We start from the raw sequence: 288,358 nt of genomic DNA on the forward strand, positions 1-288,358 counted from the left end.
AGGGCGGAAATGAGGTTTATGTTGATTTCTATTCCAATTTTCTGCTCAGGTTCCGGAACTCTCGGCACCGAGGTGATGCAAAACTTTTTTTTATGTGTGTATTAGTTCCACTTTCTATATGTGGTCTAAATTTCTACCGACATGTTCTTTAATCATAGTACGTACTACGTTGGCAGTTTCGATTCAACATTAATTTGGATCTGCAATGGTAATCACACCTATTTTGTTCTTGCGTCTGCTAGTTGCAGCCATCTGGTTTTAATGTAATCTTTGTGTGCTCTTAATAAGAGATGAGATTTATTTGCGTTTAGTTTGGATCCTGAACATCAACTTGGCTCTTTGTAAGTGTTGATTGTTGTTTCCTTTTATACTGATGTCATTTGTAAATGTGGAACAGACACTTCTGCTGTCAAAAATGTGTAAACCGTGCAATTCTAGACAGAACTTTTCTAAAAGTGGCTCCACGGAGACTGTGTATAGGGTGATTTTGTATGAATGGGCCTCGTTAATTGGCCATTAATTTTGCATTTAGAATATGTACCACACAATCAATTTTTATGTTTGCAGAACATTATCATTAACTCTCATATGTTTTATGAACCTGAGTAAGGACTCGTGGTTTACCGTACCTAAAACTTTACCGAAATCAAATGCCTGTAATGTTTAGGCGTTGCAGATCTGTGCGCTGCTAGAGCACACCACTGAGCTTCCGATAGCACTGACTGTTGTTCATTATAAATGTGAATAATTTGAAACCTGAATTCAATATCGTTATTGGTCGATACTTTAACAAGTTGGTTGATGAGAAGTTTCTTGGTATTAGAACTACTAAACATTCTGTGAACAAGGTAGCAAAAATTTGGTTGGAAAGTAATTCGTTGAATATCCTTGTAAATTCTGCACTAATTATGTGTCGGTAATGAGCATAAAATTCAGTTGAAAGCCGTTCTAAGCCAGCCACCTTTTGGGGCCCTCGCCTATTATTGTTTCTATTTCCGTGAGCCTTGCACTTTCTAATAATTTTCATTTTTCAAAAGGGAGAACGGTTTACTCTGTGTATTTAACATGCTACGTTGTACTATGTCACTGGTTATGGATTCTTTGGAAAACTCAGTAAAAAAGTTAATTATACAGTTCTCGACAGCGGCTTGGATGTTGTATGTCATATTCTATGGGACCACGAGTTTAGTAATTACTTCTGCTTAGATTCTTTGGTTTCACGAAAGATTCGTTGGGTGTACCATTTGGATTACGTGCTCAATAACTTCGACGCCTTTCAGCTATGGCTAGCGCAATTTACTCGCCATTAGTACGCTTATCATTTGTGTACACGGTGTTGGAAAAACTGTCCAATACTTCAGGGGATGATAGTATGCGTCAAAACAAGACGAAAATGTCTCATGACCATGGGTCCCACAAGCATACGTTCTGACAAACGACATTTGAACACGTGTTCATAGGAGGAGGTCTTGTGATGTCACCCACGGCAATGCATTTCTTGTCCTACTACAGACGACTACCCGATAATTAACATCAATTATAACCCATAGCATGAAATAGTGCGTCGTAAGAAGGCATCACGAACATACTGTTGCGGATATGAGCACCGATGTTGCAATGGCGCTCCGCGTCATACTAGGGTCAATAGCCTCCCGGTATACTGCCGTGCAGTATCGATGTAAACATTAGTTGGCTCAGTGGTCTGCAGTGAGTTGTTCTGTTTACGTAGTAGTTTTGTTACATCTGTTTACGTTCGCTTGCATTTCTCCTAGCTCCGGGTGCGTACCGTGATGTTTGGCCTACTTACACGTCACGTGTAAAGTACGTAGTATTGTGATGTTTGTGGGACGGTACAACATGTTTTCTCTCTTTCAGGTACATTGACACAGCCTAGCAACGAAGGTCTTTTACTCCACAAGGGAAATGGCAGGCTTGATTTACTGCTATGATTTAGCAGACTGAGTTAATCTGAGAGTCCATAACGTGCAGACTGAACGATTTCCATTACGCAAGGTACCATCTGTTCAGCTGTTCAGCCGAATGTTCCAGGGTCTTGGGGAAACAGGTTCCGTAGCACCAAACAATGTAGAGAATGGAAGGCCTCGTTGAGCTCGCATTTCCAAAAGAACAGACACTACGCATTAATATAACGGATTCACCTACATGGGCACTAGATACCCCGTCTTCAGTGCAGATGCGCAAGTACTTCCGACCTCCAGCGAGTATCTCAGAGTAGCGAGTATGAAGAAAATGTACAGGAACTGCGAACAGGTGGCGCTTACTTGGAGTATGGGTCGGCCGTGAGGCGTACCGAGATAGTCCGCGGAATTGCAGTAAACACTGTGTTCCGGGTGGCGCTGTGGTTAACGCAGCTGTCTAGTAATCGCCGGCACGGTAGGTCTGCGTGTTCCGTCAGTATCTGGACACCCCCAAAAACATACGTTTTTCATTTTACGTGCACTGTGCTGCCGCGGATTTCAGTGTTTGCGCCATCAACAAGTGCTGCCAGGTATTCCATATCATCGAACTCAGAAGTCATTAAGCATCGTGAGTGAACAGGATGTCGCGCTCCGCGGAACTCATGGACTACGGACGTGGTCAGGTAATTGGGTATCACTTGTGCCATACGTCTGTACGCGAGATTTCCACACTTCTAATCATTCCTAGATCCACTGTTTCCGATGTGACAGTAAATTGGAAACGTGAAGGGACACTTACAGCACAAAAGCGTAGTCTGTTGACTGATGAGACCGCAGACAGTTGAAGAGGGTCGTAATATGTAATAGACAGACATCTGTCCAAACCATCACACAGGAATTTCACACTGCATCAGGAACAATTCAAGCACTATCACAGTTTGGCGGCAGGTGAGAATACTTGGATTTCATGGTCGAGCCGCTTCTCATAAGCCACACATCACGCCGGTAAATGCCAAACGACGCCTTAATTGGTGTAAGGAGCGTAAACATTGGACGACTGAACAGTGGAAAAACGTTGTGTGGAGTGACGAATAACGGTACACAAAGTGGCGATCCGATGGCGTGGTTGTGGGTATGGCGAATGCCCGGTAAACGTCATCTGCCAGTATGTTAGTGTCAACAGTAAAATTCGGAGATGGTGGAGTTACGATGTGGCCGTGTTTTTCATATATGGGGCTTGCACCCCTTGTTATTTTACGTGGCACTATCACAGCACTGGCCTAGATTGATGTTTAAGCATCTTCTTGCTTCCCACTGTTGAAGAGTAATTCGGGGATGGTGATTCCATCTTTCGACACGATCGGGCACATGTCATAATTCACGGCCTGTGGCGGAGTGGTTCAAAAATGGTTCAAATGGCTCTGAGCACTATGGGACTCAACTGCTGAGGTCATTAGTCCCCTAGAACTTAGAACTAGTTAAACCTAACTAACCTAAGGACATCACAAACATCCATGCCCGAGGCAGGATTCGAACCTGCGACCGTAGCGGTCTTGCGGTTCCAGACTGCAGCGCCCTTAACCGCACGGCCACTTCGGCCGGCGTGGCGGAGTGGTTACACGGCAATAACATCCCAGTAATGGACTGTCCTGCACAGAGTCCTGACCTGAATCCTACAGATCACCTTTGGGACGTTTCATAACGCCGACTTCGTGCCAGGCCTCACCGACCGACATCGATACGTCTCCTCAGTGCAGCACTCCGTGAAGAATGGGCTGCCATTCCCCAAGAAACCTTACAGCACATGATTTAGCGTATCCCGGCGAGATTGGAAGCTGTCATCAAGGCTAAGGGTGGGCCAACACCATATTGAATTCCAGCATTACCGACGGTGGGCGCCACGTACTTGTAAGTCATCTTGAGCTGGGTGTCCGGATACTTTTGATCACATAGTGTAAGTAATGAGCAGGCGTCTGCTCATATACAGACGAAAAGGGTCCGTTCAGAATTGCGAGCAGCCGTAATATAAAATCACATGAAATCAACGGAAGGAGTCACCCGTGAATTCCGAAGTGCTACCAGCAGTCCATCTTGCACAATTATTGTACGTAGGGAGGTAAAACTATCATGATGCAACGGCTGAACAGCACCTAAAACATGACGTGTTTCTGTAGACAAAGCTGAGGGACGCTACAGGTGGTGTAAAGAAAGACGTCACTGGACAGTGGATGACTGGAAAAAAGTAGTGCAGAATGACGAATCCCACGGCAATTCAATGGGAGGGTTTGAGTTTGACATATTCCTGGAGAACGTTACCAGGTATCATGTGTAGTGCCAACAGAAAACTACGGAGGAGGTGGTGTACAAGTAGCGAAGTGTTTTTTGTGATTAAGCTGTAATTCAGGTCTTAAGATAACGTTAATTGCGGAAGGAAATGAATACATTTCACAGTGTTGTGTGATGTGTACAGTAAAGGAACATCTCGGGGATGATAACTGTACCACTGTTACAATCCATCCTCTCATAAAATACGATATGTGAGGAAGTGGTTTGTGAAGAAAAAAATTCCGGAAATGGACTGCCCTGCCCAGAGTCCCGACCTGAATGCAACTGAACACCTTATGGATGAGTCAGAACGTCGACTTTGCTCCAGACCCCAACCTCCAATACAACTACATGCTGTGCTTTCTGCTCTTTAGGAAGAATGGGCAAATATTCGTCCTCAGACAATCAGACACGTAACTGAAAGGTTCGCAGCATAGTTCAAACCGTCACAACAAAGGCGAAGGGTGGGCATACCCCACATTAATGACCAGTAATACACTGAGGCGCCAAAGAAACTGGTATAGGCATGCGTATTCAAATACAGAGATATATATACGGGTAGAAATATGGAGCCGAGGTCGGAAACGCCTGTATATGACAACAAGTGTCTGGCGCAGTTGTTAGATCGATTACAGCAGCTACAATGGCAGGTTATCAAGATTTAAACGAGTTCGAACGTGGTGTTATTGTCGGTGCACGAGCGATGGGACACAATATCTGCGAGGTAGGGATGAAGTGGGGACTTTCCCGTATGACCGTTCAAATGGTTCAAATGGCTCTAAGCACTATGGCACTTAACACCTGAGGTCATTAGTCTCCTAGACTTTGAACTACTTAAACCTAACTACCTTAAGGACATCACACACATCCATGCCCGAGGCAGGATTCGAACTGGCGACCGTAGCAGCAGCGCGGTTAGGGACTCAAACCCCTAGGACCACTTGGCCACAGCGGCCGGCCATATGACCGTTTCACGAGTGTACCGTGAATATCAGGAAGCCGGTAAAACATTAAATCTCCGACATCGCTGCGGCTGGAGAAAGATTCTGCAAGAACGGGATCAACGACGGCCGAAGAGAATCGTTCAACGTGACGGAAGTGGAACCTTCCCGCAAATCGCTGCGGATTTCAGTGCTGCGCCATCAACAAGTGTCAGAGTGCGAATAATTCAACGAAACATCATCGATATGTTCTCTCAGAGCCGAAGAACCACTCGTGTACCCTTGATGACTGCACGCCACAAAGCTTTACGCCTCGCCTAGGTCCATCAACGCCGACATTGGACTGTTGATTACTGAAAACATGTTGCCTCCTCGGACGAGTCTCGTTTCAAGTTGTGTCGAGCGGATGGACGTGTACGGATATGGAAACAAACTCATGAATCCATGGACCCTGCATGTCAACAGAGAACTGTTCAAGCTGGTGGAGGCTCTGTAATGGTGTGGGGCGTATGTGGTCGATGTGATATGGGACCTCGAAAACGTCTAGATACGACTCTGACAGGTGACATGTACGTAAGCATCCTGTCCGATCACCTGCATGCATTCATGTCCATTGTGCATCCCGACAGACTTGGGCAATTCCAGCAGGACAGTGCCACATTCCACACGTCCAGAATTGCTACAGAGGGCCACTAGACTCCCCAGCCAATGAACATTATTCAGCATATCTCGCATGCCTTGCATCGTGTTATTCAGAAGAGATCTCCACCAACTTTAACTCTTACGGATTTATGGACAGCCCTCCAGGATTCACGGTGTTAGCTCCCTCCAGCACTACTTTAGACATTGGTCGAGTCCACGCCACGTCGTGTTGATTCACTTCTACGTGCTCCCAGTGGCACTACACTATATTAGACAGGTGTACCAGTTTCTTTCGCTCTTCAGCGTATGCGTCCGGATATTTTTGATGAGGTGGTACAGAATGACGAACAGCCGAATTGCACATCTCGTGTATTCGGTGAAAAATCTTGACACTCAGTTTTTGACGGCTGGTCGTGGCGCCACGTCGCTTTTAACGCCCTCACACGTACAGCATGGGCGCGGCCCCCGAATGCGAGGAACGAAGCGCGGCGCGGTGCGGGCGTCGGAGCGGCGGCGTGAAGCCGCGTGCTGGCCGTAACTCAGCCACTCGTATCTTATCCGCCGCATCTGGCGCCGGCCGGCTCCTCTCAAAGGAGCCCGCCCGCACGCACGGCCGGCACGCACCTCTCACACACGCGCGCGCCCTCTCTCACACTCACACTCACACACACACACACACACACACACACACACACCACACACACAAGCGAGCACTCGGTCAGAGGTCCGCCACTTCCCGGAGCTGCTACTCGCGAAAAATCTCCTACCGGCGCCGCAATTACGATGCGGGAGCGCGATAGTTTCGGCGGCGCAGACAGCAGCGCGGCGGCGGCGGCGGCGGCGGCGAACACTGAGCCTATTGGTATTGGCCGCACCAGGGGAAAACCTCGTTAATGGAGCGCATTAAGCTCGCTTTGTAATTACGGGAGGCGCGGGCCGGCCATTAAGTTTAATTGGGTCCGCTACGCGGCAGTCTCCGGTCTGGTTCAAAAGCAGGCTGCCCTTTCCTTTTCAGCCACCGCGCAGTCCGGACCGAGGCGCGTGGGACACACTGCTTTCCTTTCAGCCGGAATGATACGCTTTTGGGAGACTGGTTGCCGCTGCTTTGTACACTTCAGCTCGTTTGCCGTTAACGCTATTGCCAGAGACTGACACGGGTGTAAGGCAGAGTTCTCACTCATAACCTTCGTTGTTCGACGTCAACTTCCCAGAACAGAAAGGAAGAGGTTTTCGGAAGAGGAGGTAAAGTACAAGTGGAACTGTAACGGGATTTTCCTGCGCTATTTATTTTTCTCTAATTTTCTTTATTTTCCTGTTACCAGATACACAGTGTGTTCGGAAATACCGGTTACAAATTTCTACGACTCGAAGAAAGAGAGAGTATATAATATTTTTAATAGGAACCCATGTCCGGAAACATACCGTTTCCGCTCTACGACGGTTTCAGTTCATATGTTAATTTGCCCACTTATTATTGAGCAACTGAATTAGGCTTGACGCAGTACAATTATTAGGTATCAATTCGAAAGGAAATATAGCGAAATATCTATTTATCGCTTAAGCACTCTTATTTGTATTAACACTTGAACAGCACGTTCTGTATGTAGCATATTCTGGGCCCTTTTTTGTTTTAGTATAATGTTAAAACGTAGTGTTTAAGTGTTCATGGTCAGTGCCGGCCGGGGTGGCCGAGCGGTTCTAGGGGCTACAGTCTGGAACCGCGCGACCGCTACGGTCGCAGGTTCGAATCCTGCCTCGGGCTTGGATGTGTGTGATGTCCTTAGGTTAGTTAGGTTTAAGTAGTTCTAAGTTCTAGGGGACTGATGACCTCGGAAGTTACGTCCCATAGTGCTCAGAGCCATTTGAACCTTTTTTTTCTTTTTTTTTGATAATTAGATGTTTCGTTATGTTTCCTTTCGGATTGTTACCTAGGAATTGTACTACTCGAAGTATTATGTTCCCACACCCATCTACAAGTTCAAGAAGTTTTTAACGGGAATTTCCGAACACTATGGATGTAAATTTGCACACATATAACTATTGCATGTACACTGCCAGGTAAATAATGTGAAGCACCCAGGAGATTTGGTAAAGGACGTAATGTAACTTGGTGCACGTACATACCATCGGCCGATATGTAAATGATTATGGTAGCAACTCTATGTAGCGGGTAGCAAGGACGCCAGAACGCATTAGAGTTGTTTGTTTTTAGTGATGTTACCAGACCCGGTCGTATATGTTAGCCGACTATACAGCGCCAGATGTTGAGTGATAACTGTGAAGAACACGAAGATAAGGTGTATTCATGCGAACAGCATTACCAGCATCTGACATTATTTGCTGGTCGTGGTGGCCGAGTGGTTCTAGGTGCTTCAGTTCGGAACCGCGCCACTGCTACGGTCACAGGTTCGAATCCTGCCTTGGGCATGGATGTGTGTGATGTCCTTAGGTTCGTTATGCTTAAGTAGTTCTAAGATGTAGGGCACTGATGACCTCAGATGTTAAGTCCCATAGTGTTCAGAGCTATTTGAACCATTTTGACACTATTTGAATCGGTCATCATCGCGGACCTACATTTGGCTGGCTGTTCGATTCGTGCAATATCCAGATTTTTGGGGCTATCTGATGTGACAGTGGCCCATTGTAGAACTGCACTGAAACATGAGAGCAGGCATACTCGTCTCCAAATTCCGGTCGATCACATATGACCACCACAAGAAAGGATCGCTGTATTGTGCACCAAGCATGTTATAACCCCTTCACTTCTGAGCCTGCCATCATGTAACATGTGTCGTACGTCCGACCTTTGTATCTGTCAGTGAGTGTACTAATGTGTGCAAACTTAGCTTACCACTTAGCGCGCAAATGGACAAGACATCTGAACTGTCTTCTCAAGCTCAGGGTGTCAAACAGACATTCTAAATAAATATGGCTCTGGCCCTCGACTCAGCATTTAGAAATGCTGCTGTCACGTACATAGAACGCATGAATTAATAAAATTGAAAGTTTAGGGTCTATTCTAGAAAGATAAAACAGCTATTCCCTTTTTTTTATTCTACATATATTTTATCAACTGTTGCTTTCAGGGGTCCAGCGATAAACAACAATCATCTTCAATTGCTTTTGACACTCAATAACAAAATATCTACTATGCTATACAGTTGAGGTGATAACAATACAGCTCAGATGCTTTTCATTAATCATTAATGTTAGTGTCCGCTATGGTGCTTAATATGATCAAGAATATTGCACTTTTAGGTGGCATAAGCTATTAAATTCTTTTATAATTTTACAGGTGTGAGTGCTGAGTATTTGAAAGTTTATATCTGCGTTGTGAAAACACTTGTGTCACAAAAATAGAGATAAGTATCTGGAGAACGTTGTAAGGAAGCAAAATAAATCAGTAAACTAAAGAGAATAACGATACAATTATAAAACATATGTAAACTCTTATGTTCGCAGACGATGTAGCCTGGTGAAAGGCAGCCTTAGGAAACTTGGTGAAAGAAATGGACGGCATATGTAGCATAGGGATAAGCAAAACTAAGATGTTGAAGAGTAGCAGAATGAAGAAAGCCACCTGCATGAAATCAGAATTCCCGTATGTTAGCAGTAAGATTTCACAGGATTGCCAAAACAAGGAAGTTATCAGAAGTAGATCCTTACAGTCAATTAGCACTTTCCTTCAACTATGGAGCTCTACTGGTATTAGATACTAATGTGGAAATACGGAAAAAGTTTCGTGGAGTGGAAGTGAAAGGTTGACTATTGGAAATACGAACAAGAATAAACTGCAAGCAAGTCATACATGTTGCTAATATAGAAAGTTAAAAATTAGTTTGTCAGAGGAAGTATATCTCAATAATAGTAAAAATGATCATGGACGACAAAAGCTTTGAGCTACTTCCTTAGTCACTCATATAACAGTCCTACCACGTGAGCGCAGACTATACTGCCACCACCGTAGAGTTACTTTGGTGGATACGTATCGCACAGCAAGCTGCTGCTCCGTAACAGAACTTACGTGTACTCAACCCTAAGCTGATGTCGGTGTGGTCTCGGTGACACTATGCGCCACTTCGTTTTTAATTTCTTTTCCTTAGCAGATTTAGCGCTTGTTGCCGGAAAACAACGACGGGCTAGCAGACTGTGATGCAGTTCAATTGATTGTCAAAAGGAATACTATTAATTTTAGCGCTAAGAACCGGAGGGGCATAAACAACACTGCCATCAGTTTAAGATTTTAGCATGTATAGATGGTCCTGACATCTGTTGATCTTATGGTGAACCAGCTTTACCTATATGTGTAGCCCCACACTGCACATCCGATTTCTCGGATATTCAGTTTCGTAAGGGCCCAAACACGCACAATAATTTTTTTCTCCGCACTGCTCAATTGTTATCTAGGATACACAACATAATTTAGTTCTACATAATGTACACAGTAGTAATACTTCATAGTTGGAGGCGTACCGGCAGTTTTATCTGAATCGCAAGCCACAGGAAATGCTTAATGAAAATGACGATAGCTAGGACAATGAAGTGCTGGATTACGTCATAACTGTGTGTGTGTGTGTGTGTGTGTGTGTGTGTGTGTATTTGGTATCTGTTCTTTATGTTCTGAATTAGTTTCACATTAATTACAAACTTCACAAGTGTAAAGTGACACTATCGTGACTAGCCTGTACAAGGAAATTTGGGAATTAGCGTTAATAATAAATATAATCTTAAAAATTCATTAATATGTTGTAAGATAATGTGGGTACATTATTTTTTCATAGGAAGTACAAAATGAGACTTGGTTAAAAAACAGTTCAGACCTATGAGACTGGTAGTTTGTCTGGAAATTTGATTTTCGTAATATCTATTTTTCTCAAAATTTTGTTTCTGTGCTGTGGATCCTTATGGTTCTCAGTGTCTCAGTTGATGTTTACTCGATACAGCCAAATGTACTGTCCTGTTACAATGAACAAATGGAAAAATACTCATAACTTCGGCTACTGTCACTTCTACATATACCACGTAAAAATCATTTGTAATTTGGCATAATTTCAAAGCCCCTTACACTCTCTCTCAGGTACCTATTTGTTTAACGGCACATAAAATGAAAGTGCGATATTAATAACTTCATCACAACTGACACTTAAGGTGTCCCAGGCAAAACTCGAGCCAAGTCTGAATTGCTAATGCGTCAAGTCAGCATCAGAATTTCAACAACATCCGGGTATTTTTGGCTCTATATCATGTCGACAGTTATTTTAGAAAACTCTTATTTTTCAGTTAGTTAAAAACTGGATTCACTACAGGAAATTTATTAAAAGACTTAATCTTTGGATCAAGTCTGTGGTTGTACCCTTTTTTTTAGCAGTAATTATTAAAGTATTCTGTCCCTGGGCTCAAACTGCCAGTGTTTTTCGTCGTCTCATTACTAGCCCACCCGAGCCTCTCACGCGGACCACTTTCCAATTGCACTGTACTCTGCTACAGCAACATCTATTACAATAGATCACATCTTCATCAACATTTAACTTAGTTTATAATAAATGTATTGAAATGTATAGAATTTCTCATATTTCTTTTTGAAACAGATCATTTTCAGAAATATCGATAAAGCTATGATCGCTTGATTCGGAATGAAGCCTAATGGCGTTTTGATATTAACTGATGAAAAAAGAGAGCATTATTACGATACATTCATTTCATCGTTTCATTTACCTACTAACAGAATATTCTAAACTATTATTACTTCCATTTCGTATGTTTCAGTTGAGTGTAGATTACTCCTGTAGGATTCGATATTGAAAGCTGCTGGAATCGCAGTGAGGGCTACTAAAGAGGATACCAGGGGCAGCACAGTACTCCATCAAAGTACTCCTCATCCAGAGCTGTTTCCTGATAAGCCCTATATATGAAATCATTCTTTCTCTCTGTAGAGGTAAGTTGCAAGAAGTCGGAAGAAATATTTTTTACAATAGATGTTACCCACTTTCTGCACGTAGATGTAGTTGTGTATATCTGACATTTTTTAAATGTTGCCACTCGTACTTCTGCCACTGTAAGTCAGTTGCATTACCGGAATAGAAGTACCTTTTCTTTTTTATGTCATCTTCATAAACTTCTGTTTTAACGTTGAAGCATAAAACGCAACTTTTTGCTGATACGCGATACTCTCTTGTAAATTCTACGCCTAAAATGCGCTCATTTATTTTACATTGAGAAGAAATAAACTGAGCATTCTGAAAAAGCAGTATAGCACCGCTGACGGAGAGGTCTCGAAGAATAAGTCTAGAGGTATGCTGCATTAGAATCATTCGTTCGTGGAATGTGATCTTTTTTAATAGAGGACGTACCGTTTGAATGTTACTGACGAGAGAAGAAGGTAAAATCCAATGCAGTTCCAGCGAGGCCATCAGAAACATATTAATGACTATGACTATTATATCAGGTGAGCTTTATTGGAAACAAAATGCGTGCAATAATATTTCTCATTTAATTAAATATTTGTGAAAAACAAGTTTCCTAGAAATAGACCGTTATAGAAATATATATTTTCACGATATCCCTGTAGGCCTACCACATTTGGTTTAACCCATCTTATACCTACAGCCGGCCGCCGTGGTCTCGCGGTTCTAGGCCCTCAGTCCGGAACCACGCGACTGCTACGGTCGCAGGTTCGAATCCTGCCTCGGGCATGGGTGTGTGTGATATCCTTAGGTTAGTTAGGTTTAAGTAGTTCTAAGTTCTAGGGGACTGATGACCACAGATGTTAAGTCCCATAGCGTTCAGAGTCATTTGAACCAATCTTATACCTACAGAAAGAATAAGAGATATGTAGAAAAGGAAAACAGGTACTACCTACTCCCAACTCTAACTTGTTGATCTTCCGCTTTATGGCCCTCGCGACAAGTAAAACCAAAACCAAACGAGGTATAAAGGAGCATCACTTAATCATTTCTCCTAACGGGACTGCTGCCATATGAAAGTCAATTGTGGAAAATGTGATCGCCGCAACGTCTGTTACCAGTCCTTATTGGACACTGTTTGGCATGTATGCACGCTTGCTCTAACAGTATGCAATCAAACGATATCTGAAGTTTTAGTATGAAATGTATAACTTGCATCTGATTACAGAGTGTAATACTACAGAGTTTTTAGGATTAACAAATTGTTCCTAAGTACCTAGTAGGTGACTAGACATTTCAGAAAATGTATCCACGCTGTTGCAATAAACAAGTAAATATCAGTCTCTTTTATTTCTGAAGAAAAGAATTCTATACATGTGTAATGTCACTTTCCAGTTCACAAAATGGAGGTACATTTTTGCTATGGGTTTTACAGCTGCTGCATCGTCGTAAGTCTACTATCGTCAAAATATCGTGATAACTGACAAGAAAGGTCAAAATGTTGTGATAACTGACAAGAAAGGTAAGAGTAAATGTAATAATGAAGTTAGGTATAAAGTATGAACGCAAGAGTCCCGGTTTTTTATCTTGGAAATCTTATCAGCCTAACTTTGCAAGCACATATCCGTGTAGAAACCCTGCTCCATTATTCGGCAGCCCAGTACAGATGTTACGGAGATGACTTCAAACCTTCCCTATTGTGACAGACAGCGAGCGGTGCAAACAATACTTGCCCTGAAGTATGGATCCCAGATTCATGGACTCCATTGTCTTTTGTAATCGATGACACCATCTTTTATATGGATTTAGACCATAGTTAAAATATGGCTGACGTCCTTTACCACTGGCTGCAAACACAAAATATTGCTAACTGACGACAGTCGTAATGTTTGATTTTCGTTGACTGCTGTATTTTTCAGACAATTTTAATACAGTCCAAGAACAAAGGACAGCAAAAATTTGGCATCACGCTTAGTCCTATCTTAGTCTCACATGGCCCCAAAAATCCGCCTGGTCACCACCACATTAAGTCCACTAATCAAATTCCCAAATTCCCCATGCTCTTTGCTCAACTTGGAAATCCTAGGTGGCTTGTCTCACTGTCACACCACACCCACTGCCATCATAGTTTCGATCGCCAGACGTGTTTTGCGTACATATGAGCCAAGTGAATAGCAATATCTTTACTTCAAATGAACAGTATTATGCCAGAGTGACTTGGTTGAGCGGGTAAAGGTCGCTCTATTCAGAAAAATTGTGTTGCAACCGCCACTGGCTAAGACTTTTTTGTGGCTCGCAGTTTTTTGTTCCCAATGAAAATACTTTCCGTGTGCGCAAAGTGCGAAGTAGCACTGTAGTTTAGATTCCAGGTTCAATAAGTTCAATTACCGTATTTGGAAAACTAAGTGACAAGTCTCTTAATAGGCAGGATAAAAACAAATGCATACCATGTCCATGCCTACTAAAGCACTGTGATCTGATAATCGGCTTCAGGATTGAGACGGCTTTTACCCTTGTTCCGTGGCAAACAAATACCCAATGTTCGTGTCGATAGCTTAGTGGCTTACCGCGTAACTGTTGTTATCGTGTAAGTATGGAAACCAACGTAGAAAGGTTACACAGACTTTTGTTCTCTCATTTATAGTCCTAAAAATAAAAATGAAAGGGTTGAGTAAGATGAAACATCCCTTTCAAGATATTCCCCCAACATTGTTAATTAGGAGCAGACACTTCGGCCATGAGCAGTTGGTTCTTACATCGCGCGCCTTACTCCTACATCGGGCAAAATACTGTCACTCAGGGAGGCTAGGTGAGGTTAGTCCGCCCTGTACAGATGTACATGTGTAACCTCTTGAGTAAGCATCTAGACATTCTCCTACCTGCTCCGTTTGCAGTTCTTCTGATAATGTTCCTCGGAGTCGGTGGTGCAGTTGTGCTGTAAACTGGTGACGTGTAGCTTCTCATAGGAACGAAGGTAGCTACCCTTAACAAATGGAAAAACAGTAATGCCATCACGGTGAATTTGCTGACAATAACCACCATGCACGTTACAAAGATACAGTTCTAATAATAAATTAAACAATTAAATAGAAAATGGAAAATATTAAGATTGTTGTCTACAAGGCGATCTCAGTTGAATTGTATCCAAGCGTCGACTGACTGACTCGATGCATTGAAAAATCTGCTGTTCAACATCGCACTGTTTCGCACTGCTTCGTATACTCTCGGGCGACTTAGTCCCACTCATTCATATAGGAAGATTCCAAGTTCACTATATAGGAATAACGCCACAGTTACTGCCCATGACTGATAGACTCCCACTGACATTTCCCATACGAAAAGTGATTTATTGTTATTAATATTTCTATTTAAATTTACTGTTGTTTGGCGCCCTTCATCTACGTCATCCACGATTTGTATGTCAGCCTGTAAGACGTCTTCTCACACGATGAGCCGCTCTTTGCACTAACGATCTGCTATACGCACCAGATGTGACTTAAGAGCTGCTCTAGCTACAGTAGCCTATAGTCGGCGAGAGACGATACCTGGCAGTTGCCAGAGTTGTTTCCAGCTTTCATCTGCGAAGCACAAACGCTGCAGGCGAGAACAATAGTCCCCTAAACACTGACACCAAGTTCGTGGGATAGCGATATGCACATGTACAGATGGCGGTAGTATCGCCTACACAAAGTATAAGAGGTAGTGCACTGGCGTAGCTGTCATTTTTAAAGATTAAAAACAGTCTTGATCGCAACTTTTTTATTTTTATTGGAGTGACCGGTTTCGATTCTATTTAAGAACCATCTTCAGACTCCAGAACGGTGGGTGGACTCCGTGGAGCAAGTTGTGCCGACCCTCGACGCTGGAATAACTGCTGAATGCGACCAAGACTGTTTTTAATCTTTAAATTTAAATTTTAAAGATCGCTGATAATGTTTTCAAAAATTTTATGTAGCTGTCATTGGTACACAGGTGACAAGGCTTCCGACGTGATTTTGGCCACACGACGGGAATTAACGGACACTAAAAAAGAAAAGGTAGTTGGAGCTAGACGTATGGGTCATTCTATTTCGGAAATCGTTAGGGAAGTCAATATTCAGAGAGCCACAGCGTCAAGTGTGTGCCGAGAATACCACATTTCAGGCATTACCTCTCACCACTGACAATGCAGTAGCTGACGATCTTCACTTGACGACTGAGAGCGGCGGTGCTTGGGTGGATTTGTCAGTGCTAACAGACATGCAAGACTGCGTTAAATATCCGCAGATATCAATGTGGGACGTACGACGAACGTATCTGTTAGGGCAGTGTGGCGAAATTTGGTGTTAATGGGCTGTGGCAGCAGACGAGCGACACGAGTGCCTTTGCATAGCAGGTCACCTGTCACGCAACTTCCAGGCTCGTGACCATATCTGTTGGACCTGAGACGACTGTAAAACCGGAGCTCGGTTAGATGAGTCCCGATTTCGGTTGATAAGAGCTGATGGTAGCTTTCGAATGTGGCGCAGAGGCCATGAAGCCATGGATCCAAGTTCTCAACAAGGCACTGTGCAAGCTGCTGCTGGCTGCATAATGATGTGGGCTGTGTTTACGTTGACTATATTGGGTACTCTGGTCAAACTGAACTGATTTTGTTTGGAAATGGTTATGTTAGGCAATTTGGAGATCACCTGCAGCCATCCAGGGACTTCATGTTCCGAAACAACGATGTAATTTTTTTGGATGACAATGCGCCATGTCACTGGTCCACAACTGTTCGCGACTTTTTTAAAGAACATTCTGGAAGGGTTTGGTTACCCAGATCGCCATGAGTCCCGTCGAACATTTCTGGCACATGAACGAATGGCCGTTCGTGCACAGAATCCTGCACCGGCAACACTTTCACAATTATGGACGGCTATAGAGGCAGTACGGCTCAATATAGGTGCAGGGGCTTCCAGCGACTTATCAGTCCAAGTCACGTCGAGTTTCTGCACTGCGCCGGGCAAAAAGAGGTCCAACACCATATTAGAACGTATGTTACGACTTTGCTCATCTCAGTGTAGAGCAACGACAACACTGAAACGATGCCATAGAGACGTGACTGATTCAGGCGGACGCAAGTAGCAGCCGCGTCTAGATCATTCAGTCAGGGATCTCTTCTCCGATACGCTAGTATACCTTACTTAGTCCATATTAACAGCATCCCGCTACGATCCTGTAGCTCTATGAGCTACTGTTACAGACAATACCGCAATGTCAGAGTCTTGGAAACAAAAAATAAATAAAAGGGCCTGATTATAACAAGGAACATCACAAACACCTGAATCCATATATTGTAACAAAATCCGGCGGGGTTGGCCGAGCGGTTCTAGGCGCTACAGTCTGGAACCGGGCGACCGATACGGTCGCAGGCTCGAATACTGCCTCGGGCATGAATGTATGTGATGTCCTTAGGTTAGTTAGGCTTAAGTAGTTCTACGTTCCAGGGGACTGATGACCTCAGAAGTTAATTCCCAAAGTGCTCAGAGCCATTTGAACCATTGTACCAAAAGCACTGCAGGCAGCTGGTGTATTTAAAAACTGTGCCGAATAATATAATCCTCATTTGCGAACTTGACAACACACAGGCCAACATCGTCATCATCACCTGCTGCACTGAAATCAGTAGCTGCCAGCCAGAAATGGTAAAATGCAGGAGGAATTGTCAGAAGGAACAGGTCATTCTTTCCTGACAATAGAAAAATGTACGATGGGTATGATTTATGAGCAGCTTCCGGCTGCAGGTGATGACGAAATTAAAACCGCACAAACGAGCAGCCAAGTTTTCATTGCTTTATCACCCAACACAGTCAAACCCTAGAGGAAGCAATGTTGTAGGTGCCGTAATAATACTATGAATAAACTGTTTTATCTGTGCTACGAGAAAACGAAGGATTTATAGCTGGAAATTGAAACTGTTAAATGAAAATGATATTGTAGATTTATAAATTAGTCATTTCTTCCTTTCCATCTTTTCTAATTTACAAATCAGCGCTATGAGATTTGTAACTTAATGGACCCGAGGCAGCCACAAGCTGCTTTCTTTTTTGTAGCGTAATATACACGATAGTATTTCCAACACAGTGTTTAAGCAGATAGTCTGAACATCAATAACAAGTTCCCTGTAAATTAAAACGTCTTAACAGCAGATTTTTTAACTCGATGTAAATTTTACGCTCTTGCTGCTCTGATATAACTTTCGATAAACTTCATTATGATCTGTTCTATGATTAATTGTAAAACAAATTATTACCTGTCGCACAGATCTATTAAACGCGATCTCAAGACCTCTTAAAATCTCTGCTTCCGCAGTGACATTTTAATTTACTATTCAGGTCGGACACACAATTGCATTTTAGTAGCTAGACTGTGAGCGTTCAGCACTTCATCCTCTGCTCTCAAAAACGTAATAAAATATATGGTGTCTGATGTAAAAATTATCCTTAATAGCATTCTTCCACGTTTTTCATAACTGATGGGGGAGAAGTGTTCAGGTGCTACTAGGAAAAATAAACACATGTCAAATATTTTCCGGCAGAGTTACAAATAATCGTAATCATTATCTTTATTTCTCTCGAATATCTCATAAATAATTGTACATTGACATTTGTTTGAATATGTACAGCGATTCCCAGCACATCAAGCTTCTGTGGTGGAGACTGATTGTGATGCACTCACAGGAACACCACAACGTAGTTATCATTCCGGCGCTACACTTCCACAGCTCAGGTATAACTGGACACAGAAAACACTGATACAAGTCTGTAACTCACCCTCAGATACCAATGTTCCTCTCAGCCGAGCTCCTCTACGGTCCTGAAACAAATAAAATATAATGATATTTTAGAGATCCAGTTTTTTAAACTAGTCTAAGGAACACTACCATATATTACATTTCTCTCAAATATTCTAACATCAACATTTTATAATGAGTCATGTCTTACGTTGAGTCATTGTCTTATCTGTATTCATCAAGTGCGTTCACTAAACGAAAATTCAAATTGTGTCAGAATCCTACCTACCTGGATTTATTGCATGAAATGCGCTAACGAGAACACAAAAGACAAGAATACAAAATAGAAAGAATATGTAAGTGTTTGAAATAATCACTGAATATTAAATGAGCAAATCGCTTAAATGTGTGGGCTGAATTTCTTTGGCCAAACGTTAATCGCTGTCCTCAGCCATTTTATCTTATTTGTATAATAAGTACAGTTTTCTTTCTGGCAGTTACCAGCACAGCGCCTGCTTCGCTACTGTAGAGCACAAAAGTTATCACTCTTTAAGCGCTTTGTAAGATCTAGTAAAACGTTAACATAGCAACAATACAGCATCCGTCTGATATTACCCGCAGTCACGTCAACACACTAGTACACACCCGTCATCAGATAGCGTAGTGTAGATGGTTTGATTCGTTCTCATCGGCACGGGAAACTTTTAGTGTTTCGTTCGTCTTTAAACAAAAAATAGTTTTGAATTAATATTACTGTCATTTGTCGTGTACGTGTAGCCTCAGTTTATTAATTATTAATCTATAAAACGGGCGATTTTGGAGCTAATAGCAACAGTGTTTTACCATAACTAACGAACAAGTCCAAAAGATACTAGAGACGTTCGAACGAAAGAAGATGACACAAACCGACTATCTCGTCACACTACTTTGATTTAAAAATGCTCTAATGAGCATCACATTCTACAGACGCAGCTTAAATAAAGTGAAAATTCATGATCTCTTAATTATCTCGTATATCATCCACAATGAAAAAGTGGTAATAGGAAATGCCTCATTAGGTTGTGGAGAGAAGCAGAATTATTAAACGCAGTTTCCCGGGGTGAAATATTATTCGTTTCTCTGCAATGGCTCTTTCAGTATTTATGAAGCTAAATGGTACTTTTTGCTAGTACTAAGAACCCATCGACAGAGCAATCATTGCCGACGGAGCTACATTTTAGTACCAACGATATGGTAAAGGGATTGCATTTAATTTTTATACATCGGAATTGCGCCTTCCGTCAAGACCGAAGCCTATTCTTCCCCTCGTCATAAAGTCAAACACAATTACTACAACAGCAATTGGATTCTTCTTACCGTAGATGTCTATAACGAAACAGCCGGCCACTTTAATCGCTGCCGACTCAATGATTTGCTGTCTATTGATAGCAGGGGGCACCATTAAGGACCATTCCCTTGAAGGCCTGTAAATTTAAGTTTCTTTTGTTCAAGTACATTCTGGTATATGTTTGTGTCTACAGTAGCTATTTATTCATTTTTGCCTGATGGCTACCTGTTTCGGTACACGGGGCCTTCCTGGAACCATCTGGTGATCGACAAATTTAATTATGTACTCAGAACAGTAGTCCAAGAGCAATTCACAGGAATACCGTCCCTGATGACAGCAAACGCCTGGTGTACAGTGAACCTTAAAATATAAGGCTGCGTCATATCCCTTGCCCGCAATCTTCACGCTGGCTTCCCCAGCAGGTGTGTGTCAAGTACTAAAAGGAATGGTCAGTGTTGAGCTTTAAATAGATATAAATTGTGGCCAATGGTGATAAGAGTGCACTCTTTGTAGAGTTTATTTTATTTATTAATTATTAATTGTTATTATTAATATTATTATTATTATTATTATTATTATTATTATTATTATACTTCTTAAAAAAAGTCACACTATAAAAATATCTAAAGTAGCATAGCATTTGAAATTAAGAAATTACATAAAAAATATTCCCAACTGTAATAAAAAATTGAAAGCAAAATCGCAAATGTGTTTAGCCAAGTTCACATTTTACGTTATATACAGTTTATACCGGTATAAAACATCGATCTGACCATGCAGTTAAGCAAGTGGTCTTACAATAATAGCGTTAAATAATAGAAACGTAAAAGCATATTTCTATTGAAAAGAAATTCCGCGACCAGAGGCACTAGCGACGTACTCTAGTTATACAGGGTGATTCAAAAAGAATACCACAACTTTAAAAATGTGTATTTAATGAAAGAAACATAATATAACCTTCTGTTATAGATCATTACAAAGAGTATTTAAAAAGGTTTTTTTTCGCTCAAAAACAAGTTCAGAGATGTTCAATATGGCCCCCTCCAGACACTCGAGCAATATCAACCCGATACTCCAACTCGTTCCACACTCTCTGTAGCATATCAGGCGTAACAGTTTGGATAGCTGCTGTTATTTCTCGTTTCAAATCATCAATGGTGGCTGGGAGAGGTGGCCGAAACACCATATCCTTAACATACCGCCATAAGAAAAAATCGCAGGGGGTAAGATCAGGGCTTCTTGGAGGCCAGTGATGAAGTGCTCTGTCACGGGCTGCCTGGCGGCCGATCCATCGCCTCGGGTAGTTGACGTTCAGGTAGTTACGGACAGATACGTGCCAATGTGGTGGCGCTCCATCCTGCTGAAATATGAATTGTTGTGCTTCTTGTTCGAGCTGAGGGAACAGCCAATTCTCTAACATCTCCAGAGAGTGTGGAACGAGTTGGAGTATCGGGTTGTCTGGAGGGGGCCATATTGAACATCTCTGAACTTGTTTTTGAGTGAAAAAAAAAACTTTTTAAATACTCTTTGTAATGATGTATAACAGAAGGTTATATTATGTTTCTTTCATTAAATACACATTTTTAAAGTTGTGGTATTCTTTTTGAATCACCCTGTATATTACTTTGCAGCTATCAATTGACGACTGTTGGCCGCATATCCGGTTTCCAGTTTATCCAAGCAGTGTCAATGTGTACGCTGGGGCTCTCGACGCCGTGTCACAGCTCATCGGCAGTCCACGGCGCCGGTAACCTCCCCACCTAGGTTGGTTGGTTGGTTGGTTTGGGGAAGGAGACCAGACAGCGTGGTCATCGGTCTCATCGGATTAGGGAAGGATGGGGAAGGAAGTCAGCCGTGCCCTTTCAGAGGAACCATCCCGGCATTTGCCTGGAGTGATTTAGGGAAATCACGGAAAACCTAAATCAGGATGGCCGGACGTGGGATTCAACCGTCGTCGTCCCGAATGCGAGTCCAGTGTCTAACCACTGCGCCACCTCGCTCGGTCCCCACCTAGGTAACATGCAGTTATGAAAGGTTGCATCGATGAGCTTTGATATTAGGCGACCACAAAGAATCACAAACAAACGTGCTGTACTGGAAACATAATCCTATTGTGGCACTGTAATCCAATTATCATGTTCTGAACCTGGTTGTGCTGTATGTCTATAATTGATGAGCCGATTTTAAGTCCATACATTTGTGATTTTGCTTTTAATTTTTTATTACAGCAGGGACTATTTCGTTAGTAATTTTTTTAATTTCAAATACTATGCTATTTTCAGATCCTTTTACATTGTGACTTTTTTAAGAGGTAATAATAATAACAATAATAAATAAAATAAACTCTGCACATAGGAGGCACTATTAACACCACTGGCCGCAACTTACGTCTATTTCATGTTCTACATTGACATTTTCTTTTAGTGTTTAAAATACCTACTTTGGAAGCAAGGGTGACAACTGCGCGCCAGGGCAAAAAGGTTCAATGTGTTTGAAGCGATTGATGTCATAAAGGATAATATTTTTGTATATTGCTCTTGCAGTACTGTTCTAAGCATTCACTTGGATTTTTTGATCACAGAATGGCCTGAGGATGGTACTGTATACCGAAACCGGCAGCCAGTATGCAAAATAAATAAACTGCGACTGTAGACACAAACCTATACTTCTTCAGCGCTGTACTGGTCTCTGTTCCAACGACAATACGTCAGGAATATGTATTAAGTTTCTTGAGTTACGAGAAGCTGTTGACACAGTTTCACAAAGCAAATGCTTCTGGAAAATAGGCGGTGTTATGCGGCTCGACCGAAGACTTGCAGACGACTACAAAGTCTTTGATAATAAGATGACATTGTCTGAAGGTATATTTGGGGTATAATTGTCGGATTTTATCTTAACTCCTTTTTTTCAATCCTTAAATTTTGTTTCAGTATTGTACGAAGCCAAAAATATCATACATATCGAAACTTTATACCATACATACTTAAATTATACCACTACAACATGTGTTTATAAGACCTGTTGCAGGCAACCGTGGAACAGGTCATATAAACTGATAGCCTCAGCAGATAAAATGAATGGATACAGGAGCAGAAAGAACTTGAGTCCACTGGCCCAGTCGGGCACGGCGCAGAGCTACGTTAAGCCGAAATCAGCGAGGGGTTATGCTAAGGATGGTGGAAGCCTTCAGTACTACATCAGCAAAGGGTCTTCTCGTTATTATGGGAATATTCCAACTTGACATTACAGTCAGATGTCTTGTCGCAAAATATTTGTTACCGGTTGAAAGGTAAAGTACATGAATTTCGGGTTAGAACGTAAATAATAAGTTAGACCTTCGAAAGCGATCACATGATGATCGCAGCGGGACTGGGGCAGTGGAACTACAGGGCTCTGACTATAGAGTCTAGTTACTACAACTGGATCACATCCTTATCAGTATAGGTATGGATTATTTTATGACAGGACACTGCCTGTACCCCAAAACCTTACCTTCACAGAACAAGAAAGAGATCATGAGCACTGTGTGACTGTGCTGGTTTAGCATCTACTGAGCATGTCAGAGAGAAACGCAGTAGTTAATCGGGAATACGAATACACTCATGGTTCTCAGTGTTGTAAAAGATCAATACGTCTAGGAATGAACTTATGAAGTTCGGAGGAAATATTGAAGACCTAAACAGAGATCTGAGAGGTGTTTACAACGGAGAGACGGTATGTGTGAGGAAAGATACCAGTGACGGAGAGGTGTGAATAACCTTCAGCAGTAAGAGAAGTTGTTGAGAGAACGAATACAGTGATGCGATACACAATATTTACAGAGACGAGGACAGATAAATGAATGAATATAAGCATTCAAGTAGTGATGAAGTATTTGGTGTACAGAAGCACATGAAATTGTAATTTAGTTGAATATAAACGGATTGGCAACTAGTAACAGGGTATTATGTTCATCTGCTAAGGCTTGTGATGACATTTCGCAGAGTCAGTTAGTTACAGGATGGTTACTTATAGATACAATATTTAGTGTCTACTCTTACATATGTAGAATCAAATAAATTGGGAATATGGATACATTTTGGATACTCTACGCTGTAAAAAGCAACACACCTTCTTATCGGACGGCTAGTACGGAATACAAATAGTCTCTATAGGGATAATATTTGCAAGACATGCACTGCTGGTTGTAAATGTGGTTTACTTTTCCCCTCGGTGCAAACTAAACTCGAAGCCACACCGATGTGGCTGAAAACTAAAGGGCAACAAAACAAAACACATTAGAACAACTTCTGGAGTGGCGTGTAGTACGGTCTGATTAAGACACAAAGGAGAGCAGGTTTTCAGAACCCAATATCTAAATGTGTATATGAAGGCTACGCATTTGAAGATTGTTGTTAGCACCAGGAAGATGGAAGCGCTTCGCACCAAGACTGCATGTTGATCCTCAACGCAGATCAATGTAATTCGGTTAAACAGACGAAAAACACCACGCCGTTTGACCACAGGATCAGATAACAGTCGCTCGAGTTAAGACACGCTTCAAGTAGGAAAGAGCATCACTACAGAGCAATTTAATCTGGTATGCTCACATTAGCATTAGTGAAAGATCGATTCGCGGTCACAAAATTAGAAGAATTTTGTCGAACATTATTTACCATTCTGCAAATCAAATATCGAAAACGCGAGACCCTTGTTTACTAGTGGAACTGCTTCTGGAAGAGTTCAGACATCTTCAAGTATCAGTAACATACAATAACTAAGTTAACAACACAACCGATATTACTATAAATTTGTAATTATTCATTCTGTTTCATATTTGAGCGTTTCAGCATCTGTATTATGATTTTTTATTGTTTGATTTCGTTTATAATTTACGCACGCATTTTTACTGACTGAAGTCATCACAGTTTGCCAGCAACCTTCCAGTTTTCTAGCTAGAACACTGACGATGTAGGCACATTTTTTTTTTTTAAGTTGGATGTAAGGAATACTATTTTAAGTATTGTCCAGACAAGCATTTATAGCTGCGGTATATAACTGAAATTATTTTCATTATGAAAGACCTGACAAGGTTGTCAGGCTCAATCCTGTAAATGAAGTATTCAGTTGAAAGTCAGTAATAAATGTGTACCAAGTGATTGATAATGCGTTCGAACCCTGAGAAACAAGATAATTATAGAATTGCGAGTTTATTGAGCCTGAGATGTACTCGAAACAAAATATATGTAAAACACAGTATAATTACCGACTGTCGGAGCCGGCACAGTTACCCAGTGCTCATGATCTCTTTCTTGTTCTGTGAAGGTAAGGTTTTGGGGTACAGGCAGTGTCCTGTCATAAAATAATCCATACCTATACTGATAAGGATGTGATCCAGTTGTAGTAACTAGACTCTATAGTCAGAGCCCTGTAGTTCCACTGCCCCAGTCCCGCTGCGATCATCATGTGATCGCTTTCGAAGGTCTAACTTATTATTTACGTTCTAGGCGCTTCAGTCTGGAACCGCGCGACCGCTACGGTCGCAGGTTCGAATCCTACCTCCTGCATGGATGTGTGTGAGGTCCTTAGGTTAGTTAGGTTTAAGTAGTTCTAAGTTCTAGGGGACTGATGACCTCAGATGTTAAGTCCCATAGTGCTCAGAGCCATTTGAACCATTTTGAACCGACTGTCGGATTGTTCAGTTTTATTTAAAACTAAAAACACGTTTTGAACGCGAGAAATGACATTTAATACTGTACATGATTTATATGTTCACGAATCTGTAATTACCGTTAAAATGTAAATGACATACGGTTCGCTGAGGCATTCCAAGGGGTGCTGGGCTGAGCGGCATAAACATCCTAGCTGAAATGGCGTTCTTACTCCGAGAAACATTGGTCCGTTTCGTTGCGGATGTGTGAGAGTTGACGCAAATGTGTACTTGTGGAATGTAGGTGAGTGTAATGGTTGAATCTATAATTTAGCGTTTGTTTAGGATGATGATGATCATCATGAGAGAAGGGAGAAGGTGCCGGCACTTAGCTCACGCCTCTCAAATAGCACCAAGGGGGCGGCCGAACATAACGTCGCCGTTTGACGGAGGGACCACCATCAAACCTGTCACATGCCCTCAGTACATGAAATAATGTTCACAGATTTGGAATGTGGTCCAGGGCATTGGCACAAAGACTGGTGCTCAGGAAATTTACGCAGCTATATCTTTCCCCTCTTGCAGACCAAATACTAACAGTGAAAATTTGATCCAGCACAAGGATTCTAACCGGCTTACCTCTGAATTAAGTGCCACCGCGCAGCCGTCCCTTGAAGGAATCTAACCCACAACCTTTGGACTTGTTTTTCCGTCCCCTGTCTTATGAAACCATGGGCCTAGGAATATTTTTTTTAATGGGGTCGTGGACCTGTCTCCTTATCTAACTAAGTTTAATCTCCAAAAATAAAAGAAAATCAAATCCACCCCTACTTAGCACCGCCACTTTAACCCTACCAAAAAACCAAAGGATCTATCCCTCTTGAGTCATTGCCTCTAGCTATTTCCAAACATTCTCCCAAGGCGGTAGGCTCCACGGGTCTGTAGTTTGTTTTCTATTTATTCATTTATTTTTATTTACGTGATTATACTCAGAAAATGCCTACAAATGAAAATGCTGTAAAACAGAATGTTACAATAAAAATATGATTCTCAGCATAAACTAAAATAACTCTGTATGTTGCTTGCACTACTTCAGCTAAAACAAACTTGTCCACTGTCAATCGCGTTTTCTGTTTTCAATAATGGCGTCGAAAATACCCAGAACAGACTCACGCTGCATTGCCAATCCCTCAATGAATGCAGCGTTCCTTCAGTCAGCGAATCGCATTCCTTTCGCACTGCTTGCAATTCACGTCATTCTGTTTTCGATGTGAGTCTGCGCTGTACGTTACACTGAGCCTGACAGTCTCCAACTACTGGAGGGGGAGAGGGGGGGATTGCATAAACACTGCGTGAATAATTTGCAAAGAGCGTACGGTACCTCGGTGTGCGTTCAAGATGCGTTAGCAGCCTCGGCTGTGATTACTATTGACATTCCTTAGGTGCAACTTTTTTACCACAGAGATTTTTTGAGCTGCTTCAGTTACTGTTGTTAGACAACCACCATTCCAATCGAAGTTATTGGTGTGCTGGACCGGGGCTATAATCTAGTTTAGATTTCGTTAGCAATGCTCTTACCGTGTGAGCTATCCAGGCACTTCACAGCTTTAATTTTTCCAGCGCCCCTGTCCAACACTTACATTTCATAGAAGTTGCCCTACATAAGTGTCTGTCCTAGTACTTCTGGAAGAATGGACATCGCAGATAAATAGCTTAGGCATAGTCTACGAGTTCTCTTCAGGACGAATCTTTCACTTTCGAAGGCTCTGTATTCCTAGCAGATTGAAACTGTTTGCTGGAATGAGACCTGGAACGCTGACTTCAATGGGAAATGGTTTTACCCCAGCGTGGATCAAGATGTTTTAACCGCAAAATGACTGCTCTACACGGCAGTGGAGTGTGCGCTGAACTGAAACTTCCCGATATTTTAAACTGTGTGTCAACTGAGTCTCGCCGGCCGATGTGGCCGAGCGGTTGTAGGCGCTTCAGTCTGGAACCACGTGACCGGTACGGTCGCAGGTTCGAATTCTGCCTCGGACATGGATGTGTGTGACGTCCTTAGGTTAGTTAGGCTTCAGTAGTTCTAAGTTCTAGGGTACTGATGACCTCACATATTACTTCCCATAGTGCTCAGAGCCATTTGAACTATTTTTGAATTGAGACTCGCACTTACAAACGCCACCTTACGCAGGCAAATGCTCTGTCTACCGAACTATCCGGGCAAAGTATTCTTCTGTGAAGTCTGGAAGGCATGAGAGACGTAGTGGCGTCCTGCCCGGATACCTCGGTCGGAAGACCATTTTGCCAAGACAGGTGAATGTTCGAAGTGCGCTTCTCGATCCAGCGCACAATTTTAATATGCCATGAAGTTACAACTTTCAGCTACAGGTACTCATGAGCCCTAACCTTCCAGACGTACACTGCTCCCATTTAATTATTTCTCATTATTTTAAAAAGTGCATGACGCAGAGCTGGACTGATATTTTATCATTATTACTACAGCTTTCGGTAATATACCACCTTCTCACCATGAAAAAAATTAATATTACTCACGTGTAACATTAATCTTCTACATACCGAGAAGATTGTATGTTACACAGACCGGAAGCAACAATGAAAAAGATTAGTACAGTTCTGTGCCACAAGCTCAAGCCAAAGGAAAAGAAGTAATAACAAATCAACAATAAAACAGATAATTTATAAAATCAACTATATTAAAACTAAAAATTAAAACAATTAAAGACCATAAAATCAATGTTAATGTAACTTCGTATGAAATAGGCTGAGCGATAGAACGTAAGGAACCTAATAAAGAATAATTTGAATTTGGCATGCATCTTTAAAAAATACCAAAACGCTATTCGAATTCGGCTGATAAATTTCCCGTCAGATGAGATCTCTGACATGAGCAAATGAAATAAATTTTTCTAGAAAGTTACCTTTGTTGTAGAAAAATTTGTTATGCTTCACAATGAGACAATATATACATAAGCCTATATCTGTTCTAGAAAGGTGACCGATAAGATCATCTTAACTCAGTATAAAAGTTGTACGGAGGAATAAGGAGTAACAAACTTGAAACAATTTCGAAAACATTCATTGTGAGGAACAGGCTGTATTTAAAAAAGGAAGATCAACCACAGACAATATGTGTAGTCTGCAACAAGCAATAGAAAAAAGACGAAAATATAACCTACAGACGATAGCATTTATAGATTTTGTTAAACCATTTGACACTGTGAACAGGAACAAAATTTGAACCATAATGGAAAGCAATTGATAAGAGGCCTATACAAAGATTCTAATATGATAATAAATACAGATGAAAGAATAATAGGAAAAAATTTAATGTGCAAAGGATCAATATACACATTAACGAAATTATCCTGAATTCAAGGCAACACACACAAAAATCCATTAAAATATAAAAAGACACCATTATTGACTATAAGGTCGGCCTGTTATGTAAAACACCTTTTTTCCATATAGACTCAAACATGTTTCAGCACCTTAGTGCTATCTTCAGTGCGTTTTCTTCTACTCAGTCTTTTTTTTTTTTTTTTTTTTTACATTACAAGTTTATTCAGGACCCTCTCTACATTACTGTGAACTTTTAACTTATCATCTGCAAATTTAGCCCTTTTTCATTTGCATTCTCAAGATCTGTTTGAAGCGCATGGAAACAATGGGTCTGGACACACAACAACAACAGTTACGCTGATCGATATTATTTACAAATGAAGTTCTGCAAAATATGTTTAAGCTCTTAAATCAGTTACATAACATATGAGAATCTTAAATCTTATGACGACCACTTTTCAAGTGGTATATTATCTGAATTTCAATTTTTCCGATGTTATGCAATAATCATGTCCCAATCATTGACGAAAATAAATTATTATAGCGATACATTTAATTTATTTCATTGTTATTGTTGTTATAATTAAAAACCTAGGCATCTGTCGCATGTTACAACTTGGAGTAATAGCAAGTTATATTTGCAGGGAAAGGTGGGGGAGGAGTGCATATACTAACTATGAACATTGATAATCTGCAGTGAAAGTAGCCTCCATACCAAACTTAGTAAACGTACTGTGGAGAGAGTTTATATGAGAATAATTCAGCCCCCAATCCCATACATTGTCGTCAAAGATGAAATATATTTTGAAATTCACCATCAAACAGTGACCGCTGCAAGAACCTAAGGCTGTATCCACGCCTGATGATAGGACATGTGTTAAGTTTTCAGAGAATCACTTCCATGGCACTACAGGGAGCCGTAGAGGGCCAAAATTGTAGGGGAAGACAGATACTAGAACATTTAACTGAAAATGTAAGTCGCACTCTGAGACGGGGAAATTGTTACAGCGGAGCAAATAGTAGCAGGCCGCATTTGGCCAGCAAGAGGAGTGATGATAACAAAGAACATCATCTGGAGACAATGAAAAAGGGAAATATTTCTAGAATGAATAACATATCGCGTTGTTTTAGATCCTTTGTTGTTAAAAAGAACGATGCATAGTTTCTTCAAATAGAAGCATGTCCCAAGGAATAGGCGCTACGGTGACTACAACCTTTATGAAATACATAAAATTTATTTGCAGTCGCGAATACGAACAACGATCAGCTGTATAAGGGTATGACAACAATGAAAATTTTTGCCAGACTGGGAGTCGAGCCAGGATTGCCCGTTTGCTATCGCTGCACGATTTACGACTAGACCCGTATTAAAATGTCCTCCCCCGTACGGGAATTGTACAATGTGTGAACGAGTGCAGGTTGCGGAGCATGAACGACGAAATATGGAAGTTTGTGTACGACCGTGAGTCGTGCACGGATAGCCAAAGCGACTACTGCGACCGCCCGCGTGAAGTGGGAAACCGGGATTCGAGTCCCATCCGGCACGAATTTTCATCGTCGTCATTCCCTTATACACCCGATGCTCGTTCGTATTCGTAACTGCGAATACATTTCATTAACAAAATGTGGAACGACCTGTCAGAGGAACACAGAACTGGTAAGGAAGCAGGAAACCACTACCTGACCACGGCAGCACGCGCGGAAAGAGGCCTTAATCCATTATCCCGCTTGCTACGCTGTTCAGCTGGCCCGGCCTCAATTAGTGATGATAATTAGACCGAGAAAGTAGCCGCCGGACAGTCACGCGCCCTGCGTTAGCCGCCCAACATCTGGCATCTGCGGTTCCTGATGATGCGCGTGTCCACTCGACGTGCCGCAGTCACGGTCACCATTAACACCGGAGTCCGTGTCTTTCTCTCTTTTTCATCCGCTCCCTCTCCTATCTCTTCTTCCGCCTTTTCTTTTACGTTCCGGACGATAGTGAGGCGGATATCACACACTGAGATCTGGCCTGCGAGTTTGAGATAAGACTCTCTCCTGATGTCCGTGCATAATCTTCGTTTCCGGAGATAAAATCGACGGATCTCTCTCTCTCTCCCCCTCTTTAGCTGTAATGGATATTGCGGAGTTCCGCGTGGTCAGGAACTACGCTCTTCCTCGGTCATTGACTCAAATGATGTACAAGTCGGGCCGAAAAGCGGCGTCTCATTTCCATCGTCTCGGTTTCGTCTTCTTCCATAGGTCAAGATTTAATGTGGCCACACGTACATCTACACCTATTCTCTGCAAACTACTGTGAAGTGTACGGCAGAAGGTACATCCCATTGCACCATCTTCCAGTTCCACTCCTGTATGGAGTGTGGAAAGAATAATAGCTTGACGCCTCTGCTGGCCGTGATTACTTTAATCTTCTCTTCGTGATCGTCATGTGAGCGATAAATAGAGAGTTTTAATATTATCCTCGAATCATCACTTAACGGTAGTTCTGGAAAATTTCTAAGAAAGCTATCCTGGGACAGCTTGCAACCCTCTTCAGCCTTCTGCCAGTTTAGTTCTTTCAGAATCTTCATGATACTATGCCATGGCTTAAAAAAGAAAGTAGTAACCTGTGACCATTCGTGCTGCCCTTCTTTGTATCCGTTCAATGCCTCTAATCCCATTTCGTATGGGTCCCACATATGTGAATGACATTCTAAGAGTGGCCGCACGAGTATTTTGCGTGCGATCTCCATAGCAGACAGACTTGTATTTCCATAATATTCTACCAATGAAACGCAATCTACCACATGTTTACCGACGACAGAGATTGTATGATCGTTCCATTTGATATTTGTACAGAGCGAGTTGCCCATCTGTGAGCCATTTTGAAATGCTATCGAGATCTGACTGAATATATGTACAACTTTTTTCCAACAGTACTTGACTACAGGCTACTACACAATCTGCGAAAACTCCGAGATTACTATTAATATTGTCTGCAAGGTCATTAATGTATAACATGGTTGCAAGGGAGCGAACACACTACCCCAGGTCACAGGAAATCCGATCAAAGATCTCTCTTGATATCCCATATCATCGTACTTTTGATAATTAGAGTACGTGTGGTACTGAATTACATCCCTTTGGGGATTCAAAAGGTACTGTATGTATCCGTCTGCCTTGACCCACGGCTTTTAGAATTTCACGTAAGAAAAATGCTGCTTTATGAATTTGCGGGCGAAGTTACGTCTGTTAACTGATTTTTGTTGAAGTCGTCGATCTATCGACTGTTTTGATGATATCCTCCACCCACATCTTCCCTCTTTTCCATTTGTTTTGGGTCATCAGTCTTCTGAATGGTTTGGTGATGCCTGCCACGACTTGGTTTCCAATGCCAACCTCTTCATCTGAGAGTGATCGAGTACCCAGAGTCATTATTTATTTGTTGGATGTATTTTAATCTCTCTCTTCTCCTACAGTTTCTATCTGCCGCAGCGCCCCATAGTACCGTGGAATACCACGGAAGCTATTCCACGATGTCTTAACACGTGTCCTACCATTCTCTCTCTTGTTCTAACCATTCCTCATCAGTACACCTAATTTTCAACATCCATTTGTGGCACCACATCTCAAACGAATAGATTCTCTTCATTTTCGGTTTTCCAGCAATCTATGATTTACTTCCATATGCTGCCATCCTCTAGAGTCTAGACGTACATTCTCAGAAATTTTTTCCTCAAATTAAGGCGTATGTGTGACAGTAGTAGAATAATTTTGGTTTACTATTCCCATTTCACCTAAGTCATTGTCCTTCCCATGTCCTTCTGATTTCAGCCGTCATATATTATTTCGCTTCCAAGGCAGCAGTTTTCCTTCACTTAGTCTACTTAGTAGTCATCAATTATGATGTTAAATTTATATCTAATTTCATTTCTACTACTCCGGATGGCCTTCGTCTTTCTTCGGATTACTCTCATTCCAGTTCTGCACTCATCAGACTGTTCATTCAGTTCAACAGATACTACTGTTCTTCTTCATTTCACTAAGGATAGCAATGTCACTGGTAAATCTTACCAACGATATCAACTCACCTTGAATTTTAGTTGCACTACTGAAACTTCCTTTTATTTCCGTCAATGGTTCTTCGGTGTATAGACTGAAAAGCAATGGCGAAAGACAGCATCGCTATCTTACACACTTTTTAATACCAGCACTTGGTTCTTGCGTTCCTTTCTTGTTGTTCCCGCTTAGTTCTCGTACATATTTTACCTTAGGCGTCTTTCTCTACAGCTTACACATTTATCCCTGAGAATTTCAAACGTTCTGCGCCATTTTACATTGTCGAATCCTTTTCATAGACTGACAGCACCCATGAACGTGTTTTGATTTATTTTAGGTCTTGCTTTAATTTTCAAGTGCAACGTCAGAACTGCCTCTCTGGTCTCTTTACCTTTCCTAAGGCCAAACCGATCGTCATCCACCAGCCCCTCAGTTTTCTTCTCCATTCTTCTCTATATTATTCTTATCTTTCCCTATCTGACCTAAGCTTCTCATCTCTACATGATTACTATATTCTTCATATTCTGTCATCTGTTTGGCGTATTGTAGTCTTTGCCTTTCTCTACTGTTTTTTCCATCTACTGCTCCTACAGCGCAGAGTTAATTATTTCTGGACGCTGTACCATATGACTCACTAACGTATTCCTCAGTTTGTTAACTGGTTTTCCACAGACTTCTTTGCTAGCCTAATCTTTTGAATACTTTATTTAGTGCGTTGTGTATTCACTTCTGTTTTAACGTTTTTCAGTAGCACGACTTTCAAAACGCTTTTAATTACTTCTTCCACGAAAGTTGAAATATTCAGAATTCCAATTTCTGACGTAAAGGTAGCTACTGTTATGCATCTACATTTCCACGCGTGCATGAGCATGACTATCAGTGGTACTCGGTACATAGCTGCTCACCACTATCAGCTCTCGCGGCCTACCGACCTCGTCCGTGCAGTGGGGCCTGCTGTCTCTCTTCAACTAAATAATGTAGATTTATGACTGGGTGCTACGGTGCTATAGTTTTATACTTCACATGGCCTAACTCTGGCATGCAATAGTCTAGTGTTAATAGCTTCTGAAGAAGGCCAAATTATTTTGGCTGAAACTGAGGTAAAGATTGGTTTGCAACTGAGGCTGACGTGTTATATGTTTAATTATCACAGTTGCTGACTGGGCTTCACGATATTAAAAATTTTCTACATTAATCCTTCTGGGCCTACCACCTTCCAGAAGGAGCAAATGAGTGGATTACAGGCAACGCACAATGCACATACGCCCCAGAGAGACTACCGCCTGCCGCCTCTCAGAGCCACAACAAATACATAGCGTCATCTAGCTTCCCTGGGAAGAGTCAGCGAACAGTTTGTTGTTCCAGAAAAAGAAGTAAAAGGACAGCTGCAAAACAACTACTCTAAGACAGCATCCTGCGCTGAAAATATCGTCATGAAAAAACATTATCTCTCGCGAAACTAAACAGAAAGACAGGGGTCGCTGACTGAGAAAGTCTATACATCGCATATCACTTCCATAATGTGCTTTGGTGCAGGCATCTTCCATCCTTCAGCCATCCTGTGTAATCTTGATTCCTAGGGAAGAGCATTTTTTAAGCTTTTCCTACTGTTTCCTACTGCTGTCGTTTTCAGTTTTGACTTTAATCAGATCGCCATTCTCTTTTCTATTACTCTTTCACACTTCCCTCTTTTTTCGCTTATCCTGTTCGTGTCGTCAACTAGTCTCCATACTACTCCTTAATTTTTCCAAAATAACTATGTCATCAGTGAACTTAAACAATGATATCTGGTTTCCTTGCAACTTTATTGCACTTTCTTCCTGGGTTGCCGTACCCGTATTATGGAGTTACCTCTTGGCAGATACAACCATAGTCACTTCAGTTATTTGCTTACTTATCAGAATCTGCTGCTGCACATTGCCTCGCTGCGTTTTTAGCTTTCATTCAGATTCGTCAGTATGCAGCCTATTATTACCAATCAACGGTTTTTATTGCCTTCATTAGTATTATAGAGAATGGAAAAGGTGACCGAAACCTTCAACAAATCCATCTTATAGCCATCAGATTCACTGTAACTCAAAGCCTTCCTTTCTATTTTTTTAGTTTCTCTTCAACCAAGTCAATAGTAGGGTTAATGCATTAACCTATCATTTGTGACATACACCTTTTAACAGAGATTTCCTTTCATTTGATCTTTTTTTTGTATTAAACGAATTTTATTTTTCTAGAGATAATAATGATTCCAACTTTTCCAATGTATGTTAAGGTACTCACATGTTAAGGTGAGTGAACTGTTGGACCAGAGGCAAAAAATACAACGCGATGAGATAAAGTTAAGTAATATGTTCTCAACGCATTTACATTCGTTAGTGCAACTATTGTTTCCGTGGGCGAGAAGAACAATCCCTTACGCCTGCACCCGTCGCCAGAGACAGTAGCTCAGAAGCCGAAAAACTTTTTATCAATAACATAAGAGTATCATACTGTAAAGACAACAAGATCCACACCGAGACAACGAAAACTGTTAGTGTGGCGTTGAACATCGTTCACATTACGCCAAACACTCTATAGATAGTGTGTTGCATTATTAAAAAGCTTGACACTGATAGTATGTTTTAATAGTCACTTTCTTAGTAACAAACTATACAACTGACATTATCTGAATATTTGCACATTATTATACGGAACTATTAAACTGAAAATATGTTAAGCGTTCTTACCCAAAACTCGCAAGAAAAAACATCAACAAGATGTCGATTATCTCAATTTCTTTCGCTGTAAGAATGAAAAGGGATGAAAACTGTGGTAATATGGTCTTCAGTATATTAACTAACTCATATCTCCGACGGCTAGTTTCATACAGGAGTTCTAGACGTTGCCCCATCGGTGATGTATGATTTCTTTCCTTCGGTCTATGACTCATCCTACATAACTACGTTTAGGGAAACATATAGTTCAAAGTCAAATTCGAACCACATTGCGGTTTGGCATTTTTCACAAACACGAATGAATGTAGGCTACCGGTGAAAGCTATTTTACTGCCAGTAAAAAAACTAAGAAACCCAAGTGATGTTCTGGTTTTTGAGGTCTGATCTGGTTTCATTGAGACAGCAAGCCATCAAATCCAATGAAGCCATGGTTGTCATGTTACTTTGTATCGGAATAATGTACTCTCACTAGATAACATATTATGAAACAAAATAAATCCATGTTAACCTACTGTGTAAGTAGGACAAGTGTATATTCAGAATAACAGTTGTTCACTTTGCAAATGCTGGCGGTAATGAACAGATTTTTTTCATATCACTTGATAATTAATCAAAACCGTAGTTTTCCTGTTCCACGTTTTTGTGACGCTAGTGGCTGCTGATAGCCTTTCTGATGTGTAGTTTCGTATGTGTACCTGTAGCTAGTTTAGTAATTACATTTCAGTGTGGCAAATGAACTCAGCGAAGATCCATAAACGTTTCTAACATCAACGAGAGTTTCGCGGAATATTTTATTTCTGTCCACACTTTTAAACTCTTTTATTGAGCTACACGTGTTATACAAATAGTCATATAATCATTTAATTGCCATATTTACTTGCAGTTCACTCTTGTCTTACATCCAAGAATATCACTTTACATGCAGTATCCTACATCTACGCAAATTTGTATTTGTATGGTTATATCTGGCTTTATCAGAGTGATTGAAACTTATTACAATTACATATTAATAAATAAGGGACTTATAATAAGAGGGATGAACAAACCAAATAATTCGGAGACTGGTGAAAGAAAGAGAGGAGTCATGTTTACAAATAATATCTACATAATTGCCTTAGATGTTGTTTGTTTTTCATATAAGTAGTACTTACTGAACATTGTAACGACAACAAGTCGCTTAATTTCTTATTTCATTTCGATTCGAACAGACAGTTTCCGTTATAAGGACTACATATAGGCTGTTAGCTGTTTATAATGGAGATTTTAGCCTGGATGCTTGGAAGCTGTCTGCGACTGCGGTGCTTCTTCCAGACAGTTATTACGCAATACCAGTTACATGTAGGATAGATTTATATACTGAGCTTACTTCGAATTACATCAAAGCTCTCAATCACAGATTAATAATCATACGACTAGTTAGTGTCTTCTGGAGGGTGATTTGAATTTAAAACACTGAGCTAAAGTGGTGGCTAGGCGCATATGTATTTTTCTCAGTTTCTGAGAATCATTTCAGTTAAATTATCTATTTTGTTCTTGATATAATGACAGGAAGAATATAAAACAGAATTATGCGAATTGCTACAAATCTGCTAGAAATCGGTTAGCTCTGCTGTTAGAATGGTGATGAGCGGTCGAAGCATAAACATTCTGATATCCACAATTCCATCAAAAAACTTACTTTTCTTGAAATAAATGAAATTCAGACGTCTTTCAGTGAGACATAAGCAATTAATCTGGATATAAACATTGTTCCCGTCCAGACACAACGAAATCTTGTTGTTCAATATTATGCCTGAATTAAGGTGGACTAAATGGAAACCTGGAACAATACAAAATAATAAGATAAATATGACCCTCTGCCAGAATCAATAATGTAGTAATTACATTAACCTGAACGATGAATATGGTATTCAATTGCTATTAACCTTGTGGACCCAAGTACGACTCAAATGTATTGTTTTACACGAGTAATATATACTGGTCCTTGCTACCAGATGACACTGAAAATCCATCATGAAAGGCGAAGCCTAAAGACTTGAGGTAATCTCTCATGTGACCAGAAGATAGGAGAATTTAGTTATTCCAAGAGGCTCTGAAACATTCCTTCCGCTCAATGTCGCGAACAAAATGGCTGTAGAAGAATGATAATCGCAAATGCATTTTGTCTGTGAGAACAGATATTGGAAAATGGAGTCCGATGTAAAAGGTACCTCTCACTTTCCTGTTTGCAGCTTACACTTCGGTAGTCGGAATACCAGTCAGGTAATCAGCTCACGTAGTCTAATAGTAGGTCACCAGTGGCACAACAATTCGACAGACAGCTGTCTCATATGATAAACATAGTTCAACCAAAGACAAACAACGGAAACGGTACACTGCTCCTGGCTAGAGTAAGCCGTACACTTACAATCTCCACCAGACTATCTCGATATAGTCCCTCGCTTTCACTAGATTCCTTCATGCAAATGTCATGATCTTTCTTCAAATAAATAGGATCGATTTATGAGCCATTCAAGTTTTTCTTTAAATTAGCTTGCGTATCAGTTCTGTTGACTTAAACGACAACTGCAAATAAACCCATCATCGTCTTCCACTTCCTCTCTCTTATGCAGAATACAAATTTTATGTTTTTTGTCAATAGTAAATTCAGATTACTAATTACGACTATGAATTCTTCCTGCTGAGAACTCTTAATTCATCGATTACTCTGCCCTGTTCGCAGAATGAGGAAGTTAACGTTCATATTTCGCCAACAATATTTTTTGTCTAATTTTATTCACAGAATTCCAAATAGAAAAATTTACTAATTTTTAAGCACAGCAGCATGCAGAGGTTCACTGTAGATACGAATTCCTATCATCATCGCAGAGTACTGAATCATCCGAAACTAACGGCTCTTCACTTGTTGTTTACTGAATGGAAATGAAGAAAGATGATGATGGATGTTTGAGTTTAAAATTCTCCAAATCGTTGATATAATTTCGCAACTTCATGACGTGTCTGATGATGCAGTGAACACGAGACGTAAAGATGTCTTAACTCTGATATATTACCCAATTTCAGTCTCACTGTTAAGATAAACTGCAACTGTTTTCAAACAGTGCGCAGTTTTTTATTTACTGGAGTAGAAGTCATTCTTATCTCTTCCATGAGATAAGAAGCTCGGTAGGTCTAGTTAAATTTTCGGCATTAGATTTTGAAACCAACGCTTTTTTTTCCTGTCATGTCACCCAGGCAAGAATTTCCTACATGATGAATAGCTGTGCATATAAATTGTTACTGTATTTACATAGTTTCAAAGTCTGGAGTAGCTCGGAACTTAATCCGAGATTTCTACGCAAACATAAGTCAGCATATACACTGATCAGCCAAAACATTATGCCCACCTGCTTAGTAGATTGTTTGACCGTCTTTGTAACGAAATTCATCACTTATTCCGCGTTTCACGGATACGATAGTATTTTGGTAGGTTTGTGGAGCTACATGGCTGTAGATGTCAATGCACAGGTCATGTGATTCAAGCAGATAACGGGAAGCTGATTTGCGTACGCAGTGATGGCCCCTGATAGCGACCGAGATGGGTTCCATCGGATTAACATCAGGTGAATTTAGTCGTCGCGACACCAACGTGAGTTTACTACAATGCTTCTCAAACCACTGTGCCACGGTTCTGGATCCGAGACACTGACAATTATACTGCTGAAAGATGGCATCACCGTCGGGGAAGACATCAAGCATGAACGGATGCAGGTGGTTCGCAGCTGTCAGTGTGTCTTCGATTACCACCACAGGTCGCACCCAAGAGCAGGAGAATTTCGCCCGTAGTATAGTACTGCTTTCACCAGCCTGTGTACGCGAGCCGCCGTTTACCTCGATAAAGCATTTCAATTCACCCGAAGAGCCGACACGTGTCCATTGGTCGACCATCGAATCCCGATGGTCTGATGCAAAATTGCGGAGCTCCACGTTAAGCAATGTACAGTGAACAGTGTGCTCCGAAACACTTGTGCGTGCACCCGCATTGTGCTCTTTCGGCAGAGACGCAACAGATCACCATCTATTCTACTCTACAAAGCAAACAAGCCTCCGAAATCGACGTTCTATGAAGAGCAGTGAACGTCAGGTCATTTAGCGTATAGTAGTAGTTTCACGGTCCTTTTATCTCTTTCCGTAGATGCTCACGACAGTAGCACGTGAACAATCGACCAGCTTCGACGTTTTCGAGATACTCGTTCACAGACTCTGCATAATTATAATTCGACCTTAGTCAAAGTCTCATATGTCAGTGGATTTACCCATTCGCAGCCAGTATCTTTGCTTGGGTGTTCTGCCATCCGTCTCCTCTGCACTTCATAGCTCGTCACGTGTCCGTAACGTCACCAGGCGGCAGCCAACGTCGCGGTGGACAGTGGTCAAAATGTTTTGGCTTAGCAGTGTAGAAGTAGAATCAGCTATTTGGGTAAAGAAGTGTAATAACTCAAAAACGGTTTACTTGATATTACGTAACCAATTATGTATATAAGTATCAGAATAATGTATTAATAGTATAGCGTGCCTTTGGTAGCCTATTAGTGCTTAACGCTACGATAATTAAACTATTAAGGTGATTCAAAAAGAAATGTGCTAGAGGCTGTAAACTGAAAACCTCTGAATGGATCCTAATATTGTCTACGAAAGAAGGTGTGGTCCCTATAAGAGCGCTGAGGACCGTAACTCATCCCTATAGGGACATAGACGCACACCCACGTAACGACTGAGTGAATATGTGTATGTGCACTTAGTCGTGCTGAAAACAAAGAAATGAAGGCTTCAGAGGAGGAGCAAAGGCTTGTAGCGCTTTGCTAATAGAGTAATGAGTTCACGGAAAGGAAATTAATGAAAGAATGGCGCAACTATACGATGAGCGCTGCACGTTCGTTGCTAGGCACAAGGCGTGCCACAAGCTATTCAAGGAAGGACGGATGTCGTTAGCCAAAGGTCTGGAACGCCACAACGTGTTACCAATAGCATTTTCCAGTAAGTGGATGCCCTCGTTACTGAAGACAGACGAGTTAGGGTGGCAGCCATTGCCTTAGCGGTCGGATCGAATGTTGGAAATGCAACGGAAATACGGTACTCTCTGTACACTTGTGCTGTTCTTCGATTAATTTCCGTCTTCGCACTCCTTCCGGTGTGCGAAGACGCGGTACATCCCTTTGCTCTTGTTCTGAACTCCCCATTTCCCTGCTATCAGCGCTACTGAGGACAATGAATGGTGGACGCGAGCACGTGCTCGCTCTGTCGTCACGTGTGTGTGCGCACATATTCTCTAGCGGTGAGTTTGGAGCCTCAGTGCTCTTAAAGGAACCACGACTTCTTTCGTAGGCAACTTCATAACGATCCCTTCAGTCAGTTTTCATTTTACTGCCTCGTACTCGTTTCTTTCTGAATGACCGCAATACTATTCTTTGCGGTGTGAGGTCTACGTATTTATGCAACATAAAGAAAATGTGAAAAGTGGCTGAAGACATAAACTTGAACATGTGTTGTGGTTATAGTCCATTAAAAGAAATGCTACGTCACAATACCTTAGACCTTCATATTATGAGCCACATGAAGTTGTGTTAAACGTTCAATGAGGAAATAACTGAAAATGTGGTAGCTACTACTCTCTAAGCAAACAACTTGATGGCACAGGTTAGTTTCAAAGTTAAAACTAAAATTCATTCGTAGCTGGTGTAAGTTATAATAATTTTCATTTCTATTAAAATAATTACTACCAGATTATTAACATAAATTACAGGAAAGTTTCAAAAGAATGATGAACAACTGCATGAGAGCCTTCACAAGAAAAGATAAAGACAGCGCTGATTGATGGGCTCAAGAGATACTGCCAGGACATCAGATACAGCCGATGAACAAGATCTAGACATTGCAAATGAGCGTGATGGTTAACATGAAGTCCTTAGATATCTAATTTCGAATAAAAAAAATCATAATCCCTTTCTCATAAAAGGAAGTTTTAGTACCTTACAGGAGTGAAGCCCTACATTAAAATACGAACTGGAGGGCAAGTTATTGCATATCTTACTGGTAAAGTGTTTGTGGTGTAGCGTATATACCATACGAGTTACAGAAGTATCAAATTGCTAACTTACGTAAAAATTTGCATATACCATCTTCACGACCACCACCGTCATAATCTTTATCTCTACTTTTTATATTCATTGTTAGGCAAAGGTTTCTTGTAGACATTTCTGTGTGTTACAGTCTTCAGTTGCACGTGGCTACGATAATCCCACAGATTTTCTAATCTCCTTTCCTTCCATAACTGTCAGTTTTTGTACAGTTGTCGTATTAGGAGATGTCTTATTAACACATATCAAGTGTCGTAATACTCCCTGCTTACAGAATTTTTACCTCACTCTTATTGGAATCCTCATTTTGAAAACTCTTTCTTGTGTACCAATAGCAACGTAGATCGCATTTACTCGTCCTCTTCACCTACCCCAACAACAAAGATTCCTTGAGCGGTTCAATGATTTTATTGTTAGTATGTAGCATTTATTTTTTATATTTTAGTTACACATTATTTTAGTTCATCATAACTGTCTTTATACCACACTTTGAAACTTGCTGCATTCTGTCCTCAGTTCGTTGTTGACGTTTATCTACACCGGTGACGAACTGTCAGATTTAATCAGGTAAACGAAGATGGTTCAGACATGCCACATTTACACGGAGTCTTACTTGTTCTTTCCAGTGAAGGAATCTTCCTTTAGGGTTACTGAAAATAGTTTTCATGTGACGAATTCTACTAGTCCGATACTTCTCTCAATTCTGTCTCACTATCATGGTGGAAGCTATATCATTTGTGGATATTTTTATCAGTATACTAAAACAAATTGAACTGCTGTATCGTTTGTCACAGGTTTTCGGTACAGATTCTTTTGAACCTGAGTCAGAGGATATGAATCCCAGACCAAATGGTAATTCACATTCCTTGCCTCATCCTACAATTTCACTCTCAAACTGCAAGTGGTCAACTGTTGTATACCCACTTCCTAAGCCAATTCGTTCCTGTGACACATTGATCCCGTGTTTTCTTCTACATGTCTGACGCTAATGTTACTTAATACTGTAGGCATCAACGAAACAGAGTGATTAGTTTATAATTTTTTTTTAAACTCGTAAGTGGTCTAGTGCTTGTGAAGTAAACGACTGCAGAATTCTTCCAGATTTGGGGAATATCTTCCTCCACAGTGACTCTGTCATTAATTTTGTGAGTTATTTTCATATTTGTTCCTGTCATCTAGTGAACAACACCATCTTGAGAGGAGCAAGGTAGATTAGTGTTTAATGTCTCGTCGACAACGAACTGTTTTGAGACGGAGCGCAAGTGCGGATTAGGAGTGGGTGTGGGTGGAAATTGGCCGTGGTCTTGTCAAAAGAACCATCCCGGCATTTGGCTCAAGCGATTTAGGGAAATCACGGAACCTGAATCTGGATGGTCATCGTCTAGAGGAATCTCTCCGACCTCCATCAATTCCCACCTTGCCTAGCATTACACGTTACCGTCATATATTAACTGTTTCTCTGATTCATCTTCTGGAATATCAAACCTTTTAAATAAACCCTCGGATGATCGTACAGTTTTCTCTCTGTTGACAGTTACTGTGTAGTCTGACAAAGTTACGGATGAAACGTACTGTCTACCCAAAACATGTTCCTGCTTACTTTTATTCTCATTTCATTATTTACAGTTGTTTTACTTATACAGTTCTCCCTGGCTCGTGTCACATTCCATCGACACGTTTCACGATGTGTTTGTTTTCGTTCATTTCATTTAGTCATGTTCCTAATATCGTCTACGTGACATTTATCTTCTTTCTAACAGTTGTAGTTGTTCAATTGTCTTTTCATTTTCATTCCGTTTTCATGTAATTTTCTTCTATCGTTTGTCTAACAAGGGAAATTCCCCATCGAACCCCCCTGAGATTTAGTGGCCCAATGGACAGCCCGTCAAAAACTGAACACAGATCAAACATGAAAACTGAAAGATGGTGAACTAGACTGTGGTAAAAAAAATCAGAATAGAAACAGTGAACAGCCCAAGAACAAGAAATTTAATATACAGCAACTGAGATGACAAATGACACGGTGGTTAAGTGGTTACGTTCTTGGCTTGCAGGCGGGCGAGTCGTGTTTATATCTCCCTCGCGACAATTTTTTTTTTAATTCGCTGTTTGCTTTATTCAAATTTATGTCTGTGTCGAGGTGTAATGACAGCTTGCAAAAGAGAGGAGTAAGGTAGGTACCTATAATGACAGTTTATTCAGCACAACTACTCTGTTAGCAGCCGAAAGGAAGTGGCTTTCGAATGGAAACTGCAAACGTCTCATTACAAGTCAACAAGTTGGCCTAATACTCCATCGGAAAATACGTCTGGTGTGTCATAGACACTTGTGTCATATGACAGGAATCTCTTATCGACGCACATAATTTGTACGACTGGTGAGTGAGTGAAATATGCCTCCTTGTCCGATATAGGTATTCGTATGAACGTGAATGTGTCACTCCCAAGGAAAGAATGAAAATGTAATAGTTTGTCATATAAGCTGCAACAAATGAACGCAACAGTATCACAATCACACAATTTCTCTGTGTTGTGTCAAAACATATGTTTTTAGAGGTTTTGAAATTGAGTTCCGCTTTTTGAAGTCTTTACGCTTGAAATCATTTGTTGTTACATAGTTCACACCCGTTTATTTGTTGTTTTCATTTCTGTGAGACGTCTATGCGGTATCTTGCCTGCTCTCGCTATTCATGACATTTACTTGCGACGGTAATGTATTGTTAGCACATGACTTATTTTCTGCAACCAATATAATAGTATGACAAATGCCAAGACTACAGAAGGAGAACAAGCATTTCGGTGACCGGATGGATAGTTCATAATGTTGTAAAAAAAGATATAAATAAATGGTAAGGGGGAGTTTTTAACACGACTCTCCCGCTACGCAGCCCAACACCACGACCGCTTACCCACGACCCCATTGCGATCTGAGACTGCTCTTTATTGCACTTCTTATTCTGGGAGCGTTCATTGCCTCTATTTTGTTTTCTTTTTCACAGTTCCGCACACCTTCTTCCTGTTTTCTTGCTTGATCTGTGTTCAGTTTATGACGGGCTATCTACTGGGACATCTTAAGACTAAATCTCATGGGGATGTGATGGGGAGTTTCCCTTGTAAGTAATCTTGTTCAGTCTGTTTTTCAATGATGAATTACATAAATGTTAATAAAAAACATCATAGCTACATCTCAGGACCGTTTGATAGGCCACAACCGCCTTCGTTATAAAGGTACATCTTCAGTTTTATCCATCTTAGCTATACAACAGTTCCTTTCTTTTTTGGCGGCATCATATTCTATAATGTTGAACTTGTTACTGAGGTGAACTCTAATTACATTAATTCTAGATAACTTGCGCTATTTTAAACATCAAAAAGGTAGCATATGTAAAGAAGCAAAATTTCTGGTGGGCAGTATTTCAACAGTTTGGGTCTTTGTGTAGCGTTTGCGTATGTTTTCTATGTACAGTTAATTACACGACAGGTCACTGAGCCGGCCGCGGTGGTCTAGCGGTTCTAGGCGCTCAGTCCGGAGCCGCGCGACTGCTGCGGTCGCAGGTTCGAATCCTGCCTCGGGCATGGATGTGTGTGATGTCCTTAGGTTAGTTAGGTTTAAGTAGTTCTAAGTTCTAGGGGACTGATGACCATAGATGTTAAGTCCCATAGTGCTCAGAGCCATTTGAACCATTTTCAACAGGTCACTGAAAGAGCAACAGCACAGCGTCCAGCTGAGATCCCCTAAAATCTCCAGTGTTTTTCCGTGTACAGGGGAAATATAAACTGCAGATTGAAACCGAAGTCCGAAACCATCATCCACAAAAGCAACGGGGCATCGCGTTAATGGGAGACAATGCCTGTCTACGCAGCGCCTAACTCCACTTTCTCTACTAGCGATCGTGGCAATCAGTCGTTATCACTGAATAACAAGCGACATTGCGATACGTTTCGCCTATGGTCCGTCAGCATAGAGAGTCATTTTTGCTGCCGAAGGAGTTGCCTGGTGGCAGGCGTCGGTGCCTATATCGTTTATGCTTTATAGCGTCGTTGGATGACGTTTACAGATACAGATTCCTATACTCGATTTGCTCCTTAAAACGCTCTCTGCGACCAGTCGAAGTTTATTGCAACATTTATGGGACGCTCTGTTTTTTACATACAAATATTAAGATGGGACATATTATTACATAATCCACTGAATAATCATTCTTAATAAATTTGTGTCAATCACAGCAACTTGCTTCTAAGTATAGAAACTTTCATGTGCAAGAGCGCTATATACTCTCCAGAGAACACGCCATCTGTGCAGTGTTAAGACCATAGAGGTACAGCAAGTCGAATTGTCATGACGTCAAAAACATAAAGTTGACATCAGCCTTATCAGTTGCCCTAGTATTGCGTTCATCTGACAGGAGTTAAGAACAAGAAACAATCGTAAACAGTAGTCTGCTAATTTTTTGGGGTATCCAGTATGGTGGCGACGTAAGTCAAAGCAAAGTACGGCGTAAATCCGTGGCGCCATCTCCACTTATAATACCTCCACGGCAGAGACAGCTGGTATAATGGGACCCCAACAGTGCAGAAAGCCTGTTGTTCTCGGGACAATACCCCTTACAGCGTGCTAAGAACGATGACAGTGTTCGCTCGTCGTCACGTTTTCTCTGCTGCAGTGAGAAGGCTGGTGTTAGGTGGCTCCGGCGCCTAGCGTGTATACACTCCCGCGACACGCCTGCCGAACTGGACACCTATTACAAACAAACAACAGTATAGTGGAACCTCGTTTATTTGTGCTTCATTAATCCAAGTCTCTCGCTCATCTGGATTATTATTTCTTTAGTACAGTAACTGTACAGTATTTGACACTAGGCAAATAATAGCGACAACAGTCGAAGATGACAAACATTAAATTTAAATTTAGCGAAACGTCATGCACGGAACGGCACAGAGTCAGTAGAGAAGTTATTATTGAATTGCTGTATAGTTGCGAGTGTAAAAAGACATCAAGTGGTGATAATGTCGCCATCGATGTTTGTTGAAGCATTTGCAAATATTCCATGATGATCAGTCGTAGATATTAACGACATAGCAAGCCAGTGTGGCTCAGCTTCAGTCTGGAACCGAGCGACCGCTGGGGTCGCAGGTTCGAATCCTGCTTCGGGCATGGATGTGTGTGATGTCCTTAGGTTAGTTAGGTTTAAGTAGTTCTAAGTTCTAGAGGACTGATGACCTCAGATGTTAAGTCCCATAGTGCTCAGAGCCATTTGAACCATTATTAACGACATATATCACGATATGATTTCTGATGACACAATTATCGTCGTTTGTTCGTATGCAGAGAATGATGATGTCGTGATGGGCTTGTTAACGAAGTTGGCAATCAGTCTGAAGATATTAGGACACATAAAATAATCGTATATTTGGGATGCCCTGTAGAAATTACCTCGGCCGAAACAATACCGGTGGAATGCCTGCATGACTTACGACTCAGGCTGAAAATAAACTCTCAGATTTTTTTCCGTGTACAACACTCAAAGTGTCTCTTTTTAACATCTATTCACAATATGTGAAAATAATTTGCAATTTATGTGTATATGTGAAAATAAATATAAAGTGTGTGTTTATGACCTTTAATGAATGCCAGTGTAACTTGTTCTGAATTTCAGTTTTATCCAGGTTTTCGATGATCAACATGAATTATGATAGCACTTAGTCCACATAAATAAGGTTCCACTGTAGTTGTAGCTCACGCATCCAGAAGTTAATGGGGGAGGATAGAAAGACGGATTGGTTGCTTTCTAGGAATAAGTAACCTTGACTTGAAATTCGAATGATAATATTAGGCGTAGCACGTGAAGAGCAGTTTATACACGTCATATTTAGACGGATATAGCAATCCAACACTTACAACATTTATAGATTTAGAGAAAAATGTTTTACAACTTCGATTGACATACTTTCTTAGAAATGAAACAAGTAATAAGAATTAAATATAGGGAGCGAAAGAATACTTACAACATAAACGGAAAGCAGGCTGTAGTCAGAATTGTCGAAATACACTGAAAAGGATCAGTACTAGAGGAGGAAGCGAGAAGACGGTGTAGTCTATCCCTGATGATCTTTAACTTGTACTTTGGTCAAGCTGTGAAGGAAACTAAGGATAAATGGGGAAAGAGAATCAAATTTTAGGGAGAAGAAATAAAAATTTTGAGATCATCAAGATATTACAATTCTGCCAATGACGGAAATGACATGGAAGGTCAGTTGAACGGAACGGATAGTGTCTTGAAAAGAGGCTAAAAGATGAAGATCAACAAAAGTAAAATTTGATAAGAGATGTAGTCGAATTAAATCAGACGATTCTTGGGGAATTAGATTAAGAAATGAGACACTAAGAGTAGTAGACGAGTCTTCCAATTTGAGCAGCATAATAACTATCGAAAGTGAAGAAGATAGCAGTAAATGAATTTTGGTATTTGAGCAGAGAAATAATTGACGATGACCAAAGAGAATGTACAACGTAGACTGGCAGCAGCAAGAAGCGTTTCTAAAAAAAAATGGGTACTCTTCTGACGGTATCAGCTTACGGTATAGCTTTGCACGGAAGTGAAATGTTGAAAATAATCACTTCCAACAAGAATGGAGCGGAAGCTTTTGAAACGTGGAGTTATGCTGAGTGCTGAAGATTAAATGAATAGATCGAATAACTACTGAGGATATACAGGATCGAACCGGGGAGAAAAGAAATTAATGTCACAATTTGACTAATAAGAGAAATCGGTTGGTAGGACACGCACTAAAGTATCCATAAATAGTCTCGCAAATTAAAAATTATGGAGGAAAAGCAACGCTTGATGACAAAAAGCGGGTTGAAATGGATGTAGGTTGCAGTATTTATGCACATTGAAGAGGTTTGTACAAGAAGACTAGTGTGGAAACCTGTATCAAACCAGTATCCGGTTTGAAGATCACATCATCAGTATAGCAAAAAGACGATATCATAAGCGTGAGTGGAACGAAAAGATGTAGTAAAACAGACGTCTTACGAAGGTCTAAACGCGGCAACACGAATTACATACATATTTAGGAACTCATTAATTTTCTCTATTACAAGGAAATCATAAACGGTAATAATATTACTTTTATTTCTTTATCAATTTTAAAATACTACATAGATCATCATACAAGGACCAAGAATTATTACTTCAATCAAGTTTATAATTGATATATAATAACAGTATCTCATCGAAACTGATACACAATTCCCTCACATCATACAGTCAGTCATTGTGAGGTTAATCGTACGAAATCGGAAAATTTGTATTTATTCACAAAATATGCGATCAACCAGAGTCTCAGAACGTTCAGTTACATGTAATAGATATAACTGGAACAGCAACTTGTGCTTCTACAGGTATTCAGGAGTCATTTCCGAGATTTTCAGTCCTCGAGAGAATCGAAATTATGTTTAACACATTTCCAAAAGCCTCCGATGTATAGCTGTTTGTATTTTTCAGTTTATAGTTTCAGCTGTTTTTTTTGAGTGGTTAGCAAAACAAATGATTTCAAATTTGCAATGGCAGATCATTGATATTGCAGTGGCAAGGAATTTAGTTTGGTTCTCAGCCACAGAGGCATTCAACGGCATGACGGATCACGTGGTACATGCATAGACTTCTCTGAACACGCTACCACCATCCGTCTAAGAACAACTCAACTGTGCATGAGCGACTTTCATACGAAGACTCTACGTGCTCTCACTGTAGTCACTATGTAGACACCCTAACAAACAGCCACCACTAGACGATGTCAAGCAGTCGTTTCGATTAACTACATGATTATGGACATGCACCTCTGAGATTTAGGAAGATGATTATGTGAAAACTACAATAAAAGAAACACATGGCAGTAGAAAGAGCATCTCTTTAATTTCTTAACTCACGTTGCAAGTTCTCAATGTGAGTACCGTTTTGTAACGTGGCAAACGTCAATAAATACCTGCAATTCATTGAAATCACTGACACGAATTGTACGGTATAGCACATCAACGCATTTTGGGAATCGGTTCATTCGGTTCCGTAGCTGCAGATCTGAACTAATTCTGAGCGACAATTCGGAACGGATGCTGTGACATGCCTGACCCTTAGTGCAACTGCGCCTCGGCTCATATTACGAACTGCAACTTGGAAAGATGTTCCATCCACTGCAATGGGTCATTTGTCTGTGTCTTTTAGTCTTCTGAGACCCTGGAGATACTTATGAATCGCACATCATGCGATTCTCAAAACGTAATGCGCGAGAGTCTTATACTTAATGTATCCGCCGGGAAAGCATGAAGAGTCATATGAAAGATATTATTCTTGTAACATAACGGTAACAGAAAAACACATAAAATAATATATTACCAAATGTGATAAGTGACCGTGTCGTTTCCCATCATATACAGAAAGCATCTAGACTGGTGAAGTACAGAAAATAATTTTGCAAACATTGACACGTCTGACATTTCTTTGCACAACGCACCAGTGAGTAAGGAGTATTATGTGAAACAGGCGGCCATACTTTTAATATCACGTCAGTTCAGTATGGCACTTGATTCTTCCATTTTATTCCAGCTCGATACAATTTACGAAAACAGGTTACATTAGTTGCACAGACATAATTACATTTTCCCATTCGCCTTTTCTTTAAGAATGTCTCTTTTTTCCATGCACACTAAAGCATGTACGTCTCATGCGTAGCATCAAGCCGTCGAATGCAGATGAGCTGGAACACTGACCAAACCTTCCTTCTTCTTTCGTCGGTTACACTACATGACACTGGAATCCCGAAATGGCTTCCATTGACAACGGATCAGATTTTTCTCCCTATTATTCCGTCTTGTATTTGACCTTCTATTATTAGAAACGTTAAAAATGCTAAGTCTGTGAACAACTTTTTGTGTCTTGTGAACTACACTTTATTAGCACTGATCTATTACTTGTGGTTATAAGAAATTTTAGCTCTGCTTTTCATGGATATAGTTTTCCTCTCTTTCCAATTCCAGAAGCGTAGAAAATCGTTTATAACATCAAAGCTGAGTAGGAGATATGATGGAAAAGTTTACAAAACACAATTACACTGCAAATGTGGCTTTAGTAAGGTCGTTGTCGAAGAAAGAGATGACTTTATAACAATATATCTAATATTGCACTGCGTAGAAATAGTTTCCGTAACATACACAAAATCCAAAGAAGAAAAAATTCAGCAATCAGTTACGATTCAATCTGGACTTCACTGCAGATCTAGATTTCAGCTACAGTGTAGCTACCATCTGGTAGCTCTGGAACAGGGGCACCGGTGCAGTTATACGGTAATACGACCTGGTAGACTACTTTGTTTATGGCATTTTTCTTTCCATGAAAGATAAGTGTCACAAAAATTATATTCCTTACATTTCATCCAAGGAAACTATGCATCGCCTGTGTGTAGTAAAATATCTCACATGCAGAAGTTCATTCAAAATACGGATTTAATGAGACTAACCTGAGATCGATTGCAAATTGAATATTCAGGGAACATTCAAATAAATCTGTTATAGATTTATTCGGTATTTGCAAAGGCCACTCAGTTTTATCAAGGTCATTTCTTCATTAATAGATCTTAATTTGCAGCAGACAGAATAAGATAGGGTTTTTATTTATGTTAGTAAATGTACTTTTCTTGCTCTCCACTAAACGTTCAGTACGTCCAACTTTATTTGTTTTAAAGGTTTTCTGTCGCTATGACCAACTTTAGAGCCGAACCGACGGCTTTCTAAAATACGTTTCCTTACACTTTTGCTCGTGGTTCAGAGTAGGAAATTTTCAATGTCAAGGTCCATGCAATGGAATTCAAAACCTAACCAGCATGAGCGACAGAATATTCCAAGTGTCGACATCGTTCCCTCAGTGAAAGTTGTCTGTACTCTAAGAGAGATTTCAAATCGTAACGTGATTATAGCAAATCAGTGTACTTACAGTGAACTGGAAATGTACTGAACCGTGAACCTTTTCTGATGACATCCTCTTCATTCTATTTCCATTAACCTCTGAGCTACGTATTCGAACTGTCACAGTAGGAAGAGCATATACCCTCTCGTGATCCTGTCATCTAGTGAACAACACTATCTTGAGAGGAGAAAGGAAGATTAGTGTTTAATGTCTCGTCGACAACGAACTGTTTTGAGATTTATGAAACTGTACCCCTTCGTTGCTGCACCCTCTTATTCCACGTGCTAAATCCTCCCATCATTTTTATTATTTCATTTAGTCAAAGGCCCCAGTCGAATTAGAGTTTTGTAGCGTCAGCTTTTGGTATTCTGAGAGTCATCTTATTCACCATCACTGTGATGATGGGTTTACTTAGCGAGGTGCTGCAAGTAGCGGACATAAAATCGCCTTCTTCCAATCTCGATTTAGGATTTCAGTGGTTCTTTATTCTATCTTACTTTCTATAGGTCCACAAGTCCCAGGAAGATACCGGAATTTTTCTTCACTTTCCCTTCAATTACTAAGCGCAATGTGAAACATGTGAAGACGTAGCAGTCACTCTTTATGGGGATCTCAGTGCTGCGCACTGATGTAAAAGTCATGGAGTACCTCTTAATATCGTGTCTGACCTCCTTTCGCCCGACCTACTGCAGCAACTCGACGTGGTATGGGCTCAACAAGTCGTTGTAAGTCCCGTGCAGAGGTACTGAGCGGTGCTGCCTCCACAGCCAGCCATAATTGCGAAAGTGTTGCCTGTGCAGGACTTTGTGCACAACCTGACCCCTCGACTATGTCCCAGAAATGTTCGGTGGCGTTCATGTCGAGCAGTCTAGGTGGACAAATAATTCGCTCGAAAAGTCCAGAATGTTCTTCAAAGCAGCTATGGTCCTATGACATGGCGCACTGTCATCACTACAAAATTCCATCGTTGTGTGGGAACATGAAGTCTATGAATGGCTGCAGGTGATCTCCAAGTGGCGGGCATAACCATTTCCACTCACTGATCAGATCACTTGGGCCAGAGGACCCAGTCCTTATAAATATAGCCCATACCGTTATGTGGCCTCCACCAACTTGCACGGTGCCTTGTTGACAACTTGGGTCCGTAGTTTTGCGGAGTCTGCTCTTCACTCGAAACTTACCATCAGCTCTTAGGAACTGAGATTGGGATTCATCTGGCCGGGTCATGGTTTTCCAGTCGTCTAGGGTCCAGCCGATATGGTCACGAGCCCAAGAGAGGCACTGAAGACAATGTGATGCTGTTAGCGAGGGCATTCGCGTTGGTCGTCTGCTGCCATAGACCGTCAACGCTAAATTTCGCTGCACTGTCCTGTCGGATACGTTCGTCACACGTTCGATATTGATTTCTGCTGTTATTTCACGCAGTCCTGCTTGTCTGTTAGCACTGACGCTCTACACAAAAGCCTCCGCACCGCTGTCGTTGTAAGTGAGAGGCACTGCGTTGCCTGAAATTTGGTATAATCGGCGCTGTGGATCTCGGAATATTGAATTCCCTAACAATATCCGAAATGGAAAGTCCTTTGCGTCTTGCTGCAGCTATCATTCTGCGTTCAAAGTCTGCTAATTACCGTTACGAGGCTATCATCACGTCGGAAACCTTTTCACATGAAACACCTGAGTACAAATGACAGATCAACCTGTGTACTGCCCATTTGTTGATATCGCTGTCCTATGACTTTGTCATCTCAGTGTACTATAAGGTAACCACCTACGGCACAATCCTTCAAAAACTCTACTCTGCACTCTGCAACACAGGACTATAAAGACCTCAACAAAACTCACTCTGCCTTAGAATGGCATCCTCTTAGAGCACTGTTTCATTCCAGAGTGACTATAAGTAACACTGGATCCCTGCCTCACCTTCAGACAACACTCCTACAATGTCAGACAGAAAACCAGCGCTCGAAATAACACCTTCAGGAATTTAAGCGGCTGTGGCTTTTTGCTATTTTGAAGGAGAGTTTGGTGTAAATCATCTCATATCCACACAGAGGACCCTGTTCCAAACGAATCTTGCACGCTGATACACCTACTCATTTTGAGAAGATATACTGTCTTGGGCCCATATCGCAATTCAAAATATACGTCGAGAAGTTGTCACCGATCATGAACAGTTGAAGGCTGTAAACAATGACGTCCATTCAGCGTTTGCTCATGAACTACCGCGGCCTAAGCTAAACTCAGGAAACAATTACTCGAACAGAAATACCTTTAAACACCCTGCAGACAAGACTTTTTGGATGGAAATCGGTACTGTATGGCTGAATGCAACCGCGAGAAGTTCTTCCGGTCCGCTGCAACGAGGAGTGGCTTGTTAGGAGGTTATTTAAGAACTGGTGCCGGTAGAGCGAAGTCCTCCCTCAGACTATTGAGTTTCACGGTGGATGATAGGAAGTGAGAGCGTGGAGAAGAACAAACTGTGGAACACCTGTTCCAGTGCCCTCTTTCTCCATTTACCTGTTCAGTACATCACCTTACGCTTGCCAAAGATAATGTCCTCGGTCTGGTTCAAGTCTGAATGAATGTCACCTGGTACTCAAATTTGACTAATGATAATTCTGAATTTTCTTTTTGGTAAATATGTGTGCACTGTGTATAACTGTGTATATTGTAAAGATAAGCTTCTGATACGGGTAAATACATAAAAATAACTGATTCCATGGTCCCCGTTCCTGTTTCGAAATTAATGTGTCCAGTAATTTCTCAGCTTTCTGAAAGAGAATTCCACTTTCTACCTCGGCTGTATTAGGATCACACTCATTTATCTAACATGATCCGCTAATTTAGACGATGTGAAATTTTCAAGTTATTACGCATAATACGTACATTTGTACACAGGCAAAACCTACACGTTATAAGTAATCACTTGAAAATGGCAAATCGCCGACGTCAGCGTATCGTCTAAAATAAATGAGAGCGATCAGAATGCAGACAAAGCGAAAAAAGCAATTGTCTCTTAATAATTGGTTGTTCATGTTATTAAAGTTTTCTGGAAGAAAAGATGGAATACCGGACGGTAGGAAACAAGTCATATTCTGTTCAGTACGTAAGAAGGGAGACGGAACGTACAACAGTTACCGAGGCATATACTTCTAGTCGCCTACGAAATTACGTCCAGAACACTATTGACGAGATATAAGATGAAGCAGAACAGACAACTGGAGAGTACGGAGCGGGGTTCAGAAAATAGTAGATCGTGACCACATCAGATTTTTAACTTGCAATCAATCCTCAGGATCAGAACAATACCGAACCTTCACACACTTGTTACCTTCATCGACTTATAAAAAGCCTACGATGCCTTAGACATACAGATAATACAACTTAAACTAAAAGAAACAGGCATCGAAAAACCACCAATCAGTCGAACACACTCGCAGACGCGACTTCAAAAGTTAAGTTCCTAGGAGAAGTTTCTAAACCCTTCAGAATTAACATAGGCGTTCGGCAGGGCGACGGCCTCTCACCTATTCTACTCAGTTTGGTGTAAGATAAGATCATGAGAAAGTGGCATAATACAAGTCAACATTGAAAGTACACATCTGCGATAAGGAACAGACAGATTCGGGGTGAAATGTCTCCCTTTTGCTGGCGATATTGCAATACTTTGCCGGCCGGAGTGGCCGAACGGTTCTAGGCGCTACAGTCTGGAACCGCGTGTCCGCTACGGTCGCAGGTTCGAATCCTGTCTCGGGCATGGATGTGCATGATGTCCTTAGGTTAGTTAGGTTTAAGTAGTTCTAAATTCTAGGGGACTTATGACCTCAGCAGTTGAGTCCCATAGTGCTCAGAGCCATTTGAACCATTTTTTTGCAATACTTTCTGAGGAAAAAACAGATGAAAAGTTAATGACAGAAACACTCCAGAGAATTCCAACTAAAACCGGATTAGGCATAGATTGAACAGTAGCATATCAGTGAAAGTGAAGAAGAATTACATGTTTTGGTGAATGGAATGAACAGTCTAATAAGTACAGAATATGGATTGAGAGTAAATCAAAGAAAGACGAATGTAATGAGAAGTAGCAGAAATGAGAACAGCGAGAAACTTAACATCAGGATTGATGGTCACGAAGTAGATGAAGTTAAGGAATTCTACTACCGAGACATCAAAATAATCCATGACGGACGGAGCAAGGAGGACATCAAAAGCAGACTACCACAGGCAAAAAAGGCATTCCTGCCCAAGAGAAGTCTACTAATATCGAATATATTCCTTAATTTGGGGAAGAAATTTCTGTGAATGTACGTTTGAAGCACAGAGAACAGCACTGTATTGTAGTGAAACGTGGACTGTGGGAATACCGAGACAAAAGAGAATCGGAGCATGTGAGATGTGGTGCTGCAGACGATTGTTGAAAACTAGGATGACTGCGCAGAATCAGAGAGGAAAGGAACAGGTGGTAAACACTGACAAGCAGAAGGGACAGGATGATAGGACTTCTGTTAAGATGACAGGGAATGACTTCCATGGTACTAGAGGGAGCCGTAGAGGGCATAAACTGTAGAAGAAGACAGAGACTGGAATACATCCAGCAAATAATTGAGAACCCAAGTTGCATGTATATCTCTGAGATGAAGAAGTTAGCACAGGAGAGGAATTCGTGGCGGGCCGCATCAAATCAGTCAGAAGACTGCTGACTCGAAGCAAACAGCATAGCAGATGAAAGTACATACGAACAAATCATGGAAAACTCAAAATAATTGGTAAGTTCAATTATTTTGGAGAATGGATACAATCAAACAGATTAGATAACAACACAAGTAAAGAAAAATTGAGGAAAACGGAATGGACATACAAACCCACCTAAAGCCGATGTAAGAAATGTTCAAATATTAGTGAAATCTTATGGGACTGAACTGCTAAGGCCTTAAGTCCCTAAGCTTACACACTACTTAACCTAAATTATCCTATGGACAAACACACACACCCATGCCCGAGGGAGGACTCGAACCTCCGCCGGGACCAGCCGCACAGCCCATGACTGCAACGCCTTAGACCGCTCGGCCGATATAAGAAAAGAAAATTAGAACTACGCATAACTAACTAAACCGGAAGCACTGCACTGATCTGAATGCCCTATGGTCAATAAAGCACGTGAACAATAAGAACTGGAAAAGGAAGAAAGGGAAATATTCAGAAAATCCTTAGGATCGCAAATGGACAAAGATAACAACTGAATGACGAGGAGAAATTCCGATTTACATAGAAATATGGAAAGGAAGAAAGGGAAATATTCAGAAAATCCTTAGGATCGCAAATGGACAAAGATAACAACTGAATGACGAGGAGAAATACCGATTTACATAGAAATATGGAAACAATCACACACGCCATAAGGACGAGGTTGTTGAAGATTTATAGAAATTTCCACAGAATGAAAGCTGGCCGGTGCGGCCGAGCGGTTCGAGGAGCTACGCTCTGGAACCGCGCGACCGCTATGGTCGCAGGTTCGAATCCTGCCTCGGGCATGGATGTGTGTGATGCCCTTAGGTTAGTTAGGTTTAAGTAGTTCTAAGTTCTAGGGGACTGATGACCTCGGAAGTTAAGTCCCATAGTGCCCAGAGCCATTTTGAACCACAGAATGAAAGACACTAGGCGAACCAAGAAAACGTTCACTTTTGTTTCCCAATTAAAAAACTCACATTATGGGTGGACGAGACAGAAAAGGAAGACTTAACAGCACAAAAGATCGCACTGGGCCTGAGCTTCCAGCTGGTGCACATCGACAGCGCAGAAAGATACGTATATACCTTCTTTTCTGTGTTTACTTAGTAGATTCTTACTTAAATTGCGAGTGAGTTTCGTATAGGAGGTGTAATTTAGAGTTTTAGTTACTGTAATCGTAAATTCAGGCAGATTGAAGCGCAGTGGTTAGGCATTTGTACAGGTTAGTTCATACATTCTTTGCGTGTTTCTGTTGCGTTATCTAGGCACGGACTCGTTTTTCAGTAACTGTTGTTCAACATCGATTAGAATGGACAGGGACTGTGATTGCTGTGATCGGATGAGGGCTGAGTTGGCATCCCTTCGCTTACAGCTGCAGGCGGCGCTGACTTCGGTCGCGCGGCTTGAGGTTGTTGCCAATGGGCACCACTGTGGGGAGCCAGACTTGGGTATCACGGGGATGTCAACCTCGTCCCCAGATCAGTCTGCCGCTGTGGTTGCCCTGGTTGCTGCACGCAGTGGGGCTGAGCCCTCGCCTGTCGTTGATTGGGAGGTCGTTCCAAGGCGTGGCAGGCAGTGAAAGACGTCCCCAGAGGCTGATCAGAAAGCCTCCCCGGTGCGTCTGACAAACAGGTTTCAGGTACTGTCTCTGGCTGATCCAGATGCAGCTGCCTGCCCTGTTTCAGAGGACGATTCTCAGCCTTCAAGGTCTGGGCAATCGCAGAGGGTGGGCTTATTGGTAGTTGGGAGCTCCAATGTTAGGCCCGTAATGGGGCCCCTTAGGGATATGGCGGCTAAGTAGGGGAAGAAATCCAGTGTGCACTCCGTGTGCATTCCGGGTGGAGTCATTCCTGATGTGGAAAGGGGCCTTCCGGATGCCATGAAGAGTACAGGTTGCAGCCAGCGGCAGGTGGTGGCACATGTCGGCACTAATGACATGTGTCGCTTTGGATCTGAGGAAATTCTCTCTGGATTTGGTGAAGGCTGCCGGTCTTGCTTACGAGATGAAGGCAGAGCTCACCATCTGCAGCATCGTTGACAGAACCGACTGCGGACCTTTGGTGCAGAGCCGGGTGGAGGGTCTGTATCAGAGGTTCAGACGGTTTTGCGACCGTGTTGGCTGCAGATTCCTTGACTTGCGGCATAGGGTGGTGGGGTTTCGGGTTCCGCTGAATAGATCAGGAGTTCACTACACTCAGCTGGTAGCTACACGGGTAGCGGAAGCTGTGTGGTGTGGACTGGGCGGTTTTTTAGGTTAGAAGGCCTCGGGAAAGTATGGGGTGGGCTGCAATCTCAAAGGGTGCATGGCAAATACAGGACGTGCTTGGATCAAGGAACAGTCGGAATTGTAGTTGTAAATTGTTGTAGTTGTGCTGGGAAAGTCCCTGAGCTTCAAACACTAATAGAAAGCACAGAAGCTGAAATAGTTATAGGTACTGAAAGCTGGCTAAAGCCTGAAATAAGTTCTGCAGAAATTTTTCCGAAGTCTCAGACGGTGTTCAGGAAAGATAGATTAGCCAGAATTGGTGGTGGAGTGTTTGTGTCTGTCAGTAGTGGTTTATCTTGTGGTGAAGTCGAAGTAGATACTCCGTGAGAATTGGTATGGGTGGAGGTTATACAGCCGAACTAAGTTAATAACTGGCTCCTTCTACCGACCCCCAGACTCCGATGATATAGTTGCTGAACAGTTCAGAGAAAATTTGAGTCTCGTAATAAATAAATACCCCACTCATACGGTTATAGTTGGTGGGGACTTCAACCTTCCCTCGATATGTTGACAAAAATACTTGTTCAAAACCGGTGGTAGGCAGAAAACATCTTCCGAGATTGTCCTAAATGCCTTCTCCAAAAATTATTTCGAGCAGTTAGTCCACGAACCCACGCGAATTGTAAATGGTTGCGAAAACACACTTGACCTCTTAGCCACAAACTATCCAGAGCTAATAGAGAGCATCATGACTGATTCAGGGATTAGTGATCACAAGGTCGTTGTAGCTAGGCTCAATACCGTTTCTTCCAAATCCACCAGAAACAAACGCAAAATAATTTTATTTAAAAAAGCAGATAAAGTGTCACTAGAAGCCTTCCTAAGAGACAATCTCTATTCCTTCCGAGCTGACTATGCAAATGTAGACGAGATGTGGCTCCAATTCAAAGATATAGTAGCAACAGCAATTGAGAGACTCATACTTCATAAATTGGTAAGAGATGGAACTGATCCCCCATGGTACACAAAACAGGTCCGAACGCTGTTGTAGAGGCAACGGAGAAAGCATGCGAAGTTCAGAAGAACGCGAAATCCCGAAGATTGGCTAAAATTTACAGACGCGCGAAATTTGGCACGGACTTCAATGCGAGATGCCTGTAATAGGTTCCACAACGAAACATTGTCTCGAAATTTGGTAGAAAATCCGAAGAAATTCTGGTCGTATGTAAAGTACACAAGCGGCAAGACGCTGTCAATACCTTCGCTGCGCAGTGCCGATGGTACTGTTACCGACGACTTTGCCGCTAAAGCAGAGTTACTGAACGCGGTTTTCCGAAATTCCTTCACCAGGGAAGACGAATGGAATATTCCAGAATTTGAAACACGAACAGCTGCTTACATTAGTTTCTTAGAAGTAGATACCTTAGGGGTTGCGAAGCAACTCAAATCGCTTGATACGGGCAAGTCTTCAGGTCCAGATTGTATACCAATTAGGTTCCTTTCAGATTACGCTGATACAAGAGCTCCCTACTTAGCAATCATATACAACCGCTCGCTCACCGATATATCTGTACCTACAGATTGGAAAATTGCGCAGGTCGCAGCAGTGTTTAAGAAGGGTAGTAGGAGCAATCCATCGAACTACAGACCTATTCATTGACGTCGGTTTACAGTAGGGTTTTGGAGCATATACTGTATTCAAACATTATGAATCACCTCGAAGGGAACGATCTATTGATACGTAATCAGCCATGGTTTCAGAAAACATCGTTCTTGTGCAACGCAGCTAGCTCTTTATTCGCACGAAGTAATGGCCGCTATCGACAGGGGATCTCAAGTTGATTCCGTATTTCTAGATTTCCGGAAAGCTTTTGACACCGTTCCTCAGAAGCGACTTCTAATCAAGCTGCGGGCCTATGGGATATCGTCTCAGTTGTGCGACTGGATTCGTGATTTCCTGTCAGGAAGGTCGCAGTTCGTAGTAATAGACGGCAAATCATCGAGTAAAAGTGAAGTGATATCAGGTGTTCCCCAGGGAAGCGTCCTGGGACCTCTGCTGTTCCTGATCTATATAAATGACCTGGGTGACAATCTGAGTAGTTCTCTTAGGTTGTTCGCAGATTATGCTGTAATTTACCGTCTAGTAAGGTCATCCGAAGACCAGTATCAGTTGCAAAGCGATTTAGAAAGATTGCTGTATGGTGTGGCAGGTGGCAGTTGACGCTAAATAACGAAAAGTGTGAGGTGATCCACATGAGTTCCAAAATGAATCCGTTGGAATTCGATTACTCGATAAATAGTACAATTCTCAAGGCTGTCAAATCATTTAAGTACCTGGGTGTTAAAATTACGAACAACTTCAGTTGGAAAGACCACATAGATAATATTGTGGGGACGCGAGCCAAAGGTTGCGTTTCATTGGCAGGACACTTAGAAGACGCAACAAGTCCACTAGAGAGACAGCTTACACTACACTCGTTCGTCCTCTGTTAGAATATTGCTGCGCGGTGTGGGATCCTTACCAGGTGGGATTGACGGAGAACATCGAAAGGGTGCAAAAAAGGGCAGCTCGTTTTGTATTATCACGTAATAGGGGAGAGAGTGTTGCAGATATGATACGCGAGTTGGGATAGAAGTCATTAAAGCAAAGACGTTTTTCGTCGCGGCGAAATCTATTTACGAAATTTCAGTCACCAACTTTCTCTTCCCAATGAGAAAATATTTTGTTGAGGCCAACCTACATAGGTAGGAATGATCATCAAAATAAAATAAGAGAAATCAGAGCTCGAACAGAAAGGTTTAGGTGTTCGTTTTCCCGCATGGTGTTCGGGAGTGGAATGGTAGCGAGGTAGTATGATTGTGGTTTGATGAACCCCCTGCCAAGCATTTAAATGTGAATTGCAGATTAATCATGTAGATATAGATGCAGGGTAGCGCAGCTTTTAGACAACTAAACAATATTGCAAAATTTCCTATCCAACAAGAGAAACCGCAATCGAAGAGGGTGATGTCAAATGAACAAAGGCAGGCGATCAACCAAAGCAAAAGACGTTTTGCGATGATAAGAAGAAAAATTGTACCACAGTATTAGATTGTAAGCAGTCTAGGATTGGCCAAATTCTGTAATAGAAAGCTGATGCCTTCGATACGAAAATACTTCTGAACTTCTCACTTTTACAAGCGTGGTATGCCAGATGGGCAGTAGGACGAAATAGCTGTATTTTAAGAGCGGTGACGGGTTCAGCGACCTCCGTTGTGTATACTAAGGAACAGAGGGAGCTGTGTAGGCGGATGAGCGGGCGGAATGCATACATCAAAGCAAAAGAAACAGCTGCGGTTGACGAAAACGTATGAAATTCGCGGAGAATGAGATATCATATGGAAAACTGTACTCGTTGCACGAGAGAGCTAAACGAAGGAGGATTATAATTTAGGAACAGTTACACTGTAATATCTCACTAATTGTCGGGCCTGGAAGACCGTGGACAGTCCCACAAAAAGGACGCACCGGGGCCGCAGAGAACGTATAACGGCGATGGTCGCCGGTAGGGGCGCTGTCGGAGGCCGCCTCCCATTCTGCTGCGAGGGGCGGGCCAGCTGCCGAGGCTGTGTGGCCGCGGTGCCACAGTGCGGCATACAGACGTCATGTGCTCGCAGCGGCAGCAGAAAACAGTCGGCGTAACGGCGGAGCGTGTGCACACAGAGTGCTACGGCCCTATTGTGCGCGGCGCGGCTATTGTGGCGGAGCCACAATGCGGCGAGAAAGCGCCGGCGGCCATTGTGGGGCCCGGAGCGCAGCTGGGCTGGGAAGGCGACAGGTGCACAGCGCCGCTGTCGCCAGCTAATTACCGCGCCCGCCCACGCCCGCGCGGGATCAACAGGTTCTCACTCGCCGGCTGCCGTCCGGCAGCACGGAAACAGCCTGCAAGTTTCCGGGAGCGCGCCCACACTCGGCCCTTCCAGTCCTCTTGCCATTCTCGGACGAGCTGGCCAGATGTGGCAGAAACGGTGGTCTCACGTGTCTGCAAGGGCCTTTCCAGTTCTAACTGTTCTCTCAACCGCAGACGAGCGTACTAGACCAGGTGACGTCTTGCTGTGGCAGCTATACTTACTTTATCCGTGTCCGAGCTAGTTGTCACATTTTTTAATTTACTTTTTGTTCATAGCTGTTTCAAATTCCGCTCGAAGGAGCGGGCTCACAGCGGACAAAACCGCTCATCCGTCAAATGTTACATACCTTTCAAGGATGTTTACAAATACATAAAAACAAGTGTCAATAAATGACGAATTTCTAAAATACTCTTTAGTGGAAAATACGGATGTATTTTTTGAAACCTTATAGGGGAAACTACGCCCGTAATTTTTCCCAAGGGCATGCAGATTTACTACAAGGTTAAATGATGACAGCGTCTTCTTTGGTAAAGTATTCCGGGATAAAATAGCCCCCATTCGCTCTCCTGGCGGGGAATGCCCGAGAGGACGTCAATATCAGGAGAAACGAAACTGGCGTTCTATGGATCGGAGAGTGGAATGTCATGTCTCTTAATCGGGCAGGTAGGTTAGAAAATTTAAATTGGAAACGATCAGGTTAAAGTTAGATATAGTGGGAATTAGCGAAGTTCGGTAGCAGGAGGAACAGGTCTTCTGGTTAGGTGAATACAAGGTTGTAAATACAAAATCAAATAGGGGTAATTCAGGAGAAGGTTTAATAATGAATAAAAAGATAGGATCGCGGGTAAGTTACAACGAACAGCATACTGAACGCATTATTTTAGCCAAGATAGACACGAAGCACACGCCTACACGCTAGTACAAATTTATACGCCAACTAGCTCCGCAGACAAGGAAGAGAACGAAGAAATGTAAGATGAGATAAAACAAATTCTTCAGATAGTGATGGGAGACGAGAATTTAATAGTCATTGGGGACTGGAACTCGGTAGTAGGAAAAGGAAGAGAAGGAAACGTAGTAGGTGAATATGGAATGGGGATAAGGAACGAAAGAGGAAGCCGCCTGGCAGAATTCTGCACAGAGCGTAACTTAATCATAGCTAACATTTGGTTTGGGAATTATGAAAGAAGGTTGTATACGTGGTAGAGGCCTGGAGACACTGAAAGATTTCAGATAGCTTATATAATGGTAAGACAGAGGTTTAGGAACTAGGTTTTAAATTGTAAGACATTTCCAGGGCAGATGTGGATTCTGACGAAAATCTTTTGGTTCTGAACTGTAGATTAAAACTGAAGAAACTGCAAAAAGGTCGAAATTTAAGGAGATGGGACCTAGATAAGCTGAAATGGTTCAAATGGCTCTTAGCACTATGGGACTTAACTACTGTGGTCATCAGTCCCCTAGAACTTAGAACTACTTAAACCTAACTAACCTAAGGACATTACACACATCCATGCCCGAGGCAGGATTCGAACCTGCGACCGTAGCAGTCGCGCGGTTCCGGACTGCGCGCCTAGAACCGCTAGACCACCGCGGCCGGCGATAAGCTGAAAGAATCAGAGGTTGTAGAGAGTTTCAGAGAGAGCGTTAGGGTACGATTGGCAAGAATGGGGGAAAGAAATACAGTAGAAGAAGCATGGTTAGCTTTCAGAGATGAAATAGTGTAGGCAGCAGAGGATCAAGTAGGTAAAAATACGAGGGCTAGTAGATACCTTTGGGTAACAGAAGAAATATTGAATTTAATTGATGAAAGGAGAAAATATAAAAATGCATTAAATGAAGCAGGCAGAAAGGAATACAAGCGTCTCAGAACTGAGATCGACAGGAAGTGCAAAATCACTAACCAGTGATGGCTAGAGGACAAATGTAAGGACGTAGAGGCATATGTCACTAGGGTTGAGATAGGCATTGCCTACAGAAAAATTAAAGAGACCTTTGGAGAAAAGAGAACCACTTTTATGAATATCAAGAGCTCAGATGGAAACCCAGTTTTAAGCAAAGTAGGGAAAGAAGAAATTTGAAAGGAGCATATAGAGGTTCTGTACAACGGCTATGTAATTGAGGTCTATATTATGGAAATGGAAGAGGACGTAGGTGAAGATGAAATGTGAGATATTATGCTGCGTGAAGTATTTGACAGAGCACTGGAAGACCTAAGTCGAAACAGGGCCCAAGGTGCAGACAACATTCCATTACAATTTGGGAGAGCCAGCCCTGGCAATACTCTACCATCTGGCGAGCAAGATATATGAGACAGGCGAAATACCCTCACACTTCAAGGAGAATATAATAATTCCAATCCCAAAGAAAGCAGGTGTTTACAGGTGTGAAAATTACCGAACTATCTGGCTAATAAGTCACAGCTGCAATATACTGACACGAATTCTGTACAGACGAATGGAAAAACTGCTAGAAGCCGACCTCTGGGAAGATCAGTTTGGATTCCGTAGAAATGTCGGAACACGTGAGACAGTACTGACCCTACGGCTAATCTCAGAAGATAGATTAAGGAAAGGCAAACCTATGTTTCTAGCATTTGTAGACTTAGAGAAAACTTTTGACAATGTTGACTGGAATACTCTCTTTGAAATTCTGAAGGTGGAAGGGGTAAAATATAGGGAGAAGGCTATTTGCAATTTCTTCAGAAACCAGATGGCAGATATAAGAGTCGAGGGGCATGAAAGGGAAGTGAGACAGAGTTGAAGCCTGTCCCCAATGTTATTCGATCTATACATTGACCAACCAGGAAAGGAAACAAAAGAAAAATTTGGAGTAGGAATTAAAATCCATGGAGAAGAAACAAAAACTTTGAGGTTTTTCGATGACATTGCAATTCTGTCAGAGAGAGCAAGGGACCTGGAAGAGCAGTTGAATGGAATGGACAGTGTCTTGAAAGGAAGCTATAAAATGAACATCAGCAAACGCAAAACGAGGATAATGGAATGTAGTCTAATTAAATCAGGTGATTCTGATGGAATTACATTAGGAAATTAGACACTTAAAGTAGTAGATAAGTTATGTTAATTGGGGAATCTCCAAGTAGGGAGGATATAAAATGTAGACTGGCGACGGCAAGAAAAGCGTTTCTGAAGAAGAGAAATTTGTTGACATCGATTATAGATTTAAGTGTTAGGAAGTCTTTTCTGAAAGTATTTGTATGGAGTGTAGCCATGTAGGAAGTGAAACATGGGCGATAAATAGTTTAGACAAGAAGAGATTAGAAGCTTTCGAAATGCTGAAGATTAGATGGGTAGATCACAGAGCTAATAGGGCGGTACTGAATAGAATTGGGGAGAAGAGGAATTTGTGGCAGAACGTCTCTAGAAGAGGGGATCGGTTGGTAGGACATGTTCTGAGGCACCGAAGGACCACCAACTTAGAATTTAGTCTTGGAGGGCAGCGTGGAGGGTAAAACTGTGGAAGGAGCCCTAGGGATGAATACACTAAGCAGAATCAGAGGAATGTTAGGTGCAGTGGTGCAGTAGGTACTGGGAGATGAAGAAGCTTGCACAGGAGAGAGTAGCATGGAGAGCCGCATCAAACCCCTCTCTGGACTGAAGATCACAACAACAACAACAACAACAACATAGATGATTTTATTATTACAGCTTAACTATAATTACTTATGATAATGTGAAGGATGCTAAGGCGCATTGGTGATGCTGGCGAAGCATGAAAATGGCTGCGTTCATCGCAGAGGTGGAATGATGAGCATAACCATGGGATCCCGTGGAACAGCAACGACTAAATGTCAGCAAGGTGGAGAAAATGAGAGGGAAAAAGATGGATGGGTGGTATGCAGCGTTTGAGCTGGTGTTGGAAAGAGGGGTATATCTTGGAACTCTGATCCACGTCATCTATGCAACTATGCTGGTTGTCTCAAACCTTTTGGTCAAACTGAAGTAGGTGATAGTGGGTCTACTACCGATTATATTGAGGTAGGGAACCAATGGTCAGAAATTTATATTTACTGTGTTATGGACATACACAGGATACACTGCATAACCACAACGTAGCTCATAGTAATTGTTCATAGCGATGACCACGAGCCACAGTGCATGTATTGCAACGGCGTATGCAGTTCTGTTGAACTCTCGCAAAGATCCGTGGTGTCTGTTGTACACTGGAACAGGCAGCAAGTGATAAACAGCCTGCACGGCTGACCACGAAACAGACATACTGTCTGCAACTTAGCTCATAGCACGTGTGTTATGCGACGACTGCATGCATCACACCGGCGCATTACCCTATGCTGCACGTACATCACTATACCTGATGTTATTTATCCAGTGCAGTATACAACTTGTGATGTGTGCATGGTGGCGTATGTTATTGTGTACAGTGCATCTGAACAACACGTAGCCTTATCATTGTGATTGGAAGGGGAGGTTCTGTCCCATGGCCAGATGGCCAGCGTGATTACCGGATCTCACTCTTCTGGATTTTATCCTCTGAGCTTACGTTAAGACGTTTATGTGTGAGACTCTGCAGAAATGGATTAAGACTTGCTTGTGATGAGAGATGTGACATGTTGCAGCGAATTTGACAGAACACTGGAAGTCGTAAGTCGAACCAACGGACCTGTAGTAAATGATACTTCCTCAGAGTAATTAAGATCCTGGAGAGAACATACAGCGACCAAATTATTCTATGAAATATGCGAGACATGTGAGGGAAGCGAAATACTCTCGGATTTCAAGAAACTCTATCTCTCTCTGGCTCCATCCGAATAGGCCTTGAAGGCTCAGCGGTACCGACATACGGCCGTGTCATCCCCAACCGACATGCGTCATTGGATGCGAATACAGAGGTCCATGCGGTCAGCGGAGACGCAACTTGGCAGTCAAGCAGCTCGTCACTGTGCCTCTCAAAGGCTGAATGCACGCCGCTTGCCAACGGCGCCCAGCAGACCGCACGGCCACCCATCCTAGTGCTTGGTAAGCCCGTTAGCGCTTAACTTTGGTGATGTGACGGCAACCGGCATTACCACAGCAGGAAAGCCGTTGGCTCATATTTTAAAAAGAATGTAATGATCCCAAGTGAAAATCGCATAGGTGTTTACAGATGCGAATATTATAGAAGTAGTTGAATAAGGAGTAAAAGGATTTTAGGATGCATACTACGGTCAGAAAATGGAGAAGAAGTTTCTGAAAATACATACAAAAAGGTGCGAGAAAGGTGATGATGAAATTACTTTATTTTGGTTCAAACCACCTATATTAACTTTCTTTGTTTCATTTACAGGGTTCTGGTATGTTGGATTATGCACACCATTTCAATGTTTTCGACACTAAGCCGCTGGCGCTTTGAGCTCCTTACTGAGGAACCCCGCTTGACATCTAGAGAAACTAATGGAGCGTATCTTGTCAGCAACCGTAAAGGAAGTGCAGCAAAACTTGCAAATGTTTCAGCTTCTAGATTCTTCTTCAAATTTAATTCGAAATTGTATTTAGCATATCCATCAAAGAAGTTCTTCCAATGTTCCTCATTCTCCACAGCTTTTCCTTCCAAATACTGAAGCACATCTGGCAAAAACTTGTAGCCATACACTGAGAAAAGTTGCAACTCTAGATCTTTGCTGTTGACTAATTTTTGGGCCTGTTTGATTGGTGCTGCGTCCATCGAGTCTACTGGACATATAAAGTGTTTGATTTTGTCAAAGTTTTCGCCCAGGAAAACTGCGCATTTTATCCAAGTACCCCACGTTGTGATGACAGGAAATTATGTAAGGTGAAATGCTGTCATGTCTTGCTACAAAACTTGACAACTAGTAGCCTTTAAGATTTTATCAGAATCTTCCTCGGTGCAGCAATGAAGTCATTTACCCTGCAGTAATTTTCCCTGATACTTCTGCAAACACGCTGTAGACCATGTGCCATACATATCACATGGTTAAGATTAGGGTGCATGCCCTTTAACTGTTGGAAAGCCGAAAGCATACAACTTGATTCATCAGTCACCACAAGTTTGACTTCTTCATAAGGTATCTATCCTGGCCACAGGTTTGTACATGACCCATTGAATGATTGCATTATCATGCAGGCATTTGTCTTCTCGAGCTGGTATATTTTAAAAAGCGTAGGTTTTATCCATTCACCAGATCATGGAAAAACCAAGTCATCCAAAATATATATTTGCAGCTCTTCAGTAGTTTCATCTAAAACGAATCCCGCTTCACGTTTGTCTATCGCCTGCTTTATTTTCTCTAAAACGTTCTCATTAATTGGCTGAATGTAACATTTTCTCAGAGCGCTCTCAACCGGTATTGACCTTTGAGTGTACTTCTTGGGAAATGATTTGAATGTAGTATGGTTTACCTTCTGGACGGGAATTCCTGACTGGATTAGTTTCATGGCAAGCTCCGCTCTAACCTCGTTCAATGACCTCTGCTTTTCAGGTCCTAAAGCGAAGATGAGTCTCAGAGTAGTTTTCTTATGTTTGTTCAGTCTTCTTTAACTGTTTTTTTTTCTGGATGTGCTGCTTTATTCTGTTTCTGTGATGCCTGTGATCGATTGCAGTAATTACTTCGCAGAGGGCATAGTAGAATCATGCCATCAGTTTCGATAAACTGTGTTTTGAATTCTTCCGAAAGACAGCACAACTTCTTCACCTACAGCATGATTATGTTGTGAAAAATCCGTTCCGGTAAAAAAAAAAAAAAAACCACGGCCAGGAAGATAGTACACAGTCGATGAACAGAAACAGTTAAATTTATGTTAGCAGTAACTGTATTTATGTTTCAACTGTTGTAGCATGATTCTTTAAATTTTTGTTTGATTTCACAGCTGCAGGTTGACCATTGTTACTGAGGCTAACTATTGTTACTGTGGTTGGCCATTGTTGCTGCTAGTGTGAATAATTATTATTGCTTCTCAAGAATTATTTTTTAATACTTATTTATGAATGTTGACTTCTGATTAACAAAATCTTAAACTCTTCTAAAGAAGAGAAATAATTCTTTCTCTGTATTAAAAACACAGGTGATATGGGGGAGTGGGGGAGGGGAACCCGCGTAACCATGGAAGAGAAGGTAAAAATATGCAAAATGTAATAATCTCACAAAAAGATGCAACAAACTGTGATTATTTTGCTTCATTTCATGTCCCCAAATACATATATTGACCTCTATGGGTGAAAATTACAATATTTTTGTAATTATGCTACGCCGTAAATCATTTCTTTATTAATACGATTATATTGACGGAAAAAAACGTGGCATCACGAAGAAGGAGTTGTGCAATACAAACGAAAGTTGGTAGGTGTGCTTCTACATCTGAAAAAAAAAATGGTTCAAATGGCTCTGAGCACTATGGGACTTAACATCTGTGGTCATCAGTCCCCTAGAACTTAGAACTACTTAAACCTAACTAACCTAAGGACATCACACACATCCATGCCGGAGGCAGGATTCGAACCTGCGACCGTAGCAGTCGCGCGGTACCGGACTGAGCGCCTTAACCGCGAGACCACCGCGGCCGGCCCTCTACATCTGAAAGATGATGTCTGTTCAGATTTCGTAGCAGTCGCATTAGAGTGGGGCTAGGAGCGCCACTACGAGGATGTAAATCAGGTATTTTTTTAAATACGCGCTGAACGGTCTTGAGCGTTAGTTACCTTTGAGATTGGAGGTGTGAACTGATGTTAGTCAAGAATGCCTTTAAGTTGACAAAGAGACCTTTATCAACACCTCACTGAGTTTGAACGAGGACTTATTATTGGGTTACGAAAGACTAGATGATCCTTCTACGATGTTACAGAAAGACTTGGCAGGAATGTAGCCACTGTACATGACTGCTGGCAGCGGCAGTCACGAGAATGTACGGCCACAAGAACACTGGGCTCGGGACGGTCGCGTGGCGTTACCGAAACACCATTGTGTTCGGCTTACGGCTCTGGCGCATCGTACTGCATCTGCAGCAGCAATCTCAGCATCAGATGGCACCACAGTGACACAACGAACTGTTACAAATCGGTTGCTTCAAGGACAGCTTCGAGCCAGACACCCATTTACGACTTCAGTGGTGTCAAGAGAGAGTTCATTGGAGGGCAGGTTGGTGGTCTGATGAATTTTCTGATAAAGATTGGTTCTACCTCGGTGCCAGTGATGGCTGTGTGTTGGTTAGAAAGAGGCCAGTTGAGGACCTGCAACGAACCTGTCTGCGCGCTAGACACACTGGACCTACATCTGGAAATATGGTCTAGGGTGCGATTTTGTATGACACCAAGAGCACTCTCATGATTATCCCACGCACCCTGTCTGCAAATTTGAACGCCAGTCAGGTGATTCAACATATGTGTTCCAGGGGGGTGTTTTCCAACATGATAACGATCGCTCGCATACCGCTGTTGTAACCCAATATGCTCTACAGAATGTTGACACGTTGCCTTGCCCTACTCGAACACTAGATCTGAACACATATGAGACATCATCGGACGACGACTCCAGCGTCATCCTTAAACAGCATTAATCACTCCTGTATTTTCCGAGCAAATGCAACACGCATGGAATTCCACGCGAACGATGTCTTTCGCGAAGGCACTATTGTGTAAAACATCCCACAAATTGACGCCATGCATCTGCACGTTTTCATGCTTACATTCAATAGTCTCGCGGTTGCAGCGGCTATTTATGCACCAGTATTTCGAATTTCCAGTGGTGTATTTCGGGCTTACATTAACCTGTGATCTTGCAATGTTAATTACTTAAATATGTTACCTATGCACATATATTCCCGAAATTTCATTACTCTACAGAATTATACACTCCTGGAAATGGAAAAAAGAACACATTGACACCGGTGTGTCAGACCCACCATACTTGCTCCGGACACTGCGAGAGGGCTGTACAAGCAATGATCACACGCACGGCACAGCGGACACACCAGGAACCGCGGTGTTGGCCGTCGAATGGCGCTAGCTGCGCAGCATTTGTGCACCGCCGTCGTCAGTGTCAGCCAGTTTGCCGTGGCATACGGAGCTCCATCGCAGTCTTTAACACTGGTAGCATGCCGCGACAGCGTGGACGTGAACCGTATGTGCAGTTGACGGACTTTGAGCGAGGGCGTATAGTGGGCATGCGGGAGGCCGGGTGGACGTACCGCCGAATTGCTCAACACGTGGGGCGTGAGGTCTCCACAGTACATCGATGTTGTCGCCAGTGGTCGGCGGAAGGTGCACGTGCCCGTCGACCTGGGACCGGTTCGCAGCGACGCACGGATGCACGCCAAGACCGTAGGATCCTACGCAGTGCCGTAGGGGACCGCACCGCCACTTCCCAGCAAATTAGGGACACTGTTGCTCCTGGGGTATCGGCGAGGACCATTCGCAACCGTCTCCATGAAGCTGGGCTACGGTCCCGCACACCGTTAGGCCGTCTTCCGCTCACGCCCCAACATCGTGCAGCCCGCCTCCAGTGGTGTCGCGACAGGCGTGAATGGAGGGACGAATGGAGACGTGTCGTCTTCAGCAATGAGAGTCGCTTCTGCCTTGGTGCCAATGATGGTCGTATGCGTGTTTGGCGCCGTGCAGGTGAGCGCCACAATCAGGACTGCATACGACCGAGGCACACAGGGCCAACACCCGGCATCATGGTGTGGGGAGCGATCTCCTACACTGGCCGTACACCACTGGTGATCGTCGAGGGGTCACTGAATAGTGCACGGTACATCCAAACCGTCATCGAACCCATCGTTCTACCATTCCTAGACCGGCAAGGGAACTTGCTGTTCCAACAGGACAATGCACGTCCGCATGTATCCCGTGCCACCCAACGTGCTCTAGAATGTGTAAGTCAACTACCCTGGCCAGCAAGATCTCCGGATCTGTCCCCCATTGAGCATGTTTGGGACTGGATGAAGCGTCGTCTCACGCGGTCTGCACGTCCAGCACGAACGCTGGTCCATCTGAGGCGCCAGGTGGAAATGGCATGGCAAGCCGTTCCACAGGACTACATCCAGCATCTCTACGATCGTCTCCATGGGAGAATAGCAGCCTGCATTGCTGCGAAAGGTGGATAAACACTGTACTAGTGCCACATTGTGCATGCTCTGTTGCCTGTGTCTATGTGCCTGTGGTTCTGTCAGTGTGATCATGTGATGTATCTGACCCCAGGAATGTGTCAATAAAGTTTCCCCTTCCTGGGACAATGAATTCACGGTGTTCTTATTTCAATTTCCAGGAGTGTATTTTGGTATTGCGATTCTTTCCTTCAGTGTAAGTCATGGCTGGGAAGTATTGAAACTGACTATTTACTGAAGGATTGAAACATTCGTTGAAGTTAGCCTCGGGGATTATCAGAGAACTGTAGCAACAGGCGGATCAATACTATCCCAAGAGTGACCTTGATAGCGTGAAGAAAGGCAAACTTATGTTTCTAAATTTGGAGTTAGTAGGGGATAAAATACAGGGAGTGAGAGAACAGTTACCTAGAACTCGTACAGAAAAGAAATTGCAGTTGTAGGAGTCGAGGGATATGAGCGGAAAGCAGTATTGTGAAGAGAGTGGGTTAATTTCGTAACTTATTCCCAACCAAGTAACTCCATCTTTATATTTAGTAAGGAGTACAGGAAATCACGGAAAAATCCGGAAAATGAATTAGAGGTCAGGGACATGATAGGAAAACTTTGACATTTGCGGACGGTTTTATAATTCCGTCAGATATGACAAAGTAGTTAGGATAGTTGAACAGAATAGATAGTATCTTGAATAGAGGTTAGAAGATCAACAAGAGTAAAAAATGGTAACTGTATGAAGGCGAAATAAATCAAGTGATGCTGACATAATTAAATTAAGTAATGAGATACTAAAATTGGTGGTTGCCAAATAGCGACGATGGAGTAAGTACAGAAGATCAAAATTCCAGACTGCCAGTAGCAAGATAATGTCATTGTCTTCATGTACAGTGGCACAGACGTAAAATTGTTAAACGACAGCGTCATCGTTACCCCTCTGTTGTTGCTTGATTAACTATTATGTATTTTACCAAGTTTCGCACGATTGGGTAGCTTCAGCCTTACAGGTCATTATCATGTGCTACAGGTGACAACTTGTTAAGCTAGGAACAGCAGAGGTGGAACCATGCAACTGGAGCTTACGGGCGCTCAGTGTAGAGGTTAACAGCGTCCATGCAACTGTCACTTTGCAAGAAGAGTGTTTTTGAAAAAGAGAAATTAGTAGCATAGAAAGTAAATTTAAATCATTTCTGAAGCTGTTTGCTAGAGCATAGCCTTGGATGAAAGTGAAACGTAGATTATAAACAGTTCAGACAAGGAAAGCATAGAAGCTTTTAAAATATGGTACTACAGAAGGATGTTGTAGTGTAGATGGGTAAATCGTACAACTAATAAAAAGGCACTAAATCAGACAGAAAAAAAACTAAATTTGTGAAGCAATTTGAGTGAAAGAAGGGATCGCTTGATACAACATAGTTTGAGGTCAGTTTGGTAATGCTTCGAAGTGTGGGATGCAAAAATTGTGAGGGAAGCCTAATGTTTGACCACAGCTAACCGGTTCGGATGAATGTAGGCCGGAGTAGCTACGCAGAGAGGAACAGGTTCAAAAAATGGTTCAAATGGCTCTGAGGACTATGCACTTGACTTCTGAGGCCATCGGTCGCCTAGAACTTACAAGGGAACCTCCTCATCGCTCCCCACTCAGATTTAATTATAAGTTGGCACAGTGGATAGGCCTTGAAAAACTGAACACGGATCAATCGAGAAAACAGAAGAAGTTGTGTGGAACTATGAAAAAAATTAGCAAAATATACAAACTGAGTAGTCCACGCGCAAGATAGGCAACATCTAGGAGAACGCGAGCTCAGGAGCGCCGTGGTCCCGTGGTTAGCGTGAGTAACTGCGGAACGAGAGGTTCTGGGTTCAAGTCTCCCCTCGAGTGAAAAGTTTACCTTGTTTATTTTTGCAAAGTTATGATCTGTCCGTTCGCTCATTGACGTCTCTGTTCACTGTAATAAGTTTAGTGTCTGTGTTTTGAGACCGCACCGCAAAACCGTGCGATTAGTAAAGGACGTGCCTCTCCAATGGGAACCGAAAACATTTGATCGCAAGGTCATAGGTCAACCGATTCCTCCACAGAAAAACACGTCCGATATATTCTATACGACACTGGTGACGGCATGTGCGTCACATGACAGGAATATGTTGTCGACCCACCTAACTTGTACACTTGGTGAATGGGTCAAAAGATTCTTCTACCTTGCACGATTTAGGTTTTCTTGTGGATGTGATAATCACTCCAAGAAAAGTGACGAAAACATAAGAGTTTGTCAGATAAACTGCAACAAATGAATGCAACAGTTTCACGGTCGCACAGTTTTCCCTGTGCTCTGTCAAAACATATGTTTTGAACCAAGGACCTGTCGTTCCGCAGCTGCACACGCTAACCACGGGACCACAGCGCTGTTGGGTGCACACTCACCTTGATGTTGCCTATCTTGCACATGGACTACTCAGTTTATATATTTTGCTTATTTTTTCATAGTTCCACACAACTTCTTCCTGTTTTCTCGATTGATCTGTGTTCAGTTTTTCAAGGCCTATCCACCGTACCAACTTATAACTAAATCTGAGGGGTGTGCGATGGGGAGGTTCCCTTGTTAGAACTAATTAAACCTAACTAGCCTAAGGACACCACACACATCCATGCCCGAGGCAGGATTCGAACCTGCGACCGTAGCGGTCGCTCGGTTCCACACTGTAGCGCCTAGAACCGCACGTCCACTCCGGCCGGCAGAGGAACAGGTTTGCAGTGATATACTAGGGTGGAGAACTGCATAGAGCCAACCATAACAATAACTGAAACTGAATTATCCTGTGTCTTACAATAGACAAGTCAATTTCATAAAAATTCTTTGGAAGACGCGCGTCAAAGGCCGTTGTCTCCGTTTACAGATGGTGATGAAATATTCTGTTGTGTCTGCTACAATGCGGTGTGTCTGTCTGCGAGCATCTGTGTCAAGAAGCTTCCACTTATTTTGGATATGCTTACGTCTTATTTTCTTAATAAGAAACATGCATGATGTATAAATGTATTCTCGAGTTTAGTGTAGAATTACTTGGTATCGCACACACAAAACTCCATGTTTGTTCCAGAACTCTTGCAACTTTCGTCATATTAAAACACTTACCTGTCTCTTATACTAAGACTTCCTTGTACTTACGAATAGAACTCTGGTGTGCGCTACTTTTTTCAGACTGTAATGTATGACATGGTAAGTTATCTACCGAGGATCTACTAGATGACATTATCCATTTCTACTGGGTTGCGCTGTTTCGGACAAGACAGATGGTGGCTACATTTTTCACAATGTGAATCCGTATTTCATTACGACACATCTGTGTTCGTGAAGAAATGATCGTTTGTTTTCATTTACTTTCTAAATATTTATAAAAACTTATTTTTACAGGACCTAGAATAAATGGCCGAAATGTCCTTCCACATCGATACCTTTATTGATTCCTTTTGTAAAATATTAACAAGAACGAAATTCTCCTCAGTGTCTCTATATGCGTTTGCAATGTATTGTTAGCATTTATTGTACCATCTTCTCATTTAACAAACATCGGACAAAAAAAGTGCTGAGGATTAAGATTTTAGATGTAACATACCAATTTCTAATACTACTTTTCCGGTTGTCTGATACTCCCCTTGCTTCTCGAGAGGAATGTGTAGGGCAACCATTATTTTCGAACGAAATAATTCGACATTCAAGAAAGGCCATGTTTTCAAGTAAATGTAGTAATTCATCCTGCAAAAAGTGTGTATCTTTCGTTTGTCCAAAGCAACTGTAAATGAAATAGGTCAACAAGTTTGTCAGCAATTCCTTTCACAACAGCTGTTAATTGATTAAGCACACTGATGTTCGGTTTCCCACAAAATGTGACTTTATCAGAATCCTTGATTAACGAAGACTGAATCCTCAAAGAGCAATACGGGTCTAAACAATCTTGATTTATTTCTGTTTCGTCATATGCCCATTGACGGAGTATGAGGCGGTTATGAAACTAGTCCTGGTTGAGTTTCTGAGGCATCGAAAATACGAAATGCCTGAAATACGCAAGATGGCAGTAACCTGAGAAGTCTTTCCGAAAGATTCCCAAATCACAAGCGAGAATGAAGTTGTACATCAACAACAGCTAACAGTGCGATTTCATTCTTTTCTCCGGTTCTAGGCTTCCACTATTGATAAATTCTTCCATGTTCTGGCAAATCAAAGCACGAGAGGAGGAAACGCAAAGTAGAAAGCATGGTAGTATGGCCATAGTTTTAAACATAGTTCGAAACAGGATGGAGAGAGTGGAAATGCTCTGATACGCCTCCTGTACTACCTAATGCTGCTAAAGTATACGAGATTTAAGGTGTATGCATATGTGTCACATATCCCCCTTTTAGAGTGGCCAGCAGGAACTCGGCTTGCACAATGAACAATAACTTGTCTCCATCGATGCAATATTTTACAGCCATAACGTGGCCTGTTAGGTTCATTCTTTTTAATTTCCCGTGACACTATATATCACTGTACTCACTGGTGATATTCAGCAGCGCAAGCACAGCATAATTACCAACAAAATAATGCCTCCAAGTTTAGCTTACGCACGCATCCATGCACACACGCACGCACAGACTCACATACACACACATACACAAACACACACACACACACACACACGTGGCCCCGGCAGTGGGGTCGAGAAGCCAGTTATTAATAGCTGCGCTAGCACGTTATTGTTTATATAATTAACGCCAGGCTCTCCATACTTAGGCCATTAGGAACACGCGAGCGCGACAGCAAGCCGATGAAATATGACGTCACGGCGCGGATGCACACGGCGTGCAGCGCGTCGAATCGAGCGGTGCGATAAACACTGTGCTTGTGGCGTTCATCAGAGCCGATTCCCCGGACTCGTCTTCATCGCCTGCCGGAACTAACAAGTAAGTGGCCCTCTTCGCGCAGGCCGGCCGAATGGCCCTGCTTCTGGAGATTTACGGCACGCGGACGTGGAGATCATCGACTACGACGCGCTTACAGCAGCATTAGCGGCAACTCACGAGGTGCCGTCCGCATGTGTTCATCACGCCGGAGAAGCATCTCCCACAAATAGCGCGGCATAATTTAGCAACTGAGATGAATTGCCCGTAACAGGTACGTTAAATCCTACTATCCCCATACGACCAAGACGTGGTGTGTGTTAAAGTCTCACACATCATCACAGAGACTCTTACAGCGTGGTTTGTTGTCAAGGTCGTTCTTATGAAACATAATAACAGTTATAAGCACATCAAACAAAACATCAATCATCCCCAGGAGACTTCGCACTAATACCATATAACACCAACTGTGGCCTTGATAACAGACTCAGTTCGGCGAAGAAGAGCTTAAAAAAGTTTCTTCGGGTATGCCATATCCAGGAAAGCCAGTATTGACGATTAGATCCCGTAGAACAGTGGTTCTCAACCTCTCTGAGACCATTACCCCTGCGTATAATCAAATGCTGTTTAGTGTTGCCGCCTCCCTTGCCATCACCAACATTAGCGCCTAACCAAAGACTAAAAGGCAAATAAATTTCTTCGTAACTTTATATTTTAAAATAACCATAGATAAATGGTATTTATTTTTTGTAAATGTGTTAATAAACCAAAGACTAATGTACCGTAAAAATAACACGCCAGCAGCCGTTATTTTTATAGCTTCTATTTAGGTTACCAGTTTGGACCCCTCGATAGAGTCATATTCAGGTCCTGTAGCATGAACGACAAAAAAGCAGCCACTCGTACATGTGTAAAGAGCACACATTCCTCGTGAAGTCTTCTACGGGAACCAGACGCAAATATAGACTCCCTACTGAAAGTCTCTTCGGATTTGCTGACGGCTACTAAAATCAACTCGATTAAATATTTCGGCGATCCAACTGTTCGCCATCTTCAGGAGAACGCTTCTTCTGCTGCTCAACCACGCTGAGAACTGATGTCTTGGGACTAAGTAGCAGAAATAGCGTTCTCCTGAAGATGGCGAACATTTGGACTGCCGAAATACTGAATCAATTTTTTTTAGTATCCGGCAGCAAACCCGAAGAGACTTTCTAGACTTATTACGCCGCGAAAGCCTAGGGAATCATAGGTTCCCTGTTATATACATGTACGACCGGATGCTCTTTGTCATTCATGCTCAGGGCCTAAAGATGACTATTTAGGCGTCGAAACTGGTAACCTAGGAAAAAAAATATAAAAGTAACGGCTGCTGGAATATTATTTTCTCAATTCATCGACCAGCTGCAGTCCCACACCCCATAACTGAACGATGGAGTTACGTTTACTTCACAAACTAATGAATCAATGAGAAATTAGTGTTGCGCATTTCTAAGGACGGTTTTTTATAGAATGATGAAGCAATTGTCACTGCATTAGGAATGCTACGTAGAACTTCTCAGAAAATAAAGCCAACTATCAGCAATGAGAGTAGCCACTTGACACAAAATACACTTCCTCTGTCCCTCCCCTCCCTAGCGAAATTTCCTTCGACCACACACTGCACCCCCATTTAAAATCAACCAAATTAAAATGTCTGCACTATACTTTGGCCTACTGTTTGTAAATCTGTTGGTTGCTGGACTCCTTACATCTGACCCGGCAGTAAGTGAAGTGTTTTACGTCTACAATATAATAGCAATACAGTGTAGACGGCACAGCACTGCACCAGCCATTACATAGTTGTGTCTTGCGGTCAGTTAGTTCACTTATTGTTGTGAAGTGAATAATAAAGCAATATCCGGTTTATCGTGGTAACAACGTATAACTTGCAGCAGGCATTTTCATGAGATATTCAAGCATCTGGGCTGTAATAAGTCTCAATTTTAATGTCATAGATGCATGGCAGAAACTATTGTATAAAGTATGTGTGTAAGGGTGGACTATGTCAGGAAGGAGTTGTTCATGTATTCGATTCACGAGCTGTAGCCTCCCCCACATGCTAGTATTTGAAAAAAAAAATATTATTGGTAACTTTTGTACTCAATGTTACAGTCTTACAAAATATTGACAAGAATAATTTTTAAAACTAATTTAGTTTCATGGCTGAACTACAACTGAACCCTTTTCTTTTTACCCCTCACAAAATTACGTTTTACTACTCAGGGGATAATTACCCCCAGGTTGGGGACCACTGTCACAGATCTGCCTAAGTGCGAGGATGTTGACTGCTACGTTTTACCCGCTGTTGCAAATTGACGCAGACATTTTCTACAGTATTAAGATCGGGACGGGATCAGAGAGGACATGTGTAAGATGGGGCGAGCTGAAGAAGACTACACGGACCGAGGGAGATGGAGGAGGCTGATTTGCGACGCCAGAAACCTATTGCGGTTTGTGTGGACAACGTAGTAAGTAAGTATAAAGATCGAGTGATTGGCGGTCCATCGAGGTGCAACAGTTTGCGTGAGACGTCATGAAACGCGGAAAGTACGTGCGAAGCCCTGTGAATATGGCTAATGTTATCGTGGAGATGGGAGTGCACAGAAGATACTCATCATGAAGCGTAGAAGAATGGCCAACACGAGGTCAGGGAGAATGTTGTAATAAACTTCTTGGTTCATGCTGTTAGTTGAATGAGTGGGCCCAAGTCATTATAAGCTAAACACTTTCAAACAATCACGGAATCACTTACGGCCGTAACACCACCTTCCATATAACCTAAATGGGGCTAAACTAACCATTGGGCCATTGATGCACTCTATACCTTTCATCAATTGTAAAGAGAGAAAATCTTGACTTGTCTGACAACGCAACAGGGGTGTCCGTCCTGTGTTGTTTGATCCATCGAAGACGTGCAGAATTACGTTTGCGAGTAACGGTCTTCTTCGATGAACCCGACTCGAGCCCTCCACTGCGTGCAGATTCCTTCGCAGGGATCGCTCGGAAACCGGTTGCAAAGGACCTGCAGCACGGACAGCAGTTGATCTCGTTCGTCGACTAACAAATCAGGCAAATACGATGTGGTCACGGACAGTTACAAACACGATGTCGTCGACAACCTGTCACATCTCCTCGCTGACCCATCTTAGCGCTGAAGGCATACAGCAGACCATCACGTACTCACCTCATCACTGCCATGACACATCAATAGTGGAGGGTCATATGACCATCTGGTACCAGCGGTACATCGTCTACAGCCCTTCAAAGCCATCAGTGTGATCTTTTAATGGGGTCACTATTATTACTTTTATTATTAATAATATAATTCGACTCATCCTCAATCCCACCAATCCGAAAATTTTATGAGTCGTAGGACACCAGGTAGTGTGCGTTGCCTTCCTTATCCATCTTCCTTCGCCTACACACATCCTGTAACAATTGATTAAATTCTCAATTCGTCACACATCTTCACAAAGCCTACACATCCCGTAAATTTGGGGACAAAGTACCAATTGTCTTCCTTATCCTCATCAATTCGGAACTGCTGCTGCACCCATATGTCCCCTCCCTCCACCACTACACCATGTCCCAAGGCAACGTCAATAGGCTCACACTTCCTACTCCAGAACACTGTGCTGGGAACCACCCATCTGACCACCTATAGCTCTAGCACCCTTAGTATTAAGCCTGACTACCACAACTTCACTGCATGGTAAGGGTAACACAGAGAAAAATCTCAGTAGAAAATATAAGGTAGTTTTGAATGCACTACGATTAAATAACCTAAGCACGTCAACCCTTGTTTGCCATTTACCTGAGAGCGGAAGAAATCACTGATTTTGGAAACGTTATGGAAGTGCTACAAATTGCCAACAAAGACAATAAGAAAAGTAGGACCTCCTTAAATCAGAAGAAACCAGACATCCAGTAATTGTTTTGTGAATAAAATAAATAAAATAAAAATAATAAAACAAGGAAAACGAGATAGCAAATGAAGTCTTTCTCCAGAACTACCCAATGCTTTGCTTTGGAGGAAAAATTAGCACATTTCACAGTTAACGTTTTCTTAAATTAGATTGCACACAAAAAGTAATACAGACCAAATGAACACATTCTAAATATACAACCCTACAAACGTTAAAGTCAGCATTTTTCAGTCGACTACTTAAATTCTTAAATCTTACTTGGAATAGCTAAGAACCAGCAAGATATTCGTCAAGAAGTGTTGTCTCATCATCCTACAAAAAAGGGGTACAGAAAATAACTACAGAGGAACAACTCTATTAAATACATGTAACAAATGATTTACTATTATTATCAAAGCTGCGCTACACCACTACTAGGAAAAAACATTTGGAGAACAACTGAATGTTTTCAGTGAGGAGAAGTTATGCTTCGCGGTTGCTTTACAACGAAACTCTTGACAAAGACAAGGAGAGAATTTAATACTGGCGCACGTATTTCTTTGGTGGACTATAAAACGCTTGTGACATGGTAAAAGATACCAAGCTGCTGACAATGCAAAAGCACATTCCAAATAAGTTATAATGCATTCTTACGACATATAAGAGAAAATCTTGTTTGCATTTAGAAGCAAAGACAAATTATCAAGCTGGAAACTGCTCTCTACAGGAGTCAGAAAGTATACGCACAGTCTTCCCTCCTATTCAAAATTTGTATAAATGCTTTAATAAGACATGTTAGGTCAACTAAATACAGCTCATCCGTATCAAAACATGTACCTAGACGAATTGATTACATCAGGCGATTTAGAAGTCGATAGATTGGGCTGTTTTTTGCTAATATTATCGACAACATTGTTGACTTTGCTAGCAACTGTAACAGACGCTCTTCAAAGACCCATCTAAAACCTTAAAAATATTTCAGATAAATACTATACGAAAATATAGACTTCAGAACTGAAAGAATGGTCTTCTCTCACAAAGATGCCATACCGAGCAATATAGGTATAATAAATAAAATCTCAGGAAGAATTATAGAACGTAAATCAGTTGGTTTTAAATTTATATACGAGAATCTCAGAATTAGTTTATTGCAGAACTAAAGAGAAGAGCTATTGTACGTCCAGTGAAAAATGGGTAAGAAACTTTAATTGTAGACCGCAATATTTCGCCTTTGAACAAGATGCGTCAGGGTGGTGATGATTACGATGATAATGATAATAGTCAACTAACTTTGGGAAGATGTCACACCATTTTTTTAAGATAAAAGACTTCAGCTGTAGCGAAAATACTCTCAGAAAAATTGTTTGGTCTATACCGTTTCAAAAGATGCCAGAGATAACGAGTGAGCTTGTACGACCGACATGACGTAATATCGAAATGCTATGCATACACAAACGCCTGAGGCAAAACATTAGGGTCACTTGCATAAGGAGAGCCAAACCGCCCTAAATGACAAAATGTGACATTTCCACTTACATGCAGTTTATGAAAACGTGGATATTCACACTTAATTTTTGTGTTAATGAAATATTAGAATATTTACTATTTTAAACAAACAGTTGAAAATATTCATGCGCTGACATCTCTGAGAATTTTTATTTGCGTCATTGGTGGACAGTAAACCCTATGGTGACTTCTCAGTTACAAAACTAGAGCACATTAACCATTTAATCATGCGCAAAAGAGGCTGGACACGAGGCTGCGTAGACCGAAACAGCAGTCGGGACGTTCTAAGTTATCACGGGGTCTAAGTACAAGGCATCGACTGACTGATAAACAAACTGGTCAGATTATAGAATGTTATGGTATGGCTATTAGAAGTAACAGGTATAATTTTGATGGTGTAAAAAGAGCTGTTTGCGCAATTTATTTCTACAAGCTGTCTACAGATGTTGAACCAATCCACAACCTGTCTTCCATTGATCGGAGTAAATACCTGAAGCCGAAAGAGGATGATAAACACTTTCTCCTCAACAAAATTACTAAACAAAATGCTGCTGTGCTTACCATGACTCTTAAGTTTCAGGATCTTGCCCATCCCGAGGTGCTGAAGAACAGTCTCAAAGGAAAAACACAAAATGTCAACGAATCTTTAAGTTCCGTTGTATGGTCAAGGACATCAGAAAATGTTTCTGTTGTAAGATCAGTCTTCGAACTTGGTATTTCTGACTTTTAATGGTACCTATTCCGGGAGACTACAGGTTTAAGAACATCTTGGAATTCATAAAGGTTAAAACATCACTAAAAGTGTAATGCACAAGTACCAACTGCGAATCATGAAGGCAGGGATTGCAGCAAACAAAATTTCAAAAGAGGCCACATTCAAAGAAAGAAGGTAGGTGAAGAAGGAAATGGCGACTACCAGCCGGGAGAATTCTAACACATTTTGTATGTATCAGTTGGCTGTATATTACATTTTTTTTCTATAAAACTCAGTTATCCTAACATGACATTCTTCAGGGTAATGTCCCTTTTTCTCAGACACTTCTAAATCTGCAACTATGACTTATTTAGCACGTAACATTGATAGTACCATGACAAGCCTACTTTAGTAGCATTTACTCTAATAGTTGAAGTTTAAGGAATGAAAAATGTGAAAATTTACATTAAAAATTTATCGACTAGTGGTAGTTTCACTGTGCTATCTCTTTCCATATATGTTCACGAGTAGCATGTGAACATTCGACCAGCTTCACTGTTTTCGAGATACCCCTTCACGGGCTCTGCGCAATAACAATCTGCCCTTTATCAGAGTCGCTTATCTCAACTGACTTCCCCATATGCAACCTGTATCTTGGCTAGGGTGATCACCCTTCCGTGTCTGCTCCGCTTGCATACTTTTGTTACCGCGTCACGTGGCCGTAATGAAACCAGGCGGCATCCAACCTCAGGGTGGGCATTGTTAATAGTGTTTTGCCTGTTCAATGTATGCCTTTATGCTCTTACAAAGAGAGATGAGGCGTCAGAATTCAAACAGCCAACATTTTTTTGAAACGAGACTTTGACTTGGATTCACGCATATTACTAAGCGTTGAGAAATCGAAAATGATCTAACAGTGTCGTCAAACAAAAAGGCATTTCATACTTTTAACGATGCTAGATATAATGTGTGTGTCACTGTTCTCCACCGATTACAGTATTGCAGTGTCCACTATTTCCATCAAGTCTCCTCGTGTTTTTGGGTGTAAACATGATGTTTATGTAATTCTTGCCAGGCCCTCAGTTTTCTTTGTCTGCCAGTAAAATCAAAATGACACCATTTTCTTTGTGACTGAGGATTCACCTGCAGATCAGTTTCAATTTTTCAGTTCTGTAGAATGTGTCACAGATTCCAGACCGCACATCCAAACCGTGACCCCCAGATAAAATCCCTACAAAGATTTCAAACGTTAATCACATTACACTAGCTTACATTAACCCTATTACACGTATCCTGCGAAGAGGGCTGTAAATGTACATTTAAGTACTTAATGTTATAAAATTTTGTATTACAATGCTAATATCATTTATAAAATAACCTAAAACGGTAATGCGAGGAGTGTTGGTAATGCTACTCATCAACGAAATTGGTCCTGTATGGAGTTTCCAAATAAACTTCTTCAATTAAGACTCCACCACACGACCCATAAGACATTTAAATGGTTGGTTGGTTTGTAGGGAATGAAGGGACCAGATTGCTAGGCCATCGGTCCCCACATTTAAATGCTCTGACAGATTGTCCCTATGAATTTTACTCCTTTCTGTACTGATGTTAAGGCCATGTAGGGGTTGTTTTTGATTCTGATCATTGTGAAGAAGTTTGAAGCTCCACATTTTTAAGATATCTTTGTAGTAGGAGTTGGACGGACTTCAGACATAGTTTTGATATCATGCTCCTGTATTCTGAAAATTTTGTCCCAGCCAGTAAGTTCTGTTATCCCCGCCTCTCCCCCCCCCCCCCCCCCCCCCCAAGAAAAAGGTTCCTTGGTTCCTTAAGTCATTCGTGAATCCAACTCTGCATAATGCACTAGTTTCCTCATTTTTAGCCGCGCGGGGTAGCCGTGCTGTCTAGCGCTACTTGTCACGGTTCGCGCGGCTCCCTCCATCGAAGGTTCGAGTCCTCTTTCCGGCATGGGTGTGTGTGTTGTCCTTATCGTAAGTCAGTATAAGTTAGATTAAATAGTGTGTGGCCGGCCGAAGTGGCCGTGCGGTTAAAGTCGCTGCAGTCTGGAACCGCAAGACCGCTACGGTCGCAGGTTCGAATCCTGCCTCGGGCATGGATGTTTGTGATGTCCTTAGGTTAGTTAGGTTTAACTAGTTCTAAGTTCTAGGGGACTAATGACCTCAGCAGTTGAGTCCCATAGTGCTCAGAGCCATTTGAACCATTTGAAATAGTGTGTAAGCTCAGGGAGCGATAACCTCAGCAGTTTGGTCCCTTCGAACTTAACACAAATTTCCAAATTTTCATGATTTTCAAATCACGTATAATGGTAATCATGGGTATTGTAAATATATCTGAACTCAGGGGCTTCATTAATTCTCGTTTGTTGGTTTTCCATGTTCTGTCTGCAGCCCTAAATCCTAACGATGTCTATACCTCATATTCAGTAGTTAAAATAAACTATTTTCGTAGCTTGTGCAATTCTTTGAGAAGTAATGAATTTTATATTTTGAGTGCTGTTGTAACACCATCTCTTAGTATAAGTGGATGATCATGTATGTGTATTAGAAACAACAGAGGACCCAAAATAAAACTGTGTGGTACATCAAGTCTGATTGCATCGAACTGGATAGAAGAGAAAGATCGGGTTTAACGTCTCGTCGAAATCAAGGTAATTAGAGACGGAGCAAAGGCTCGGATTGTGTCAAGAATGGGGAACGAAATCGGCTGCGACCTTGCAAAGGAATCATCCCGAACATCAAAGTTTAAACGCCTGTTGCTGACAGGAAACCGATACATGACATTTTCTGTCTTGCAGAAATGATAAAAGCTGTGTCAACTGTAACTTCTGCAGACAGGCAATTTCGCTTCATCGGAAACTGTCTCCGTAACTCACGGTTCCTGTGTTAGCACATGGCCAGTGGCTCGGTTCTAAATGCAGTTCGCGCCTCCCTGATGAGCGCCTAATAAGCATTAATGTACTGGTGTAAAGACCAGCAGTAATTACCAGATGCAAATAGGAAGCCGACGAACACGGCCCCGGCGTAACAGCGCGGCGTTATCCGCAGGAAGCTCGTGTAGCTGGCCGGCTGCCCGCAGTGCGCGTTAAATTCGTGCCGGCGGGACGCCCCCGTAACACAGGTGCGGGCCAGCCAGGCGTCACAGCCGCCGCAAACAGCCGCGCCGCGCCGCCATGGCCGCGCTGCCCTATTTGCAGATTCGTATCGCGCTGATTTAACGCTCTCCTACAATGTTGCCTTACGCACAAGTGCCAGAGCGAAACGAAATGCAAAAAGCCTTCATTGAGTATGCAGCACGCTGTATTCTTTCGGTAGCCGCAGCCGCACATTACGGCGTGACCCGTCCGTGTGCGTGTTAAATCTCACGTTACCTCGACGTTTCATGGTGGATTGTCACAGGCATAGACGCTTCTGTGAGGAGTGGACATTCGTACAGAACGGTGCGAACTGTTGAGCAATAAACATCTGTCGTTATAAGCGTGAACGTTAAGACAGACTGACTGTAAAATTCTATAAATACAACACGGGTCTCGCGCACTGAGAATGTTGGAAAACCAACTGTCGCAAATGACAATTGCGAATGATACTACTTCTTGTGTGAGCAGTACGTAGGTGACACATGTTCGTAAACTGGATTTTTTTCCAGAAAAATAACTATCCTCCATACAGACATTCCTGTTCACAAATACAGGGTGTTACATAAAGGTACGGCCAAAGTTTCAGTAAACACTCCTCGCACCCAAATAAAGAAAAGGTGTTATGTGGACATGTGTCCGGAAACGCTTAATTTCCATGTTAGAGCTCATTTTAGTTTCGTCAGTGTGTACTGTACTTTCTCGATTCACCGCCAGTTGGCCCAATTGAAGGAAGGTAACGTTGACTTCGGTGCTTGTGTTGACATGTGACTCATTGCTCTACAGTACTAGCATCAAGCACATCAGTACGTAGCATCAACAGGTTAGTGTTCATCACGAACGTGGTTTTGCAGTCAGTGCAATGTTTACAAATGCGGAATTGGCAGATGCCCATTTGATGTATGGATTAGCAGGGGGCAATAGTCGTGGCGCGGTACGTTTGTATCGAAACAGATTTCCAGAACGAAGGTGTCCCGACAGGAAGACGTTCGAAGCAATTGATCGGCGTCTTAGGGAGCACGGAACATTCCAGCCTATGACTCGCGACTGGGGAAGACCTAGGATGACGAGGACACCTGCAATGGACGAGGCAATTCTTCGTGCAGTTGACATTAACCCTAATGTCAGCGTCAGAGAAGTTGCTGCTGTACAAGGTAACGTTGACCACGTCACTGTATGGAGAGTGCTACGGGAGAACCAGTTGTTTCTGTACCATGTACAGCGTGTGCAGGCACCATCAGCAGCTGATTGGCCTCCACGGGTACACTTCTGCGAATGGTTCATCCAACAATGTGTCAATCCTCATTTCAGTGCAAATGTTCTCTTTACGGATGAGGCTTCATTCCAACGTAATCAAATTGTAAATTTTCACGATCAACATGTGTGGGCTGACGAGAATCCGCATGCAATTGTGCAATCACGTCATCAACACAGATTTTCTGTGAACGTTTGGGCAGGCATTGTTGGTGATGTCTTGATTGGGCTCCATGTTCTTACACCTACGCTCAATGGAGCACGTTATCATGATTTCATACGGGATACTCTACCTGTGCTGCTAGAACATGTGCCTTTACAAGTACAACATGTGGTTCATGCACGATGGAGCTCCTGCACATTTCAGTCGAAGTGTTCGTACGCTTCTCAACAACAGATTCGGTGACCGATGGATTGGTAGAGGCGGACGAATTCTATGGCCTCCACGCTCTCCTCTCCTCAACCCTCTTGACTTTCATTTATGGGGGCATTTGAAAGCTCTTGTCTACGCAACCCCGGTACCAAATGTAGAGACTCTTCGTGCTCGTATTATGGACGGCTGTGATACAATACGCCATTCTCCAGGGCTGCATCAGCGCATCAGGGTTTCCATGCGACGGAGGGCGGATGCATGTATCCTCGCTAACGGAGGACATTTGGAACATTTCCTGTAACAAAGTGTTTGAATTCACGCTGGTACGTTCTGTTGCTGTGTGTTTCCATTCCATGATTAATGTGATTTGAAGAGAAGTAATAAAATGAGCTCTAACATGGAAAGTAAGCGTTTCCGGACACATGTCCACATAACATATTTTCTTTATTTGTGTGTGAGGAATGTTTCCTGAAAGTTTGGCCGTACCTTTTTGTAACACCCTGTATATTGGAGAAATTTGGTGGATTTACGATAGTTGGGTTTCGACTCCAATGAGTCGCCAACAGAACCAGTACCTCGTTAGCGGCGTAACTTTAAGACCTGGATCTGCTGTCAGCTACAGCCGTTGTATAAATTCATTAAATCTAAACATTGCTTCCAGCTTTTCATTGTTGAAGTATGCGGTTTAAAATTTCAAACATAATATCTGCTTCCATTGCTGAAGCATGACAATAATTTTACTGCATCGAAATGTATACTTTTTATAATTATGTCACGCCCTTCTTCATCCGATGTTACTCGACACATTACTTTTAAATCCATCCGACTTTTACTTCCGTGATCATTTGACTTTGGTTCGCAGCAGAACAATGTAAGCTATATTTTTCATTCCTCCTCTGCTTCTCCTCCTCCCTCAAGCATTAAACCAGTTGGAGTGTTGTGACTTCTTGATCCATCCATCGTCTCTTGGATTTACCAACGTTTCTTCTCCCTTTAGGGATATACTACAGCAGTTTCTTCCGAATACATCCATCGGCCTTTCTTTTTATATTAATGTTCCTTCCATTGTTTTCTATATTCCTTTCTCTCGGATTTTCTCAGTAAATTGACGAACAGCATTACGAAGAGGTACAGTTTGTAATGTCTCTTGCAGCGGTCTCTCCGCGATATTTTCAGAAGTTTTTATAAATTATGTAACTAAGTACATATCTCGAAATATCTCTTCGTATCTTACCGATTCCTAAAGTTTAATATACGATGATTATCAATGCAAAGTTGGTTCAAGTCCTATTATCCCTTGGAGCGTGCATTTACTCCATGGAATAGCTTCTCTGCTATCTATGTTTTCTCTTATGAAAAGAGGGTTTCAGATCTTGCCGATTAGCCGTGAAAGATCGAAGATGTATATGTATGTATTGTTGAGCTAGTCGCCATCTTGATACGATTCTGTATGCGAAGGAATTTAATACATGCACTAAACTAAAGTAAGTGTGTTCGCGTATTATTTAACTGATTATTATTGACAGTGTCTGCTTACTACGCTGTGTTGCACGGGAACAGTGGGGAACGTCTGACTTACACTGGACGAACCTGCCGTTTTGTACGCTCAAGACATCCAGTTCATTACCTTCAATAAACGGGATAACACAGCCTTACCAGCAAATCTCCGGTCTTCCCCATGTGATCACCGAAAGTTAATAATTATTACAAATGTTTTAAGGAGATCGACTGACAATTTTCGTCGCACCGAGACTTAGAAATTGCTTCACTGCCTTATGGAATTTAAGTTAACCTCAATTTAATCAGGATAGAATAGTATTGAACTGTGTGAATGTGGTAAGCCTGGTTTGTGAATGAAAATTTCCTTAATATACGCATGTTTTTTACTATCCTGAACAGTGAAGCTAAATCTGGCCGGTGTGAGAGAGGTTTTTGAAATTTCAGATCCCACAAAAAATATTAAATTTGGCGACTGTGACAGGAGTTTTTCGGCAGCTGTCACATGTTCTAAATCTATTTATTTATTGTCTTCTCGGAACATACGTTCTTCGTCTCTATTTTCGAGTGTTACATTTTTTGCTACGAACTAAATATTTCTCTCGTGCACCAAATAACATCTCCATTATTGTGTCCTAAACGGTTCTCTCGTCCAGACGAGTGGAACTCGATGTGAACCATCATTAGATGTTATTAATAATCGCCAGAAGATGCACGTTTCACAGAGAGAGACTGCCACGAAGAACCTACAAAATGATAGTTTGGGAACATAGTAAAAACTTTTTGGTTTTCTGTCAGCAGATTCCTGATTTACCGGTTTATTCTTAAAATCCATTTCAAAATAAACCTGTGAAGAGATACCAACATTGCAAACATTCTAAAACTATTGAGAAATGAGGAACGACAAAAAAGCACGTGTCACAACTAAAATAATTGTATGATTCGTTTTTTTAATGCACGTTAGTAAATGGAAATGCCGGAGTGGCTAGGGCCTCCCGACGGGTAGACCGTTCACCTGCTGCAAGGCTTTCGAGTTGATGCCACTTCGGCGACTTGCAAGTCGATGGGGATGAAATGATGTTGATGATAAGGACAACACGACACCCAGTCCCTGAGCGAAGAGAATCTCCGACCCAGCAGGGAATCGAACACGGGTCGTTAGGTATGACATGCCGTCGCGCTGACCACTCATCTACCAGGGGCGGACATGCATGTTAGTGAGACTAATAAAGTCAGCTAACAGCGCAGTAATAATAATGACATACTTATAAAATATGTATTTTAACAGCCTCGCCAATTTTTTTTAACAAATAGCATACAGTTACGGCATTTCTCATGATAGTATGAAATCTGTTATCAGTTAATAAAGTTAATTATTTCTGTTAGAGTACACGTCAGTAAACACTAGCATTTGTCTATTCAAAAAACAAAAAGAAGGTAAGAACCGATGTTCAGTCGATGTGAAGGTCATTAAAATCGGAATCCACGTTCCGATTCTACAACAACAGCGAAGTGAATCGGTCAGCTCTCCTTTAAGGAACTATCGCGACATATAGGGTAACTATGGGAGGCCCACAGCAGGATGGCTGGGCAGAAATTTGTACTTTCGCCATTGCGAATACAGGTCCATTGTCTTAATCACTGCTCCATCTCGTCAGGTATGTGCGTTTGAACATTCTGCACTCATTAATTGCGATTAACATCCTTAAGATGTTAGTCTGGATAACAAAATTAAGAAACTGCCATGTTACACGTATGAAGCCTCGTTATAAAGCCTACGATGCGACTCTATGTTTAGCACTCCAGCAACATATCAAAATTATTTGCGTGTTAGAAAATGTACATGAAATTACATGTAAAACATCTTGACGTGAATTAGTGCTCTCTTATTTTCTTTGAAATAATGTAAACAAATATTGTAAGCCTTTTTCCGTTTAAATGCGCCGAGTTTAACAGAAGATATCTTATACAAATTTTGTCACTTTCTGAATATCAGCGGGCTGTACCTGAAAAATATGGTACAAAATAAATACTGAGAAAATTGATACAGTTTCAGTTCGTATTGTGGGCTCGTTCCCTCTAGGGATCATTGACAATAGTTTTCTTTCCCCAAATACCCACTCGAGAATCACTTTCTTCCAGAGAAATTTCTGTAGCAATGGTCTGCTTATCCACAGACATGTCACGAGGCACTCACTGTATGCAGCAATGGAAAGGCGTTGTTTTTTCATATCGAATAGGCTTCAGAATTTTTCTTGCCTCTAACGTGGCTTCTACATCTTGCAATACCTTGGTTACGACAATTATTTTCGTGTATCGGGTTTCCGTGAAATTTTAGGTCTGTCGAATTTTAAACAGCTTTCTGAGTGGTAACTGAAACGGTATACTATTTAGCCCAACCTTCATTATTTATCACATCATTAAATGTTGCTCTCCGGTCTGTATAGTGAAGGATAATGCTTTGTACAGCGTATGAACGAAAATTCGACCTTGTTTCACAAGGAATTCGTAGTTTAAATTCCCTTTCCTTCAGAAGTTCATTTCTTTTACTGGAACGGCTAAAAATGATTGAAATCCTAATAGATTTGCCACAAAAAATTTTACATGCGTAATTTTTTTTACATCCAAAGAGGAGGACCACGTTCAACAGAAATGCGTAGCAGTGGATAAAGAGAGCACGAGGATGTGCTTGTTTCACAATAGAATGGCCGCCATAATTTTTCCCTACCATTGCACTGCAGCCGTCGTATGCTTGCGATACTAATTTGTTTTTATCAATATTCCAATTTTATCAATATAGCAACTGCAACAAAATAGTTGCTATGCCTTGTGCACTCCGGTCTTCGGATACGTCATAAAACCCTACGAGTCTCCCGTGTATTTCTCCTGATTCGTTATTTGCGAAACGAAAAATTACATTCATTTGACTTCTAATGGAGCCAGCCGTTGTCTCCTCGGCTTATAGTGATACAAAAGGACGATTTTTAATTTCACTTGAAATTTGTTCTTTGATAACATCCGTAATACAAGCTATTAACTCATTCTGCGTGTCAGAAGTAGTGCCTTTAAATATTCCATCGGATACTAAATGATCTTTCATGTATGGTTCGTCTTCTGGTACGAAATCTAGAAGTTCTAAATAATTTCCTTTATTTACTCACACCTCAGATTTGGCACGACCTCGAAGAGCTAACTCTTGCCGTGCTAAAACGAATATAGTGTAAATAAGTGTCTTCATAATACTTCTGTTACGATCAGTCCTCTCATAATGTTTCAAAACTTTCAGGCCTGTTGCTTCTGAAAGAACACGGCCAGTTCTTACTGTACCTAGCTGGTTATATCTAACGGCTGCTGTGATATGTGAAATGGAAAATTCATGCTTTTTAGCTTTCGAAAGGAAATTTTAAATATTACTTTTGCCTACTCTTCCCCTACGCCATTCAAAACCGTCATTGCCCATTCCAAATAGCACACAGTACTAACAAAAGAGTTTGTTCCTTACAACGTTGCCAGTTAACAACGGTTTTGAATTGTATTATTGTGTTTGGAAATGCCTTACAAATTTTCGATAAGATTTTTTCGTAGACACGCTTGGCGTCAGCCTTCGTTCTTTCACCAGGAGTTTATCTTCTAAAGAAAGGCAAGAGAAGGATTCAGGATTTTCTATTAAAAAATTCAGTGGATCTTGTGATGAAATAAACGTGTCCATGGCAGTTTGAAGTAGTCAGCAATACTATACATTAAAAGATAACGATTTTAATATTAGACAACTTAAAGTTTTCCTCTCGACAACACAATGATAAGACAAATTGACGATGAATCCTCACATGTGAGCGGGCACACCAAAATATACTTTACTAATCAGTTAATCACTGACACTGCTTCCTACATTTTAACTACAGAATTCATGTTCCGGATTTCACCATAAGGACGTCTAGTATTGTTGATATGGAAACCTATAAATTTTAGTCTAAAGAACAATGAAAATGTATAGGCTATTTCCTATCATCTTGTAACAACATCCAGTGATTCATTCACAGTTATTTTCTGTGAATTATGAATTCCTTCTTGTTCTTTGTGTTTTAAATAAACATTTAAATTATGAGTTATTGGATTCTCATTCTGCTCGCCTAGCTGCTAGCGTGCTAGACGACGCGAAGTAGCGTTATCTGTTAGGGAACTGCTGAATTACTTGTCATTCCAAGGCGTGTATCCGCCTGCTGGTGAGAAGTAGAAACAAATCAACGCCAGATTTTAAAAACCATATTCATTCTGTAGTAACCCCAGCCCGCCACGTGAAAGAAACGGGCTTACTGCGCATGCTCGTAAGAAGCACGGAGTTCCGCGCAGCTATTGGTTGCAAAGCTAGAGGAGTGATGCATTATAATATTCGCATGTGCATGTAAGAATTTCAGACGCAACGTAATTGAAAACATTTACGAGGATACGTGATAAGATCCGATTAAATTCAGTTTGGACGAATTATTTTGGCATTTTTTTGGGCTCAGGCTTAGAGCCTTAACGGACGCATTGCCACTTCTGATTTACTTCGGATGCATAAAACAGGAAAAAAACGGAACTTCCATGTCATTAGCGATGAAGCTGTGACAGTTATACAGGTTCTAATGGGTAAGTGCAGATATATTCATATGTTGTTGCTTAATATGTACTTACATCAGTGTGCTGGTTCTTTTTCCTGTGCGTCGAACAGTCTTCACACAAACATGTCACAAACTATACTAACTGATGTTTTCTGCACGATAGCACTACACCACTAAGTGGATTACGCCTGTCAGTACAGACTAACCGTTTTGCGTCCACCCATCAACATGTCAACACCTGTCCTGCTGTCCAGGGGAAAATAACCATTAATAGCCTGGTCTTGCCTCATGTTCTTGGAGGCACCAACGAACCTAAAATCATAAAGGGCTATAATTATTAGTCTGTAAATGACATAAATACTGATGTAATGTTGCTCAATACACAGTCATCAGTCACCAATTGAAATACCTGCACTTGTATCTGGTAAATCCAATATATAAATATTAGGCAAAGAAGTTGCTTGTTAAGCGACCGTCTGGCATGTATCATCTCTTATTGGCCTTTATCTTTCTTGGGATTTTAAAATTTAAGCTAGGAATTAAATTTAATATAAAGATAATAATGCTGTTTAGACTACGAGTGGCAACGAATTTAAAGTAACTTGTGTTATGTTGTTCGGTTTCCTGGCAAAAAAAGAGGAGGAAAATAATTAATCCATTATTAATACTGGACTTGACGACATTTTCATAATTTTTTGACGATAGATTACAACACATGTGATCTGATTACAGAATTTAATTTAGTTTACGAGTTATACAACCTTTCAGAAACACATAAATGGTGGATATCTTCATGAAGTACACGTAGCAACCGATTCCGTTAAATATTGAGTGAATAAACCGTTGTATATGATTGCAATTTTAACCACAGGTATCAGTAAGCAGAGTTCTCATTTGCGCTTGAGACGACTACGGTTGCTTGCGAAACTGTACTATACTCTCCATGCAAAAAGAAAGTCAGTTGTTCTAAACAGAGCAACAGTATAATTTCTTACACTATTTCTAATAGAAATTAATAATGACATACTTTTCTAGCCTTTCATTTAACCTGAAATTGATAATAAACATAAGTTACTTGTATTTGATTGTTAAGCTTCAGTTTGTGTGTGCCATGAAATAATATTCTAACATAGTTTAAAATCTTAAAATCAAAATTTATTTACATGGCTGTGGTGTTCTCTAGAGCAGTGTTCTGCTGCGTCGTTACGAGCTGCTGAAAGTTACATACAGTTTCTCAATTTTTTTGTACGTCAGGTTCCACCGGAAACTGTTCACAATTTACATGTTACAGTATAGTATGCCTGCCTACGTCTATACATATATCAAACCATTCTGAGCCACATTATTCTGTATTTCGAACAGTTTCGAACCCAGTATCACACCGTCCACGGCTGTTGTTCATTTCTGCGTAGCTTCTAGTCGTCCTGATGTTATCATTGTGGGCCTTCTCTAATATTTATACTGAATCAAGTGACGTGTTTCTTTGAACCGGAAGACAACACTGACACTCCAATTTTTTTAAAGCTGTCCATCTTATGCATGGCGCCTCTCCGAGGTTTTCTTTAGGCTATGTATTTTTCGGGCTGAGTATAGAGGCCTACCACAGATTGAGCAGCACTGATACTATTTTCTTTAACATCTACGCTACACTTGTTAACGATCCCATATAGAACACAACCTTTCAGAATATGGGATATGCGAGTGATTTGCAAGACATTTTCTGCATAAAATATCTAAGCCTACGGCTCCCAGGAAATTTCCAACTAACTCGGACTGTTTACATCTTGTATCATTTGAACTATCACCGCTTGGCGTTTTTACATTGTCACTTTAAATTGTCACTCACTTTTTATAACATCATAATCACAACATCACAATTTCAAATCAAAGTTCTGAATTTTTCTGAGTACCAAACTCAGCTCTTTTTTTCTACTTTCTACATCAATTTTATCAGCTTTCTCTGCTTTAAGTAGTGACTCTTTCTACGGCCGAATAGTGAAAATGGTTCCAAGGAAATGGAGAAGCAAACAGAGATTGAATTGTAAGTATCAAAAGAGTCGTTTATTGTCATATGTGAGTTCGTATTTATTAGGCATTAAGTAAATAAGTTCAGTTCGCTTGGATATGTAGCCAATTATAATCACCTAGCGCTACTTTTTCGTTACACCGTAGTTTCCGTGTGATTCAAGTGATTCAAGTGGCGATATTCAGAAAGGTTACACAGTATTCTAACATCTTCTTAACCTTAAGGTGTCATCACAAGATACGCTTTTGTCATAATAAGAAATGGAGCCTTGTTGTAACGCTCTCTCTGACAACACGAACTACTCATGCGTACTTTTGGACCTCAAACGCGATAGTGCTTCGAAAATACAGAACGTCAAGATAAAAAGTGTTGTGTATCAGACGTACATTCTCCCTCTAGCGACAAGTGAAGACTAGCCCGGTGAAGTTCTTACTATGGACATGCCGACGTAGTGAGAGTAGCAAGCTCTAACAGCTGCCGTCTACGTGATTCGGTTTTTGCACGCGGGAATTGTTATACGCTCTGGAATTCTTTATAGATATTTTCCCCTGATGAAGAAATTGTGGCTTCTACCAGAGCCTATAAACAGTGCTTAATGTTTAAAAATGGTGGGTCGGGTGTTCACCTGAGGCTGAGATACCGGGGACATATCCATCGCCCTACGCACAAACCGCGCGGTAACAAATTTCGTATGTCCTTATTCCTTTAAGACCGCCCACATTTTCGCTCCCTTTGCCAAACACACCGCCTTGCCTACCTATCCACTGCCAAACCTGTCCGTGAGTTTTGTTAAGCAATCATTACAAAGGTAAGTTTCCGCTGATACGTGGTGATTGTTGCGTTTAAGACAAAAGGAATACATCTATTATAGAAAGAAGCATTACATACATTCAGCTAACAGTGTAAAGCTTTGTTGGAAATAGATTTTCCACAACAAATGTTTATACTGGCCAATTCACACATAAACTTAAGGACTGTACATATCTAATACATTAGCTCCCTGTAGAGCCAGCGGTATTTAATTCGTATAGGTAGGTTTCCATTACCTAATGCTTAAGTCTTCTGAACTGCGTTCAGTATGAAATACTGTAACTCTAAGACATCTAAGTTTTTTCTGTGTCGTTTTATCACAGTAAATTTGTAATTGTGTTTCCTGAAAACTAATAATTTCCCGATCAAAATCCAGACTGGAGTTACAGAGATTTTTTCCTGTATGTTTTCAATTTATTTATTTATTTTTTATTTCTTCTTTTAGATCCATTCCCTCTACTTATGTAATGGGACGGGTTTTTGACATTTTTCGAAGTTGTTGCATGTTGTGATTGACGACAATGCTGTGGGTCAACATAGTAACGCTAATAATACTACTACCATTAATAATAGTAATAATGGCTAGGTAATGGCACAGTATATATATATATATATATATATATATATATATATATATATATATATATATATATATATATATATCGCAAATACATTATGCAAGTGTAACAGTATTAATTGACCTACACTATGCATGTGTACGGAATAAATGTAGAGGAAATGAGTGTTCAGACATGTGACGTCGAGACCCAAAAATAATTTTACACAAGGGCTAGTTTCCGAAATAAGTGGCATAACGTTAAGCAACGTGGAAATCTCCTGGTTCAGATTCTGATGCTTTATTTTTCACTCACTTCGCAGTTTTGCATGCTTGAACCACAAAACACTTTGAAGTTCTTCTGAATCTGCTGTTAACTGAAGGATCTTGATGCTCCAGTACATTTTCTATTTTCAGCCGAGTATATTTTTATTTTCGGACAATGTTCTCAGGTGAAACAGTTTCACAAATCTTACTTCAGAAGTATTAATCTGTAAAAATATGCCACTCCGGGTCGCTTCACATTTCATTCGTTCCATTCCATGCCTGCTTCTAAATTATTGCCTTTTTTTTCTTTGCTCATTAACAGAGCTCCGGTTTCTCCAATTATTTTTCAACGCAGTCTCGCAGTAAATGAACAGTTTGTAATGAACAATTTGCGCACGTCTAATAAGGCTGTAGCATCCTGTTAAGTGAACATTACTTCGCATAGAGACGTAATCAAGATGAGGATGAAGGCACTCGGTTCCTGGGTGAAACATACTGCAATAGACCTAGCTGTATTTCCGAATCGCGTACACAACGAGGCCGATGATTTACGCGTGCTACGTGACGCCAATTGCGATCTCGTAGTGACACACCGGAAGATCCGCTGCAACATGGTTGTGGGAATTCTACACGTATGTGCCAATATCGTAGTGATCTGTCATGTATCAGAGTTCTACGTCCTCTAAGCCATATCATTAGGAAAGTTGCTCCGCAGGATGCCCTATTCGTTTCATAGTCTCTCTTACTAGTACTACGTCTGATGGTTTGCCTGATGCGATGTTTTGTACGAATTAACTTGAACATTGTGACCGCCTGCTTAATGTTGTGTTTCTCCATCTTTAGGGCACTATACTAAAGTTCTTTGTGACATGCATTCGACAAGTCTTTAGTAGGTTTCCGGAGGTACCTGACGCCAGATGCTTACGCACAGGTCATGCAATTAACTTAAGTTACGAGTCGGTGGTTTGTGGACACAGAGCTGGCACCCGTTAGCATCCCAGATGAGTGCCATTGGATTAAGATTCGTCAGGACATTCACGTCAGTTCACTATCACGCCCCTCAAACCATTGCAGCACGTTTGTGGCCCTGCAACATGGACAGTTATCCTGCAGGAAATACTATCGCCGTCGGGGAACACATAAAGCGCGAAGGGATGCAGGTGGTCCACAATAACGTTCAAATAGCCCACAGCTGTGATGTTGTATTCGATTACAACCACGGTTCAAGTTGAAGCGAATGTCCCTCATAGCATACAGCAGTCCCCATCGGCCTATAGCATGGCGCAGTCCATGTTCCTAGGAGACGTTTGCCTGGATGAAGCCGTATCTGGACATTACCATCAACATGGTGCCACAAAAAGCGTGATTCATCCCACCAGGCGACCATTTACAATCATCCACGGTCCAGTATCGATGATCCAGTGCCCACTGCACCGCAATCTTAGATGACGATGTCGTTGGAGCAGCATGGGAACACGTATTTACCGCCTGTTGCGATAACCCATGTTCAGCGGTGTTCCCTCAACGGATGTGCCCCGCTACACAAGTGTCTACACCAGAACTGTATTCTGTCAGTGGATCTGCTTCAGATCGCCGCCTATGTTGCATTACAGGGAAGGCAAACCTCCGATCTCCACGTTCTGTGATGAGGCTTGGAAACGGCTTGTTGCATTCTCGTGGCTTCACCATTCTTCAGCCACTTTCCACAGACAGCGGCACGCGAATAGCCGAGCAGCTCTGCTGTTTTCGAGATGCTCATTCACAGGTACCGGGCCATAGCAATGTATCCCCATAGTCGTCTATATGAGGGCATTTTTCCGTCTGCGGCCTCTATCGTCGCCAGAATAATTCCCCATTCACTTCTGCTGCGCCTACATACTTTTCTTCTAGCATGACCTACCCGCGACATTACTAGTTCGTATCCCATCTCGTGTTGGGCAGTGGTCATAATGTTGTAGCCCATCACTATATTTATTTGCAATTATAAGCCTGTGGATATTTATTAAGAGCTGAGGCTAAACAGAATCGTGGAGATGGAAGGATAAGTCAGTAATTCATATCTGTCACACAACAACAATTGTATTTTGTAACAGCCGTGTTGGCTGTTGCTGAGTATAACAGAGCTGGCTGACCGCTATTTCCGCTAGTCTGTATATGTTCGATCGTCATCAATTTAATGCTGGCCAGAGCAAGTCTTACATATTATGCAAAACATGTATTTCGTTATGGCGCATAGGTATTATGGCTTCTCAGTTTTTATAAACCTTGGTACAGAAAGTGTGGAGCACTGCAAAGGCCTATCCCCACTGTAAATTTTTGCCTGCACTAATTTTTTAAGATATGCAAAGCGTCATTGAAATCTATATGTTTGGATAATGCTTTTTATACGCTCTCAGTGCGGAAATAGTGTTGAGAGAAGAATGGAGTGGTGTAGAAAGAGAGAGATACGGTAATATAAAGTGTATGAAAAAGGTTTGTGATGTGAGGAAGTTCTGTATTGAGAATACCTGTTAACGTAGTTCAAACTGCGAGAAGTATGTGAATTTATACCCCGATAAATTAATACCTTTCTAGATTTCAGATAAAATATGTATAACATGAATAGATATTTTGTCTTCATTATCCTTTCATATGCATTATGACTGCCATACAAATGGCAGAATCAAAACAGTACGAAAATTTCGTTAAAATGTTTGTCTGCACACTATCTAAAAAGCAACTGAACTATTACCACTTATCACCAAAGGAATGAGTAGGCAGGCGAGCATTCTGCTGTCGAATAATAATATCGGTGAATGGAGAAAACTTAAAATGTAAGTAAAACAGCTGGTAGTATCAACTGGCTAGTTTTCAAGTGGTATTGAACAAATTTGCAGTTATTACCTTGAATCAGTGGTAGCCAAATGCCGGCCGATGTGGCCGAGCGGTTCTAGGCGCTTCAATCCGGAACCACGCGACTGCTACGGTCGCAGGTTCGAATCCTGCCTCGGGCATGGATGTGTGTGATGTCCTTAGGTTAGTTAGGTTTAAGTAGTTCTAAGCTCTAGGGGACTGATGACCTCAGATGTTAAGTCCCATAGTGCTCAGAGCCATTTGAACCATTTGTAGCCAAATGAACAAACCTGCGCTGTTCCAAAACCGTATCATCTTCATAAAGCAACTGCAAAAATTGAATGCATTATCGTAAAACTGTGGAACGTGGCGGGAGCCTCACAAAAAAAAAGGAAGATTTGCGTTGTACGTTCCGTCGATACGAAAATCATTGGAGATGGAGCACAAGCTCTGAATGTTTCTAGGGTGGGGAAGGAAATCGGCTATGCCCTTTGAAACGAACCATCCCAACATTTACGAGTAGCGATTGAGGGGAATCTGGATGCCCAGACTCGGGTCTGAATCGCCATCCTCCGGAATGCGAGTGGAGTCTGCTAACCTTTGCGCCATCTCTCTCAGTGGGACTCTTGCATCATCCCCAACAGCACACCAATAACGGGAAACGTGTGGATGATAGGATTTCGCAGTACGAATCCTGCAGGAACCCTCAAGCTTGTCAATAATATTTACTTGCACGTCTGGATGAACAGACATATGTCACCAATTGGTAGTACTGTACATCTACACCTAATACAGCTGAAGCCAAGTTATCTGCATTCAGTGAATATATTTCGAACTAGTCATTAATTCCCAATGGGATTTGTTTTCTTCGTCACAAGAAACCTGGCTATTGTCTGTTGCTACCGTAGCCTTTGCTGAGACTTCTATGAATTAAGCATGTGGAGTGTACATGGTAACTAGCACCAAACTACAGATGTCTACCCACTAAGCTTCACGCAACGACGCGGAGCTTACTGGATCATGTGGGAAGTTGTAATTAAATTCTCACACTCTGGAATGAACAATTTGATTGAGGACCGATGTTACTAACACCACCGTTCTTGGCCTCTGGAAGCGAGATTTTGAAAATATGGGGGACGATATGGTAATCAGGTGGTTTTATGCCTTAATGGAGCTTATTCACGTTTTCCACGTTGGAGAGAGCAGCAGCAAGAACACCTTACAGCAATAAAACTTATTACAATTAAGTCTCACACAAATAATTCAGCAGCGGTACCGGCTACATTGGATAATCATTTCCAGTAGTCCATGGAAAGAGTCTTCACCTAAGGCTGTATGTGGAGCGCCAGCACAGATCCGAGTTTCCTACCAACAGACTTTAGGGTTTAACGTGCCGATTAGTTTGCCGTCAGGGTAATCACTGTTTCACAGTGTGTAGCTCTGTTTATCGTATCGTGTAGCTTCTATATGTTTTGGAAAATGAGGCTCCTGGGACCTGATATCAGATTGGTTTGGTTCTGTCGTATACTGCTTTTCTTACAGTTTTTCTTTATTTTCTATACAACAACTCACAAAAAACACTGCAATGTTAGGTAATGGAGTTGTTTACAAATTATTAGTAGATTATCTCAAACGTTGTTTGAAGCGTTTACAGTATTTAAAGAGCAATTCGCTAGCCATTCGGTTTGATATATGTACATCTACTTTGTTACATTCTCGTAACTTTCTTTCTGACAGATTGTTTTCGTCGTATGATTGTACCAGAGGTAATTGATAAAGCAGTCAACGATATGAAGCTACCACCTGCCTGTTGTATCAGAAGCTGTAAGCTTTTAATGAAAGGTTCCTAAATCACTTTGCAATTCGTATTTTATTGTCACACTTGTGTCTTAATAATCAAACAATTTTAATCCAAATATTCCACAGGTATTGAGTGGTATTGTGGGAACTGAAGTATTTTCTCTAACACAAGTTTAATGGAGTGAATATTTTTCGCAGCAGCTGTAAAAGCATTTGTGTATAAGTAACAGCGTTTTACGTGCAATGTGTATATATATATTACGGCAAAAGCCTTTTGCCTTTTACATGAAAGGTAAAATCAATTACTGTCCTTAAATATTATACTGTTTTGCTTTCACTCCTAATAATTACTGTTTAATTTTTATATAAAATAAAATAGCACTAAAATTTTATGTGTCCTTACGATTTGTTTGATTCCTCTTTACGTAATCACAGGTCTAAAGTCGCACTGCACTTCACTAACGGACATTTTCACACCGAAACTGATCTCGATTTTCCACAAATGTTGTGTGCACTGTGTGACTTAAGCACTTCACTAATGACCTGGTTACAGATTGATAGATTATTGTACTTAATACAAGAACAAGTATAATTTATAATTCAGTATTGCTTAATTTTTTACTTAATTTTCTTTTTATGTAAAAATTAGGACATGAGCTACACCTTAATATGCGTAAAATCAGATATGAACAATATTTCAGAATGCAAATTTTAGGCATAATGCTAAAGGCGTTCGTTCACAAACGAATATTTTGTTTTAGTTATTATTAAGTATATCATGTAAGTTTCACAGTATCTTTACCGGCTTTCTTGATTTTCGCACCATTCACAAATATTAGTACCTCCTACACTGTTATCCACAACACCGTTAAGAAATGGTGTATTCAAATTGGAACAATATATTACACTACGTAACACAATCCTTAAAGAGGGACGGAAACACACACATTCTCATCAAAAAATGTGGAAATCGTGTATGTACTCGTAGTAAACATGCTCCCACTAATCGCATTACTTATTTGTCAACGGGGTCGATTTTTCACATAACGTAGAGCTATTGCTAAGTGACAATGGATGTTTTCAAAAAACTCTCATTGAAACATGTGTGTATCTTAGTCTTTCTCAGTTAATTCTTAGTTCCGTTTTGTAACTACAGAGCCACTGAGTACTTCATTTATGCTGTAGAATGAAATACCTTATAGCTCTAAACTCCTGTGTATCATTGTGGCCATCGTAGTCTGCATGACGTTTATTTGGTTTAGTTACAATTTGAAACACCCTCGAATTAACTGAAGGTATATTTCTTTTATGTCTTGATAACGGACAGGTATCGAAATGACGCGCCTTAGCTGAGAGAGTAAGTAATGCCACAAATAAAAACGGAGAATGGAATAGTTAGGACAGTTATTCTGAGTTTCTTAAGAATTAATTATTATTTGTTTGATTATTCATGTGAATTTCAAGCGAACGTTTCGTAATGCCTCACACTGTCTGAACACGTTAAATTTACATAAGTAATTTTACAGCTTAAGGAATATTCACTAGCGAAAACAACCACCCCGTGCAACGATTACCACTGAAGCGTAACTTGGAACATTTATCACGTAATCTGGACAGTAATAACGATAATCACTAAATAACTACGATAATCGCTAACGATGTCAAGTCCACTGGCTTGCCTGACCATATTGCATCTTACGACTTAAACCATATGGTATACATGAAGGTAGAATAGCCAGATACAAGATTCTGGATTATAATGGTAAAGACGCAAGCTTACATTCCCCGAAAACCTGGCACTGACTAGATAGAACAAAATATATAAAATAACAATAGTTTACTTAGAGAATTATTGAACCAACACAAATCAGGCAACATGTTACTCGCACAACCTATCATTGAGCTGTGCTCCACGCAAGTTGTCATTGGCGGTAGACAGCTTGTCAATTTTAAAACTACGTAGTGATGTTGCCATGGTACAGCTATTTCCATTCTATAATGTCTATTATATATAGTACACGCTATACAAAAAAACGAGTTCTTTGTAACATGGATGTATACGAGACGACAGCAAACACCTTTGCTCTGTATGGAAATGTGGTATTGCCTAATGATCGCTGTGCCAAACCGAAGTTGACAGCTCGCATCGATATCACAGAAAATAGTGATGTCTTACAGCCACTCCCTCGCTCCCGTTAGAACACATGTGACTCTTGTCTTGGAATGTACTACGTTTCAGAACTTTGTGATCTTTATACTTCCTGAGCGGAGTTAGAAAAGCTTACATCAAGTGATGATTTAATATTCAAAGACATCTGTAAATATTTGGCATATTCCTGTGGCCATGGATTGTATACGGTTATGTAAAACTTCTTGTCATTCTTATAATAAAGTGAGCTAATATTTCATATGTCGTAGTTCCAATCAATCAGCGCCAAGAGCAATCAAAGGACCAACAGTTATGATTGTACTTTCGTCATGTCATAACTGTAAACACCACTAAATATTTGCAGTATCGTGATAACGTGTCACAGATAAAGCAACGTTTAGTATCTGAAAACATAGTCGGTTGTGTATAAACTGATCTTTCTCGACTCATGTCACTCTGCAGCTGAAATGCTGATTCTAGTCGGTAGACCTGTATGCAATGTGTAGATAGTATTTTACAATCAGGTACAGGCAAACATGTCTTTTACATATACCCTACATTTCTGTTTAGGTAATGTATTTCAGCCACAGGTAGTATAAGATGCTTTTTACTGTCATAGCATTTACAATTTCAATCTAAGTGTAATCTACTTGATATTGTTTGTAATATTAGGGGCAGTAACAGACGGTATAAAAATATAAATACTAAAAGGTTGTTTTGTGCCGTTTACAGCCAACTCTCTTTGATACATTAGACCAACTAAATGCTGATCTATTTGAGAGAGAGGTATTCTGATACTGTTTTTGAGATAGTAATTGCTCTGTCTCTAAACAAACTCTGCCATTCGTTCGTAAGACACACAACAAACCAATTGTTTCAAGCTTTCAGCGATCTCGTCCAGTAAGTGGAATTTGCTACCTGGAAAATGAAAATTTCGATGCAAAATTTGAATGCACTCATTTTTTTGTTGCGCGTTTGTTGCCAAACTGATAACTAACTTGGGTCACACATGTATTACATATATGTTGCTGGCAGTAATTACGATGTATACACATTGCTAGAATGTATGCATAATTTACTACTCTTCTGGTATTTTAAGAATATTCTTTAGTTTTGCTCCGTACTGAATATTGACAGTCATGCAGCGACAGCTAGTTAAGCTGTGAGCAACAATAAAAATAATCTTTGCCTGCTGACAGTGTTTTCTTTCTTCTTCTTCTTTCTTCATTTGCGTCGTCTGAGGACCACGCACCAATATCAATGCTTCCTTCTTTGTTGTTCTTTCTTTTTCCTCCAGTATTCTTTCATCTTCTCATTAAGTATCCTTTTTCTCTCCTCGTACCATTTTAATCCTGTCTTCTTCTCCCTCCCGCCTTAAATCCTTCCATTTTTAACACTTTCCTCTTGAAAATCTCTTTTCTGTTGCATCTTTTTCATTTTTGTTGTTTCTTTCCCAATTTTTCCTAACTTCTTGAATCCAGGCTGTTATTGGCTTCTTTTCCCAAAGATATTTAAAAATCTGTTTGCTTAACCTGTTGTTGTTCATTCTGTATAAGTGTCCAAAAAATAGCAGTCGCCTTTTTCGTAGTATTTCATTTATGTTTTCTATGTTGCGATAAACTTCTTCAGTGCTTCTTAACTTCCATACCTCTGTATTTTCTGGTGGCCCAAGTATTTTTGGCATGAATTTTCTTTCTAGGATTTCAAGTTTGTGTAATTTGTAGTTCAGTACTAAACATTCACTTTCATAAAGACATTCTGGTTTTATTACAGAGTTGTCGTGCTGTATATTCAAATTTTTAGACAGACACATTCTGTTGTAGACATTCCTAGTTATTCCATGAGATCTCTCCATTTTATGTACTCCTTTTTCTACAGCGAATTTTTCTAAGTCATTTAATTGGATAATTTCTCCAAAATATTTAAATTTATTTACCCTATTTATCAATATCTGTTGCTAGGGATTCTGGAGCATTTATTATATTTGTCATAAACTTTGTTTTTTCTACTGATATTCTTAAACCTGCTTTGTTGGCTATTTCTTCTAAGATATTGATTTGTATTCCAGCACTTATTAGGGTTTTAGAAAGAATGGCAAAATCAACCGCAAACGCTAATCAGTGAATTTCAATATAACTTTGTTTTAGTTCCAAGTCTGATTGGTGATAGCTTCTGTTCTTTTAGTTTTTGTTTCCATTCTCCTACCATTTTACCTAGTACGCAGTTAAAGAAGAGTGGAGACAGGCCGCCACCTTTCCTTATAGCTGTTTTTATGTTGAATGCCTTCGATATTTCACCCCGAAACTTTACTTTTAATTTGATGTCTGCGAGCGTTTCATGAATTAGATTTGCTAACTTAGATTTGGTACCAAATGCTCTGATCACTTTATCTAGTGTTCCCCTATCAACCGAGTCAAATTCCTTTTTAAAATCTATAAATGTTACAACTGTGTCTTTGGAGTTTACAAGTCTTTGACGAATTATCAACTTTAGGTTGAAAATCTGTTCTGAGCAAGGTCGCCCTTTCTAAATATACACTGATATTCGCCCAAATGGCTTTCAAGTGTTGCCTCCACCATGTTTAGTAGTATTGTTGCAAATATTTTAAAACTCACTGGCAACAAAGATATACCCCTGTAGTTATTTACATTTTGCTTATCTTCTAGTATCTTTTTAGTTCACCACATTTCTTCAAACATGAGCTGAAGGTTAGTTACAATTTTTGGTTTAGACCATTTAATAAGTTCAGATGTAATAGAGTCTTCTCCAGTGGCTTTGTTGTTTTTCAGGGTAATTATTGCTTTTTTTAATTTCTTAAGCTGTAGGAGGTGGATCTGCTTCCGTATTTTTACGGAGATCTGGAAATTCTAGCTTACAGTTTGGTTTTCACACTTCAATAATTTTTCCAAGTACTTTCTTAGTATTTCACAATTTTGGCTGTTGCTTAGGCCTACTTTACAATACTTGCAGCTTGGTAGCCCTTTAGGCGACTTTTAAACATCTGATAAAAATTCCCAGAATTATTTTTTACAAAGTTGTTTTGTATGTCAAGAAGTTGTGATTTCTCAAAAGATCTTTTAGCAGTCTTGCTGTTACTTTCCCTTCCACTCTAAATTCATCAAGGTGTTCAGACTTCCCAAAACATTTCCATGTCTTCCACTGTTTTGTTCTTTCTGAAACTGCTTCTTCACAGATTTCATTTCGCCAGACCCTCTTCTTAATTTTAGTTGCTCCAAATACATTTTTCGCTGCCTTGTTGATTCCTTTCGATATTTTTCCCATTTCCCTGATTTTGTTACCTTAATTTCTTCCTGAAAATTTTTTATTAACTCTTTGGTGATGTTGCGCCTGCCTGTGTTATATTTAATCAATTTTTGCTGTCTCTTTTGGTTTTTATTGGGGAGAAGTTTCAGCTTAATTTTAGTCAGGTAATGACCAGAATCAAATTCCCTTTTCTTGCTACTTTTACATTCATGATTTCTTTAAAATTGGATTTTGAAATAGCCACGTGATGAAACGGGAACTCCCGTAGCATTGGATTCGGAGAGATCCATATTTTTGCCTTTCTTGGTAATTTTTTGAAGAAAGTTGATATTATCTTCAACTGAGAGTGTTTTATAAATTATTGTTGTTTTTTGTGATGGTCGCGCGCTGGGAGTAATATTTGAGTTAACGCTCGTTGATCAGTGGTACTCTAGAGCTGCAGACGCACTGAAGGGTGTTTCCTCATAATATGGTTGAAACTGCACCCATCTCGAGTTTATGTACAGCTTAATCATTCCTGCTGCGTTTGCAGTATACCGGAGGTTTTGAATAAATTCCTTATGTGTTGTGGCATAAAAAAAGTTTTTCCTGGAGCAAAGTGTAACTTGAATTAATTTTTGGATAAGGATCAACTCTAACAATAAACAGTATATTCCGTAATTCATTGTTAACTGCTATCGGTTAACTCTTTCATTGCCCGTACTGTAAGCTGCTACCGAAGAAACATGTAAATCATTATTTGATTAAATGGATCAGTCGTTCTGATTAGCCGATTGAAGAAACGGAGTTGAAGAGGAGGAATAACGTAGCGTTGTCACTAATATTGCAATGGGAGTGTTACATCATCTTTACACCTATAAATTCAAATATCAGCTGGCGAAGAGGACCGATGTGGGTCAACGTTTCATTCAATGAATATTTTGACTTATCTGATACTTACTTCCGCCTCACAATTCATGTACTTGATATTCTGCTTGCAATATATATTACAATCTTGTTGTTTGTGATGACTGTGGAATGTATTTTTGATGGTTTCTGTTCCCTCCTTCACAAGCTTAAACTGTTAATTTTACCTTCCATGACGTGGCGTCATTCGAGCCTCTTTCTGTTCACAATTCCCCACAAATCACAGGTGTGACCTAATGACCCTCATGAGGAATTGTTTCTTGAAACTAAAACTATACTTGAGTTCTGTTAATCAAAAATATCCTGATTTGCACAACTGACCGTCTATAACGCCGCCAACCATTTGCAGACAATTTTCAGTTCGTGAACGATGATGCATTACTTTTCTAAGTTCTGCAAATAGCGTACTTGCCTGACACAAGAGCAACTTTTAACACTATGCCTGTTTTCCTATCAAATTAGTCTCCTGCTATTATTTGCATTGCCCGTTAATTTAATGTGAATTGATGACAGTAATGCTGCCCGGACCACGAAAGGCTTAGTTCTGTTGTGAATTCGTAACTGTTCTGGTGGAGAGCGCCTCAGAAACGCATTTTCTGATAGCTATTTTTCGCAAGAGTGTTCTCGAATTAGGTCATTTAAACCGCTTAAGTACATTTCATCTAACATCCACAGATGTGATGACCATTTTCATAGTTAATTCCCTTATAATTTATTTCCAAAATGCAATATATGAAACCGAACGCGATATGAGAAAACATAATGTATAGCTTCCATGTCATTCTATTCAGATCTGTAGATGTGAGTTCGTCCGCTCTTGTCTACAGTTGTTCGACTGTTGCAAATTTGCATAACTTTTTATAGCTAAATGGACTGACACAACAGAGAAAACGTCTTTTGTACTATATGCGGAATTTATGGAATGCGAAAGGTTGTACTCGTGAGGAAGAAAACGAAAACAACGAGGGCTTAGAAATGCGTTTTAGCTTTCGTGAATCTACCTAATTTAACTTATCCTAGATGATAAATCTAATTTCAGTAAGCGTTCGAATATCACTGCTAAAAGACAGCCTAATCTTGTTGTCAAGCAATGAGTTATTCACCTTGACCTCGTTTGTGTTGTCACAAAAGACGGACCCCCGACCCACATCTGTTTTGTACGAGAAATGTTACACAGCGAGAAACAATTGTGGGACCACCAAGTTGTAGGCATAAACTATTAGAAAATTGTGGATTCTGATTTTTAACTGTTTCTGTGCAGTTGATATAACAAATGGCATATGTCAATTAACTGAACCTCCTATAAGATTAGCTTATTTACAACAAAGATCTTTGTTTATCGCAGACTGAGGATAAATGTGAGGCACTTGTGTTTGGAAGAAACTTCGGTTTGTTCAATGAGATTTCGGAATTCCACCTGGACATTCAGCACATTCCTCCTTGTACACCTGGAAAACGAAAAACTGAAACTCTAGGTTGTATCAATGCACTCTTCTGCCATGTTTCAGGGCAGATTCTATAGACATTCACAAAAGAGCCTGTGCGGGGTGTGAATTACCGGGACATAACGTGGAGCACTGCATCGTGAACTGAGGTTTACCTGCACAGCTAAGACACGAAGGTTTGACCACTAGCGACTCAGCTCGACCTATAGTTTCAATGAGGCAGGTAGATAATTTCTGCTCTGAAAACGATAGGATGAATAATACAAACGAATATTCCTTGCATGCTACCTTTTGTTTGTTCTAGACACAAATGCAGAACACCGTTTTATTGTTATCGGTCTGAGCCATACACTATCTAACTACAGAATTCTACGTATTAGATGGCACATGACGAACAAAGCAACCATGACGGCCATTTCATTGACCAACTACGACTTATGAATTCTTTAGGTAGGTAATATATGATAGATACTGTTATTCATTATAAACGTATTATGTGAATGCATCGAGGCCAAATAAAAATAAGCATCTCCTACAGGATAAACCCGAAACCCACCAATAAAATTTCTGATGCTGTTTAGAGGTATTTCCTGCGTGTTTTGGTTCAAGGGGACATGCTGTCTCCTTCCACTAACTACAGAGTAATTACATTTCGTTTTACTTCTTACCCATTTACCTTTGTATCTACTATGCACTGAAAATATGTCATGGTAGTCCAAATGCCGACGGCATATGCAGTTTGTCTTGTGGTTTAGTTGGACACAAACTTCTTCCTTTTGCGGCACTTTTGGTTGACAACAATAATACACAACTTACTCTTCACCCATAAGCTTGCATTCATATCCTTCTGTTGTGTTTCGGTGTTTTTTTCTTCGCCACTGTCAGTTAAACATTAACAACGATATACGATAGTATCGAAAAGTTGACAGGTGAGCAGTTGAAAGAACAGCCGGATGACGTATACCACGGCGGTTGTCGAAGACGTCACCCGGCTGCATTCCGGTATGTTGTTTGAACGTCTTAATACGTCGGAAGAAATTAAAGTGTGAGATGAGTAGACGGTCGATGTGCACCTCGTGCATGAGATCACAGAATACGGTGGATGAGCGCCACTACAATACTTTGCTGAGCTGTTTGCTACCATATCTTTCCCATCGCTGGACGTAGATCTATCGAGGGCAGAGACAATGAAGATCATAGGTTTGGCAGGTCTGAGGATTTACAAAAGGTGATACAACCGGCCACAGAGCAGGCGAAAATGTGTTCTATTCAGGCAGCCACCTGAAGCACATCATCGCCAGCTGCGATAATCCGCCGTCACCTCACCGCCACGCTGGACTCTTTCAGCACGACTTCGATCGTCTCTGCCGGACTGTGCCGAACTTCGTCGTCTATCGCTGCCATGAGAATTAGCCAGTAGTGATCGGCTGCAGGTGCCAGAGTCGGAAATATTTATTCTTGATTCCTCGACTGTCGTCCGGAAAACTTTGAATACGTTCAGGTTTTCATCAAATATCACTGACTACATCCTACGACTGACGCTGAACTTTTGGAACTTTAGGTATCCGATCCTCCTTCTTCGTTCATTTTCTTGTGTGCTTTAATTTGCTACGGATAAAGGCATCTGGGGAGATAACTTGTATTATTTGATGTGCAAGAAACACTCTAAATATAACTAACCACGAAAGAGCTCGAAGACCCAACAGACCGACCGACCGCCATGGCATCCTCTGCCCACAGGTTGGACGCGGATGTGCAGCGGCACGTGTTAAGCACACGGCTCGACTCGCCGTTGCCAGCTTTCGTGACCGAGGCCGCTACTTCTCAGTCATGTAGTTCATCAACTGCCCTTACAAACGCATTAATGCATTTTGCAGAGTTGCATATTGCACAATTTCATATTACAGACTTTTACACTGTAAACGGCCAACAAGCCGACGAGATCATTATTTCCATTTATTGTATTTTACACGTCTAGTTCCGTAGGACCAAATTGAGGAGCAAATCTCCAAGGTCATGGAACGTGTCAGTGCAAGAAATTACAACACAAAAGTAATAACAGATAAAATAAAGAGTTTATGAACCCAAAAAAGTCAAAACACAAGTTTAAATAAACGCAGCCAACAACATGACATAGGAATCAACTTAATTTTTCAAGGAACTCCTCGACAGAATTGATGGAGTGACCCATGAGGAATCTCTTCTGCTTCAATTTGAAAGCGCGTGGATTACTAATAAGATTTTTTTAATTCTTATGGTAGCTCATTGGAAACGAATGCAGGAGTGTACTTACTGCCCACCTTTCCGCACAAGAGGTAGTGAAGTGCGATCCAAATGCAGACTGGATTTCTGCCTAGTATTAACTGAATGAAAGCTGCTTATTCTTGGGAATAAGCTGATACTGTTACCAAAAAAAGACAGTGAAGAATATATATATATATATGTATATATATATATATATATATATATATATATATATATATATATATATATATATTGAGAGGCCAGTGTCAGAATACTCAGAGTAGTGAAAAGGGGTCGACAAGTGGTTGGTGAACTCACACCACTTATTGCCCGAACCGCCCGTTTCTGGGTCAAAAACATCCTTTGAGAATGGGAAGAGTTACCCCAAAATATTATACCGTACGACATAAGCGAATGAAAATAAGCAAATTAGTCTAATTTTCATGTCGAACAATCACTTACTTCAAACACCGTTCGAATAGTAAAAATGGCAGCATTAAGTCTTTGAGCAAGATCCTGAACGTGGGCTTTCCACGACAGTTTACTATCTATCTGAACACCTAGAAATTTGAACTAATCAATTTCACTATTCATATGCCCATTCTGTGAAATTGAAAGTGGGGTTTTGTTGAATTGTGTATTAAAAACTGTAAAATCATCATTACTTTGTAATGAACCAACGAAACAACTCATTTTCCCTGAAGAACAATCAAAATTCTGGCAGTGGAGCCCCAGTTCGCTCTGCATATGTCAACTACTTTTCCTTTTCCCAACTTCAAAGGAGTGACGAAGTAGCCCTGTCTCGCCTTCGTATCTGACATAGCCCAATGACACACACTTACCTCCTGCGTCAGGAGATTCCACTTGAATCTTGTGTCTCTGGAATAACACTGAGACTGCATTATGTTTCAACATACTTTTTTTTCCATGTTTTCTCACAGAAGGAAGTGATTTGCCTCCCGTGGGATTAACCCTCAAATTTATAAATCAACACTACTAAAAAACAAAAAAAACTGACATTTTTTTCCGGTATCAGAGCATCTGCCTAATTTTATTGAGCGGACATTTTAAGTGGCATAATACACGAAACAAACTCACCTAATAATGGGAATCATTTCCTGAAACGCATCGTGCAAGAAATAAGTAAGTAAACGAGAAACATGACTGGCAGCAGCAAAACTTATTTTATAAAGAAACGTTTTGTTTTTATAAGCACAGGCTTTCGTTAATGGATAAGATAAAAGAATGATTTTAACATGTTTCTGGACAGCTGTTCCATTCTACTAATTCCACGATCAGCCAACTATATTCATGTAATAAATTGTTTTATCTGTACTTTAAACGTATGATTACAGTACGAGCAGAGATACAGCTAATGTATAACCAACACTTTAATGACTGTATTTACAAATACAGAAGAATCTCGTTTATCCGGAGTAGGTGGTACGTGCCCCATAGGTGCCGAAAATTCAGGAAATAATTAGATTGCCCTGCGTCAAAGGCTATAAATAATTTTATACATATTTTCACTGACGTACACTAATTATACATTAGTTGACAGAAAATAACAGGAGGGATCTTTAATGCTAACGTTTTGCAAGAAGCCCCTAATAAAGAAGACCATATTCATAGGCGTTATAAAACTGATCTTAACTTACCAAAGGAACTTAAGATTTTAAAATTCTTTTTTTAAATTTTAAGCATCTACTGTATCTCCTGAAAAGCTCTCAACAATCATTAACATCTGACACATTTCATGTCGGTATTTCCACCTTAGAGAGCAACTCTGGGTGGTTGTGATGCTAGGATCAGAATCAGAAAGCTTCTTGCTTAAACTTACAGCAGCTTCCTGCACTATGGAGCCTGAAATAGGATCGATACTCTCGCTTTGATCACATTAGAAGTGAGCTACCTAGCGATTCCTTCTTCGCTGTTTTGGTTGTCTCATTGCTCTTTGAAGTGTCATCCTCTTGAAACAAATGTCTACAATTTCTTTTAAATTATTCTTCCAGTCTGACACTATTGAAATTCCGTCACAGCTGCAACGTTTTTCAGTAATTCTGCTTTTTCCATCTTATACAACCTTTTTTGTGGACTCTGCCACCTTCTTTCTCTTTGATATCAATTTACCCAAGTAAATTACGGGGGCAATACATTATTGCTCAACTCAGTATTAACTTGCTAACTGACACCGTGCCAGGATATATGCTTCTTGCTTGGCTGAATTTAAAGGCAATCATATTCGTCGTCGTCGATTATTTCCGCTAGTGCTTCCAATCAGATATATGGCTCTGAGCACTATGGGACTCAACTTCTGAGTTCATTAGTCCCCTAGAACTTAGAACTAGTTAAACCTAACTAACCTAGGGACATCACATACATCCATGCCCGAGGCAGGATTCGAACCTGCGACCGTAGTGGACTCGCGGTTCCAGACTGCAGCGCCTAGAACCGCACGGCCACAGCGGCCGGCTCAGATATATGTTACCAAAAGGCTAACATGAGGCAGAGTCCCAATTACATGTTGTGTATATAATTTTGCAGTGTTTTACACCCTGACTGACCGAATTTACTAATTCAAAATTTAAAATTTAAATGTACTCATTAAGAGTAGTAATATAATGTTAAAGGTTTGGCACAATAAGTCAAGTATTACAGTTATAAATTGTATATATACAGTGAACATTAATAAAAACGACAAGCTACGGGGACAGATTCCTGACTGGAAAGAAGGGAAATGAACATACGTCCGAAAATGAACGGTGTGCGTGCAACAATAACAAACCGTCCCGAACACAGTACAGAGCTGCATCGCATCCAGTCACAACAGATGTTCAAAGTGACCTCCACAGGATTATAGGTGATAGGGAAGGTAGCGGTTGTCATGCAGGATACCATAATCGTACTTTGGCTTACACTACGTTGCCGGGCCACTTGCTTGAAGCTTATATTACTGTTCGTCCCAATATCCTGTGGAACCCGGTCCTCCATATCCGGCGTACGCACAGTCCGCGGACTCACTGCGTGTTCGGATGTGTGATATGAGGCATTAAGGACTTGAAATGTTGTTAGGGATGTGTCTGTTGTCTGTGAGTATACTTGTTTTGATACAGCCGTGCTGTCTCTGCTTGGCTACACACAAACACCACAGCACGTGGTCAGTCATTCGTCAGCACCGTCTACCGCTGCAACGATGCATTTCCGGACAAAAGTTCATAGGGCCTTTTTTATTAATGTTCACCCCGTATGTTTAAGGCAGCATAACTCATGGCACGCAAATTACCCAGACTATACTCATTCAGCACTTTAGAATTAGACCACTTAGCAACTTTCAACAGACTTTGCCCATAACCTTCACGAAGCTCTTTTTCTCAGACACCCCACCCAAAATGATGAAAGGAAAAGAGTTAATCGCGTACTGAATTAAAACTCCAGCATCAGGCATGTCGATTTTGTCTCTTTGCTACTATCTCGGTTCGCAGAACAATTTCCGTATAGTATCCACGTACTGTATAGCACTGAATGTACCTGCAAAATTTCGTCGTTGTGCGACACACAGTTCGGGAGGTATGACTTTTTATAGACAGGATTATTTAAACAATTGGGGGTTGGGGTTTACTGATATCGTGCTGTTGTTGTTGTTGTTGTTGTTGTTGTGGTCTTCAGTCCTGAGACTGGTTTGATGCAACTCTCCATGCTACCTTATCCTTTGCAAGCTTCTTGATCTCCCAGTAGTTACTGTAACCTACATCCTTCTGAATCTGCTTAGTGCATTCATCTCTTGCTCTCGGGCTAAATTTTTAAGAAATACAATCTGACTGAAGCAGATATCTGTATTAATGAGGACCTCACAAACTAGGTTTCACTGAGTGTAGTATTTGTTTTTAATTTTAACAATAATGACCACTAGCGCCGCTATATTGAGAACATGATTGTCAGTTCAATGAAATTCACCAACAGCCGTGTAACTTATGACGTTATTTTGTTTCGAAGGCTACCAGTTTCAGCATTTCCCTGTGCCATCTTCAGGCCCAATATGCATATCTCCAAATAAACGAAAATGTCATGTAGAGCCATAAATCTCTGGATGTCCTGAATTCAGTCGTTACACATAGTGCTTCAATAGCAACTAGCTGCTTTTTCGTTTATTAGGAGACATGCATGTGGGGCCTGAAGATGACATAGTGAAATGCTGAAACTGGTAGCCTTAAAAATGGAAAAATGCCGGGTGGCCAGGGCCTCCCGTCGGGTAGACAGTTCGCCTGGCGCACGTCTTTCGAGTAGACGCCATTTCGGCGACTTGCGTGTAGATGGGGATGAAATGATGATGATAAGGACAACACAACACCCAGTCCCTGAGCGAAGAAAATCTCCGACCCAGCCGGGAATCGAACCCGGGCCGTTAGGCATGACATTCCGTCGCGCTGACAACTCGGCTATCAGGAGCGGAAGCCTTGAATCTAAAATAACACCTTAAGCTACACGGCTGTTGGTGAATTTCATTGACATTGACAATTACTTAAGCAGCCGAGGGGTGGCCGAGCGGTTTTAGGCGCTACAGTCTGTAACCGCGCGACCGCTACGGTCGTAGGTTCGAATCCTACCTCGGGCATTGATGTGTGTGATGTCCTTAGCTTAGTTAGGTTTAAGTAGTTCGAAGTTCTAGGGGACTGATGACCTCAGATGTTAAGTCCCATAGTGCTCAGATCAATATGAGCCATTTTTAACCAGCCGATGTCCCCTGTGCATGATGGACCGACACAGATATTGAGAACAGGTGCTAATGGTTGATTAGGGCCCAATATGAAATCCATTCGGCTATACCCATAAGCACAATGTTATTTCCTCTTCAAACAACTATAACTAAAAAAGCTTTAAACTTAAGTCAAAGAACCAATATTAAATGTGCGTGTCCTCCGTCAAACTCGTCCTCTGTGGCTCGCGTTGAGAATAACGGCGAGTGAGTGGTGCACGGACTCACGTGTTCTAGAGCTCGGACTTGACGTGTGCGGCGAACAAGTCGGTGGAGCTGTTGGAACTGGAGTCGACGACGTCGAGGAAGGGAGTGGCCGGCGGCGCGGGCGGCGGCAGCGCGAGTCCGTGCGCCGGGGGCGGCAGCGCGTGCGGCTTGAGGGGCGGCGCCTTGGGCAGCGCCGCGGCGCCGGCGGCCGTCGTGGAGGCGGCGGCGGGCCCCAGGAGGCCGAGCGCGGCGGCGTACAGCGTGGCCGCGTGCAGGTACGAGTACGGGTAGGGGTACGACTGCGGCGCCAGCGGCGGCAGCCACACGGCCGGGGGCGGCGGGGGCGGCTGCGGGGGCGGGTGGTGCAGGCACGCCGACACGTAGGACGCCGCCACGGCCGCCGCCGCTGCGGGGCACAGCCCCGACGAGCAGCGCGACGCCCGCTCCGTCTGCAGCGTCGACAGCACCAGCCGGTTGAAATCTGTGGGCGCGGCACACCGGCTAGCGGAATAAACTAATGTACGAATTTTTGGGGATATCAAGTATTTTTTTTTCAATTTTTTCATTTGGCATAAATACACTAAACAGATCAGAAGGATGTAGGTTGCAGTAGTAACTCGGAGATATAGAGGCTTTCACAGTATAGAGTAGCAGGGAAAGCTGCATCAAACCAGTCTCTGGACTGAAGACCACAACAACAACAACAACGAAAAGGACTCTACATCGAGATCATCAATTCCTTTTCCCTTTATGAATCGAAACCTACCGGTCTCCAGGAGAGAAATAGGTGCCGTCTGAGGCAGAGAGCCAGTAGAAAAATATTTATGGAAGAAAAGAAGTTAGAAGATGATGAGCCGCAGTGAGAGTAGTGTCGGTTTGAAGTAACCAATCCACGTTCATTTTAGGGCAGGACGTCTTCTTCCACACTCGACTGGTAGCATTACAAGTCACTACTGAATATAGACTTCATGCTCAAGTCACAGAATGTTAAAAGACTAAAGTAATATAAGTAGTAAACGAAATTTAAATGTAAGAAAATGCATTGGAGTGGTGGTGTGCCGGCCGCCACTCTATCTAACAATCCATAAAACCATATAAGCTATCAGGAAGTCTTTATCTGAAAGCTACAGGATTCACCGCAAAGCAGCGAAACTGGATTGTTGTTACAGGACATGGACCACCAACAAAGAGGCGCCACAATGCCAACGAGGCAGATCTTTTCATCTGAGAATGTCACCATGAGTCAACTAGGTACAGCCGACAAATATTCGGCAGTGGATAAAAACCAGTGAAGGTGGATCACTCTAAAGATCTGAGCCACCCACAGATAGGAGCCAGAGCGCCAACAGGGTGGATCCTCTGACCTAAGAATGTCACCATGAGTCAACCACGTTTGGCCGACATGTAGTTGGCAAAGCATAACATATATCCTTCGAGAATGATATGTAGCTTGTTCGTAGCGTCCTTGTTCCAAAACCCCAAAAGCTGAACACATAGTTTCGATCGCAAGTCAGATGTCGGTGTGTTCATCTCCAAGGTTTCCATTTCGAGCTTCCTTCGCTAAAGCAGAGTAGTTTGCCTCATAATTCTATATAGTCCACTTTTTTTCACTCCTATATTTTCATCTCTGCACCGCAAGTCACCTAACGGTGTGTGGCGGAGGGCACTTCTGGTAGAGTACCTTTTCCCCTCTTCCTTGTTCCATTCGTTAATGGCACGTACGAAGAATGAGTGTCGGTAAACCTCCGTATGAGCTGTAATTGCCAGCCGCGGTGGCCGAGCGGTTCTAGGCGCTTCAGTCCGGAATCGCGCTGCTGTTACAGTCGCAGGTTCGAATCCTGCCTCGGTCATGGATGTGTATGATGTCCTTAGATTAGTTAGTTTTAAGTTGTTCTAAGTCTAGGGGACTGATGACCTCAGATATTAAATCCCATAGTGCTTAGAGCCATTTGAACCAAGCTATAATTTCATTTATGGTCATTTCGCGACTCATGTGTAAGAGGAATTAATACAAGGCAAAACTCATTCCAGAACGTACGCTCTCGAAATTTCAGCAGTGAAAATTTCCATGATACGCAGTGCCTCTCTTGTAGCTTCTGCCACCGGAGTAGGTTGAGTGTCTGCGTAACGCTCGGACACCAACTAAACGAACCGATCAAACGCGCCGCTCTTCGTTGGATCTCCCTCTCCCTCTCTCTCTCTCTCTCTTCTCATCTCAGTCTAATAACGGTTACTGAATAATGAGAAATACTCAGTAATCGGTCTTAACATATGTTTTGTAAGTCATTTCTTTCACGGTTAAAAATAATTTCCTCAAGACTCCAGCTATGACTCTCAGTCTGGTATCTACTCTTCCTACAGTTCATTTTATGTGATCATTGCACTTCTGATCGGTCCCGATGGCTACTCCTAAGTATTTTACCTTAGTTAATATTTCCATTGACTGTCACTGATATTGTAATTGAACAGTGGTGGACTTCTTCGTCTATTTATGAGCAATACATCACATTTACTTACGTTCAGAGTAACTGTCATCCGCCTCCGCGGTTAGCCGTGCGGTCTAACGCACTGCTTTCCGGGCGCGAAGGCGTGCCGGTCCCCGGTCCGAATCCGCCCGGTAGACTAGTGTCGAGGTCCGGGGTGCCGGACAGTCTGTGGATTGTTTTTAAGGCGGTTTTCCATCTGCCTCGTCGAATGCGAGCTGTTTCCCTTTTTGCCGCCTCAGTTACACTATGTAGGCGATTGCTGTGCAAACACTATCTCCACGTAGGCGTACACAATAATTACCACTGGGGGTCCACTGGGGGCCCACGGGGGGCCGCACCGCACAATAACCCTGGGCTCGGTGTGGGGCGGCGGTGGGGTGAGTGGCCTGTTGTGGGGTTGTATATCACTGAGGACTACGGCGGAGACGAGCCTCTTCGTCGTTTCTAGGTCTCCAGTTCAATACAATACAACTATCATTCCCTGCACCAACCAACTCTATAGGTCGTTGCTACTGTCTACTCGAGTTGCTACCTTCCAGCTTCGCCGGCGGACAGTCTCAAATTAGCTTCCATTAGATCATCCGTATGTACTGTAATCTGTGTTATTTCATTTTACTCGTCCCCAACGTTGTTGGAAACACTGGGCTGTCAGCGGTACCATTTGTAACCCTTCTCCAGCCACAGTGTACTAATGGACAAAAGCTCTTTCCAGCAATACGTTTTGTTCAAGTGATAGATCGTAAATTAAAAAAAAAAAAATTCAGAAGCAGTAAGAGCTGCTGATGAAATAAACTATTATTAGCTACCAGTTTTTACAAACATGGAAACGGTGCTTAATTACGGTGTCCATAAGACAGAGCTTCGAGACGCATGAGGACAAACCGAAAAACACGACGTGCCAATATGAGATCGTTTAGTGGGCCTGCAACATTCTTTTTGGAGGTCACCCTAGGCATAGTCGTTCTGACTGCGTGCGGTATGCGTTTCTTGCCTGTAACACTGTGAAGTAGGGTGGGACACTGAACACATTTGGTCGACTTTACTCGTAGTTGTTTGATTGACAATTCCGAGACCCCAAATAGACATCTCAAGATGGACCTGCATTTGAAAGTCGTACTTAGCGTCGTAACATGGCTCTCGAGCAGGTTACAGGAAGGTAGAAACGTTTAACTGCAATGCGGGTAAAGTCCACCATATGTTCAACTCTTCTTGACTTAAAGAGCCGAAGACGTTCTGACAGCAGAACGCCCTTTCAGACTTGTAGCCCCTCACTCAACCATTCCCATGAGACCGCGTACAGGTGGCTTACTCTCTATGGCGGCAAGCTGCCAGATGAATTCTTCACACACAAAGGCTACTGGGGTCCGGCGCATGATGAACTACTGAGTGGTGCTCCTAGATTTGTCGATGATCATATCAGTCAGTACCTTACGGAAATGCACCTGAAGTTATATGAGAATTCTTCAAAGAAAAAAATTCTTCTCAAGAAATACTGTTGAGAATGTTTAGAAAACCAGCCATTGTGATACACTGCAGAACGAGTCTCCAGAATGATAAGCGATGCCCATCAATGATTAACTTTTCCAGCTCCTCCTGGTACATCATTATGTCATTTTCTAACCGTCCTTCTAATTCATTTAACATCCTTCTACGCTATTATATTTTAAACTCTTACGGTTTTCGCCCAAAGATAATGAGTATGACACTCGTTGAAACTTCGCGGTATCTCAACACTGCTACTCGTCTGCACACCCGAGATCTTTTCGTTACGCTTCCAGTTAATTTTAAAGCGTCCCTCCCACTATTAATATATCAATCACATACAGTGCTGTTCAAAAGGAGAAAAATCCCGATCTGACATAGAGTTTGTCCCATATTCACAGCTCCAAAAAACTCTACCTCAGTTTCAGTAAACATTTGTTATCAGTAGAGCTCTGTTGCCGAATAAAACCCTGTTCACCTTATTAGTAATGTTCCTAATATCTTTCCTTCTTCGGCCACGCAACATTACATTGCTCTCTAGACGGCAGAATTCTTTCAGTTCTTTCACAAGTAACTCGCAAACTTTGGCACTTAGAAAATCTCTATGTTGTTGTCTGCTGTTCAAAAGTCATATGACACTAGCCCAGTTAATAGGTCGCTGTATGCACTGGAACAAAATTGCTTAAGTTGGCAGCTCATTAAGAAGGTATAAAAACGTTCCAAAACATTACATCAAGTAATAGAGTTTGGAAATGAACTCTGTGAACCTACACGCTTCACTAAGAGATAATTGCAAGAATGCTGTGCGTGCCCAACACTCTTTAGGATCTATGTAGAGAAAAAAAAAACTGTAGAGAAAAGAAACTGCGTGACATGAGTGTACCAGACTATGAAAGTACTTCCTGTAGTCTACAGTTTGTATCCGCTCTGGTAATCACAGCAGAGGATGTGCATCACACGCTACACAAATTAACGGCTAAGTGTCTGAAATGGGTTGTATTAATGATAGGAAAGAAGAGATGATACGCCGTAAGAACAGCCAATGAATGCAAAGAGGACAGAACTCGTCGCAGTTAGAAGTAACGGAAGTGACTTACGAACAAATAAAGAATTATAAAAAAGTGGTAAATTGTAGAAGTACTTAAGAGTTCAATAACAACTGAAGGTGACACCTAAGCAGAAATTGTGAACAGAGTTGATGAAGGTACATTAACAATAAGACAGTTACGTAGTTGATGTAAAGTAAAGATATAACTGAAAACACCTACAGACGAATGTGTAAAACGATAATAGTATAATGACATATGGGGCAGAAATGTGGAAACTGCTCCCACGGATAAAATTAAAATAGGAGTAATGGAAACCAAATACTCTTGTCTGTTTTGCTCTGAAGTAACAAGAAGGGATTAGAGAAGAAATCAAGAAATTGGAGAAAAAAAGGAATTGAAGCTGATTTTAAGGAGACAATTGGAACAAAACCGCTCAGGTGGAAAGGACACACAATCTTCGACAGATGTTCAAAGAAAGTAAAAGAGTGACGTGTCAAGGGAGATCAAAAAGAACATGGGTTAGGTGACATTGGAATATGGAAGTTCAAGTAGCCAAGGAAACCCAAGGATTACAAACGGTGGATTGAGAAGACTGATAAGACGGGCAACTGAGATACGGGAAATGAAACAAGTGTAACCAACTCACATAATGATGAAGGTGATGGCAATGACATTTCATGCTTCCGACCAGATGAAATTTGTGTTGCGCTTCTGGTCTTGACATTTGTATCCGTTCACATATATTCTTTTACAAATTTTTCAACACTGAAATTAAATGACGGAGATCAGAAGTCGTAAATGCTGACTTAATACTTTTAAATTAACTTTCTTTTCTTGATTCCATAGTTATTACCTCCATTATGTTTTCCTCCTTTCCTTATTTGTTATAAATTGCTCGTTTCTCTATGATATTCCCATTCTCCACAGCATTTAGAGCTTATAATCCCGGCTATTCACCAGCAATGACTTCTCCAGTTCCAGAAATACCTAAGGATGCTCTAACGTAACTGCAGAAGTCGATGATAAGGCGCAGTGAGCCTAACAAAGCTGACCGGTCACTATGTCATTCTCTGTCTGTAGTGAGGAAGTATGTAAACTGGAACAGCTAGCTTTCGTAGGTGTCGATCATCCGCTGATATCACGAGTCTATGAATTCCCAGGTCTTGTCATTCCACAAAGGAAAATTTCTCAGTCGTAATTGTATTGGAGACTGTATGCTCCATGTAGCAGAACCAGTATTTGGCTGCAAACCCCTCACTCTTCAAAGGGGTGTTATTCGAACAAAACTTGTTCTAACCATAGGGAGAAAGAATGAAAGATTCTAAGAATGAAAGCACACGTGTGGTACTTGGCTGGCCATTAAAACAACAGCATCCTGAAGGCAGCATGCAACAAACATCAAGTGGCACTAAGTGTACTACACGTAAAAGATAAGCGTATCAGCACAACCGCAAAAAGTAGACAGGATTAAAGCCATCTATCTGTATTCTGTATATAAGAAAAAAGCCCATAGGAATGTTGGTTATGTGCGCCTGGTCAAAGAAGCAGAAACGTCTATCAGCACGTATCGTAGCCTAGGGAGACTGCGGTTTATAGATATCGATATTGCTACACTCGCTGATTGTTTTCTAATACTCTGACACACATATGGAATCGATGTGTTCAGGAGAACCAAAAGCAAAACCATAGGGAACTTCGAAGGCCGCACGCGACTTGCGCCTGAAAGGACAGAGGTATGGTTCACTTAATCGTGCAGGATCGTACAGCCACGTCATATATCCAATGTCAGGAAATGGATTTGTTTGCAAACTGAGGAGTATCCACAAGGTCAGTGTCATGATATCTGGAACACTACTGACTGGCAGCATAATAATCATTGTTGTGGTTACCCTTGACGCGGTAGCAGTGAGGGGTGCGCCAACGGTGCTGCGCTCAACGACAGCACTGGACTTCGGAGTGGCAGCAGTCCCGGTTCTACTTATGGCATCATGATGGCCGCATCCATATGTGGGGATCCGACAAGATCAGACAAAGAATTAACAATAGATTCTAATCTCAACAAAACTACCAATAAATGTTTACGTTTTGAAGAAAAAACGCCTGCCAGATTGCATTCGTTATTGTCATATGGGCCCATTATTATCATACGGGGCAAGCACCTGGTGTGATGATGTGAAATGTCATTTGGGTACACGAGTAATCACCTATGATTTCCGTATCCGGTAACCTGGAGAGCTGCCGTTACATTCGTGGCATCATTCAGTCAGTGGCTGCGCCTTTTCTCCGAGACCTCTTTGACGTTATCTTCAACAAGATAATGCAATATCGTATGCCACCCGTTGTAATGGGACATCCTCCTCTAGCAGTACTTTTCCTCCACAGTAGTTGTCGAGACCAGTATTATTTTTCGAATTTTGGACAGGTCAGTATTTCTATTATTTTCGATGATACAGTCGATATCTACTGTATTAGCTCTGAATGTACAGTTAAAAATATTTATTAGAAAAATTTCAAATTACGAATTATTTTCCACACTTAAAATACCTATTATTATTTGCGCGATCTAGTACTGTTTACTATGTTTATTTCTGGATTCATTTATGAAATAATAATCGAAATTAACAGAAATTCGTGTGTCAAGAAAAATTGTAAACCCTTTGGATGTGGATATTGCCGATGAGTGAAATAGTAGTAAGCATGTCTCTTATGTGACGAGACGAATTTTTGTATTTTGGTCGAACAATGTAATTTCAGCTTTCTTAATGTGACAACATATATTAACGTAGCAACAAAAATTCTGCAACAATAATCTTCAAATTTATTTACATCAATTCAACCATGAGGACCTAAAATGTGAGAATTTAGCTTCAAGAATCAGATCCCCAGACAAGAAGAACTGGAGCCAACTCTACACGAAAAGCTAAGTAAAATAGAAAGTCTGTTGTAAGCTTAGCTCCTCTCATTTTTCATAGTAGACTTTGTTTACTGCGGGCAACAGCTGGAATCAGAAAGGCGGGGGTAGATTACACTGTACTGTTGGGCAAATTAGAAACAGATGGTTTTCGACTGTTGCTCTTGTCAGCACGTACTCTGGATCTCTCACCCATTGAAAAGAGCCATTATCTTGTCATGGATTTGTTCTCACCACCATTTGGGAGTCGCTTCATATAATGAACTCTGACATAGAGTTGAAGCAATATAGAATACCCAAGATCGGTTCATCTTGATGTCCATCCGATTGGAGCCTTGTATCAGCCACAAATGGTGGGATATCATCCAAATAGGGCAATGCAACACCGGAGTCTGTACTTTTGCAAATTTTGAACTTGTACTTCAAGATCAGAGTTGGTAATTGTGGGCATCAAATGGTGCTTTAATGTCACAGACAGTTCTAAATAATCGAACACTCCTGTGGCAATGGATTGTTTGAACCTGTGAAGTCTCATCCCGATTTGAATTTCGGAGACCTCAAGTTCTCCTTGTAAGTAAAATTCCGTTAGTAAGTATTAATTTAATGGCAATCATTGTAAGTCCGTAAGACACGAGGAAGGCACGCACCTAGAGGTGTGGGCATGACGGGCAGCGCGGGCGGCGGCAGCTGCGGAGGCTGAGAGTGCGTGGGCGGTATCGGTTGCGGCTGCGGCTGAGGAGGTGGCTGCAGCGCGGGCACGGGGGCGGCTGGGGGCGGCGCGTCCTGCTGGATGATGCTGTCGATGCTGAACGACTTGGGGGGCGCCGCCAGCGCCCGCGGCAGCGTGGTGGCCGGCGCGCCGCCCGCGCCCACCGGGTGCAGCGAGGACGCCATGCTCGCCAGCCCCGCCTCCAGGGCCTCCTTCTCCACCTGTTCGCACGTAATCACACCACAAGTACTGACTGATAACGTGCATATTACAAGTCAGCCGGACAGCCGCGACAACTCACTCTCCAACACACACAAACTGTACACACTCACATACAAATATATCAGGTTGGTGCACAAATTCGTAGCTGTTTTCCGTAAGCTTAATAACCACACTATATACACAAAACAGGAACTTTAGTCATCAACAATATATGCTCCTCGAATATTTGCAAAGGACTGCTCACTCTATGTAAATTTTCGACCCCGCGACAGTAGAAATCACATTGTTTTGGGGCGAAGAACACGTCGAGCTATTTTCGGAGTGGGTTTTCATCCGGAAAGGAAGTTCCTTGAAGATTATTCGCTAGAGAGCGGAAAAGCTCAAAATCTGAGGGCGCAAGATCAGATGTAAAAGGTGAGTGTGGAAAGTCGTACCAATGCGACTCCGTTGTTGTGGATTAGCATCACTTGGAAAAACTGGTAGAAGCCTCCCTCGGGGAAGATCAGTTTGGATTCCGTAGAAATATTGGAACACGTGAGGCAATACTGACCTTACGTCTTATCTTAGAAGCTAGATTGAGAAAAGGCAAACCTACGTTTCTAGCATTTGTAGACTTAGAGAAAGCTTTTGACATTGCTGACTCGAATACTCTCTTTCAAATTCTAAAGGTGGTAGGGGTAAAATACAGGGAGCGAAAGGCTATTTACAATTTGTACAGAAACCAGACGGCAGTTATAAGAGTCGAGGGACATGAAAGAGAAGCAGTGGTTGGGAAGGGAGTGAGACAGGATTGTAGCCTCTCCCCAATGTTATTCAATCTGTATATTGAGCAAGCAGTAAAGGAAACAAAAGAAAAATTCGGAGTAGGTATTAAAATCCATTCATAAGAAATAAAAACTTTGAGGTTCGCCGACGGCATTGTAATTCTGTCAGAGGCAGCAAAGGACTTGAAAGAGCACTTGAACGGAATCGACAGTGTCTTGAAAGGAGGGTATAAGATGAATATCAACAAAAGCAAAACGAGGATAATGGAATGTAGTCGAATTAAGTCGCGTGATGGTGAGGGAATTAGATTAGGAAATGAGACACTTAAAGTAGTAAAGGAGTTTAGCTATTTGGGGAGAAAAATAATTGATGACGGTCGAAGTAGAGAGCATATAAAATGTAGACTGGCAATGGCAAGGAAAGCATTTCTGAAGAAGAGAAATTTGTTAACATCGAGTATAGATTTAAGTGTCAGGAAGTCGTTTCTGAGAGTATTTGTATGGAGTGTAGCCATGTATGGAAGTGAAACATGGACAATAAATAGTTTGGACAAGAAGAGAATAGAAGCTTTTGAAATGTGGTGCTACAGAAGAATGCTGAAGATTAGATCGGTCGATCACATAACTAATGACGAAGTATTGAATAGAATTGGGGAGAAGAGGAGTTTGTGGCACAACTTGACAAAAAGAAGGGACCGGTTAGTAGGACATGTTCTGATGCATCAAGGTATCACAAATTTAGCACTGGAGGGCAGCGTGGAGGGTAAAAATCGTAGAGGGAGACCTAGGGATGAATACACTAAGCAGATTCAGAAGGATGTGGGCTGCAGTCCGTACTGGGAAATGAAGCAGCTTGCACAGGATAGAGTAGCATGGAGACATCAAACCAGTCTCAGGACTGAAGACCACAACAACAACAGCATCACTTCAAGCAGTCTTCCTGGGATTTATTCTTGGATTGCATCTCCAACACATCTCAGTGGTTGACAGGAAACGTCAGTAGTTATGGTTACACCTTGGGGAAGCAATTCGTAGTACACCACGCCGTAACTGTTCCACTAGATACATAACGTTCCCTTTTGTGTATGCGCGCAGGCGTTTGTACGGAGAGTTGCTGCTTTGTTTGGGCTCAACCATTCCTTTGTTTGCCTTCCATTAGCATAAAGACACCATTTCTCGTCATTCAGAGACGTTCATATGGCCACCCGCAAATTCCTGTGATTTTGGCCGAGAGCATGCAGTACCCATACACCCGATTTTTGAATCTTCCTTTGCATGAAAACGTACGATGGTGGGATGATTATAGTTCATCACACATGCCAGTTCTAGAGTATACTGACGCGGATCATTGTGGATTGATGCGTTCAAAGGAGCTTCATGAATCACCGAACGTCGTCCTGAACATGGAGAACGATCCTCTTCAACACGAGGAAACAATTTTCATGCCGTTCTCTGCCCAGTGGCATTATCCCCACACACGGCGCAAATGATTTTGGGTGCTCCATTGCTGTCACTCCTCTACTGAATGCAAACAGAAGAATATGTCGTAAATGTTCCGATTTATCCACTTGACCCTCAGTTCTGCAGGGTCCAAAGCTCCACTCGCTATCTGCAAATGACAAAATGACAACATGTAATCTCAAGTAGCAACAGTGAACTACAATGAGAATGGATAAATAAACACATAGCAAATGGAATACCAACGCTGCTGTCTTATGCACCAACCCAATACATGCACTATCTGACCAAAAGTACCCGGAAACCATCTATGTAATGCGGAATTGACCACTATGTGTCATGAGAGACCATCCCGGTAGTATCAAAGGAGACGGTGAGCATTATGTTGACAGTACAGAAACAGTAAGGACAGAACGGGTCCGCTAGGACAGCTCAGTGTCTTCGAATGAATAATCACTCAGAGACAATTCAGGTCTTCAAAAGCTACCCGAGTCGATTGTTGGTGTTGTGACTGTGCATTGGAAACGCAAAGGGAGAACCACAGTTAAACTATGACCACGCCGTTTACGTGTACTGACGGACAGGATTTGTGGAGCATTGTGGAGGGTGGTTGTAAAAAAACTGCTTGAAATCCGTGGACGGCATCACTCGTGAATTTCAAAGTGCTACTACCAGTCCAGCTAGAAAAATGACTGTATGTACGGATCAAAAAAGAATGGGGTACAATGTCGAGCAACTCTTCATAAGCCACACCCTTCGGTAATCAGTGCTATGCGAGGCTTGAGATGGTGTAATGAAGGACGCCACTGGAGAGTGAATGACTGGAAAATAGTAATCTGGAGCGATGAATTACGCTATAGATGGCAGCGACGTAAGGGTTTGGGTTTGGGTAATGCCTGGAGAACGTTACCTATGACAGGTGTAGTGCAAACATCGAAGTATGGAAGAGCTGGTGTGACACTATCGTGATGTTTTTCGCGATCATGCTGTGGCCCCATTGTTCTGCCAAAGGAAAGGTTGACTGCTTACAGTGATTTGTATGAGCATGAAAAAGCACAGTCATAACCGAAACACGAGGTCACTCTTATATGGTATCCTAACTGTGCCCACGCACAAAACAAAAACTTTTACAAACTCCTTCACAGTTGCCGCTGTCCGCCTCTGGAACAAACTGCCCCTTACCTTGCGCAAAATTCAATCACCCCCTGCATTTAAGAAGAAGTTGAAGCTTTTCCTACGATCATCCTCATAACGTTTTCCACAAAATTAATGCACAGGGCCAATGCTCTCCTCTGTCAAATGGCAAAGCTAGTGTCTCCTATCTTGCTCCTTTCTCTTCTTCCTCTTCATCTATCTCTATTAGCCATGCAGTCTTCTTTTCCTTTATATTTCCTTATTTATGTATCATCATGTCTCTATTCTTCTCCTCCCTTCACCACCAGTCTCCCTCATACTCCCTGCTGCTAGCACTCCTATCTAAAATCTGTCTCTTTCATAATGTCTAATTATAACAGTACTTATCATCTACGAACATAAACTCTATATGTATGTATTTTTCCAAGTGTGCCTTTGTAATTGTTTATTTCACTTTTTCTACTAGATGTAGTTTAACATGCCTACTAAAATATATGAATGTAAAATAAGTGGAATGCCTGGTTAGATGTAAGAGAGGGCCTGATGGCCCTAATCTTGCCAGGTTAAATAAATAAATAAATAACGTAGCATCCATGAGTGAATAGTTTGTGGACAGTAACCTTACTGAAATGCACAAATCTGCGCAGAGTGCCCACCTCAATTCCATGAGACTCCTTTGCGATGAGATAGAACGTTGACTTCCTTCTACACCACAGCGTCCAAAATTACTATCTTCCCTGGTTCCGACTCTTGAGGAACATTCCTCCCTAGACATTCAGATACCTAACTGAAAGTACACTCAACGAACTTCAAGCCGTCGTAAAGGCGAAACTCAACTGTCTTCAGTGGGGGAGGGGGGGGGGGGGGTGGCCAGGGAGGGGGAGCACTGTGCCTAATATGATCGGTAATCGGTGGCAAAAATCTGAAAATTTGTGGTAAGGTCTTACGGGACCAAGCTGCTCAGGTCATCGGTCTCTAAGCTTATGCACTACTTAATCTAATTTAAACTAACTTGCACTAATGACGACACACGCACACACACACCCGTGTCCGAGGGAAGATTCGTACCTCCGACAGGGGGAGCCGCGCGGACCGTGACAAGGCGTCTCAGAACACACGACTACAGGGCGCGGCTGATCGATAGCAACACAATTACGCTGCACATGTTGAGCAACTCATTTGCGTTGTAAGGTTAGTAGTTTATTGTTGGTACTCATGGAAAGTAATGTGAGCGTTATACATTGAAGCGCCAAAGACACTGGTATAGGCATGAATATTCAAATACAGAGATGTGTAAACAGACAGAATACGGTGCTGAGGTCGGCAACGCCTATATAAGACAACAAGTGTCTGCGCACTTGTTTGATCGCTTATTCGGCTACAGTGGCAGTTTATCAACATTTAACTGGGCTTGAACTTGGTGTTACAGTCGAGTATGAGCGATTGGACACAGAATCTCTGAGGTAGCGATGAAGTTAAGATTTTCCCGTACGACCATTTCAAGATTGTACCGTGAATATAGGAATCCGGTAAAACATCAGATCTGCGACATCGCTGTGGCCGGAAGAAGATTCTGCAATAACGAACCAACGATTACTGAAGTGAATCGTTCAACGTGACAGAAATGCAACCCTTCCGCAAATTGCTACAGATTTCAATGCTGGGCCTTCAACGAGTGTCAGCGTGCGAACCATTCAACGAAACATCATCGATATGGGCTTTCGGAGCCGAAGACCTACTCGTGCACCCTTGATGACTGAACAACACAAAGCTTTACGCCTCACCTGGGCCTGTCAACACTGACATTAGAGCCTTGATGACTGGAAACATTATCCTGGTCGGGCGAGTCTCGTTTCAAATTGTATCGAGCGGATGGACGTGTACGCGTATGGAGACAACCTCATGAATCCATGGACCCTGCTTGTCAGCAAGGGCTGTTCAAGCTGGTGAAAACTCTGTAATGGTGTAGGGCGTGTGCAGTTGGAGTGATATGGGACATCTAATATCTTTAGATACTACTCTGACATGGGACACGTAGGTAAGCATCCTGTCTGACCACCTCCATTTATTCATGTCCATTGTGCATTCCCAGGGACTTGGGCAATTCCAGCAGGACAATGTGACTCCCCACACGTCCAGAATTGCTACAGAGTGGCTACAGGAACACTTTTCTGAGTTTAATCACTTCCGCTGTTCACCAAACTCCCCAGACATGAACATTATTGAGTATATCTGGGATGCCTTGCAACGTGCTGTTCAGAAGAGAACTCCAGCCCCTCGTGCTCTTACGGATTTAGGGACAACACTGCGGGATTCATGGCGTCAGTTCCTTCCAGCACTAATTCAGACATTAGTCGAATCCATGTGAATCATATAAAGAGGAATTGGACAACTGAAAAGATTTGAGGTAAAGTGTTTCTAAACTGCTTGCGAGTTATCGTGGTGTGTATGAATATCAGAAAATTTTAGTGGAATCTCTCTTTATTGGTTTCAGTTAGTTATTTTTATTGTTCAAACGAGAATAAGTAAAGTTTTAATTCACATGGCTTGCACTCAGGAGTTACAGATTGTAACACTCCTTCACCATTTCAGTAAATAGTTTTCACAGAGTAGTATTTGACATGAAGTATGTTGTAAAGAAGATTTTATAGGCAGACAATGAGCCGGTTTTTTTTTCAACAGAGTTTTTGGAAGCTCGTTTTTTCTCCAGTCATTTATCAAATTTCAAATTACAGCACCGTCTTTTCACAAAGGATTTTATTTTCTGATTGTGTATGTCGCCGCATTTCACGGTGAGAACACAGCTGCACATGAAGTAAAGCATGATCTGTTTAGAATAGTTGCACGTCCTTGCATTTCACTTGCGCAAGGCTTTTTCTTTCCTATTTAGCTCACTTGCTGCTGCACTACCAAGTTTCTGTTGCCACAGGTAAGCCGTACGAAACTTGTTAGGACCAGTTTTACGGTACAGTTATATTTCAGTTAGCTGTGTTTTCAGAATTCGTTATCAGACTAGTGTCAGAAGCATTCAGTTCAGCTTTAATTCCTACGCAGATCATTCTGTTTTCACTGTACAGTGTTACATTTTCGTGTCCATTATTCTTTGTTTAAAAGTTTGTCATGTAGACTGCGCACTTATTCACAGGAAGTTTGTAAAGAAACATTTTAGTGGTTCATTTCTTCAAAATTCAGTCAGTAATTTTACATAGCTTTTTCATTCTATTAACTTCATGTTTTGGAATTTAAAGTCACGTATTGTGACGTGACGCATTGTCGCGTTGCTCATTGTACCGCACAATATAGTTTCACGGGATAGCTTGTTTAGTCAACAGTTTTGTTTCTCTGATTACTATCTTATTTAAAAACACGGTTAGAGAGTTTTAGTTTTGGCGATTCATTTTTAATGTACTCAACGACCTTCTTGTAACAATTACACTGAGGTGATAAAAGTCATGGGATAGCAATATACAGATGGCGGTAGTATCGCGTACACAAGCTACAAAAGGGCAATGCGTTGGCGGAGCTGTCACTTGTGTTCAAGTGAAAATTAACAAACTTTGAATACGGAATGATAGTTGGAGAAAACACATGGGACATTCCATTTCTAAAATCGTTAGGGAATTCAATATTCCGAGGTCCACAGCGTCAAGAATGTGCAGAGAATACCCAATTTCAGGCATTACTTCTCACCACGGACAACGCCGTGGCCGACGGCCTACACTGTCAGTGCTAACAGACAAGCTACTCAACGTGAAATAACCGCAGAAATCAATGTGAAACGTACGACGAACGTATCCGTTAGGACAGTGCGGTGAAATTTGGCGTTAATGGCCTGTGGCAGCAGACGAGCGACGCGATTGCCTTTGCCAACAGCACGACATTGTCAGCAGCGCCTCTCCTGGATTAGTCACCGTATCGGTTGGACCCTAGACGGCCTGGTCAGATGAGTCCCGATTTCAGCTGGTAAGAGCCTAGGGTAGGACTAGAGTGTGGCGCAGACCCCACCCAGCCATGGACCCAAGTTGTCAACAAAGCACTGTGCAATCTGGTGGTGAATCCATGAAGGTGAGGACTCTGTTTACATTTAGTGGACTTCGTGCTCCGTCCAACTGAACCGATCATTGATTAGAAATGATTATGATCGCAACCGCTCATGAACTTCATATCCCCCAACACAACAGATCTTTTATGGATAACAATGCTCCATGTCAACCGGACATAACTATTCACAATTGATTTGAAGAGCATCCTGGACATTTCGAGTGAAAGATTTCCCCCGTCCCCAGATCCCCCGATACGAATCCCAAATATTTCTGCATGGGATTTCCAACGACATGTGCAGTCCGCTTCATGTCGCGTTGCTGCACTACTGCTAGAAAAGGAGATCCGACAAGATATTAGGTTGTATCGCACGATTTTTGTTACAGCTGTGTATATATGCTCACTATTTACGCCCTTTGTAATAAAAGTATTATTCAATCGGCTAACTTCTAATTGCTGCACTCTACAAATTCAGCTTAGTTTAACTGTGTTTAATCTGTTTAATCTTGTTATGTTTGTTGTTGTGAGTTGTGCATATTTGGAATGAGAATTTGTATATAATGTTCTACGTGCAAGCATTTATTATTGTTCTCGGCGCTCAGGCAGTTAAACTAGACACCAGTTATTTCGACTGACAACAATTCAGTTATAAGACAACGCACTATTGGGGCTAAAATAACACTGTCTATGTTCAACTGTACTATATGATACAGACGCACTAGTAAAAATGATAACTTACAGTAAGCTGAATTCATTTCGGAATCTTTTATTAAAATCAAATAATAATCAAAGTTGTTACGGAGTAAGCTCAAGCGCCGGCACGCCAGTCGGGAATGATAATGTAGCGAAGGCTGTGAGAACAGGTCAGCCAATAGAACGCTTACCGACCCCTCTCCAGGACGACAACGCGACAGCAGCGGCCTCTATGCGAAGAGGACGTAATCGCCGCGCCCGACTGGTCACGGTCGGTCGAACAGTAGCATCAGCATTACGTAGTTGTATAGCAGCAACTTAGGAATTATATACACTGAAGAACGTTCATTAGTTTGCATGTTGCCCTTTGCTTGCGACACATATATGTAATTCTCAAAGTTAAGTATTGTCATTTACTTTTCGTAATAAAACTGATTAACACGATTTGTTTGAATTGTTTGTCTAGTGAACCGAAAAAGCGTGTTACCTAGATATCCCATCTTTGAAGACTAGGCTGGATTTAACGATGGTGGTAGGCCTAATTAGGTGTACATATCCGTGACTGTATACAGGGTGAAAAGTATTTAAACCGACAAACTCTGGGAGGTTGTAGGGGACATCAAAACAAATACTTTTCCCTAATGTCATTTTTTCCTGTGAGGATTATTTAAACCGGTGGAGGCCGTATTACGTTCTTCAGTTGTTAGAGGCCGTATTACGATCTTCAGTTGTTGGAGGGCGTATTACGCTCCTCAGTTGTAGGCTTCTGCTGTCCACCAGTGTAGTAGTGCATTGTCTCTGTTTACTAATGAAGCGATACACCTGGAGTAAGTATACTGATATGGCTGGTGCGTACTACGTAGCGCACCACAACGGACGAGCTGCACAGCGGGTTCATCAACAACAATATCCTAATCGTCGTATCCCGCATCATACGACCTTTGCTGCTGTGTACCAACGTCTGCCTGAGACCGGGTCATTTAGCAGATTACCTGTACAGGGACGCCGCCGCACGGTAAGAACGCTGCAATTTGAGGAAGCTGTCTTGCAGCATGTGGATCGGGATCCTTCAATCAGCACTCGTGCAATTGCACGTAACATTGGGACGAATCAGATGAATGTAATAACAGTCCTTCGAGAGCAATTGTTACGTCCATTTAACTTACAGCATGTCCACAATCTGGAACCAGTTGATTATCCACCCAGACCACAGTTTTCGCAGTGATACCTGGAACAGTGTGAAATGCATCCTACTTTTCCATCCTCTGTTGTTTACCGATGTAGCTAGGTTCGGGAGTGATGGAGTCTTCAACATGCACAATTCGCATGTTTGGAATGAGGATAACCCACATGTCACAGTTGCTAGCGCTCATCAAGTGCGGTTCTTCGTTAATGCGTGGATCTGTGTTGTTGGGAACTGTTTAATTGGGCCATATCTGCTACCTAGGCCATTAAATGGCAGGCACTATTACAATTTTCTCGCCAGAGCATTGCCAGAATTGCTGGAAGACGTCCCGCTCCCTACAAGACAATGCATGTGGTTCCAACATGACGGGGCGCCGACACATTTCAGTTGTTGTGTGGGTCGATTCCTGGACCGACGGTTCCCAGAAACGTGGATTGGCAGAGGCGGTCCTGTACCACGGCCAGCTCGATCGCCAGATATATCCCCTCTGGACTTTCTTGTGTGGGGGAGATGCGCAACCTTGTTTACACAACCCCTGTTGCACTAGTAGAGGATCTGATTGCCCGGATAGTAGCAGCAGCAGGAACGATTCAGGATACTCCTGGGGTTTTTGCCCGTGTCAGACAGAACATGATCCGACGGTGTAACCTTTGTTTACGTGTCAATGGAGGCATTTTTGAAAATCTACTGTAATTGAAATTGGGTTGTGTTAATGTGTTGTCGCTTGGTCATAAAAAAATGGAAAAGTGTTTGTTGGTTTAATCAATTTGCCAACAGAGAAATCTTCCTCTACCTGTTTAAATACTCATCATAAGAAAAACTGACATTAGGGAAAAATATTTGTTTTGATGACCGCTTCAACCTCCCAGAGTTTGTCAGTTTAAATACTTTTCACCCTGTATACAGGAAAGAGTCGTTGAAAATCATGGCGATACCTGCAGTGCGGACAGGTAAAGATACTGATCCCTTATGTCGTTTACGCTGTGAAGAAGATGTGGGCGAGACTGATTAAGTAAAGAAGTATTTAGAAGACGATGTTCGCCGTCTTTGTGCGATGCGTTGTACACACAAGTTTCTGTCAATGTCTACAGTCCTTCGCATACTTCCATGCCAGTAAATCATTATTATACTTCCTTCTTTTTATGTTTATTTTATCTCACCTGCGGTTGAATGACTGGAAAGTAACCTGTGCGCGGCACATAAATCACTGCTGCAGCTGTATATTTTTAATGATGAATGTGACATTTGCAGAGGTTGTCGTTTGTTCCGTGTATGACGAACACCTCAGTAACTCCAAGGCTGTGGGAGCAAAAAGACACCGAGGCTTACAAATTACTTCACAGTCCTGCGATCTTATCTTTTTTTTCTCTCTTGAAGTGGTGCTTTCCTTACAACAGTAACAACCACCACCAGTAATAAATCACATGAGTCTGGTCGCATATAAATGTCCGGTAAAGCTGCACGTCTCACTCATCTACTGTTGGCACTTTTGCACTGTACTTTTTTTTAATTCTTGCTATTTACTATGAATAAACAAAAGCAACAGAAAACATTTGCCAATCTGCAGCCACACACCATTCATTTATGGATCAGTTGATGCTGACGTAAAATTTGCACACGCGCGTTCCAATGAAATTTGCATAAGAAAGGAGCTACACTGCTGACCAAGAACTTTCAGCACCACTTAATCTCGCAGAGGGAATGAACCTCATGTCAAATTGACTAATGGTGGAAAAAAAGAAATAAAAATCTTTCATAATAATGCGTCCAAACTACTACGACATAATTGGTACCTTACAAAACTACAATGAGCTGAAATTAGAGTTTCTACATATGACACCAATTTTTTTTTAAATTATAGCCTACCAGCGTGTTTCTATTGACATTCGCAGACTATTGGCTTTTTTGGTTTTGTGTCAACCTGACGCACTCGTTTGCCGAATGAATACAAGTTTTTAAACTGGAATTTTTTACGAAGTCTTCAGGCATGTTTAGAGTCAGCTCAAGAGGGGTGCTCATTTGGCAGTCAGTGTTTGCGGAATGCAGAAATGGTTCAAATGGCTCTGAGCACTATGGGACTTAACTTCTAAGGTCATCAGTCCCCTAGACTTAGAACTACTTAAACCTAAGGACATCATACACATACATGCCCGAGGCAGGATTCGAACCTGCGACCGTAGCAGACGCTCGGCCCCGGACTGAAGTGCCTAGAACCGCTCGACCATCGCGGCCGGCAAATGAAATAGTCCGACATCAGTACGACACACATGTCCACTACACGAGCTCATTGCAAACAGTACGGATATCTCCCCTTTTCAGCAGGGGTCGTGGGATGGATACGAATACGTAAGGGCTTGACAGCATTCGATTATAGAACTATGTAAAAGTTTCAACCCTGCGTAGTACTGCCATTACAGAAACCGAAACTCTCCTCTTAATGAATAAACAGGCGTCCTAAAACGCCGATTTTATGGAACTTGTTTTGTTCATCCACGCTAAACATTGGAGGCAATGACGTGCAGATTGATGTCATAGTCTTTCACTTCCTGATGGAATTCGACATAATGGAGGAAAGATGGAAGATTAACGTTTAACAACACGTCGAAAACACGGTCAACAGAGACGGAGCACAGACTCATCCCTGAATTTGTCTTAATCGATATAGGAAAATCATGGAAAACCTAAATTTGGGTGAATGAACGTTGTTTTAATCGTTTCCTCTCACGGTAACGTTCTATACAGTTTCTCACTTTCGCCTCTAGCACAAAATATGAATTTACTGAATATTGCACTGTCTTCCCAGCTGGTACAACTCGACATTTCGTTTTCACGTATAAGGTATCGTGAGGTGTGTAGGTTAATAACCGTACGAAGTATTGTACAGCGTTTATTGTTCACGATATACGTAAAAGATCTGAGTGATAAATTGGGCAGCTCCATAAGGCTGTTGCGGATAATGTGTCCATAAGTAGAAAAGTCTCAACATCACAAAACTCTAACGAAATCAAGGAAAACGTCCAAATAATCGCCACTTGGTGTAGCTTCTAGCAGACCTTCTCCGACATAAATAAATCCATACATACTGCAAAAATGGATGTATGTTTGTACGTAAGTTCGACATCTCCTCCTAAACTACGAGTATTTAATCGATTTGAACCAAACTTGGAACACATATCACTTACAGTGTGGAAAGAAGTGCTGTGGGGGGTAGGAACCACTTACCTAGGATAGGGGTGGAGGTGAAAAATATGTATAGCTCACGACGCGACAATATCCAGACTTCATTAATCCAGTATTTGAGAATGAGGGCGCTTAGTCACTTGCAAGAAACCTTTCACATAGTTTCAAACCCTCGTGAAACCTTTTCTGGGTGATGCCCCCTAACAAAATATTGAAAGGAGAAAATTTTACTGCAGTAAAACTGACGCATCAGGCATGACGTTCTAATTTGTTACTTCTTTTCTATCAACTCTATTCGCGATGCGTTTTACAGACAGTATTCACTTATAATACTGAAAGTACCTGAAAAATTATGTTACTGTATGACACATAGTTCTGGAGATAAAACGTCCTAAACATCAAGATGCCTGAAAACGAAACTCCAGGGCGAAGAAATTCTCTAGAGATACAGTTGAAATATGTATATAGACAAGTGTGAAATAAGTCAAATATACGTGAAATGTATGTGACATGCGCGCACATGGGTAAAGCCGTGTGTAAAAAGCTCTTTCTAAACTCCAGAATCGATTTCAAACAATCTGGTACACATGTTACTTACTATCTGGAAAGAAATGTTGTGGTAGCAAGAGCACCAACCTCCTCCTGAGATGAAGGAGACAGACAGTGAAGGGTGGGAGAGCAGGAGATGGAGAGACGGAAAATGAGAAGGAAGAGATGAACACATATAGAGGAGAGGAGGATATGGACAGAGAGAGAGATGTGGACAGAGAGCGGGAGGAGGTGTAGAGAGATAAGAGGGGAGGACATGAACAGAGAAAGTAAAGAGGAGGAGATGGATAGAGATGGTGGGCAGCAGGTGGACGGAGAGGGGGGAAGAGGAGATGGACAGAGAGAGGGAAGAGGAGGAAATGGATAGAGAGGGGGGGGAGTATGAGAAAATGGACAGTGAGAGGGGGGGGGGGGGAAGGAGGAGAGTGGGAGAGCGTGGGAGTAGGTGGCGGACAGAGAGAGGAGGAAGGACGAGACGAACTACTAGAAAATTGGAGTAAATACCTGCCTGGGCAACGCCGGGCACTCAGCGACAGTAATACATAAGTATTACAAACAAGCGAGAAATCCGATTATTCTTAGATTACACGATTGACTAAGAATCATTAGAAAAAGAAACAGCCGTAAAACATCTAGAAATAAGCGTATCCAGCTATCGGACAAGGAATAACCAAATAAAAGTAATTGCGGGGCAAGCAGATGGTACACTGAGATTACTGGAATATTTTTAAGAAAATATAACCCATCCAAGAAAGAGGTAGCTTGAAAAATCATCATTCGGCCGATTCGTTAGTATTGTCTGACATTCTGAGAGCGTTACTGGGAAGGATTAGTAGAGGAAAGAGAGAAGATTCAAAGAAACTCGAAGTTTTTCGTGATGGACAGCGATGAACTGATATGGACGCTTGTCGATAGACGCTCTTTTCGCGAACCATCCATGAAGAGAAAGCAAGGAAACGATAGTGATACTTCAAGTTCTTTCCGCCACCTACTGTAAGATGGATAGATCTAAATTCTAGCTTGTTTGGGCGCGAAGTAGATTGAAATTAAGGTTGTTTTGAGGGTACTGAACGAGGTTACTGTCTGGCCTCTACAAAACTGGGTTTATGAGTACATTTAATGGCAAATAAGTCGGCTACAGACTAACGTATTGAGCGTCTCCAATTTAGCCTTAGTTTCAGTTGTAACAAATCTGTATTGTGCGACTTGTTTCTGTACACACTTGTCCACTTATAGCCGTCATGGTATCCACACACATCACATGCGTGGTGAAGCGGCGTCGCTACACGGCATTAGCTACTACGAACTGCTTGTAAATACCGCTTCCGAAAGTTGCCTATTAAAGGCCATTTTCAGTTTGTCGACAGTTTTTCTTCAGTAACTAGCGAACTTATTTTTGCTGATACCTGGTAAACACATCTCTGCAACCAGTATCGATATATATGTTTTTTTTTGTGGTGGAGAAGTGATTACTTCTGATGCTTCCCTGATGCTTTCAGCCTGTCAACATGCCGGCAGTTTAAAGACACTGCTTACAGTTAGTTTTGATTCCGTTGTATTCGAGTCGCAGGTTGCTGGACGTTATATGTGGCGAGACGGGTTTGAAATTATTGGTGACAACGTCAAATTATTAACTGTTATTTGAAGTGTTTCTCATTGGAAAGATTTGCTGATAATTCATTTTTGTGGTGTTCGCATCCCACGTATAAGTTTTTGCAAGTTTCATGTCCTAAATTTACTATGAATTGCGAAGGCGAACATGTATCTACGCTCGCATTGTTAGAAAATTTCTTAGTGCTTGTGAGTTCTCCACTTTAGCTCATTTAATGTTCCTCATGGAAACGTGCAATCATATTTGAGTCTTTGTGACATACTCTCAATTCTTGTGCAGGCGTTTTTTGGAAGCCAATGGCCTTGCGTTCGTTTCTAACTTGATTTTGGAAACAATTATATGTTCTGATTGCAAGTGCTGTTTCTCATTCACACTTTCTCAGCTCATTTATTAAATTTTTACTTACATTTTGAGGTACGGTTTATACCCCACCATTTCTTGTTCGCTTGCCATCTTTGTCTACTTAATAACTGCGCTTAACAAAGTTCAAGAAGCATCGCAGTTCTCGAATGGCTTCTGCTTATTTATAGTACTAAATCTCCCCTCCCCCCCCCCCCCATGCATTTCACGGAATTTCGACTGTGAAGGTAGGTCTTAACGATGATCGTTGAATGAAGAAAAACTGTGCCTGGGACTAAAGTGTATGTATATATGTTCCACGAACTAAATTACGGAGAATTTTACGACGATATGTCCCGTACTATTTAAAGGCCATGCATTTACATATCTTTAGAACTGCACCTAATTGAAATGGTTCTTAGACGTGTTGCCAGCTGTTGGTCATTCTTCGTATTTGACTATTGCAGTAACAAAGAAAGCCGTCGTCACCCACTGCACTGTAACAGATTATAAGTTAGTCACTACTACACGTAATAATTTTGGTAAGATCTTACGAATTAGGTTCTTATCCACTGATGTTCAAATATTCATGTCGTGCATGCCATTTATTACGTTAAGTGTTTTATATAAGTATGAGCTACTTTCCTCATTTTCTTTTTCCTAATCGCAGTCAGATAGCTTTGAGGAATTCATTAATTGGGTCATGACTATGGCTACAAAAACGCATAGTTTCACTAAACCAGGGCTTAATGGTACTACTGGCACTAGCACTTCAGTTGCACAAGAGAGAAGCTGACTTACACTTTTTGGTGGAAGTCAATTTCTAATATTTCAGAAACACTTCAGACCCTCGTTTGTGATGTTTCCAGCTTGAGGTCACAAGATATGACTTTCCTTTATTGCAATAATAAAGTCGAAAATTTAGAGTCTCAGTCCAGAATAGAATTTTAAGTTGAAACATGTTTTAGCAGACAGCGATAATCGTTTGTTCGTATCATCACTAGTCATGTGTGAAACCAATGTAATGATTTTCTGATGATATCTTCTTTTGCCCAGTATTAAGCACACCAGACCAAAAAATTATTCATCCCCATGTGATGTGAAAACTACTCACCGATGATTGAATCTCATAGATTCACCAAAATGCTGTGATGCTGATTACTACGTTTCACCTACTGTTTCAGACAGTCACAGACGTTTTCCATAGGATTAACAGCGGTTGTCTTAGAGGGCTTTCGAGGTTTATTGATTGGCTTAGCGCTCGTTAAACGAGGAACGTAGGCATGTTGTCATCCTGGGAGGACCACAGTATTTTATCATGACAATGAAAGAAAGAGCATGGTCACCGAGAATCTTGAAATCTAAATCCTGGTACACATTACACGGTAGCTTGGATGAGTTGACCAAGTAATGACACGAAAACTATCCTCAAAACAAGACAGACTCAACTCGAGTCTGAACTACATCCTCGAGACAGTGGTGGTTAAACGCCTCATTGGGCAGTCTATGCATTCGACATCTTGCATTGTTTGAAAATAGGCAAAATTAAGACTCTTCGGACCACTATATGTCCACAGTGAACTATCAGCAAGCTTCTGCGTTCTTTAGTCCAATGTTCTGCTGTGAACAATGCGACGTCCCCGACTCTATATGTCCGTTGCAGCCAATTCTCTTCGCAAGGTTCGCTCGTAAACAGGTTGATATGGGCCTGTGTTCACTGACTGGAGTCATTAAGGTGGGGTCTGAAACCGCATATCATCGAGAGGAGTCACGCTCGTGTCCAAACCTCGTCTGTTAGATTACAAGGGTTATCCAGAAAGTAAGTTCCGATCGGTCGAGAAGTGGAACCCACTGGGAAAACCCGGTAAAGTTGTGCACAGATGTGTTGGGCAGTGTCTCTAGTGTGCCAGTCCATCGTGTCGCGTAGCTCTTTTCAGTTTTTTGTGAACAGTGAGCACGTAAATATGCATAGTGAATAGCGTCTCCAGCCAAGTATACGGGCCAGGTTAGAGATTTCGCCTGTGTCATGCAGCCCATATAACATAACTGTCTAGCAGTTCCTTCTTCATGCCAATTCTTGGCCACAAACTGCAGGGGAAATGAAGACGGTTCTGCAACATTTCCGATGAGAAGTGTTTGATCACCCACAATACAGTCCGTAATTGGCTCCCCCTGAGTCTCATTTCTGCTCACAAGAACCGCTGTCAATGAAGACAAACTTTTTCCACATATAACGAGCTGCAGGCCAGTGCAGATAACTGGCCATGCTAGAGAACGCACAGCACTGCAAAATTACTGAGTACAGCGCCACGACGAGGTGAGGAGCGGCCATGAGTGGAGTCTGGTATGTGCAAAGAAGCGACAACAACTTGGAGCCAGCGCCGGGAGCCATGGGTAGCAGCAGCGGAACGAGACTTTACGTATGATGCCGAGCTATGGATGGTGCGCTACCTGGTCTTGTTCACGTCCCAGAGGGGCTCGTTCATGAAGTTGGTCGGTGAGTAGGCACCTGGGAAGCTGGCGCAATTGGCTGTTTCGGCTCCATGTGTATAGAGGACATGACGGCTGCTGTAGCCATGGCGACTGGAAGCTATAGCGGACAGTATGCAGAGAGCCAAGGAGAAAACACAACAACAAGTGATTAAGATGGGAGTCAGCTGGACAAGACAGAGTGGAAAGTTCAGGTGGCAGCCAGGTGGAGTCTGCACCTGTAGTAACGGTGACTTATCAACACGAGGGATTGGATCTCGCTCTGTGCGAGCAGATAGTGCCTGGCCTCTTGGTTCCATGATACGTAATGCTGACGAGACCGGAGCATATGTTAGATGTGGTATGTGCTCTTGGATAGCGGTGCAGTAAAGGAGTGTTGTACTGCTTGTGCATATGTCGGTATCTGGCCGTGTTTCAGCTTAAGCTGTAGTAATTATTGTATTGCCTTAAGGGTGGAGCTGCTGTAAGGCCTAGTATTGTTAGCTGAAATAAATTTCAGTAGAAGAAGATTCTGTGCGCATTAAACTCTAAGGTTGCACCTTACTTTATTGGCAATTGTGCTTCAGGTACTCCTTTTTGTAATCTGACTGCTGGTAATATGAAAATCTTTGGACTAACTGGGGTTTACCATTGCTAAAGACTTGCGGCTTAATAACAGCTGATTGTTCATGCACTACAAGAACACGTCAGCAACTTCTCTCACCAGAAACCCCACCGTTTTTCAATTATCGTTGGTCGTCAACCGTAAGGGCAGTGGCTAAACAGAGTTCTCACAAAATTGAATCATCTAATCCCTGAAGAAGGGAATTCTCAGTCCACCCTGCACAAAGTAACGCTAACTCGGTACAGCCTTATGGAGGCGACTACTTGATCATTGATTGTAATTCGTATCCTAATGATTTAAGCTACCGACTAAGACGATACTGGGACCAGGGAACTGGTAATTTAAAAATGAACACTATCAATATTCTCAAGAATAATTGACACTGGATAGGGCTGCAGAACTATGGAAAATTACTACAAGTTATTGTCGCATACTGATTCTTCCACAGTGAAAGTTGATGGAAAGAGGTCAGCTTGGGGCGGACTCTGTCTCATAAGGAAATGGACATTGCATATGAGAGGAATTTTAGTCATTCAAGAACGAGGAAAGCTCAGTTACATGAATTATGGAAACTGACAGAGAACACTGATATTTTAGCAGAAAATGCTGCAGAGCAATGGTTCAAATGGCTCTGAGCACTATGGGACTTAACATCTGAGGTCATCAGTCCCCAAAACTTAGAACTACTTAAACCTATCTAACCTAAGGACATCACACACATCCATGTCCGAGGCAGGATTCGAACCTGCGACCGTTGCAGTGGCGCGGTTCCGGACTTAAGCGCCTAGAACCGCTCGGCCACAGCGGCCGGCACTACAGATCATGTAAGATCAATCATGCAATGATTAAGTAAAGTACCACTAGTTAAAGCATTGGTAGATAATAGCAGTATGGATCATTCCGGTATCTGAAAGATCGAAGTGGCCACTTACGCTAGCTGAAAGAAGAACTCTAAATTCACTCCTCATTCCCCTCCCTAACCATGCTTATAATTATATGTTTCTTAGCGTTTCTTCTCGCAGAATGAGGCAGCCCCGTCACGGTAGCAACCTCTGTTGGCTTCCATCAGTCATCTGCTGCATCCTACAAAGATCTGATTTATGCAGCGCCCAGTATCTATCTGATACCCTTCAGCATCGACATTACTCCCTATAAATTCGCACTATTATCTGACTGTATTCTGAATAAAGCGGTTTTTCATGATCTCTGATACTCCCCCAGCACAATCTTAACTTTATACAACACACCTATCTGACTGCACACTCCGAGATCCCATGGCTGTCTGAACTGCTCTCTTCATGACCTCAAACCTATTTGGCTTCTCGCCAGCAAAAATGACCGCTCCATGCCTTGTTTTCGCAGTCCTAACTGGTCAATCCAGTGTCACGCTTTACTGTGTGACGATCTAGTCCAATTAGATCTTGTGCAGAGCTCTTGCGCTATCAGATGCCTTAAAAAACTTCTCCCGAGATATTTGAAGAGCCATTGAAACCTCTCAACAAAAACTGGCTAGAAGGACCGTTTCTCCATGCTCTACGAGTCACGTAGGCCACACAAAAATGCACCGTTGTTCGTTCATCCGGTTTCTTTTTTTTTTTTTTAAGTAATTGCTGATCAGCGAGGCCACTTAAAAATACAATAAAACGAAAGTATTACCCCATAGAACTGAAAACAGGCAAAAGTTAACACGATTTCTAGTTAGGTTAATGGGTTCTATAGACCATGAAAGAGGTACAAAGGACAATGTATGTCTTTCAACTGTTTCACCTTCTTGACTTTGAGATCTCTGGCCTTGGATGAATTACTAGCCTAATTTATTTTGTCCTATGGCCTAGCATTATACAGTCTGATTCACTGTGTCCTAATATCTACTTCACTATTTCTCTTGTTCATTAGCTATATTTTAATTAGTTTTGGGGCCTGGTGTGTCAACTCTATTTGGTTTAGTTCTGCATTTTTTCCTTGATTTACAAGCTGGCTATTTTATTTTTCTTGTCATTCCTTCCAGTTTGTGCTGTTCTTGTTATTGTAAAGCTAAAATTAATTTGAAGGGCAGGAATTTCACTGTTTGGCATGTTATTCTAGATATTAAGTTAATTCGTAAACGAGAGTTAGTCATTTTTCTTGTGTTTTACATTTAGGGATGCGCTTTGATGCATTGAATTCTGTTGTTAATAAATGTGTTTTATACTTTTGTAGTATTTATGCCTGCACAACATCTGGCCACTTTCCACATTTACCATTTCCTGCACCACAACAATACGTGAAAAAAGTGAACGGACTCTTAGAGCAAAGAGTAAGTGAATGAGGACACAGCCCTCCACTGGTTTCGTAATGTTGCTCCTTCTGATACAGCATGGCAGGAATACCGACACGTAACGAACTGTGAGCAGCACAAGAACTACCACTCAAGTTAGGCAAACTGGCGCTTAAATCCAAGCAGTGGTTAGCCTCTCACAATGAGCAGTTGTCTGACAGATAATGGACATTAGCTTCTGGTTCTCTTGCAAACAAGTTGGAACTACGCCGTTGTTTTTAGTCGGGACCCAGATGCTGTAAAATGTACAACGTAATTCCCGTCCCACATTTATCGCTTTGTCTGTTACGCTTGGCAAGAACAACTGGTGTAAACTGTGAGTCATCACGGATGCAGCAGCAGCTGACAATTATCCAGCCGCCGCGCTCTGGAAGGAGGCAGAGCAGAGCGTGCGCCACGTGGTGTATTCCCACGGCCGCCGCCGCAGACGTGTAATTTCGGCTCTCGGCGCTTTAACGGATTATATAATACGGGCCAGGCCGCAACTTGTTTCCCTCCCGTTGTGTACTGCCGTCACCGCCACTGCTATTAAAAAGCGCTGATTGAAGCATCTGCCGCCGAAATGCCGCCCCCTCCACGCTCGCATTTTAATACACGTTTGGTCGAACTTTCTCTTGGAGGCACGGCTTTGTTTTCCGACAGTCCCTCCGTTTCACATTCGATACCTTTGGTGGAAGCTGATAACAGCTACGAAATAGATATATGCATGACAAAATTCGTTGTTTTCATGGTCACACTTTCTTGTTAGTCCTGAGATCAGCAAGGTGACAAAATTCATGGGATAGCGATATGCGAATATACAGTTGGCGGTAGCACCACGCACACGAGGTATGAAAGGAATTTCCTCTGGTCCAACAGAACCGATCATTGGCTGGAAATGGTTATGTTCGAGAACTTGGAGACTATTTGCAGCTATTCATGGAGTTCATGTTCCCAAACAAAGATGGAATTTTTCTGGATGACGTTGTGCCAAGTCGCAGAGCCACAGTTGTTCGTGATTGGTTTGAGCAACATTGTGGACAGTTTGAGCGAACGGTTTGACCACCCAGACCATCCGACATGAATTCTGTCGAATATTTATGGGATATAATCGAGAGGTCAGTTCGTGCACAAAATCCTGCATCGGCAATACTATCGTAATTGTGGACGGCATTTGAACAGTGTGACACGGTATTAAGAGGTAGCCCATGACTTTTGTCGTCTCAGTGTGTGTAGCTGTACCATTGATGCGTAATGTACTATGTACTTGATTACTGTTCAAATGTGTGTGAAATCTTATGGGACTTAACTGCTAAGGCCATCAGTCCCTAAGCTTACACACCACTTAACCTAAATTATCCTAAGGACAAACACGCACACCCATGCCCGAGGGTGGACTCGAACCTCCTCTGGGACCAGCCGCACAGTCCATGACTGCAGCGCCCTAGACCGCTCGGCTAATCCCGCGTGGCGTACTTGATTACTCTACACGTTTTTAAAAATATATACTTCATGAGCCATACTGATAAAACGAATGTGCGGTTGTAGTACGGAATAGTCGCGCTTGAAGCGAAATTAGCTTATACACACTGAGTGATATGATTCCCCGGGCACCGCTATGCAATGCGGAAGTAGCCACTAGATGTCACGAGAGACAGACCCACCGATATAAAAGCAGGCGGGGACTATTGCATTGTGGCACAGACCGGCAGATACCTGCAGGAGTGCCGCAGGAGGCGGTACTCGGCCCCTCGCTGTACTCTCTGTACACTGCCGACGCCCCGAAAGTGGCAGGAGTTGAACTGGCGCTGTACTCGGATGATACAGGCCTGTTCACTCGCAGCATGAACGCCCAAGTGCTGAGAAACCGCCTCCAACGCGGGTGTGACGCCTTGGGTCCACGGGCAACAAAATAGCGGCTGAAATTCAACGCCACGAAGAGCCAGGCAGTTGTCTTCACCCGAAGACTTCTGCCGACAGGGCTTACGCCAGTCGAAATCCTGGGAGAACCTATACCATGGAGTGGGACGGTGAAATACCTAGGGGTCACCCTAGACCGCAGGCTCACCTGGAAGCATCACATCCGTGATGTCAAACGGAGAGCAATAGTAGGCCTTCGCGCCCTGTGTCCACTGCTAAACCCGCAGTCGTCATTGCCACCACAACACGGCATCACGCTGTACCTAACATCGGTCCGCCCGCTGTTAGAGTACGCTGTCGTGGTCTGGGGGCAAGCCGCAGATGTTCACATTGTGACTCTGCAGCGGACACAGAATCGCGCCCTGAGACTGCCATGCGTCTTCCACGAGGACACCGGGATCCTGCCTTCGCGAGATAGGATTCGCGCAATCCGCAAGAAGTTCTACGAGAAAGCGGGCCACTTCCGCAACCGGTTCATCCGAGGACTGGACCAACAACCTCACCACAGGCCAACCACGCGTTGGCCTCACCTGCTGAGAGATTAAGTTTTACCAATTCCCCATCAGTGTGTTTACCTCTTTTACAGGCTCCGCCAGCATGGACAAATCAACAAGAATGGTAATACCTATTCTTCACCCCCCTAGGAACCGCAGGAATGACAATTTTGTCTAAACTGCACCATCTCGAACCAAGGACAGGCTCGTCTTTTTAGCATCAGCGTAATCGTTATTCCGACGGCCTTGCCGCAGTGGTAACACCGATTCCCGTCAGATCACCTAAGTTAAGCGATGGCGGACTGGGCTAGCATTTGGATGGGTGACCATCCAGTCTGCCGAGCGCAGTAGACAACCGGGGTGCAGTCCGCCCTTGTGAGGCAAACTGAGGAGCTACATGATCAAGAAGCAACGGCTCCAGTCTCGTAAACTGACATACTGCCGGGAGAGCGGTGTGCTGACTACATAACCTTCCATATCCGCATCCAGTGACGCCTGTGTGCTGAGGACGACACGGCGGTTGGTCGGTACCGTTGGGCCTTCATGGCGTGTTCTGGCGGAGATTGGTTTTAGTATTGTGTTGTCAGTAGAATAGCTGGAACAACAGAATGTGTCGGTCAGGCAGTGACTTCGAACGTTGGTTAGAGACTGGATGTCACCCAAGTAACACATCTGTCAGGGACATTTCAACCCCTCTAAAGCTGCTCAGGTCGACCATTCGTGATTTGATTGTGAAGTGGAAACGCAAACGAACAACCGCAGCTAAAGTAACACCAGGCAAACCTCTTGTCCTGACGGACAGGGACCGTCGACCATTGCGGAGAGTGGTTGTAGAAAACCTCACGGAATCATCGGATAGAACCACTCGTGGGTTCCTAAGTGCTAACAGCAGCCCAGCTACCACGTAGACTCTGCATAGGTAGCTAAGAAGAATGGGGTACAATGGACGAGGAGCTTCTCAAAATGTTAAGAGACACTTGAGTTGGCCAAAATAGCGGTGCCACTGTGCGATCGATGGAAATGAGTGATTTGAAGGGACTAATCACGCTATACTGTTTGGCAATCCGATGGAAGGGCTTAGTTTTGGCAACTTCCCGGAGAACATTAACCTGCTATCATATGTAGTGAGAGCAATGAAGTACGGACAAGATTTTCGTGGTTCGTGTGTGGTGCCCTTACTGTGAGTAAGGAAATGCTAAATGCTGAAGGATATGAAGATAATTTGCAACATTGTGTACTGCGTACAACAGAGCAACAGATCAGAGGCGATGGCTGTCAGCATGACAGTCCACCCTATCTTAAAGCAGCATCTATGTGGCGACGTTCTGTGGAGAATATTATTACTGAAATCAACTGGCCTCGGCAGAGTTCCAACTTGAGCACAATGGAACACCTATGAGATGAGTTCGCTCCAGACCCTAATGAACAACATGGTTACCTCTCTTGAGGAAGAACGGGCTGCCACGCCTCAACATACATTCAGAGTCTAACCATCATAAGGCGGAGGGTGGAATCACTCCACAGTAATGTCTTCTTTGGGTATATCGATACCTTTGATCAGGTAGTGCATGTAGCCATTGATAGTGACCAGGCCAAATATCTCACGAAATAAGCATCAAACGAAAAAACTGCAAAGAACGAAACTCGTCTAGCTTGAAGATGGAAATCAGGTGGCGCTACGGTTGGCCCGCTAGATGGCGCTGCGTTTTTTAAATATGAACTCCCATTTTTTATTATAGATTCGTGTAGTAGGTAAGGAAATATCAATGTTTCAGTTGGACCACTTTTTTCGCTTTGTGACAGATGGCGATGTCACAAACGTATAAGTACGTGATATCACGTAACATTCCGCCAGTGCGGACGGTATTTGCTTCGTGATACATTAACCGTGTTAAAATAGACCGTTTACCAATTGGGGAAAAGGTCCATATGGTGTTGATGTATAGCTATTGTGATCAAAACGCCCAACGGGCGTGTGCTATGTAGGCTGCTCGGTATCCTGGACGACATCATCAAAGTGTCCGGACCGTTCTCCGGATAGTTACGTTATTTAAGGAAACAGGATGTGTTCAGTCTCATGTGAAACGTCAACAACGACCTGCAACAAATGATGATGCCGAAGTCGGTGTTTTAGCTCCTGTCGCGGCTAATCCGCACATCAGTAGCAGAAAAACTGCGCGAGAATCGGGAATCTCAAAAACTTTGATGTTGAGAATCCTACATCAACATCGATTGCACCCGTACCATATTTCTATGCACCAGGAATTGCATGGCGACGACTTTGAAAGTCGTGTACAGTTCTGCCATTAGGCACAAGAGAAATTACGGGACGATGACAGATTATTTGCACGCGTTCTATTTAGCGACGAAGCGTCATTCACCAACAGCTGTAACGTTAACCGGCACAATATGCACTATTGGCAACGAAAAATCCTCGATGGCTGCGACAAGTGGAACATCGGCTACCTTGCCAGTTTAATACATGGTGCGGCATTATGGGAGGAAGGATTATTGGCTCCCATTTTACCGATGGCAATCTAAATGGTGCAATGTATGCTGATTTCTTACGTGATGTTCTAACGATGTTACTACAAGATGTTTCACTGCATGACAGAATGGCGATGTACTTCCAACATGATGGATGTCCGGCACATAGCTCGCGTGCTCTTGAAGCGGTATCGAATAGCATATTTCATGACAGGTGGATTGGTCGTCGAAGCACCATACCATGGCCCGCACGTTCACCGGATCTGGCGTCCCCGGATTTCTTTCTGTGGGGAAAGTTGACGGGTGTCGTGATCCACCGACAACGCCTGACAACATGCGTCAGCGCATTGTCAATGCATGTGCGAACATTATGAAAGGCGAACTACTCGCTGTTGAGAGGAATGTCGTTACACGTATTGCAAAATGAATTGAGGTTGGCGGACATCATTTTGAGCATTTATTGCATTAATGTGGTATTTACGGTAATCACGCTGTAACAGCATGCGTTCTCAGAAATGATAAGTTCACAAAGGTGCATGTATCACATTAGAACAACCGAAATAAAATGTTCAAAAGTACCTACGTTCTGTATTTTAATTTAAAAAACCTACCTGTTACCAACTGATCGTCTATAATTGTGAGCCTCATGTTTGTGACTATTACAGCGCCATCTATCACAAAGCGAAAAAAGTGGTCCAAGTAAAACATTGATATTTCTTTACGTACTACACGAATATGTAATAAAAACGGGTGTTCCTATTTTTAAAAAAACGCAGTTGATATCCATTTGATTTATGGCAGCGCCATCTAGCGGGCCAATCATAGCCCATCTGGTTTCCCACTTCAAGCTAGACGAGTTTCGCTTTTTTTTAGTTTTTTCGTTTGACGCTTATTTCAAAAATGGCTCTGAGCACTATGGGACTCAACTGCTGAGGTCATTAGTCCCCTAGAACTTAGAACTAGTTAAACCTAACTAACCTAAGGACATCACAAACATCCATGCCCGAGGCAGGATTCGAACCTGCGACCGTAGTGGTCTTGCGGTTCTAGACTGCAGCGCCTTTAACCGCACGGCCACTTCGGCCGGCTTGACGCTTATTTCGTGAGATACTTAGCCCGGTCACGATCGATGGACCACCCTGTTCAATCGATGTGTAAGTTAATATCCATGTGATGACTCTATAATCTGTTCTAAAAATGTGTACCTCCAGGCGAAAACTGATAATGAATGTGCGATTACAGCGCTAAACACTCGCTCTTATTCGTAAGAACCTCTGGGGTTTCAGAAGGCGAATGAGCCAAAACACAGAAGTATGACGCAAAGTAGCTGACATGGCATCTCTGCAAGTTTCGATTCGTCGTACGCTCCCTGGTGTAGTTGCACTAGGGGCAGGCATATTAGAACACGCAGAAATATCACCTGCAGTGTCGCATCGAATTAGTTCGCGCCTCCAGATAGGCAACCATGTGAGTACTTTTACCTGTCAATTGTGCATATAAAAAAAAACTTCAATAATTACAGTGCAAACGACTCTGTCAGTGACCATGAAACAAGATCTAGAACTTGTTTTTATTAAGAAAGAATAAACCTAAAATTGTACACAGCGTTTTCTGCCAAGGAATAAAACTGGCCAGGGCGATTCAAGGGATTACTGAATCGAACTTGTCTAAAAAGTCAGTTCAAAAATTATTGCTAAGCAATACATTCTACATAATGAAAGATTACTAACAATTATATAACGCAGAGTTGGGAGTGTGGTACAAAATGTAACACAAATAAATAATTATCACATAAAGAAAATGTCTATTAATTCAATTAACACTTATCCACTATGTTTGCTACTATTTTTCTTCTTTTATTGCCTTTTATTTTCTTTCTTGGAAAACCTTACTCCAAAAACTATGAAATGTATAATATTGAAACCGTATAGTCTTACTCATTATAGACGGATGCTGACTGAGATTTTACTCTCGCAAATGTTGCGACACACAACATAGGAATCAAACATCGTCTCTATCGTCATGACGTCAGTTGATAGTGTGTGTAGTTTTACATTGTGAAACAATGTCTGTGAAGTGTGTGCAGTGACTTGGAGTGAGAAGTAAATGAAGAGTGTAGCACTAGTCTTTTAGTAGAATGAAGGCTTTCACGACCGGATGGCATGGCTATTGATATACTTTCCGGGGTGTGAGGTCGTGGTCCAAGAACTTTTCTGCTCCTTACGTTTCGTCCAGGACTGCGCTGGACTTCCTCAGAGGCGCTGCTCCGCTGAGTCTTGCCGACTCCTGGACGAAACGTAAGGAGCAGAAAAGTTTTGGACCACGACCTCACATCCCGGAAAGTATATCAATAGCCACTAGTCTTTTACATTATTATACAACTTCCTTGCAAAACATCGCGGTGCACTATGGATAATGGCCGAGCGCTTTCTAGGCGCTTCTGTCTGGAACCGCGCAACAGCTACTGTCGCAGGTTCGAATCCTGTCTCGAGCATGGATGTGTGTGATGTTCTTAGGTTAGTTAGGTTTAAGTAGTTCTAAGTTCTAGGGTACTGATGACCTCCGATGTTAAATCCCATAGTGTTCAGAGCCATTTGAACTATGGACAAAACGAGTAAGTTGGCACTGTTTTAAACAAATTGGTTTTGCAGTCAGGAGCTTGGAGGTTAAAGACATCAATTCATCCACCCTGATTTAGGTTTTCCGTGGTTTCCCTAAATTACGCCAGGCAAATGCAGAGATGGTTCCTCCTTTAAGTCCACGAGCGACTACCTGTTCCATCCACGTCAAACTAGTTCCCGTAAGTACGTAAGTGCCCGTATGTTTCAATTATGTTATTTTTGTTGTTATTAAATTGTAATGCCCAGTATTGTTGTAAAAGTGATTTATGGATGAATGAAGTAATTACTGCTCTTACTAATACCAATGTTACTACTACAATGGATAGATTTACAATGTGGGGAGCTGTCGTGTTTTCCCAGGCAATTTGTATCAGCGAGTTCGATAAATTTCCGCACGTATTGACGTCTGCCACGTCACAAAGGACGCCCATGTTGCCCATCTGTGACGTGAGTTAAGAACCTTGTAGAGATAGTCTATCCACTGATATGTGTCCATTTTCCTTATGTCTCGTAGTTTTCGCGCAGTAAACTGCTGAAATCCTGGAGATACTTACGAATATTCTCGTGTATGTTGTTACTCTCCCAGACTCTGTACTGTGGAGAAGTGTGCAGCACAAACAGCCGTTGGAATGTAATTAATATCTTCACAAAAGAAGAGCCTAAAGAGCACATGAACTTGCGGTATACCAGGCTGTTGGTATATCAGTCTGTTATCATTTCTATGTTACAATACGCCTGTGGAAGTGGACGATATATTGTCGTCATATCCAAACGTTTGTGCACTCCCAGCGGCAGAAGATCAGAACAATACTGAACGTTACTAGGATCATGCCACTAACGTGTACGTTCTAAAAAGCGCGTTGTCAACAACATCAGCCAAGACAATTGAGATATGTCCGCTGTATGAATGACAATAGACTTTCCCGGGAAGATCTTTGGCGCGAAAAGCATTCTGGTGCGAGTATCGAGGAGCTTCAGTGAAGCGTTACAACAATCAACTTAAATGCAACGTGAAGAGGACCCAGCTCACTCCAGACCCGGGAGGATATAGAAGAGAACAAATGTTGGTGCCGAACTGTCTCTACAGTTGTTGTTGCAGGCATAAGGACGTCAAGCGAGGAACACGGAATCTTCGCACAACTCAACCACTTTCATCTCCAGCCACTGAGTGTGCTACTTAAGGGAGCCATTTCCACACGAAAGTGGTCTGTGCAGTCACGTAAGAGATACACACTAACTGAGCTGGGTGTAATAAGATGAAAAGCACTTATACTTTGAGACGCGCTATAGACATTAATATAATTAAAAACAAAAACAAAACAAAATGACGAGAAAATGCATTAACTACTCCATTGGTTGTCATCCTAATCCGAGACATACGCTAGGACTCCTCGATGAAAGTGTGACACAAATCTATATTAATGGCACAATTCCTACAATATCGTATTTATACGCAGATACCGTGCAACGTCTTTCAATTAAAATGTCCTCCTCTGTATTGGAATTACATTACTGGCCATTAAAATTGCTACACCAAGAAGAAATGCAGATGATAAACGGGTATTCATTGGACAATTATATTATACTAGAACTGACATCTGATTACATTTTCACGCAATTTGGGTGGATAGATCCTGAGAAATCAGTACCCAGAACAACCACCTCTGGCCGTAATAACGGCCTTGATACGCCTGGGCATTGAGTCAAACAGAGCTTGGATGGCGCGTACAGGTACAGCTGCCCTTGCAACTTCAACACGACACCACAGTTCATCAAGAGTAGTGACTAGCGTATTGTGACGAGCCAGTTGCTCCGCCACCATTGACCAGACGATTTCAATTTCTGAGAGATCTGGAGAATGATCTGGCCAGGGCAGCAGTCGAACATTTTCTGTATCCAGAAAGGCCCGTACAGGATCTGCAACATGCGGTCGTGCATAATCCTGCTGAAATGTAGGGTTTCGCAGGGATCGAATGAAGGGCAGAGCCACGGGTCGTAACACATCTGAAATGTGACGTCCACTGTTCAAAGTGCCGTCAATGCGAACAAGAGGTGACCGAGACGTGTAACCAATGGCACCCCATACCATCACGCCAGTATGGCGATGACGAATACACGCTTCCAACGTGGGTTCACCGCGATGTCGCCAAACACGGATGCGACCATCATGACGCTGTAATCAGAACCTGGATTCATCCCAAAAAATCACATTTTGCCATTCGTTGCCGAGCTACTTGATTGTCTGACGCAATTCCTTGCTTCGCTGCTTTGGCAACTTCATATTCAATGTTTTCGTCGACTGATCTATGTTTTGGCAAGTATTTGCTATCCGTTGTGACAAACACAAACACAAACTGCGCGCTCCCCCCCTAAACGTAAGTTTGGGAACTATACTACACTATGGCGCTGTTTCTCTTGGCGCGTGCGTCGTTTGCAACTGGCAACGCCGCAATCTCCCGCATCTGGGCGGGCATGCGCGAGCCGCCAAGATAAAAGAATTGAACTATAGAGTGTATTCCCTTGCTGCGTCTTCTTCAGATTTGACTCTAGAAAGAGAACCTGTGTTGAGAATTTCACGAGCGTTGAAAGGAGGGTGACGTATGACGGATTTCTTTGACTGCAAGTAAACAGTACTAAATGGAATACCAATAATTAGAAGCTGAAGAGGACGAGGAAATATACGAAAATTATAGCATAGGGCGTGCGAGTACGTTCAGAAATAGATTCCAAGGACAGCATATTTATCTTACATAATGTCACACGCTTTTAAAAGCGTGCAATACTGCTAAAGGCTCCTGAGAATTCGTATACTGAGTACTGATTTATATTGCAATTACTCTTTAATGAAATTTATCGTAAACAGTATATGTCACCTTCAAACCAGGCAACCAGGTAACTATTTCACAGTATAGAATAGCAATGAAACTTTTGCCGTCACCTAGTACCTTCATCTTAGTTGCATAGCGGCGAAGACGTTCCCCTAGCAGGATGAATCGCCTGACGCACATTTACGAGCACGACAAGTGCGTAGTGGAAAGAACGCGGTTCGGTGCCTCATAAAAGTGTTCTGTTGTGAATTTCACAGAATAAGGCTTGTCTGGTGCTGGCACTGTGACGGGCCGTCTGCGCAGCGGTTATCCTATTCAGACGCGCACTGCTGACTACGATGAAAGCTGGCCGTCATCGCCAAGAGTCACACACCTGAACACTTGTCTTGTCTTCTGTCACGAAAGTCGCTTGTAGCTTGTCTCATCTGTCAACGCAACCTCCTTTCTAATTACGGCCTACGTTACGCAAAACAGGCAGACTGTGAGACAGAGTCAGATAATTTTACACATTATTAATAGTTTTTTAAAATTTATCGTATGAACTGATTACGGCGCTCCAAAAAAAGGATGTGTTTATAATAACAGCTTCTGTGAAAAATATGGGGTCCGATATAACCAATATTGGAAGCGCAAATAATTTTAACGAAGCAGGCTCATTATGTATAAGAGACTAGTGTGAAATAGAGGAACAAGTTATTTCACCACCTGTCCATTCTCCTACAACTTACAATTCGAAAGTACAGTTTCGCTGAAGTCTGAGGACTGCTGAACACACAGCAAAACAGGGTTGGACAGTGTTACTCCATCCATTCTACGGCCCTGACCTAGCACACTTTCACTTGTTAGGGCAGTTAAAGGATGCCATCCGTGGAAGACATGAGGACGTGATTCACACAGTGAAGCATTGGCTCCGTCCCCAGGACAAGGATTCGTACAGACAGGGCGAAGACGCCCTTGTTTCGCGCTGGAGGAAGCCATAGAACGAGCTGGAGATTGCGTGGAAGAATAGAGTGCGTAGATAAAACACTGTTCCTTCGTGTGTGTGTAATTCTCGTCAAGTACAATACAGAATTGTTGAAGAAAAGAAATTCGTGCTTTACTTTCTGGGCAACCCTCGTAATTGCCAAGGTAAATACGAGGGTTGCCCAGAAAGTAAGTTCCGATCGGTCACAAAATGGACACCACTGTGGAAACCTGATGAAGCTTTGCACAGATGTGTTGGGTAGTGTCTCTAGTATGACCGTCGATCGCATCAAGACGCTCTTTTCAGTTGTGAACGCACTGTGAGCGAGTAAAGGAGCATAGAACGACAATATCTCCCGCCAGGTAGGAGGGCCCGCTGAGAGATTTCGCCTTAATGAATGCAGCCAACCTAACACAACTGCCACGCATTTCCTTCTTCATGGCAATTCTCAGCCGCACTCTGCAGGGGCAGTGAAGAAGCTCATGCAGCACATGGGAAGTGTTTAGTCACCCACAACAAAGCCCTAATTGGCTCGTCCTGAGTATCCTTTCTGTTCACATGAAACGCTGGATACGAAGACAACACTTGGGCGCTGGCTACGCGCTATAGACCAGCGTAGAGAATTGTCGGAAAGCACAGGCGGCTGCCTTATATGACGATGGTGTTGATAATTTGGTATAACGCTCCGACAAATGTCTAAGTCGGAGTGCCGACTATGTAGAGAAGTATCTGTAAAGTGTAGCTAACTTTTTCAAATAAAATGTTTCTGATTTTCACCGTGGTTTCCGTTTAGCGACTGATCGGAACATACTTTCTGGACAACCCTCGTAAATTGTGAGGCAGTACTTCTTAGCAAGGAGTCCGAAGTTCGTACAAAAACAGCAAGTTTACGAAATTTTTACACAAGCTTTCCTCTGTCATTATCGCCTTAGAGCCGTATGGATTATGAGACATGCACCAAGCGTCTGTCAAATTAAATACGTGCTTACGGAACAGAGCCTGTGGTATGTCATTGGACTGACACTCAGTTTTTTCGTTACCGCAGTAAGGGGACCATATCCTCGTCACGAAAGACATCCTCACAACGTCACTTCCTCTGCACTTCACTGTTGGTACTACTCGTGATGGCATACTCCTTCAGGCATTCGCACAACCGAACCCATCCGTCGGATTGCTTAAGGGTATAGCGTGATTTATACGAAATTGCTCGAGTACTAGATCCGTGGTCGAGTAGCGCCCCTCTTTGCAACACCTCAAGCCCCATCATCATTGACTACAGAAAGGTGTTGTTTGTGAGGCAATGGTCAACCAATGTATTCCCACTCTTTTGAACTCTCTTTCTTTCTTTCTTTCGCTTACTCCATAGTCCCGCAGCGATCGCAGGGTCGGCGTGGTTACAACGGATGTGGCAATGTTAGTTATAGGGATGGCCGGATACCCTTCCTGCCGCCACCCTGTACCCCCCCCCCCCCCCCCAGGATGGAATCAGTGTACCCCAACTGTCTGCATCTAGTGTGAAGCGGGAAATAGTGCAGACGTGTTTCAAATGTCTGCGACGCGTGTAACTGAGGCGGAACGTGGGGTCCAGCCCTGTATTCACCTAGCAGGATGTGGAAAACCGCCTAAAAACCACATCTAGGCTGGCCGACACTCCGGCCCTCGTCGTTAATCCGCCGGGCGGATTCGAGCCGGGGCCGGCGCACCTACCTGAGTCCAGGAAGCAGCGCGTTAGCCTCCCGGCTACCCTGGCGGGTACTCTTTTCAACTCTCCACGCACAGTCATTGTGATATATGGACTCCTCGCAGCACTTCTGAACGCACAACTGATTCCTTCCGCAGATTTCAAGCGATGTTTTGCAGCCATCCTCCGCACTGCTCTGCCGTCCCTGTCCGTCAGTACATGAAGTTTTCCTGGTCTTAGTTTAGTTGTGGTTGTTCCTCTACGTCTCCACTTCACCATCACATCAGCAACAGTCCACTTGGGCAGCTTCTAGATGGGTTGAAATGTCTGCCCCAGTTCCGTTAGGATTGCTTGTGCGAATTCCAAACTTCAATGATATCTCGTGGCGAGTTGCGGCGTTATTATCCTTGAAGTTTCAAAAACAGCTGTGTAGGAAGTCAAAGCACAAGCATTGTTACTGTAACAATCCTGGCAGCGAATGTAACAATACGTGTCTGACAGTCGTCGGGAAATGGCAGTGAAGTAGTGAGACAACGTCAAGTTTTTCGAGCCCTCCAGCGTTTGTGGGGAGAATTTGTCGAATTCGACCCGGACACCGAAAGGGGGTTTCCTGGTCGCTCCTTCAGGACGACATCCCAGCCGACGAAGCGAAGATTTTGCACGGATTTTTGGTCAACAAATGGATCACAGTCCTGGATCACTCACCGTATTCTCCGGATTTGGGCCCAGTCGACTTTTGCTTGTTTCCCAAACTGAAGATGGCAATGAAAGGACACGGTTATGACGCCGTTAAGGACATACATGAAAACTGTACAGTAGTACTAAATGCAGCTCCAAAAAAGGAATACTGTGACTGTTTCAAAACACTTTTAAAATGATTTCAGTTATGTTTTGATTCAGGGGTAGACTATAATAAATACAGTCATTTTGTGAACATAATCCATGACTTATTTTTCATATCTATAGTCCTAACGGAACTGCGATACACTGTGTATGTTACTCAGGTACCGTGCAATGACTAAGTAACTCTGCTCTCCTTGCAAGGTGGGCATGTCATTTTGATTTTTGTAAATTATCGATAAGAACGTCAGACAGAGAGCAAGTTATGTCACTGTTAAAAAATCTTTAGCCTTGTTGTGGCCAAGTCTTTGCCTCGCGCTGTCTGATACGTCCTTACTTGAAGTGTGGTAGGTGATGGACGTACGCAGTAGTCCTATGTTGACTTGTGATTATATTCGGTATTGGAAGATCTCAATTGTTGATTTGCTGGCGATTCTGATGAGAACAATCCTATCACCGAACAGTTTACAGTAGCTCTCTCTCTGTCCTACTTTCCTATTCATAACGAATCCTATTCCCGTTATTCCATTTATTGCTGTTGTTGACAGCACGGATGAATATTATGTATATATCGAAATGCGAAAAGTATATATATATATATATATATATATATATATATATATATTGTTGTTGATATTACCCTATTACCTATATTACTGTTGTTGATATTACCCTATACCTAAAAGACAGCACGGATGAATACTATGTATATATTGAAATGCGAAAAGTATATATATATATATATATATATATATATATATATATATATATATATATATCGGGGCGGTTAGTAGACCCGCAACCGAGCGCCTCCCCAGGTGGCGGATAGTGGAATGCCTCCTAGATATAGGTGGTACCGAGGAAATGAAATACTCGGGGCGGACCAAAACTACTAGTAGCGTCTGTTCCCACAGTGGGCGGCTACAAAAGGCGTCTGCTCCACATGTCAGTGGCGGCCTCAACCAACCGCCTGATCTGGAAAGTCAGGTTGTAGTCGGCAGCATGCCATACATCCAACTATTAAACATCATGATGGTACAATGAGAAAAATCTCATTACCCCGGGCCCCAGTCAATAGACTGGGATCGTCGTGAGCATCGGATTCCGGGGGCTCACGGACATCATGAGAAGAATCGGAGCTTCTCAAACTCCCTCAAGACCAAACGCAAACACTACATCGACACACTCAACGTGAACACACTGATGAAGACAGAAAAGATGAAACAACTGACAGACACTCTCGAAAAATTTCAAATCAAAATATGTGCACTGCAAGAAACACGATTCACAGACGAAGACCATTTCAACACGGAGAATTTCAGAATATACAAAGGAAAACCATCGAGACAACTGAAAAACCTAAGGCTTTTTGACACAGGATTTGCAGTACACAGGTCCATCATGGACAGCATAATTGACTTTTCGTCACCAAACGAAAGAATCAGCACCATCACAGTGAAATCAGCCAATAAATCCTACACAATAATCAACGCACATGCACCGACTAATGACTACAACAGGAAAAACCCGGACGAAATGGATGACTTCTGGATGACAATGGAAGAAACTATCAGAAAAATTCCTGCACATAGAGTCAAAATAATACTGGGAGACTTCAACGCTAAACTCGGAGAAGAAAAGATATACAGACATATCACAGGAAAACAGACTCCACACAAGGACACCAACAAAAACGGAAAACATCTGATAGACTTTGCAAAAGCCACGACCTCACCATTCTGTCAACAAAATTCAAGAAACCAACACGAAAACTTACAACATGGAAATTCCCCAGCGGAAAGCAAGAACTACAAATCGACCACATAATAGTCCAGAAAGACTCACAAAAAGAAATTTTGAACATAGACACCCGTAAAGGCTACTTCGACTCAGACCACCACCTACTACAGATCAGGATTCGTCTTTTGCCCAAGAAAAAGCTCCAGAAGAACAAAATTGTTAGACCAGATCCAGAATACGTTACTTTAAACCAGACACAAATATTACACAAAATTGAAATGGAGAAAACGACAGACTGGACACAACTTTCACGAAGAATCCGAGAGGCCATGAAACTAGCAAAAGCACCACGCACACGGAAACACCGTTGGTGGAACCACACATGTGACCAAGCTGTTGACCAACGAATCAGTGCATGGAAAAAATTTAGTAGCCATAAATCCCAAGAGAATTGGATGAACTTCTTGAAAACACAGAAGCAATCAAGCAAAATCATTCGCAGTGAAAAACGACAGTATGACAAACGGCGACTGACAGAGATCGAATCGGACTTCATGAAGAACAATACAAGAAATTTCTACAGAACGTTCAGAGAAAATATGACTGGATATCAACCACCCAACTTGTGCTTCAGAAGACCGGATGGAACCCTAGAAACCAATACCAAAAACAATTGTGACATTCTGGCAAAGTAATTTGAAAAACTGCTCAACACGGACCCCCCTATGGAAGAAATGATGACAGAAACGAGCACATACAATCCAGATAGTGAACCTCCAACTCTAGAAGAAGTTAAAGAAATAATCAAGTCACTCAAGAATCGTAGAGCACCAGGAGAAGATGGCATCATCGCGGAAATCTGGAAGTTACAAGACCCAGAACTCACCAAAGACACCCACAGGATCTTGGAAGACATCTGGAAGGCCATGAAAATTCCTGACGACTGGAAAACTGTCCTGATACATCCACTACACAAAACAGGTGACAAGAATGACCCGAAAAACTACAGAGGAATATCCCTACTATCGGTCACATACAAGATCCTCTCTAAAGCTTTACTGAACAGACTAGAATGCCAGACCGACCACTTGATTGGGGAATACCAAGCAGGCTTCCGTAAAGGGCGGTCTTGTGCGGAACAAATTTGGAACCTGAAAATGATTTTACAACACAAACAGAACCTGATCATTACCTTTGTTGACTTCAAAAAGGTGTACGACTCTATCGACCGGAAAACTCTCTTCAAAACTCTAGCAGAATACAAAATAGACAACAGAGCACGGGCTATCATAGAGCAAACTTTAACCAACACGACCTCCAAAGTAAAGTTCTGTGGGGAACTATCAGAGCCCTTTGAAATTCGCACAGGTGTCCGACAAGGCGATGGCCTCTCACCTCTCCTTTTCAATCTGGTGTTAGATAAGGTCATAAAAGAATGGGAAACATCACAACAGGGGATAACCTTAGGAAACCTACAGATTAAATGCCTGGCTTTTGCAGACGATTTGGCGATTGTCACGAAAGGTATAAAGGAAACAAAGGACGCTATTGAAAAACTGCACGAAATCGCTTCCAAAACTGGACTACAGATCTCTTACGAAAAGACACAGTTTATGAGCACAAAGAAACTCTCATCTCTGAACACAAAGTATGTCACGATTTACAAAACGGCAAACTTCAAATATCTCGGTGAAACACTACAAATGAGTGGACATAACAGAGACTCAAACGAAGAAAGAAAGACTAAACTGGACAAGGCATACAAAGTAGTGTGGAATCATTACAACAAGAAGTCTGACTCACAAAAAGCCAAATTACGCCATTACGACACGGTGGTGCTCCCCGAGGCACTATATGCAGCAGAGACCACACTAATCCTAGGGCATACACGTATCAGACAATTAGAAAAAGTAGAACGGAAAATACTTAGGAAAATATTTGGCGCAACTAACAACAATGGAATATGGATCAAGAAACCTACAGAGGAACTGTACAAACATACGGAGACAATCACAGAAAAGATTAGAAAACGCAGACTACAATTCTATGGACACCTATACAGAATGCCATCACACAGGCTGACCAAACAGATCTTTGACTGGGTAACCACTAGAAACAACAAATGGGTGGCAGAGGTAGAAAACGACCTGAACCAACTCAACATAACAGCAGACACAATAAACGACAGAATAAAATTCGGAAACATCATTAAGAAAAGTAAACTACATGTGATACAATGTGACAAACGAACAGGCATAAAATGGACCGAAGAAAGCAAACAAGATCACAGCGAGAAGATGAAAGAAATATGGGCAACCAAAAAGGCACTCAAGATGAAGCCGAAGACACAAAGTCGACAAAAAGCATGGACAGAGGACCGGAAACAGAAACACAGCGAGCGAATGAGGGAAGTTTGGGCAGCAAGGAAGGCAGCAAAAGGAACTGGCCATGTAGTTTAGTCCAAATGCCCTCTTTAAGGGCAAAACACCAATAATATATATATATATATATATATATATATATATATATATATAGAGAGAGAGAGAGAGAGAGAGAGAGAGAGAGAGAGAGAAGAAGAAGAACACTGCAGCACTGCGCAACTAGTTTGTCGGAATGATTATTGTCAGCTAGTTAACTTTGCTAACGTGCTCAGAGCTGAGAGAAAGACGACCCCACTTCCCCGAGTCATCCATTAAAGCACCAACGGATTAACCTGTTTGATTTTTATAGAGATTCTCAGTTAATATTTTACCGTATTAAAATCGTTATTCTCTTTGTTAAGCAGAGTACTCTTTAGACCAATGTTATGTGTGAAGCTTTACCCTGTGTTCTTGAATACATTTTTTTAATTTTATTTATTTATTTATTTATATCACCAGTCTTCTAACGGGTTTGATGTGGCCTGCCACAAAATCATCCCTTGTGCCAACCTCTTCATCTAAGAGTAGCATTTGCAACCTACCGCCTCAGTTATTTGCTGGATGTATTCCACTCTCTGTCTTCAACTAAACTTTTTGCCCTCTACAGCTCCCTCCCTCTGGTACCATGGAAATCATTCCCCGATGACTTAACAGATGTCCTATCGTCATACATACTTAATTCTAAAATCTTTGTCTAGGAATCGTAATTCATGAAACAGCTTCTCTCCCCATGCCACAGTTTAAAGAAGGTTTATCATTACGCATTACCACACTGCACAAAGCGGTATGCAACAGTAGTAATATTGAAACTTCCTGGCAGATTAAAACTGTGTGCCCGACCGAGACTCGAACTCGGGACCTTTGCCTTTCGGGGGCAAGTGCTCTACTCCGCTGCAGAGTGAAAATCTCATTCTGGAAGTAGTAATATTGCTTGGAAATTTTATTTTAAAATAGAAATCTAGCTTAGCCACTGCCTCCTTGCTGTTTGCTGTTATGCTTTCGAGAAACCTGCAACAGTGTTGTCAAGACACGAGATAAATGGAAATTTTGATTAGGCCCAGATAATTATTTTACTCCTGTTGCGCATATAATATAAAGATAGGATGTATTCAGACCTGTTACTGTTGAGTTCAAATTAGGTTCTGTTTAGTCAAAGGTCAGCATACGAGTTTAAGCTGAATAAATTTGTGAGTACATTGTTGTGGTAATACGCAGACTTTAGAGTGAGAGGTTATTTTGGGCTAAATTTCATATTGAAACACATACTGCGGAACTTACATCCTGACTGACACATTGGGCAGTTACTGCTTCTCTACTGGCAACGCAGTACTTCTTGCCTCCTTCTATACTGGCGGTTCTGACTGTCGTTACGCGTGGTGGCCTGTTCCATAGTACATGGGGATTTCGGATAGTTTTGGTCTGGTTCTATGTAACTGGTCGCACTGGCATATTGCTTATGGAACAATGTGTAGACGCACGGCAGGTATGCGCGGAGGCCTCAGTGTTCGTAACTGTGTTTACCTTAGGGAGTTTGAACCTCTTCCGGCGGCGCAGGAAGGAGCCGTTCTCGAACATGTTGATGGCTGCCGGGTGCAGCGTCCAGTAGGCGCCCTTGCCCGGCCTGTCGGGCCGGCGCGGCACTTTGACGAAGCAGTCGTTGAAGGAGAGGTTGTGCCGCAGCGAGTTCTGCCAGCGCTGCGTGTTGCGCCGGTAGTACGGGAAGCGGTCGGTGATGAAGCGGTAGATGTCCGCCAGCGGCAGCATCTTCTCGGGCGAGCTCCAGATGGCCATCGCCGTCAGCGAGATGTACGAGTAGGGCGGCTTCTGGTCGCCGTACGAGTCGCGGCTGGGGCGCGGCATGTCGCCGCCGCTGCATGCTCCCGCGACGCAGACGTCGACGCCCTCACCGACGCCGACGCCGCCCCCGAACTCGCTCGCGCTGCGCGTGGGAGTTATTGTTGCCACCTGTGGCTGGCCGCGCGCGCCTCCACTGCGATTCCCCGCGATCTGAAAACCCACATCAACACATCAGCACTGCCGGGTTACGCGATTATAAGAAAGCTAATAAAAAAGGAAAACTTTTACCGAACGCGTCTCCATTCTGAGGCCGGGCGGAGGCCAGTACCTGCCTCCGAAGCCGAGGGAGCCAACGCACGTATGCGGCTATCGAGGCCGATATTTGAGGTTTTGGTGAATTTTGTTTCGTGAGCATCAGGCAGTGGTCAAACGCATAACCTTTAGATTTCCAGTGCTGGAGATATCCTCAGAGGAACGACTCAGAAAGCAATACAGTGACAAACAATCTCATCAAGCTGATATATTTGTATGTAACTACACAACGGTCGGTTCGTGACGTCAGCAGACCGCTGCCCAAGATCGAGTAGTCGCGCCGACGTGTTAAGGAGCTTGTATTGGGGAAGAGTTGCGTGAGTTTATTATTTAGCTCGAAGTCCCACTATTTCTCTAATTACAGTCCTTCTTCTTTTGTGTTAAAGTAGTAGTACTAATGATCAAATATTGATAAGAAGGACTGATATTAAACGAGGCGTGGGTTTTAGTGAAATATAAAACAAACAGTGCCAGTTGTGTCCCACTACAAGCTTATTGTTATTTAACAATGTAAAATCCAGGATGGAATGTAACAGTTTTATGAAAAGGAAAGTTGCTACTCACCATATAGTGGAGTTGCTGAGTCGCAGATAGGCACATCGAAAAGGCTGTCACAATATAAGCTTTCGGCCAACAAGACCTTTGTCAAAAACAGACGACAGACAGACAGACACACATACACACACGCGCACGCGCGCGTGCGCGCTGCACTGCGGTGTGGCTTCAGCTGCCAGAGGTTGCAGTCGTGTGTGTGAGTTGCGTTTGCGTGTGTGTGTGTGTGTGTGTGTGTGTGTGTGTGTGTGTGTGTCTGTGTGTCTGTGTGTGTGCGTGTATGTCCGTCGTCTGTTTTTGACAAAGGTCTTGTTGGCCGAAAGCTTATATTGTGACAGCCTTTTCGATGTGCCTATCTGCGACTCAGCAACTCCGCTATATGGTGAGTCGCAACTTTCCTTTTATAATATTTTTCTTGATATTTAAGAAATTCTCATTTATTGTTCAGACTCGGTCCAAATTTGACTTATATTACATGTTATGATCATCTTCAGATCTAAATAGTTGTTTCATTAACCCGTCTTCTCTGTTCGATATCATATATCGGATAACTCTTTCTCTCCCACTGGTACGGTGTCTTCTCTCCTACACTGACGCTGCCTCTCTGCTACTCTCTTGCAGGACAAAAAAGTGCGAATAATTTCGCATGTCAAAATTTTTAGTGAGGAAGGCAGGAAGAGGATTAAGGCAGGAGGTGCCCTAATTTTCTGTCAGAGTCTTTTAAAGAGAAACATATTTGCCTTCTTCGTGCACCGACAGGAACATTTGTTGGGTTGTTCTCCTCTTTTCCCTGCTACAGTATGGCGTGCTGCTTATATGAAATGAATTCTGCTGGTGAGGGACGTTTTGACCGTTTACTTTTCTTTTGCGTTACGTTTTTTTCTGAACACTTTGCTCATCGATCGGAATTCTTCGAAAACGCCTGGCTTATGATTTGTATCTGAAAGGAGTAAATACGTTATTATAATTATTTTACTGAATTTTCATAGTATCAGTTTTAAATATGTCAGTTTTACATGGTTTTGGCAGTCATTTTAATTTCTTTTCAGACATGTTAAGACCCTTTTTAGCCCTTTTTTTTCTCTACAGAATCACTTTGGGCATATTTCTATAGATGTGAAGCGCCCATTATACAATGACAACGCGTCATCAAGTTTTATAGGTGAAAAAATGCTAACTATAACAAGTTGGAGAGCTCAGAGCCCTTGGGATGACCATAGAACTCTTACCATCTGTTCGCTACGTCAGTTAAAACTACATTTACGCCTGAGAGCGGATATTATATGCATATGTTGTGTGCATAAGTACGGTAACTTTGAACCTCTGGATTTCGGTAACGGATAATGATATCGAAAAAGTTTTGAATTTCCCCAGAAAATCATGTTAAGAACATACGGTAAAAAGTTCGACGATTCCCATGAACAGAAATTATAGAAGTGGCCGTACCTACAATTGGTACTTTTCGTACCCAGAACTCACGGTTTTCGGAGGTTTCCTCAGGAACCGCTCATGAACAAATAATGTTTCTATAAGCTGCCTAAGGTCAAATTAATAACTAATGCAAAAGAATCAACCGATTTTCTCAGTTTGTCTGGGCTGAAAGAGGTGTGAAACGTTTAAATTAAGAGGCAGTACTGTGGAATAGCTACACTAAGCCCTTTTTTCCGATATGTTCACAAATGCAAGGGATAGCCAGAACACATGACCCCTCTGAAGAATCACATTTTCGCGGGTGGCTTTTTGGAAAACAGTGATATCGTGCACTGTCGTGCACACATCGATTAGATTTGATTATATGTTTATTTTTACACTATTCTTATAATTCATCATTTAACATCGCTGTTGTTGGGTCGATTATTATCGACAACAAATATTCAGTCATCAGCTATGATATTGTAATCAGTGTCGATGATTTCACAACATTCTTAAACGCATGCATGCGTGGTGGTGCATGTCTCTGAAAAAGGAAGATTAGGGTTTAAGGTCCCTTCGACGACGAAGTAACAGAGGACACTCTTGGGCTGGAATGGGAGGACTAGAAGATCGATCATTTCAAAGGAACAATCCCGGCACTTACCTCTAGCGATTCATGAAATCTCTCGGAAAACCAAAATCAGCACGGTGAGATACGGATTTGAGCCGCCGTCCTTCTGAATGCGGGTCCAATGTCTCATGCTGTGCCTGCAGGTTCGGTATCTAGACTGTGGAGGCGGCCGGTTCGAATCGTGACGGTAGGAAACATTTTCATCGGCCATGTTCGGTCGGCAATGGGAGGAGAAATGATGGCGTACATTTCCAGAGGACCAGCCTTTGCATTAGTATCCTGTGTTAAATTCGAAACTTCTCCGCAGTGTCTCATAGAATGAGTGGTAGTGACAGTGTCGACTGTGATCCGTCCGTCAGACGGCCACGTCAAGTTCGGTGGCTCCCTTGGCGCTATTCGATAAGACTAGGCTATATGCCGGGACCGGATTTGATCCTCTTCCTTGTCTCATTCTCGTACAACAGAAACACGGCACTACAGTCGACACCCACCCAGCACAGTCACCGATAGTTTACGTGTACACTTGCAACACTGCAGTCACATACCCAAGAAGTGTCAACGAGGACGAAGAAAGAATACCTTCCCAATTAGGTGGTTGAATCTACCTGTGGGTCACTCACGTAACCATATCACAAATCTTTGCCTCAGTGTGGAAGGACTATTCAGTCACTCGTTGACCACGATGACACCGAAACAGAGGACGACCGAAGAAAGGCAGAAATACTGAATTCAGTGTTCCGAAACTGTTTCACTGCGGAAAATCGTAACACGGTCCCTGACTTCAGCCGTCGCACGGACGCCAAAATGGAAAATATTGAAATAAACGATATCGGAATTGAAAAACAACTGCTATCACTTAGTAGCGGAAAAGCATCCGGACCAGACGAGATACCCTTAAGATTCTACAGTGATTATGCTAAAGAACTTGCCACCTTTCTATCAGCAATTTATCGTAGATCGCTGGAAGAACGTAAAGTACCTAGCGACTGGAAGAAAGCGCAGGTCGTTCCCATTTTCAAGAAGGGTCATAAATCAGATGCGAATAATTATAGGCCTATTTCGCTTACGTCAATCTGTTGTAGAATAATGGAACATGTTTTGTGTTCTCGTATTATGACGTTCTTAGATAATACAAATCTCCTTCATCATAACCAACATGGATTCCGCAAACAGAGATCATGTGAAACTCAGATCGCCCTATTTGCCCAAGAAATTCACAGTGCCGTAGACACTGGCGAGCAGATTGATGCCGTATTCCTGGACTTCAGGAAGGCATTTGATACGGTTCCGCACTTACGTTTAGTGAAAAAAATACGAGCTTACGGAATATCGTACCAGGTTTGTGATTGGATTCAGGATTTCCTAGAAGAAAGAACACAACATGTCATTCTTAACGGTTCAAAATCTGCAGATGTAGAGGTAATTTCGGGAGTACAATATACATAAATGACTTAGTTGACAATATCGGTAGCTCCGTGAGGCTATTTGCAGATGACACGGTTGTCTACAAGAAAGTAGCAACATCAGAAGACTCGTACGTACTCCAGGAGGACCTGCAGTGGATTAATGCATGGTGCGACAGCTGGCAGCTTTCCCTAAACGTAGATAAATGTAATATAATGCGCATACATAGGGGCAGAAATCCATTCCAGTACGATTATGCCATAGGTGGTAAATCATTGGAAGCGGTAACGACCGTAAAATACTTAGGAGTTACTATCCGGAGCGATCTGAAGTGGAATGATCACATAAAACAAATAGTGGGAAAAGCAGGCGCCAGGTTGAGATTCATAGGAAGAATTCTAAGAAAATGTGACTCATCGACGAAAGAAGTAGCTTACAAAACGCTTGTTCGTCCGATTCTTGAGTATTGCTCATCAGTATGGGACCCTTACCAGGTTGGATTAATAGAAGAGATCGACATGATCCAGCGAAAAGCAGCGCGATTCGTCATGGGGACATTTAGTCAGCGCGAGAGCGTTACGGAGATGCTGAACAAGCTCCAGTGGCGGACACTTCAAGAAAGGCGTTACGCAATACAGAGAGGTTTATTATCGAAATTACGAGAGAGCACATTCCGGGAAGAGATGGGCAACATATTACTACCGCCCACATATATCTCGCGTAATGATCACAACGAAAAGATCCGAGAAATTAGAGCAAATACGGAGACTTACAAGCAGTCGTTCTTCCCACGCACAATTCGTGAATGGAACAGGGAAGGGGGGATCAGATAGTGGTACAATAAGTACCCTCCGCCACACACCGTAAGGTGGCTCGCGGAGTATAGATGTAGATGTAGACTTTTCATCCTGTGGCGCAACAGAGCTATTAACACGCACCAAAATTTTCGCACCTGTTAAATTTTTTCAATTCATGAAGGTTTTTAACTTTCAATCAGGCATTCACCTGCATCTATGCCGTGTGAGCATTTAATGGTCTACTTGAGGTGCTATTGAGTAACACAATGAAGTTAAACTGTATACTGCGTAATTTGTACAAGAATCTATTCATATATTAACAGTACAGAGTGACCCACCACGTTGGTGATTATTGTGCGTTGTTTGCGACTAAAATTAGTAACAAGCTTCAGAGACAGACTCTTTGTCTTTTTTCTACAGCTTCTGTCGGTGCTGTTACTTTTCCTGTAGTTTACAGAATTAAACTGTTAATTAAAAAAGCATGTGATACATAAAGTACAGTTTGGGGAACGAAAAAAGAGATAATAGAAGAAAGAAAACATATATATAGTAAATTTACCTGGTTATTTCAAGTCGGAGGGTTTCGATAAGCACTTCGAGCCCGTCTCACTTGCATTAGCATATTCTGCTCTATTATGTTTTCTACTGTATCTGTGTACGTCGTGAGATGAACTTTACGTGGTTTACGTATGGGTTTTAACATTTACCCGCGTATGACACTTGGAAGAGGAGCCTCGTTTGCCTGAAAGGCTCTTCATATCTATGTTGTGCGTTTGTTTTTGTATGGTTAGGTCTCATGATACTGCATGTGTATGTTTATGGGCAACATTACAAAATTCAAATGTTTTACAGTCTGCATCTTACACAGTTTATCGTATTACACAATTACGCGTTTGAAAATAATGATCCACATAATTGTTTTATTTAATGTTTTTAACTTATTTCTAAACTCGACGTACGGTATATTTTACTTGAAGTATTGTTACAGTCATGTAATCTGCTACTATGCCGTATATGTATCTGTATCTGATGATATCATTCATCAAATCATCATCTGTTCCTATGTCAGTGTCGGAATCTCTGTTGTCCTCTGTATTACGCTGTGGTGTAGGATTTGTGTCCGATCGTGATCTTGTATTTGGTTGTTGCTGCTCTTAAGTCTTGTGCAGCGCTCTTGATATTTCATCAGTCATCCTCTAAGCATGCTCCATTTACCTGGGTCTGCCGGCCGCGGTGGTCTAGCGGTTCAGGCGCTCAGTCCGGAACCGCGCGACTGCTACGGTCGCAGATTCGAATCCCGCCTCGGGCATGGATGTGTGTGATGTCCTTAGGTTAGTTAGGTTTAAGTAGTTCTAAGTTCTAGGGGACTGATGACCAGAGATGTTAAGTCCCATAGTGCTCAGAGCCATTTGAACCATTTTTTTACCTGGGTCTTTTAAATCTAGCCCTATGTCTTCGATTTCTGTCATTGGTCTTACATGTGTGAGTGTGCCGCATTTTAGTGTTATTTGTTCGGTGGATCCATGTTCCACACATACCCATGCATCATTATGGCTAAAGCCAAAGCAGTGCAGGTGTGAAGGGTAAGGGCCAGACCCGTCGGAAAGAGTACCATAACGCGACTTGGATCAACATGTCTGAGCCTTCCAGCTGTTCGGGAAGAAGGAGAAGACCCGACGACCCTGGTCAGATATTTCCTATTACTCTTGCCATGTATCAACCTTCCGAAGATTTAATTGGTGTTTTTATGTAATATGGTCCTCTTTTATCCCCTGTACCTCGCCCAGTCCTCCCCATTTGAGCCACTATGGTGTTGCTCTTTGTCTTTTGGTTGTGTCAGTGGAGTAAGAATCGTTACTGCCTGCGTTTAAATTATAGGTAGCGTGCAACAATGGAATAAATAAATAAATAATCTACTTGAACTTCCCTGTCGCAACACACAGTCGCTATATTTGACAGCAGCGGCCTGCTCTCGTGTGAGCCCCTCAACCCAAGAGACATGTGAAACATCATATCGTTCACACACGCACACACACACACACACACACAAATCACTGGCTGTGCTATGTGCAGTCTGTGGCTAGTTTGCATTGTTGTCTGCCATTGTAGTGTTGGGCAGCTGGATGTTAACAGCGCGTAGCGTTGCGCAGTTGGAGGTGAGTCGCCAGCAGTGGTGGATGTGGGGAAGTGAGATGGCGCATTTTTGAGAGCGGATGATCTGGACTTGTGTCCATCAGAAACAGTACATTTGTAAGAATGGATGTCATGAACTGCTATATATATTATGACTATTAAGGTAAATACATTGTTTGTTCTCTATTAAAATGTTTCATTTGCTAACTATGCCTATCAGTAGTTAGTGCCTTCCGTAGTTTGAATCTTTTATTTAGTTGGGAGTAGTGGCGCTCGCTGTATTGCAGTAGTTCGAGTAACGAAGATTTTTGTGAGGTAAGTGATTTGTGAAACGTATAGGTTAATGTTAGTCGGGGCCATTCTTTTGTAGGGGTTAATGAAAGTCAGATTGCATTGCTCCAAAAATATTGTGTGTCAGTTTAAGCACAGTCATTCATAATTTTTCTAAGGGGACGTTTCAATATATATTTCACAACATTTTAACTTTTGGTTTGGGCCAATCGACAATATTTTTCCAATCCCTCAAACCGATCAAGGTTTTAGGGAGGTTTCCCTTAGTCATTAGGCTAATGTTGGAAACGAATAGCGCCTCCCAAATATCTCCAACTGGGATACAGTTCACCACACTGCTAGCTTTCAGGAATATTTGGCTGGAGAGAACAATGTTCTACAACAGCCCGCACAACTCACATGGTTAGCGAATGAAAGATGTAAAAAAAAAAAAAAAGACATCTTCCTGAGATCTCACTCCTGATGAGAGTTAAGTGGCTAGTAATGACTGAGGGAGCAGAGTCGTGAAGCTTTTGCTGCCCTTACGCATTAGGGCAATTCTCTGGCTTGTAGAAGACACTAGACAGCTGTGGTCGGGTTGATGCCGTTTTCCTTCGTTCTGGATTTAAATCGATACAGTTCCACACCCACCAGCTTTGTGTTTTTATGCAGTACTTGCAGCAGACAGATCTCGAGAATTCTTGGTGAAGTGAAACCGTCGGATGCAAAAGTAATTTCGGGAGTAGGTCAAGAGAATGTTATAGGGCCTTTACTGTCAAAGATATAATTCGTAGGAGTAATCCATCCAGCAATCGACTTTAGTTTTTTTTATCGTTGGTACAAAGCTTATTTGTGAAGTTACTATCAGTGTCGAGTTTTTGTGTTAGTTTATGGATGTGTACTTATGTTGCTAGAAATAAAAAGTAATTCTGTGTGCTTCAATTATATGATATGTAAGCCTTATCCATGTACAGCATACTGGGTAATTTTGCTAAAAGGAGCCAAACTGTGGAAATGATTCCTGAGTGGATAAGTAGCAAAAAAAGGCCATTTGGGCATATGGCCGGAAATATCTTCCCTGTGAGGTACACCCACTTGAAAGTGGAGATAAAATCTTTGACAGTGGCTCAGGTATCAGTACCGGTCAGGTGGTCCACCAGTATGTGTTAGATGAGACGACTGCCGTGGAATATTCACTACGACAGCTGCAACTACCCGCATCACATAGAATGTGTGCAGACCTTATTATCTTCGGAATTGCCTCCGCAGCTTCGGTTTTATCGCTGGTTCGTCGCACCAAGGTGCTGGGATTTGTTATCTGTCGCTGTCACAGACAAGGCTACCTTTACGAGTGGTGGTCTCATCAACCTTCATAACACCCACCCGTGGGCTATAGAGAATTTCCTTGTTATGTTGGAACTTTCAGCACCGGCTCAGCCTCAGTATGTGGGCAGGTATAACAGGCGACCGCCTCGTGGCACCTGTCATCCTTCCACAACGTCACACAGCCGAGACATACCTGTACTCTCTGCATGTGAGCCTGCCCTGCTGGAAGACGTGCTTTTCGTGGTACTAAGGGTAAAGTGACTCCTACGTAATCATGCTACAGCTCCTAAAACCACTAGTAGAGACAGAACATTTATTGCCTGCTGTGTTCTCATTTGAGCTTTAAATCACTGAAACCTACATTGTCAAACAGATCAACCTTCCTTTGGAACGCATTTTCGGCCATATGATCCTTATCTTCTCAAGACTGTTTCCTACAGTTTGTCCCCATTTAGAAAAATAGCCCTGCATGCAAATGGTCTAGTGGACAATGCCGGAAACTCCACAGTGCTGTTCGGAGACTGTGATGTTATAGGAGGAAAGTTACAATTTATAAAAGTGTGCCATAATTTAGAATACCTATTCAGGATCGATTCTTGGTGCAGGTTCTTCCAGTTGGCCTTTAACATAAACAAATGTAACGTACTGCATATGAGTAGGCGCAGATATCCATTACTGTTCGATCATTTATTATTTTTGAGTCATCAGTCTTCTGCCCGGTGTGATGTGGCTCGTCAAGAATTTCTCTCCTGCTTTAACCTATTTATCTCAAAGTAGGACATGACCCTACATTTTCAGTTACTTGTTTTGTTGGATGTGTAACATTATTGGCGATTCATCATTGGAAACAGTCGCAACTTTGAAACATGTAGCAGTATTACTACCGAGAGAGTTAAACTGCAATGTATCAGGAACACTATTGTTGGAATAAACAAATGTTTGAGATTTATTGGAAAACTCCTAACCAACGGGGCGGAGAAGTAGCTCATGACACATATGTTCAGCCGATTCTTGAATACTGCGCGCCGCGCCGTTGTAGAAGAGAGAGAGAAGAGCGCCGTGTTTCACCACCATTTAGACTGTACGTTCACCTGACTCTAATGGCAGGCACGACTGCGAAGGTGTTGCGAATGATGGAGACCTCTCATTGTTAACAGTACGAGTGTATAGGTTCCAAGAGGAGACATGCAACATATTACTTCCTCCTACACACACTCCGCTAAACAACAGGCATGTCTGAGAAAGTAGAACCTATGTGGAGGCTTCCTTTGCACTAACCACCTACGAAATACCAAAGCAAGGACATTATTGTACAAAAAATGGTTCAAATGGCTCTGAGCGCTATGGGACTTAACATCTGTGGTCATCAGTCCCCTAGAACTTAGAACTATTTAAACCCAACTAACCTAAGGACATCACACACATCCATGCCCGAGGCAGGATTCGAACCTGCGACCGTAGCGGTCGTGCATGATTGTACACCTGAAGTACTCTCTGCCCCTGTCCCCACCCCCTTCCCCCCTACCTAAATTTGGCCTGCGGACTATAGATGCAGATGTTTGAACGTGGAAAATACGTTTTCTCTCACGAAGTTTGGCATTGTAGGACATGGTTCCTCTTACTGCGTCCATACGAACTGTACGCACCATTTTTCCAATTCGATCTCTAAATTATCATGCAAAATAAGTATTATAAACAACAACGAACAGTATATGCTCGGCACATTTTGTTACACCAAGGTAAGTGTTTTTCCACACACTTTTTGTGTTACATTAATTATAGCTACTTTACGTCAACGATTAGCTGGTTGTAATTTCGTAGTCCACAGACCAGTGAATCTCCTTGGGAAAACTCATCTAATTCCGCTTTCATACCCTATGTATTTTGAAACTTCGCAGCAGCTTCTGTTTGCTGCACTCGGACCCCAGCCTGTGCCTTTTGTTATACTTTTACTGACTTTAGCATATAATTTTCTTTTAATTGAGCAGCCAAAATTGAGCTGTATTTGAGACATAACTTCTCTTAGTAAATAAACTTCTCTTAGTAAATAAAATAGTAAATATATTACCTTCATGTTACTTATTAAGGCATTGGGGTAAAACATAAGGCAATAATAAAAGTACATAGTATACTGGTCTATCATGCGTATTAAAAAAGATTAATTTTATTAAAGAAACAAAATCTGAATCAAATAGGCACATAAATCATGACAAATAGGGGATATAGTATCAATGCCTCCACATCATTAAGGTCTTTCCTTCATTCCCTGTTTGTCTGTAAACTGTATTCCTTTTTCTTCTTTTTTTTTTAAATTTTAAGCCGAACTATGGTTTTAAGTTATTTTATATTATTCTGTGTTAAGTTTAAAGTATGAAACATTTTCACTCTGATGTTGAGGTACATCGAGCAATTAAATATATTTTCAATAAAAAGAAATCATCATTTCATATGGTCATTGAAACTGTAGCTAATAGGGTACATGGTTGTTGGTAAAAAACGAACAGTGTTGTCTTTGTACTTCCTGTTTTCAAAAAAAAAATTGTAATGGTCTGTTATCAAGGTACCATCAGCAATTTTCTAAACTGATTCCGGTTTTATCGTTGGTCGAATAGAACTTGCAGTCTCTTAGTACATGTCATATTTTTCGTTTGCGATTTGACTATCCAGGCAAGACACCCAAACCATATCACAGAAAAGGATTAGTGGAGTTGTGAGACTTATTGTTAGTCGTGGCTGGGTAGGTCGCTCAGTAAGAATGTTTCCCAAAAACAGGAAGAGTCGCGTCTCAGCGTAATATGATGTTTCAGTCTGACAACAGGTTCCATTAAAGCACACACATTGCTGCAGGGCAGTATATGCAAAGTGAAAACAACCTTTAGTCCCTGGCTAAAGACTAGGTCACTTACTTCGGTCGCATTCAGGAAAACAGATTTTCAGTAGCTTGCCAGTAACCATAAAAATCTAACCCACTAATAAAGTACACAAACAATCCTGAGCATTATAGCAGAGGTTGAAAATACCGCTTCAGTTGTAAGTTACTTCATTTTCACACGACCGGTTTCGCACTATTATATGCCCATCCTCAGGTGTCGTAGCTGTGCTGTAGTCTCCGAGCGCCGCGTGTACCAGGCACGGTGTGCTGCCTATGAACGCAAAACAGGGACTCCCCGTCCTGCGTACCGCGTCTTGTACACGCGGTGCTCGGGGGGCTTACGACAGTCCGAAACCGGTCATGTGAAAGTAAAACAACTTACAGAAACCAGATGGCAGTTATAAGAGTCGAGGGACATGAAAGGGAAGCAGTGGTTGGGAAGGGAGTGAGACAAGGTTGTAGCCTCTTCCCAATGTTACTCAATCTTTATATTGATCAAGCAGTGAAGGAAACAAAAGAAAATTTCGGAGTAGGTATTAAAATACATGAAGAAGAAATAAAAACTTTGAGGTTCGCCGATGACATTGTAATTCTGTCAGAGACAGCAAAGGACTTGGAACAGCTGATGAACGGAGTGGACAGTGTCTTGAAAGGAGGATATAAGATGAACATCAACAAAGCAAAACGAGGATAATTGAATGTAGTCGAATTAAATCGGGTGATGCTGAGGGAATTAGATTAGGAAATGAGACACTTAATGTAGTAGAGGAGTTTTGCTATCTGGGGAGAAAAATAACTGATGATGGTCGAAGTAGAGAGGATATAAAATGTAGATTGGCAGTGGCAAGGAATGCGTTTCTGAAGAAGAGAAATTTGTTAACATCGAGTATAGATTTAAGTGTCAGAAAGTCGTTTCTGAAAGTATTTGTATGGAGTGTAGCCATATATGGAAGTGAACCATGGACGATAAATAGTTTAGACAAAAAGAGAATAGAAGCTTTCGAAGTGTGGTGCTACAGAAGAATGCTGAAGATTAGATGGGTAGATCACATAACTAATGAGGAGGTACTGAATAGAATTGGAGAGAAGAGAAGTTTGTGGCACAACTTGACTAGAAAAAGGGATCGGTTGGTATGACATGTTCTGAGGCATCAAGGGATCACCAATTCAGTATTGGAGGGCAGCGTGGAGGGTAACGTAGAGGGAGACCAAGAGATGAATACACTACGCAGATTCAGAAGAGTGTAGGTTGCAGTAGGTACTGGGAGATGAAGAAGCTTGCACAGGATAGAGTAGCATGGAGAGCTGCATCAAACCAGTCTCAGGACTGAAGACCACAACAACAACAACAACTGAAGCGGTATTTTCAACCTCTGCTAATAAAGTATAGATTACGAGGGGCCTTAATTATTTATTGGTGTTCCATTGACGAATTTCTCAGTAGACCTAAGCGATGTACACTCTAAGACAAAAAAGACGACAAACAACGATGCAATTTTCTGATTGGAACGGAAATCAGTAGGTGTGATCTGTCTGTACAGACAAACAAATGAGTACATTTTCAGAAAAACTGGATATTTTATTCAAGAGGTACAGCTTTACAAATTGTGCGAGTCAATAAAGCGTTGGTCCACCTCTGACCGCTATGGAAGTAATTATTCGGTATATTTTGATAGAGCTGTTGGATGTCCTTCTGAGGGACATCGTGCCAAAAACTGGTCAAATGGCTCGTAAGATCGTCAAAATCCCGAGCTGGTTGGATAGCCCTGCCCATAATGCTCCAGATGTTCTCAATGGGGAGAGATTCGGCGAACTTGCTGGCGAGAGTGTGATTTGGCAAGCACGAAGACAATCAATAGAAACTCACGCCATATGCAGGAGGACATCACCTTCTTAAAATGTAAGCCCAGAATGGCTTGCCGTGAAGCGCAACAAAACAGGAAGTAGAATGTCGTCGACGTACCGCGATGCTGTAAGGGGGCCACAGATGACAACCAAAGGAGTCCTACTATGGAAAGAAATGGCACCCCGTAGCATGACTTCTGGTCGCCGAAAGTCAGGCTTTTGTCCTGCCGCTGTTCGCGTCATCTCCAGACACTTCTTCACTGGTCACTGGGGCTCAGTTTGAAGCGGGATTTATTACTAAAGACAATTCCACTCCGGTCAATGAGATTTCAGGCTGAAGGTGTGAGTGTAGACGTCCCAGGCAGCTACGGGACACCAGTCCGTCTATCGCTCTCCATATGGCCCGACAACCAGGAGCAATGTTCTGGGGTGTCATTTCTTTTCACAGCAAGACCCCTGTGGTTGTCACCCGTGGGACCGTTAGACCACAGCGGCTCGTCGACGATATTCTATTACCCGTTTTGTTTCCTTCCATGACAATCCTCCTGGCTATAAGCAAGATAATGACCGCCTGCACTCGGTGAGGGATTCTGGGCTTTTCTTCATGCTTGCCAAACCCTACCTTGCCGAGCAAGGTCGCCGGATCTCTCCCCAGCCGAGAACATTTGGAACGTTATGCACAGCGCCCTCCAACCAGCTCGGGGTTTCGACGATCTTACGCGCCAGTTGGCCAAAGTTTGGCACGATACCTCTCATGAGGACGTCCACCAACTCTACCAATCAATGGCAAGCAGAATAACTGCTTGCATTAGGGCCAGAGAGCCGGCCGGTGTGACCGAGCGGTTCTAGGCGCTACAGTATGGAACCGCGCGATCGCTACGGTCGCAGGTTCGAATCCTGCCTCGGGCATGGAAGTGTGTGATGTCCTTAGGTTAGTTAGGTTTAAGTAGTTCTAAGTTCTAGGGGACTGATGACCTCAGAAGTTAAGTCCCATAGTGCTCAGAGCCATTTGAACCATTAGGGCCAGAGGTGGACTAACGCGTTACTGATTTGCTGAATTTGTGAAGCTATTGCTCTTCAATAAATTATCCAATTTTCCTGACACCGTAATCATTTATTTGTCTGTACATGTGCATCCCATCTACCGATTTACGTTTCTTCGTGTTGCATCGTTCCTTTTGTCCTGAAGGGTATTTATTAGTAACTGTAACTATCAACATTAATGCTACGTGAAAACTGCACAGCTTAAATGCAGTAATGCGATCTGTGCATGCAAATATAGAAAACTAGGATCTTTTGAAGGAGTATTAGCATAGCATCTCTTTCGAAAACTTGTATTTTTCTTTTTTGAGAAGGTTGCAGCTACTAGAGATCTGTCTGACGGTCAGTCTCTTTCATTTATTTCATTTCTTTTATTGCATATTAATGTAAATGTTATCTGGCATTTTAAAACAGATTGTTACAGTTCTCATCTCTTAGTAACAAATTTTTCCATACACAAGCACGTATTGTTTTCAGCAATAAAAATCAGTCATAATAATGAGTTAGAAAGAAAACTGAACTATCAGTTGATAAAATGAACGGCTTAATATATCTAATCTGATATAGTCTAACTGACCAGCTCCTCGTGCTAACGCTGTCGGGCCGCTCAGTACCGATCGGCCTCGGTGTCATCCTTTGCCAGTGGGGTCATTCAGATGCGTTGAGCAGGGGCTCGGGGGTCAGCTTACCGCTTCCCCGGTTGTTGTCAGTTTCCGATACCTTGGAGTGGCTTTTTCGCATTCAGGTATCTCTTCAGGTGGTCTGATAGCAGCCCTTCCTGTCCTCTTATGAAGCGGAAGTCCTTTTTAGTACCGGGAACTGAACCTGCGTCTTCTGCAAAGAAGTCTCGCTGACCATTCCGGTACGGAGGCAGACGTACCTTTCTCCACCATACCCATTCTCCCTGGAGTACCAGAGGTGCGCATTAAGCCCCCACTGAGTCCGGGAACGGGTGCTGACGTATCTTAGCTGTGACTGGCGTACACATACTAACCTGCTATGAGCATAGCCCGCAGAGGGACAGAGGTCTGGGTTTGATCCACAGTCCAGCACACATTTTTAACAAAATTACAGTGCACCATGACAGAAAACTTCGTAATAGAATATCTAACGCAACTTGATGTTACAAACCTGTGTTACAGGGCGTGTACGCGTGCACGTATGAAGTACATTAAAAACAAGTTTTGTTTCACTTCCCCCCTCATTTCCATATTCGCAGATATAAATAGTACAACTTGACTGTAACAATTATTGTTAGTGATGAGATAGTGTCGTAACTGTCAGAGGGGATACTGACTGAATTCTGACGTTAAATTTTTTGCACACCTGTTTTGTTAGAAACAAATGTTAGACTGGATGATAAGTAAATGCTGATGCTCTAAAGTTTATGGAGTAATCGTACTGTCTTATACGCAAAGACATATTTATTCACTTTTAATAAATTTACTTATGTCTTGACCACACTTTTATTTTTCATCAACCTTACGCGTTTCGATTTTCCGCCATTTTCAAAGGGATTGCTGTATCAGCCATATAAAAATGTTAGATACATTGTACCACGTCAACATTCTCGAGCACGAGACAAGTGCAAGATGTTTGCACTTGTTATTACAAGTGCGTACAAATGGCAGCGACGTCTCATAGCATTTAAATGCAAATTGCGAGCCGTAAATTCGGACTTTGAAAAAGGTGAAGGAATCTGAGCGTAAATTTTTCAAAGAAACGATATTGACCTTCATTTCAATCGATTTAAAGTAACCCAAATCTGGAGTCGCTAGACAGGGATTTTAAACCATCCCAGTGTCTGAAGTACTGCGTCATCTCACTCTTTCTGGAGTTGTGAGTTACATATCACTTGAAAAATTTGCAAACATGCAAAGTAGGAAATACATATATAAGAACATATTTCCGCGGCGCATTATTAACAAATTCCTATATCGTGCCCGTCGGTTAAATAACTACCGCTAATATTACAGATTGGAAAGAAACGTAATATAAAATATCCGATCAAAAGCATTCTGACACTCCTATGTGATGTGGAAATGACCACTAGATATCCCAACAGGCAGATCCACCAGTATAAGAGGAGACGGGGCTACTGTGCTGTTAGAACAGAAGCAAAACGGGTTGGTCAGGATAACTCAGTGACTTTGACCGTGGACTAGTCACTGGGTGACATCTGAGCAACAAACCCTGAAGAGATTACAACGTTTCTAAAGCTGCCGTAGTCGACCGTTACTAATGTGATTGAGAAACGGAATCCCAAAGGAACAACCGCAACTAAACCATGACCAGACGGACCTCGTGTATTGAAGAAGAGCGACTGTCGAGCATTGCGTCGAGTGCTTGTAAGAAGCCGTCGGTAGTCAGTGGAAGCCGTACCTCATGAGTCACGAAGTGCTGCTAACAGTCCAGCTGGCACAGTGACCTTGCGAGTTAAAAAGAATGGAGCACAGTGGTCGAGCAGAGTGAAAACGAATGAAGTCCAGTGATGAATTACACTGTACCCCGTGGCAAATCGATGAACGGGTTTAGGTTTGGTAAATGCCTGGAAAATGTTACCTGCGATCACGAGTAGGACAACAGTCAATTATGGAGGTTCAAATGGCTCTGAGCAGTGTAAGACTTAACATGTGAGGTCATCAGCCCCCCCAGACCTTGGAACTACTTAAACCTAACTAACTTAAGGACATCACACACATCCATGCCCGAGGCAGGATTCGAACCTGCAACCGTGCAGTCGCGCAGTTGCGGACTGAAGCGCCTAGAACCGCTCGGCCACAGCGGCCGGCAATTATGGAGGAGTTTATGTTGTAGTATAGGGGTGTTTCTCGAGGTTAGGTTGTGGTTCCCATATTGCGATTAAGTGAAGGCTAAATGCGCAAGAATATGGACAAAATCTGCAGCGCTGTTTACGAATGTAGCGGAGGAACAGTTCGAAGACGACGATTGTATCAGCCCCGACCTGAACCCAAAGGAACGCTTTCGAATAAGTCTACTTCGATCGAGATCCCAGCGTCCAACGTTATTATATTTTCTCGTTTCGGTTGTTGAAGGGTAGTGAACTGTCATTCCTCAACAGATTTTTAAACACCTCACTGAAAGCAGAGTTCAAGCCATCATAAAGGCGAAGTATGAACACACCCCAAATTAATGTCCACTAATGGTTGTCGGGATACTTTGGATCAGAATAGATTTGGACTACGTAACAAATTAAAAGTTCAGTATCCCTGTAAACAGACAATAGACGAGACATTCGCAAAGACTAATCAGTAAGCAATTTGTATTCTCACTAAAATGGAAAGTGGAAAAAGGCGAAAGAATTTACAAACGTGGCGGTAGGTTTTTTAACGGTTGGTTGAGACTGTACGACAATGTTAAAGTGATCTTCACATTTCTTTTAAGGGAACTAACGGAAAGGCGACACCCTCCTTGCGAAAATTCCGTCCCTTCCGGAAACAGTATTTCATATAAGCTGAGGAGATGCTCTGTGCATGTGGTGTAAAGCTATTAAAACAAACTAAAAGAATTTGTTAGAATTTGGACTCATAGCTATTTTCCCTTAATGTTGTACGTGAATGAAAACCGAATAAGTAACGAGTGCTCTTCGCCAAACTCTCTACGGTGGCTATCAGTATAAGTGTGGAGGTGTAGACATTCCCAATCCATAGTCGAGGAAGTTTCTCTTTCAGCAGCTTGAAGGACTCGTAGTATAGCACACTACACTAATGTATGGCTTTGTAACAGCAGTTCCTTTTAATCTAACGAAAAGAAATAAAATATCAGTAGCAGGCACTCAGACTGTCAGGACGAAATGTTAACATGCTAACGCACTGGAACATGTAACATGGAAGAACAGGCGCCCAACAACCGCATCCTCCCCTCTGTATATAACGTTCCTTCAACCCACTTGTTATTCATGTATTGTGTTTACTCCCAAACAGGATGTACGGAGCTTTAAAACATTATGTGGTAAATAACTCCTACAAAAGTTACAACTGTAGCTGTGATAAATCGAACTGCGTGATAACAGTGCAGTGGTGCTAAATGTTTAACGATTATCGTAAACTGCGCTGAGCCTTTTAAACTGAATAACATAAAGTTGACCATGTATTAGATCAAGTGTACGTCACCACACTTTGTATGCCGGATAGTTCATAAAGAATGGCCTCATACAGTCCGTGCGCACTCAGAAGTTATTGCGTTCCTGTTGCGGCAAAATAGTGCGTAAACAAACGAGTAAAATGTTATCGCACAAATAGAGTTCTTTGAATCACGCGCTTACATACACTAAGAAATAGCTTTGTATTCGCACGACTTTCAGTTGGAAATTACTGCGCAGACCACAGAACAGGGTTCACACCGTAATAACATTTGGGAAGGTACACGCGGTCTTTACACAGTATTGGCCTTTAGTTTTTTCGATCAGCAGCAGTTATTGCAACGAGGGTGGCACCTGAAAAGAAGGGTGCTGTGCACCAAATGAAAACCACTATCAGCAGCTACCATAACACCATTTAATAAGAACAGCACAGATTAAAGCCACGGCAACATTTTCTATGTCTCGATGCCAATACCGTTACTAGGAGTTTTAATTCAGGAAAAACCACAGTGAAGCGGTAATGAAAAAGTGATAAACTCCTACGGAATATTTCCCACCAGTTATATGAAATTAAATGGCCCCTTCTATCCTACTCCTTGTGTCGTCAACGTTTTATAGCTGTTTTGCTTCAGTAGTTTGTGCATTACATTCGTATTGAAATGCTTTCGTAATATTGACTTTACCCTTTACTACGGCATCGAGGATATTGCTTTCTTTAAAGCACATCAATCACCGGACCGCCGGCCAGCTGTATGATAATGAGGTCAACACTGCACTTTCGCCACTAGCAAAACACCATATAATGTACGACAATTCAGCTTTCTCGGAGAATTTCACCGACGAAATATGTCTGAATTATCAGCCTAGTCGCAGCAGTGTCTTTAAGCAATGTTTCGACGTGTTTCTTATCCGTTATCTTCAGGCGATGTGATTCTTCGCTGTCACTTTCACTCAACTGATAGCATGGAGAAGTTTCCTCGACAACGTAGGACATTGCGCACGCCATTAGTACGAATATTAAGATCCACATAACCACGGCCACGTTTTGACTAGTATTTGCAACTCATGGGTTATCGTTCACTAGCGTTAATAAGAATTAAAAAGCGTCAGAAAATGTTAACGTAATACCATTTTACGTCTGAACTGACTACATTTTTCGTGGATTAACACCAGAAAGCACTCTAAGGTTTCGCTTTACGTCTAGTTTTTCCTTCTGTTTCGTATTCAGACTGACCAAGGTACGTTGGAAAATAGTACCCACAAGAAGAAGCTCGCCGGCCGAAGTGGCCGTGCGGTTAAAGGCGCTGCAGTCTGGAACCGCAAGACCGCTACGGTCGCAGGTTCGAATCCTGCCTCGGGCATGGATGTTTGTGATGTCCTTAGGTTAGTTAGGTTTAACTAGTTCTAAGTCCTAGGGGACTAATAACCTCAGCAGTTGAGTCCCATAGTGCTCAGAGCCATTTGAACCATTTTTTGAAGAAGAAGCTCAGAATGATTGTGTTTAATTAACGGGTTCGAAGGTCGCAATCTGTGGGTGAGTACAGGTTTGTGCTAGCCAAAAACAAATGAATAGTTAATTAATTAGTGAAGAAGGAGAAGGAACAGGAATCTGTGAATGTACTACCCTTACTTCTCACTCCAGGAGGGACTGAGAAGACTAGATTAAATTAATTACAGCTTAAATACATACATGTAAGCAGTTAATACTCCTGTGCCTCATAAGTGAATCGAATATGAAGAAATTCTTATACGTGGTACTGTCGGAAGTGTCTTCTGAGCTAGGACAAACACTTCGAACGATGCGAGGTGTTGGCTGCTACACTGTAATTTCGTGCTAGAAGAGCGGGTTTCTAATTCCTGTGCTGTCAACCAGATTTAGGGTGGACCGATTAAGGCGAATGCCGGGATAGCTCCCCAGGAAAGAAAACGGCAGTTTTCCTTCCCAATCACTCTCCCATAGCACAAGCTGTGCTGCGAGTCTGACGACGTTATCGTCGACAGTGTAAGGATACAAAAAGAGTGTGTCGTTTCTGATTGCTTGTTGTTATTGTATGCATCACGTACAACAACAAAACTGTTATACAAATTTAATCAAAAAATACACAAGTGCAGCTACTTAAAGAACATAAACATTCAGCGGCCTACGCTACATTCGAATTTCGGAAAATTCACTGCAGTGGAGCGCCTCGTCAGGGAAACGTCTGTTAGGACACCCGTTTACAAAGTGGCTCATTGTCGGATTATCACCACAGTCACACGTGCTGTCAGCACAAAAGCGCCATTTGTGCAAGTTGCGTCTCCACATGCTTTCTGCAGTTCGAATCTATTAAGCTAAACCCACACCTCCGTAGGAGATGGAAGCCTGGAACGTTAACATTTTGGTTGTCAGTAAGTTCGTCATCCTGTGTTTTCGTGACTTGCCATCACATTCCCATTCAGCGACCAGGTTGAACTGACTGGAGAACATTTAGACTTCTTTTACATGCGCTGGTTTTCTGGACTTTAAGCGTTTCCTAGTGAGTAAAAGCATATCTTCGTCACGAAGGATTGTCTCAATTTTAGAAACATGCTGGAAAAAATTGTAGAGTGCCGTCTTTCGACGAAAGTGAGCTGGCAAATGTTCGACATTATTAGTACCAATGTCATTCTAGATCGGACTGTGCCGCTAATGGTTCTCATAGCTACATTCAAATGAGCTTTATTCAGACTTGTTCCTAACTGCTGAAACCGAGCGAGGTGGCGCAGTGGTTAGCACACTGGACTCGCATTCGGGAGGACGACGGTTCAATCCCGTCTCCGGCCATCCTGATTTAGGTTTTCCGTGATTTCCCTAAATCGTTTCAGGCGAATGCCGAGATGGTTCCTTTGAAAGGGCACGGCCGATTTCCTTCCCAATCCTTCCCTAACCCGAACTTGCGCTCCGTCTCTAATGACCTCGTTGTCGACGGGACGTTAAACACTAACCACCACCACCACCACCTAACTGCTGAAAGAGCTCTATATTCGACTTCGCTCACCTTAACCACTGAACGCATTGAAATTGTTCCCGTAAACATTGTACGGTCACTAGGAAACGACTGTGGAACCCCACGAAAATATAATTTGCCGTCACTGCGACCTTTAACGTGCTACAGAGACGAATACTAACAGTTATAAATAATAATAACAATAAAATGTATAAAAGTTTTAATATAAAAATAGTAACTTAACCACATCCTTTTGCATATTTTGGGGAGAGGGGGAGAGTTAAGATTCCCATGTGACCCTCTCCACCCCCCACCTCCCAACACCCATCATCCCACCCCCCACCCCCTTATTTGAATCTGCGCCTTAGCGGAGCAACCCTGTCGTTAGAGATTCGTGGAGGACAAACTTTTCTCTTCAGCTGTGCGATTGTACGACAGTGGCCTACACACATCTACAGAGAGCCTTTCACACACGTTGTTGAAACGTAGTAAATTGTGTTACAGGCCAAAGCGTTCCGGTTCATGTCATGACATTCGATCATGATAATCATTCTCAATAAGAACAGCCCGTCAATGACGATTAAAATATTTTTATGTATTTTGTAGTGCAGCCTGAATTATTTAACCAAAGCTCTCCGCCGTTTCCTGCAGATCGTCTGCTTAAGAATAGGCGCCAAACCAGTAGCTAGGCAGTTCAAATCACAAAAGCGGAAACTTAATCATTGCTGGCATCTGGCCTTCGGATTACGACATGCTCCAAGATATTTTTACTACTTATATTGTTATTATTTACAACAGTACCTACAAAATAATCTGATACAGCTAAACCACAAAATAAGGGCAGTAGGGGAGTTCGGGTCAAGTTAACGAACGGATGAAGACGACTAATCACTGGATTACAATCCACAATTATAGTCAGCAGCACTATAGGATAATACTAACACTTCACAAGGTGATACACCAATAAGTTGCACAGTAGAATCGTTGCCGCCAGATCAGTGTCCATTAGGTAATTGCCTGACGTATTACTCGTATAATTTTCAAGATGTTGAACATAACCTCTTGTGGAATAGCAGGGTCAATACTTGATTATCCTTTGCTCTATGTCTATGTCACACGATATGTTCCACATCCACTATTGATTCATGTCTTATTCGTTTTAGTCCCACTTCAAAAATCAAAGACATTCAACGTGGCTGGCTGGGTCAAGATCACTGGGGAAAGTTGACGAACTCGTAATCTGTCGAGCCTCTCTTGAGCACTGGTTATTGCAAAGTATCCATAGTAGGCAATTATGTTAATGGGTTCAAAAAATGAGGGATTGAGCATTATCGTCCCCTTGAGTCTAACAAGTAAGTTTTTATGTGGCGAAAATCACAGACCATGTTCTTGTGACGGAGAATGTTAAAACTGAAAATGCTCCTAGTCAGGCTGCAGTAGCTAAAGGCCAGCCCAGAGCATTTGCTAATGAATCTCCTGATGAACATCGAACATAGCAAAATGAATTACCAGTACCTTCAACAAATAGTGCTCCCATTGCGTCGAAACGGTGCCGAAGTAGTTTTTTTTTTTTTTTTGTTTTGTTTATTTCAAGCAAGAAATAAGAACGGTTTAAATAACAGAGCAATACCTGCAAAGAAACTATAATGCAGTGTCCTGCATGTAATGAAATCTACGTTAATTCTCCATCAAAAGACTTGACGGAGCATTAGATATAGGCACCCATGTTCATTGACTTCTGGAAGGCGTTCGATACAATTCCGCATTGCCGCCTAATGAACAAAATACGACCGTACGGAGTATCAGATCAACTGTGTGACTGGACTGATGAGTTCTGGCAAACAGAACACAGCATATCATTCTGAACGGAGTGAAATCTTCAGAAGTAAAAGCAGCTTCAGGTGCGGCCCAACTGAGTGTCACAGAACCATTGCTATTTACAGTTAAATTACCTAGTAACGTCGGAAGTTCCATGATGCTTTTCGCGGATAATGCTGTTGTAAAGAGAGAAGTCGTAATGCAAAAAAATTTTTTGCGAAATGCAGCAAGACCTGAATGGATCGTTGCTTCGTGCGGTGAGCAGCAACTGACCCTCAACATAAACTAATGCAACGTATTGTGAATACATAGACAGAAGGAGTGTTTATTGTGTGATTATACAGTTGCAGAATAATTACTAGAAACAGTTATTTCCGTAAAATATCTAAGAGTATACGTACGGACTGATTTGAAATGGAATCAGGGTAAGGATGATGCTAGCCTGAGATTCATTAGAAGAATCCTCAAGAAACGTGGTCCATCAATAAAGAAAGTAGCTTCCCAAACCCTCCTTCGACTAATGCTCGAATTTTGCTAGTCAGTCTGTGATCAGCACAATATAGGATAGGTAGAGGAAATAGAAAAGATCCAAAGAAGAGCAACGCGTTTCGTTACAGCTTCATTTGGTAAATGCGAAAGCGTCATGGAGACTCAGACAACTCTAGTAGCACGCGGTATGACAGAGACGCTCTGCATCATCGCATGGTCTATTCTTAAAACTGAAAGAGCGTAAGTTCCTAGAAGAAACAACAAGTATAGTTGTTCATTCTGTGTATATCTCGCGAAAGGACTATGAAGACAAAATTAAAGTGATTCGAGCCCACTCGGAGGCTTACCAGCAAACGTTCTTCCCGCAAACCAAACAAGAGTGGAACAGGAAAAGGAGCAAGTGACAGCGCTATGTAAAGTACTCTCTGCTACACATCTGAAGGTGGCTTGCGGAGAATAAATGTAGATGCAGATGTAGATGTGTTGGAAATACCACGTTCGGTGGTATAGGGACTGCTTGAATTAGGAAAATTTGTATGACTTCTGGGAATGATACTGATCTTAAGTTGTACTGATTTTCGATGTAATAATCGTTTCATTGTATACTATTTAGTAAGAAATGTATAGCAATATTTGAATAATTAATGTAATGTCTTACACTTTCAGAGAACAGGAATGTATTGAGTGCGGATACATTCGCATACGAAGAAGTAATTCAAAACGTGAAACAAGAATGTATGCTGAGTGGCGGAGAAGGACAGAAAGTGGGAAGAAAATACTTTTACTACTCGTTTTTGTGAAAATTGCTGCATGCGAAGAACATACGAGATGCCACGAGCATCACAACACGGAGGCAGAGACTACTGGAAAGTGAAGCGGAGGTGCTGAACAATGAGCGGCGACGACAACCAGCTGCTCTTTCCTAAAGAACGAAGATTACAAAGCAATTGTTTTATAATAATCCTTGTTTTGTGTTCTTCTCCGACTGACCGGATTTTCACTGCGGCGGGCTTTTATCGACATTTTTACCTATTAAAAGACACCTAGGAAATTATTCATACAAAGCGGCACTGCCTGTAGCAGTTACCAAAAATATAATCGACATTCTTTTCTGCAGACATTTGTTTCTTTTATCGAAAGCTTATATGTGTGAAAGTATGATTATCTTATTTTCAAATGAGAGCAGGGAGTGCTCAGTTTTTATTAGTAGTTGGTACTCGAAGTTGGGAGAACTGTTTATTCTTATTTTTGTGGCGGAGTAGTCCTTGCTTTATTACTTGTAGTCGCCCACGGCGGTGTAACTTGACTGTGTGAACTGTTCTGACCCTTTCAGGCCTGTCATGACTTTTGAGCTGGAGCGTTGACTGTATCAGGAGATTTTTATGCTAGACCGCTAACAGCGTTGCTTCACCCGAACAAAGAAATTGTTAATTTTTTCACAATACTTTCCTTAATTCATGGCTGTAATTCTTTCAACGAAAGTCAATAATTCAGCACAATAGCAGAACTGTCACAGACTTTTATCAGTATTGTTATCTCAACTGCCACAAGACGGCGCTTTTGCATTTTTTGGGAAACTGTCAGATTAATTGTGAGTATATTAAAATAAAAAAAAGATATGATACTAGGCAGAACAGAGCAAAGTACCGTTCTATTAATATATGAAAAGAAAATTTAACTATCTAAAAAGTGAGTGAATTAAAAATTGTAAACCGTTAATATCGTCAACTAGTCCCGGTTTACCCTACATGCATCTACGAAAACTGACAGAACTGAATAGCCATGTTGTTGAGACTGATGAATTGCTGGTTCGAGACTCGGGGTGGCCATAGCTCACAGTTTAGCATGTATGCTTCTAAGCGAGGTGACAGATTTTAGTCCATTATTGTAGTCGGACCAGGGAAATTATACATTCAGTTTCCGTACAGCCACACGATTATGTATCCTTAACTAGGCCACGGTCTCTTTCCTCGTCCTCTGTGCCCTTTGGAGCCAGTTCCCAGTCTCCCAACGTAAACAGTTCCATCCCCTTCTTTCTACATTTGCATCTGCAAGTTACTCCGCGAGCCACATCACGGTATGTAAAGGATGATACATGCTGTATGTACCACTTTGTGTTACGTTTTGCCTCTTTCCTTTCTCTTCGCTGAAGTTACTCGTTAAGAAAGACTGTAGTTACCAGCGAACAAACGCTGAATTTTTCTAATGATATCGCCACTATCATTACACGAGGTACATGTTAGTCGAAGCAGTACGTTTACCATTTCAGCTATCCTCGTATAAGCGTTGCTAAATCGATTTAAATCAATCGCCAGACTGTTCTTTTCTATTTGTTACGGTCTATTTCCTTCATTTTCCTTAATCCTATTCTCTGCATCGACGGGACTTTAAATCCTGTTCTTCCCTGGTGTTTTTACTTGGATACCAGACCTTTTAAGAGATCTCATATAGTAGAAACATGACCCACTGGTGGTGGTTCATCGATAGATACTTTGCAGCAGTGTTTTTATACGTGGAGAGTCCTTCCTCTGCTCATTTCTCTCTAACTAAAACACGGCGCAATACTAGACAGTACGATCGTATTGGGCATTACGCGAAATTAAAGTCTGAATTGAAGATTTCCTAGCATGTAGGGCACAGCATGTTATCTTGGATGGAGAGTCATCGACAGTTGTCGACATAACCTCAGATGTGACCAGGGAAGTGTTTTGAGATCCTTGATGCTCATGTTGTATATTAATGACTTGCAGGCAGTATGTAATATCCTCACACCTTTCGCAGATGACGCAGTTGTCTGTAATGAAGTACCATCTGATCAATTATTGTTAGATCTTTATGAGATTTCAGAGCGATGTAAATACGGGAAGCTAGCTTTAAGGTTCAGAAATGTAACATTATGGACTTCACTAAACAAAAAATTGTAGTATCGTCTGACTACAAAATCAATGATTCACAATTAGAATCCGTCAACTCATACAGACAATTGGATGTAACAAATTTGAGGGATGTGAAATGAAATGGTCACATAAGCTCAGTCGTAGGTAAATCAAACAGTAGACTTTGGTACATTGGCAGGATAATGGAAAAATGCTGTCAGTGTACGAAGGAGGCTGCTTACATATCACTATTGGGTCTCAGATTATTGCTGAAGTGTGTGGGGCCCTTATACCACTAACAGTGTAGCCACAGAAGGGCTGCAGTAATATTCACAGCTTTGTCTAGCTCACGGGAGAGCGCCATAGATATGTCAAAAAACTTGAACTGGCACACAAATTATACCGGATATTCACATAATTGCAAGAACCAGTATTAGGTTAAGAATCCACAAACACTCTTCAGCTAACTATGTATCGTAGGGACCATGAAGACAAAATTAGATCAAATAGAGTAAGTGCAGAGATATTTAAGCTTTCTCCCGATGCTTCATAAGCGACTGAAACGAGAAGATACTCTAGGCTTAAGTACTATGCTAAGTACCCCGTGTCATGTTTTTCACAGTGGTTTTCAGAGTATGGCAATACGACATGTGTGAGGAAAGTAATGAGACTGAGAACACTGAGTAGACCGATATTTTCATCGCTTACATATCCTGAGTCCGAGTTTCAGCTCTCTACAGCCATCAAGTGATTTTTGGGAGCGCCGTCAGTGAAGTTGTGATTTTGTTGTGTGTTACAAAAATGGAACAGAGGAATCTAGAACAACGTTATGCCTTCAAGTTTTGCGCTAAAATTAGGGAATCAGCGAGCCTGACATCTGAAGGGAAACATTCCATACCAACAGCACAAGATTTTCCGTGGCACAAATTATTTTTTTAAGGGTGAAATTACGTTGAAGATGAATCTCGCTCAGTGAGACCAACTCCAAAAACCGACGAAAACGCAGAATGTGTGTGTGCTCTTGCGAGATCATACCGAGTTTTAACAATAAGGACGATGGGTAAATTGTTAAACACTTTCACCGTACGTCGAATTTAAACCGACGTTTTGCACATGAAAAAGGTTTTTCTCCAAAATGGTACCGAGTAACGTCACAACTGAAGAGAAGGGCAATCGAAGAAACGGTGCGTTGGTCTTCTTGAGAGAACCACGAATGGTTCGGTCATGTGTTCGCAGGTGATGGATCCTGGATTTTTGAGTACGATCCTGAGACAAAGTGGCAAAGTGAGGAGTGGCACACTAAGACGTCTCCTCAACAGCTCAAACGAAAGAATTTGTTCCCGTAGGACAACTTGTCATCCAAGTGTTTTACAAAGACGTTCTTTAAAGGCGCAGGAAAAGGTGAATCGATTGAAACTGGATGTTGCATCATAATAACACGCTATATAACACGACCACTCCCATCGAGGAATTTTTGACCTCAAAAGGCATTGCTGTTGCTCCACAGCCCAGATGATCTGAATTCTTGTGACTTTTTTGTTTTGCCGAAATTGAAAAATTTCTTAAAAAGCGTCGTTTTGGTAATCAGGAGAATATTCACAAGAATGTGATCGACATGTTAAAGTCCCTACCAATTGATCAGCGCTGATACCAAGACTGAGAACAAATCCGCCGGCGTATAGTTGCCGAAGCGAACTGCTTCGAAGAGGACAAAATTGGCTGATGAAGAATCAGTCTCATTATTTTTGTTACACATCTCGTACATGTAGGCAACAGTACAAAATGAAACAATCATCTCATTGATTTGGCAGAGTACCAAAAATACACTCGCATACGACAGATGCAAGGCATGTGCGAGAAGGACGGCTGTTCGCCCCAGACGTTAACGTCACACCATCTGCTCTGTGGAAGGGGATGCGACTGTTTGAACATGACACGTGAAATTATGGAGAGGAAATACCGCGAAGGGTGGCAGGTAGTTGATGAGTTGTAGTGTAGGTAACCCAGTGATGCAGTTAGAGTTGCAATACTGAATGATCTGAGCTCGAACAAGTCAGTAAAGGGCGATGTTATGCCTTATCAGATATTTTAATCTGTAGCAGGCGAAGGAAATCTAAGGATATTTAAATTGACGTCAGAAATCCACATAACGGATGACTGACTTACCGCCAGATTTCCAGAAAATCTTTTTCCTCGCGTTATAGCCGGCCGGGGCGGTCGAGCGCTTCTAGGCGCTGCAGTCTGGAACCGCGCGACCGCTACGGTCGCAGGTTCGAATCCTGCCTCGGGCATGGATGTGTGTCATGTCCTTAGGTTAGTTAGATTTAAGTGGTTCTAGGGGACTGATGACCTTAGAAGTTAAGTCCCATAGTGCTCAGAGCCATTTGAACCTCGAGTTATAGAATAACGCATGTGCGTATGAGTATTTTCATAAGGCAGGCTTGTAAATTGTTGATCAGAATAATATCAAGAAAAATTGAAGACGTGCAGGGCGGAAAGCGGATTGCTTTCAGGAAGGGAAAACGTATCAGAAAACCAATCCTGACCTTGCCCACAGTAATTGGCGGCAGAATGAAGAAAAATCTCTTAGAAGACTGGGGCTAAGGTACATTTATTAAAATACCATGTGGGAGTTATGAAAGTGGGAAGTTAGGGTGGCTAGGATGAGTTAACGTGAAAGTTATCTGACTAACCGCGTCATATTTCGAATAACTATCACTGACGAAACCAACGTTTCTCCTACGGTTGGAGTGACCTTTTGGTTGTACTGGTGTATTTTGAGGCGCAGAGTCTATTCTATTTTGTTCAAACGTCTCTGCTGAGCATTACATTGCGTCACAATTTTCCAGAAACGTTTATATTATTGCCCTCGTATGACCGAAGCAGTAAGAAATTTCACTGTACTTTATTTCCTTTGGTGGAGTGAATATTAATCCTCTGCCGTCTGTTGCTTCTTGCATTTGGTGTCAGTATTGGTAGTTATTGGCGAATGAGGTGTAGACTCCAATTTTCCTCCTGCTGGATGCAGTCCGCCTGGCTGCAGTTACTCGCCGATAAGCGATCGCGCCATCTGTCATTCGTGCGGCCTTTTGGGCTCTGATGGCTGGCATCAGGATGGAGCAGGCCTTACGTCATCCTCTATTTCCATTATGTTACGATGTTTATATATGTTGTTATGCGGGTAGGCATGTTTAGTTGAATTTTATTTTCTTGCGACATTTTCTGGTGTTCGTCAATCGCAGATTTGTTGTGTTGGCAAAGCCGAATGTGGTCATAGCGCCCCTGTATGCTCGTTGCTGTTGGTCTGCTGGTTTCGCCAATGTTGCCTTCTCCACACTCTGCCTCAATCGCCAGTTTCTACCAATCATGGCACATACTGCACAGAAATAATAGAAGACTACAGATTCCCACTCCCTTTGTCACGGGAAAAATATGCCTTCATGTTCATCATTTGTAACATACTTTTATCTATATTTATCATCTGGCAGAGTCATGTATTATAATAACAACAATTAGAATACAGTCGTAAAATGTTGCCTTAGCGATTGCAAGCCTTCTTCAGAATATACATATATTTGGTACTCGCTTGTATAAATAGTCACTTGCTTTTTAACGTCATTATTAAGTATCGTCTGGCAGACCTACTCTTTTAATCACTTTACGTCTAATTCAAATTCCTTTCTCCCTCTCTTCAATCTCACCTCAATCTGCAGGCGAATTTGCTGCTTTGGCACACTGTTCGAATGAGACGTGTTTGTCACAACTCGAGCCTCTAATATGTCCATAATGACACATACATATTACGGATACAGCTCTGGCAAATTTATCTACTTAGGAACACAATGATTTATAATGCCGTATCTTTGCTGCGACTCCCACGCGCACGGAAGTGGCAATCGGTTTTTAATAAGGAAAGCGAAAAAGTTCAGTGATTTACAATGTGAGAGTGGTTTCGAGGATGGCTATTACCACATTCAGTAAACATTCTATTTTTAAATTTGACGCTCACACGTTATGTGAACGCTTCCAGAACTGCTATGTCTGCTGTAAACATTACAACATTTTGGCTTCTGTAAGTACAAATTTCAGGCTATAATTTCTAAAACATAAATTTTCTGCATGTTGGTAAACCAAACATAAATTTGGTGTATGTTTGAGCTGTTTCTTATAGACAGCACTTCGTTAACTATGGGAGTTTCAGTAATGTAAACACGTGTAAGCAACAAAATGGTTCAAATGGCTCTGAGCACTATGGGACTCAACTGCTGTGGTCATAAGTCCCCTAGAACTTAGAACTACTTAAACCTAACTAACCTAAGGACATCACACACATGCATGCCCGAGGCAGGATTCGAACCTGCGACCGTAGCGGTCGTGCGGTTCCAGACTGTAGCGCCTTTAACCGCTGGGCCACTCCGGCCGGCCTGTAAGCAACAGCCGAGATGGAAACAGGATCACTCCCACAGTCAAGTTTTAGGTTCTTTCCCCGAAATGGCCACTCTTTCCACAGTAACGTTTCCAGTTCCTTTCCATGCAATGGCCACTCTAAAAGTTCGTTTCACCAGCGATAGAGCTTTTCTTTTTTTTCTTATTACGCGGTACATTATCCGGAAATAGTAAATTAGCGTTAATACTGATGGACGAAAGGCTTGCAGCTTATCGTCACTGTTGTTTATTTTGTACACCGAAGAAGCCAAGAAGGAAGTGAAAGAAAATTACAGAAGAAAAATAACAATGCAAAGTGAACTGACAGCAGTACTAAGGTGCACAAATGATACACCGTTTCTGGCCAGATGTAAAAAAAGACATCTTGAAAGGAATGGACGGTATACTTGGTACAGTGTATGGCTCAGTGATAAACAAGGCACATACGAATGTGATGAGGCGTAGAAGAAAGGAGAATTTAAGTAACATCGAATTTAGAAACGACAGAGTAGTAGAAGCAGTCGAGGACTTCTTCCATCTAGCAAGCGAGATTGCGAAGGATTGTGGAGACAAAAGAGCTATCAAAAGCAGATTTGGAGAGGCGAAATGAGCTTTCTTGAATATAAGAGCTCCGCTGGTACCACGTATTGATATGCAAATGAGGGAGAGTCTTCTAAACTGTAGGTCTGGAGCGCTGCTCATTATGAACGTGAAACGTGGACCATTCAAAATCCTGCTAAGTATTTGGAAAAAGTTTAAACGTGGTGGTATGTACGGACTTAAGAAAGTATGTTATACATATCGCTCCCACCTCAAGGACCATTGGCGCACTGTCAGAAGAGTATACATATTCCGGGTTTCTTGCAGACACAGTTCTGCTACGGCACGAGTAACAAGCTTTCACAGTATGGGACTTAATTGGTGCGTCACCTGGAAACGTATTCAAAAGCTGAAATCTGAGGGAGCCGTACGATTCTTCTGAGGAAAGCGTCTAAATCGCACACAGATTCATCACGAAATTCTGGCAGTATCAAAAGCAATGTCGCGTCCAGTCGTAAGGAAATGGTGCCAATAATTCGACCGAGATCGCACAAACGTGGTTGGTGCCGATCGCAAAGTCCCAGACTTGCATCGTACAATTTTCGTCTTTTTCGCAACTTTAAAGAAAATCTACACGTAAAAGGGATTTTCCAACGATGAGAATGTTCACGCAACGGTTCTCGAACCGTTCTGTGACCAAGAAGCGGATTTCTATCGTCGTATAATTGAACGATTGGTAGAACTTTCCGACCGTTGTTACCAGATACTTCGTTACTGTGTTGAAAAATAGCGTCCTGTATCTGTTCCACTTTGAACTGTAGTGCAGCATTTAGTAAAAGTTACTCTGCCTGCCATAATAATGTGTAACTTACTTTTAGAAGTCCTTTCGTATCAAGGAATATTAAATGTTAAGTGGACGAGGAAAGTACGAAATGAGAGGAAAGAAAATTAGGTGCGATTGCAGGCAAAGAGGACAGCGGTCAAGTAACTATGTAAATATGTGCAGCACAGCATCCCGGCACCTCGCTTGAGGATTATGGGTACGAAACTCATCGAAACGTTGCGACAAGACGACGCCACAACTCGGTTGATCATCCGAGAAGATTTCATCACAGAAAGATTAGGGTTTAACACCTCGTCGACAGCGCCGTCCTTGGAGCAGAAGTTCGGATTGATTCAAGGGTAGGGAAGGAAATCTGCCCGGCCCTTTTAAAGGAAATATCCCGGTGGTTGCCTGGAGCAATTTTCACGGAAAACGTAAATCTGGATCGCCGGACCGGGAACTGAACCGTCGTCCTCTCGAATGCTACTCCAGTGTGATAACCACTGCACCACCTCGCTCGGCAATATGAAATGAAAAGTTAGTGTAAAGGAGAGGTCAGAAGTCTACAGAAGAGCCTTAACAGAAGAAGCAGCAGGTTAGTGTGACAACTGCTACAGCCGACTTGGTGCGAAATGGAAGAGTAGAGGATAAAATGGTAGGGGCACGCATAGATCGTGTAAAAAAGATTAGATAGGATGCTGACTGTAGTACTTGCGCCAGAGATGAAAAGATTAGCATAACAAAGGTAAATATGACGGACAGCATCAAACCATTCTAGAGGTTGACTACTTAATACATCTACATGATTATGCTGAAATTCACGCTTCAGTGTTCCACAGTAGGCTCACAGAACCACTTTCAGACAACACGGTGTAAAGGATAAATGTTTATAACGTAACGCAGTCATATAGGTGAAATCGAGACGATCAATTTGATGCAGCACATTTGTGGTCTATCAAACCTCAAATCAGCCTTTAAAAGCTACGTAAGCTTTACAGCGTGAGCACCACGTGAGATTACGAATGTCCTATTGCCTTTTTACTCCAAGTGTTTAGTCTGTCTTAACCATTTAAAGCTTAATTCTTATCCTCGCTAAAATCGTCGTCGAATCTTCAACATGCCTCGTTTTTGCACTTACAAATTGCAAAATTAACTTTTGTGTAAGCTTTGCAACAAAATTTTGTAAATTAACGATTAAATCATTCCGTTTCCTTCACCTTCTTATTAACACTGTGCTTGTAAGGGTTCAGTTGAGATCAAAATGTAAACGTAATTGGTTTTCTCATAACGTTTAGAAAATTTTTTTATTCTTTCACTAATCTCACTGCAATGATTAAATTGCTGATGTCAGCGATATGAAACCGAGTTCAGAAATCAGACTGACTTAGCCGTTGGCGTAATAGGACGAGAGGATACTCAAAATCTCGCGCGGCGCGAAACCTCCGTAGTTTAGGTGACCTTTGTAGGTCAATTTGATGTAGGTTCCCGACTTGATAGACCAAAAGTATCAATATCAGACTGTTCTTCTCGACTTCCCCAACACCACTGTGGTACGTTGTAAGTAGTTATGGTTTACACCCGGTATTTCTCTGACATTCCACAGCAATAGGGGAAAATAACACCTTAATCTTTCTGTACGAGGTCATTTCACAGTATGTAAGTGGGAGTCAACAAAATCTGTTTCGTGTCCGGAGGAGAAAGTTAATGATTGTAATTATGGGAAAATATCTCTGTTTCAACCCCAACTCGTTTACCATATTCATAACACGCTCTTCCTTATTTCGGAAAAGTACAAAGACGAACTGCCATTTCTTGACCTCCTTCGATTTCGGGTTATACTCTTAAGTTATCGATCATAAAACTTAGATTCAGCCTTCTGATTTGTATTCCCTGTCATCTCCTGGAGTTAGGGTATGTGACGCAATTGATAGTCCATCGAGCAAGATATTTAGCGACTGGAAACAAAAGCGGGTGACTCCTGTATATAACAAAGGTAAAAGAACAAACGCGCGAAATTACAGACCTATTCCTTGGACATCCGTTTGCTTCAAAATTCTTGAGCATGTTCGAATTTAATATATAATGAACTTTCTTCAGCCAGAAAAGTTTTGTTCACGATGCGCCACGGATTTAGATAGGCATCAGTGGTGAGAAACTCAACCTTACCCTTTTGCGAGCCATGGATGAAGGACAACAGGCAGATTGCATATTCCTAGATTTCCGGAATGCTTTCGATATTGTGTTCCAGTGCAGACTGTAAACAAATGTATGACACTCGGAATAGTTTCTGATATATTTGCGTGGCTCGAGGATTTCTTAAGTAACAGAACACAGTACTTTCTCCTGGACAGACAGTGTCCACCAGAAACTTGTGTATCTTGAGGAGTACCCCATGAAGGTGTGATAGGACCGCTCTTGTTCTCAATATGACGGACAGGGTAAGCAGCAACCTGCGACTGTTTGCCGAAGGCTCTGTAAAGTACGAGAAAGTGTCGTCGTTGAGTGACTGTGTGAGGGTACTGAATTTCTATTTGATTTGTTGAATGGAAGTTTGCTCTAAATGTAGAAAAATGTAAGTTAATGCAAACTAGTAGGAAACATACGCATACAATTTTCGGATAAAACATTAGTGGTGCGCTGCTTGACACCCTCACGTTCATTAAATACCTAATGGGAATCTCTGGACATAAGAGGACGTTCTTTTCTCGAAAGACTACTGAGGAAATTTAGAGAACCGTCGTTTGCGACTGACTTCAGAACGAGTTTGCTGACGCCAATGTACATTTCGCGTAAGGACCGCGAAGTCAACAGAAATTAGAGCCCGTACAGTGGCATATAGCCAGTCGTTTTCCCATCACTCCGTTTGCGAGTCGAGAACGAAAGGGAGCGACTAGTTACAATAGACGCTATCCTCCGCCGTGAACCGTGTGGTGGTTTAAGGAATGTGTATGTAGATGTAGACATACTCAATTTTTTGCCATTAGTAAAGACTACGAGGTATGGCCTATCATTGGGTTTCACCTCCTCTTTTATTTCTCGTTCTTAACGCTAGACCAATACTGCCCTAAACTGTACACTCAACACCACAGCCACCTACACAATTCTGTTTACACACTTGACATGTCTGTTGTGCAGATCACCGTAATTGTGTACAGCTGAAAGGCTTTTACCACTCAAATGGTCATCAGGAGTGTCGGAAATAGAATATCATATAACTTGATCAACAGTTATGGCCAAGAGAAGTGCGAGACAGTGTAGGCCTATGTCACGAATCACCATAGCGCGATACTCTTTGACAACAGCATAAATGAGGCATACAGAGGTGCTACACAAATATTTTCGAATAAAAGTATGTGGAAATATTAAGTGGAATGATGAGGCAGGCTCAGTCATAAGTTAAGCAGATGGCAGTCTCTGGAATACCGATCAGATGTATGGGACTACTTATCAGGTTGAGCTGACAGGAGACATCGAGTGTATATACGGAAGATTGGTGCGAATGATCATAGCCTTGCTTTCATGGCGTGAAAGCGTAACAGAGTTGTTGAAGGATGCCACTCGCTAGTTACTCGAAGAAAGACTACGAACATCTCGCGAGGAGCTATTTAGAAAACTTCAACAGCCGTCTCTTACAGCAAAAACAGCGAATACTTTTCATCCCTCTACGAACGTATCCGAGATCGTGCAGATGAAATCAGACAGACAATACCTCGTAAAGTGATTCTTCCTACGCTCCATCCATGTAGCGAACGGGAAGGAACACTAAGTTATGGCAGAAAAAATAAACCTGTAGCAGCGCACTTACAGTGATTCGCAGATGTAGTTACGTTCCCCCGGGCCTGATGCGCCATCCGCAGGGCGACCGAATCGGCTTACCCAACTACAACGGTCAGTTCACACTGATACTGGAGACTACACAACGATTATACTGCCACCAACGTACATCTCACGTAACAAACGCGTAGATAGGAGAAATAGGTGCCCATGTGGAAGCATGTCGTCGCTTCTGCTTCGCTCCTTCTGCGAGTGGAACTGGAAAGAGTTTGATGAGTTGTGGTACAAGTTACTCTCCGCCGTGCACCGTACGTTGGCTTGCGCACTATGTGTGTAAATATAGATGTAGATGTAAATGTAGAGCCAGCCACCTCTACCACATATGATGTTCTCAATATAACACTGTCGGCCCTGATGGTCTAACGGTAAATCACGTCTCTGAAAAACTAGAGATCGCGCGATCAGATCCTGGTCGGATCACGGAAATTTTCAGTCTGCCTTGAGTTTAACTTTCACCAGTCAACGATGTGTGGAGCTGCCAAGAACGACACAAGGTGCATATTCCACAATAAATTGTAGGTCCTCTTTCTCTCGTTGGATAACTGGGTTGGGTTAGGGACAAACAAGTCGTCGTAGTGTCATCCAATTGACAGATTTTCACTCTGACGACGAGCCATGCCTAGTTAATTAGCACAACACTGTCATAGTTTTACAACTTCAACATATGGAACAGATCGCTATATTTAATAACGTTGACACAGAATTTCATGGCTGACGTCGTCCATCCTCCAACCATTTCGATTCGTCCGTTAAGTTGTAAAGGAAAATTAAAAATTTGATTTTCAAAGTCGGAAACTTTTTGCTGCTACGTACTTATTCTATGTATGCGAAGAACTTCAGAAGACTGTACCTACTAGCCACTATCAGACTCGCATTCATGTTTGGTTCTGCATTCAGAACAGTGTGTCGTAACTAGTTTTATGCTCTGTTAAAAATCGGGCGTCGTCGTAAATTGTCGACTTACGGAAAAGTGATTATTTCTTCAACTCATCTAGCCATCAGATCCTGCAAGTTCTGTAAACAAGGATTTAGTATATCATAGATAACTAAAATATTTAGAAAGAAACATGTTTTACTGTTAGAATTTCACAGAATCGGAAGCGAAGAAAATAAAATATTTCTGAGAACTAAAGATATGCCATTTTTACATTACTTGTACACCAACATTCATGTTAGACTATCCAAAAGATATTTTAAAATGCATTACGAACAGTCCTTTGTTGATCGCTTACTTTGTTGATGTACGAACAAATTCAATTCATCGAGGAACAAGTAAATGTCTACTTACTGCCGTATGCTTTTCTAATATTATTAATTTGTTGTCATAGTCATACAAAATACGCAATGGAAGCAGATGCTTTGAAATGCAAAATATCTGATTTAGTAGTTTTACTGATCGCAGTTTCAATACGAGAACGCACATTGTTTTTACTGATTCCAATTTATAAGCATCCCAGTAACATTCACATGCTAAATAAATCCTTGTAGTACACCTGAGAAATGCTTCTGTCTGTTACTTTAGAGCTTCTGCTACAGCTGCTCTTGCGAGTGGCAAATCTTTAGCTATAAATTAAAATCCCCCACCGCGTTTATCTGTCTGTATCTGAAAGCTAATCTCATGAACTAAAGTTGGGGTTTTGACACGGTTTTCAGTAATAGTTAGGCTTATTTACGAGGAAGGGTTGTGCATAAAATTAATTACCCCTGGGACAGTCAAGTCGTCCGGTAGTAGTTACTTGAACACCAACCTCGAGATGTCAGGCAGTCAGATCGGTACCACGCGTTGTATATTGGTAAAGTATCAACTAAAACACCGATATAGTTTTTGGTATGTGCTGCCGTCCAGGAGAACGTCCGTAAACGGTATGTAATAAATACGACATCACCTACAGAGCACAGAAAAAACATACCTTGAGCGTCTGTCGTGTGTTGTTTCTGTAGTGAAGTCGGTAGTGCGTTAGTTAATCGTACCAAGGGTACTGGTTTCGAGCATTGGTCATGCCAATTTACGTCTGAAACTGTGATTTGAGACAACGTGTTCCTGACATGTAGAAGGACTGTTCGCAGTTTATAGATGTACGGCAGTACTGCCATCTAGCAGTTAATTACTGTCCTTAGTACTGTCATCGTTATTATTATTACTATTAATACTTCCGCACGTATGCTGCAATTGTTTCTTTATTCTTCTCTTTCGATTTTTTGTGTTTATTCTTGCGAAACTTAAAATGTATCCTGCAGGTTTGCTACTTTTAAATAAACGAAGCGAAATCGGACAGTCCTTTTACAGACTAGGAAAATATTGTGCCGTAAAATAGTTTCATACGTACTATAGCACAAAAAGTAGCAGTACCAGGGATCAAACCTGCGGCCCTTCGTACGATAAACTAAAGCTCTACCTACTTCTCCAGGTGAGCTCCACAGAGCAAATGATTACAATTGTACTTCACCTGTGTTCAGTTGGACATGTGGTATTTATTACTTACCGTTTACGCACGTTCTCCTGGACGGCAGCACACAGCACAAACAATACCGGTGTTCTGATTGGTACTCTACCGATATGCAACTTTTGACACCGTGACTGCTGACATCTGAAGTGAAGGTTTGGGTGTTAGTGCTATCCGCGAGAAAGCCGGGACGGATCGCAAATGTATAAGACGTCAACATATCGACACCCACTACTCGTATAAATCGCATGAGGCGGCGTCCTTGTAAGTAATTTATTTCCTGAGTACGATAAAAAGAAATTTTACGATTTTACCAGAAAGGAACCTTCGAAACACTGATAAATTATTCGGTTTAGTGCACTAATGGAGTAAGTTAAATCTTTTTATCACACTCGCAAGCGCAAGAAAGCTCAGATCGTTTCTTTGTCGACGAAAACCACGCTGAATTAGGTACCGTGGGTAGTAGATAGTTTCCCCCTCCCATCGTGCGCGGAATGCCACCTGCCATTACAAGGGGAACAGCTTACAGCACTCCACACCGCATACTGATCGCCCGTTTTGCCTCTCCATCTGTGATCGGATCAACAGGGTATTCCTGTGCCGATAACTGCCGTGCGCCACGCGTCGTGCGGATCGGAAGGCCGTCCGTACATTTGGAGTGGCTGACCACCAACTTCGCGTCACGCAATCTGCTGTCTCCCCCCCGCGCACAGCGTAGAAAGGCCGGGCACAGGAAACTCGCGATAAATGCGTATTATTCAGGGCAGCACAATCTAAGAAGTATTGGTTGAGAATAGATATCGTACTTTAATATTCTGAGCTCAAGCAAAGTAATCTACGGCTTGTGTTATTGCCACGTAAGATGCAATTTTCTCGCCTGAAAGGCGTGAGTTATTTCCTGACAACAGCCATCGTATTTCGTGCCTAGAACGCAATGTTTCGAATGTATCTATTATCCACTAAGAACGCAGAAAAGGAAATCAGAAAAGCCTACTATCAAGACTGTGACTGCCGCAAATAACTCATTTCCATAGCCTATTATTGTTTCGAAAGGCGTGTTTCCCATCACGTAGTCTATGATAATTACATTTCGAGTCACCACGTGGCTGTCGACATATACCAGTGTTGTCGCAAAGTGCAAATACTTCATTATCATTTGTAAAATTATGCAGCAATTATGATAACTAATAAATAAGCGAAGCTACTAGTTACATCCAGTTGATGTTTATCTACACACTTATCATTGTGTCATTCTCGGTTTCGAAGTTCCTCGTCAGGTGAAAAGCAAATTTTTCTAATAAACGTTTGAGGCATGTCAGTAGCTAATCTAATGTGAGAGCAATTTGCAACAGCTCATTAGGCTTGCATCAAACGTTGCAGACGTCACACACTGCAGAACTGTTTCACGTATCTGTGCATTCACACATCCGTACATACATACATACATACACAATTTAAAGTCCCCTGCCGTGTTTTTCTGTCTCCGCGTGGAGACTAATTTAAATAAGTACTACAGACGTTTTGTTACTGCTTTAAGAATAGGCAGACTGATTAACGAGGAAGTTCTGTGTATATAATTTACAAATATTTCCTGCAGATGGGTTGAGCTATGATGATGTTTGTCGATTAAGTCTCGTTTTCTGAGAACTTTCCTGACGTGCGCTGATTAAATCGTATAAGCTGAACGGAAGTGAAGATGTGCTGTTACTTAATCTTACTCTCTGAATTTTAATCGTAACTCTGCAGAGTGACCCATAAACTGAATTAAGGCTACGTTGCCGGTCAAGTCGTCCACCCGTAGATACTTACTGTCATCAGTGCCAACCTATGATAGTGAATTTAAAATAGCAAAGAAAGATAAAGACGTATTCTGTCTTGTTATAGACGTTGAAATACGAAACGTACAAATATTGTGATAACTGCGTAGTCAAAACTAATTTTAACGATAACGAGCAGTTCTAGGCGCTACAGTCTGGAACCACGCGACCGCTATGGCCGCAGGTTCAAATCCTGCCTCGGGCATGGATGTGTGTGGTGTCCTTAGGTTAGTTAGGTCTAAGTAGTTCTAAGTTCTAAGGGACAGATGACCACAGCAGTTAAGTCCCATAGTGCTCAGAGCCATTTGAACCATTTGATAACCTATTTCAATATTTTCTTAAACTACAACCACAGTTCTTCTTTCAGAGCCTTCTAAGGGCGAAGGAAAACACTGCACTGCGCCTTTATTTGTTAACAGTAAATTTTGCTTACGCACCTACATATTTTATTGTTTCTTGGAGCTTATTACTCACAGTACATGAAATACTAAACGGTATGCTCAACATATCCGTTATTTTTACACTCATTGGTGGAACATCTATAGCTGTGTTTGATAGCCTCGTAGTAATACCGCAGTGGGTCGATTGACACTGTAGATTTACTCCTTCTTTCTTGACATTTCTTATTTCAACAACAACGTAAACGCATATCCGTTCTCTAGAAAAGGTAAAGTGCAGCAGTGGAAGTAGTGACAATGTATCGTGAAACAGTGCAAGAGTGGATTCGCAATGTGTGCCCTACGTAGTGGGGCCTTTACCGATTGCGATAGTCGCCATCGCAGGACTGGCGGTCCATAGACTGGCGCAACCTATACACGTACATGCAAACTCCGCAGAGACTAGAAACAGGTGGCACATTATAAGTTGTGTACCGGCAACGAATCTATCCCGGATGCCATACTCTGGTGGTTACTGCACCTTCTGAGTACGCTTTAAAATTTCAACTTTTTGTTTCCTCCCCAAACCGTCCAAGCTCCGCAGATACCTTCGTGGATCGAAAATCAGGCGCGGATTCTAGGAGAGGAGGGGACTCGCAAGGGTCCTGAGCCCCTCCCACTCTTCTCCAAAAGAATATTTCAGTCGAAGCATTTATATGCTGGCATACCGGGTGATCCAAAAGTTAGTATAAATTAGAAAACTGAATAAACCGCGGAATAATGTAGATAGAGAGGTACAACTTGACACACACGCTTGGAATGACATGGGGTTTTATTAGAACCAAAAAAATACAAACGTTCAAAAAATGTCCGACAGATGGCGCTTCATCCGATCAGAATAGCAATAAATAGCATAACAAAGTAAGACGAAGCAAAGATGATGTTCTTTACAAGAAATGCTCAATATGTCTACCATCATTCCTCAACAATAGTTGTAGTCGAGGAATAATGTTATGAACAGCACTGTAAAGCATGTCTGGGGGTTATGGTGAGGCATTGGCGTCGGATGTTGTCTTTCTGCATCCCTAGAGATGTCGGTCGATCACGATGCACTTGCGACTTCAGGTAACCCCAAAGCCAATAATCGCAAGGAATGAGGTCTGGGGACCTGGGAGGCCAAGCATGACGAAAGTGGCGGCTGAGCACACGATCATCATCAAACGACGCGCGCAAGAGATCTTTCGCGCGTCTAGCAATATGGGGTGTTTTTTTTTTTTTTTTTTGGTTCTAATAAAACCCTAGGTCATTCCAAGATGTGTGTCAATTTTTACCTCTCTATCTTCCTTATTCCGTGGTTTATTAAGTTTTCAAATTTATACTAACTTTTTGATCACCCGGTACATCGACTTCTCTATATCACAGCTAACTTTCCGAGAGGAAGTGGCACGCAGTATAAAGCGTCTCGAAAACAGTGATGAATTCTAGAAATTACAAGCTATGTTTAACACAATATACTTCCCAGTTGCTTGAATGAGTTTCTGATCACGTGGCTGGTGATTCGCCATAACCAGTAACATCTCAACAAGCTAAAGGCGCACATTCAGACACAGACCGTAGCTGCAGTCAGTAATAAATCTCACCCGATTCTTGAGTCTGCAAGTAGAACCAGCAAATCACGGGTAGCTGAGGAAGGTAACACAGAGGAAAAGACCCTCTAAAAAGAGGAAAAGTATAGAAAGACTGACTTCCCAACCGCAGGAGGAAACGCTCATGCTCATGCTCTTTAAGTTCGTGTATCTACGGAAACATATACAATTATTGTAACCTTGTCTTATACATGCACGAGTGATACTTGATGTCATTCATGCGACAAGCCTGATGATGACGTGATTGCAACGTCAAAACCGTTTGTTTAACAAAACAATATCAAAATAATGGATGTAGGTACAGTATTGTTACGTTTCATCGGCGAGCCGCTGTCCCACGCTCGTGTACCCAAGATGGAGTTACAGTTACTAAAACTTCAATATGCTCGCCAATCTGGGTTTCGTACCACATTAGACTGACAGAGGAAATAGAGAAGATCCACAGAAGAGCAACACAATTAGTTACAGATTCATTTAGTAAGCGCGAAAACGCAAGGGAGATGCTCAGCAACTCCAGAGGCAAACGCGCCGACAGAGGCATTCTGCATTACAGTGTGCTTTACCTATAAAACTCCCAGAGCGTACGGTCCTAGTAGAGTCAACAAATATATTGCTTCCTCCTTCTTATATCTGACGAAAAGACAATGAAGATAAAATCAGAGAGATTCCAATTGACGTGGAAGCTTAGCGGCAGTTGTTCTTCCCGCGAAACATTTGCAACCGGAAGCGGAAACGGGGTAGCGCGGCCAAGTACTCTCTGCCACAAACCGTAAGGCGGCTGGCGGAGTACAGATGTATATGTAGATTTATCTACATTACAAGTTCGCATAAGCATAGTCTCTAGACTTGTTATCATAATCGTTGTTCTGAGTAAAATAGTGGTAATAGCGAGTACACACTTCGATTTTATACTGCGTAAGTTATGACGTTGTCAAAGTTGTGAGATATTGTTGACTTAAGGTTCTTAAATCGATTGCATTACTTCTGTACTTTTCTAATTTTCGAAAATAGGGCTTTGAAGAGTTACATATTTTGAATTACAGTTTCGTGATCTTCAATTTATCCATGTTATATGGAATTTGTCGAAATCTGATATCTCATTTGAAAATGTATTAAATAATTTTTCTGCTTCTGTCACTTTCATTTACCAATTTGTTTCGGTTTGAGCCCTTTAGGAATTTGAACTGTGATGAGGTCTGTTTGACTGGTGAATCAGTGAGGTTATGAACCGAAATTTGTCCATTTTTGCTGAATCCTTGTCTGTGACAAATAGCTTAAGAATAAAACGAACATCATCACTTCACACTTTCACACTGAGCTGTTTACATTGCGAACAGGAAATTCAAAAATTTGTACTGACGGTGTTATGTGTACTCTTGCGCATTTTGTGTTAGTCAACGACATATTCATCGAATATGAACAAATTTCGGTACGTAATCTCACTGGCACAACAAGAAAATCATCACGCTCCAATAGAATCTGTAATTAAATATTAATGTACATGCAACTGTGAAGCACCTGATTATTGCAGCATGCTTCCGAAATGCTTCAAGCCAATCAGTATTGGTGGATAAAAGTGACTAAATCTGAAAAACAAGAAAAAAACATATTTTATAGATTTCTTTGATCTTACGCTACTGGAATGTACTAACCACCGATGCAAAAAAATATTGTTATTATCATTATTACGTATAGTAAAATATTTGGTACATTTTGTTGTTACTATTATTAAAATAGCAGTATAGCAGTCGTTTGTGGTACGCTAAAAATCGGCGTGACTGCACTGCAATTTGTACTATGTATACTGTTATTAAAATAGCAGTCGTTTGTGGTACGTTAAATATCAGCGTGACTGCGCTGCAATTTATACTTGTATGCGAGGGGCACGGGGGGAGCGTCGGAAGGGAGGAAAATAAAGACTTTAACAATCAATGACCTCCACCCAGGTCCGAACACTGGATTCAAATCACTCAGAGACACACACTCATATACAGCAAATTAATTTTTCTCTGGGACGGTGCACAGCATTGTCCTGGAAATAAATTAAAAATATTTACGATCTGGCGGTTTTGACTATGGTTTTCTGGAGAATTTCCTTGGTTGTAAGGCAATTACCGGAATCTGTAATCCCTTATCGTTTATTCCCAACTGGGAACCCCGCTGTTGCACTAACCAGCCCGTCCCGCATTTGGCCACATTCTAACAATTGGAGCAAAGAATAAAAGATAAAAAGGCAAGAGCCACCCAACTCTGGAAGAGCCACAATCTGGAAAGCAGGTACACTAGCTACATATCGAGCAAGTTATCGGTTTCACAAAAATGGTTCAAATGGCTCTGAGCACTATGGGACTTAACATCTAAGGTCATCAGTCCCCTAGAACTTAGAACTACTTAAACCTAACTAACCTAAGGACATTACACAACACCCAGCCATCACGAGGCAGAGAAAATCCCTGTCCCCGCCGGGAATCGAACCCGGGAACCCGGGCGTTGGAAGCGAGAACGCTACCGCACGACCACGAGATGCGGGCTATCGGTTTCACACTTCGACACCCATAAACAGCTACACTTTCAGATATACAAACGTATTTCCCATACATAGAAAGAAAGGCCAATTGTTGTCTGCAGATTAATTTAAAGTGGAGCGACCACTTATAATTGACAGCAGCAAGACAGATGCCAGACTGAGCTTCGTTGGAAGAATCCTCAGAAACTGTTGTCCACCCACAAATGTGATACCTTACAACACCCTCGTTCTATGAATATATCTGAACATTGCTCGTCGGTATAGGATCCCTGCCAGATAAGATCAATGAACGAAAGACAGATGATCCAAAGAAGAGCAGCACGTTTCGTCACAGATTTGCTTGATACGCGCGAGAGCGTCACGGAACTGCTCGCCTACTCCAGTGGCAGATTCTGCAAGAGAGGCGTTCTGTGTCACGGTTTGGTTTAATGCTATAATTCCGAGAACGTAGGTGCACAGGAGAGTCAACCAGTAAGTTACATTGCTTCTTCCTTAGTATATCTATTGATAAGACAATGAACTTACAAAGATTCGACTTCACACGGACGCTTAGCAACAATCAGTCTTCCAGCGAACCATTCGCGATTCGAAATGGAAAAAGACAAAGTAACAGTGGCACACAGAGTACTCTCTGCTACACACACTGTAAGGTGACTTGCGGAGTGAAAATATAGAAGTAAATGTACCTAGTACGCTTGAAAATTTTTAACTAGGAAAGTTCTGTTGCACCAATAAATTGAAAATAGTTGAAATTCTCTAGTTCCAAACGTTATCTGCCATTATTGGTTGTAAGCCAATTGCCGGAAGTGGAAATTCTCAGTTTAAAATTCCATTGATCATTCCTAAATCGGTTGCACACGCTTCACTTTTAAGGCAGACAAAGATGAATTTATTGCAAAATTTAGAGCCAGAAAACCAATGGTGAACCCGTGTAGTGGAATATTAGTACCCCTGCTACACAAGGTTTGAGGCACTGAACTGTATATTTACAACACTTCGCAAAAAGGTCCATGCTTACATTTATTCTACTTTCTTCATATAATTCCAAAACTTTTCTTATTATCGCCATTGAACCACAGCCGTCTGCAATGTTCTGCAGTTTGTAGCGTTGATATACTCGCTTCTAGTGGCAGTGATGCCAACTAATGCACTTTATAACAGTATTTGGAGCAGTTTTACGTAACTGACTGTAGATACCTAATGAAGTATGGCCTATGTTCACGAAGAGCTCAGCACACCGACAGAAGAACCAAAACGAAATCGTGATTTAATTTACAGGACGAAGCCCGAAAGTGCCGTAATATACACTACGAGTTAATTTCCATGAGGGTGGGGAATAATATTAACAACACTTGCTGCGCCGGTATATAAAAAATTACTGAATTAAAATCTGTTCACATGATGAGTTTCAAATTGAGAAATTTGCCAATTACTTCGGATATAATATTTTGACATGACATCCTAGTGGATGGCGTGTTCGAAAAAATAAGCAAAGAAATATATGTGTCCTACGGATATACACAACAATCCTCGATGAAAAGATGAACCAAAAACTTACCGATGATAAGTATTTCGCTGCTGAAGTGAGTAGATAGCATGAGGGCGTGAGCCACTAAAATGGAGGGGTAGAAAACTCCTGGAGGTTGTCCGTTCGAAGTTGTTGTTAAGATCTTGTTAAGATCGGTTTTTGCTACAGGATGGGAGAAACAGACTACGAGCCAACTCTTGCTTTCCTTTCTTCACTACTAACAACACAAACAACGCTCGCTACCATAGAATAGAAATACCAATCACTGCCATGTACTCAGACCTCTCGTACTTAGCGTGAAACCTGGTAACATACGGCGTGGTAATGTAGGATTTCTGTTTCTCAACGTATCTTCATCCAGATGTATCTTCATCTTTTCAACAATGATATGAAAAGTGAGACCGTCTTCCAGTTCGCCGACGTAATGACAGTCAGGATCTTCCGCTAGCCATAACAGTCTGTTAATCGTTCAGATGGAACAAATGCTTCTGATACACGTATCAATAATCTGTCATTGGCCTGACGTGTAGATTGTGCCCCGTGGCAGCGATGAAATGTTGTCGCTCGCTAAGAAAAAAAGGAAGGGCACACGCGAGCGAAAAATTAAAAACTTGGCAGGTAAGGCGGTGAGCGCTCTATTGTGAATAAGGGTAAAGCTGTTATGAAGCCAAAGGTTGATTTTAACACCGTAGTGTTTTACTTGACATGGTGCTACCGTCCCTCGCCTTCCTTCCATCTTTGAACTTCTTTTCCGAGTCAGTTATGGAGAGACCTCGAATCAGGATGTTCTCCCGTCTTCTCCCACCCGCAAAATAAAACCCGACTGAAGAATAATGAGCTTATACCCTCTTAATGCAAATGAGGAACGGTTCTACACTTCTCACCGATAAACTAAACGCACAGTCTCGGCTTCAGAAGAAATTTCGAAATTTGGCCACAGCCGCCAACAGCAGTGTAACAAACAGTAGGTATGGTTTATGCAGGTCGTCCCACACAGCTCTTACATATATGAAACAAATCACATTTAAGGACCACCAGAAACTGATGGAGAAATAAACCTGTATTAACTACGAATTTAGACCAACAAATCATAAGTAAGTAACAATATGATTTCGTTGTTACTATAGCGCGAATTTAGACCAACAAATCATAAGTAAGTAACAATATGATTTCGTTGTTACTATAGCGCTAAAACACAAAATAAAAACCATCTTGCTTCATCGGCACTGCCGGCCGAAGTGGCCGTGTGGTTAAAGGCGCTGCAGTCTGGAACCGCGAGACCGCTACGGTCGCAGGTTCGAATCCTGCCTCGGGCGTGGATGTTTGTGATGTCCTTAGGTTAGTTAGGTTTAACTAGTTCTAAGTTCTAGGGGACTAATGACCTCAGCAGTTGAGTCCCATAGTGCTCAGAGCCATTTGAATCATCGGAACTGTCGCCAACGGTATCAGTTTCAGAAACAAGATGGTTTTTATTTTTTTCACGCCACAGTATCGTCTTTTTCGTGACGATCAGTTTGGCTTTAGGAAAGGTAAAGACGTAAGAGAGGGAGACCTGACGTTGCTGTTATTAAAGGAAACAAGACACCTTCATAAGTCTACTTATATAGAAAAACCGGTCGACGATGTAAAAGGTGCAATATGTTCTAAACGCTGAGAAAAATTGGTGTAAAGCTGTAGGGAAAGACTGTAATATATACTATGTACAAAATCCAAGGGTAAGAACTGAAGATAAAGAAGAAGTTCTCGGGTTAGAAAGGGTGTAATACAGGAATGTTGTCTTTTCCACTGCTGTTTATACATCGAAGAAGCAGTTACAAAACTAAAATAAAGTTTCAGGAGTGAGATTAAAAATTCGCGGTGAAAGGACTTCAGTGACAAGGTTAACTGATGACATTACTATTCTCAGTGAAAGTGAAGAAGAATTACAGGACCTGTTGAACGGAATTAACAGTCTAATAAGCGCATTCTATGAATGAGAGTAGAAGACGAAAGCAATCAGTCGGAGAGGAAATGAGGTAAGCGAAACAATATCAAAATTGATGACGAAGAAGTAGATGAAATGAGGAATTCTGCTACCTTATAAAGAAAATAAAACCTAACGGGCGAAGCAAGGAGGACATAAAAAGCAGCGTAGCACAGGCGAGGACGGTATTCCTGTCCAATAGAAGTCTGTTAGCACCCAATGGCGGCCTTAATTTGAGAAATAAATTTCGAAAAGTTTTCGCTTGGAGCACAGCACACACACAGCACACGAACCACAGAATGTGGGAAACCGTAATAGAAGAGAATTGAAGCCTTTCGGATTTGGTGCTGGAGAACAGTGTTCAAAATTTTATGGACTGATAACACAAGAAATCAGGAAGTTCTTCGCAGAATCAACGATTAAAGGTTCAAATGGTTCAAATGGCTCTGAGCACTATGGGACGTAACGTCTATGGTCATCAGTCCCCTAGAACTTAGAACTACTTAAACCTAACTAACCTAAGGACATCACACACATCCAAGCCCGAGGCAGGATTCGAACCTGCGACCGTAGCGGTCACGCGGTTCCAGACTGAAGCGACTAGAACCGCACGGCCACACCGGCCGGCAACGATTAAAGGAACATACGGGAAATACTGACAGGAAGAAGGGATGTGATTACAGGATCTGTGTTAAGACACCAGGAAATAAATCCCAGCGCTCTAGATGGAGCTTTTGAGGGTACAAATTGTAGGGGAAGACAGAGATTGCAATATATCCAACAAATTATTCAGGGTGTTATGTCCAAGTGCTACTCTGAAATGAAAAAGTTTGCAAACATAGGAAGCCTGATGGCCATGAAAAACTGAATGATATTATACAGAATTATGTAAATATTGGCTCTGAGCACTATGGGACTCAACTGCTGAGGTCATTAGCCCCCTAGAACTTAGAACTAGTTAAACCTAACTAACCTAAGGACATCACAAACATCCATGCCCGAGGCAGGATTCGAACCTGCGACCGTAGCGGTCTTGCGGTTCCAGACTGCAGCGCCTTTAACCGCACGGCCACTTCGGCCGGCTATGTAAATATTATGTTACCTAATGATCAGCTGATCGAAACTAGTGGTGAATAAAAGATTATTTAATTAGAAGCTCTTGGTGGTTCTGACACACCCAGCCTCTATTATTATCATGGTGCCTACGCGAGATATACGAAGAGCAAGAACAGTTCTACTGCTTCGCTCAAACTATGGTGCACCAACTTTGTCTCAAGGGTTCATAACACCGAGTATCACTGAGTTATCGAAACATTCTAATGTGTTTCAACACATTTCTTGTCACGCATACAAATGACTGATGATATTCACCTCAAAACTACGTAGGTTCTTTGTCACTGCAGTCCAGTAAGAAATTTTCTTAGCAACTTGCACAGCGCAGTACAGCTACCCGCACACGGAATTGTGCCCAGTAGCTGTCAGACCGCAGTGCGGTGGCGCGAGCAACAAAAAACCCAAGCCGCAGTGTTACAAGGCATGCCGGCTGCCTCCCGCCCTGTAACGGAAATGTGTGGCGCGACGCTCGTACAACAGAAATCCCACATTACCACGCCGTATGTTACCAGGTTTCACGCTAACAAAGGGACTGTGTCTACTCGTCACCACGGATCTCGCCCAGATTTATGGAATAGCTAAGCAGGGCTCGGCCAGAAACGAGAGTGGTAGAAGAGGGAGCTGCACATGACCAAGCGGTTGGAAGAAATATCACTTTTGGCGCGGCAGCGGTTGGTGCAGAGGAAAGAGCAGAGAACGGTAATCTGATGGCCGTGGGGTCGAGTAGTATCTCTGTGGAAACTTCTTTAATTTTTTTAAATTTCGGTTTTTACGTTACTTACACTACAAATAAACCAAAATAATGCTCGAAATAATGTGTTTGCTAATATTTTCATGAAAACCGTCAAAAGGAAAAGCGAAAAAAAATTTGGTGGATCAGTAAGTCGTCAATTATTTCAACAAAATCTGGGAACTTCCAACAACACTATACACAAATCTTTTGACGGATGTGACGAAGCCTCACGCGCCGGAGAACAAATGTCCTCTGTTGTTTGATTCATGGAGGGGACAAACAAATTCATGATTGTACAACGAGGTTTTTTAAGATGAAGAATTGTCATCATGGAGTACTGAAGATTGAAGTGAATCGTCTCTCCCTTCCCTCCCCCTCCCTTCGTCCGAAATGCACTCGTCAGTGTAATTCTACGGTAGCATGTTTTTATTCTTACGTAATGAATTTTATCAAAAACCATAAAAACTGCTCTTATCGAGAGAGAGAGAAAGGAATCACATCACGAAAAGAGTGCATCAAAATATAATTCGTCGCCAATTTTTTCAGGAATGATGCGTTACTCGTGTTTCGGTGCCATACTGTGCGATGACAGACAACCTTTTGGAACCTTTCATGATTGTAAACTAAATTTGTTTTTCTATAGAAATCTTAAAACTACAAGTAAGTGTAAAGATACGGCGGTTATAACGTGTGCAAGATACCTGTTCTTACGATGAGTTCCACACCAGCACGTGTAAACAAAACTGTAAAATGATAAATATGTATAATTTTATGTACGAAATTCTCTCTCCGCCTGACAATCCCTTCCTGGAAATTCAACTGCAATCCCAAACTTCCGAACTTTTCCTTTTCATGTCATTTATGATAATATGAATAAATATAATATACTGAATATTATTTCGGTTTATTTACAGTGCAAGTAACGCAAAAATTTGATACAAAAAAAGATTTCGCATAGAGGCTCGACCCCACGACCCTCGGATTACAATTATGTAAGTCTACTCTACCCGCTATGTTCGCCTGCTGTCTGGAAACTAGGCTAACAAAAAGGATCAAGCCTTGCCCGACTCGCACCAAAAACGATGTTTTTTCCTAAACGTTTGGTCGTCTGCATGTGCCACTCCTGTCCCTATACCATAAATCTGGACGAAATCGGTGACGACAGTAGGTGCGGTTCCCTTGTCAGACACGTTCTTTTTTAAAAGACCCGGCAGTACGTTAATCGCCGACACCACTTGTGCACTTCTATACTGTAATATGGAGATAGACGTTACCGTATCTGAGATGCTACTACCCGTAGGGAAACTAATTCCTGCTTGCCACCAACTCAGACTAACTCCGCGCCTTCCCCAAAATTGCCTTTATCTCCAGTACCCAAACTACGCAATTAGGAGCACACCAGTCGTTTTCTCCTACCGCTCACCGCTGTTCATAACTCAAATAATATTGAAGGAGCGTACCATGTTCAGCTAAAGAGCACAATTACATTTTTATTACGCTAAAAAATAGGTAATGGTGTGAGGAAGGCGAACCAAAGACAGTATTTTATTCGCAGACCACTTAGAAGATGCTACAGATATACTAAAGAGGCTGCCTACACTACGCTTCTTCGTTCACTTTGAACTGACTGAGGAAATAGCAAAAGTTAAAAGAAGGGCAGCTCGTTTTGCACTATCGCGAAATAGTGGAGAGAGTGTCACGGATACGATACATTAAAACAAAGCCGTTTCTCGTTGCCGCGAGACCTTATTACGAAGCTTCAGCCGCCAACTTTCGCTTCCGAATGCGAAAATAATTTGTTGACGCCTATCTCTGTAGGAAGAAATAATCATTGTTATAAAATAACAGTAATCAGAGCTCCGACAGAATGATTTTTTGTTCGTTTTTTGCGCATGTTATTCAAAGTGGAACGGTACAGCAACAGTCTACAGTGGTTCGATGTACCTTCAGCCAAGCACTTAAGTGTGAATTCCGGAATAGTCATGTAGATAAAGATGTAGGAATTCAAAAAAGAAAATTATTGTCTTAAGTACCCTGACGGAAGGACAACGAAAAAGAGTTCAAAGAAAATAAAATCTGTAATAACTAATACAATTGCATGTACTTTCATTGACAAGATATTTTAAGCTAACGATAACATTTAACCTCTGTACGAAAACCACTTCATTAAGTTCATAACGTTCATCTCACCAACTTTTCTACTGTGCGACGTTGTTCTGGATGTATCTTAGTTTGCTTGTCAGTTTTTGGTACGGAACCAGAAGCGATGCCATTTTGCCAAATTTAAGAGTATCGTTCGTACTCTTCCCTTACTTACAAAATTGTATGTCAGGATGAGCCGACTTAGACAAAGAGGAAAAATTGCGATGAAAACTGTCGCACGTATCTCTCGTTCTCCAAAGCGCAGAGTAGTCTACTCGACTGCCCAAGAGTATATAGACGCTCTTCTACAAGAAATGGGGTCTAGTGGACCTTCCCACCGTCCCTTCTGCTGCGTCAGTGTCTGTCCGTTTCCACATTTTGATATAACTTCAACGCCCGTGTAGCTTAATTTTGTCTAGACAACACAATACGCCTATCTAAAATTTTTGCGTTTATAGGCAGTGCAGCAACTGTCATTACGAAAATGATAGGGACAAAACTAACATCTATAAACGTGATCATTGAAGCCACATTAATACGAACAGTGAATAATGCAAACTGAGCATCGTGATGGTACTTGCTTAACAGAGACGTCAAAAACAGATCCGTTTTTGTGGAGATGGTCACACTTCAACATAAGGAGAAAAGACACGCTACGTACTATTCGAAGAAGGAAAAACTCTTATAACGCAGATTACGCATTTGGGCGGCTATCAAGATAGAATATTGACGTGCTACGTTTAAGCGTGTCTTGCGTTAACATCCGAAGAAGAGGTAATAACTGCACGCTGTCGACAACCACAATAAAATCGTTTATTTAGAGGAAGTGGGGTTTGAATCAGAGACTTTACTCTCAGAGGCATCTGCCTTATAACCATCTCCAATCAGAAACGGCACGGTTTTTTATCAAACTAACGGTGCTATTTAGACAATGCAGTTACAGAAAACGAAGAAAACTGATATAAAAAGTTTTGCTAGCCCACTACTAGAAGATCATGACTATTAAAAAAAATCAAATTTCAGTTTCTTAGCGCAGCTGTTCGTAATATCAAAAGCGCAGAATTCATTCTATACACCTTTAGAGTTGAGAGTGGTCTGACTGTTTTTTGTATGAAAACATCCTATCGTAACTTTGCTCTCTTTCGGCTGCAGAGAGAGACTTACTCTGGCTTCACACGTTCGTAGAGGGGCCTTCTAGATGAAATTTTCATAATCACTCGTTTAAAATCTTTCAAACATACTTCCATGATTGCGATATCTTCCTTCTCCTCTCAGATGTCATAACAAATGTGCGTACGTTTTCGAATGTAAAGGCATCACGAGGTAAGTTCTGCGATTCCTTTTGAGTATCTGTAGCAACAGCTAATGCAAACGAGGTTCGGAAACTTACATTCCCATACTCAACGCTGATACAGTAAATATCCTGATGCAGTCCCACGTGATGGTTGCTTGGATCGGATCCATAGCTGTATAATTCACTTTGTGGGGGACGAATGATCAGCGAAAGACCACAATTTTTCTTTGAGCTTTTCTTCCCCTGAAAAATTGTTTTATGTGGCTGCGGAACCAGTCCAAACATCGACAACGTGAAAATGCATCAACAGAATTAAGCGGCGAGCTTCGTTTCGGGTTTTAACAATATTATCTGCCCGTCTGTTGTTTTGCAAGGTATAACACTCGAACAATTGCACCTTAAATGTCCTTTTTTTCCGTACAGGCAATCCAACGAAAGAAATAAATGACTGTATTATTTGATATTCACTTGTGTCCATCGTTCTACAATATTTTAGAAATGACAACGTATTGCACCTGGACTGTTATTGTATGCATTTATTTATAGTCGTGATTTCGGCCTATTCTGTCATTATCAAATGACAGCTCACCAAGATGAGTGTCAACACACAGTGATTCCTTAAGAGGACATTGTCATCGCATCAACCATGTTCACGTACTTCATATGCGTGATAAGGTACGAATGTTTGTTATTTTGCTGGAAAAGCAAGACACTGATTCGATAAGAATGATAACATGAAGTGTTACGTTCTTATGTATAAATGATGAAGAGTACTGATTTATTATTTATAGTGAAGAGATAAATTTTATTAACACGAGGGTTGGGTTCTCTTAAAAACAATGATTATGCATTGACGCAGTTCATAGTGAGTCGACACTCCATAATGGCATAATAGTCTCAAATGGTGATAGTGAATAAATGCATCTAATAACAGTCCAGGCCGTAAATATTGTCGTTCCTAATTTAAATTACTTAGAGGCCGACCAATAAGCAAATAAAAATAATTTCTCGTCCTGCAAGAGATTCATAATAGCACATTAGCTTCAAGTTTACTACTTATCAAGATATGTCGTGCTGTTCACCACAGCGCATAAACAAGGTTTACCGATAAATCTAGAGCGTCCTCTCCTTGCCCTGGGAAGTCGACACGATGGCTAATGACAACTATTCCCAAAGTTTAGTTCTTCAAGTGTGAGCTCTTCCAACGCTCCGGAACTACTTCACAAACGAGAAACGTACACAAAGGCAAAAAAACAGCACTTTCGAAAACAATTTTCACGGCTCGGAGCGTCTGTAAATTGAGCGGCGGTAATCAGTGCAGCCTATCTCGGCAGGCGTCAGAGAGAGGACGGCTTCGCGAGCGAAAACGCGCCGAGCACTGGCGGCGATAGCGGTCGCGTGCCGGACTGTCACTGCCGGGTCAGATAATATCGGTGCAGCGGCCGCCGCCTAGAAACAAAAGCATTTCAGCGGGGATTGAAAGCGCGCGTCTTCTGGGCGGGGCGAGGGGTGCTCCAGCGGCTAGGTCTCCTCACCTCTCGAGCCGGCACGCGGCAACGGCCGGGAGGGCCGAGTTGGACTGCGTGCCCGCCGCGGGCGCTGTCGTCGCCCGCCACCGGTTCGCGTCGGGAGGGGATGGGCGGGGCCCGCTCTGCACCGCGATTGGTCGGTGGGCGGGTACTGGATCGCCATTTTGTTCCGTAGGGCGCAGCCGGCTGGACCGCTGCATCGGACGCGCTCGGCAGGCTTCGGCCGGACGGGCCGTCGGTCACCCGCCTTTTGTCGCCCAACGCCGCGCCGGTAATTGGGATTCAGGGCGTCGGCGGCAGTGCGAGGACGTGCGCGGCGGCGCCGTGTGATGTGCCGGCACAAGAGATGAGCTCATTTATCCGGCCCTAAGGGGAAGGCGCTTTAATCAGGCAATAAATTATACACGCAGCAACCCGCTCCCCGATTGAACGACGTAGTTCGTCAACGCTGCTGTCACTACGTCTTCCATAACCTGTCACATATACGCGGACACGCGTTTTCTTGCAAACAAAAACGTTGGGGCTAATTGCCATACAGGGTATTCGAAAATTCCTGTTACAAACTACTAGGACTTGCAGAGGGGAGTAAGTACATAATACACTCCTGGAAATTGAAATAAGAACACCGTGAATTCATTGTCCCAGGAAGGGGAAACTTTATTGACACATTCCTGGGGTCAGATACATCACATGATCACACTGACAGAACCACAGGCACATAGACACAGGCAACACAGCATGCACAATGTCGGCACTAGTACACTGTATATCCACCTTTCGCAGCAATGCAGGCTGCTATTCTCCCATGGAGACGATCGTAGAGATGCTGGATGTAGTCCTGTGGAACGGCTTGCCATGCCATTTCCACCTGGCGCCTCAGTTGGACCTGCGTTCGTGCTGGACGTGCAGACCGCGTGAGACGACGCTTCATCCAGTCCCAAACATGCTCAATGGGGGACAGATCCGGAGATCTTGCTGGCCAGGGTAGTTGACTTACACCTTCTAGAGCACGTTGGGTGGCACGGGATACATGCGGACGTGCATTGTCCTGTTGGAACAGCAAGTTCCCTTGCCGGTCTAGGAATGGTAGAACGATGGGTTCGATGACGGTTTGGATGTACCGTGCACTATTCAGTGTCCCCTCGACGATCACCAGTGGTGTACGGCCAGTGTAGGAGATCGCTCCCCACACCATGATGCCGGGTGTTGGCCCTGTGTGCCTCGGCCGTATGCAGTCCTGATTGTGGCGCTCACCTGCACGGCGCCAAACACGCATACGACCATCATTGGCACCAAGGCAGAAGCGACTCTCATCGCTGAAGACGACACGTCTCCATTCGTCCCTCCATTCACGCCTGTCGCGACATCACTGGAGGCGGGCTGCACGATGTTGGGGCGTGAGCGGAAGACGGCCTAACGGTGTGCGGGACCGTAGCCCAGCTTCATGGAGACGGTTGCGAATGGTCCTCGCCGATACCCCAGGAGCAACAGTGTCCCTAATTTGCTGGGAAGTGGCGGTGCGGTCCCCTACGGCACTGCGTAGGATCCTACGGTCTTGGCGTGCATCCGTGCGTCGCTGCGGTCCGGTCCCAGGTCGACGGGCACGTGCACCTTCCGCCGACCACTGGCGACAACATCGATGTACTGTGGAGACCTCACGCCCCACGTGTTGAGCAATTCGGCGGTACGTCCACCCGGCCTCCCGCATGCCCACTATACGCCCTCGCTCAAAGTCCGTCAACTGCACATACGGTTCACGTCCACGCTGTCGCGGCATGCTACCAGTGTTAAAGACTGCGATGGAGCTCCGTATGCCACGGCAAACTGGCTGACACTGACGGCGGCGGTGCACAAATGCTGCGCAGCTAGCGCCATTCGACGGCCAACACCGCGGTTCCTGGTGTGTCCGCTGTGCCGTGCGTGTGATCATTGCTTGTACAGCCCTCTCGCAGTGTCCGGAGCAAGTATGGTGGGTCTGACACACCGGTATCAATGTGTTCTTTTTTCCATTTCCAGGAGTTTATTTTGAATTGGAACCCACGTCCGGAAACATACCGTTTCCGTACTACAGCGTGTTTGTAACGCAGCCATTTTTACAAGTAGTTGGATAATCGTGACCCAGTACGTCATTTGTTTTGCAATTCCACCTATTAATAGCCAAATAAATTGCTCGTGTACTCGTTCACGGGTTCTCTTCAACGTGGTCGTGTGACTAGGGCCTCCCGTCGGGTACACCGTTCGCCGGGTGCAAGTCTTTTGATTTGACACCACCTCGGCGACTTGCGCGTCGATGGGGATGAAATCATGATGATTAGGACAACACAACACCGAGTCCCCGAGCGGAGAAAATCTCCGACCCTGCCGGAAATCGAACCCGGGCCTGTAGGAATGACAGTCTGTCGCGCTGACCACTCAGCTACCGGGGGCGGTTCAACGTCGTGTGGTACGGTCACTTCCAGTTCAGGCGTGCGGCGTCTCTTCGTACCACCACGCCTGCTGATGGTGAAGGTACCACTTTCTCGAAGCCTATCTGCAACTGTATTGAAAAGGGTATGCGATGGGATCGAACGTTATGGAGGTACAGGCGAGGAGCAGCTCTTCCATTACCCCGAGATTCGGAATTCAGAAGGATTATGTCGACTTTTTCTGCAGACGGGTACTCAGTCATGTTCCTCTAACACTCACGGACACGTGAATAAGGCTCGAACCAGGTCACAGAGATGGGTGGACGTCAAATGACATCAGCCGATCCGATGTAACCACTCCCCATCATGACTAAACTATTGCATACCTCACTAACGAACGGTTGTAACACGGCATCGGTACGTTTCCGAACATGGATTCCGGTTTAAAATATTGTATACTCACACCCCTCTACAAGTCCAAGAAATTTGTAAAGGGAATTTCCGAACATCCTGTACATTACAAGGACCAGCTAATACAGCTCCCCATTCGAGCCTACCCACGTCACTCCAAAAAGTTTCACGTGTGGATAAATTAAAAATAGAAAAAGTTAAAATGATAGTTTTAATGTTTCATGTCTTCTACGTAGTCTCCCCCCAGTTGATTAAACACCTAGAACGTTCATACAACCAAGCGAAACTGGCAGAAAAGTTCTTTTGGTTATGGTTCAGCTCGCGGGTCATATTGGCTCGAATGTTGGTTAAGCCATCAAAGCGTTGATCCCTCATATGAATATCTGCGCTTTGTCTTTTTGTAGTATGTCCATACTGATTACGCCAAATCTAGTCACCCGTGTGATTTCTTTCCAGAAAAGAATGGTTTGCGTTTTGCATTTCAATGAAGTCGCCACTGGCATCCACGCGTATCATTTCTGTTCGGGAGTCAAGATGTAGCCTACGGGACAAACTATCCACACACTTTTCTCTTCTTTAAAACACTCTGAGGAAATGTCTTGAACACCCGGAGATGTTGCCCCATTGGAATTTGTGACACAACAACGTTGGCAGCCACACGCCCACTGGCCGTGCGGTTCTAGGCGCTACATTCTGGAACCGAGCGACCGCTACGGTCGCAGGTTCGAATTCTGCCTCGGGCATGGATGTGTGTGATATCCTTAGGTTAGTTAGGTTTAAGTAGTTCTAAGATCTAGGGAACTGATGACCTCAGAAATTAGCTCCCATAGTGCTCAGAGCCATTTTTTTTCAATAAGGAAAAGTACTTGTGGTAACTGTGTAAAGCGCTCACAGTATGTGCGAAAAGGCTCCCTGAAGATTCTCGGTACATTAACGGCCGTCAGCAGATCCCACCAGACAGTGGGTGAAAAGAGAGCCACAATGCGATACGTAGCTATGCACCTCCAAAGTGATGTGGCTGAACACGTAGAACAAAATTGTGGGGATAGAGAAATACGATGTAAAGGGTGGTATTTGTTTTCTATCCAGTAAGACAGTATAAATGACATATCAGTCTCTAGCAGTGACCGGTACAAGTGTTAAAACCTATCATTACGTACTATTGTTGTGACATCTAGAATGCTCAGTACTAGTACTACAAGGAGAGAAGCGTCTTGTTCATTCTACATTGTTGTGAATGTCAGCCCCACGAGTATATCCGAAGCTGCCAGCATAGAGACGTGTCAGCAGGAGAACCGCTGTGAGTAATCGATGATAGGACCAGCATTAACCTGTTGTCAAAAAGTGCTGCAGAATGAAGATGAACCATCAAGGCTCAAAATTTATTATGCATTGAAACAAAAATCACGATTACTGACTCGAGACGTGTTCTTTCCTTTTTTACGAAAGCAATACAGTCACGATGATAACAATGGACAAGATTAAATTTTGAGGAACGTTTAAACTGTTTGGTGATAATACCGCGCACAAAAATCTTGACTGCCCCTAAGGTTCTATGGTGTCTGTTAAGGGAGACGACGGTTGTCTTCAGAAGCTCTACATGTGATGTCTCAAGAGCTTTTATTTTACGTAAACAACATGTCTTGATCAGTACGTTAATGAAATTCAAAGAAGTTGTCGTCATGAATGGTTTTAGGCCTTTTTCTGTATGTCTTTGTATCTCTGTCACAGCCCTCGAGATACTTCCGATCGAACGTGTCTAAGTATACATAATTACTGGAAAAAGCATCAGCTCCGAAGAAAATGAACGGAAATGACAAGGAAAAGTTTATAATTCATCGTTACTATGACACGTGGATGTGTTGCCCTAGTAACGAGCGGGTGCAAACATGGGTAATAAGGTTAATTTTGATCAGTTACTCGAATTTATTACAAAATGAGAAACTGTAATTTTGTGAGAAGTTAATTATAGAGGGAAATAATACAGTCGCCAGTCCTAAAGTGAACAACAGTTTTTTTTATAGTAGTTGGGTCAGACTGAATATGAACGTGCTACGTAACAACCAGCGAGACAGCGACAACGATCATTACTTATTAAGGAGCTCCGTTGAATATGCAAGCGTTTGCAAAATCAGATTGGTCAGTTATCATGATATTCGACAAAATTAGGATTATTTAAAAACAAAATTGATTGACTTATTGTACTGAGCAACACAGAAATAACGGCGTAGCGTGAGCTCACAGTAACGTTCATTGTCGCCGAGTTTAAATAACTACTATTCCCAAATGGTCAAAATTCATTACCAAAAGTATAATATTTTTACACAAATGATATCATGAATGACAACAGAGTACGAAAGCAACGCCAAAATTCGGCAACCAAGAGACCGATACGTGTAATTTCTATGCACACGAGGTCTCTCGGGATAGCCGAGCGGTCAGAGGTGCTTTGTCACGGTCAGCGCGGCTCCACCCCGTCGGAGGTTCGAGTCATCCCTCGGGCATGGGTGTGTGTGTTGTCCTTAGCGTAAGTTAGTTTAAGTTAGATTAAGTAATGTGTAGGCTTAGGGACCGATGACCTCAGCAGTTTGGTCCCATAAGACCTTACCACAAATTTCCGCATTTCCTGTACACACGAAACTTCCTAATATACAGGTAATTAACTGCTCATACCTCTAGGTTTTATGTAATACGCAACGCCTTCAGGTACCATGTACTAATTTTTCATATTTTCTCGCTCGCTACGCTCAGTTTCTTAGCCTACATAAAAAATTAACAGGATCTTCTTGCAGGAAATATCACGTACTTAAAGTTAATACGGGGGCACGTTTACGCTAGAAGTCGTAATTTTTGAATTATTCAAGAAAAGCGTGCAAAAGTGAGCTCCAAACGCGTGTTTTGAATAACTCGAAAGCCGTGATCTCCACCGACAACACATCTCGCTACAGAATTTAACTACATTTAATTTTTTGAAAAAAGTCCTGTTAATTTTTTCTGTGTGACTAATAACTGCCACGTAGCGAGCGAGAGAGTATGAAACCCTTGCGTGTGGTATTTGAAGCCATTGCAGGTTGCATAAAACACAGCAGTATAAGCAGCTGACTCATCCTCATATGAATAAGAGTACAAAAATCAGTGTCATTTGCCAGATTCAGTAAAGTCAACATTCATTGAATATTGATTTAAACGTTTAATTAATATTATTTTGGTGTAAGATTTACTTACTTATTTTGCTTAACCAGTAACTTAAAATAGAATTTAACTTTATTTCCTGGCACTTCTATCAACTTTTGTACCGAAACGTTTCTCCTTTGTGTAACGTGATACTAGACTGATATGATAGTAGGATAGAACCCTGATTATCGAAGTATTGTCTTGGTTAAGTAACTAGAGTAGTGCTTACTGTAGGACTATGATTAAGTTTTACTTACTGAACTTTCTGTCCACTGAAAACTTCACAACACTGTCACACTTTCACAGTGCTGGTTGTCTGAAATGGTACAGTCTTACTTGAGGCGCAGCTGCAGGTCGTTTTCCAGTTGTGGATAATTCTTCCTTTGTAGTTCTCTTAAAGCTTCTTCATTAATTAACACTGTACTGCGGCCGACAGAATTGCATGCACCTCACACTCACTAAGGTTGGCCACATGCATTGCCGCCACGTCGCTGACATATACACTCATTTGAGCGCGCTTTTTCTCGTAGCTGGGGCCTACAATGTTCCCCATCTCTCTCACTGCTTACTCCTGGCTCCATTTACTCTGTTATACGCCAAATATCTTACCTAGATCAGTGGTATACAGATTTTACGTACCCCAAATCTTTGATTCTATACAGCGCCACATCTCTGACATTGCCACTGTGTCTACTTTATAACGTTTATAAAATCGTTTCTAATAGTTTACACGAAATTAGTACCTCAGTATTACAACTGATCGTCATTAATAAAGAGAAAAAGTTTCTTTTCACAAATGCGCTATCAACGTAAATCCTATATTAATTTAATTACTTGCGTTTTTTTAGTGACGAGTAAATAAATAAAGACAAGTTAAAACAAATCATTGTTGAGCGGGATGTCCCACTCGGGTTCGGCCGCCAAGTGCAAGTCTAATTTCATTAGGCGCCACATTGGGCGATTTGCGTCCGATAAGGAGGACAACACAACATTCAGTTCACGGACGGAGAAAATCTCCGACCCGGCCTGGAATCGAACTCAGGGCCAGTGCATGGGAGGCAAGTACGTTACCACCCATCTAAGCAGGCGGGAACTGAGCAGATGACATTCTCACATGGTCAATTAAGGTCCTTGGAAGAACCACTCATGACAAAAAGTTTCCCCTGGATACGACACAGAATAAAAATTCGTTGACTTCAAGAACAAATTCATAACGACAGTGTTAAACAAGCCAGATGCTGACTGGTTTAGTACCATAAGCCACGATTGCAATATACACGCATCAAAAAAAGTTTTGCTTGAGCCCGGTTCCCAGAACTCATGAAGATAGACGTTGACTGTGGATATTGTATCACAGTCACAGTCCCTTTGACTGTTCAGAGATGTCACTAAACCCGCCCAAAGATGTAAACAAACATGCATGAGCAGCGCCTATTAGATAGAGGGCGTCCGACAGCCGATCAGTTCCAGTCATTCCACCGGGAAGAAGGTACACGGCTCGTGTTGTCTGTAGTCCAACCATGCCAAGACGGTCAATCCCGCGGTTCGATTGCGGCCGCATTGTCACTTTGTGCCAGGAAGGGCTCTCAAAGCGATTTTGTTCGGACATGGAGGAGATACAGAGAGACAGGAACTGTCAATGACATGCCTCGCTCAGGCCGCCCGAGGGCTACTACTGCAGTGGATGACCGCTACCTACGCATTATGGCTCGCAGTAAACCTGACAGCAACGCCACCATGTTGAATAATGCTTTTCGTGAAGTCACAGGACGTCGTGTTACTACTCAAACTGTGCGCAATAGGCTGCATGATGCGCAACTTCACTCCCGACGTCCATGACGAGGTCCATCGTTACAACCACGACTCCAAGCAGCGCGGTACAGACGGGTCTAACAACATGCCGAATGGACCGCTTAAGATTGGCATCACGATGAGTGTCGCATATGCCTTCAACCAGACAGTCGTAGGACACGTGTTTGGAGGCAACCCGGTCAGGCTGAACGCCTTAGACATACTGTCCAGCGAGTGCAGCAAGGTGGAGGTTCCCTGTTGTTTTCGGATGGTATTAGGTGGGGCCGACGTACGCCGCTGGTGGTCATGGAAGGTGCCGTAACAGCTGTACGATAAGTGAATGCCATCCTCCGACTGATGGTGCAACAATATCGGCGATATCGGCAAGGCATTCGTCTTCATGGACGACAATTCGCGCCCCCATCGTGCACATTTTGTGAATGACTTCCTTCAAGATAACGACATCGCTCGACTAGAATGGCCAGCATGTACTCCAGACATGAACCCTATCGACAATGCCTGGGATAGATTGAAAAAGGCTGTTTATAGACGATGGGACCCACCAACCACTCTGAGGGATCTACGCCGAATCGCCGTTGAGGAATGGGACAATCTGGACCAACAGTGCCTTGAAGAACTTGTGGATAGTATGCCACGACGAATACAGGCATGCCTCAATGCAAGAGGTCGTACTACTGGGTATTAGAGGTACCGATGTGTACAGCAATCTGGGTCACCACCTCTAAGGGGTCTCGATGTATGGTGGCACAACATGCAATGTGTGGTTTTCATGAACAATAAAAAGGGTGGAAATGATGTTTATGTTGATCTCTCTTCTATTTTTCTGTACAGGTTCCGGAACACTCGGAACCGAGGTGATGCAAAACTTTTTTTGACATGTGTACTAACACGAATTATTTACCGAATGATGGAAATGCTTGTAGAAACCAATCCAGGGGAAAGTCGCCTTCCTGTCCGAATAAATGTACTCGTAGAGTAACGCGAGACAATACTGACTCAGCGTTTTAGCTTGCAAGATAGAAAGAAAAAAAATCACGGCCGGAGCATTTGTATATTTAAAAAAAGCTTTTGACAATGTTCACTGCCAAACCCTCTTTGAAGTTTCGAAGCTACCACGGATGAACTACAGGGAGCAAAAGGGTATCTATTATCTATTCAGAAACTAAATCGCAGTGAGTGAGACAGAGTTATAAAAACTCACCCATATTGTTCATCCTATACATTAAAGCAATCAGGAAAGGGAACCAGCTGAAATTCATGCTGAAGAAATTAAAACTTTGTGGTTTGCCGACAACTTGTAGAAGTAAATAGCAAGAGCGTCCATACGATAGTTTGGAAGGAGGGGGGGGGGGGGGGATCGAGACCTGAGGGTATTGAGTATTTTTTAATTTCTGGAAGACGAATGGTGACTTGTAAGTAGCCATAAGACAGTTCCAATTCCGACCCTGTTAAAAAACTACGTGATACCGACTTTTAAATCATTTTCTATATTAAATCATTTTCTATATTATATTTTTTTCCTTTCCCTGAGAGTTATGGACCTGGGGCGGTCCCTCACTTGTGTCCATGTGTGGGTGTACTTAGTAAATAGTGTTCATGTAACATTATATCAATAGATTAACATTATTGTCTAAGATATATAGTGTGGTGTTTCCGTAAGTTTAGTAATGTTGTCATAATACATCTAATTACTTTGCCGTACCGGGGAATCCAGGATGATATACGAAGTTGAAAATGCTTTTCAAATATACAAAAAGATTAACTAAGAGAACTGCAAATATCTCTATGAACTCATTATAATGTACTGATCACAAAAATACAATAATCCGAAAGGAAAAAAGAACATTTCTTTTTCTAGAAACAGCAACGTATGTCATTTGTCCCATTCTACGCCAACTAATTATTAAAAAAATCATATAAAACTACAAAGAAATTTCCTCTCTATTTATTTGGTTTTAAGTAGCTATAACGGTTTAACTGCAGTTTTCATTGATTGCATCCTTTCTTTATCCTGTTTACAAAATTCACAGACTAGGATAGTCTCATTATCTTCTCTATTCCCGCACACGAATTGTGTGCCCGTTTTTCGCATGTGGAACAAGCGGCCCAATCCTCAACTGACTCTAAGGAAAAATCCTGGTAACAGTAGTCTTCCCCCTCTTCCTACTCACCCTTTTATGAACTTTTGACAAAGTCGTTAGAATTTCATGTGTAAAATTAAATGAATAGGTCGTGTTGTCAATTATTCAAGAGACCCAAGGGCTGGGACAATTACCATCATTCGATCAGACCTTCTTAGTCGGCGTGTCATCGTTGCATTTGGCTCAAACCTCGCCAACTTTATCATCCAACCTGGCAGGCACGTCTTTTTCAACCGATATACCAGGCGAAGTAAATTTCGATCGTTCAGCTCCAAGTACGATCAGCTCTTTACTTGAAGGCCTACCGTTAAGTCCGATATCACTGGTGTCTACTGGGAGAAAACTGTATCCGGCGAATATGCATGGAACAATCGGCCATATTTTAAACTTTTAATAGAAATTTCCATTGTTGTGCTTCTGATAAAAGCTGACCCAAGAAGTGCGGAAATATGAAACGGATATACGACTTGCCTTAGTGCGTCGTAGCCATTCTCGAAACTCATCACTATTGTGCGGACTTAATGGCTTCATAAGCGAACCATCAATTAGCTGAAGGCTGTGAGATGGTAGACACTGCAACGAAACCCCACTCTCCCTCGCTTAGTTTATAACATCGAGTTGCAGAAACAACGAAACAAACATGCCATATTTAAATAGACGCAAAATCCCCAAGATTGGCGATCTTTTACAGAAGCTCGAAATTTATCGTGGACTTCAATGCGACATGCCTATAACAGTTTCCACAACGAAACTTTGTCTTGAAACCTGGCAGAAAATCCAGAGAAATTCTGGTCGTATGTGAAGTATGTTAGCGGCAAGAAACAATCAATGCCTCCCATAGCAATTGAGATACTATCGAAGACAGTGCTGCCAAAGCAGAGTTACTAAACACAGCCTTCCGAAATGCCTTCACAAAAGAAGACGAAGTAAATATTCCAGAATTCGAATCGAGAACAGATGCCAACATGAGTAATGTAGAAGTAAATATCCTCGGAGTAGTGAAGCAACTTAAATCAATAAAAGCAAGTCTTCTGGTCCCAACTGTATACCAATTAGGTTCCTTTCGGAGTACGGTGATACATTAGCTCGATACTTAACAATCGTATACAATCGTTCGCTCGATGAAAGATCCGTACCCAAAGACTGGGAAGTTTGAAAGGTCACACCAATATTCAAGAAATGTGGTAGGAGTAATCCACTAAATTACAAGCCCATATCGTTAACGTCGATATGCAGCAGGATTTTGGAACATATATTGTGTTCGAACATTATGAATTACCTCGAAGAACACGGTCTATTGACACACAGTCATCATGGGTTTAGAAAACATCGTTCCTGCGAAACTCAACTAGCTCTTTATTTACATGAAGTGTTGAGTGCTATTGACAAGAGATTTCAGATCGATTCCGTATTTCTGGATTTCCGGAAGGCTTTTGACACTGTACCACACAAGCGGCTGGTAATGAAATTGCGTGCTTATGGAATATCGTCTCAGTTCTGTGACTGGATTTATGATTCCCTGTCAGAGAGGTCACAGTTCTTAGTAATTGACGGAAAGTCATCGAGTAAAACAAAAGTGATTTCTGGCGTTCCCCAAGGTAGTGTTACAGGCCCTTTGCTGTTCCTTATCTATATCACCGATTTTGGAGACAATCTTAGGAGCCGTCTTCGGTTGTTTGCTGACGACGCTGTCGTTTATCGACTAATAAAGTCATCAGAAGATCAAAACAAACTGAAAAACGATTTAGAAGAGATATCGGAATGGTGCGAAAAGTGGCAGTTGACCCTAAATAACGAAAAGTGTGAGGTCGTCCACATGAGTACTAAATGGAACTCGTTAAACTTCGGTTACACGATAAATCAGTCTAATCTAAAAGCCGTAAATTCAACTAAGTATCTAGGTATTACAATCACGAACAACTTAAACTGGAAGGAACACACAGAAAATGTTGTGGGGAAGGCTAACCAAAGACTGCGTTTCATTGGCAGGACACTTAGAAAATGTAACAGACCTACTAAGGAGACTGCCTACACTACGCTTGTCTGTCCTCGTTTAGAATACTGCTGCGCGGTGTGGGATCCTTACCAGATAGGACTGACGGAGTACACCGAAAAAGTTCAAAGATAGGCAGCACGTTTTGTATTATCGCGAAATATGGGAGAGGGTGTCACAGAAAAAGTACAGGGTTTGGGCTGGAAATCATTAAAAGAAAGGCATTTTCCGTTGCGACGGAATCTTCTGGGGAAATTCCAATCACCAACTTTCTCCTCCGAATGCAAAAATATTTTGTTGACATCGACCTACATAGGGAGGAACGATCTCCACGATAAAATAAGGGAAATCAGAGCTTGTACGGAAAGATATAGGTGTTCATTCTTTCCGCGCGCTAAACGAGATTGTAATAATAGAGAATTGTGAAGATGGTTCGATGAACCCTCTGCCAGGCACTTGAATGTGATTTGCAGAGTATCCATGTAGATGTAGATGTTTCGGAAACGGCCCACCTTGGCCCAAAGCTATTGATCATGCCCTCTGGGCGTCAGGTAAATCGCCCCGCTTCCCCTTTACGACAGCGACTGCACTGTCTTCCGCATACCCCGACATGGTTTATGTACCCATCACTGTTCTTGATGCCACCTGCCGCCTGTGACTGCTTATTGCACGTTGACGTCGAACATAAGCGGTGGTCACATTGATTTGATTGGACCGAATAATGCCTTAGCAAATTCCACAAATTTTCGAAACCGCACAAAAATTGTCTGCACACATCCGTCCACTTTTGTGGACCTTAGCCCAACCTCCTGGTGGCAATCAAATTATTTCTACTTCTTGTATGAACGAAAAATTGGCATCGTGGGCAAGTAAGCCGATAAAAGAAAAACCAGGCAGGATACGGGTTCGGCGCTTTCTGAGGATGTTAAGTCCACGACTTGATGTTTTCCCTTGCAAGCTACAGGGGTTGGACAACAATATGGAAACACCATGATAAATGCGTGCTTGAACATAAATGCAGATGTTAGCCAAGCCCGCAGATTGCGCTGTTGTATTGCACCACGAAAGACACCTGTACAGTGTCATCAATACATTGCAAGTGTGCGTAGTGGTCACAACAGTGCTTGATGGTATGTAGGTGTGAGCACTTCATGTAGAAGCTAAGCGAATTCGAGGATGGGCAAATTTTTGGCACTCGTATGGCTGGTGCTTCCGTAACCAAGGTGACCGAAGCGTTTAATGTTTCAAAAGGCAGCGTATCAAAGATTTATACTTCATACAGGGAAAGCGGAAAAATATCATCCGCTAAGACCCAATGTGGACGAAATTGTGTGTTGACTGATTGTGACGGACGGTCATTGAATAGGATTGTAACGAAAAATAAGAGGACGACAGTTGTAAAAGTCACTACAGAAGTGAATATCGCATTCTCGAAACTTGTCAGTACGAGAATAACACGAATGGAGCTTCGTACGCAGCGAATTGTAGGGTGAGCTGGAAGTCCAAAACCACTCACCAGTGGAACAAATGCCCGTAACAGGAAAACGTGGTGCCGAAGCCATAAAACCGGGACTGTGGAGCAATGGAGAAAGTTGTTTGGTTGAATGGACCTTGTTTCACAAAGTTCCCAACTTGTTGCCGAGTTTACATTCCAAGAGTGAAACGTGGCGGAGTTTCGGTGGTGATTTGGGCAGCCATACCGTGGTACTCAATGGGCCTCATAGTTGTATTGTATAGTATTGTATGTTAACCGGGGACCTAGAGACGACGGAGAGGCTCCGTCCCCGCCGCAGCTGCAGTGGTCCACAACCCCACGAAGACTACCGCAGTCCACTTCATCCCTCCGCCACCCCACACCGAACCCAGGGTTATTGTGCGGTTCGGCCCCCGGTGGACCCCCCCCCCCCCCTCCCCCCCAGGGAACGTCTCGCACCAGACAAGTGTAATCCCCTATGTTTGCGTGGTAGAGTAATGGTGATGTACGGGTACGTGCAGAACTTGTTTGCGCAGCAATCGCCGACATAGTGTAACTGAGGCGGAATAAGGGGAACCAGCCCGCATTCGCCGAGGCAGATGGAAAACCGCCTAAAAGCCATCCTCAGACTGGCCGGTTCACCGGACCTCGACACAAATCCGCCGGGCGGATTCGTGCCGGGGACCTGGCGGTCCTTCCCGCCAAGAAAGCCGTGCGTTACACCGCACGGCCAACCGAGCGGGCCCGCCTCATAGTTACTCCGAAAGGTCGCATTACTGCCGAGGATTATCTGACCATTTTGCCTGCTCAGGCGCATCTTACGGTACAATGTTTGTTCTCCAATGGCGATACTGTGTGCTGTATCCTTAGTGGATAAGCAGAGCAAAAGTGTGGGTTCAATTCGAGGAAGTTTTCCAGGATGTGAGGATCTGCAACACAAAGCAAACAATTAGTAATAACTTGTATTAAGAGAAATAAACAGGTTACATAGCTTCTGATACGTTGAGCGAAGCAAAGTACAGTATAAAATGTTCATAGATAATTGGTTCTTCTCCGCTGGCTAGCTGGTGTACGACTGCTGTATGGCTCGTCGTTTTCTCAGCAGGAAGACTCGGTGCTCTTCTTCTATTGGCTGCCGCGTGGCGGGGCGCCCTCGTGGCGGCCCGCAGCAACTTTGCTGCCAACCTGCGTTTCGTCTCGTGGCAGGCGCAGTATCGCAGCTATCGATACTGCACTGCGTTCCAAGACGACAGGGCCCCTGCTTACACAGCTCGCATCGTTTTGTGAGCACGAGGATGAACTGTCGCGTCTTCGCTGGCCATCGCGATCGCCATGTCTCAATATTATTGAGCTCTTGTGGTCTAATTCAGAGAGAAGGTGCGATACGGCTATTCAGCACATCATCGTTATCTGAACTAGCCACTATTTCCCTTGGAAATCAGGTGGAACCGGTATTAATCCATTCCTAGGCGACTAGAAACTGTTTTGAATACCAACGAGTTTCCTACACCATATTACTCATGGTAATACGTTGTGCTTTTGATGTTTCCTTATTTTTGTCCGCCCCTGTATTATCTTTGACAGTTTTTAAGATTCACTGAAACGCCTGTTTCATCGTAGTTAAATATTTAAGAAGCCGCTAGTTTCTTCTTGCCAACTAAATTCATTAGTAACAAAAAAAAACTATCTACAACTGCTTTATTAAAACCCATTGCCCTTGCAAAAGATGTTACTTCTGGTTTTTCGAACAGTTAGCCTAAAGTAGGATGTCACTTACGGGATTCGTTGACCCAGTCTGCGATTTCACTTTTAAACCTATGAACAATGTCATTTCTCACACTCATCTGATAAACTAAGCTACAAAAGTCTTTCGTTATTAAACAGTGTGACCTAGCCTCCGTAGTTTTTAAAGAGCTCAAGTTCCCGTCGCTCCATATATACGTTTTCAAGTTTTCCAGTCATTTTATCAATGTTGTACTTAGGGTTTCCCTTCTCTTTTTAACGTACCTTCCCAGGGTGATCTGGAAAACATCAAATTGGTCTGAGGCCGTCAAATACACAACCTGGCCATAAAACCCCTTTCACAGCATTGTTCATTGCCTCATTAGGCCATGAATGCCTGAAAAATAAATTATGGACCTACTAAAAACGGTCTTTTAGATAAAAACATTGCAGGGCAGAATAGGGTACTTCCCCATTGCGCCCAACTCGTTCCACCCCAGTTTATGGAGGTAAAGTCTCTCGAGGAAGATAGATAAACATTTAACTACACGAAACTATTAAATGTATTCTAAGTATGTTCTAACAACAGCTGTAACATAAATAAGTGTGTACCATACCTTGGTTACAAAATCGCCAGAAGTTGGAAGACAGGAACATAAAATCGCAGAACAAAAACTTCTCGCACCAGCTCTCATGAAAACTAGACTAACATTGCTACCGTAGATGAGTGGAAATGGGTTGGTCCAGTTTTACTGGCCACTCGCTGGTCACACCTCCTTGACATCGAAAAACGTCGGTCATCATTCCGCTACGGTACCCAGTTGTGCCCAGGTCCCCCTGCCTAAGTTACAGAAATTATCAATTGATACATTAGAAGATATTCTGAGAGTTGGGTTTCTAGTAATCTATTCAGATTATCTGTGTCTGATGTTTCATTTCAGAGAGATTACTTGTGATGACGAAAAATATCTTGCTTGTAGGAAAACAGTAGCGCTCCATTTATATACTTTCATCACAACACTGTTGGGTGACGAAAAACATTCGCGAAGTTTCTCTTAACAGGCAGGTCCACATTAGCGGTATGCGACTTTCACATACTGTCAAATATGTTAGTGGCTATTTAACAAGTTTATACTTCCAATCTTCCATTTTTCATGCAGCACTCAAAACATACCAACAGAACACCAGTTACTCTTTCTCGTGTGCAAGTATAACATGTTCAATAACTAAGCAATCTCATAAGCAACACAGAAGCACTTACCTTTCTCTTTCAGACTTTATAACAAACTGCATATAAGTATTATAGTACTTGTATTACACGTTCATTACCTTATAAATAAATTTTTAAAATAACTTTTTTATTTTAAATTCAGTGCATTAGTATTTGTAAAATGATTCTTTCATATAGCGTTCATTAACAAATGACGATCAGTCCACTTGGGACCTGTGGAATGGTGCATTAGCTTATTTGTTTGAGTTGTAAATATTTGACATACATTGTTGTTTTTCTGACATGTTCTACATTCTGGAGGACCTCCTCACTACGGATTAATTGGAATGAAAGTAAATCTAATCTAATCTAATCTAACCAATGCGCCAGCAGCGAACGACGAGACGAAAACGTGCGATTTGCAGCACGTGCCTCCGACTAATTTCTAGCAGATTTTTATACTTCCTCTACCTCAATGTCACACATCAACATTTTATAAAAGCGGTTGGCCAGCACATCGAGGAATGAGTATGTTTCCCTTTTGAACTCGGTGAATTTCACTATAAAGTCTCCCAACATGGACTAAAATTATTTCTTGCATTGCTTGGTTGTAGGAAAGGAGGTACTAAACAACCCAGTCCCACAGTCTAATTAAACGGTGATGTTAGTTAACTGATTAATATTATTACTTTGAAATTTCAGTCTAAAACGAATGACATAGAAATATTTAAAGTTCATTTTATGCGACAAGAATTCCAGGTAGTTACCACCTATGTAAACTGCTGTACAAATAAGAAGTTAAAAAGCTATAATCTTCTTAATTCTCTTGATGTCGAAGTAGATGTTACTGCTATTTGCCCTCTAATGAAACAGGGCATGTTCTCGGTGAGAGGGACCAGGATTTGTCACTTTTCAGAATGAAATCTAACTCTGCCAAGGAATCTGTGTTTTGACATAAACGAGTCATCAAAGACTTAGATTATTAATTAAATACTGTTAATTTCCGAAATAATGAAAACGGGTAAACTCGAAATATACTTGACTGAAACAATTTTTAAAGTACCGCTTTTGTATGTTTCACATAATTAACGGTTCACATCCTCAGTGCAAACACATTTTGCGCATCGACATGACTTTATGAATGCCTTTTACATGGGCGCAATAGAGACAAGTTCCAGTCTTGTCTTCCCACATCTGTCCACCATCCACACTTCATATTTATTGGACTCATGCCAACTAACTAAACATCACAAAGTAAAACAATGATATTGTATTTCAACATTCACATAGTTTCTCATACATCGATACCACTCAACTGGGATAACTTTTGTCTCTTTTAAGACCTCGATTTGCCTTATTGCAGTTTCTGTGTCACCTGTGAGTATTTCCGGATCATCAACGAATACCGGACAGCGAACATGCGGTCCTTTGCTTCTCTTGTCTAGCATGATTGGTTTATTAACATTTTCCACCACATTTCCTGATTACTACGATAACGTTACTAACTAAATTTAACAAAATTTATCTACCTACAACTTTAATTACTCACCAATTAAAGTCTCAATCCCTAATTTGAGTTCTGCATTTCCTTTGTTGATGACTTACACACGAAAACACGTATTTACAAAAACATGTCTTTACAGTAACAATATTTCCTCTCTGGGGCACATCATCTTGGCGAAGCACTGTCCGTGTGGGTGAAGAGGCTTGCATATCCGCGTGAAGCTGAGGGCTAAGCCGAAGGTAGAGGACCTACTGCCGGAAAGGCCTGAGCTGATGAATCAGACTAAGTGTGTCCCACAACGTCCCATCTTCCCTATGCACTCCTAGCCCTTCCCCAATTCCCTTTCCCAACCCAAGGTGCGATGCGATCCTTGGCGAGGGGTGCGTGGCAGGTGGGAAAATGTGTCGCAAACGGAGCCTCAGAGATACTGGGCGACCTCCCTGAGTAAGTAGCCTTACACCATGCAGGGTATTCGTGGTGTGGACCGTGTAGATCTCCAAATCTCGTGGGACCAATGTGAATACGACTAAAGAAAATAAATTTAAACCCACTGAGGGGCAAACATCAGACACCTATACTTCGTGGTCAGGACTGATGGAAGGCATTCCCACAACTGAATCAGGGTCCCGACCTGAGCCAGAAGTGGGAACTGTAAGCGAGAAGTAGGACCAAATCAAGATTAAAGCCTTGTCTGGGGCCCAGAGGAGGAAACTTATCAGGGAACAGAGAAAAAAGGAATAGCTTCCTAAAGACAAGTGGAGGGAATTAAAGGAGCTTGAACCTAAGACCCCCAACAAAAAACTGTCTCAGGTTGAACGGGATACGCAAACCCCCTACAATGTCTAAGACAGGCAGCAAGAGGATAAGGGAGGAATCGAAGACTTCCTCCTACCTGGATAAGCGAGCCCAGAAAAAAGCCGAGGCAAGAAATACGGAAACAGACCTATAGTACTGCAGTCTCGGTTTTTCAGATGGCAGTTATCCAGAAAGGCAATCCACTGGTAGCCATCACCACGCAGCAGGAGGAACTTGTACAGATGGCCCTCTTTGAAAAGACTGGGGCGGGGGAGGGGGGGGGGGGCGCTTTTCCAAGACCCAACTTCAGGAGGGTCTATCTAGATGTGGTGCCCTTATATTTGTCTGTGAGGGGTTGCACACTGTGGAATGGCTTAAGGACAAGGTTCCCATGATATCCCTGTGGGAAGATGCGAAGCTGCTGGTCAGCACGACAGTGGAGCGTCTTAAGACCGCAAAGGTATCAATATGGGTACCAAAGATCCTTAAGGATGTCTCCCCTAACACTCTGTTCGAGAAAATAGGGGCCCAAAACCCAAAAGTCTCGACAGAAAACTGGAGAGTGATCACCCAGAAGGTTGTACCGGAAGGACGAACCCTGATGGTGGACGTCAGAGAGAAGTCCCTGAAGGCGATGCGAGACCAAGACCTGAAATTGTTTTTAGGGTTATCGCAGCTCACCATCAGGGCTATCAAAGACGTCAAAGGCAATGAAGGCAGAAAGACGGAGACTGGGGGTACCGCAGATTGATCTACAGCACAGTGAAGGGGCCTCTGCTGCCCTGAACCACTGCCTGGAGAGGCAGGAAGTGAACGTGCCCCTCATACAAGAAACCTATTTATATAAAGGGGGTGTATTGGGTCTCGGTGGCACTGGAGATAAGCTGATTTATGCTAGAAATCTAAGAAACTCCACGACTTGCATCCGTGTACGAAATGGAATTTCTTTCATGACAATAATGGATTCCTGCTCCAGGGACTTCGTGACCATTTGAATGCAGCAATGTGAGGAAGGTATCACGAGGGAAATTGTTTTGGCCTTGGCATACCTTCCTTACGAAGACAGCTCTCCTCCTCCTTTGGAGGTGAGGAGACTGGTAGAGGCTTGCCATCAGCAAGGTGACCAACTGCTGGTGGGATGCAACACCAATGCCCACAACCTAGTGTGGGGCAGCAAGGACACCAACAGTAGAGGTGAGCACCTTCTTGAATTTGTTTTAGCTAACAACTTGGAGGTCCTGAATACAGGCAATGAACCTACAATCAGGAATATCAGAAGGGATGAAGTAACTGACATAACCTTTGGTTTCATGATAATGGGCAGCTGTGTCAAACAATGACATGTGGCATTAGAGCCACCCTCATTGGACCACATGTACATTTAATTCAAGGTTGAAATGGGAATCAGACAGACCATGACCTATAGGAATCCCAGGAAAACAGACTGGGAGACGTATAGAACGGACCTTTACTTAGGCTTATTGGAAATTGAAACCTGAATGAGGAATCCAGTAGAGTTTGAGGAAGTAGCAGAGGCTGTTACCTCTGCCATAGTGACGTCATAGCGGTGGCCGAGCTGTTCTAGGCGCTTCAGTACGGGACTGCGCGACTGCTACGGTCGCATGTTCGAATCCTGCCTCGGGCATGAATGTGTGTGATGGCTTTAGGTTAGTTAGGTTAAGTAGTTCTAAGTTCTAGGGGACTGATGACTTCAGATGTTAAGTCCCATAGTGCTCAGAGCCATTTGAACCATTTTTTGACCTCATATCAGGACAAGAGCACAGTCACCAAGAAGTGTACAAATAGGTGTGTGCTTTGGTGGAATAATAACTTAGCAACGCGAAGAAAACAGGTACAAAGAATGTTTAACCTTGCGAGATGTAAAGGACAATGGGCAAAATGTGGTGAGGCCCTTGTCAGGTACAACCTTGCAATCAAACAAGCAAAGGAGGCATCCTGGAAGGCATTCTGTAAGGAAGTGGACAGCTCGGCTGCCCAAGCCAGACTTCACAGAATCCTCACTAGAGTACCAACCAATCCAAGAGGTACATTGGGGAAGGAGGTTGGAGAATACACTAAGACAGCACATGAGACACTGGAACTGCTCCTCAAAACTCAATTTTCTCAATATGCTCTGCCAGACAACACAGACCAGAATGTGATCCCGGAGAGACAGTGGTTCTCAGGGACTCGAAGATAGGACTGGGAATTGGCCAAGGAGTGTGTGGACTTCAATAAAATCCAATGGACGGTGGGAACATTCCAACTGTTTAAGTCACCTGGCCCTGATGGAATCATTCCAGCTCTCCTGCAACAGGCAGGAGAGAATCTCATACGAGTCCTATGCGGCTTATTCAGGGTTAGCCTAGCAATAGGAATCATTCTCAACACTTGGAGGACAGTGAAGGTTGTCTTCATTCCAAAGACAGGGAGAACTGATCATGCAAAGGCCAAGAATATGAGACCAATCAGTCTGTCCTCTTTCATTCTCAAAACATTGGAAAATCTGGTTAATGTATATGTAAGGGAGAGGAGGTTAATTAGGGCCCCTCTACATTCAAACCAACACCCATATCAACCAGGTAAATCATGTGAGACAGCTTTCCATCAGCTCGTTGGGAGGGTGGAGAAAGCACTTCACTTCCAAGAAATAGCCCTCTGCATATTCCTGGATATCGAGGGGGCCTTCAGTAACACGACCTTCGATTCCATGGTCAGGGCAGTAGAGGTGTATGACCTAGGTACCAGTATGAGGAGTTCTGTCCCCTTTATTGTGGTATTTAGTGGTGAGTGAACTAACTGATGAATTAAATTCCAGAAAATCCTTCTGTCATGGATACACAGATGATCTTCATCAAATTCCGAAGATATTTCTGCACTTGGAAAGTCACTAATGGCAAAACAATCCCCCTTAAAGTGAAGAGACCGTTTTCCTGCCGTACACTGTCCAGTGGCATTATCCCCATACACGGCGGAAATGCTTCTGGCTGCTTCCGCTGCTGTCACACCTCTACTGTACTCAAACAGAATAATATATCGGAAATGTTCCGATTTCTCCACTTAGCATTCTATTTTCTAGCGAATACGGTTCCACTCACTATCTGCAAATGATAAAATGACAACATGTAAGCCCAAATAGCAACATTGAACTACAAATAAGAAATGACAGTCGATAAATCATCTCATAGCAAGCAAAATACCACCATACAAAACAATACCGCGACGAACTTATGCACCAACCTAACAGTTTCCAGAGACATACAACGATTTTACACTTACTTTACTATCTGATAGATCCACTCCGAGCTGCCACCAGGACCGCAAGTCCTCCAGTACTGTTCGACTCCCAGAAAGACGCACTACACCACGGAGTGCGTCGCAGTCTTCCTGCGTCCCTTAGCTGCTGCACTCCTGCATGTCGCGGGCAACTGTCCTGTGGTTCGTATAAGTTGTAATTGCGAGCAGTCCCTAAATTCCACAAACCCCAAGAAATAAAGCTCAACACATTTAAACATGGCGATCGCCAATTATACACCACCTGCCATAAAAAAAGTAATGCATCCAGAAGGGGAGGATGAGACGCTAAGAAACTCCGCGAATTGAGAGGGTGTGTGATGTCATTTCAGTAACTGCAAAACCGATCACAACTACAAAGAACTTGGCAGTATGAGCCCACTTACCAGTATGACATTACACCTCCTCCCCCCCCCCCATCCCCCTCCATCACCCTTCATCTGGCAAGAAGGCATCCACTGGTTCGACGGGGAAGGGTGACATACAGCCGGTCAATCCTCTCAAGAGGGAAGCCGGCTCACTTGTCTTGTAACTGGTCCTGATATGCTGTATACTGGCACTGGCTGAGGATGACGTCTCAGCCGGTCCCACACATGCTCTTCCGGGAAGAGATCAAGGGATCTTGCTGGGCAGGGTAACTACTCACAATCACGCAGACAGTTCATGATGCAAGCCGCCGACGTGAGTCGAGCGCTGGGATTCAAGGCGCTACTGGGCAATATCTAGATGCAAGCCGTGCTTGTGATCTGTATCGAGTGAACTCTATCGATATGCAGATCGCCCCCCTTCCCCCCTACGACACAAATATAATACGACAAACTGTGCGAAAAGGGAACGACTGGTAAATTAATGGCCCCGACAAATGAATCGTGGATGCGGTCCTTGCCAAAATTAATAATAACGAAAGGAATAAAGGGGTTCATCTAAATATTGAAATCAAAGATACGCTATGTGATCGAAAGTATCCGGACGTCTGGCTGAACATGACTTACAAGTTCGTGGCGTCCTCCATCAGTAATGTGGGAATTCAATATTCATGACAGCTTCCACTCTTGCAGGCGTACGTTGAATCAGGAGCTGAAAGGATTCTTGGGGAATGGCAGCCCATTCTTCACGGAGTGCTGCACTGAGGAGAGGTATCGATATCGGTCGGTGATCCCTGGCACGAAGTAGGCGTTCCAAACATCCCAAAGGTGTTCTACAGGATTCAGGTCAGGGCACTGTCCTGGCCAGTCAATTACAGGAATGTTATTGTCGTGTAACCGCTCCGCCACAAGCCGTGCATTATGAACAGGTGCTCGATTGTGTTGAAAGATGCAATCGCCATTCCTGAATAGCTTTTCGACTGTGGGACGCAAGGAAGTGCTTAAAACATCAATGTGGGCCTGTGCTGTGGTAGTGCCAAGCAAAGCAAGAAGGGGTGCAAGCCCCCTCCATGAAAAACACGACCACACCATAACATCACCGCCTCCGAATTTTACTGTTGGCACTACACACGCTGGCAGATGACGTTCACCGGGCATTCGCCATACTCACGCCCTGCCATTGGACCGCCACATCTTGTACCGTGATCCGTCACTCCACACGACGTTTCTCCACTGTTCAACCGTCCAATGTTTACGCTTCTTACACCAGGCGAGGCCTCGTATGTTCTTTACTGGCGTGATGCGTGGCTTATGAGCAGCTGCTCGACCATGAAATCCAAGTTTTCTCACCTCCCGCCTAACTGTCATAGTACTTGCAGTGGATCCTGATGCAGTTTGAAATTCCTGTGTGTGGTCTGGATAGATGTCTGCCTATTACACATTACTACCCTTTTCAACTGTCGGCGGTCTCTGTCAGTCAACAGACGACGTCGGTCTGTACGCTTCTGTGCTGTACGTGTTCCTTCACGTTTCCACTTCACTATCACATCGGAAACAGTGGACCTAGGGATGCTTAGGAGTGTGGAAATCTCGAGTACAGACGTATGACACAAGTGACACCCAATCACCTGACAACGTTCGATGTCCGTGAGTTCCTTGGAGCGCCTCATTCTGTTCTCTCACGATGTCTAATGACTAATATGGAGTATCTGGCAGTAGCTGGTAGCGCGATTCACATAATATGAAAAACATATGTTTCTGGGGTGTCCGGATACTTTTGATCACATAGTGTAGGTCCAATTTAACCAATATTTATTACTGTAAAATGCAAGAGGAGAAACAGAAACATTATCTGGAAACTAAGCAATAAATTCTCCAAAGTAAAAGATAAGAGAAATTTGTACAATGAAATCTGCGAAATACTTTCAATTAACATAAGACAACAATGAGCGGTACAGAGCGGAGGAAAGAGGAAATCATCAGATACTGAACTCGTGTTCAGCGGGAATGAATTACACACCGATTCTGAATCGCGACGATGACGATTTATGGCTGAAAGTGTTAAATAGCAAGGTCATCAGCGCCCAACATGTTGACTGCATCGATCATCGTAGGTTGTATGAAAACACCTGCTGGAACCCAACTACTTGAGTCACGAGCAAGCCATCACGCACATCATAATTCGAAACAAGGTCCCTTCAATTTTAGAGCAACGTGCCTAACACTGGCTCAAGCACATCAGCCTGCAATCACATTATCGGCGCCAACTTCCCCTGAAGCTCCGGTACATCAAGTTAGGCTATAACCTAAGTAGCTGCAGAGGTCAAAATAGAAGGCATAACTGCAGTCGAAGTCCCTCAGTAGAAATACCTGCGGAAGTCTCGAAGAAGAGTTTCCAGAAGAGCGGCCACAACGAGAAAGATGACCAAGAACGCCTTCCTTCAGAGCTCTATGCGGGGAAGAGGCAAAAACCTTTCTATATGCCAGTCTGCAATGTTCTTAGACCAACTCCCAATGGGATGCTACGAAAAAAACCACACCAGCTCTTCTCCGAAAAGTTTATTTTTCCGCTGGCCAATCTCTAAATATTGTAGTTTAAACAAAATGTTAACAATCTGGTACAGGCGCCCACTCACGAAAAATGTTGCAACTCAGACCAATGCGAGCAACTCACGCTTCTCTTATCCTGGAGGGACTACTACTCTGTCTACTTTTTTTACGCCCGACCAATCATAGCGTCTCCCTCTCAGTACGACATGAGACGGTTCGAGGGCCTCCGAGCCCTAGAGACAGAGAGACACGACAGTACTTCTTCAAAAACGGGCAAGACATAGCACCAGTTTAACTCTCCCACTGACCTGCCGACGTTATCTGGAGATTCAGCCACCCACAGTCCGTTGTTTTATGACTAGCATACAGCCTGTCGCCAGCAAGCGATACAGAAGGCAAACAGAATGAACACAACAGACCGTAAAGAAATGCACAACTTTTCTTCATCTCCAACGATTCCTTCATTCCAAACAGCCGTGGCCATTTTTTATGGACCATCTCCCAGACACCTGCTCAGATGCTGCGAAAAAATCTGCCTGCGTGGCGAAAGCAGCGCCCTGCGCACAAAGCTGAGCAGACTGATGAACGATTACTGTTCCTGTACCAGCGGGTGGGGGAGCCAACCTCTGCCGTGGCAAAGCTGTTAGCGCTCCTGAAAATCCGTCCCCAGAGGTGGCTGAACCTCCTAGTCAATACTACACCTCGATGCTGCGAAAGCTCACTTACACTCTCTCAGTTTACCAGCCTAGTACAACAGGCGACCCTACATCAAGTTAATTTGAATGCTGTAATCAGAAGGATATTGCGATCTATGGGTTCATCTGTGTCCCAACTTGGATATAAAATCTTGCATCACTTAATAAGGGGAAAGAAGAACGAATCTAGTGACTGTGTGATCGAGGAGAGAATAACAGTAAGAAAAATGAAACGCCACATTGTCTCCAGCAGATATGTTTCATAACCTTCCTACCTGAGGTAAGTACATGCCGATGATGTCCTACATAGACTGATCATAGTGCGGCAATCATGAAACAAATTTTGAAAAAAAATGTCACCTACTCTGAGAACCATATGAATCGATAAGAAGGGAAGTAAGGACTTCACACCGAAAAACACGATTGCTCTCATCCATACAGAATGCTGGTGCGAAGTGAAACTTCGCTGTGCAAATGTCAAAAACCTCCAGCGCATATCTCATTCCCTCTTATCACCGAACTAGTTTACAACAGTAAATTTCCTGAATTTCGATCATGGTGAGTACTAGGACATCGAATTTCAATAATCAGCGTCCTTCGTCTTCCTGCACAGCATCCACTACCTATCACTTCCACTCTACTGTTACCGTTCCGTTTCGCTGATTCATCCACGACCTGATCCACGAGCTCTGTAATGTGCATTCCTTCTTTCATTAAATGTTCAAAAATTGTTCAGATGTGAGTGAAATCTTATGGGACTTAACTGCTAAGGTCATGAGTCCCTAAGCTTACACACTACGTCACCTAAATTATCCTAAGGACAAACACACACACCCATGCCCGAGGGAGGACTCGATCCTCCGCCGGGACCAATTACATGTTCTCTATGTTGTCAAGACGTACCGTACAGTTTCTCTCAGCCTCGCGCCCGTATTACCTTCGCTATTAATACACTCTTATTCTTGTAGTAATGACTTAAATGGCTCTTCGTTATCCACGCAACGTCCTACCAGCGGTTGCTGATAGTGCGGTGGCAACTTCGTGTAAGATAATCGTATCAACTCTGCTGGAATGAATGGATTGTCCAAAAATTGAGTCTTTCTCGACATTTGCTCAAAATATTTTACCGGGTGCGGATTCCAGAATTCATTATCTCCTCTTTCACTCTTGTCTGTACCTTCACTGACCAATAGTTCTGTAGCACACCGATTACATGCGGATACAATAACGTGAGCCTGAAAGGTGTATTGGAGCTGCGCTGACAGCAGGCGTGCATGTGGTGTTGTCGCTATAATAATTCAACAAAGCCCTATGTAATGCTACGAGGCTGGTTATTTGCTGCAACAGCGGACTCAGCAGAACTGCACAGATTTGTGCAGCAGGGGGCAACGCGCATTGATGCAATGGCAGTGGCAGAGATGTTTTAGGACACGTGACTGGCAGTCGCACACATGCACAACAAATGCGCCGCTGCCGAATTTAAGTAATGGACGTTTTGTAACGAAATTATTCTCAGCTCCACGGCTCTACTAAGACGATGAAGATGTGTTGGATGTGGTCGCCACATGAAACTGCCCGTAGAAGTTATCTCTTTGTGGGCATGGTGGTGCAAGAGCTTCGCGTGCTAAGTCCATCGCACACTTAGTGCCATAGCGCAGCAGGCCATTTCATGTCCATTCCAACACCACACCTACCTCCTGTCCAGGCGCCAGCGAGTCAGAACAGAAACAACACTTCCTGAAAATGCACACTGCCTCGACTGTAAGATCCAACAAACTGGCCATTGGCTAATTGCTGCAAGGTCTTTCCCACGCAGCTACTGAGGACAGTACAATGATAACTACTCAGGTATGTGCGGCCCTTCCTTGGTCTCAAAAGTGGAATTAAAACTGTCTCTTATCACGAGTGCCAAAATGAGGTTTGAAAGGGCGAGGAGGATTTCTTCACTCCACCTTATAAGGTGCCTTTCCTACAAGAGATCATAAATTGACCAGGTGACGTGTCACCAGCTGCGGACATCCCAGAAACCAGCTTCCGTATGAAGAAGGGGTACTTTTATTCTTCATAAGTCGTTCAACTAAATTCCGAACTGCTCCTCTCAGCAGCCACTCTACAGCGTTGGAAAGCTGAATCTTGTCTGGCAGTAGCGGTAACTGTGATACAATAGACCATCATAGTCACGACACTTCTTTTGGGCACCACTCTGTCTGCGAGGTGAATGCAGATCGGGAAGTGACCACCTGAGTATAAGTGGGTTAAAATGGCTCTGAGCACTATGGAACTTAACATCTGAAGTCATCAGTCACCTAGAACTTAGATCTACTTAAACCTATCTAACCTAAGGACATCACACACATCCATGCCTGAAGCAGGATTCGAACCTGTGACCGCAGCGGTCGCGCGGTTCCAGACTGGAGCGCCTAGAACCGCTCGGTCACCCCGGCCGGCCCTGAGTGCAAGTCATTGAGCACTTCCCACTGAGTAATGTGTGCAAGGGCTGGAGAGCATACCGAGAGATCGATTGGCAGTGAACGATCCTGCTACAGCGCTGAAGTTACTCTTCGGCCAGAATATTTCCATTCTTCATCATATCAGCCGCAAGGCAACTCCCTCTTTTTGCATAAATCCTCCTGATGGCCTCCCATACGACTGTACTGTTAGTGGGACGGTTTATGGCGGTCAGAAACTGTTTCAAAGATCTCTTCTCGCTCTCTTCAATAATCCGGCTACATCTCACATTTGCTACATGAAAGGCTGTCAGTTTTTCTGCAGATGGCCGGTATCTGAACCTATGCAGAGCTTCCCACCTGGTCCTGAGTACAGCATGGCATTCGTCAGTCCACCATGGGTCAGGTTATCTTTCAGCTGACCTGAAGACTGCGGAATGGATGCTTCAGTGGCGCTGTGGATCATTTGGGTATCATGATCCATCCAGTCCTGGACCCTGGACGCTGTTATGGAGTACAGTCACAGCAAGTTGGCTGTCAAGCATCCAGTCTGCTCTACTGAGGACCCATTGTGGTAGCTTTCTTTCGGGCACCACCGTCTAGGAGGTGAATCCAGATCGGGTAGTGATCACCTGAGTGCAGTCATGGAGCACTTCCCACTGAGTGGTGTGTACAAGTGCTGGAGAGCATACCGAGAGATTGATGGCAGTGAAAGACCTTGTTGCAGTGCTAAAGTACGTGCTCCATCACATGTTCAACAAACATGCACATGAGTACGTGGTAAAATTTTCAATTGCCATACACCTGAGGCAGATGTTTGCAGAGTCCCAAAGCACACAAACTGCAATTTAAAATCATCACAGGGGATAGGAGGTGGAGAGCCTAAGTAGATCTCAGACAGCCGTTGGGATGAACAACCTCTTATGCACATGCACTGTTATAGCGACTGCTTGTGGACTGGTTGTGGGCGAGAGGGGAGAGAAGCTAAGAGTGATAGACATTATTGACAAGAATAGCTTCTCCCCCTTACCTGTGTCCTCACTAAGGTCGTCCACGTGTGTTTCTTGAAAGCAGATACACATTAGTCTACTCTAGTTCCTTTAAACGTAGTTCCTCGACATGTGTCCTGATCCCATTCAAGATCCATTGAATTATGGAACCCACCTTAACGGTGAAGTTTTATTTCGTCTTTCCCCCTGTCGTTCCTCCACTGTGGAGAACTTGTAGCGTATTGGGGGTTTACTTGAGACACTCGCAGGTTCCCTCAGACAAACGTCGACATCCGTACCATCGATAGTAAGGCCATCGTCTGATCATCAGTCAAGCCAAAAGCCGTTTGGTGTGATGGCTTCGGACCTGAATGCTTTGGCCTGCTGGGTTTCGCCCCAGCTTTGATTTTGGGGACGGTGACAGGGCCGTTTTAATAAAACCATTTTGCTGACAGGGCCTGGCTGTCCTTTCCAATCTTAGTTTCGGTAACCACCAATATTTCAGTTGTAGGAAGGCTTGGTTGTTGTACCAGCGGTGCAGGCTTGGAGTCGTATTTACAGGTGCAGGTTCGCGTGCCCTGCTCAGCTGTCATAGTCTGGGCGTCAGCGCTAGTCTTCAATGCACGCAATTGCTTCACCTTAAATACATTCTTCGCACAAGATTATGAGATGCGTACGATAACTGATTTCCTGGATTTTCTTCTCTTTCACCAAGACAAGACATTTCTTGCTTACTTAGTCGTGAGCAGCGGAGACGCATTGTCCACAAGATGAGTGACTGTTACAACATATGCTGGTCGGACCAAAACGTTGACACTTAACGTAGCGCATTGCATTAGGTACGTAGGGCCTAACTTTAAATGGGAGAAATCCTGCCACAGCATACACTGGCAACTTCTGTAGACTGAATCTCGGGATAAGAGACATAAATTTCTTATTCTCATCATCAACTCTTTTCTTGAGGTTCTCCAGTTCAGGGACATGTGCGATTTCCTATTCATGTTGGCGTTCTTTGGTATCTAGAGCCATAATATCCCGGCGCGCAATAGTGCCTTTGCAACAATTTAGGCCACTGTGCTGCTAGCTGTTGACACCATATTCTCCAAGTAGTTTAGCATTTAGCAACATTTTTTTTTGCCTAGATAGCCTTCAGTGTTTCGATCAGATTCCCTGTCAGAAAGGCCACAGTTCGTAATAATTGACGGAAAATCATCGACTGAAACAGAAGTGATTTCTGGCGTTTGCCAAAGTAGCGTTATAGGCTTTTTGACTTTCCTTATCTACATATACGATTTGGGAGACAATTTGAGCAGCCGTTTGCAGATGACGTCGTCGTTTATCGAGTAGTCAGGTCATCAGAAGATCAAAATAGATTGCAAAAATATTTAGAAAAGATATCTGTATGGTGTAAAAATTGGCAATTGACCCTAAATAGCGAAAAGTGTGAGGTCATCCAAATGAGTGCTAAAAGGAATCCGTTAATCTCCGGTTACACAATAAATCAGTCAAATCTAAAGGCTGTAAATTCAACTAAATACGTAGGAATTACAATTACGAACTATTTAAATTGGAAGGAATACATAGAAAATGTTGTGGGGAAGGCTAACCAATGACTGTGATTTATTGGCAGGTCACTTCCAGAAAATGTATCAGATCTACTGAGGAAACTGCCTACACTACGCTTCTCCGTCCTCTTTTAGAATATTTCTGGGCGATGTGGGATCCTTACCAGATTGGATTGATTGAGTACATCGAAAAATTTCAAAGAAGGGCAGCGCAATTTGTATTATCGCGAAATAGGGAAGAGAGTGTCGCTGAAATTATACAGGATTTGGGGTGTACATCATTAAAACAAAGGGGTTTTTCGTTGTGACGGAATCTTCTCACGAAATCGCAACCACCAACTTTCTCCTCTGAATGAGAAAACATTTTGTTGACGCCGACCTACAAAGGGAGGAACGACCACCATGATAAAATAAGGGAGGTCAGAGCTCGTACGGAAAGATATAGGTGTTCGTTCTTCCCGCGCGCTATACATCGGAAAAATACAGAATTGTAAAGGTGGTTCGATAAACCCTCTGCCAGGCACTTAAATGAGATTTGCAGAGTATCCATGTCGATGTAGAAGTAGATGTATACCATTGATCGGCCTCTTAATAGGTTTAAAGTGACCTGCATGTACCTCAAAATTTTTATCAATATACTGTAGAAAGGCGACAATTTTCCAAAGGAACATTCTAAATGTTTAACAATAATAAATACATTATCTACCACAGGGTATTGCCCGTTACTATTACTACTTTCTTTTACATTCACAGAGGTCTCACTAGAGCTTGGGTGTTAATACTGGCCAACGGACCATCCGAAGCAAAGGTTCAAATGGCTCTGAGCACTTAACATCTATGGTCAGCAGTCCCCTAGAACTTAGAACTACTTAAACCTAACTAACCTAAGGACATCACACAACACCCAGTCATCACGAGGCAGAGAAAATCCCTGACCCCGCCGGGAATCGAAGAAAAGGGTTTAGCCAGCTAGGGAAGTAAGCCCCCCAAATCCAAGCACTAACAACACTAACGCACGTGTTCGTTCTACCTGTCACAGAGAATTTCAACTCTAATATTTACATATCCACCGATGGAAAGGGTGACGATTATTGAACTATATGAAATAAAATGGTCATAACTTCTGAACGGTTTGTGTTGTTGTTGTTGTTGTTGTGGTCTTCAGTCCTGAGACTGGTTTGATGCTGCTCTCCATGCTACTCTCTCCTGTGCAAGCTGCTTCATCTCCCAGTACGTACTGCAGCCTACATCCTTATGAATTTGCTTACTGTATTCATCTCTTGGTCTCCCTCTACGATTTTTACCCTCCACGCTGCCCTCCAATACTAAATTGGTCATTCCTTGATGTCTCAGAACACGTCCTACCAACCGATCCCTTCTTCTAGTCAAGTTGTGCCACGAACTCCTCCCCAATTCTATTTCAATACCTCCTTATTAGTTATGTGATCTACCCATCCAATCTTCAACGTTCTTCTGTAGCACCACATTTCGAAAGCTTCTATTCTCTTCTTGTCCAAACTATTTATCATCCATGTTTCACTTCCATACATGGCTACACTCCATACAAATACTTTCAGAAACGACATCCTGACACTTAAATCAATACTCGATGTTAACAAATTTCTCTTCTTCAGAAACGCTTTCCTTGCCATTGCCAGTCTACAGTTTATATCCTCTCTACTTCGACCATCATCACTTATTTTGCTCCCCAAATAGCAAAACTCCTTTACTACTTTAAGTGTCTCATTTCCTAATATAATTCCCGCAGCATCACCCGACTTAATTCGACTACATTCCATTGTCCTCGTTTTGCTTTTGTTGATGTTCTTCTTATATACTCCTTTCAAGACACTGTCCATTCCGTTCTACTGCTCTTCCAAGTCCTTAGCTGTCTCTGACAGAATTACAACGTCATCGGCGAACTTCCAAGTTTTTATTTCTTCTTCATGGATTTTAATACCTACTCCGAATTTTTCTTTTGTTTCCTTTATTGCTTGCTCAATATACAGATTGAATAACATCGGGGATAAGCTACAACCCTGTCTCACTCCCTTCCCAACCAGTGCTTCCCTTTCATGCCCCTCGACTCTTATAACTGCCATCTACTTTCTGTACAAATTGTAAATAGCCTTTCGCTCCCTGTATTTTACCCCTGCCACCTTCAGAATTTGAAAGAGAGTATTCCAATCAACACTGTCAAAAGCTTTCTCTAAGTCTACAAATGCTAGAAACGTAGGTTTGCCTTTCCTTAATCTTTCCTCTAAGATAAGTCGTAGGGTCAGTATTGCCTCACGTGTTCCAACATTTCTACGGAATCCAAACTGATCTTCCCCGAGGTCGGCTTCTACGAGTTTTCCCATTCGTCTGTAAAGAATTCGCGTTAGTCTCTTGCAGCTGTGACTTATTAAACTGATAGTTCGGTAATTTTCACATCTGTCAACACCTGCTTTCTTTAGGATTGGAATTATTACATTCTTCTTGAAGTCTGAGGGTATTTCGCCTGTCTCATACATCTTGCCCACCAGATGGTACAGTTTTGTCAGGACTGGCTCTCCCAAGGCCGTCAGTAGTTCTAATGGAATGTTGTCTACTCCCGGGGCCTTGTTTCGACTTAGGTCTTTCAGTGCTCTGTCAAACTCTTCACGCAGTATCGTATCTCCCATTTCATCTTCATCTACATCCTCTTCCATTTCCATACTATTGTCCTCAAGAACATCCCCCCTGTATGGATCCTCTATATACTCCTTCCACCTTTCTGCTTTCCCTTCTTTGCTTAGAACTGGGTTGCCATCTGAGCTCTTGATATTCATGCAAGTGGTTCTCTTCTCTCCAAAGGTCTCTTTAATTTTCCTGTAGGCAGTATCTATCATACCCCTCGTGAGATAAGCCTCTACATCATTTCATTTGTCCTCTAGCCATCCCTGCTTAGCCATTTTGCACTTCCTGTCGATCTCATTTTTGAGACGTTTGTATTCCTTTTTGCCTGCTTCACTTACTGCATTTTTGTATTTTCTCCTTTCATCAATTAAATTCGGTATCTCTTCTGTTACCCAAGGATTTCTGCTAGCCCTCGTCTTTTTACCTACTTGATAATCTGCTGCCTTCACTATTTCATTCCTCAAAGCTACCCATTCTTCTTCTACTGTATTTCTTTCCCCCATTTCTGTCAATTGTTCCTTTATGCTCTCCCTGAAACTCTGTACAACCTCTGGTTCTTTCAGTTTATCCAGGTCCCATCTCCTTTTGCAGTTTCTTCAGTTTCAATCTACAGTTCATAACCAACAGATTGTGGTCAGAGTCCACATCTGCCCCTGGAAATGTCTTAAAATTTAAAATCTGATTCCTAAATCTCTGTCTTGTGTTAGGATGTTCAAACTGCACTGTTGGCCGCGGGGCACGATTGGAATTAGCATGCGCATGTATGGTTTGGATTAGCTATGAAGTCTACTTTCACTTGAATGGGTTCGTCAATAACCAAAATTGGCGCATTTGGGAGGGGGGGGGGGGGGGCTGAGAATCCAGATATCGCTATAGAGAAGTCTCTTCACCACCAACAGGTGACTGTGCAATGTGCAGTCTCGGAATCATCGGTCCGATATTCCTTTGTGCCCCAGTGACTACCGAACGGTACGTGAAGGTTTTGGAAGACGATTTCACCATCATTATCCAAAGTGAGTCTGTTTCGACAAGATGTGGTTAATGCAAAGACGGAGTTCGACCCCATCGAAGCGGGAGAGTGTCTGAAGTCCTAGAGGAGCTTTCTGGGGACCGCATTCTGGGTCTGGTGTACCCGTAGGCCACTGGCATGGGCCTCGATTGGCCACCATATTCTCCATATTTGAACACATCCGACTCTTTTTTGTAGGGCTACATTAAAGACAAGGCGTACAGCAACAACCCCAAAACCATTGCTGAGCTGAAAATATCCGTTCAGGAGGTTATCGAATGAATGGATTTTCCAATACTTCAGCGGACCATGTAGAATTTCGCAGTTCGCCTGCGCCACACCATTGCCAATGAAGGCAGGCATATCGAACATTCCATAACCTAAATACGAATATCTGTTGTGACTTTTACGTGCTGAGTAAAGTGTGTGTAACATATAGTTTGTAACTAATTTAGGTTTTTTTCATATAGTTCAATAACTGTCAGCCTGCGTGTATGAAGTTACATTGATATCCGATCTGCGTTATTCATTTATTAGTGGGGTGGCGTATGTTATTATGTTTCCCGAATACATCTACTGTTAAATAAAATACGTTAGATACACATATTCCTCACCTTGTATGGTTTAGTTATTTATTTTATACTGATTTATGTAATTAATTTTTCACTTTAATTCAGTTACTCTCCTCTCGTTGCTTTGAAGGTAAAGGTGCACCTCTCTGACAAATAACTTTCGTCTTATTTATTTAGCTTGTACCTCGGTTATCATCCGTTACGATGTCATTCACACATCAAAAAAAGTTTTGCATCACCCCGGTTCCAAGAACTTATGAAAATAGACGTTGACTGAGGATATTGTATCACAGACACAGTCTCTTCGACTGTTCTGAGATGTCACTGAACCCGCCCAAAAATGTAAATAACCATGCATGAGCAGCGCCTATTAGACCGAGGGGGTCCGACAGCTGATCAGTTCCTGTCATTCCACCAGGAAGGGGTACACAGCTCGTGTTGTCTGTAGTTCAACCATGCCTAGATGGTCAATCCCGCGGTTCTATCGCGTCCGCATTGTTACTTTGTGCCAGGAAGGGCTCTCAACAAGGAAAGTGTCCAGGCGTCTCGGAGTGAAACAAGGCGATGTTGTTAGGACATGGAGGAAATACAGAGAGACATGCCTCGCTCAGGCCGCCCAAGGGCTACTACTGCAGTGGATGACCGCTACCTACGTATTATGGCTCGGAGGAACCCAACGCCACCATGTTGAATAATGGCTTACGTGCAGCCACAGGACGTCGTGTTACGACTCAAACTGTGCGCAGTAGGCTGCATGATGCGCAACTTCACTCCCGACGTCCATGGCGAGGTCCATCTTTGCAACCACGACACAGTGCAGATGGGCCCAACAACATGCCGAATGGACCGCTCAGGATTGGCATCATGTTCTTTTCACCGATGAGTGACGCATATGACTTACACCAGACAATCGTCGGAGACGTGTTTGGAGGCAACCCGGTCAGGCTGAACGCCTTAGACAAACTGTCCAGCGAGTGCAGCAAGGTGGAGTTTCCCTGCTGTTTTGGAGTGTCATTATATGGGGCAGACGTACGCATCTGGTGGCCATGGAAGTTGCCGTAACGGCTGTACGACACTTGAATGCCATGCTCCGACCGTTAGTGCAACCATATCGGCAACATATTGACAAGGCATTCGTCTTCATTTCGCACCGCCAACGAGCACATCTTGTGAATTCCTTCCTTCAGGGCAACGACATCGCTCGACTAGAGTGGCCAGCATGTTCTCCAGACATGAACCCTATCGAACCTTCCTGAGATGGATTGAAAAGGGCTTGTTTATGGACGACGTGACCGACCAATTCCTCTGAGGGATGTACGCCAAATCGCCGTTGAGGAGTGGGACAATCTGGACTAACAGTGCCTTCATAAACTTGTGGATAGTATGCCTTGACGAATACAGGCATGCATCAATGCAAGAGGACATGCTACTGGGTATTAGAGGTACCGATATGTACAGTAATCTGGACCACCACCTCTGAAAATGTCGCTGTGTGTGGTACAACATGCAATATGTGGTTTTCATGAGCAATAAAAAGGCCGGAAATGATGTTTCTGTTGATCTCTATTCCAATTTTCTGTACAGGTTCAGGAACTCTCGTAACCGAGGTGATGCAAAACTTATTATGAATTATGTATGTTGTTCCGTTTTATATTTCAACTCTTTCGTATTCTTTGAAGCCTCCGAAACTAGTGCTTCCAAATAAAATTGTCTGGCATTCCACCTTATCCACAGTCACAATTATTTTAAGTGATCGTACCATTCTGTGTAATAAAACAGAATGGTTTGACGTGCGAGTCGATTGTGTAGTGTTTCAAGCATCATTAGACTCGCTGGTCTGAACGGATATTCTTCATCTCGCAGTCAGTTGGCGGAAAGTTTCAGGATTACACTATTCATAATTACTTCAAAAAAATAGTTCAAATGGCTCTGAGCACTATGGGACTCAACATCTGTGGTCATAAGTCCCCTATAACTTAGACCTACTTAAACCTAACTAACCTAAGGACATCACACACATCCATGCCCGAGGCAGGATTCGAACCTGCGACCGCAGCAGTCGCGCTGTTCCTGACTGAGCGCCTAGAACCGCTAGACTACCGCCGCCGGCAGAATTACTTCTAATGCATTTAAATTTGAATAGACTTCTACGCGTATACTCACTGTTGTAAGACAATTTATTGACAAGTCTGAATAATTGTGTAGTAACATCGATATAGTTCTTGTACTGCACTAAAATCGTTGCTCATTTTGCTTTTTTTTTAAAGCTATTTACGTTTTCTGTATGTATCAAGCATCAACATCACATAACATAACTGATACACCTGTTGGTCAAATTAGTGTGAATCGTAAACGGCAAACTGTAGCTGGTAACATATCATAACACCTCATTCTAACTGGCAGTAAATACAGTTGAGGAAGAAAAATTGTTAAAAATTGCAGAAACTATCTAACTTGTTCTGAAATAATGTTCTACAATATTTTGTTTATACACTGGTTTCCATCGGGTGGTACTAAAATTCTCTGCATAACTTCATCGAAATATACAATATGTTTATGTGAGAACCTCTTTAAGTCTGTCACTGTTCTTTAAGTCGTATTTTTAGAGTTCCGTACCTCGCTCGGTAAAAACAGAACCTTTATAGGATCACATTGTTGTCCGTGTGTCTATCTCTCTGACCGACTGTTACACTCTCTTTCTCTCAGGAATGGGTAGTTGTATCAAATTAAAATTTATGTCACATATTAAGGGTCACGGCCACCGGTGGTGTAAAAAATAGGAGCCTCCAAGTCAATTCAATCAAAGTATACGGCCATATACGTCACATACAGAGTGTTTGGAAATTCCCATTACAAACTTCTAGGTCTTGTAGAGGGGAGTGAATACATAGTATTTTAAATAGGAACCCATGCCTATAAAAGTGCTGTTGCCGTTCTACAACGGTTTCATTTCAGACATTTAACCCATCAATTCTGTTTAATGAATTTAATTTGGCGTGACGTAGTAAAATTATTAGCAAAAATTACACCAGCGGCTCGATGTGGCGACCACCAGAGTTGTCAGAGACCCTGTACCTACGAAGAAAGTTCTGGTACACACTCTCCATCCCACCTGGTAGCTCTTCAGTTTCTAGCGCAGCGACCAGAAATCGTGCCAGTAGCTCTTCCTCTGACTCCACAGGAGTCTCATAAATTAAACTCTGCGTACGACCCCACAAGAAGTAGTCCATAGTAGTTAAATCCTGAGATTGCGGCGGCCACGCGGTCGGGTTACCTCAGCTTATCCATCTTTCGCCATACCACCTTTGAAATGCCACCGAACCGCACGTGAGATGTGAGATGTGAGATAGTGCACCATAATGCTGAAACCACATTTCCTGACGGACACGCAGTGACACATCATCCTGTCTACACTATTTAATACCAGGACAAGCAACTCGGAGACTTCTCTCTCTCCCTCAGCTGAAGTGGACGCATTACACATCTGAGTTGAAACCGTCGTAGAACGGAATCGGAAAGTTTCTGGACGTGGGTACCTATTCGAAAATTATGTACTGACACCCCTCTGCAAATTATAGAAGTTTGCTAAAACCTCTGGTGAACCTTCATCTGTCCTTTATTTTGCACAACGCTCTTCGTTACTAGTTTCGATCAAATTATCGTCATCAAGCATAAGCTGAGGTGAACGGCTGGAAACTTTCCAGTCGTTCATGCCAATTTATGCTTGATAATGTTCATATGACCGAAACTAGTAGCGAAGCGCGTTGTGGAAAATGAAAGACAGCTGAAGGTTGACCAGGAATTTTAACAAATATTTGGCACTTGAATATTCCCACCTGCAAACATATATAATACCTAGAAATTTGTAACGGAAATTTCCGAACATCCTATATTTTGATACTCGCAAACTCATTTATTGTAGCTTACAGGATACTTCTTATTGACCCAGAATCAAGAAATGTGGCAAGAAACAAGATTTCACAATACAACTAAAGGAAAAAAAATAGTTTTGGTCATTTGTTATCCATTGCTTGCCTGTTCTTACGTGCGGTAAGTCCCATTTTCCTCAGGAAGGGATAGACGTATCAAGTTGAAAATTATGTCACTTATTACGATGTGCAGCCGCTTGGCGGTGTAATAAATGTAAGCTTCTAAATAAATGCAATCAAAAGATAAGACCATTTATGTCTCATATTTTGATATTCACAAACTCACTCATCGGAACCTGTAGGATAGTTGCCGTTGATTTAGAATTCAGAAATGTGACAAGTAGCAAGGTTTCACACCACAATTCAGGGAAAAAATCCGAAAATTGTTAATATGTAATTACATGACAGGAAGAAAACTTTTTTGTCATTTGCTATCACACTGTCCGTTCCTCTGTTAAGACAAATCTTTCTCAGGAATGGGTTGACATATAAATTTGAAATTTGGTCACACTCTAAGGTTACTTGACGGTGTACCAGTAAAAACTTTTGAGCTTTTAAATCAATGTAAAGAAAAGATACTCGCAACCTCACTCATTAAAACCTATAGTGTACTTACCGTTGGCCTAGAATCACTGTATTTGGCAAGCAGCAAGGTTTCACAGTACAAGAAAAGAGAAAAATCAGAGACCTGTTATTTTTGAACTGTCATCCGACTGTCTGTTCTTCAGTTAACATCCCTTTTTCTCTAGTATCGGTAGACTGTATCTTGTGTATCAACATTGATAACAGGCAAACACCGTCGAGATTCTCAATTTACAGGATGGATAAACTACCTGTATTCATGATTAACTTTGTACGGAACGTTCAGTGCCTGAGTCCTACTTGCACTTATACGAATTTTGTGATGTGAGGAACGAGGTGTACTGGTGTAGAATTGACGTTTCGGCTTAAGCAGACTCGTGCACGTAGTGACTTGCTGATGTCGATATCCTTCGCACGAGAAGAATATCTGATTTAAATTACCCTCTGATGTTGCACGAATACGTTATGGGACTCTGACCCTTGCTCCCTGTAGGTTACTGACAGTTTCCGTGACGAAAGGACATCCTCACGACGGACGTTCGGTATCGTGCACCACACGTCCAATACACAAATTACCATTTGGTGGGTGAAGGCGATTGCTCATTATACACTGCTGGCCGTTGAAATTTCAACACCATGAAGACAACATGAACAATCATCACATTCTTCTTCTTCTTTATTGTACTTCAATTCCCCATCCAGGACGGGCTGGCAGCAGCATATGCGCTGCTCTTCAGCCAAAAGACAATAATGATACAACAGAAGACATTTAAAATTCCAAAGGAGAAAAAATAACGGACAAAAATATAAAAAAGGGGGAACATAATGGAAGAGAACAGACAAAACTGGGGCGACTGTGAAAGGTCTCTGTAGGATTCCTTTCATGTTAATTTCTTAACTCTGTTGTCATTTACGGCATAAATTCCACTTCTAAATTTACAGTGGTGCTTCTGACTCTATCTGGGAGGAGACTGAGCAGTGGAACGTGTTACTTTTAGACATAAACAAGAAGGATCTGTCACACTACTACACTTTAAAACACAGTTTATATGTAATTCATGTCACACAGTCTCATACGGAACCTACATCCGCTTTCTTTTGTATACTGTATATGATAAGATACTGTCATCCCCGTTCCCTTCTGTGTGAAAGGATAAATGAGCAAATGTATTTCTAGTTGCATACTTGATGGTAGCAGTCAAGCCTGCCTGCTAGAGAACAGTAGGACCAACGTCGGAACAGGTAGCTACGCTTTCTAAAAGCAAAGAGGTTTCTATTCTTAGTATGGTCCTGTCCGTCCCTTGTCATGTTGGTATAGGAAGCTGCCTCTCTGGTCACTTCCGTTTGTATTTGTGAAGCACCATCGGTAGGGGCCCAGGCAGTCTGTCCGCGGCGAGCATCTGAAGTGGCAAGACCTCCGGCTAAGCGCGTCTCTGCTAAGTCCGTAGGACAATGGACTTCTTAAGTTCAGCCTAACTGAAAATTTAATCACCTTTATTTCAGGTTTAGATCTAAAATATCTAATGTTATTTTAAATTGCAACACAGTGTAATTCGGGTGTGAGGTTAAGAATATCTTCCAGTAGTTGCTTTGTCACTACTTTGAGGGTAAAGTGGAACCACGTGTTGATGAGCCGTAACTCTAATTAAGATCATCAATCTTTAATGCGAATGTGCATGAGATTATAACGTCTCGTCTTGACAATATTTTTCAATATAGCAACTTTTCTTTATGTTCAACCAACATGGGGTGTACTTTGTGAGACCAGTACCACGTCCTTATACAATTGTTTGACCCATCAGGTTAATAGTAAGACGATAGTAACCAGTTCAAGGTTCTTCTTTTGTAAATTCCGTTTCGATGTAATTTATTTAAATTATCAAAATTATTGTGGAATTACACTCTTTGTGTAAACCAAGTTGACCACGTGAAGCATGTGGAGTAATCATCAAAGTAGCCCTCAGCTATTCTTTTCGGGAAGATTTCACAGAGAGTTAGTATCAATTTAGTATACCAGTGAGTGGTAATTTCATGACGGACAGGACTGTGCTACGAACGTAACTTCTTTGGGTGAAAATTGAATCGGTTGGTTGTGGTTAATTTCCTCTTGCGTATGTTTCAACATTCTTCGTGTGTTATTTTATGAATTCAGTGTTGTATGCAGTCTCCCAATCTTGGCTCCACATTTGATGTGTTCCGTAAGATTACAAACTCACATTTTCACAATCCTAAATAAGGCACCAGTTTAGTTATGAATCAAGTTTGACATGCTGAAATTTTAATGGAACAATGATCAATGTTAAAATAAATGTCCAAATATAAACTGATTTATTTCTTTTTATTTAAATTGTCTTTATATATATATATATATATATATATATATATATATATCACCGGTTATCGTAAGATGAGTACTAAAAGATTATAATTAATGTTAGTCTGGTTGGGAATTTGGTAAGCTAGACTGGATACCTGGTGCAACAGTTGCGCAGTAATGAAAGGTTGACTTCCTCACATAGCTCACAGCTTTTAACCCGCTTTTATTGTCTTGAATATCAGCACCGCTTGCAGAACAACTTAATGCATCAACACTACAACTGTAAAATGGAGATAAAAACCTTAAAAAGGTATTGTGCACAAAAACCTCGCAATGGGACAATTAAAAGAACACAAGGCGAAGTATGGCTGCAACGTGAAAGTATCAATGGACGGCGTAGCACATAACGATCACTGACAGTAACACTATGTACAAGTCCAGCACCCAATTACAAAACACAGCTCTTGACGCACAGGAGAACAGCACCAAACACAACACTGACGTAGCACGAGGGAAGGACGTGGGAGGGACACAGTTGAGGAGCCGGTGCAGGGACTCAGGAGTGAAAGCAGGAAAATCCGTCCTGGGAGAAGGAGGAGAGAGGAAAAGGAGGACCCTGTGGAGGGGAGGGAACAAGGCGAAGTTCAACAACCGGGAGAGGGAGGTGCTGGAAATTGTCCTGATGAAGGAGATGGAGGATGTGAAGGTGAAGAGACAGAGGCGCGGTAACGGGCGGGGGATGGAGAGGAACGAGGAAACCAGGGGTGAGAGAGATCAAGCTTGGAGACAGTGTAAAGGATAATCATCACATTCTTCGATACGACTATTATCAGCATTTTAGCTAATTCCTACAAAGTAGCAATGAGTACTGCCTTTAACATTCTGTACGTACAGTGCGTTCAGCGAAGGAGTCCCTGATTTCAAAATTAAAAATTTCAAAAACTGAGATCGGAAGAATAGTGCAACAAATGGTATGTTTGTTGTGAAAGATGTAAAAATTTTATATAAAAATTGTACAGAAATTTTGAAATAGTTCAAAAAGCTGCTAATAGATGGATGGCACTGTACGTTGTGCAGTTCGTACGGTATAAGCGAGCATAATTAAATTCTTTCTCTGGGATGTCGTCTTTGCAATCATACCACAAACTATTCGAAAAATGTCCACTACTCGCAGTACGGAGATGGTGCAAACAAACAACGAAATCTGCCGTCACATCCTGTAGTGTCTCAACAGAAACGGTTCAGATGTCACACCGGTCAACGTTTCGAACTCGTTCAGTGTGGTGGGATGCTTCCGGTAGACAGAGTGTTTCAATGTGGCCCCAAAAAGTAGAGGCAAGAGCCGGATCTAGCAGATATGAAGGCCAATCCATCCGTGCACCAGTGAGTTTGCAATAATCTAATGCAACGGCTCTGTTCCCGAAATATTCATCAATAAATCTAAACATCTGTTCGATGCTATGTAGTCTGACCCCATCTTGCGTGAATCACACTGTACCTGGTCGAACCTCCACGCTGCCTTTTTGGCGACAAATTATTTCAAAATCGCAAAATAACGTTTACTGGTTATCGTTTCTCACATGAAAAAAGGGCCAATAATGCCTCTGCTGCACACTGCAGGCCGAACAGTAACTTTGAGAGAATAGAGTGGTTTCACTTCACACAAATGGGGATTTTAGGAACCCCAAAATCGTCGGTTTTGTTTATTCAAGATTCCATTCAGGTGTAAGTGTGCTTCAACTGTGAAGCAGATGCAGCCAGCATCAAATCCTTCATTGTCTGGTACTCAAAGTCAGCCCTTTGTCGCACTGCTGGTACAAGCATGGCGTGATGGCTTCAAATGTTGAGTGGAAACATGTGTAGGGTCTGTCTCAGTATTTTCTGTGTGTTGGAACCCTTCAAACAAGTCTCTGCTGCAGTTCTTCAGATGGATTAACTTGGATTTTGCTGAATAATTCCAAATACCGTGGTAAATTTTCAGAAGTAACTACAGTTTGCCGGTGACGAACATCCCCCGCTAGCTCATCTGCCATTCTGTCTGTCCGTCGGAATTTTGCCAAGAGATTGCGATTGGTTCTCGCATCGGCTCTTTTTGGATCATTAAATTGTGTTGTACAACTGCGCCTTGTTGCCCTAGGAGTGTGTTCTAATCAGTGGTATTCCACTACCAAAAAACACGTTTTTCAACGGGGTACGTGATTTCAGAGGCGGCCTCGGTGGCCGAGTGGTTCTAGGCGCTTTAGTCCGGAACCACGCGGCTGCTACCGTCGCAGGTTCGAATTCTGTCTTGGGCATGGATGTGTGTGATGTCCTTAGCTTAGTTAGGTTTGAGTAGTTCTGAGTCTAGGGGACTGATGACGTCAGTCCCATACTGAAACTCCCCGGCAGATTAAAACTGTGTGCCGGACCGAGACTCGAACTCGGGACCTTTGCCTTTCGCGGGCAAGTGCTCTACCAACTGAGCTACCGAAGCAGGACTCACGTCCCGTCCTCACAACTTCACTTCTGCCAGTACCTCGTCTCCTACTTTCCAAACTTTACAGAAGCTCTCCTGCGAACCTAGCAGAACGACCACTCCTGAAAGAAAGGATATTGCGGAGACATGGCTTAGCCACAGCCTAGGGGATGTTTCCAGAATGATATTTTCACTCTGCAGCGGAGTGTGCGCTGATATAAAACTTCCTGGCAGATTAAAACTGTGTGCCGGACCGAGACTCGAACTCGGGACCTTTGCCTTTTGCGGGCAAGTGCTCTACCAACTGAACTACCCAAGCACGACTCACGCCTCGTCCTCACAGCTTCACTTCTGCCAGTACCTCGTCTCCTACTTTCCAAACTTTACAGAAGCTCTCCTGCGAACCTAGCAGAACGAGCACTCCTGAAAGAAAGGATATTGCGGAGACATGGCTTAGCCACAGCCTAGGGGATGTTTCCAGAATGATATTTTCACTCTGCAGCGGAGTGTGCGCTGATATAAAACTTCCTGGCAGATTAAAACTGTGTGCCGGACCGAGACTCGAACTCGGGACCTTTGCCTTTCGCGGGCAAGTGCTCTACCAAGTGAGCTACCCAAGCACTTCGAGCAGCACGGACTCCCACTGTGGTTTTCAGCTCCCTTTAATGGGGAAGCGGAGAGGTCAACCTACGTTGGTGCGCTCAACAACATTACTGGTTATAAATGTGTCACAAAGTCATCTTTTCAGACGACACTTGGTTCTGCGTACAGCATCACCATAAAAGTACCTGTGTGGGTTCTCTCTGAGGATAACTAACGTTGCCGTATGGCATTCGTCATCGAAATAAGGAACCATAACCTGGCGTTATTCTATGGGAAGCCATTCGGTACAAAACATGATCAGTCCTGGATCACATAGTCGGTGAACAGCGGGCATTACATTTCTGATGTGTTAGTGTTCGTGTCTGTGTCCTGTCTTTCAGGTCTCCATCACGTTATTTTTCAAGACTACGTTTGCTCGTACTGTCCTGACCCGCATCGATACAGAGGTTCTTCGACATTTGCGCTGGCCATGACATCCTGCAGGATTCTCAGCCACCGCAACCGTTTGGTTATAAGTTGTTGAGAGATTGGCACGCCACTGATAATCGATGAATTCTGGTATAGAGCTGAAGCAGCATCGAGTGGTGTCACCGAAACAGTTCGACTCAGTGTCCTGTCTGGCTTCGTCACTGTTGGTCTCAGAGAAGGCAGTTCTGAGTATTGCAATTCACAACCTTTATACTCCCAAATCACTTACAAATTTAATAGTATATCCTTTCTATCTTATTGTATAAGCACAATAAGTAAAATTTCTTTATATTTCCTGGTGTAGCCACTTCGGGAAAGGCGATGAAGGGTGTAGAAGCGGAGGGTAGAGGCGACACAACGGTGAAGGCGCAGGAGAGGACGGGGGCACGTCGCTCACATGATAAGAACTTTATGCAACAATAAAATTTAGATAGTTTACTTACGTGAAACTGAAGTAATCAAAACTAATTTTACACCCCAGTCCGGCCTCTATGTGCACAAATATTTTGGATGTGCTTCAGTACTACAACACGGGGTCCCGACTTGGTCCCCCTCATCCCCTGGTTGCTCCTCTCCTCTCCAACCCATTGGGGTGAACAACCTCTGACGCACATGCACTGTAACAGCGACTGCTTGTGGACTGGTTGTGGGCGAGAGGGGAGAGAAGCAACATTGGCAATATTGACAAGAATAGTTGCTCCCCCTTACCTGTGTCTCCACTAAGGTCGCCCACGTGGGTTTCTTGAAAGCAGATACACATTAGTCTACTCTGATTCCTTTAAATGTAGTTCCTCGACATCGGTCCTGAACCCATTCAAGATCGGCGGGAGATGTAAAAGACGCAGACATGTTTCAGGAAAAGGAGGAGATGGGGGAAAGGAATCAGGTCATAGAGGATCCGCATGGGGGACGGGAGGCATATACAGCAGGCGAGGTAGAGTACATGAGCATAGGGCTCGAGAATCTGGAGGGACTTATAGAATTTCGGTGGAGGGGGGGGGGGGGGGGGGGGAACCTGTGTTTCCCGTACCGCGCGTCTGTTAAGCTTTTACCGTTTCCGCCTCGTGGCGTGATCTGAAGCTGAATGACGGTTGGCCGCTGATCTTCTTCACTGTCAGGTGGAACTGGGGGCGGTTGTTTTGTCCATTTACCTTATTATGTTTTAGCAACTTTTCACAACTGTTTTGTCCGCAATACCAGCGTGTAATCTGATGACTTACGTTTTTACTAGTTTCACTAAAAAATTACTTCTTTGTACATTAGGCTATCATTGCATGTTTGCGCCTCGAGGCGTGTTCCCATTGGTTGCTTAGCAAAGGAGTGTGGCGTGCAGCGTGTCGGTCCTGTCCTAAGTAATTTCGGCTCCGTTCGTCCGGAACACATTGCCCGACGTGTGGTGCTTTCATATCAAAAACCTTTAATTGTTTTTGTTCCCTTTTAATGAAACCCTTTTCAGGTAAACCTCAATTATTTGTTGTTTCAGTCATACACATTCGAGAAATACACGTGGGCTAGCTATTTGTTTCCTCAGATCCTTTTAAGAGATAATTGTATAACTTCAGCTGGTGAAATATTATCTTTCTTCTCTTATTAAAATTTGCTGTAAATATTTCAACAATAGTATCCAGTGATAAACAAGAATTATATATTTTTGGGAAAGACAATAGCAATTGTTGTAAACTTAAGTTTTCGTATTTCATGTGCACACGAACGACTTTTGGAGAGTTGAGAGAAAGCATCTGAATTAACACTGCAATCTTTTGTTATTTGATATTAGTGAAATATTTGATGAATTGTTGATCGATTTTCAGTAATTTTCTCTAAGTAATTTATTTAAATTAACAGGTTTGTCTTAATATGTCAAGGTCCTGTTGGCATAATTGATGAAATTATTTTGCTGGCAAGTGTAAATCTACATACAATGATGTTCAACCCTTATTTGGCCCGGTCCTTCCGCTCACAGGCAACCTTACGCCAGTAGTGCTCACCAACCCTAATTTCTCTTACCTCCTGTAAGAAGGTCAGTTTGGTGTTGAAGGCATCACTCCGATACAGATTATAACGCAGCGATACTGAATTTTGTCCAACTTGGTGAGTGCTGACTCGATCTTGGTGAATTAAAGTTAGAACTGTAATCCAACAGAGGCCACATCTCTGATCGGTACAGGCCGCTATATGTGCTCCTTCAAATATGAGTCAAAGAACAGCTTCTTCTAGTTACGGAGAAAAGTGTGAGATGTTCAGATACTACGAAAATTAAGAGCCGCTGATTACTTGCAGGAATAGTTCGGTTGAGGTTAATAACTTTAAACGTCGACGTATAGGTGTAAACATCGTTCCGCTTAGTTAGAAGATAGGACCATGTCTCAGGAGTCAAATTTTAGACTTAATGCAGTGTGAAGAACCAGGTGGAATTTTGACAGCGTCCTCTATTGGATGTCTGTAACTAATTTCGTAGGGTTTCTGTTACTTGCTGAAAGCTTGCAAACAACACCAAAAATTATTAGCGTGTCTTACACATTCCGGTCATAGTAGGTACAGTGCATTCTGTAGCAAGTCTATGTTCATCCTTAGACACAACTTGCATCACATTACGCTCTGGTGTATGTTAACAAGAGTCTAGTTTTCGTAGGGCCTAGCCTCGCATGATTTTTTATCTACTGACATGTGGCGAAACGGCCCTTGTCCATCAGCAGCTACATGTTCAAATGCTGGCACAAAGACAGAAAGGAGACTGCATCGCTACGCTCGACATCGTGCGCTGCCTAATATAATAAAAATCATCGCGCATAAAAACGGTATTCTTCCAGGGCTCATACCTCGGGTTGTATCGCTGATGTGAAGGTAGGATCAAGTATTTGGGATAGCCCTTGCTCTGGGGACCACTTTCATCCACAACAGAAGGATCGTCTTAGTGGCACTATCCTACGGGACAAGCTCAAAGTATGAATATTACACACTTTCTCCTGATTAGAGAAATGGAATAAATCGGGTGCTTCTTTTTGCATTTGGTTGGTCTGCGGTGTGCCTTGGCTTTTGGGTACCAAAACCGAGCCACAGATTCCAGAACGGCTATGCACTGCAGATGAATGTAATTTTCAGTATGTATTCCTCGAACAACCCTGGAAATTTTCTTGATATTATTGTCCGTGTCGGAGAAACAGAGATTCAAAGTTACCCTAACAGTACAAATAAAATACGCATGCAAAATCCGGTGTGAGACAAAAACGTAGTTTATGAAGTGAAAGTACCGTAGCATCCAGAAATGTGCTACAGAATGTCTTCACTATCATCCGAAGGGTTCTGGGAACCCAGCGTTGTAGGTCCGAACGCTGTTGCAGAGGCAACGGAAAAAGAATGCGAAGTTCAGAAGAACGCGAAATCCCGAAGATTGGCTAAAATTTACAGACGCGCGAAATTTGGCACGGACTTCAATGCGAGATGCCTTTAATAGGTTCCACAACGAAACATTGTCTCGATGTTTTGGTAGAAAATCCGAAGAAATTCTGGTCGTATGTAAAGTACACAAGCGGCAAGACGCAGTCAATACCTTCGCTGCGCAGTGCCGATGGTACTGTTACCGACGACTGTGCCGCTAAAGCGGAGTTATTGAACGCAGTGTCCCGAAATTCCTTCACCAGGGAAGACGAATGGAATATTCCAGAATTTGAAACAACAACAGCTGCTAGCATGAGTTTCTTAGAAGTAGATACCTTAGAGGTTGCGAAGCAACTCAAATCAGTTGATACGGGCAAGTCTTCAGGTCCAGATTGTACGCCGATTAGGTTCCTTTCAGATTACGCTGATACAATAGCTCCCTACTTAGCAATCATATACAACCGCTCGCTCAGCGATAGATCTGTACCTACAGATTGGAAAACTGCGCAGGTCGCACCAGTGTTTAAGAAGGGTATTAGGAGTAATCCATCGAACTACAGACGTATATCATTGACGTCGGTTTGCAGTAGGGTTTTGGAGCATATACTGTATTCAAACATTATGAATCACATCGAAGGGAACGATCTATTGATACGTAATCAGCATGGTTTCAGAAAACATCGTTCTTGTGCAACGCACGAAGTAATGGCCGCTATCGACAGGGGATCTCAAGCTGATTCCGTATTTCTAGATTTCCGGGAAGCTTTTGACACCGTTCCTCACAAGCGACTTCTAATCAAGCTGCGGGCCTACGGGGTATCGTCTCAGTTGTGTGACTGGATTGGTGATTTCCTGTCAGGAAGGTCGCAGTTCGTAGTAATAGACGGAAAATCATCGAGTAAAACTGAAGTGATATCAGGTGTTCCCCAGGGAAGCGTCCTGGAACCTCTGCTGTTCCTGATCTATATAAATGACTTGGGTGACAATCTGAGCAGTTCTCTTAGGTTGTTCGCAGATGATGCTGTAATTTACCGTCTAGTAAGGTCATCCGAAGACCAGTATCAGTTGTAAAGCGATTTAGAAAAGATTGCTGTATGGAGTGGCAGGTGGCAGTTGACGCTAAATAACGACAAGTGTGAGGTGATCCACATGAGTTCCAAAAGAAATCCGTTGGAATTCGATTACTCGATAAATAGTACAATTCTCAAGGCTGTCAATTCAACTAAGTACCTGGGTGTTAAAATTACGAACAACTTCAGTTGGAAAGACCACATAGATAATATTGTGGGGAAGGCGAGCCAAAGATTGCGTTTCATTGGCAGGACACTTAGAAGATGCAACAAGTCCACTAAAGAGACAGCTTACACTACAGTCGTTCGTCCTCTGTTAGAATATTGCCCGCATCTCGTGGTCGTGCGGTAGCGTTCTCGCTTCCCACGCCCGGGTTCCCGGGTTCGATTCCCGGCGGGGTCAGGGATTTTCTCTGCCTCGTGATGGCTGGGTGTTGTGTGCTGTCCTTAGGTTAGTTAGGTTTAAGTAGTTTTAAGTTCTAGGGGACTTATGACCACAGCAGTTGAGTCCCATAGTGCTCAGAGCCATTTTTTTTTTTTTAGAATATTGCTGCACGGTGTGGGATCGTTACCAGGTGGGATTCACGGAGGACATCGAAAGAGTGCAAAAAAGGGCAGCTCGTTTTGTATTATCACGTAATAGGGGAGAGAGTGTGGCAGATATGATACGCGAGTTGGGATGGAAGTTACTAAAGCAAAGACGATTTTCGTCGCGGCGAGATCTATTTACGAAATTTCAGTCACCAACTTTCTCTTCCGAATGCGAAAATATTTTGTTGAGCCCAACCTACATAGGTAGGAATGATCATCAAAATAAAATATGAGAAATCAGAGCTCGAACAGAAAGGTTTAGGTGTTCGTTTTTCCCGCGCGCTGTTCGGGAGTGGAATGGTAGAGAGATAGTATGATTGTGGTTCGATGAACCCTCTGCCAATCACTTAAATGTGAATTGCAGAGCAATCATGTAGATGTAGATGTACTGAAGCACATCCAAAATATTTGTGCACATAGAATCAGGGCTGAGGTGTAAAATTAGTTTCGATTACTTCAGTTTCACGTAAGTAAACTATCTAAATTTTATTGTCGCATAAAGTCCTTATCATGTGAGCGACATGCCCTGCTGTGGCAGAGGAAAGAAAGGAGGCAGCGGAAAAACGCTCCTATCGGAGTGCAGGAAAGACGAATGAGCTCCTGTTTCAAGACTCTGACAGAAAAAAGGGCTACCAGCTGACTCTTCTACCTTCCTCTGCACATTTAAAAATTTCCCCAAAAATTTTGGTGTTCAAACATATTCAGGCCTTTTTGTGCTGAGAGAGAAGGAGATATTGGCACTGGGAAAGAGACGGGAAAAGTAATAAATACTGGAAGATTGTAGACAGAGGTTGTGCTACACGAAGAACGAAAGATACAGTGGCAGTGTGAGAGAAAGAGAGGTACGCAATGGCAGTGGAACATAGTTGACAATGACATAGCAGTGCTAGGAAAAGAGTGAAGGCGACATTACCAGTGGTCAAGGAATAAAGAGACCGAGAAAGTGGAAATGAGTGAGAGACAGTGACAATGAGAGACAGAGTCTGTGACAATGACGATGAGGAAGAGACAGATAGTGCCACTGAGAAGTGTCAGCAGCATTGGGATGGAATGAATGAGGCAGTAGCATTAAGAGAGAGCAATAGGGGGACAGAGACAGCGAGAGCAGACAGTAGTAGTAGTTGTAGTAGTAGTAGGACAAAACCAAGGTGACTGCGGCTGTGAGATACGAGACAATGACAGTGCTACACTAAGAGATGTGATAAAGAGTTGGGCTGATTGAGTGAGGAAGGTCAAGTGGGAGTGGATGAGTATGAGCGGCTAACAGAGATTGACTGGTGGATGTGAGCAGGTCAAAGTTGAGGAGCTTGTAAGAGTGAGAGATGAGCTACATGTTAAAAAGAATGCGAGTATGTTGGCACGCCAGAATTTTTGGGAAAATGTTTAAAGGTGCTGAGAAAGGTAGAATGAGGTAGCTGGTATCCCACTTTTCAGTGTTCTAGACAGAAGCATATTCGTCTTTTTTATGCTGCAGTAGGAGCATTATTCCGCTGGTCATTTTATGATCCACAGGCCGAGAATGGTAAAGGAGATTGTTTTCTGAGTGAACAACAAACTATTAGTTGTTTGTAGCTCCATCTGTCAGCCCATGAAAAATTGTTAACGTTCCACTTAACAAGAGAGACTACAGTAATTGTCAACTCTAGCACTCGGGTCAAGTTGACGAGAGTGGTAAGATGACGAATCACTCATTTTAATACCATGCTTCTAGACAGTATAAAGAAATAGCATCAAATTTTCGTCCAATTTCACTGTTGCCAGCATTCTCAAAAGTTTTCGAAAAAGTAATGTACAGTCGTCTTTATAACCATCTTATCTCAAATAACATACTGTCAAAGTCACAGTTTGGATTTCTAAAAGGTTCTGATATTGAGAAGGCTATCTACACTTACAGTGAAAATGTACTTAATTCATTAGACAAAAAATTGCAGGCAACTGGTATATTTTGTGATCTGTCAAAGGCATTTGACTGTGTAAATCACAATATCCTTTTAAGCAAACTAGAATATTATAGTGTAACAGGAAATGCTGCAAAATGGTTCAAATCTTATATCTCTGGCAGGAAACAAAGGGTGTTATTAGGAAAGAGACATGTATCAAGCTATCAGGCATCATCCAACTGGGAACTAATTACATGTGGGGTCCCACAAGGTTCCATTTTGGGGCCCTTACTTTTTCTTGTGTATATCAATGACCTTTCATCAGTAACATTACCAGATGCCAAGTTTGTTTTGTTTGCTGATGATACAAACATTGCAATAAATAGCAAATCAAGTGTAGTCTTAGAAAGATCAGCCAATAAAATATTTGTAGACATTAATCACTGGTTCCTAGCCAATTCTTTGTCACTAAACTTTGAAAAAACACACTACATGCAGTTCAGAACTTGTAAGGGGTGTCCCAAGAGTATATGTCTAACATATGATGACAAGAAGATAGAAGAAGTGGACGGTGTTAAATTCTTGGGATTACAGCTTGATAATAAATTCAACTGGGAGGAGCACACCACAGAACTGCTGAAGCGTCTTAACAAATCTCTGTTTGCAATGCGAATTTTGTCAGACATAGGGGATATAAAAATGAAAAAGCTGGCATACTATGCTTACTTTCATTCCATAATGTCATATGGGATTATTTTCTGGGGTAATTCATCAAGCCAAGCTAAAGTTTTCCGGGCACAAAAACGTGCAGTAAGAATTATATGTGGTGTGAACTCAAGAACATCCTGCAGAAGCCTGTTTAGGGAACTAGGGATACTAACTACAGCTTCCCAATATATTTATTCCTTAATGAAATTTGTCATTAAAAATATATCACTTTTTCAAACCAACAGCTCAATTCATGGAATCAATACTAGAAATAAGAATAATCTTCACAAGGATTTAAAGTCACTTAGTCTTGTACAAAAAGGTGTGCATTATTCAGGAACACACATTTTCAATAACTTGCCAGCAGCCATAAAAAGCTTAACAACCAATGAAATTCAGTTTAAGAGAAGCCTAAAGGATTTATTGGTGGCCAACTCCTTCTACTCCATTGATGAATTTCTGAGGAAAACCAACTGATTTGTATATAAGTACAACATAACTTCTGCACAATTTCAGTGCAGTAATGTGTTCACTGAAAATTTGTGTGTGTGTGTGTGTGTGTGTGTGTGTGTGTGTAAGTATAATCTAACTTCTGCACCATTTCAGTGCAGTAATGTGTTCATTGTAAATAAGTATTACAGTAGTTGTATTACATGTTTCTTACCTTATAAATAAATATAAAACTTTTTTATTTTAAATTCAGTGCAATAGTATTTGTAAAATGACTCTTAGTGTTCATTAAAAAATGACGATCATTCCACTTGGGACCTGTGGAATGGTACATTAGCTTATTTGTTTTAGTTTAAATATTTGCCATGTATTGTTGTTTTTCTGACATGTTCCACATCCTGGAGGACCTCCTCACTACGGATCAATTGGAATGAAAGTAAATCTAATCTAATCTAATCTAATACGGGTACTATAAACTCTTCACAATGTGAGACACTAAAAACAAGGACAATGAAGCCGCCGCCGCTAGTTTAGTGTGGGACATATAACTGTCTTCTAAGCGGCCTGACTTGTTATATTTTGGAGACGTGCAACATGAACTCTTGTAGAACAACTCTTAAGATTACTGGTTACTCTTTGATATAGATGAGTGCATTAGGCAATATATACGTTGGAGTCACTATATATTTATGTCTGAGTCTTGTTAATCCTTTTAGCATAAATCCGACTGGCGTCAGTTGACTGGGGAAAGTTGACGACTATTGAACACTGTTGTTTAAAAGGAGCCACCATCGATAATGCTGTTAATGGGTTCAGAGAATGTGGTAGCAGCAGTGGGAAGGAACGAAGGAGAGAGTAGAATTAAGAGAAAGCAATAGGGGGACAGAAACAGTGAGAAGAGGAGACCACAGTTCGTGCCATTGTCACTGAAACTGAAAACATTCCTCTTCAGGCTGCAGCGCACGAAGATTAACCAACAGAAGCTCGTAGTGCATCTCCTGGTAAACATCAGGTTTAGCGCATTCAAGAACCAAGGCCATCAAAAGCTGCTGCTCCCACTAGGCCAGAATGGTGCCGAAATATTTTCGACTTTTAACCACCGCCTAAAAAAGGCCATATAAGATAAATCTGAAAAGTTACAACTATGTTAATAAGCTTACCTACAAAACTGACATTGACTGATGAGAAAGCACACAAGATAGAAAAACAAGATCTAAAACAACAAAGAAAAATATCAAAAGGAAGTTTAATGTAGTCTCCATCCATGTAGTGAGTTCTACTTTGACTGTCCACCAAAAGACTGGATCGAGTGGTGCAGGTGCTTACTCATGGTGGACTGAGGACTGCTCAGTCTTTGAAGGAAGAAGGTTTCTGTTCGATTTTTGTTAATGACAAACATTGATATAGAGCTGTATCAACTTTCAACACAACAAGTCTTTCATTAAAATTTCTAAATATGAAAAAGTATTTGGCTTATTAGTAATGTTATCTTACTCCGTGGTGCCCCAGGACTGGGACTAGATGTCACTTTTGTATTAACTTCTAAAAATGGCAAGATAACTATGATTGTATTTAAATGATGATTTATTACCGCTAGGCACATCACAAGAAAAGCTCATTATATGGTATTAATACATGCAAGGAAAAACAATCTATCTTCAAATACAAATTGACTACTGCTATATTTAAATACACATAAACTTCAACAACGATGGATGAACTTCTTCATTATCATCATCATTACATCAAAAATGGCTCTGAGCACGATGGGACTCAACATCTGAGGTCATCAGTCCCCTAGAACTTAGAACTACTTAAACCTAGCTAACCTAAGGACATCACACACATCCATGCCCGAGGCAGGATTCGAACCTGCGACCGTAGCGGTCGCGCGGTTCCGGACTGAAGCGCTTAGAACCGCTCGGCTACCGCGGCCGGCTCATCATTACATCCAGCTTTGATTTAGGCATCCCTGCTTGTTCCAATTTCTAGTAGACTGTAACTGATCTTTCTATCGATTCTTAGGATGCCCGGCGTTTATTTCCCCTTTAGGCGTACATTTCTATATTAATTTAATATTAGTTCATTTTTAATTCGTTCAACCTTTGAAAGTATACATGTCATTTCGTTTTATTATTTTCTTTTTTCTGAAGTATGCTTTTTACGTCCAGTTGATTTCTAATTTCACTATTCTTCTTCCAGTCTATAAATTTTTTACCATCTGGTGGCATTATGAGTCTCATCTCTGCTGCTTTAGTCGTCCTTTGTTGACAGGCGGTTAGCAACTCTCTGGTTGTTGGGTTGTTTGTGTTAAGGAGACCAGACAGCGAGGTCATCGGTCTCAACGGATTAGGGAAGGACGGGGAAGGAAGTCGGCCGTGCCCTTTGAAAGGAACCATCCCGGCATTTGCCTGGAGCGATTTAGGGAAATCACGGAAAACCTAAATCAGGATGGCCGGACGCGGGATTGAACCGTCGTCCTCCCGAATGCGAGTCCAGTGTCTAACCACTGCGCCACCTCGCTCGATACAACTCTCTGGTCCTTTCACTCAAACTGGTACTGCGATCACATTACAAAATTGTAGTATTGTTTCTTTCTTAAACCTTTCTGAGGATAGAGTGATTTATAGTATCTACAAAATTTTGAATTTTTGTAGTTTGTTTTCTTGGACATTGAATGTAATATATGAGACCTCGCATCCTAAGTAGTAATCAAAAGCATTTATTTGTTCTAGCGGTTTATCATCAATTATTGTTTTTGCTCTTAAATTCTCCTCACCATGGAATTCCATTATCCTAGTTTTATCTTCAGATATTGTCATATTATAATCATTTTCCACCTTATGCAAGGACCAAATTGGTCTTTGTAATTTATCTTCCCAGTCCGCTAAGATTATGTGATCATTTGGAAACAGCAATGTACTTATGAAATTATTGTTAAGCTTACAATATTGCGCTACTTTATTTTACCATGTCTTTACGATGTAATAGAAGAACTCAAAGCAGTAAATTTAATAGCAGGCCTAAAAAATAGGGAATAAGAGTAAAGTAATGAACAATGAACAAACCGAAAGGGGAGTAGTGCAAACTGACAGTACACTGATCCAACACATTAACCAGTGTTTATATATAGAACAACTGAAGACAGCGGTTGGATGGACAGCGAAAGAAAAAAACTTACAGGTAAAAAAATGGCGGGAAAGGAGAAAAGAAAATAAGAGATCAACATCATTAATGTCACTGTCACTAGGGAACTGTAATTGGGGAACGACAAGAATGGAAATCTGCCGCGTTCTTTTAGAGAATCGAGAATTTTGGTTAAAAGATTTAAGGAAATCGCGGAAAATGCAATTGTAGATGGCGGCTGTGAATATGAATCACTGGCCCTTCTGAATCCAACGCCTTCCCACTGCGCCACCACTGTCGGTACAATTATGTGGAGTGCTTATGATGAACTATATATAATTTTCGAAATTAAACTGTCCATGTATCAGAAAAGAACTATTTACAATCAGTTTTCACACGCATCCAGAGGTATGGCAGCACGACATCAACTTTGAATGCGAAAACTATTAAAAAACTGAATGCTCGTCAGCAAGCAATAGAGAGATGCATCCTGGAAGTTACATTACGAAACCAACTGGAGTACGTAGAACGTAGACTTGCCAGGTGTCCGGCCAAATATATACAAATCCAAGCTGTGCGGGTACGTTAAGTTTTTCAGCGATGAAGTAGAGAACGCACAACTGCGGCTCGTTCAAAGCTAAGACGTAAGCACAAGGAATATGTGTATGGAGAAATAACAAAATATTCCGTAAGGATACATACAGAGTGCTTCAGAAATATTTTTACAAAATTAATATCTTGAAAACAGGGGCTCTAAAATGCATACCATAAGGACTAGAACGTTATTGATCTTCGATACTATGCAATTCTACTGCAAGCTCCTTGATTTCCACATTTTGGGAGGATTTAATATGGGCAAAAAGAAGAAAAAAGTCCACTAAACATGGGATCTAAAATGCTTACCTTAAGAGCTTGGAGCACTTGTTCAATAGTAGAGATGTGTTTCACATTATCGAAGAGGACCAGGTGCTCAAGGCTCTTAGCGTATGCTAAGATTTTTTCTTGTTTGGTCCGTATTATCGCCTCAATATGTAAAGCAATCACCTTGCAGAACAATATATCTGTTTCGTAGTATAGAATTGAATAAGTACTCATAGCTCTTAAATTATGCATTTGAGAACTAACGGTTACTAGACTTTTTTACGTAGGGAATCTGTCCCCACATTTCGTAAAATAATTTTTAGACATCCCGTTGATTTACCAACTAGTGCTGTTCTTATGCCTGTGTCTCATGTTTTTCTTCCTAGGCTGTGTGAGTTAGCAAGCATTTCGCTCTCATTTAAGTACATGGCCAAAAGAGTCAGCCTTCAGGAATTGTGTAACGAACCCTATCGTCCAGGACCATGTGCCACAAAGAGCGCAGATTCGCCACAAGATGGTCAAATTCACAAGCGTCTATTGCGCTGAATGAGACCTAAGCGCTGCAGTGCTCGAGTGAGACAGACGAGAAACTACGTGATAGGGAAACCTCGTAGAAGCCGTTTGTGGCCAGGGAGACATAGCAGTGTTAAATATGGCGGACCTAAGATTGGCCATAAAATGAAACATTTATGAAAACTATTTAATTCTGTAGTAATTCAGGGAATGAAGCCACAGTAATTTTAATCTACCATCCTTCATAGATGTTCATGGTGATCCCAATAAAACTTGAATACTGATCATATCTATAACAGTTGAGGATTTACTGTGAAATTCACAAGTTTTGTAACAAAGATCAGAATGCTACAATCTGAACGCTTTGGTCGATCTTAACGATCGACATTTCATATAGAAGCGCACCATTAAAACGACAAACGTTGTAAATATCAACTCTTAACTTTATTTGTTTAAAATAATATAGCAAATTCAAAACATCAGTATTTTCAGTTAAGCATCCGATCATCATTTCCTCCACACAAAACAGATTTAACGATGACAGCATGACACCTTATTGAATATTAGGTAACTGAATATTTGTGTTAAAGTTTACTGCATAATAGTAATTTTTGTTCTTTATTTATTTATCAGAAGGCACATTGGTTACAGGCTACTGACCGTGACATTCAAAGCTAAGGAAGAAATTGTATTGGTTTTACGTAAAAGAATTTAACATATATTATGTAATGGATATTATTGTTACTTTATTTAGAACGTGAAAGTAGTCAAGCTTTGATTATTTGACTGTGTTAAAAAGTAAAATAACGTAGAATAAGCTGTAGACAATCAGATGGACAGCTTAAACCTAACTAACTTAAGGAAATCACACACATCCATGCCCGAGGCAGGATTCGAATCTGCGAGCGTAACGGTCGCGCGGTTCCAGACTAAAGCGCCTAGAACCGCTCGGCCACGCCGGCCGGCGAGAGACGGTCGGTCTTTAGGTAGTCAGGAAGTGAAACGACTCAGAAAATTTAGCGTTGTGTGGTATCACGGGACTTAGTGTCTGAGCGGTAAGCAGCCGCGCGCCTGGTGTGAACTCTTAACTTTTCGCGTAGTTAACGAGATGGAGTATTGGACTTGAAATTCGCGACGAGATGGTGTCAAATGAAAATGCGCTCGAGTTTAATATTAATTATAAACACGACCACTATCGCTATTAGTTTGCTTTCTGAATAAACATTGTTCTAACAAAATCGCAACTATGCGGCCTACATCATTTACGGGTCGTTTATTAGGCTCCCTATATTATTATTACCGTTGTTATAGGTTATATTACCGTTGTATGTTTCATACAATTTCGCAAACTTGCCATCAGCCAGACAATTTAACCAAAAGGTCACAAGTGTCTAATTTAGGGCGTGTAATGCGACACGTGCGGTCCAACACCTAGACGAGTTTGAGCCAAGACATTTCAACGAAGAGGAACGTCTTTGGAATGTTAGCTCGTAGCCGAAAGAGCCAACACACAACGTCACACCCACGTGCGCCCAAAGCGAGCGAGGCAAAGTAGAACGCGCCCATCAGTCGATGCTAACACGCCCTGCTCTTCCCTGCCGCAGTCGTGCCTCGCTCCGAGCCGTGCTGGGACACGCAAGTGCCAACGAGAGTTGGTCTGCGCTAGGAAAGCGCGTAGTGCGCGTATTTTCTCATGCGACAGCGTTCATTTTATCAGTGACTAGACGTTACTTTTTGGGAAGATATTATTTGTATATTTCAGTGGTCTAATATTAACCTGTTACTGCTACTAAACAATGAAAGTGATCTCGAAGTAGCTAAATTTTTTGGAATTAGTTTACTTTTCTTAAACACTTTAAAGTGATTTATACCACTGTTTTCTTTTTCTAGGCCACAATGCCAGCATCGAAAGGGTGTTCTCCTTTAGAAATGCCCAATGGACAAAGGAACTCAATAGACTGCAAACCGACACAACTACAAAGATGACGTTGATGATCTGTAATTTAAAATTATCCTGTCAAAAGTTCCGTGAAGTGATGTCGAAGAAAAATGACGTCCTGGAGAAAGTTGGTTTAAATTAAAAATACTATTATTTGTATGTCTTAATAAGTCGAACTAAAGTGTCCACAGTTCTTGTACATCATTTCGTTTTCCATCGCAGAAGAATAGATAAATGTTTATTTTATTTAGTGAAGAATGTTTAGATTATTTTCATGCAGTACTATCCTGTGAAGAAGGATGAGCAATTAAGAAGAATGAGCACTTAGCGCACACCATCATTTCCAAATTATTAGGCTTCTTACTGACGGTTTCTTTTTTGGGTAAACATGTTTAAGTTTGATCTCGAAAGAAAAACTGTCTGTAATTAATTATTAATAAACGATTGAAAATACCTAATATACTATTTCTATTTAAAGTTTGTAGTCCGGCTTTTAGAGCACAATGTCTAGTAAAACAATGACAAGTCCGACTTTGCTATTTTTGAACCTGGCAATCTTAGGAGTAGGAGACGTAATTATGACTGTGATGTAAGTTAACTGGATGTTGGAGGTACAAACAGCATGTCGAATAGATGGTAAACAGACCGTGATAATGATTCCAACATGTTGAAGAAAAACGGTACGACAAACTAATAGTAAGTTAGTATCATTATGACGTCAGAGAAATGTAAGAACAACAAGGATACGTATGAGTGAAGACCGAAATATACACATGGTAAACTCAGAAGGTGGGTCCTCTACACAATAGATATCACATGCTTAGTAATAATAATAATAATAATAATATTAATAATGACTAGGTCAATACTATTCATGAGTTTTTTTCTGTCTATGTATCAAGATCCCAAAAATATTAACTTCTGAAAATGTAATAACCTGCACTCTTACGCTCATTTACGGAGTAGTGTAAGCAAAAAGTCGCAGATAGGCTTCGGAGAAGCGTTTCTTCTACAGTAGAAAAAGCACACACGTTCACTCAAGCACAACTCAAACACACATGTCCACTGTCTCAGGGCGCTAGAGCCCGAGTGGTTGTTATTACATTCTGAACTTCCCATTGTTTCAAAATTCTGAGTTAATATTCTTTCAATCGTCACCTCATTTTCTTTTGTTACGTTACTCGGCCCTGTTTGAGTATTTGAAGAAATTAAAGCCAAACTAACACTGACTGCACATATGCGTACTGTACTTAATGGGTGTCCACTAGACACAAACGTTGCTGACAGAGAAATCAGTTCTACGCTGACAAAAATCTGGATGTCGACGAGCGCACCGTTGAGCATCTGAAACCAAGCTATCGTATCAGATTATTGTTCAATAATATCGATGGCGTTAATATGAAATCACGGGGTCTGTAAAGCCACCACTACGTAGAATCCCTATGATATTGTGATCTGTGCTCGCAGAGCAGCTGGACATCATCGAATATTTCTAAGAGCGTCGATATAAAGCTGTTTTTGCTATATTATTCAATTTCTCCTTTGAATGTTTCATGTGCTGTAAGACATAACGTTCCTTATGTTAAGTAATAAATAGAGTGGTTGGAAAGTTCTGACCATAAATTAGGGAAAACAGAGAAATTATTATAAGTATTAACCTATGTCTGTCTTCGATTTGTCGCAATCGTTATCGTATCAGAGAGTGATTGCGGCAGCACGTTTTCAATTGCCGAATTACCTTCTCCGGTAACGGAAGTTAAAGTTGAAAATGAGCCTTTCGTTGTACGCAGGATACAGGGAAGGAAGCAACGAATGTTCTTGTGGAATATTTTCTTAAATGACACCAAAATAATATATGTTGCTACCTGAAAAACGGTTTACATCCATAGCTAATTAGCACACAACAAATCATTGCATCCGAAATAAAGTCATCTTTGCTGGTCCTGAGGTTTTCATACTATTAGCAGCCATATTTTTCGTCTCCGTCATAAGTGAAAAAAATATTGTAAAGTTTTGATGATCTTTAGTTTTAAGGCGTGACTTAAGCCGGCTCATTTTCTCACTTCTAAGCTCAAGTTTGTACTATTCTTACATGTTTTGGCAGTTTAAAAAAGATCGTTCTGACGGCTAATATTCAGCTTTATACGCTGGTATGGATTTATCGGTTGCTACAATATAGCTGCAAGGTAATTTGTGAACTCTGGCTCTCTTTTCTTGTATTTAAATCCATTGCGGAAGGTATATTGAAAACCTGGAATTAAATATCTAATTTCTCAAAGAAATTTGGTTTCTGTTGCCAGAATTTCTTCCGGGGAATATTCGCCACTTTTCAAATTCTATTTTCACTTTTCTAGCACTTTTTTAAGTAAATATTGGGATAAATTGGACGAGAAGTGTTTAACAAAAATGACAAGAATGTTATAAGAGAATAAGGTGCGACTTAGCGCTAATCTAACGAATTACCGTTATTTTACAATAACATTTTACTTAAATTCTACAGTTTTATGTTTCAGATACAAATTAAATGATAGGAATTGACAAATTTCTTGTAAGCTTTGGCTTGTCCATATGAAACTTCTCATCTGATTCCTTCGCAGGATGACGTTAAGGTACCATATACTATGATATTTATTCGCAAACCATTTTCTTCCTAGGAGATTTCAGTCCTTGTACTTGTCAACGGATGTTAGCCCGAATCAAATTTATAGTCGCTGCTCATTGTGCATTACATATCGGTTGTGATAAACGCTCACCTCTCGGAATGTTTTGTAAGCCACTGCCATTGGCTGACTCATTAAAGGCCATCGCTTTGGTACTATGATACTACTGTTATGCATAGAGTGAGGACTAAACCTTGCTGAAATTAAAGTGTGCTTGTCGGTCCAAGCTGTTATTTCATGGACCACCTTTCTTCTTGTTTTATATCTATGGAGGAAAACATACAGAAAGATGTAATGTAGAATGTCTACTTTGAAGTTATTTTATCAGACATAAATTTTTGAGGGGCCATGGAAGCACTTGGGCTGACACGGAGAAACAAAATAACTTTCGGTTGAATGCGAGTTAAAAGCTGTGAGTCGAAAGGAATTCATGCTAAGTAACACTCACTGTGCAAGTAAATGATCCATAGAGAAAAACTTGAAACCGTCACATATAGACAGAAACTACTTGACACCAAGAAAAAGCGTAAGGAGGTACGTGTTTTGGCAGATTCTCTCTGTTACCCTTTATGAATTATACTTGAAGTAAAGCTCGTACGTTACACACAGAAGAGAGAGACCAACATACTTTTTACATAATATGTACCTGATAGTAGGTATCATGTTACCAAATTTTAAGGGGGGATTTTGTTATTGGATTATCAGACCTCTGACTGATTTACTGCGTCATGAATTCCTCTCATGTACCAAATTCTTCAGCTCGAAACAGCGCTTGCACCCAACGTTCTCAGTTATTTATTGGATACATTACATTAGGGATATTTTGTAGAAACGGACTAAGGAATAGACTTCTCTGTGACTGCCTATGGATTGACAGCTACGATATGAAGTACATGCCCGAAACGGTCGCAGTAAGTAAATCTCAGTCATTATGGTCAGCGTTTCCAGTTTTAACTTAGCGTTCTCCTTCAAGTGCTGACAAACATAAAAAGCGAATTGCAAAGTAAAATATGCATCCTCTTATTGATGGTGACTTCGAGGGATCGATAAGTAGTAAGTGTACTGTCTCTGGATCGATAAACAAAACAAAATAGATTGCTACAAACTGGCAGTCTGAGAGCTACATTGTTGTCTCGTTTCCGCGGTAAAAACGGATTCAAACTGTGTGGTGTGCTTCATTCATACTGCAAACCTACATTTCGCGAAGGTCAAGGGATATAGGAGATATATTCTAATGATGACAGACGAGTGGAAGGCGTCCTAAATATGGTTACGTTACCGCTATTAGAATGTGCTCGCTCGTGACGAAATTTTTCTACTCTGCCAAAAGTAAGTATTGAATTACCTCATTTTAAAAAGAAGAATCGCTCTTCAGGAAATACAATTTAATCATAGTACTCCTGAATTCAATCATCTTTTTCACAATTGCACGATTTTTTTTCTGTATCTCCAGTTTCTTGTGAAATGAAATTTCATTCAGTCATTTTAATTTTTTGAGTTTGAGGTTAAATGCTGAACTACAATGTGGTGCATTATGTAACGTCCGACGAAGTTGTTAATAGTGCCACATAGTATGATAACATGCTCGTTACAATCTCGTTCGGAAACTTTTGTGTATGTGTTTAGCTAAAATTGCTTGTAAGTGTATTTAACTGCAATTAATAATGTGAGACCTCAACTGAAGATAAAGTTTTAAGTAAATACAAAATTTTAGTTCTGTTTTTGTACAACCAATTGGGAAGTGTTTATGCAAGTTTATGGCAGAAGTGACTACGACGTGCAATATATGAAATCAGTAATAGCTTATCGTTGGCAGCAGTGTTCTGTAGGCCTACAATATGCTTCAGAGCGTAATGTTTCCAACGTTAAACTTTATATATGTAACCTTCTTCTGCTTTTTACTTCTCGTAAAATCCTTCCTCTTGTGTGTAAGAATTAGTACCTTTGTTTTGAAGGCTATATTTCGAGGTGTATAAACTGGTCTTTTTTTAAGGCCTGCAATAAACGAAAACAGAAAGTAAAGAGAATACATAAGAATTCCTTTCAGTATGCACTAACCAACATAATTTAAGTTAGACGACGTTATTAGAGTTGATATTTGTCGAGCTTGAGATCTGTAAAATAAATTTATCGTCGTTACAATTTTCAGGCTCTGCCCTGCCGTTGTGTGCTGCTGTTCGTTAAAATTCTCAGTGGTGGATAATGGAAAGTGAGCATGCCGATTCACGAGACGGATGTGAGTAGTCACATTGCTCTTTCGTAATTTCCTATGCTTCATCAAATGAAGTTACTGGTAGTATGTACTATCAATTTCCGAGTTGTCACAACCCCAGCAATTGCTCCAAATTCGTAAGCAAGATACATAAATAGCTGATTGCATTGACGATCGTAGACGTCGGGCTACACTACATATTTCAGTTACTAGATTATAAAGTCACTACAATAATTTTTTGGTGCTCACTGTCTGGCTGCACCAACACAACCAAATTTTCATTTTCCAACCTTATACCTCGGGACACGCTACAGATCAATTTGTTGGCACAGTCGTGTTTTGATGTTCCCATTAAACATCATTAATATTTAATCTCACCCTTTCCATGACGAATATGAAAGCAATCGATTCATATCTTTCCTCGAAAGCAGTCATTATATTTAGCGATTCGCCATGGCTACTGTATAGTATTACCTGATTAGTTATGACCAACGATAACGAATTGCCAACATAGCCGCGGATACCGTTAAGTACACCCTAGCCCAGCAGTGTTTCTTCCGTGTAAATTGTTGAAGAGCACAGTCCTGGGCGGCGGGTATCTTACAATACGACTCATACCTAAATGTATAGTACTACATTATAAGTATTTCCAGTACAATGGATTTTCTAATACTAAACTAGATTCATATGCTACATATCTAGTGATTTCCGCCATTAAAATGTTAAAATTTTAGGGATTTGGGAAAATACAATACTCGATAGAGTGATGGCTGAAATACCTAAAGAACAGCTAACAGTCACACAATAAGTAAAGTGGACAGCGCAAGAAATGTCTGGTCTAAAGGTTTGGCTTTCCTGCATCAAATTACTTCTTTGAAAATTAGTAGATGCCCAGATAGTTCTGTACTACTACACAGAAAACAGTATTTTACATAGTAGGTTCCATATTCTTTTTTAGTAAATAGCCTATTTGTTGTAACTCTTGACTTTATAATCTGTGGCTTTGGGAGATTGTTTTTTTTTTTTTTTTTTTTTTCGTCTTCTTGAGTGAACGTGTTTTATTTACGACAATACGAATTCGCCTTATCAGTCTGTTGCTGCATGTCGATTTTCGAGGGTTCGACACAGTCCATTTGTTTACTAAACTACATTTTTTTTTTAATTTCCTGTCTGTAGCAATATTTTAAATTTTTTATGAAGTGACTTATATTCGTAGTTTTTCTTTTCTTTTTTGTAACAACTTCAGACTATTATTTCTCAGTCTTAGAATTTATTCGTTTGTTACTCGTACTGTCCGTGGGTTTTGAGGAGTCGACGAAAGATGCACATCTCAAATTCTGATAGTCTTTTCATGATGGAAACTTTCAACATATAATCTTCCATATCAAACAAAAGTATTAACAAGACATTGTATTTTATAAATTTCATTTTGAGATTTACAGGTGGTTTGAAGTTTGGATTACTATGAAAATATAGAAATCTGGTAAAAGCATAACAAGTAACTTCTGTTCGACATGTTCTCTTAATATCTGATGTTCAGTCATCGGAGAGCCATATATGACGGTACTTGAAATTTTAG

General features: G+C 42.2%; 1 protein-coding gene across 1 annotated transcript; it reads right to left on the minus strand.

Moving 5' to 3' along the window:
• Window positions 1-18,370: 18,370 nt before the first annotated feature.
• Window positions 18,371-166,785, minus strand: LOC124616331 (fork head domain-containing protein FD5-like). The gene is made up of 5 exons (XM_047144637.1): window positions 166,395-166,785; window positions 126,361-126,531; window positions 126,249-126,288; window positions 117,695-118,154; window positions 18,371-18,567 (listed from the first exon to the last, which is right to left on the minus strand). The coding sequence occupies exons 1-4, from the start codon at window positions 166,731-166,733 to the stop codon at window positions 117,700-117,702; spliced, it is 1,005 nt and encodes a 334-aa protein (XP_047000593.1). The 5' UTR covers window positions 166,734-166,785; the 3' UTR covers window positions 18,371-18,567; window positions 117,695-117,699.
• Window positions 166,786-288,358: the final 121,573 nt, after the last annotated feature.

The sequence above is a fragment of the Schistocerca americana genome, chromosome 5 (assembly GCF_021461395.2).
Source record: "Schistocerca americana isolate TAMUIC-IGC-003095 chromosome 5, iqSchAmer2.1, whole genome shotgun sequence".
Taxonomy (NCBI): Eukaryota; Metazoa; Arthropoda; class Insecta; order Orthoptera; family Acrididae; genus Schistocerca; species Schistocerca americana.

Bases quoted from the DNA above. Each gene is read 5' to 3' on its own strand.
- LOC124616331 (XM_047144637.1), bottom strand. From the start codon at position 166,733: ATGCCGCGCCCCAGCCGCGACTCGTACGGCGACCAGAAGCCGCCCTAC. The intron at 126,532-166,394 runs GTAAACACAGTT...ACGTGCGAACAG, and splicing joins AGAGGTTCAAACTCCCTAAG to GTGGAGAAGGAGGCCCTGGA. The intron at 118,155-126,248 runs GTGCGTGCCTTC...CCGCGCCCACAG, and splicing joins CGTCATGCCCACACCTCTAG to ATTTCAACCGGCTGGTGCTG.